Genomic DNA, 287,610 nt, shown 5'->3' on the forward strand with positions numbered 1-287,610 from the left:
TGCAGCTCTACAGCTTCCCAAGAGCCCTCTGGAGGCTGTCTGTCCTCACCACATGCAGCTGCGAAGGAGGTTCAGTAAGGACCCTTCCAACCAAACTGGCTCTCCCAACAAACCCAGCCTGAGAGTCCAACCCAAGCTGCTCTGAACACGTGCTTCTGGGGCTGGGGGGATAGCTCAGTCAGTAGAGTGCTTACCTTGTAAGCACAAGGCCCTGGGTTCGATCCCCAGCACCCAAAAAAAAAAAAAAAAGAACACGTGCTTCCTCTGCCATGCCCCCTCTTCTGAGATCCTTAAGAATCCCTTCTTTCTCCAGAACCACATTTTCAACATCAAAACAATTCAAGTTTATTTTTAAATTTTTATGTTAAATTTTGATATTCATAAATTATCATGTGCATTTTACCTTTAAATTTGAATAACTTCAAATGTCTGAGAAAAATTTTCTTTGAAAACCGAAATTTAGATGTTTCCACATTACATTTGGTTTACTCTGCAGATTTTAGTAAAACATATTTAAATGTACACTTTGAATAAAATCACTTTCTAATGTTTTGAATCACTCTTGCCAGTGAAACAGAAATGATGTGAAAAATCTTGGTTACTCAAGAACTGACTGCATTGGAAAGAAAGCAAAAAAAAACAAAGAGAGAATAAATATACAATTTATGATGTGTGCTGTCTTTATTCCATTACAAATCCAAAGTTTGCTGCCCCACAGAAGAGAGCAGCGGTCATGCACAACACAACTCAGACACATCAGTATCCACACCAGCCTCGCCAGCCCCACTTCCCACACACCTGTGGCTGCTCCATCTGAAGGCACAATTCCCCAGCAAGGTGGGTTACGCCCACTGTGTGGGCAGTTTATAAACGGTTTTTACAAAGGGGCCATCTTCAGCTCACAGTGTCTGTGCCTTGTTTGTCCTCCTGCCCTGGTCCCCCATGGAACCTTGAAGGTGGCCTGTGGATGGGACCAGGGCAGGCAGATGGGTAGTGGTGAGTTGAGAGTCAACTCAGTGGTAAACCTGACTCTCACAGTTTCCACCCACTCACATGAGGCTCAAGGTGTGGCTCCTTGTCATTGTAATGTCCATATGGGGGATGCTGTCATGTGAGCACAGGACAGGCTTGTGCTATTCACCTGCATATCCCCAGCAGAGAGCCCTGTGTGTGGAAGTGTGTCTGCACACTCACCCTGACTCAGGAGGGAGGACCCTCCCGGGGGGGCCCTCTCCAGGAGCTGGAACCAGGACCAGTAAAGGTACTTTTCTGGGCCTGGCAACACTGCGGTTTCAGGATCACCATTGGCCCTTACCTGCCTGAGAAGTTCTCTACCTTGGCTTCCCAACTTACAATAACAGCCAAACCCAACACACACCTGACCGGAACATCCCACGTGAGGCCCCCTGCAGCCCACAGCCCACCTGCAGTTGGGCCTTCTTCCTGCTGGGTGCTGGGCTTGCTCAGGTGCTGAAGGGAAGGCAGGAGCCTAGGCTGGGCACCTGAACGCATTGGTATTTGCTGCTGGGTAAAGACCGCAAAGTCATGAGAAGGCGGTTTAAAATGTAACTCATTCGAGGGGCTCTCTCCTGGGAGGGTCTGTTTATCTCCTCACAACCTCAGCTTAATTAACCCCTTCCTTTGTACACAGACACTGAGTAGCACAGAAATGTCAAACAAACCTCTCCCCAGGACTTGGCCCCTCCCCGCCCTCCCGGCCCCAGGCCTCCTGCAGCCAGCAGGTTGGGCTTCTCCGCCTTCTGTTTATGCCTGGGCCCCTTACACCAAGAGCACTTCATTTGTGGGACTGAGAATCACATAATGACCACAAAAGAAACTGTTTTCCCAGTGCTGAGAGCCAGGGAAAAGTCACCTGGAGGCCACCAGGTCCTCATATTCAAGTGAAATACCATCCTGAGTCCAGGGAGACTGTTCTGTCACAGCCCATCCCCAGGCAGGGGTGTCAGAGGCCTGGTCTCTGTGTTATCAGTGCACCTCCAGTCCTCCATCTGGACCTCCGGGGCAGTGTAGATCCCCAGGGCACAGTGCAGAGTGGCACTGTCACTATGTCCCTCCCCCCTTGCTGCTAGTCCCATGGTGAGGAGGATGCTTATGGCGGCAGGGGCCACAATGTCCCCCAGTCATCAAAGGGGCAGATCTTTCTGGATTTGACCCCCACCTGTCCCTCCCACTTACCCTAGGAACTCCAGTGGTCTTGGGGCCTCCTTAAGTCCAGTATCTCTGGGCACCCTCTCTCCACCTGCAGGAGACTGGTGTGTGGCTCCTGTGGTTCCCAGTGCCTGAGCTAAGCCTCTGGAGAGCCACAGAGTCAGGGCCTCTTGTAACCATGGGAGGTCCAGGGTCACCAGCTCCCACTGAAAGACTGCAAGGAATGAAGGGTAAAGGCAGGGGGCGAGATCCCTTTCGAACTTTGCGTCCTGCCAAGTAGGTCTCAGGTGGGACTCGGGCCACCTGGCCTGCTTGCTGGTGCCCTGATCCTGGCCCCTATAGGGCAGACCCTCTGGGCGCATCACCACCTCCAGGCAGCCCCCAGCTGCGTTCTTAGGAGCTGAGGAGGGTGGTTGAGGGCTTCCTCTTGCAGCTCCGGTTGGGCCTGTTAAGCCCGACTTCCCGGTGCAAACTCCTAGGCGAGAAACTTCTCAGGCCGGCCGCCTGCAGGGAGCGGGCACGCTCGCCCCGAGCCCACTCGAGCGCCCCCTCTGCCCGCCCTCCGTGGGTCCACAGGAAGTCCCGAAGCAGGACCGGCGCGACGCTCCTCGGGCTGCTTGCGGGTATGGGAGCGACGGGGCTCGGCCCGGGTCCCCGACCTTGGTCACCGCCCGCCCCGCCGTTCGGTCCCGGTCCCCGAAGCCCTGTGAGCGCGGTGGGCCGAGGGGCCTGTGAGGTTCTCCGCAGCGCCTGGAGGAGCGTCGGGCTCTGGGACCGGCACGACAGGACGCGTGCAAGGAAGGAACCGGGAAGAAGGGAAATAAAGCCGAGGAGGGGGAGAAAGGAGGCTGGAGGGGCTCCGGCTCGGGGCGTCCGGAGGGCGGGGACCGCCACCTCCGACCCAGGGCCCAGCCACAGCTCTGCGCCGCCGGAACTTGAGGAAGCGCTTTCGCTTTTCCTCCTGCGCCGCGCCGCCGCTTGGGCGAGCCCGGGACGCGGGCGCTGGGCTCACCGCGCACCCGCGCCGCGCTGGGGTCGGCCGCCTGCTCGCGAGTGCCCGGGCTGCCGGTGCCTCTGCGGGCGAAGGAGGGAGATGGCCGCCGCAGCGAGCCGTGGAGCGGGGACCCGGATCAGGCCCGGGGAGGAGAGCGGGCAGGGTGAGGGCAGGACCCGGGCCTCGCGGTGGGGCCCGAGGCGGGAGTGGGGGAGTCAGGAGCCGGACCTCGCGGAGCACAGGAGTGTCCTCGAGGCTCCCCGCGGACCTGGCCACGGTCTCTTCCAAGACGTCTTCAAAGGGTCTCAGCCCCTCTCCCCTGAAGGAATGGGGGCCCGAAAGTCGGGGACCGTGGGTGTGGGGACGCGGGGCAGCCTGCTCCCGACCGGCCGGCTCCAGGCGCCCTGCCCTGCCCTCTTCTCTACGCCCTCGCAGCTCCTGGAGCGCTCGGCCCTGGGCTCCTACCACCACCTTGCGCTGTGGGGCCGGCGGCCGAGAGGCGGCTTGCTCAGACTGCAGAGTCCATGGGTCTGCCCCGCTCCGCGCGCCCGCCTGGTCCTGCTCTCGGCCTTTTAGGGCCTCGATGTGACCACCTAAGTGCACACGTGGCGAAGGCGCTGCTCTGCTGGACCGCAGGACGGAAGTGCGTCCCCCAGCGGGGACGGTCTGGGTTTCTGGAGGGCCTAGAACTATTGGGATCCCTGAAGATGACTACAGTTGCAGGGCAAAACGTGTGTTTGGCTGACCCTGGGCGGGAATGTAAGGACACCGACGCTTCAGGACCCCACCCCGGCCCACGGGCTAGGCGCCTGCGCAGAAGCGAGAGCGCGGGTGGGAAGCGGACCCCACCTCAGGCAGAACGCCGGCGGCGCACCAGACCCTCCGTCGGCGCAGCGCCTTCAGGTCCACCCGGTCCGCCCAGGGCTGCTGGAGCTCAAAGGTGGACTGCGACCGCGGGGACGGCTCAAGGTCCTTCTCCGTGCGAGGCCCATGGGGACCCCGGGGCAAGACAGCCTGTGCCTCCGAGCTCCTCCCGCGCTGGAGAGCCCCCCGCTCCGGGCCGCGGCTCCTCCCCTCCTAGCCTCAGACTCAACTCGTCACCTCTCAGGGTCAAGGAGTGGGGCTCCGGGTGCGGGAGCCGGGCGCCGGCGGGACCCGCACCCGCGCTGGGCGAATGTCTAGCACCCATCCTCCCCGCGGCCCAGGCCGGCCCCGCAGGGCTGGAAATGCAAAGCCCCAAAACAAGCGTCTTCCCGCCGCCCTTGCCCCGTAGGGCGTCAGGGGTTACAGGGATGCCCTTGCCCTCCTCCTGATCCCGGAGGGCAGAGGCCAGGGCTGCTGGCACCTTCGCGGGCCTCAGACCTGCGCCGGCGAGCAGCTCCGGCCCCGCTAACTCTTATTAATCCCAGCTGAGCGCTATGTGTTTGTCATTTTCCTCTTTTCCTGTGGAATCATTATTTATAGCCCAAAATAAATAAATAAAATGAAAGGTGCCCGCTGGTAGGATGGAGACAAGGAGCGAATTTCTGAGAACCCGAGGTCGAGTGTGAGGGTTTCCCCTTAAAGGTCATCTAAGGAGGGGAGGGGAAAGGGTCGGGTCTGCTCAGCTCTTCTTGGAATTCATTACTCAAGAGCTTTAACTAATTACCAGATCAGAGAAATGTAAAAGCAAATATTTCTTAAAATAACCGAAGGTAATTATAACCCTGTTGTTGACACTAACGATTAATAATTGATCAGGAGTTACACACAATAAATTGTCAATTTATCTCCCCACAAAAATGCAGACGCTGTGTAGCATTGTTTGCTTCTCCCCTCTGGGCATTTCCTATGAAGATGGACTGGATTTAGAGGCAGCCCCAAACCTCGCAGTCGATTCTTTAAGAATATTAGATTTAACTTGTTTTCAGCTCCATGTAGAATAACATAACACTGAGACACCCTTTGAAAGGAGCTTGCCTTATGATCTTGGGGCCAGATTTAAACAAGCAAACAAACAAAAATTCTTCCTTTTTCCTTTTACCTGGGATTGCAAAAGAACAGAGGGCACATTTCATAACTCACTTTTAAATTGTATTACAGTGTAGTCCTCCTAAATAATGCCTTCACTTTTTATCTTTCTTAGAAAGAAGGAGAACACTTTGCTCTCATTGTAGGACACAGCCTGGTTCTCTGCTGGGAGGTGGTGGAGACAGGCTATGCCCCTGTTTGCAGGGAGAGCTGGTGAAGAGACTTGAAGGATGTGAATGGGGGTGTTAAACCCTAAAACTGGGGATAGAAGTGGTTTCTCTTTCATCAACCAGTGGCTGACGTCCAATCGCCTATTATTGAATGGCAACGGTTCCTGAGCATTTTCATTATGACCAATAGAAAGTAATTTTCAGCAACTGGAAAATTATATTGTCATAGATTACTTCTCCTTAAAATAAGCCTTTAAAATATCTGTAGGGATTTGTCACTTGCATAAAGGTTTGAAATACATCAAAGGGACATGTTCCCCTTGTGATTTGTAGAAATTCAAATGATGTTAATCATAATATCCACATATCAGACGGTTATGTATTGTTCCCAAGATCACCTCTTAGGTTAACATATTTTTTAAATATTTGAAATGTTACTTTTGTGATTTTAAAACACATATCTAATATGTGTATTTATTCCTTCAATTTGGGATTTAACTACATGTTTTCTTTAGTAATTGCAATGTACTACGTAACTGAACAAAATTATATGGTGAAAATTATTGTATATTGTTACTTGGTGGAAAGTTTCTAGTAATTCAGAGAGTTATTTAAATTCGAAAAGGCTTCTGCTTGGGTCATAAATGAAACGATTGTTCTCAAATTCATGTCTGCTTTAACAGTGATAGTTCAGCCTGAACTTATTCTGGAACATTGAGGAGAAAGGATAAGCTTCACTTTCAGCCTCTTCAATAAATATTTAAATGCAACTGTACTTGACCTTAAAAGGCGCAGGACTTGGAGGGCAGCTTCTCCATCTGTGTTTTCCCCGCAGTTGTAACATCCCAGACTCTGCAGATATCTGATAAACACAAACATTGAAGAACGCCTCACGCAGACTACCGTGCCACTCTCCCACCTCCAGAATGAACTCAGGCGGTGGTCCGGCTACGGGCGGAGAGGAGGCGCGCCCCAAGCCCCAAGGCTCCGGGCTGCGCTGAGCCAAGCCTGGGCTGCCCCGTCCCCCTCCCCTTCCTCTCCCTCCGCCCTGCACCCCTCCCGCCTCGCATCAGACAAAGGTAGATGAAGTTCTTTTCAAGTTTCAAAGGCAGTTGCTGGGCAGCTTTGCAGAAACAATAACTCTTTTATTGGGAACAAATGTTGACATTTGACGGGCGCGGGAGGCAGCGCCCGCGTCGGCCGCCGGGCAAGCGCCCCTAGTTCTCTCGGCAGAGCCGGGCCCCGGGGCCCACCTGAGATTAAGGCGTGAATTCCGATAAATCAGCTTTAATGAAACACTGGGCCGAGAAGGGCAGAGAGACTGTGGCGCCCTGACCTCGCGGGCGCCGGCCCAGAGCCTGGAGCGCGCGCCCAGGCCGGCACCCCCAAGGCCCTCCTCACTCTACCCGATTGCTACCCCCCATCTTAGGCGGTAACTGCAAAGTCGTTTTCTGATTAACAAGTTTTTACAGCAAAAATAAAATTCGGACCCTATCCGCTTCCTTCCCTAATGAAAGGTCTCTCACGTCTTTTCCAATGACCTGCATGGAGAAGAGCTCTTAAGACACTATGTTACTTTTAAAAGATTCCTCTGAACACCTGCGGGTTTCATGTTCTTAGTGTATATTTAAAAATCAAATTCTGCAGAAAGAAATTCAGGTCAGGAGGCAGGGTGCGTAAGTTATGGAAATCTTGGATAATTTGTTGGGCATATAAACATCAAAGAAGCTTCATTAGCCTTGGCTAATCTCCTGAGCCGCTTTGAGTTTTCACCAATCCGAATGTGCATGTTTTCTCCCAGAGTGGGGGTCTGACACCAGTGTGGAGGGAGAGGAACTAGGGATTCAATATCCAGGTAAAACACCTTCCCCTTCCACAGGAGGCAGCTCTTACCCAGACCTCAGTTTCTGAACACGTGCAGGAAGATCAGCTCTGGCTTGGGTTTCCCTTCTGGTCCTCCAGTCCTCCACACTTCTTCAAGAGATGCATTCACGGCCTTAAATATTGCATCTTCACTAGAGTTGATCTTCAGGTGTTTGGTTTGTAAATATTGCTAATTCATATATTTCACTGAAGCCCTCCAAACACATTATAATGTTACGTATAACAGAAATATGGCTGCCAAGTCTATTTTATTCCCTGCTGATTTCAGAAATGTGACTAACATTAATAAACTACTTAATACCTTCCTGGAGGGGAACATCATTATCTTCATGGAAATTCTATGAAGGTTTTATATCTGAGACCAAAACCAGAAAATGCACTCAAAGCTCACTCTTACTTTCCCAGGCTTCTCATTCATTTGCTTCCCGTCACTACACAGGTGACAAGGGTCCAATCTTTCCTCTTGCCAATAGGTAGCTCAGTTCCAAACATTTCCATTTCTATTACTGGGGAGGCAGGGAAGAGAGAAAAAAGCGCCCCACCCCAGAGAGTCACGCTAGGCCTGACCTCGGAATGCCTGTGTATTTGAAATCCACAAAACCAGAGGCAGTTCTGGAAAACGGGGAAGCCTTCATCTGCCTCTCTTGTTCACAGTCAACCCCCACATCCGCATGGCTGTGTCAGGCTAACAGTCCCCTGGCTTTGCTCAAGTACCTAAGATTACTTTCAAATACCCTTTCTAACGAGACCCCAGCAAGAGGCCACTAATTTCTATGGCACAAAAAGCCACTGGAGAGAGATCCGTTTGTCAATATCAACTGGTCCAGCAATTTCCCATCCTCAGACACATCGCCTATCGGAGCTGGCAGATGTTTAGACAAGATTTTATAAATCGTTCAATCTCAGCCCATAATGAACCCCAACTGACCATTCCAAAGCAGCTAAATGCACCCGAGACCTCCCCCGCTGGGATCCAATAACACTCTGGAGCCGCACCATTATTAATCACGGAATAGAATAGGTGAACCGCTTGAAAAATAAGTGTATGATTGATTAAAGGGCAATCTAAGAAGCCATTATTCTTGTTTTATAACCGTAAGTTATATTCACTCGATTTATCTTTGGAGAGGAAATAAATGATTGTTCATTTCTTTTCTGAAATTATATTATATGGATATCCACATAATTTTGCTGAAAATTAAAGTGACAGGGTTGCTGTTTTTATGATACTAATCAAAGGGGATGCGTTACTTGACTGCAAATGTTAGGCTTGTCCTATAATTAGGGGGCGAGTAAGGCAATAAGGACACAATAGTCTAAAGCTGTTTAAACTTTCCTTTTCCCTCAGGGTATGAGTAACTGCCACAAAAGGGAACTAGATCCCTCCTCCAGACCTTCCCCTGGTGTTGATGGAAATGATATGAAAAGCAGAGGTAAGAGTCATCCAGTAAATCTGAAGGATCTGTGCCAATTTGGATAATCCAGGTTTAAAAAAAATAGTATTTTCCATCCAGTAATTTCTTGTGGGAAGTGTAATTCTCCATTATCAATATTATAACTCTCTTCTGGTTTAGTACGCTGGGGAGGTTCAATAAGCCAGCATCTCAAATAAATATAAAATGCATAGCGGTGTCAGATCATTTTATTTTTCCAAGTTTTAGAAATTTACACTAACAAGGAATTTGCATATTCAGAAAACAAAAGTCGTAATTATTATCTTGCAATACATTTGTACATAGTCTAGAAGCATATATATGTTCATATATATATATATATATATATATATATCTCCCTGTTGTGTAGCTCTCTCCCATCTGCCTTTCTTTTTATTCTTTTAAATGCGCTTGAGAAAGGAGAGTTTATGACACACAGCTTTTCATTAAAAAGGTGAGCTCAGATCACCTGGGGGCTTCCATCCCTAGGGCTCCAACCCAAATCACTCTGCAGGAAAAATGAGCCCCAAACACCATATTATTGTAGACTAGTCTGTCTTTATTTACAATTAAAGATATAAATTAGTAAAGAATTTGTGTTAAACAACCAACAAAGATTGTATAACCAGCAATGTTCAAATAAAAACCAGGCAGAATTTATTTACAAAAAGTTTAGATTCCATTGCAATACAACTTGCATAAATTACTAGAAGCTTTATATCATTATAAAAATAAATATCAAATTTGTTTCCACTTCTGAAGTACTCAAGTTCTTCAATCACATTTTATTTCTACTGTGTACATCTTTTACAAATAAATTTTACAGTAAATCCTATCACACCTATAGAATATATACCGTGGCAATGAAGTGATCAATTTGAGATATCCTGAGAAAAGAACAGATTGTTTTCAAAAGTCACACATACATCGGGGAAACTATACTATGCCAACAAATTCACATACATCCAACAGTGTGTTCCAATCATTAGAGTCTGGGTTGAAGTGCTGTGTGGATCCTTCTCTTTACAGTGGCACAAGATGTGGTCCAGACTTACAGATCTGTGTTTTGTATCTGTATATTTATGAGCTTGGGAAGAGAGAATGGCCTGCTGAGTTTTTTTTTTTTTTTTTTTTTTTTTTTCCAAAGCAATTGTGACACCTACCTGTGGACCAAGGAAAAAACCAAATCATCCCAAATCCTTCAGTTCCACACTAACACCATCACACTGCAAAAACGAGTCTATCTGAAACAGATCCACCTCTTCCCATCTTCAGATCTGTGATTAGTCATTTTGCCTAGTTGCAAAATAACATAATTTTAAAGGTTCTGCAGGAGAACTGCAGTCTAGGCATTTGGACACAGGGTATGGCAGGTCTAGAAAAAGACTAGCAAGTCTCTACAACCAGCATCTGTAACAGGATTTTGATACCCGAGTCTAGATTCAGTAGCACTCACTCATCAAAATAGACGTCTATTGTGTGTCTATCAGAGTAAAAAAAGAAAAGAAACTGTTCCAAGCAGACATACTAATGCCCAAATTTAATCATCTATTTTTCAGGGAAAACAACAGCCATGGTGATACTTGGAATATAAATATTGATATTTGGAATATATATGCATATATATTCATATTCCAAAGAATGGAATGATTCTTCAAAACAGAAATTGAGCAGAAAAGAAGAAATCCGTGAAGCAGAACAATGCTTCCCTCTTATAGGAAAAAGACCCAGAAGCCTGCAGGGCTCTGTCCTCTAAACCCCATGATAAGAAGCAAGAAAACTCATTAGGCAATCATACAACCAGTTGGGACTGGGAGGCTCCCACGGTCAGAGAGGCACAGGGTGCCCACTTACTTACACTGCTGAGCTGGCCCTTCTATAGGTAGGGCTGGACGCCTGCGCCAACCACCGTGCAGCCCTCGCTGGCATCTGTTAGGGGAGGGGCAGTGAGTGAGAACGGGCCCCACCATGGGGCCCACCATGGCAGGTGCTGCCTACAGCCAGGCACCTTCCAGACCCTCGGACCTCCCGCACCCAGGCACAGGGAAGAGTCCCAGGAGACTCAGCCCCCAAAGTCACTCTCTGAGACGAATGTTGGTTTCTTCACTAGGCTCTCCTTAAGCTTTCCCTTGGACCTCCTTTCTCAGGTCGCCTGAATTATGAGCGACAGAGGCAATACAGAATGGGAAGAGAAAGCGGGGAAGTTCTTAGGTTCTAATTCTGAAGAAATTAGGCCTCTGAGAGTGACTGAGAACTTTTCATTTCATGAAACTTTTCGATTCCTTTTAGCCAAAGGCAGGAAAGGGGATTCAGTGGAGACCCTACTTAACCAGGAGCACTCACCAATACACCCCAAGCCTAAACTTAGTCAGCAGGGAGACAAGCTGTAATTTGCATTTCGTGGCAATCAGTGTTTGCCAAAACTAAAACAGTCATGATGATAATATTAATAGTAAATTAAATAAAGAGTAAATAATCATAGGGTAGCTCTAAAGGAAGGCCCAGCCCTCTTCCTTTCACTCTCAACGCTCCTCCCCCCACTCTTTCTCTAATTCCAAGGAGTGGCTCACTCTTCTTTATTGCTGTAAGTGGCACCCGCTTCCCGGAACTGTTACGTGGTGGGTCTGCCCGCTCTTTCCCTGGGATTCTGGGCAGTTCTAACTAACCAGGGTCCCTCCCCGCAGCACCCAGAGGGCATCGGGCAGCCTACCTTTCTTGGGCTCGTAGCCGCCGCCTGGGGGCCGGTAGTGGGGCTCCAGCGGGTGCGTGCCCGCCTTGCCCGCGTCGCTCGCCGCCTTGGGCGCTGCGTGCAGAGCCTCGCTGGGGGCCGCGGCCGCGGCGTTGTACCGCAGGAGCCCCTGACCCTGCAGCGCCGCATTCAAGTTCCCGTAGTTTGTGTAGCTGCCATAGAAGGGCGTCGTGTAGTAGAGGTGGCGACCGAGCAGCGGCGAAGCGGGGTAGGGCGAACCGCCCGGAGGTGCCCCGGAGGAGGCGGGTGCCGCTGCCGCTGGCAGCCCGGGTGGCCCGCAGCCCGGGCCCAGGCTCGGTTGCTTGAGGTCCGACGTGGCGATCTCGGCCAGCGACCACAGCTTGGGCTTGCTGGTGGGCGGCTGTGCGCCAGGTGACGTCCGGCTGCCCAGGGGCGTCTTGCCGCCGCCGCCACCGCGGGGCGCGGCCTCGGGCGGGGGGCTCAGCAGCGGCGCCTCTACGCCGGTAAGCGGGGACGAGGTCACAGGCTTGGGCGGCGCCAGGTCCCGCTCACACTCGTCTTCCTCGTCTTCGTCGTCCTCCAGGTCGTCGTACTTGTCCTTGCACTCTGAGCCAGACTCGCACAGGGGGTCCCCAGCGCGGCAGGGCAGTTTCTCTCCATCTGACTCGGCTGAGCACGAGTGATCCGTGAGCGAGTCGACGTGCAGACTGATCCCTGCCGGGCGCGAGCACAGGCGGTGGCTCGCAGGGACGGCGCGGGCACCCGGACCATCTCCCCACCCCTGGGATCCCTCACCTAGCCCCCACCGCAGCCACGTGTTAAAGGGAGGCAGACCTCCGCTAAACACCCAGAGGATCCCTTGGCTGAATTCCGCAGGCCACGCAATGTCAGGCGGCGGCTTTTCCAGGCCAGGATCTGGGGTTTCACGAGGGAAGCGTCCTACCAGATCCCGGCACCGCGCCCCGCCTGGGACGAGCGCTCCCCAAGACCTCCCGCCCGCCGATACCCTGCTCACCTTCGTCCTCCGCCGAGGTCTCGGTGCCCTCCTGCACCTTCTCAGGACTCTCCTCCTTGTTCCTTGCAGCGTCGCCCTCATCCTCGTCCTCGTCCTCGCTTTTGTTCCGAGGGGCCCACGTCATCTTGTTCTCCTTCTTGAGGCGCCGGCGCGCGTTGGCGAACCAGGTGGAGACCTGCGTGAGGGTCATCTTGGTGATGATGGCCAGCATGATCTTCTCGCCCTTGGTGGGGTAGGGGTTCTTGCGGTGCTCGTTCAGCCAGGCCTTGAGCGTAGCCGTGGCATCCCGCGTGGCGTTCTTGCGGTACGCTGGGTCGTTGAGCTGGTACGGGTAGGCCGCGCTGCCATAGGGATGGTAGCTGATGGCGCCAGTCATCCCAGTCGTGTGCGCGTCGTAGGGTGCGCCCTGGAAGCGAGGAGAGACTGTGAGTGCGGCCCGCGGAGACAAGGCAGGATTCTTCATCCAGGGGAATCGCTGCCCCCCGCCCCGCCCACCCAAGGCCGCCCTTCCTCCTCCGGGTGTCCCGGGCTCGGGCCGCGCTTCCCCGCAGCAAAGGAGCAGGAACCACGCAATGGGTGATTTAGGGTCAGCTGTTGATCACAAAAAGTACTTCGGTTTTATTCTCGAATTTATTAACTCCTTCACTTTTCTAAAACGATATACCTTCCCCTAAGTGTTCCCAAGTCGCGAAGTACAAAGTACACAAACAAGCGCGCCCAAGCGCTCAGGCCTCCAGGTAGTTTCTTGATAACTAAATTTCTCTGGATGCTTCCAGCGCTGCCCCCCACCCCGCACTCCCCCTTCCCACCCTTATATGGTTAAAAATAACACCCAGAGCCCCCACTCCACCATTCACCGCTCTAAAGCTCCGTAAATCCAATTTGCAACTCAGAAGCCAGTCACCGTTTCGAATTCTTCAAATAGGCGGTAATTAGCATTTTAATTCATCCTTTAACGTTTAAATTCAAGACGTTTGCAGCCTTCGCAAGGCCTCAGCTACTCAGTCGCTGCCCGGGAATTCCGCCGAGGGCGAGCAGTGGCTACAACCCCGGTTAGGGCCTCATTCGCCCGAAAAGTGCTTCGACCCCGCCCGGGCCCAGCCGCGAAACCAAGAGGCGCGCGGGCCGACGCCGCGTCGCGGAAGCAGGAGCTCCTCCGTGCAGAGGACTCCCGCGGCACTTGGCTGGTCCCCCGCCCGCCAAAACGTTTTTCGAAAGCACGGTCTGGGAGACAGATTAAAGCCGAAACTAAGGGCGCGTCGGGCCAGGCACTGGATCCGCAGCCAGATGCTCTGCTCTCCCTTCCAACTCCGTGACCCCGCTGCCCCAGGCCCGGCAATGCGAATCGCCAGGCAGCCGCCGCGGAGGCCCCAACTACGCCGACCCTCGCTCCCCAAGCCACTGTGGGCGAGCCTCCCGCATGATCCGGATCCCTCCTCTGTAGGCTGCAGGCGTGAGCCAGGGACTACCCAAGGCAGACCTCGGCCCCTGTTTAGTCGCACTTTCCAGGCTCTTCGAGAAAATTATCCCGGGAGACGAGGGGACGCGCCACCGGCCTCCTATCCCGCTCTGGCGGCTCTGCCTAACACTCCCGTCCCTTGTTCCGCCGGCCGTGAGGTGGCCCGAGCGGCCGATTCCTGATCCGCCGCCCGCGCCACGTTCCTGGCGCCCTTGCTCGCCGATCCTTCGCCCCACTCAGCCCACGCCCGGGTCAGGGCCCCCAAACCCGGGTGTCCCGAGTCCCCACCCGCGCGCGGTTACCATGTAGGACGGGAAGCCGGCGGCGGCGGCGGCGGCAGCGTCGGCCGAGTACTGCAGCGGGCTGCCGAAGCCAGTGGCCGCCTGCGCCGTGAAGGCCGCCGAGCCCGGGTACGGGCTGAACGCAGAGCCGGACGCCGAGCGCGCCAGCTCCTCGCTGCGAGGCGCGGCCAGCGCGGACGCACCGTACGCCGGGCAAGAGTAGAGCGCCAGCGAGCCGGGCGCTTGATACAGGTAGCCCTGCGGGTAGGACATGGTGGGCGCGGGGCTCGCGGCCCGCGTCACGCCGAGCTGCGGGCAGGGCGCGCGGCGCCCTCCATCCACACCCGGCCCGGGCGCGGCGCGGCGGCGGACACCGGGGCCGCGGGCCGAGGAAGGCTGGCCCGGGCACTAGCCTGGCGGCCCGCGGGCCGAGGCAACGCGGCGCGGCAGCGGCGGCGGCGGCGGCAGCGCGAAACCGGTGGGCGCAGCCGCGCGCCGGGCCGGCGGTCGGGGTTTGGGGGAGTCTGGAGTCGGGAGTGAGGAGTTGAGGAAGGAGCGCTCGAGTTTCGGAGGGACATTGGAACGCGGAGCTGTCCGTCACGCGCTCATCTGCATATTCGGGTGCCCGCCCCTCCCCTGCTCCGCCCGCTCCAACCTCCAGGCCTCGGCCGGGGGAGGGGCAGCGAGCAGGGAGGAGGGGAGGGCTGAGTAGAGGAAGGCGGGCGGGAGGGAGGGACGCGCAGGCTTTTGTGGCGCAGCCGCCTCTCGCAGCTCCGGCCCCAGCCGGCGGCCCGCGGCCCTGCAGCTTCTCCAAGGCCGAGCTGCGCGCCTCGCTGCAGGCCCCCTCCCATTCGCAAGTATTTTCGGCCACCTCCCGGCACCCCGATCCAGCCGCCTCCCCTACCTCGGCCAAGATACCTCTTCACCCCACTGGGGCTCATCCAGCCGTTGCCCCGCCCGCCCCTGATCGGTCAGCGCCGGTTAGGCAAGAGACCGCCCGCAGTGGGGCCGGGCGATTCTACTTGGGGAACTCACCGTGCGTGCACCTCTGGCCACCTCTGAAGAGGCGGTCCCAGGCGACTGCACACCGGACTGCGGTGTCCAGTCCAGAGCCGCCGGGAGCTGGAGGGCAGGATGTGGGAACCTGCGGTCCCAGTCCTCCTTGGGGTGGCGTACGCGGCTCTCACTTCCACCTCCGCGGTCTGCGTTGTCTCAAGGCCGAGACACCCGTGTGGCTTCGCGTCTGGTCGTCTGCCCCTCGCTCCCTGCGCCTCCAGCACCGCGTAGGTTTGGAACTGCCTGGAGGGCCCAGAGGTGAGCCTTCTGTTCTAAGTCCGCAGAGACTCCAGGGCCCTGGGTGTTGGGACCTTCCACGCCTGGGAACTTAGGAACACAGGCCGCCAGTACTTCGCTCTGGAAAATGACACCCCTCCAAAAAGAGTTTTGTTTTGTTTTGTTTCACAAAGTTGACGCCTTCTTTGGATTCGGGGGGGAGACATTACCGGACATAAGACATTACCGGACACCGCTGGCATAAGCCGAGCCTCACGGCCATCTCAGGAAGGGACCAATGGGAGCCAGCTGGTGGCACGGCGCAGCTGGCAACAAGGGAACCCGGTGAGCTGCCGGCTTTACTCGGGAGGTGCCTGGAGGGCCCAAAGGCAAGGCAGTCAGGATGGCCTTGGGGAATTCAACACCCGAAGTACCCCACCCCCATTACCTTATCATGGTCCTTCTCCCCTCCCTCACCCGGACGGGCAGAAGAGGGCGTCTGCGACCAGGCCAGGGGGTTACGGGGTTACCAATGGGGGGCACTAGGGAGTTCCAAGAGGGACCGATATGTGCCGGCCAGGGCCAGGGAGCCCACCAACAGGTGTCTCTTCTTTTGGAGCCACTTTGGAGGAGGATAGCAGTGCGGTGGGCTGGATCCCAGACCTGAGCGTAGACCTGGCTCAGCGAGAGCGCTGAGGCTGGCAGAGCGGCCTCAGCTGTCTCCGCTGCTCTGCAGGTCCGAGGCTTCTATGTGCAGCCAGGCTGCGGCTCTGAAGCTTGGGTACCTGGCTGCCAACCTGGCCCGGGAAGCAGGAGGAACATTAAAGGCAGACTTTGCAAACTGCAGCATTGGGCTGGATAAGGACCAGCGGGCAGGCGCGTCTGTCCCGGTAGGTGCAGTCTGGGCTCCTCACCTCTCTCCTCAGTGGCCCCCAGCAACTTACCCCCCACCAGTTTTGCCACCTACCCTTCCTCACTCTGCTCCTCCCCCACCACATGCCCACCCTGTCTCTAGTCATCATCTCCTGTCTTCTCAGTGCCATGGCGCTAGAGCACACACTCCCCTTTCCACAAACCCCAGGCTTGGCAAGGACTCAGCAGTCCACCTCAATACAGCTGAGACCTCAAGTGGGCTTTTCTAATTCAGGTCAAGGAAGATACTTGAAATCAATTATTATAGGAGGGAGGGCAGCCAGGTGGAGCATGCTATCAAGGAATGAATGACATTTTTGGTCTTCTTGGGAGGGAATTACTCTGGAGAAGCCCTAAATGAGATGCCCACACGTTGGATAAAAAACAGTCACAGATCAGATTGCAAACATTCCGGTTGCCTTCCAATCAGATTAAGCTAAAATATTGACTCTAATTTTTATCACTGGGGATGACTGGTCTGGAGTACCTCCATTTCTAAAGACTGGTTTCCTGCTGTGGCTTCATTAGCATTGGGGCTCATTCTCCTCCCCTTTCCTTGACCCCCACCCCCACCCCCAGTCCTGACCTCTGCCAGGGGCAGAAGAGAAAACAGCAAGTGACTGCAAAAAACATAGCCGGTTTGGAGCAGGAGTGTGTGTCTAGGAGCAGTCGATTTTGACATCAATTAAGTATATAACCAGACAAGTGCACGTGACTTTGGAGGGTCTCCTCCTGCCAGAGCACGACCGGAAGCCTGCCTGCCTTCCCCTCTGGCTCACTGTTGCTGATCTTGACAAGGCCGCTTTCCTTCCTGTGTATTTTCTCTCAGCAATTATGCTCCTCCACTGAAATCTAAATTTTCCATACTGCTGCCTGTTACTAATAAAACCTGTCTACCTTGCACTATTAAACAGTCGAATCATACTACATGTCATTTTATTGGTGGTGACTGTAGCAAATTAAAATGCCTATGCAGGGACATTAACACTTACCTCCTCATTGTTATTAGAATATATAAACTGTTTCAAATTAAAGCTCCCTGATTTTGAAAAATCACTTTCCCATTTCTAGGTTAAAGTTGACATAGTCTTCTTTAAAGCAAACAAAACACCAATGAGGAAAACGCGGCAAGTTTCTAGGCTGGGTGTCGGGTCATTTGCTATCTGACTGCACTCCATGGCAGGACAGGTCCCTGAAGATCGGAGGCCAAGTGGGGGCAGAGGGATGCATCCTGGGCCTCCTAGCCACCCCTCCACAAAGGCAGCCTGGACGTTGCACTCCAGGGCTTGGAGGACGTGTGCAGACATGTGAGGTCGCCTGGACAGGAGCAGGCACATAGCTCAGGCTGCCTTTCTGGCCTTCTCAGCTGGAATGAAAGAAAATGGTCCGGCACTGTAGGGAAACACAGCAACTCAGAACGCAGGACCACTGGTAGCAATCACCCAGGCAATGTGTAGTTTCAAGTTTGCTGTGCATCCTCCCTCTTTTCCCCAGGTGCACACTAAAATTAAAAAGAAAAAAGTTAATTGGGTCACGTTTTTGTTTCTTGTCCTACAGTGATCAAGGCATTTTGGACAGGTCTGTGTGGACATACACGTTTCAGAGAGCTAGCTTTTCATGAGAGGCCAAGCGCCAAGAAGGGCCATACACGAAGGCTTGGTTGGAGATTCTTCCGGGCAACGCAGCTGGCTTTCAAGGCCCAAGCCCTGGCCAGACCCTGTGGAATCCTGGGGCTCGCGGGAGGCGGAGGAGGCAACAGGCCCCGGAGTCGCGCGGCAGGCGGCGAGGGGGCGCTGTGGCCCGCGCCTGCCCGCCTTGACTCAGCAGCGGTGGCCACGGCGCTACCCCCGCGCCACCGATGAGCGGAAGACGCCGTTGCTCCTGTCGCGACCTGCCTCTTCAACACCGGTTTTATTCTGGAATTAAGGAAAACGATACGGAGGCATTTAATAAAACTTAAACCGCTTGTGCCATTTCTCATTGTTTTATTACTTTGGTTTTCGGTGGAGTTTCCAAGAGTTTAGTGGAAAAATAGCTACCATTTTGGGGTGTGTAATTTTGAGGTGCAATTTAAGATTAAATACACACATTTTACATGTGTTCTTTCAATGAAGGATCATTTAAAATGTAAGTGGCTTCGATGTGTCAACGTGTTATACTCGTAACCCATGATCCTCTGCTCCAGAATTTGCTGGCGTGTGCATGGAGGGAGACGGCACTAAAGGAAAAGAGGGAGAACTGTGGCTTTGCAATTTCCTCTTTCTCTGTCCTCTTTTCTCTTCTCTTTCTCCCCCTTCTACTCCTCTTTGGTCGACGTCTTCGTCTTCTCCTTTTTCTTCTTGCAGTCTGAAATATCATCGTTATAAAGCGTTCAAAATCTAAGTTCAGATGCAACGTGGTTTTGTCCCAAGCTTTAATCACAGCCCTTGGCCTCCCACGAGGATGTTCCCATTGAATTTCGGATGCATTGGTATTACCAGATTTCCAAATGCGCGCCCATAGCTGAAGCGCTTCCCTGGAAAGCGAGCAATGAGCAGAATCTCTGGGAGGTGAGAGACCCCAGCGCCCGTCCCGAAGGGCCAGCGGGGTCCCCGCCTGAAGATTTCTAAATGACCGGAGAGGCCTGCATGATCCCTGTGCAGCGCCACGAACCGCACTGGAAGGGACTCCAGGCGGGCCCCGGGGTGCTGGGATGCCTGAATTGCAGGGCCAAAGCAGGAGAAGTTCGTTTTGTTTCGTTCTAGTTTGTTCGACCTCCCAGGCGACGCATATGCAGTTAAATTGCTTTTCTTCGTTGAGCCGTCTTTTCTCTCCCGAGTACTGCGAGGTTTCTTCCGTTGCTAACTTGTCCTCCCGGATTCCTTTAGTGGCAGCAGAAGTCCCGGTTCCCTGGCAGACGCCCCGCCTCCGACGTGCTTCCTGAAGTTTCTCTGCAGCGCGGGGTCTGGAATCCGTGATTGTCCCCTTCTTAGCACCTGGCCGACTAGGTCCCACCGGTCTCCCGGCCGATCGCGGCGTCCTCGAGTCCTCTCTCTTCTGCAGTCCCCCCGCCCTCAACTCCGCAGCCGCCTCTCGGTTCCCTCCGGCTCATCCGCCTGCGGACCGGGGGCCGCAGCCCCTGGTGGCAAGGCGTCGGCGAGGTTCGAACTGAAGTCCCGCCGCCTCGCTGGTCGCTGGCCGCTGGCGGCTGCGGCGCGGGGTCTTTTGCTGCGCTCTCGCAGCGCGCCCGGGAAGCGACTCCCGCCGGGTGGGATCACAGCGCCCGCAGCTTGGGAGAAAGGCAGGTAAGGGGTCAGTTCTCGGAAATGGACAGACCTGAGTTCCTTCAGGGCATCAGTGAAAGGAGGCGCGTCTCGTGAGCAGCGAAGGCCGGGCTTTAGTTCTTCCTCAGGCCTCGTTTGAAGGCTAAGCGGTGGGACGCCTCCACCGACTCACCTGGACACTGGCACACAGCAGGCCCAGACCTGGCACCTGGAAACTCAGGTACTAGGCACGCACCGCCGCTCAGGAGGCGAGCGCGGTCCGCCAGAGCTGCCCTGGGCAAGGAGAATTGTCAGAATTTTGTTTTGTTTTGTTTTCTTAAAGTGTTTCTTGCAGGCAGTCCGTAGAACTCCGCTCGCCCTTCCCCTCCAGCAGGCCCCCCTTGGCTTTGCATTCCTCCGTGCAGACGCCAGAGCGCACCTCCGTGCCTGCGGTGCTGGGCGAACGCGGGAGAGCGCCCCGAGGCTTTGGCGACCCCAGGGTTCAACTCAGGACTGGTGTGAGCAGGTAGGAGAATATTGGAGGAGGAGGAACATTCCCTTGAGTCTTCTTGCAGTTACTTTCCTACGCAGTCAAGGCCCTACAGAGCGTTTGCCTGGGGCACTGTTTAGTATCCCTTTGCCACCTCTCGGTTGGGTTCGTGTACCCGAACCTATTCGTTAGGGTCTGGACTCCGTGCATGTGTTCGTGCACACTCTTTCCCTTTTTCCAAAGTCTCCCGCACACTCTTACACACCTAGGATTGTGCAGGCAGGGACAGGGAGGATTCTTTTCCTTTTCTTCTTAAATGAGGCCGGGAATGCAAAAAGGGATATATATTTGCGTTAAAAGTAAAAACTTCTGTAAGACTGAGCAAGCACTAACACTGAGGGAAGAAGGAAGAAGGTATTTGCGACACATAAATGAGAGAGGTCGCCGTGCAGGATCAGGAATTCAGTGTCCATAGTGAAACAAAGCCCCCGTCTGAAAATGGGTCAGGGGCATGCTCAGACCCTCCTCCCAGAAGGGTCTGGAAAGATGCTCCACTCACTAATGATGGTGAGACCACTAGGACCTTCACTGCAGCACACCGGACAAGGGCTGGGTGCACAAATCCTGGAGCTGGAATTGGTGAGTTTGTGCTGGTTGAATTTGCTGCAAAGAAATGAGGGAGGCTTTGGCTTAGACATCAAAGAACAGGAGGTACCAGCTCCCTCCCACCCCGCAGTTCTTGGCCTTATTGTCCACTGCTGAGAAAAAATGTAACTTGGGTGCTGGGGAGACTAGGATGAGGTGGTACTTGAGGCATTGTTTGCAGTAGCATAAAACTGGAAACCTCCTTTCTACCTACCTGGCAATCCTGGAGGCCTGGGTAAAGGGTTAGTGGTGTATTTCATGGCACTGAATATTTGCCAGGGTGCAAGGGAATTAAATCCCTCATGTGAACATAAATAAGTCCTAAAAGTGAAAATCTGGGGGAAGAGGAACAATCAAGATGATCCTGATGATGGAATGTGAAAAGAAGCAATATTTTGTGTCTTCAGGCTCAGGGTGGGAGGCACTAGAAGGAAAGTCTCCATTCCATTTCAGATGCTGGATACCTTTGAATAGTGGCTGGGGACTTCAGCTTTGTTAGCAATATTCTATTTCTAAAAAAATGTATGTGAACTAAATATTGCAACATTTTAACAATTATTAAATTGGAATAACAGTTGAATGAGATTCTCCTGTGAGCTAGTTTATATTTGGGAAATGAAATTTAAAATTAAGTACCAATCTTTAAAAGAAGCATCATGCTCCCAGAAGTATAATGTGTTCATTTTGGAATAATTTACTTTAAAAAAATCACTTTCTTAACAATTCTCATTCTTAGTCTCTCTTCTCTTTTCTCCATTCCTCCACCATTAAGAAAGAATAAATAAAAGATGTCATGGCTTTGCAGTTTAAACTTAAAATGATAGTCATTTGTGTGTGTGTCTGTGCCACTGTCCAACGCATGGTAGGGAGACAGGTGTCCTGGGTAGGATGTTCACCTTGTGCATGCCTAGGGCCTGGTTCTTCTTCCACTCGGGGCAGTGCACACCAGGGGCTCTTGAGGTTAAGGACCCTGCTGGACACAGCATGATGGAGCCAGTCACATGGGTCACTTGTACATCTCTGTGGGAAATGGCATGCTTTAACATTTACGCAGTTCTCTCCCTATCACAGTGCACCAGGGGGCATATTCTAGAAAATTCAAGTCAAGATTAGAGAAAGGAGTCCCAGGGGCACAGGAAGATGGGTAAAGGCCAGAGAAGGACAGAGCAAAAGACGGGAAGGAAAAGAGAAGAGAGGCCAGAGAGGGAGAAGGAGTTGGCCTTGCCTGCTGGGCAGGACTCCAGGTCCCAGGCCCTTCCCCCACACCCTCCTCTCCAGTGGGAACTCTGCAATTCTTCCAGAAACAACACACTCTGTCCTGTCCTCTCTGAGCAAGGGGATTGGAGCTTTCCAAGTACAATCCCGCTTAAAGGGCCTCACAGTGGGAGAGGCTTTAGGACCTGGCCTGCTTCTAATTTCCAGGTTTCCTTGCTTTTATTCTATCCTACCTGTTCACAAGGAGGTAGAAGGAAGAGTGCAATTCCCTGGAGCTAACACATTGCTCACAGCGCCAAAGCCCTTCAGAGCCTGGGCAACCTTCAGCCCTGGGCCTGCTCTCTGCCCTGGGCATCCTGGCTGCGAACTCACCCTCTTGCCTCTAGCTGACCTCCTATGTTGGTGCCTCCTCAGGCCTCAGCCTTGTAAGGCCCATTGTCCTGGGCGTCCCCTTGAGGCACTGTGGCAGCCACTCCCGGTGCTGCTGGTTTCTTAGTGTGCTGGCTATGCCAGAGTGTCCCTTCACCCTGTCTCCATGCCTGGCCTGTTGGGGGCACTAGACAAATATTAATTAAGTGCATAAATGCATGAATGAATGAATGAGGCGCTCTTGGCTGTTCACCTTCACTTTTAAAAGACACAGAGGAGGTTGCAGAAGAAAAACAACAAAGATGTGGACACAAGCTCACATACCCTCTCCTTGACCCACACGGAGGCTTTCCTGTAGTGTGGTCGTGGGGAACCGTGCAGAATCCAGCCCAAACATGTCCCTTCTCAGCGACTCAGACATCCAAGTATAAGACAAGATTGACTGTGGATGTTAAATTTTAAAACCCAATAGATGTGTACATTTAAAATGACATTTCACTTTTAAAATAAATTCCTGAGTTGGCACTAAGTTCCAAATCTTGCATTCATTGAGGAGAGTAAGTGCATTTGATTTTTCCTTCCCAAATGATTTATATGGTTGAGTGAATGAATGATACAGGTTAACATTTGGGAAAAATGAAACTTAAGTAAAAGCAAACTGAACTTTAAGGATGTTTTTAGTAAATAATTTGGAGTTGGATTGAGTTATAGATATTACATATAAAAAGTAATTTAGGTCTCAGCAACGTTTTCAGAGATGTATACAAAATTATTCTAAAGTAGGTGTGGAAAAGCGCAGGCCTTACAAAACTATAAGAATTTTTTAAAGCAATTTAGAGTGGGAGTAATCAATTGAAGTGATTTCAAGACATTGTGTGGCTGAAGGGATAAGAAGAGGGAGAAACACTCAGGTCAGTGGAGCAGAGCAGGGGCCAGTGGCAACCCATACAGATACACCCCATTTATCTTTTGACAAAGATGCAAACGCAATCCATGGAGGAAATTTTCAACAATGGAGCTAGAGCAACTGGAGATTCACGAAGAAGAAAAAATACCTCCATGCACATCTCACACCTTACATAAAAACAGATTTGGACTTAACTGGAAGGTACAAGATTATAAAACTTGAAAAAAAAAAACCCAATTCTTCAGAACCTACAGTTAGGCAAAGAGTTCTTAGGTTAGATGCAAAACAAACAAACAAGCAAACAAAACACACACAATTGATAAAGGCCACATTTTGAATAGCTGGACTTCACTGAATTTAAAACAAATTTTGCTGTGAAAATGACTCTGTAAGAACACAAAATGATGTGTTACAGACTCAGAAAAAAAGTACAAATCACATATCCCACAAAGAACTACTATGTAGAATATACAAAGAACACCACCACTCAACAGTAAGCCAAACCCCAAAGACCCAAAACACAATTCAATTAGAAGACATGAAGACATTGCATCGAAGAGAGTATAGAAATGAAGAACCACACATTCCAAGGGAATGCAAGTTGAAAGCACAATGTCACCTTCCTATAATTTGGAATGACTAGAATGAAAACAATGGCAATACCAATCGTTGGGCAGAATGCAGAGGAATGGGAGTGTCAACTGGCACATCCACTCTGGGAAGTAGTTTTGCACCTTCTGATAAAACTGAAGGTGCAGCAGTCATGCAGCCTAGCAAGTGTTTTCCTGGACGTTGGTCCCAGAGATGTAGTAACTGTGTACACTCAAAAACCTTCACACCAATGGGCATGCCAACTTTATTTATAATAGATGAAAACTGGAATCAACCCAGATGTCCTTAAATGGGTGCACGACTCAATGGACTGTTAGGTGGTTTCCATGGACTGTTGCTCAGCAACAGGAGGCACGAAGTTGTTGGTGCACAGCAGCATGTGTGGGGCTCCAAAGTTAGGCAGGGAAACCAGGCAGTCCCCAGGGTCACCAATGCCGTGATTCTGCTTACAGAGCATGACTGACATTGTCAACTTCAGAAGTGAAGGAGAATTTGGTGGTTGCCAGGGCTCAGGGAGGGGACAGGAGAGTTGGGCTTGGCCCAGGAAGTGGGTGTGTTTGTAAAGGAGCAGCAGAGGGGTCCCTGGGGATGGGAGTGTTTGGCGTCTGTGCAGATTTGTGAGTGGCACCTTGATGAACCCAGCAGGTGCGGAGAGCCAGCGACACTGGGCCAGTCTGCCTGAGTGCTCTCCACGTTCTGGTCAGACGTGGCAGCCTGGCTCCCAGAGTGCTCTCCCTGGCAGAGCTGGTGAAGCGTGCCTGAGATTCCTCATGGCTGCATGTGGGTAGCTCTCCATGAAAAGTCTAAACCATACAAAAAAAAGAACAGAGACACAAAGTAAATTAGAATGGTGAATTAGAAAGGTGAACATTTCAAACAAAGTGGACATTCAGAAAGGTGTGTCACCCTGGTCAAAGTGGTGTGACTTGGTTCTCAGAAAATGTGGCGTATTCTAGAGGGAGCAAATGTCATGTCAGAAGCAGAAGCCAGCAGGGCAGTAGTCCCACCCTGGGCTCCAGGGTGGTAGGCAGCACCAGATCATCAGAGAGGAGGACCCAGGGACCACCAGGGAGGCCTCCCATTCTGCATATGAAAGGAGTCCTGGGAAGCCCTTTGGAGGAGTGAAGTAGCTCGATGTGCCTTTTCAAAGTGGGTTTATTTACAGGTCAGACATGTACACTCCCAGTCCCTGACCCATTGCCACCCCCTAGTCTTGGAGCAGTCCCTCTCCTTGAGTGACCCCTGCACTGAGTGACCACTGCACCATCCTCCTTGCTGCTTCTTCCCTGGGCTGGCCGTGCTGAGTTCCCCTTAGCTCAGGGCTTTTCACAAACCACAGGAGCAGATGCGACTCCAGAGCCCACCAGCAGCAGGCGGGCCTGTCAGCACGTGCCATAGACCAGGCAGTGAGAGGGACCGGCTCGTGCCTTCCCAGAAGTCTTTGACTTTGTGGGAAATGGGTTCTGGTATAGGTAGTGGGAAGGTAGCCAGTGGGGAGACTGGGCCATCCTCCAGCTCTGAGCTGGAGCAGAGGAAGGAAGGCAGAGCAGAGACAGGGAGGGAAGGAGGGAAGAAGGAAGGCGCGTCCTCACAGTAACACTGTGTTCAGGTGCACATTTCCAGGTACTGCTTGCACACAGGTAGGCAGAGGTTACCAGGGATGAGAATGTCTGAGGGATGATGTTAACCCTCTCCCTCACTGTGCACCATGCCAATCACTGCGACCAGGGGCTTAGGAAAAGAGAAGGAGTTCCTTCACCAGCCACCCAGGGTGGACTCAGGAGAACAAGTCGCACGCCATATTCTGGGGAATGGGTTTAGGGATAATTACAGGATAAAGAGATTGGGGAGGCTGTAAAGAAAGGTTCTCATATGGGAGCGCCTAATAAAAATGGTCATACAGGGCTCAAGAGTCCCAAGTTCATCCTGAGTTAATCTGAGTCTGATCTCATTGACCACAAATCTTCCTAACCTCCTGCATGATAAACTTGAGCAGTTTTCCACTGAGACGATTATGAGTTATCGTCCTCATGGTTTTCAGAGACTGGCTGAAATACTAAGTGCTTTTGTGCTAATTGTTTACAATAAGTGATGCTTCGTTGTCTTGTTTGGTGTGGGCTCAGCATGAGCCCTGCCCCACGAGTGCCTGTCCAGTCACCTGCCATCTGCCATGTGGACCTCTGGACTGCTCTGAGGCTGAACGTCCTTAACTGCCCACGCCCCACCTGATAGAGAGCAAGGACTTGGGTCACTTCCCCCAGCGTTCTTTCAGCAGGAAGCAGCTTGGAGATGTTGTCCCCTGTTTTTCCATAGAAAGGGAATGCAGAAGTCGGCAGTGGGGAAAAGTAACCGGGGTCCACCTGATGCTTTGGATGCAGCCCTGGCTGCTCTGCCCCTGCAACTAATTCGTAAAATGGACGCGTTGCCTTCTCTTCCTCTCTCCCTGCTCCTCCCTAATCTCTCCCTGCTCCTCCCTCATCTCAGGGGAAACAGGAGCACCTTTCTTCCCCATCCTAGGCAGAGTTATCTGTCCCTGAGCACACACCCACCACAGGAGCCAAGTCATCCAGACTTGGAGATGACACCAGATCTCAGCAATGACATCTCCCAAGTCAACACGTGAATCACGACTCCAAAGAGAACACGTGGAGTGCAGCCTTTGAGCCTCCTCTTCAGCAGCCCCTGTTCCTGCTGAGGGGCAGCCTCACAGCCTCTGGGACAGGGGTCCCCTTGCTTCTCCTTGGCAGGCAAAGCATTAAACCTTCCTTTCCTGTTTCCTCAAGAAAGAAGAAGAAGGTGATTGGAGGTAAAGCTGTTCATGGTCTGTGCCTGTGTGTAGTCTGCAGGCTGCTCACAGGACACATGGTTACAACACGGAAGTTCCTGTGATCTGAGGTTGGCACCATAGACGCCTGCACAGACCAAGCACCCAGAGGGTAGTTTTAGGTGGTCCCTCACAGGCAACCCTGGCAAGCGCTGTCATCATGACCTTCAGCTCAGAGATGCCTTTGACAGCAAAGCAACAGGGGCATTAACGCTCCATTGCTCAGCTGTGTGGCCTTCAGAATCAGTGAGTTTTTAAAAGTAGTCTTCTTTTTTTAATTAGCGCTTTATAGTTTTGCACAGTACCTGACTTCATCCCATCAGAATCATACACACAGGGACACTGACCCACTCCACCTTGGTCCTGTTACCCCCGCTCCTGCCCTCAGCCCTCCACTCCACGGATCCTCCCCTGCTCATCCCGGGTCCATCCTTGATTGGTGCTTTCCAAAGCCATGTAAAGGTGGGGTTCCCCGTGGTATAGTTCTGTGCAGCAGATGCTTTCCTTAAGTTCATTCTGCCTTTCTTCCTCGTTCTCGTTCCTCCTCCCTCCCTCCTGATCTCCTCCTCCCTCTTCTCCACTGATCTTCCCTGCATCTTTAGGATGTCTGGCCCCTCCCCTTCTTCCCCTTATTTTGCTCTGGCTTCCACATATGAGAGAAAACATTCAACCTTTGATTTTCTGAGTGGTTTTTTCACTTAGCATGATGTTCTCCAGTTCCATCCATTTACTGGCAAATGCCATAATTTCATTCTTTATGACTGAGTAAAACTCCATTGTGTGTGTGTACCACATTAATAGAACCCATTCATCTATTGACAGGATCTGGGCTGATTCATAATTTGGTTATTGTGAATTATGGTGTTGTGAGCCTTGGTTTGGTGTGCCACTATGGTATGGTAGTTCTTTTGGATAATTACCAGGGAGTGGGATAATTGGGCCACAAGGTGGTTCCATCCTAGTTCTTTGAAGAATCTGCATGATGCTTTCCAGAGTGGTCATACTAATCTGCAGTCCCACCAACAGCATATAAGGGTACCTTTTCCTCCACATTCTTGCAAGTAATTATTATTGTTTGTATTCTTGATAATTGCCACAGAATTAGTGATTTTTTAATGTCGACCTAAAGCAAGTGTCCCTCAGTTTCAGAAACTAATTACCAGCTCCTTTGCCTGCAATCCAGAACCATTCTTCATTACTGACCATTGACTTGCTATGTTGGAAGATAAGGTCTGACTCTAGTTCCCGGGGCTGCCCTGGAGCCATTGGCCCTGGGCCCAATTCCAGCTCATTGTTGGTCTTCCCTAGAAACCCTCCTAGAAGCTTCTGCAGAGTCCTTTGCACCTGGGGTTCTGAGAACCACAGAGGCAGCGCCCGTGGCTACAGTGGGTGGTGGCCTCCCTGTCCTTGGTTCTCTTTACTCTTCTGTTTTTTTCTAATTATGCTAAAGACTTTGGAAGCATCAAGGCCCATTTTCTGGATGTGTCTGTTGAGGCCAGGAAAGACTGGAGGTCTTCACAGGAGGTCTTGCCTGTGCAGAAGGATCGGCTTCGTGAACGGGCGGAGAGGGAGACAGGGCTCTCAGGGTGCATGAGGCCGCAAAGCAAGCAGAGCTGTTCTACACTCCCAGCATCAGTGGAGGCTGCGAAGCTGCTTCTAACTGCGCTTCCGTAGATCTAAATCTGTTCTCCTCCTCTCGTCCCATGTTCAACTGGATTAGCTGTTTTTTCTTTTTTCTCTTTTCTTTTTTCCTTTTTCTTATTTCTGAGTTCTTGATGCTCTGGCATCTGAAGGCCTTACTTGCCAAGGGAGAGACTGCCTTTCCAAGGACTATCTGATTGTTAGACATAGCAGTGTGCTCAGCTGGTGGGTTAGCTAGGTTTTCATCACTGTGACCAAGACACCCAAGAAGAACAAGAGGAGGAACACTTTTTTGAGCTCATGGTTTCAGAGTTTCCATCTGTGGTTGGTTGACTCCATTGTTCTGGGCCTGAGAGGTGAGGTAGGACATCATGGCAGAAGGGAGTGGCCCTGGAAACCTGTTCAACTGGTCGTGGCTGAAGGCAGAAGGACAAAACACGATCCCCAAGGGCATGCCCCCAGTGACCTCCTTCCTCCAGCCAGCCCAGCTGCCTGCAGTTGCCGTCCAGTGCAGAGGTCCTTCAGATCATTAACCACCAGAGACTGGAGTAACCCACTAATCAGGTTACAACACTCCTGACCTAGTTATTTCACCTCCTGCATTAACACAAGAGCTTTGGGGGCACTGTGGACGGAAACCAGTAAACCCTAACAACTGGAATGTCATTCATATGCAAGCTAGTCAATCTCTAGTCTAGGCCCCCAGCCACTCCTTCAACAGACTCTCACCAAGCCCTAATCCACCTGCCCAAACTCCTGATCCCAGGTTCAGGTATCAGAGCCCCTTGCTCAAAGCAGGCAGGAATTGCTCCAAGGAGGCCAGCTAGGGTGTCTTGCTGCTCCTGTAGAAACCGTGGCGAAGGCTGTGGCCTCTTTGTTCCCTTCCCAGCTGCTTCTGCCCCTAACTGGCCCTGAGGGTTTGTATGGGACTATGCACCTCTGCAAGTCCTTTCTCCAGAGAAGTATGAGCAATAAAGATCTCCCTCAGCAGCTCAGGTCTCTGAGTGGCACTCATTGCCTCTGCAAATTGAAGCCCTGTGGGCACATTGGGGAACAAATTGGAGTCTCGTTGTGGTTCGTGTGAGTTTTCCAAGTGACTGATGATGCTGATCTTTCCCTGGGCTCCTTGCTCATCATCTATCTGCTCATTTGAAATCTCTGCTCGACTCTTTGGCCATTTAAAAAACTGGGTTGCTTTCCCCTCCCCCCTAATTATTCCCTTATAAGACTTTTGAAACATTATGGTCACAATCCTTTTTCCAGATATATGCTTTACAAAGATTTTCTCCCAATCTGCGTTTGGTTCATCTTTTAAATTTACTAAGGGAGTTTTTGAACAAGCAACACTTTCAATGTTGATAAACTCTAGTTTACAAAAGATTTTTCTTTTGCTGTGTGTGTTTGTGCGTATGTGTGTGTATATGTGTGTATGCATGTGTGTATATGCATGTACATATGTGTACCTGTGTACGTGGGCATCTGTGTGTACACGTGTGTGCATGCACGTGTTCACACGTGTGTATGTGAATATGCATGTGTACACAAGTGTGTGTTCTGTTTAGAAAACATTTGCTTAATTCAAGGCCACAGAGATATTTCCCTGTGTAATTTTTGGAACTTTTTAGAATTTTATCTTCCACTGAGGCCCATTACAGTTCATTTTGGAATATTTTGTTTATGGTGAGTGGTAAGGATCAAGGTTCATGTTTTTCCCACACTTTTAATTTTCTTTCATGATACTGTTTTGGAAATTCCAAGTGCTTTGCACTACATGTAAATTTTAATTAGCTTTCCCATTTCTATAAAAGACTTGCTGAAATTCAACTGGAATTTAATTGACAATTCTGATCAATTTGTGGAGAATTATTCTCTTAAAACTATTGGCTCCTTCAATCCATATCTTTGCTTTTATTGAGGTCTTTTAAAATTTCTCTAAGGAATGTTTTGTGGGTCTCAGTGTACAGATTTTGAACACATTTTTTAAAGCTATTCCCCAGCATTTTATCAATTATTTACTTATTGATACTACTGGAAATGCATTTTTGCAGTGTATTTTCAAGTTGCTTATTGTGAATATGTAGAAGTCAAGTGATTTTTTTTTTTTTTTTGTACTTGGACCTTGTTTTCTGAAACCTTGCTAACTTTGGTTATTGATCACATTAGCTTTCCTGTAGAGTTAAAGTCTGTGTTAGCAATCACGCTGTGTGTGAACGAAGACTCCCCCGCCCTTCCAGCTTGCTCTCCCGGTTGCGCTGCACACCTTCTTCATTGCTCTGTCGGGAGCTCCTGCGGGCATCCGGTCTCCTCCAGGTCCTAGGTTGATGTCCAGCCTTCTCCGCTGCACTGGAGGCTGGCTGGCGGGGTTTAGAAGATGTCCTCAGTGAGTCTGAGGACGTCTCCCTCCATTCTCAGTTGCTAGGAGCTTTTATCAAGAATGTGAGCTACGCTTTTCTGGGGAATTACTTTTCTGTATCTACTGAGATAAACATATACATTTTTTCTGTTTAAATCTATTAACAATGCATGTTCCATTAATTGATTTTCAAATGCAGACCTAACCACGCATGACTGGGATGAACTCCTCTTAGTTGTCGTTAAATTACTATTTTACAGGCCAGTATCTTTCATGAACATAGAAACAAAAATTCTTAAATATGTGAGTAAAACAAGCTCAGTAATACATCAAAGGATAACACACCATGTACAAGAGGGTTTATTGAAGGAATTTGGAAAAGCAACCACTGTAATTCACCATATTAACAGAATAAAGGAGAAAAATAATTTGACCATTTCAGTTGATGTTGAAAAAGATTTTAATGAAATTCAAAACTTCTTCCCTGAAAACACTCAGAAAATGATAGATAAAAAAGGCATTTCTCAACCTGCAGTGGGACATTAACAAGACTTTTAGAGCTGACACCATGATTAATATGAAATAGGGAATGTTTTCCAACTTGGACACAGGTACGCATGTCCACCGTGTCTGACTTTGAACTGGGGTCTTTGTGTAATAAGGCAGTAAGTACATACCAGAGAGTTTGGAAAGGTTTCTTGGATACCTTGGATGATCCTTGAAAAATCCAAAGGAGTCCACTTAGAACTATATGCATATTTTCCATGGTTATAGGATACAAAGTCCATGTTTGAAAAAATCAATTATCTTTCTACAAAATGACAACAAATAATAGGGGCATTTAATGTTTTAAATGATGTTTATGATACTTTTAAAATATTAGACTAAAATGAATGAATTAAATCAAATACATTTCATGAAAACTGGGTTGAACTGAAATTGAATTCTATGCATGTGCGAGTCTGTCAAGGTGCACCAACCTACGTGTGTACATATAATGCTGTAGTAAACAATTAAATCAAATGAAATTGAAAAAAGAAGTCTGGATTCTGACCTGGAAGTTCCGGGCTGGAGCTTGAGAGTCTAGTTTTCTGATCACAGATGCAAATGGCACCGGGACATGTACCACATTTTGAGTAAGAAAGAATTAGGAGTTAAAAAAAAAAAAAAAAAAAAAAAAACAAAACAAAAAAAAAAACACAACCACATGAGAAGATACAGGACACTGCAGAGTGATTAAAGGGGATGAAATATACCCCAAGATTTAACATCAGCATCAACTGAGATGTTGGTTTGAGGAAATGTCCATTCTGTCAAATGCAATGCCAATCAAATTTCCAATAAGTATTTTGTTGTTGTTGTAAAAACTGATAAATTGATTCTAAAGATCACATGGAATTGTACAAGACTAAAATAGTCAAAAACTTTGAAAAGAAGATCCAAGCTAGAGAGCAAATGACTTGGTTTCTTGCCTTGCCATGAAGCTGCAGTGATGGACAGACACAGTCTGATAGGAGGGAGAAGGTGGACACAGAAGCCTGCGGAGCTGTGCAGAGCCCAGGAGGAGAGGCACAGAGGAGCACAGTGAAATCTGACCCTCAAACAGCTCGATATCCACGTGCAAGAAACAAACTGATGACGTGCCTCCTTGCGTCATTACCCAGTTAGTGTGAGGTGAGTCGGAAGCCTCAGTGTCAAAGCTGAAAATGTGAGCAATTAGACAGACCAGAGAAATTAAAGGGATGGGAATAGGAAAAGAAGAAATCAATCTATCACTATTTGCTGATGACACGATTATTTATTTAGAGGAACCGGGAAATTCCACCAGAAAACTTTTAGAACTCATAAGTGATTTCAGTAAAGTAGCAGGATATAAGATCAATGCTCATAAATCTAATGCATTTTTATACATAAGTGATGAATCCTCAGAAAGAGAAGTTAGGAAAACTACCCCATTCACAATAGCCTGGAAAAAAATAAATACTTGGGAATCAATCTAACAAAAGAGGTGAAAGACCTCTACAATGAGAACTACAGAACACTAAAGAAAGAAATTAAAGAAAACCTTAGAAGATGGAAAGATCTCCCATGTTCTTAGATAGGCAGAATTAATATTGTCAAAATGGCTATACTACCAAAAGTGCTACACAGATTCAATGCAATTCCAATTAAAATCCCAATGACGTACCTCACAGAAAGAGAGCAAGCAATCATGAAATTCATCTGAAAGAATAAGAAACCCAGAATAGCTAAAGCAATCCTTCGCAGGAAGAGTGAAGCAGGGGGTATTGCAACACCAGAGCTTCAACTATACTACAAAGTAATAGTAACAAAAATGGCATGGTATTGGTACCAAAATAGACAGGTAGATCATGGTACAGAAGAGAGGACACGGACACAAACCCAAATAAATACAATTTTCTCATACTAGACCAAGGTGCCAAAAATATGCAATGGAGAAAAGATAGCCTCTTCAACAAATGGTGCTGGGAAAACTGGAAATCCATATGCAGCAGAATGAAACTAAACCCCTATCTCTCACCCTGCATAAAACTCAACTCAAATTGGATCAAGGACCTTGGAATCAGACCAGAGACCCTGCACCTTATAGAAGAAAAAGTAGGTCCAAATCTTCAACATATCAGCTTAGGATCAGACTTCCTCAACAGGACTCCCATAGCACAAGAAATAAAAGCAAGAATCAATAACTGGGATGGATTCAAACTAAAAAGCTTTCTCTCAGCAAAGGAAACTATCAGCAATGCAAAGAGAGAGCCTACAGAGTGGGAGAAAATCTTTGCCACCCATACTTCAGATAGAGCACTAATCTCCAGAATCTATAAAGAACTCAAAAAACTCTACACCAAGAATACAAATAACTTTGTATTCAACAAATGGCCTAAGGAATTGAACAGACACTTCACAGAAGAAGATCTACAAGCAATCAACAGATATATGAAAAAATGTTCAACATCTCTAGTAATAAGAGAAATGCAAATCAAAACTACATTAAGATTCCATCTCACCCCAAGTAGAATGGCGATTATCAAGAATACAAACAACAATAGCTGTTGATGAAGATGTGGGGGAAAAGGTACACTCATACATTTCTGGTGGGGCTGCAAATTAGTGCAGCCACTCTGGAAAGCAGTGTGGAGATTCCTTAGAAAACTTGAAATGGAACCACCATTTGACCCAGCTATCCCACTCCTCGGTTTATACACAAAGGACTTAAAACATACTACAGTGATGCAGTCACATCAATGTTCACAGCTGCTCAATTCACAATAGCCAGATTGTGGAACCAACCTAGATGCCCTTCAATTGATGAATGGATAAAGAAACTGTGGTATATATATATATATATATATATATATATATATATATATATATATACACACAATGGAATATTACTCAGCCATAAAGAATAATAAAATTATGGCATTTGCAGGCAAATGGATGAAATTGGAGAATATCATGCTAAGTGAGATAAACCAATCTCAAAAACCAAAGGACGAATGATCTCGCTGATAAGTGGATGATGATACATAATGGGAGGTGGGAGGGAGGCAAGAATGGAAGAAGGAGGGACTATATAGAGGGAAAAGAGGGGTGGGAGGGGAGGGGGGAAGAAAAAAAATAATGAATCAAACACCATTACCTTATGTAAATGTATGATTACACAAATGGTATGCCTCTACTTCATGTACAGAGAAACAAGTTGTACCCTATTTGTTTACAATAAAAAAAAATTTAAAAAAAGCTAAAAATGTCCAACATCTAGAAAAAATTTAAGAGTCAAATCTCTTCTGAGGTATGCAAGCACTTCTGAGGGCCAAAGGAAAACTGTTTATAAAAGAGAAATGCAAAAATTGATTTCAAACAGTTCTCTGTGAATGAAAAGAAAAACAAAATGAAAGAGCAGCAGTAATCAATATGCCTATATGATTATGCATTGTTATGTGATGATTGCATAGTGCATCGTGTAATTTGCATATGGTATATAATGTTATGTCATTATTAGTTAATAATATTGTAGTTTATCATTTGATAAGAGATTTGTATATACAGATACATCCGACATCTCAATAAGAAGACAATAGGCCTAACCAAAAATTTGCAAAATCTTAGACAGTTCTCAAAAGAAGATATAAAAATGAACAATAAGTATTTTTAAGTGTTTAATGTCATCAGTCGTAAGGGAATAAACCTTGAACCACAAGCCGACAAACCTGCTAGTGAGGCTAAGTTAAACACCATGGACATTGAATATTGCTGGTGACGTGAAGTGACTGAGATTCTCCTGCACTGCAGGTGGCAGTATGAATTCACACCAGTATTCTGGAAAACTGGGTAGTTTAATATGAAGTTCAACACTCACTCACACTTGTCATAAAGTTCTCCTCTCAGGTATTTACCCAAGAGAAGTGAAAACAGGTGATTAAAAAAGATATATAGGTGATTAATAAATATTTGAGAAAATGTTCAACATCTCTGGTAATTAGAGAAATGCAAATTAAAACAACTCTACGATATCATCTTACTACAATTACCATGGCTATTATCAAGAATACAAGCAATAATAGGTGTTGGCGAGGATGTGGGGAAAAGGCACACTCATACATTGCTGGTGGGGCTGCAAATTGGTGCAGCCACTGTGGAAAGCAGTGTGGAGATTCCTCAGAAAACTTGGAAACCTTCTGACCTAGTTATCCCACTCCTCGGTTTATACTCAAAGGACTTAAAATCAGCATACTACAGTGACGCGACCATGTCAGTGTTTATAGCAGCTCAATTCACAATAGCTAGATTGTGGAACCAACCTAGGTGCCCTTCAACAGATGAATGGATAAAGAAACTGTGGTATATATACACAATGGAATATTATTGAACCATAAAGAAGAATAAAATTATGGCATTTGCAGGCAAATGGATAAAATCGGAGAATATCTTGCTAAGAGAAATAAGCCAATCCCCCAAAAACCAAAGGCCAAACGTTTTCCCTGAGAAGTGGATGATGATATATAATGGGGGTGGGAGGTGGAGGGGTGAGAGAAGAATGGAGGAACTTTAGATTCTGTGGAGGGAAATGAGAGGGAGGAGGGTATGAAAAATGGTGGAATGAGACAGACATCATTACCCTATGTACATGTATGATTACACGAACGGTATGAATTTACATCCTGCACAACTACAGAAGTGAAATGATGTACCCCATTTGTGTACAATGAATCAAAATGCAGTCTGTAAATATAAAAAAAAATTAAAAAATTAAATCATGTAGTAAGAAATAATAAAAAAAAAAAAGATTTGCCCCAACTAGCTATGGTAGCCTGATTGTAACAGCCTCACACTGAAGCCACCCAACCACCCAAAACACATGTGCAGATGCTGTGACTGCTCACACCAAGGGCTCGAAGTCAGTGACCTCAACGTACAGCATAGACCCCAAAGCATTCTGCAAGTGGCGTTCTGCGAGTGGCGCTCTGCATGGTCGCATCCGCGAGGCATTTGTTCTAGCTCAGACATGGACAGACAAGCCTATTGGTGTGATTGAGGTGGGGGGCTGGGGCGGGGTAAGACTGAGAGATGGTAGAGCTGATAGAAACATATTGCATGCTGATAGAAGTTGTGACCACATGGCTATACAATTCATGAAAACTACCAAATTTTATACTTATTACCTGAGATGTGATCATACGTGAATTGCAGGTCAATTAATAAAATATGTATGTTCTTCTGTTTTTGCTGAAATGGTATATGAATAGCTAAGTGCTCACTGAAGAGTATATTTGCATTACAGTGATTATCCACAAAATCCTTGTCAAAAGTAGATATACTCACAATAGCTACACTATGGAACCAGCCTAGGTGTCCTTCAACAGGTGAAAGGGTAAAGAAATGTGGTATGTGTATATATACAATGGAATATTGCTCAGCCTTAGAGAAGAATGAATTTATGGAATTTGCTGATAAATGAATGGAGTTGGAAAATATCATGTTAAGTGAAAGAAGTCAAACCCCAAAAAACCAAGGCTGAACATTTTCTGTGACTTGCAGATGCTAATTCACAATAGGGAGGGTGAGCTAGGGGAGAATAGAGCTAATTTGGATTAGGCAGAGGGGAGTGAAGGGAGGGGAGCGGATGGGGGTAGGAAGGACAGTAGAGTGAAGCAGACATTATTACTTCATGTATATGCATGATGGCATGACGGATGTGATCCTGCAATATGCATAATGAGAAAAATGAGAGATTACACTCCATTTATGTACGATTTATCAAATACATAAATGCATTCTACTGTCATGTACAACTAATCAGAACCAATAAAAAATGATTCAAAAAAGTAGATATTATCAACCGTTTTCATCTACTCAGGTCTGAGGGATGATGAGTAATATTTAATTTTTTGCACTCTCCTCAATTTCTGTTCCACTTGAGATGGTGGCTTTTCATTGTTCCTCCATGGTTGGTCTTTCTACTTTTGTGGAATTGATTGCTCCCTCAGTGCCTTTGCTTTTTTGTCTATTTCCTACTCTTTCTGTCTTTACTAAGAGATTATCGTTATATTTTATGATGTATCCAAATAAGTAAAGACTACTCTCCTTAAAATTTTGGTCTTTCAAGTCATTTAAAATATCTTTGACTGTGAATAAATTATTGAGTTTTAGTAGTGTGATCTGTGGGGTTTATGGATCAACACCTTTAGATGGATCAAAAAATTTTTTTCTAAGAATTTGCAATAAAAATATGTTTTCTTATATCTATTGGATTTTCACAGTGACATGTTTTATTCATCCTGAATTTGTTTTTTAATGGTGTGATGTAACATTTATTAAATAGATGGCAAAGTCTCCCAAGCCTCAGTTCATTTCTTTACATGGTTATGTGTTGTAAACGATCCTCTTTTCTTCTATTAAATATCCCCAAACCTGTGGATCTTGCCTATTCTGTGTGGTCCTGATCCTACTCTAATTGTTGTCACGAACATGCCCTTACGTGTGAGGGACACAAACCGCTCCTTCCTTCCCTGTTTGCACCTCAGTGATGATGCTTCCTCTGTTCTCTCGGACGTGCACGCTGCCGGGGGGTGACCTTGGCTTCCTGCTGCCTGCTGACTCTGGGGTACGAGACACAGACCGGTCCTTCTCTCACTGGGCCTTCCTTAAGTGCACACCTCCAGTACATAGCTTAGCTTGGGTAGGTTCACGCTAGAATCATGACCGTGATGAAGACAGAAATCATTCATGAATGAGACAAATTGAAAATTAAGAGTTGATAACTATTCTGTTTCTCATTTATTCAGCTTTTATAAACCTAGGACTAATTCAAACCTAGACCTCAATGCTGTGGGTTTTTTACTTTTTGCTCTGATTGTTGTACCTGACAGTAGGATGTATTTTGACACATTGCACACAAATGACGCAAACTTCTCCTTCCTCTGGCTGAACATGGTCCTAAGTCACACCTGCAGTTTAGTCATACATGTACTTAGAGTGATAATGTCGGTCTCATTCTACCGTCCTTCCCACCCCCTCCGCCCCACCCCTCCCCTCACTCACTTCTGCACAACCCAAAGTTTCTTCATTCTTCCCTACCCACATCCCCACAATGGATCAGCATCCACATATCAGAGAAATAATTTGGCTTGTGGTTTTGGGGGATTGGCTTATTTCACTTAGCATGATATTCTCCAATTCCATCCATTTACCTGCAAATGTCATAATTTTCATTCTTCTTTAAGGCTGAGTAATATTCCATTTTGTATATTTACCACATTTTCTTTATCCCTGTTGAAGGGCATCTAGGTTGGTTCCATAGTCTAGTTATTGTGAATTGAGCTGCTATAAATATAGATATCGATGTGGCTGCATCACTGTAGTATGCTGATTTTAAGTCCTTTGAGTATAAACCGAGGAGTGGGATAGCTCTATGGGTTGAATGGCGGTTCCATTCCGAGCTTTCTGAGGAGTCTCCATACTGCTTTCCATAGTGGTTGCATCAATCTTCTGGACTGCAGGCTTTTGAGCTGAGCAGATGCTCAATCCCGCCTCTCCTTTCTCCCTGGCTGTGCCGTTCCCTGCAGATCCCTCCAGTTGGGTAGCCTGCCCCGCGGCCCGTGTGCCCTCTCCCTGCTCCCTGCCTACACACTCATTTTGTTGGATCACACGCTTCCCTATCCTTCTGCAACTGAGGTTACAGAAATAAGTTTGGGGCTTTGAAAAGTCAAATAATACACTTACATTACCATACAATTTAACGGGTCGTTGGTTTGGATTGAGAACGTGTATTCAGAAGTCCTACACGTATGTGCTTTGGCTGCTCATCCCAGGTGTCTCTTGGCCTGAAACACTGGAGCAGCTGACCTTTACATCTCTCCTTCAGGAGTGTGTGCAGGGCCCGCTCCACCCTCGAGCGCTTGCTGGGATCAGCCGGAGAGCCCCTGCTCCCACGTCTGCTGTGGGACCTTTCTAATTGCTGACTGGTTTGTCTCTTCTGACATGACTCCTGGTTTACCCCTAGTTTGCACATGCAATCTTTTCTCACATTTCATGCTCACTATTTTTGTGCTGTTGCATTTTATTTGTGTCTACTGTGAACTGCTTGTGCTGTTTTTTTTTGTTTTTTTTTTTTGCAATTCCGTTTGACAAGCTCACATTTTAAACTGCAACATTTAGGCTGTTAACACATTTTAATCATATTTTGATTTTTAACTATAATTTTGAAGTTTGTGTATCTATGATTTCTCTGTATTTTCTCCTTTCTTGCCTCATTTAGAATCTTTTCCCCATTTCTCGCTTACATTATTAGGAATTCACACTATCGATTTTGAATTTATGATTGATATGCATTTCCTTGCATAGTTAGTAGTATGGGTTCACTAAGGTGGGGCACCGCAGGGACTTCAGGAGGCTGGGTCCTGATCTGCACTCATGTGAGGCAGGAAGCCTGATGGTCAGGAGAGGGTGGGACTGACGGTCTGCACACACTGCACACGTCACGTTCTACCTCAGGAATGCTGTCACTCGTGTTGCTCTGTCGTGGTGGAGGACGGGCCTGCATGTCCCTCTGTACCGTGTCCTGGTGGCTCTCTTCCACGTCCCAGGCACTCTCAGGAGTGAGGGGCGCCCAGCTCTGGAAGGAGACCTGGGAGGCCGGCTGACCCTTACTGACCTGCTGCGGAGACGGGTCCTCAGTACCGCCCTGCGCCGCAGACCCGCCGGCCCTGTTGGCTTTCACTGTTAAACCACCGCCCGCACGTGTGGGACGTGTGGGACGCACAGGTGTTGGGCGGGACTGGCGTCAGCGCCTTACAGTTGGAGGGGACTTTGCTGCCACTTCCTGGCAGCCCGGCTGGTGCAGGAGGAAGCTGGGAGACAGGCAGACGCAGGGATGCTAAGAGGGACAGTGTCTCCACGGCCACAGCGTGGCACTGGTGCCTGGATCCCCAGCCTGGGCAGAGACGCACTGTGGGGTCCTGTCCTGGCTGCTCGGCCCTGCTGATCAGAGCCCGCTGTCTGGTCTTCAGCCTCCCCTGACCCTGGGGCCCAGTTCTCCCTTCCCCAGTTCCTAGGGTTCCCGTGCTGCTGGCAGCCACTCAGCTCAGAGCCCATCTTCCTGCATTGCAGCACCTCAGTTGAGGGGTTGGTCCCTCTGTCCACCCCACAGTCCCTGACCCCAGACTGGGCGCAGCTGGAGTTGGCAGGCTGCACCCCTTGACTGATTCCTAGGAGCTCATGGCTAACAGCGTCCTTGCAGGTCGGCTTGATTGCCGCAATCCAGCACCACATGCTGGTGGCTCAGGCTGAAAACGCTGGTTTGCTCCCTGTGCTGGGGGCTGCAGGTCCCAGGTGGAGGTGTCAGCAGGTGGGCTTCTCCCTAGGGCTACGAGGGGACTCAACTCCAGCCTGGCACCTGGTCCTAAGCTGGCAGTGTCCTCCAGCGACCTCAGTGGTCATCCTCTGTGCCTGCGTCCTGACTGCTGCTGCTTCTGGAGCCACTGTCCCATTGATGACCTTTCTTAACCTCATTGCTTCCTTACAGACTTTTCTCAAACCAGTCACGCTATGGGGTCCTGGAAGCAGGATTTCAGCGCGTGGGTTGGGGGCACGGTCCAGCCTGCCGCAGCCTCTGAGCACACTGGCCGGGTTATCTGGACCCTGGAGCTGGTGAGTCTGGTTGGCTTCTGCCTGCAGTGGGCTAGCGGCCGCCCCCACTCTGGACCCCAGCCCTCCAGTTCACAAGGCTGGAACGAGTCCTCAGGCCCCACACACCTCGAGGCAGGGAAGCTGCTCTGGAGCACAACCGGTTCAACCCGTTTCCAGCCGGACTCTCCCCAGGGGACAGGAATCAGCCCTGCAGACAAGGCAGGTTCTGAAGCCAGGGTCTGCCCTGGCCCCAGGCAGCTCCAGCCCCTGCTCCTGGGTGGCAGGCAGTGAGGAGAGGGAGTGGCCACTGACCAGTCCCTCGGGGCTGTGGAGCCATCTGTGCCCCTGAGAGCGAGGCTTCAGCCGCCGTGGGGGCAGGGCTGGCCCCGTGAGAAAGGCGGCTCCTCTCCAGGCCTGGACAGTCCCCCTCTTGGGCCTCACTTCCCCGACAGGCCGCCGGGCACCCCGAGTGCCCTGCTCTCTGCAGGGCCCCCTCTGCTCTGTCCCCATCAGGAGAAACCTGGCTCCCCTCACTGCCTTAGGGAGAGCAGAACGCAGTTCTGATGAGCGACTGCCAACGGGAAAGCGTCAGCCTGGAATTTCTGAAGAGGGTTTGTGCTGGAAGTCGGCTGCTCTCTCTGAGGACTCCTGTGCCCGTAACCAACGCATCCTAGTGACCAGAAAGTATGTGCACGAAAATTCTCTCAGAAATGCTTCTAAAATGCTAGAAAATCACAGAAGTCACTTTCCAATTCCCAGAATAAAAGAGAGAGGAGTCTGTGACAATGTCCTAGATACATAGCCAAAGAGTTCCCGGGTAGACTACCTGGAAACGAAGGGGCTCTAGCAGCCAACCAGACCGAGCTGCCGCCTTGGCGAGGCGAGCAGGGCTGGTGAGGAGGACGGCCTCGCGTTTGGGCCATGCGAGGCTGGTCACGTGCTTACCAGGATCTAAAGGCCTCGAGTCTCTGACAGGGCGATTCTGTTCTAGGAATCTGAACTATGGAAGCGCGCGGGTGTTTATCGCGCACCTTGGCACTAGCTCGGCTTGGGGCTGTGGAGACGTGTCCCAGCAGGGAGAGTCCAGCAGTGACACCTGGTGAGGGGCGGCTCCCGAGGAGGGGCGTGCGCTGGGGACATCCCTGGCTGTCTCCTCCAGCTGCACACTCCCTGGTCGGAGGCCGCTCACTTCTGGGAGGGAGGGTAACGGGAACCGTGTGTGGTGCTAATTCCACAGCATTTTAACTTTCGCACCAACTATGTGTCCCTATATTTTTAAAGGGAGAGAAGACAGAAAATGGGTCCTCCGTTAAATGCCCTGTGGCACGCTAGAGGGACGGGCAGGAAGAGGGCGCCGAGACTCGTCAGGGTCCAGGTGTGCTAGAGCCTGCGCCAGTCACGTGTGCCGGGGGTGTGGCAAGGTCGCCGCAGGCCAGGCGGTGGGCGGTGCTCTGGGTGGTCCTGCAGGACACGCCTCCTGCAGAGGGACTCCATCTGGTCCAGCATCACTTCTGCTGGTCCCTCTCAGCAGAGGCCACCGGCCATCCGCTGTTGGCCGAGAGCAGGCTCCCCTGAATCAGGACCACGGCGTCCAGATTCCTCAACACCAGGTGTGGCCAGGAGCACAGGCACTGGCCGGGAGGACTTGAGCTAAGGGTTGAGGCACTTCCCAGCAGTGGAGATGGACCTTGCAGTTCCGTCCCCTGTCTGCTGGCGGGCACACAACACAGAGGCAGCGCAGAGCACGTACCTGCACCCCAGCAGAAGGAACTGGGGTCCCGTGATGCACAGGCTGTTCACCAAGCACTGAGCACAGCCCAGGGCCCGTGGCAGGGAGAATGGCCTTCCCCCACTCTGCCCTAGTTTGGGATTTCTGTGGGCCAATTGAATCTGAACAAAACTGCAGGACCTTCTTCTGTCTTTACAAAAATCACATGTGATTACGTTGGTCCTATAAGCAATTTTAAGATTAGTAATAAACATTCCTGTGACTGCCGTAACAAATCGCCATCAAGTTGGTGACCTAAAACAACAGAGAGGTATTCTTTAACTGTTCAGTGGGCCAGCAGACCTACAACAAGGGGCTGGCTCTGTTGGCTCCCTTTGCAGACCCTGGGAAAACCTGGGTATGTCCAGGGTCAGGGGGCTGCGGGCATCTGGGGACTCCTTGCTGGTGGCCTCTTTTCATGCAGTCTCCTCTTCCGTCTCTTATAAAGGCAGTTGCCATTGGACTCAGGACCCAGGTGGATAACCCAAGGACGATTTCCCCTGCGGACATTTGACTTCATTGCACCAACAGAGAACCTTTTTCCAGTAACCTTCCCATTTGCAGATTTTGAGGTTTAAGACGTGGGTATATCTTACTGGGAGCCACCCTTTGACCACTGACCCAAACTCATTTCTCCTCCCAGAGCCCGAGTGCGTCGTCCAGAGCTTTCTCTGAGCACTGACACGTTTATGCATGAGCACACATGCAAGGCTGAAATATGCGTGTCTGTGGACCTACAGGCGTACGAGGTGTGCACACACAGGTACGTGGGCCCACAGACGTGCCAAGCACTCACACCCAGGCACAGGCACCACACACACACAAAACTGATGTGCACATGCACATATGGCCTGGGTACCTGCGTGAACCTAGAGACGGGTAAGGCCACGTACATGTGCACGTGCACTGATGGATGTGCAAGGCCTATGCACACTCCTGTGTTCCTGTGGACACCCGAGACATTCGTGCACATGCCAGATGTGAGTGTGGAGCTCACTGACTGTCCTCTAATGAGCAGGTGGGGTGACGCGACAGCATCACTTGGGGGGCCACGGAATGCCACTTCCCTTTCTGTGTGCTTTCTCTCACCTGCTTTCTCCTGGATTCTGCTCCACTGGCCTGGGAAACCCAGCTACCATGTGAGCAGGCTGCCTTGGGGTGGTGAGGCCTGTCCCAGCCCTAGGGTGGGCATGCAGGCAGGTGCTCCAAACCTGTGTGCACCCGTGAGGGCTGAGCTGGACCATGACCACGCAGGAGGCTGGGTCACGCCAACAGGAGCCCCAGTGCCATGAGATAGTGGACAGACAGGAGAGTGGCAGCAGGCAGGCTTCGCGGGCCCACCTGCCGCCTGCCTCTGACAGGCACCTCTCATGCCAGCAGGGTCTGGACTCCTCGCGTCTCCCAGCTTGGGGCAGGCTCTGGTCCCGCAGCCTCAGGCTTCCTGCTCGCCCTTGAGATGGTTTTGGCTGCTCACATGGCCAAGGTAACCCACTCTGTCTTGGTGTTGAAATGCATTTCCATGAAGTCTTCACTGTTCGCCTCCTTCTATCTTGAATTTTGCCCATTTGTGATTTGACTTTATTTTTTTTTCCTGTCCACATTTGAAGACAGTTTGGACATTTATTTTCTAATCACCAGTTTCTGTATTTATTTTAAGACCTCAGACCCTAGGATTTATGTTATTTATTTAAAATATTTTGAGATTTCCGTGTGCTGAACTGGGCTGGTGACGGTCTCATGCACAGGTGAACACGTGAGCCCTCCAGTTGTCCAATTTCAATATCAGGCGGCAAAGGAGACCAAGGCCATGAAGTGTGACTGGGCTCTTCTGCTGCTTCCCTGTGTGAGCCGTGGGTTTCTGAGGCTGGAGCTGTCCTGACTCAGCTCCCTGCTGCACTCGCCCTGTGTGTTTGCAGCAGGTCAGTACGTGGGGAGGGGCTGCCGGCTGCCGGGCTGCTCCACGCACTCTCCTTTCTCATACCTTCATCTGGTTTATCCACGTTGCTGTTTTCACCTTAATTCTACACATCCCTCTGGATAGCTCTGTTGCTCACTTTTTATTAATGTCCGTCTGCATGAATCTTTCCCTCCCATTCTTTCCAACCCTTTCTATAAAATCCGTGTTTTGTTGTGTCCCCTAGCATTGGTGTATAATTGTTTTTTTGTAAGTTTCTTTTGTCCACTTACTTGCATCTGCCTAACTTTTCTTTTCTGCTGTGAATTTTCTCCCTTGATATCTCATTTTCCTGTTTCGTGTTTGCCCTGTAAGCTTCATTGTGTTGGGTTAATCATGTTTACTTCCTGACCCTTCCTTATTGCATTTAAAAATACAGGCTTTTCTTTCTTCACGGTGCTGCTGGAGACGAACCTGCGGCCTCACACATGCGGGGCGGTGCCCTGCCCTTGGCTGCACGCAGCCCTAGGAGGAGGCTTGGTTAAGCATTGTTATCGGACTGACTTTACACGCACCCTTTCAGTGGCCGTGAAGCACCGCAGGGCCGTGGGCGTGCAGGCCCAGCTTTGTGTAGACTGTCTTCTCCCTTCACTTGGGTCCGTACCTGGAGGTGTGGCCACTGGGCCCTCAGGTAGACTGTGTCCTCCTCCGCCAGAGCTTCCGCCGCCTTCCCAGGCTGGTGCAGTCGGCGTCCTGCCCGCCCCACCCAGACAACAGAGATCCACACCCACCAGCACTCGCTGCTCTCAGGCGTTACATTTGAGCTCCTTCAGTGGGCTTGTGCCATGACCTCTTGAGACTTTAATTTGCATTTCTTAATAACATGGTAAAAACACGTTTCCATTTGCCGATTGATCACCCATTTATCGTGTTTAAGATCTCGTGTTGAAGTCTTTGTTGGAACTTAGAAAACGTTTCTCTCCTTTTATTGCATCATATGAGTGTCTTAGTCAGTTTTTTTGCTGTTGTGACTAAAGGACCAACCAGAATGACTGTAGAGGAGGACAGTTAGTTTGAGGGCTCACGGTTTCAGAGGTCCTAGTCCATAGAAGGCCACTCCATGCCTTGGGGCTCGAGTCGAGGCTGAGCCTCAGGGTGGACGAGCGTGGCAGAGGGAAGCAGCTCATTGATGGCCAGGAAGCAGAGAGCGTCCACTCTCCAGATACAAACACACCCCAAGCCCCACCCGCCACTTCAGTGACCCCTCAGTTAACTCCCGTCAGTAGATTAATTCACGGAGAGGGTGAAGACTCTCAGAACCCAGTCATTTCTCCTCGGGACCTTCTTGCACTGTCTCGCACGTGAGCCTTTGGGGACACCTCACCCCTAAGCCATAACAAGGCGCTCCTTTATATTCCATACGGGCCCCTGGGCACTTGCACTTCCCCCAGCTGTGGCTACCTTCCTATTGATCCCTCCACATCTCTCAGGGACTTTCCTTCCGTGGCTGCTCCATCCTCTTTCACACTGGGCCTCCCTCTGGCTCCTCCTGTAGGGTCTTGGCCCCTCCTGGTCTGGAAGTTTGCCTCTGCTGTTTCTCCTGGAGTTTCCTTGCTTACAGTTTCACCTTTCAGCCTGTGATCCGTGTTAAGTTCATTGTTGCGCTTGCATATGTCCTAAGTCTGTTGCAGGTCTCGTGTGGGTGGTGCGTAGACCGACGTCCGCCTACCCCAGGACAATGTGTTAGAGCGCTGTCCATCCCCTCTGCCTGGGTTCTCCGTCTTTGCAGGAAATCCACAGCGACCACTCACGGGAGCATCCATCTGTAGGCTGTTCATCCCGCCCACACATCTGTGTCTGTTTTACAGCCCATGCAAGTTGATTGGTGGCAGGCCTGGAGATCAGAACCGCACCTCCTTCTCTGCTCCCTCTAACAGTTAGGGCCAGCCCAGGTCCCTCACCTCTCCACCTTGTAGAACCAGCTTGCTGCTTTCTACTGAAAGTTCCCTTGGGACTCTGACTTAGATCAAGTTGTCTACTGGCTAATGGGAAGCTGGTACCATAACAATATCGAGTCTCCTGATGAACAGACATGATGCATGTCTTCCCATTTATTATGCTTCTTTGATTTTCCTCAGCAGTACTCCGTCATTTTAGTATGTTGGTATGACCTGTGTTTTGATATTTTCAATCCTATATAACTAATGTTTTTGATGTTATTGTGAGTGGATATTTACAATTTTTCATCATGCAATTGCTCATTGCTAGCATAGAGAAATATAATTATTGCATATTGAACTTTTAGCTATCACATTACTAAACTCATTTATCAATTCTGATAACTTTTGTAGACTCATTAGGACTTTCTACGTATAAGATTACATCTTTTAAAGTTTTCTCTTCAGTCTATGATTTTGCTTTTTTTCTAGTCATGTTGTATTAGTGGTGGGAACAGAGATCCCTGGCTTGCAGATATCATCCCTACAGACGATAATTGTGGGTTAGACCCGGATGGTCCATATGTGGTTGGGGATATTCTCTTTCCCCTCAGTTTGTTGTGAGTTTCAAGCTATGAATGGGTTTCGAATCTTGTCAAATTTTTTTTCTCCATCTATTAAGGTGATCATGTGAATCTTTCTTTTGTTAATAGAGTGAATTATGTAGATTGGTTTTCAAATGTTAAGTTAATCTTGATTTGTGGGGATAAACTTCATCAGTAATCATATGTACTCTACATCACTGGATTTAATTTTTTGGTAAAGTATAAACAATTATTTTTGTGATAGGTATTGGTCTATGATTTCCTTTTCTTATAATAATTTTGCCTGGTTTTGGTAACTTGATTTAAAGAAAATTCTGACTTTACAAAAAGAATTAATAAGTACATTTCTCCTGCTTTATGAAAAAAAACTATGTATTATTATTTCATTACTTTTTTCTTAAATGGTTCATAGTTAATTCTAAGTCACAAAGGTCTATAAATTTCTCTGTGGGAAGATTTTTAATTACAAGTTCAATGTTATATGATTGCAAAACTATTCAGATTTCTTATTCTTATATCTGATATATTCCAAAAATATTCCCATGTTATCTTATTGTTTGCATGAATTGGCAGAAAGCTCTTTACAGTCGGTCCTTTCTGCGATGCCTCTGGGACTTGCGGTGACGTGTCTTCTTGGCTTCTTTTAAACTGTTGTTGTTAACGCATCATAGCTATGAGTGATACTGGGGTTCTTGCTGACGTGTTCACACGTGCATGCAGTAGGACCTGCTCCATATCCACCCGCCCTTCCAGCTCCCCTCCCTCCCTTCTTCCTCCACTCAATTCCCCTAGAGTGCTTCTCTTATTTATTTATTTACTCACTTATTTTTGATTGGTGCTTCATGGAGATCCATAGAAGTGGAATTCACTGTGACATCCACACATGTACATAGCACTAGTTGGTCGATTTCTTTCTGTAGTTCCTTCTCGGTACCATTCTTCCTCTGTCCTCCTTGATTCCCCTGGTCAACTCCACGGTTCCCCATTCTATGTTCATGGGATCCTTCCCTTTTAAAAAATTCCTTATTTCTCTCTAGCTTCTGCATATGAGAGGAAACATTTGACCTTTGTTTTTCTGAGCTTGGCCTTTTTCACTTAGCAAGATTCTCTGGTTCCATCTGTTTGCCACTAAATGACGTAATGTTCTTTGTGACTGAACAAATCTCCATTGTGTACGTAGACCACATTTTCTATATCCATCTGCATGTGGATGAGCACCTGGGCTGGTTTCATAAATTGGTGATAGTGAATTTTGATGCTATAAACATTGGGATGCACATACGCTTATTTTAGTTGTATTGGCTAAATACCTGTGGGATAGCTGGGTCACATGGTGGTTCCATGCCTTGTCTTGTGAGAAAGCTACATACTGCTTTTTAGAGAGGTTGTACTGATTTGCAGTCCCACCAACAATATGTGTGCATACCTTTTCCCCGCATCCTTGCCAGCAATTACTGGTTATTTGTGTTTGTTTATGATGATTGTCATCCTAACTGGAATGAGATGAAATCATTGTCTCTTATTTTCACTTCTCTGATTGTCAGATATGTGGAACACTTTTGTTCATGTATTTTTTGGCCATTGGTATTTCCTCTTTTGAGAATGTGTGTTTCCTTTACCCATTTATTGACTAGGTTATTTGTTTTTCAGTGTCAGATTTTTTGAGTTCTTTATATAATCTGGATATGATTCCCCAGTTTGAAAAGGAGCTGGCCAAGATTTTCTCCCATTCTGCAGGTTCTCTCTTCACAATCTTGTTTCCTTTGCCATGCAGACACTCTTTATTTGGACTCCATCCCACTGGTTGATTCTTGGTTTTATTTCTTTTTTTTTATTATTTATTATTTTTTTTTATTTTTTAAAGACTGCATTTTGATTCATTGTACACTTGGAAGTTGGTCCCTGTGCCAGTATATTGGTGTGTTGACCCTACATTTTCTTTTAGCATTTACAAAGTTTCTAGTCTAATTCCTAACTCTTTGAGTTGACTTTTGTGCAGGGTGAAAAATAGAAAATAGTTTCATTTTTCTATATATGGAGATCCACCTTTCCCAGCACCATTTTTAAAAGACATTGTCATTCTTCCAACACATTTTTGGCACCTTTGTTGAATATCAGATGACTACCATTGAGGGTTCGGGTCTGTGTCTTCTATTCTATTCCATTGGTCTTGTCTGTTTCATTATGCCAGTACCATGCTGTTTTTGTTACTGTAGCTCTGCAGTGTAATTTGAGATCAGATATTGTGATCCAGAGTTGCTCTTCTTGCTCAGAATTGCTTTAGCTATTCTGGGTCTCTTATTCTTCAAAATTAATTTTGGGATTGTTTTTCTCTACTTATATAAAAATGTCATCGATATTTTGATGGGAGTGACATTGAATTTGTATATCACTTTTGATACTATAGCCATTTGACAATATTAATTCTGCCTATCCAAGAACATGGTAGGTCTTTTCATCTTCTAATGTGTTGTTCAGGTTCTTTTTTCAGAGTTATACAATTTAACTGTAGAGGTCTTTTACCACCTTGGTTAAATTCATTCCCAAAGTATTTTACTTTTTTGGAGGCTATTGTGAATATTGTTTTCCTGACTTGTTTCTCAGCAGATTCATTATTGTAGTATAGGGAAGCTATTGATTTTTGTATGTTGATCTTATACCCTGCTACTTTGCTGAATTTCTTTATCAGCTCTAGAAGTTTTCTGATCTTCTAGGTATAGGATCATGTCATCAGCAGACAGAAAATTTGATTTCTTATTTTCCTATTTGTGTCCCTTTGATTTTCTTCTCTTGCCTGATTGCTCTGGCTAGAGTTTCAAGAACTATATTGAATAGGAATGGTCAAAGTGGACTTCTTTCTCTTATTCCTGATTTTAGAGGAAATAATTTCAATTTTCCTTCCTTCCATATATTTGCTTTAGTTTTGTCACATATAATCTTTATATTGTTGATGTAAGTTCCTTCTGCTCAGTTTTCCCCAGTGTTTTTAACATGAATAGGTGCTAGATTTGATCAAAGACCTTTTCTGCTTCTATTGAGATTAACCTGTTTTTGGTGGGGGCGATACTAGGGATTGAACTCAGGGACACTCAGCCACTGAACCACATCCCCAGCCCTATTTGTTATGTTTTATTTAGTGACAGGATCTCACTGAGTTTCTTAGTGCCTTGTTTTTGCTGAGGCTGACTTTGAACTTGCAAGCCTCCCACCTCAGCCTCCTGAGCTGCTGGGATTACAGGTGTGTACCACTGTGCCCAGCTGATTTTGTTCTTCGTTGTCTTTATGTGATGAACTGCATTTATTGATTTGCATATGGTGAACCAGCATTGCTTTCCTTGGATGAAGCCCACTTGATCGTGATGCATTTTCTTCTTAATGCGTTCTTCAGTGCAGATTGATATTTTATGAAGACTTTTTGCATATATGCTCACCAGGCATATTGGTCTGTAATTTTCTTTCCTTGATGTGTTTTTGTCTGGTTTTGGTATCAGTGTAATACCGACTTCGTAGAATGAATTTGGGTGTGTCCCCTCCCTTTCTATTTCATGGAATGAGCTAAGAAACACTAGTGTTAGATCTTAACGGTCTGGCAGAACTCAACTGAGAATCAATCTGATCTCCAGCTTTCTTTTTTTTGAAAGGCTTTCAATTGATGCTTCAATCTCATTGCTTGATAATCTGTTTAAATTCTCTTTATCTTCTTGGTTCAATTGTATAGATCATAATGTGTCCAGAAATTTGTCAAGATCCTCTAGATTTTCCAATTTATTGGAATTTAAGTTTTCAAAATAGTGCCTAATGGTCCTCTGGATTTCAAAAATGTCAGTGATGATATTTACTTTTTTCATTTCTAATTTTGTTGATTTGGGCCTGCTCTCTCATTACTTTGGTTAGTTTGGCTAAGGGCTTATCAATCTTGTTTATCAACTAACTCTTTGTTGCATTGATTCTTTATATTATTCTTTTAAATTGTCTAGTTTTAGGTCCGATCTTAATCATTATTTTCTGTTATCGGTTTGGGGATTTTTTCCTTTTAGGGTCTTGAGGTGTAACATTGGATTATTTATTTGGGATCTTTCAGTGTTTTTAATGTAGGCACACAATGCTCTGATGTTTCCTTATTTATTTTATTATTTTTTTTGCGGGACTGGGGATTGAACCCAGGGCCTTATTCTTGCTAGGCAAGCACTCTACTGACAGAGCTATATCCCCAGCCTGATGTTTCCTCTGGTCGCTGCCTTCATCCTACCCCAGAGATCTTGGCATGCTGTATTTCTGTTTTCATTTGTTCATAAGATTTTTAAAAATTTTCTTGCTTGATTATTTATATGACTGTTCCTTGTTCAGAAGCATATTATTCAATCCCCTCTATTAGAATGGTTTGTTTTATTCTTGTGATTGATTCTGAATTTCATTCCATTATGATCTGATAAGGTGGAAGGGGTCATCTTGATGTTTTAAGTATTTGCTAAGGCGCAGATTGGCAAAGTGAATTAAGAAAAGAGACCCAGTCTTCCGTGTGTTTACAAGGGACTCACTGTACAGGTAGACAGTCACAGGCTGGAGGTGAGAGGGTGGAAGCAGGTGAGCCGTGCAGACTGGAAGTCAGGAGGAACGGTTATCTCTGGTCTGAAACAGCAGGCTTTAAGCCCAAACCAACCAGAAGAGATAAGGAATGCCTCTTCATATGGTAAAGGGAACCATCTGACAAGAAGATATAATGATTACAAACATTTATACTTGGAATGTTGGTACACCTACATCCATAAAACAAACCCTGCGTGGTCATCCGACATAAACTAAATAAAGAGTCTTTAAAACTAAAAAGATACTATTAATCAAAGGGATGGAACAGACCTCTGTTGAACGTTTCATCAGTCAATGACATAATCTACTCTCTCACCTTATGGGTGATTTTTGGAACCTTTTCCAAAATAGATAATATTTTAGGGCACAAGGAAAGCCTTAGCTAATATGAAAAACTGAGGTAATTTCATATGCTTTCTTGTGTCTTTCTGCATCCTTGTTTTTGAGATTTTTGTGATCCACTTTATCTCCATATTGTCATGTCTTCCCGGCTCCTTTTAGCTGCTTTCAGGAGTCTCTAAAGCCTGTACGTAGCACGCGGGTCTGCCATTAGCTGTGGGACCTCCCTCTGCAGGCGGCGAGCCTCACGGAGCGTCTTCGCTGCTGGCACCACTTTTATTTACACGTGTGACGTAAACCTCGGGATTTTGCTACTGCTTCAGGTGTTTATGTTTTAAAAATTTTAAAGTAGGGAAAATAACCTTAATATTTATCCATGTATTTACCATTTCTTGAGTTGTTTCTTTTTGTAGGTCCAGGTTCCCAGGTGATATTCTGTAACTTCTGGTTGAAGTTTTTCTTATTGGTGCTCTTGGAGTGCCTGTCTGCTGGCAATAATGGCTCTCAGATTTATCTGGGAAATACTTATTTCCTCTTATCTTTACGATGCTATTTCCCTGGATGTAGGATCGCGGGAGCGCGTTTCCCTCTGCAGCACTTCACGGGCTTTGTGGATGCTCACGAGCCTGTGGTCACCGGTGTGCTGCCCCCTGGACAGGGTGTCTCCCCATGCCTAAGGCTGATTTGCAGGGGTTTTTTTATGTGATCGTGACTGAATTTTGCTGAATTGCTGTCATTTGTGTGTTCATAATTTTCGTCGATTTGGAAAAATACTGAGCATATTTTAGCCAAGCATGTTCCTGGCCTTCCCCTCCTTCAGGGACATCCTTGGTGTTTCCCAGAAGGGTCTGGGGCTCTCATCCCCACCTCATTCCTTGCTCTGCTTCTCTTTGGATTAAATACTGTCATATGTTCAAATTCCCTGATCTGTTCTTCCCCAGCGAATAAACCTGTTAATTTTTGACAGCTGAGCTTTACTCCACGGCATGAACACAGAACGTCATGATTTAGCATGCATTTCCCTGATCAAGGGCGCTATCTCACTTCCAGCTCTCTGCTCTGGAACAGATGTCCTTGTATCCTTAATTTTATTTCTATGAGACGGAGTCCAATTCTGGGATCTTTTAACTTAAAAATTGTGGCCCAATAAAACTTTCCATATATTCTGTTTCAAACATTTCCCTTTGATCGTGTCATTTAATCTACACAAAATGACACATTTGTCTTCCCAGTCTTTTCCCTCTTGGCTGGGCTGAGCACTCCTCCGGTCCTCTGCCTCCTCCGTTGCTCCCTTCTCTGGGGTTTGATCTGCAAACACCACAGAGATTTTTCATTTCAGACATTGACACACCACATTTTTAACCCCTAGAAGTCTCATTTGGTTCTGGGGTAAACTTTCAAAACTAGACACTGAGTAAGGGAAGTGGGACACAAATGATGTCAGCAACGAAACTGAAGAAGTAACAGAAGCCGCGAGCCTTGCAGAACGTGCGGCCACGCGCGGTCTCTGCTGTGTGACGGCTCTACGACCGCCGACCACCGTCTCCTGCACTCACAGTGGAGCTAGGAGGTCCTGGTTCCTGATCTTGGGGCTGGTGGTGGACACAAAGCTTCTCCTCCTCCAGGCCCATAAAAGCACCAGTCCGGGCGGGCTGCTGGCTCATGTCCTAACGGTACCGTCCACCTGCTCATGCTTCAGAGTGCATGCTTCTGTTTGCTGCCTGCAGACGGAGCTCGGAGGCAGAGCTCATGCTTGTCATGCTTGGCGAGCACAGGCCCTGGGTTTGAGTCCTATCACCGAGGGGCGGGCGAGCAGGAGACCGTTCCGCCTGCTGCTTGTAAACAGAGCCTACCCCGAGCAGCAGCGAGGGCCTCCTGCGCCTCCGTGGGACCACGTCCCTGGATGGCGGCCTCTTCGCTTGTGCTTGATCTCGTCTCACGTTGTTTTCTTCATCATGGCCCCAGGACAGTCGGCCACAACCCTCTCCTGGGCCGTGTGTGTCCCGGGTGTACAGCAGGCTCTCCACGGTGGAGCGGGCGTGTGAGTGCCACCTGGCCTGCGACGTCCGCACAGCAGTGAGAGCTTCTCAGAACAGGCCCACGGTGAGGCAGCGCTAGCGGGCACACTAGGTGCTGGAGGAAAGGGCGAGGCTCTCAGAGTCGGCGAACCAGCGCTCTGACCAGGGAACACCGCGCCCACGTCTCTCTGGAACTGGGCGCAAGTGCTGGCTGCACCAGGTGTCCCAGCTGCCCTGCTGCTGCTGCTGGAGGCAGGGAAGGAGGTGCCCGAGGGCATTGGGTCCTCGCTGCTCTCTCTTAAGCATACAATTCGCTCATATTTATGATCTCTTCTGGCCTCAGTTTAGAAATGACTAGTTTTCCTGAAATTTGTCCATTCCTTGTAAGCTTCCAGATTTGGTTCAGGAGACGACTCAGCCTGGTAGAAGAGTAACTTTTTAAGTCTACAGGGCTCTTATGGAATTGCGGGCAGAGATGGAGCCAAGCCTCTGGAAGGGCCTGGAACGGGGAGCTGGAAAGCTCCGAGGCAGGTTTCCGTCTGCCTGCCGCTCTTCTGTTTCCTTTCTTTCTTTGCAGGCTGACGGGCTTCTCTGGCCATGGCTCCTCCAAGTCATGCATTAGGGTTCAACAGAAAGGCTGAGTGTGGTTTGGTGTCCCTGTCCACCCAGCATTCCCAGGAAGCAGCATCTGCTCACACTGTGGTGGGTCCACCCTGTCTGTGGACAGCAGGCAGAACCAAGAGCTGCTGGCCTTCTTCAGAGGGGGGGTTTCCCAGAGGCAAGGGAGCCACCCTTTGCTTGTCTGCTGCCCTACTGTGTGTGAGTGGTTTGAACCATGCAAGGCAGGGCGCTCGGTAAGTCTGCATGTCCTGAATTATTAGACTGAAAAGTTTTCCATCAACCTTTATATGAAAACAAATATATAGCTTTAGTTCAATAAACCTCTGGCAGATGAAGATCTAGATGTTTATTATATTACATTCAATATTACATTTAGTATAAATGGAAAAATGTTGCCTAGTACATAGATCTTTCCCTCATTAAATATTCAATTACTAAATGCAAGTAAATAATTACCATTAGCCAGAGTGGCTGTATTTTACACACTGTGCTGGAGGGTCACTAATGGATTAGGTTTGCAGGACATTGCATTTCCAGAAAAGAAGAATATATTTATATGTGTATACACACACACACACACACACACACACACACACACGTATGACACTGCATGATTCCTCTCTATAAAAGTCATATTTTGCACCTTTGGCAGATCTCAGGGTCTTGTCTGCCATGGAAAAAATAATACATCTGATAAAGATGAAAATTTTCAAACATGAAGCATCAGTCTCTTAGCAACCATAGAGATTTAAGGGGTTCGCTTTCTGAACGCCCATTGAGAAGTGCCGATGATTAAATGCTTCCTAAAGGAGGGCTCCAGCACCATCTGCTTGGGAGGCGCTGTGACAGCTCCTGAGATGGATGGTTCAGCCCACACCGCACCTTGCGATGGCATCATGATGCACGTCCCTCCTTCCTGCCGTCTTGGTGAGAGGAGCTGTGTGGAAGGATTTGGGAAGGGCTTTCGGTAGCTTCCTCTGAGCAAGACCCATTTGTAATCCCTCCGATGATTTGATAGAGTATTATGTGCAGGCAAAAATGTTATTTCTGAAGATTGATATTGCAGTTCTTCACAATCCAAATGTGTATGCTTTGCATTCTGAACTCAGCAGATAACAAAACTCAGCCATTTCCATGAAGGAAAAGTTACCTTCAAAGAGTAGATGGCTGCACCAATGTTGTTCTACGACTGCACTTGGTACAGATGAGTCTCAGTTGAAGGAAGTTCTCCCAGGGCTAAGAAGGCTGATGCTTCATGGAGGCTGCCAAGAGGACAAAACTCACCCAGTGACCAGACCTTCCTCACAAGAGCATAGCACCTAGGCTCTCGGTGTGTTTGTCATGGGCTTCAAGGACTCCTTGACAACTTCTCACATTGAGCAGGGCCTGTCACAGGTGTGCAGAGCTGCAGAGACCTGTCAGGCAGGCGCAGGAGATACCTGCTCAGTTATGTTCCCAGAGATCCTAGGTTCCCAGTCAAGCCCTGGGGGTCTGCGTTCTGTCCTCCACAGGCTCCAGTGTACACTGACCTGGGGATAGTAGTAAACAAGAGTCCAGAGCCACAAGGGATTTCACTAAGGGAGAGTGAGGAGCAGGAACAGAATGAAGATCTCATCTGCTGGGGAAATGAGGGGCATGAGCCTTGGTTCAAATAAAACCAAGGATAAAACTTGGGAATATCAATCGTGAACATCTAACCAGGAGTGAGTGGACATGACTTAGGGCTGTGGTGGAACATGAACTCCGAGTAGGTCGACCGTCATGCAGATTCTGCTGCACCTGTGCTATCCAGGTTCCTGCTTGTGGACACCTGGTGGCTAGACTTGAACTTGGGAGGTGGCTTGGCAGGTGAACCCAAGCAAGGTGCTTTTTTGGGGCTGCCTATGTAAAGACAGGACGTCGGGGTGGTGGGTGCTTCGCCCCCCAGGATAGAGAGAGAGAATAGCATTCATTAAAAACATGGGTTGCCCAGCAACTGTGACAGGTAGGATGTCCCCCAGGAAGGTCTGCTGGGCCCTTCAGGGTTCCTGCTCACATGCAGAAGGAACTCTTGCTGAAACAGTGTGTGCACAGAGCCATGGTGTCATGGGAGTTCTGAGGGAGATGGTTTTGAGGAAGTGCAGAGAACAGACAGCTGAAAGGCAGAGTTGGGTAGAAGCATTTTATCAAAATGAAGCCCACCGCAACTAAATTCCAAAGACCCAAGTCTCCCAGTGCTGAAAAGTACCTATAGCTGAAGGATTTGTGTGTTTTCGTTTTTGTTTTATTTTTTGTTAGTTTTGTTTTGTTGTTTTTGGTATTTGGGATTGAACCCAGGGGTGCTGAGCCACTGAGTCATATCCCCAGTCCTTTTTATTGAGAGACAGTGTCTCTATGAGTTGCTTAGGGTCTCACTAAATTACTGAGGCTGGCTTCAAACTTGCAATCCTCCTGCCTCAGCCTCCTGAGCTGCTGGGATTACAGCATGCATCATCGTACCTGGTGGGATTTTGTGTTTTTCAATGACCTAATTATAGCATGCATGTGTATGTGTGTGCACACACCTAAGAACAGCAGAAAGTCGAAGCTAGGCCCTTCAGTAATCCAACAATACAAGTGGCTGGTTACCTGCTCATTTTGGGGAAGGGATTGCCTGACATTCTGTGCCATTAACTTCAGCTGTTATGTCTCAGTGACCAGCCTTCTCCTTCAGCATGGGATGGATGCAGCTCTGGTCCCCTGCTCATGTGACCCTGTGCCCAGCTCCAAATTTGTCACCATGAAACTCCAGCTACCCAGGATGCTTGTCCCCCTCACGGACTCCTCAGAGAGAGCATCGTGGCTGCATGGTCAATTGTGATCCGAGGAGAGCTCATTCACCTTTTCTAAAGGCATCTTGGGCAAGAAGGTATCCTGTGACTGTGTGGCAGATTCTCCAGTCGGAGGGCCCGGGCCTGAACCCGTGGCCGGAGATCACCATGCTAAGGACTAAGTGAACGAAGGAACCAACCATCGAACCCATGACCACGCACCTGCTGCACCTGCAGGGTCTGTGGGAAGAGGCGGCTGCATTATCCACAGTGCTGGTAACTGCTTCCTCTTGGTACCCTACAGCTACAATAGATTTTTCTTCCCTCGATAATTACAATTTCAGCAAATTTTTGTGATTGTGAAATCCTGCATTTTTAAAGCACTCCGGCCCCCATTCCCCGTGGAGCAGACACCCCTGTGTTAGGTTGTTAATTCAGTCTCCGTTCTCACTCTGGTGCCAACTCCAAGAACTCTTTACCAGGCGGATTTATGATGGATGCCATCTGGTCTGATAGAAGGAAACAGATATTGATTTTTAATATTTTCTCCCAACTTGTTTACTGTAGGATAATACAGCAGCCGTGTGGCAGCTTGTCTCAGAGTGGAAAGGATTATTACCACTGCCTTTTGATGAGATAAATTACCCAGGATGACTTGAATGGCTAGAGGGTATACTTTGATGTTATGTCGCTTCATTTACCCTTATGACTAAATGATTATTGATTTTATATTTTTAAGCTCTTGAAACGTGAAAATAAGTTGGTGGAGAAGCCCGGCTGTGTTAGTTTTATTAATTTATTTCTGCAGGGCATAATTCACTTTGGGCCAGGTTGTGAAGGGTTTGGGTTCATGACCGGCTGCAGATACAGTTGCAAAGAAATGGCTTATTTATATAGTCATTGCAAGTAGTCCCAAAATCAATACAGTCTGGGATTGGATGATTAAACTCAGTCCCTTTGTGGGATTCATTCCTGTAGCTGCTGCCGAAATCATCTTGACTGCACCAGATTCATGTGATCAAGTCTACAAATAGCAAGTTTGTTCAAGTTGAAATATTATTTTTTGGCTCATCATTTTTTTATCTGTTCTGTTCACTCAATGACATTTTAACAGGCTTGAGAAAAAAAAGAGGTTGACTGACTCCTTCAATGAGATCGGGAATCTGCATCCGCAGAGCAGCCACCGAGGACTGGGCAGTGCCCACGGGGATTGGCGCAGGCTTTGGAGCTAGGCCCCGGCTGAGCTGGTTCCGGCCTGGTCACTCCTGAGGGCCGACGGCAGAGTCCCAGGTACAGGCAGCCGCCTACTCTCTGGGGCTTGAGCACGCGGGACGGCAGGTGCAGGTGCCCACCACAGCCCTCCCTCCCAGGGCCTCGAGGCCGGGACTGCCGCCTGGCGGGTTGGTGTCCTGTGGTATTTGGCTGAGCAGGCCTGGGTCAGCCCTCTCAGCTATTCCTGGGGCCTTAGAAAATCAGATAATTTTTTTCCCCAATTTCCCCCGATTTATTTCCATAGATTTTTAAAAATGTGGTATTTATGTATTATTGTTCATATTTGTTCTAATTAGTTGTACATGACAGTAGAATGCATTTATGCATCTTGAAAGCTCATACATAAATGGAGTGTCATCTCTCATTTTTCTGATTGTACATGTTGCAGAATCACATGGGTCATGCAGTCTTATATGTACATGAAGCGATAAAATGTAATTCTTCATGTCCCCAGCTATTCTTTGTTAATAAAATTTAGCTCAATTATTGAGACACTCCAGTTCAACATTTGGATTTGGACATTCGACTTCTTGATAGGACCCCCGCTTGTCCCCTACACAGCATGAGTGTGGGGCAAGGTAAGCAGGAAGGACTCTTTTCTAAGAAGGTTGATTTACTCAGACTGTGAAAGGCCAGAATCAGCCCAAGCCTAAGACTCATGGTGGTGATGGCTTCAATTATATTTCAGCCATTTTCAGTCTCAAAATCCCCCTCCCTTGTCCTTCACCCCTGCCCAGCCAGAGACCTTCAGCTGAGGCACTGACTTGTCTTTACCTGAGATGGTATTTTAAAGCGGGTCTCAAATGTGAAACTCATTTCAGATAAAGTTAGTAGAACTTAAGATCTGTTTACCGGAGCAAACTGTTCTGTACACACAAGAAGCGGTTATAAGGCATTTCATTCTTAAGACAGGACTTCTCAGTGTTATAAGTAATGATAGCATGTTTTTATGGAGTTAAAAAGGTGTAAAACACTTTTTCTTACTTTAGTCAGTATGTATGTATAATTAATATGCAGTAAATTATACAGCTCCGGTTTAAAGCTTGTTTAAATGCATAGAATTGGAAGTAGAATGAAGAAATAAAATAACTTTTGGAGCAGTGTAATGTAATATGTTGATCAATTTTATAGGGGAGTGGTGAATATTTAATTAATCACCTTTTGACAATTATTCACACTGGTCAGAATCAAGGTCTCCATTAAAGGCGAAGAATAGCTTCATTACAAATGACCCATAAAAGTGTCAAGTGCTGGCTGCGAGGACAAGTAATTTCCTTTCCCTTTAAAGCCATTAGATGGAATGGTGGGGGTGGGGAAGGAGACGAAGTGCGTAATCGTGTGATTACAAAGAAAAGCTTCAACATGGATTTGACAGCTGTGCTGGGTAGCGGACAGGGAAGGGCCCCGCTGACCCCGCAGTCCTGCAACCTGCTTTCGGTTTGGGCAGAGTGTGGTGAGCTCCATCTCCACTGGACTTTTGTCTTGGTCCTGTGGTACTTACCTAGGATTTAGTGGTGCCATGCTGTAAGTCCTGAGGGTGCAAGGAGAGGGTAGCTCTGACTCCCTTCAAAACCCCTCTTGATGGCTCTCGGCAGAGGGAAAACACATTTGCTGCTACCTTGATTGATGTCCCCGGGCATTGGCCTACTGCAACGGTGGGGAGCTGCAGAGAGGGACCCATATGTCAGCGGGACTCGTGTGCACATTTCTGACTTGGCTTGGAGACTCACAGCAGATCGATCATCGTGGTTCCTCTTCAGCCTGAGAACAATCTCGAAGGTTGACGACGGCTTACATTTCCCCGAATCCATTTCTCAGCGTTTCAATGTGGGCCAAGAGACCCTGGCGTCCATCGACTTTCACATGTCAAGATAGGTCTCTGGGTTTCAGGAACACTTGCAAAGTTTTTACTGAGTCAAGAATATATTCACTCCCAAATGACCTAGTGATGAAGACTCATTTGTGACAGTATCAGGACCCCAGGGCCTTGGAAGAAGCCCTCGAAGTGGACTTGCTCCTAGGCCGCCGCACCTGGCCAAGCAGGCAGTCTGCAGTCCTGAGCTCTGCGTCAGGAGGGTGTCTGCACACTCACATTTGGCTGTGACTGGGAACGCCTGCCTGAGGTGTTGGGCTTAAAAAAAAAATCTAACAAAACACAAAAGGGGTTTTAACACAAACAGGATCTGAAGATACTTCAGATTTCAAAAGCTCCACCTGTCTTGACCACCTTGAAGATGTGTTTCTTAAGCTTTCTCTTTTCTCCTTTGAACTTCAAATCCGTCGCCATGGGCAGCTGGACTCTAGGGCACACCCACACATACAAGTTCAAGTGGCCACTTTTAAAAACTAATGGCTATTGACTCTGGTCGGGATTTCTGAGATGTTATCTGGCCTGTACAGACTTTGCGGTATGCCGTTTACATTGTATCTGGCAATTGTATAATCAGTATTGATTTTCCTTGTGTGTAGTACCTATGTCAAACAACCTAATATATTTAAATGGTGATTATTTCAGTTATGTATCTACTATTAGATAAGATCAAAGGTAGTTAAATGTGCGGTAGATTGGGAGAGATGGCGTAATGCGCTCGGGCCTCTAGCTCTGCTATTGTGTGGCTCAACAGCAACCCGGAGCATTTAATAATTAACTTTCTGAACCGTGCGGGGACCTGGGGCCTGCAGAGGAAGGAGGCTGGCAGATGGAGGGAAGACACCGCACCTGCAGCTTGAGGCTCGGTGGCCCCGTGAAGCTGGCCGCGGATGAATGGCTTCTCAAAGACCCTGGGAAATCACTCCGGGTGCCTCATTCACTCCTTGTTTCTGTACAAATACTTCTGAAGAAATGAGAACAGACTCGGATGGGTGTGTGATTTCCCCCCAGATGTGATCACTGTGCATCCGGCACGGATTCCCTGGCCACCTGGGGCAAGGGCCTCTCAGGTCCACTAGGGCCTGGGGCCACTGCGTGCGCCACTGGTGACCACGCGGAGTCCCGCTGGCGTGCGAAGGTGAGAGGAGCAGATTTCCTGGTTGCTGTTCTTAACATTTCTTAACATTTTCCTTTTAAGAAATACATTTGGGGTCTAGGTTTTGGGGTTCATTGCAGCATAAGCACATACAAATTTATTTCTTTGATGGTGACTAATACTACATTTATGGCATCTAATGACAAATTGTAGGAGTTAAAAAACAAATCTTCACAAAACCCAGCCTGATACAAGGCTGAGCATGCTAAGTGCCAACAGGTGCTTCTGGAACGAGGTCACACCGGTCGCCTCCCTGTGCTCCTGCCCTCCGCTTCTCCTTCCATGCCTGGGAGGCTGGGCTGCTGTGGGGTCATGTCCAGGGGCCCTGGAGGGCCCACTTCCTGGGCTCCGACAGGGGCTTCTTGGCTCCATTAGAATGTTGCTTCATAGTGCCTCCTTGGAACCTGGGACTTTTCTTTCATTTTTTATTTCTAATAGTGTTATTAGAAGTTACCTTGCTCAGTTCAAGTAGCAGAGGGGATGCTAAGAACAGTGACGACGACCAGGATCGGGTGGTACAGAGTCACCCCAGAAAGCCGGAGATTCGGCTGTAAGCCAGCTTCATCGGGTGGAAGGCTGGTTCTGGGCAGCAGTTCACCATTGCCCACAAAAATTCTTAGTGCCACATGGTCTAAAATATCTCGCTTCATTTTCCAAAATGGTTTTGAGCCTAGCTTCACATAAAAATCAAATACTTAATGAGAAAGGGAAATTAATACCTGTGGATATTCCCGTACTTCAGATGGAAACAAATAAAGGCCGAGAGTGTAACTTGCTCTGCCCAAGGTGGCCCAGTGACCAGGTGGTCAGCATCTCACATGCAGGTCTCCTCGTATCCAGGGAACACCCTCCCGGCTGTGGTCTGAATGTTTGTGTCTCCACAAACGGCAAAGGCTGGCATCAGGATTTGAAGCTGTGAGCTTGTGCACATGGCAAAGCTGCTGTCTGTCACAGTGTGAGGTGGAAAAGCCACCAGTATCCAGAGTCTCCCTGGAGACCACTGTCCCTGCTGGTGGAATGTCAGCCAGGCATACCCGGGAACCTCCTCCGCCAAGTCCCCAAGGGCTCCCAGGTGCTGTCAGTCTGCACGCTTGGTTGCAGGTCAGGAGGAGGGACCCACAGGGGGAGGAGTTTCCAGGAGCACCTAGCCCTCGGAATTGGACCTGGAGTAGAAGGGCTAGCAGGGTGTGCTGTCCAGCAAACCCTTTGGAGGGAGCTGGTCAAGACTTCTGGACAATGGGGACATGGACTGACAATTTCAGGATCTTCTCCTCAGGAAGAGTAAGTTCTGGAAGCCTACAGCAGCCTCTGCTGGTGAGGACAGAGTTGGGGCCCTTCTGAGGATGGTCACGGGTCCACAGAGCGAGGGCCAGTGCGGCCAGCCTGCACAGCATGCCCACACAATTGTGGGGCACAGCTCTCCACAGCTCTGCCAAGGTTATTCCGAGCTGGACTCACGCTTCAACCCTCTACCTAAGCTTAAAAGGCTCCCGTGAAATTTGCTCATTAAAAAATTTGCTTTGACCTAAGGACCACTTGAACTTGTCAGTGATGCTGTTCTCAAGGTGAGGTTTATCCAGAGCAGTTTGTTCTGACAGCAGCTCTGGGAGAAGTACGGGTGGTGTGTGGCTCCCAGCTCAGGTGGTGCATCCAGACAGCCCCCTGGGACAGCAGGTGGCATCAAGTAGACATGTGACCAGTCCTCATCTGACATGACTAGCCTCCCCTGGGAAGAGGAGAGGACACGGGAGACCACTGGAAAAGACGACTTGGCATAGAAACCTTCTGAGGTACGTTATGGGATCACCTCACATCACACATGAGGACACTGAAGCTGAGGAATGATTAGTTGTGGTCAACGTGCCACGGCCAGCTGGTGCAGAAAGCCTGGTTGCAGCCCACATTGCTTCACCGAGCTGCCCGTGAGGTACTGCTGTGCATATTTAATTTTAAACACTATTTCCTTGAAAACCTCCCAGTTGAAGGATTATTAGACTATAGAAAATATAGTTCATACCTGTTGTATTGTCCAATCCATAATTTTCATCATTTATATTTTTGAAAGGAAATTGAGGAGTGCCAGTGGCGCAATCGGTTAGTGCGCAGTACTTATAAAAGGAAATTGAGAACATTCTGTTTTTTCACATTTCTCAAAGTGTTTTTACTGTGCCATGTCTTATTGCATTGGCCTAAATTGTAAAAAAGAAATTTTAGTAATAATGCAACAGATATCCTTATTAAGTGAAAGTGTAATGTTTCTATATAATAATAATTTTGTCTGTTAATTTAAGAGATGCTCTCATCCCATGAAGGAAAGGTTTCCATTTTCCTGCTCACATTTGTGGAAATTTGGGTTTTCTCAAATACTGCCTCTCTGCCTTTTGACGTATGTAGTTTGAAGCTTAAAATATGCATGTGCACATGCTCAGCATTTTCTTAAATTGATGGTGAAGTCATCGCGCAGAACCGAGTAACCCCTGATCCACAAACAAGCCTGCAGTAGGAAGCTCATGGAGAGAGAGCAGGCTTGGTGTCTCCCTGTGCGCGTGACCTTGGCAGGCTCCAGATGACCACTACACATGGCCACGCTCGGCGGTGGTGTCCTCGCACACATGCACACCCATGCCTCACTCTCCATGCAAAGTGCTTCTGCAGAGCGAGCACAGTCACCACCCCTGCAGCAAGTCTCTGCCCTCTGCCTCTGACAGAGGACGCGGCCGTGAGGGAGTTTCTCTGATACTCTAGGAAAGTGAGACAATCTGTATTTATGTCAGCAGCAGCTCCAGGAGGCACTGAGACACCTGCTCCCCTAGATACCGGCTTTGCCAGGAGATAGAACTTTGAGGTCCGTCAGCCAGTTTTCTGGGTCTGTGGGTTCAGTTTGTTGAGTGCCTCAATATTACAGAGAAGTGATGTGAACCTCTCTTCAGATATTTAAATAACATTTTCTTTGCTCATTATTTTGATGCATTTTTATCTAAATCGCCAGCTAGCTTCCCAACAGCTGTTTAAAAACACCAGTCTGGTCATGGCTAAACAAATAGACTGCCGTCACGGCCTCTGCAGTGTGCCACTCTGCCGTGACTACCCCTCCAGGGTGGAGGGGCCATGAGTGCTGAGAGGACCCCAGGCTGACATAGCCATGGCCGGCGTTCCTGGGGTCCGCGCTGTTTCAGAACCGCGTGGTCCTCGTGACGTGCGAGCTCTCCTATCTCTTTCTTAGTATCTGCCAGCATGAAACAGAGCAGGAAGACAAGTGGAGAGCCCTGGCTTTGCTGCTTGGCTCCAGCGGCAGGCTGTGTGCATGCTCCCTTCCCGCGGCACTGCCCACAGCCTGCTCACGTCTGGGTTCCTCTCTCCTGAAGGGCTGCCGTGTCACCCTGGGCTCTCGCTGCACCTCCCCATAACCTTCTTGGGAAAGTGGTTGAGTAATGATGTGCTTGCTGGATGTTTTAATGGCTGGAAAGCGCCCTTGTTCCTATGAGAAGTTATCCCCACCAGCTGCCGAGAGCCAGCCAGACTCTGGAGAGCCAGGGACAACATGGGAGACCTCGTTTTATTACTTCCCACTCATGGTAATTTTCAAGCTTTTGAAAAGTCAGTCCCATAGAAAATTATATTTTACCCATCTGAACCATTATTCCATCTTGTTTGAGCCAATTTATAGCAACCTGTGAAGCAACAGGGGAGAAACGAGTGACCATTTTTACTTATTCCTGATGGTTCTGCCCAATGAGCTCGTGCTGACAATCCTCCTGGGAACGCTGAGCAAGCACCCTTTCCAGGGCCCGGGTCCTGGCGGACCCTGCGGTGCTGCTGATGGCACGGTTGTTTAAAATGTGGGCATTGGCACTTTGGTTTTAAAACTTAATGCCAATGTTATGCCTTAGCGGAAAGCTGACACACTCCTGTGTCCTGCACTCACAGAGCCAGGGGCCGCGGGACTTCTGGTCCCTCTGGAGCTGCCTCGCAAAGCAGGCGCGCGCTGCCCTCCCAGGGCCTCCCAGGGCCTGCCGTGACTGGCCCCAGTCCTGGCTCCTCACCTTCCCTCCCAACCGTGCTCCTGGGAAGCATAAGCCTCAAAGGAGTGGAGTGGATGATTTTCACTGTCACTCACTGTCACAGTTTCTCAGTGCCCGTGGAATTTGTCTTAGGAATTTCCTACGTCGGAACTAGTTTTTTTAAATTTTATTATTATTTTTTTAACAGCACTGGGGATTGAAAGGGCCACTTCACCACTGAGCTATACCACCTGCCCTTTTTTTATTTTTGTTTTGGAACAGGATTTTACTAAGTTGCTGAGACTGATTTCAAACTTGCAATCCCAAATTGCTGAGATTAGGGGAATGTGTAACTGTGCCCAGCTCTGACTAGAATTTTTACTACCACAACTTTGGTTTACCATAATGAATCAATCACTGGGTGCTTGACATAAACAAACTGCCTCATTTTTAATTAGGAAAACCTTTGGGACCAAGGCCTTCTCTTGCCCTTTGCAGTCGGACAGAGGATGGGGGTGCCCATCAGCCTCTCTCCAGTCCCACTCCAGATACCTTTCCTGAGCAGAGGGGTCCCTGGTGGTGGTGTGGCCACTATTCTCTGGGCTTCAGTGCACGGAGGCTCACTCAGTGTTGTGAATCATCCTCCCCAGACTTCAGGAACTGGTCATGCGAAGGAGAAATCTCCAAAGAGACTCCACAGCACCTGCCGGCTCTTCAGCAGGCCTGCGCAGGCTCCTGTGCAGCAGGTGGCAGAACGGGCTGCCTGGCCCTTGTCCTCCTAGCCGACACCTCCCCAATCCTTTCCCTTTGACCCCATCTCCTCAGGGTTCTGAACTCTTGACTTTTGGCCTGACCTGGGTCACAGACCCAGTTTATTGTCCTGGTATTGGGATCACAGCTCCACATTTATCCATTCACTCACCTGGTCCCGGAAACCATGGTGGGCTTCCAGAAGGATCCTTCCCTGGCCCTGACCTCAGAGCCCTGTGTCCCCTGTGAGGTCCACCTGACAGCATTTCCCTGTCAGCAACCTGGGTGGCAGCGAGACCCACCAGCAGTTCAGGACCAGCTCCTAGGCAGAGGATGGAGCCCACCACACTAGGGCTGTAGGAAGGCCCGCTGGTCCGTGGAGTGGGCTGGAAAGAGCCCCCATCTCAGGAAGGAGGGAGCTTTGCTCAGTGGAGCAGGAGCCACCAGGCCCTATAAGGCACAAAGGGACCTGAATCCCTTTTCACTTTAGCAGGAAATGCTGGCTCTGAGCAAGGAATGGGTCTCAGGTGCGCAGGTGGGGCCAGGCTATGCAGGGCACCAGCATATGAGGACTGCAGCCCTCAGCGCACCAGCCTGGCCGGAGGGGGAAGCAAGAGTGGGGTCCAGTAGTGGAGGATGTGCCCTGCAGGGGTCAGGAGGCCCAGGGGAGGAGGGAGGATCAGCCTGTACCTTCATCCCACATCCACCAGGAAAAGCAGTGCAGCCCAGAAATGGCAACCCGGGGGGAGGGGAGGCTCAGAGAGAGGAGGCAGTAAGCCTGGTTCACCACGGCCGGCCCCTCCTGACACCGGCAGCCACCCTGCCTGGGCACTTCCAGGACTGTGGAGGCCCACCACCCTGTCCCCTGGGACTCCCTTCACTGCACTCTGAGGCCACTGAAACCTGACCCAGGGCTCGGAACGCGGAGGCTCTCCAGGGGAGGGAGCCACGGAAGGGAGACTGCGGAACCCGAGTTGCCTTGAATGTGTCGGCTGGGGTGGGAGGCAGGGCACTCCTGCAGATGGAGCGTGTGACCAGGGGAGAACAGGCAGGCTGCAGCAGGGAGGAGCCAGTCTGATGCTGAAGCTCCTGGTGGAGGAAGAGCAGCAGGGTGAGGCCGGCCAAGTGCAGCTTCTCCCTGAGGTTTTATAAAGGAAGAATGTGCTGGAAGATGAAAGTCATGGACCCCCTAGGCAGTCAGCTCCTCTCTGAGGGTCCCAGGGAGCCAGTGGAGAGGCTGACGGGAGGCTGGATCCTGACCTCTTGGTGTGGTCTTCTACGATTTAGTTTTAGTCCCGACAGACGGGAGTTGCATCTGTTCAGTAGAACTTGGCCTGCCACTCTCAGTGGATGGACAGCTGCACAAACCCACCCGAGGTGGCTCCTCAGGTTTGGCCCTGGGCAGGCGAGTGCTCTGAGAGGTGGTGCCCATCAGCCGCACAGAGCTACCTCCTCCGGCCTTGTTTGCCAGACCTGACCCAGAAAGCTGCGGAGTCCGAGGACGGCACTGGACACAAGCTCAGCAGGGTGGGGTGTCATTTTACAAAAGAACACACCTGCCACCAGGCTGCCCAGAGAGGCCAGCTCCAGCCCAGCCAAGGCAAATGGTCTCTCCTCCAGGGCAGAGCATGGCATTCCAGTAATCACGTGCTTCAGACATTTAAGTGTAGATTGATCATTATTGCTAATAATAATAAAAATAAGGATTGCTTATAATCTCCCACAGTGCTCTACAAAAATTGATTTTCCTAGAGCCTGTCTGGGTGCTCAAAGCCTTCCTTTTCTTCAGTCTGCAAGCTGGATGGACATTTGATTATATCAGTCCCTTAAATTCCAAATGAATGATTGGCATAATGTTGATGCCCTCACCAGAGGTGGTTTTAAAATCACATGCCTTTATCTAATATCTTTATGATTCTATCAGCTACTTTCATGGTCAGGGCCTTGGATTTCTAAGAGGGAACTTCTCCGAGGTGAGGAGGACGCTCCTGTATGGAAATGTCTTTGCAGCCTGTCCATCAGAGCAGGTCTTCCGTCTGGTTTGGAGTGGCTAGCTGAGGAGGCCTGCCGGGTGGCACAGCCAGGTGTGGCCGCTTCTCCCAGCAGAGGGCTTCTGCCAGGGCAGTGAGCCTCCTGCTGTGAAACAGTAATTAACTCCTCCGGCTCACCCCTCACGCTTGCTGATCCTGGTGACTGTTGACATGCAACTATTTGTTAAATGGCAACGTTTATTGATTTGGCAAATTCAGTCCCACATTGTAGATTTTCTCTCAGTCTGTGTTCCTACATGTGGTTCAGCATTTTTAAATGTCAACCGCAAAGTATTATTGATCAGTAATTAAAAGTGTAGAGAAAAATTAGCATAGTAGAAGTTTACGGTCATTAGTACAAGTACCGTTGGGCAATTATTTAGCATGTTTTAACATTTATTTTCCTCCTGTTATTGACATAGAGTATGATGCTCAGGGAACAGTTTTTGTTTTGTTAAAAAGGAAAGTTTTAGCATCAATAAGAATTAATGGCATAGAGTTCCTTGGGAACATTTTCTTGCTACTGTCCCTGATCCAGATGCATAAATGGGCTGACCAACAGCCTTGTGTGCCCTGGCAGGGGCAAGCAGAAGACACGTGGGCGTCCAGAAGGACTGTGATGCCTTCCCAGGGCACCAGGACCGTGTCCCATGTCAAAAGCGGGCGAGGAGAGCACATGTGTGATCCCCGCAAGGGAGAAGGCACCTGCTCTCCCTGGACAGCTCTTGTGCACCTGGAAGCATTCAGCCCAGGTGTTCTTAGAGTGCATGGAAGCACACGTGTGCTAATACAGCCATGAAAACAAGCTATTCTGAAAGCAGAGCTGCCCTCCTGGGCATAACCAGTGCCCACCAAAGCCTGAATTCTGATCATGTTCAAAAAAACAAAGCACAAAACACGACCACCATGGGCTAAGGCAGGGGAAACTGGCCAGGAGCGGGAGGACAGAGTTCTTGGGACTGGACTAGCCTTACTCTGGCCATGGTCTGAGGGCCACCACATTGGGAAAGGACAGGGACTCTTGAAGGACCTTCTAAACCTTGAGTGTGCACTGGAGGGAAGAGTCGATTCAGGGTCATTTTAATTTTAGCTCACAACTCATTTTAGGAGAACAGTATGGTTTCACAAGGTTTTCTAAGGGAATGGTCTCAGGGAAGAATGGGGTCTGTAGTGGGTGAGGTGTTGAGACTGGAGAAGTAGGTTACTGGGAGCATCGTTAAGAGGAAAGCAGTTAAAATTGTGCTATAGTTTTTACACTATGAAGAAAAAACATGGAGTAACTTATGTTCCCATCTATCTACTCTCCCTTCTTTCCTTTCTTCCTTCTTTCCTTCTTTTCTTCCATCCATCCACCCATCCATCTATCCATCCATCCATTCATCCATTCATACATACATACATATATCTATTCATCTATCCATTCATTCATCCATGTGTCCATCCATCCATCCATCCTTCCTTCCTTCCATTCATCCATTCATACATACATCCATTCCTCCATTCATACACCCATCTGTCCATTCGTCCATTCTTCCATCCATCCTTCCTTCCATCCACACAGACCTACATATGCCCTTCTACCTGCCTTCCTATCCATCCATCTATCCATATATCCATTCATCCATCTCATCCACCCAAGAAATCAACATTTATCAAGAACTTTAAAGTCTACATTTAGAATTTATTTTGTGATAGGGGACCAAGATCTGAGCAGCAGCTGTAGTGCAGAACATGACTAAAGCTTCGCTGTGCTGAAGATTTACTCAGGGAATCTGAGGAGCCACGAGGAGAAGACAATGGTGGGGAGCTCACTGTGTGCCCAGCACACCTACAACAAGGCCGGGAGGTATTGGGAGTCTTGGAAGCAAAGGACAGGAAGCAGGGACATGGTTTCCTAATTCTGATCAAGTGGGTCTAGTGAAGTTGGCAGGGAAGGGTTTAAGAACAGGAGCTTGGTAGCAGAGGACCTGGGATGGCATCCTGCCCTGTCCCTTGTCCCTTGGTGGCTTTTGACAAGTCACAGGTGTCTTAACTCCTCTCCACCTCAGTGGGTTCTGTTGGGCTGGAGGGGTCTCTAACACTCAGCCTAGGAGATAAGTGTCAGATGCTGTGGAGGACAGGAGGACTCCTGGCCGGGTCGACCCTGGAATGCATGCTTGTGGTTCCATTCTGTTCTCCAGGAGAGCCAGTCCAGGGTCACCACTAATCTCAAGAGGAAGTCCTTTGAAGCCAGGAGGCGACCACTAAGAAAAGCCACATCCCAGAAAGAACTCTAGCCTCATGAATGGAATGCTCTCAGGATTGCAACATAGCAGGCTCTCTTTGGGTTTGAGCAGGAGCTGGACAGAGTATATCCTGAACAAGAGGGAGAGAAGCAGACTGGGCAATGGCATGGTGAGCTAAGTGAGCAAGCAAGGCCGGATCCCCCAGGATGCTTACCCCGTGGACTGTCTCTGGATCCCCCAGGCTGCTTACCCCGCGGGCTGTCTCTGGATCCCCCAGGCTGCTTACCCCGCGGGCTGTCTCTGGATCCCCCAGGCTGCTTACCCCGCGGGCTGTCTCTGGATCCCCCAGGCTGCTTACCCCGCGGGCTGTCTCCAGCATTGTGAAGAGCCGGGCTGCCACTGGCAGTGGGGAGCACATCTAGGGGACATGTAGGACTTAACTAGCCACAAGGAGAGCAGCCTGATGGACCCACATCTCCGGGATGAAGCCAGGAAGGGCGAGGGGACCGTGCTGCACCTCAGTGGGACATTTAAAGACACTACCTTGATTTCTGTCTTCTTTCTAGAAATGAGACCCCAGACTGCTGCCCTTGTTGCCTGTCTGGGGAAGTCTAGAAACATGCCAAGCATCCTGCTGGTGCTGGCCAGGGCAGGCCTCCTGGAGGGCCCGGCCCCCTTCCCACGTGGAGCACTCTGGTGGTGGTTCCGGATCTCCCAGGAAGGGGGCCTCCTCACCCAGACTGGAGGACACCAACAGAGGCTTCGGCAATGTGAGGCTGCAGGTGAAAGGAAGCAGACTCTGTTCCCAGAACCAGCAGGCCCCGGGGGTCTGGGATGGGTGGGAGGGAGGCATCGATGGTGGCTGCTGGGCTCAGGCTGCATGTTAAGGAGCTTAGTTACAAGTTGGAAAAGCCAAAAAGGAGGATCAGCACTGCAAAATGATCTGATCCAACTGCAGGTCAAAGCCAGACCCAGGGGCAGGCTGGAGGGCAGGGGCCTGGATCCTGAGAGTGGCGGCAAGCCCTTGTCGGTCCTCCCATCTTTGCCTGCACTTTTTCACTCTGTGGGTCTCTGCTCGTCAGGTGGGACCAAGCACCTGCGTTCCAGGTGCACCCTGCAGACTCTGATCCCGGCAGGTAGGACCCCACTCTCACAAACGGGTAGCCTGCCCAGGGTTCATATACAGGCGTAAACATGGCACCCCCTGGGGACCACTCCTTGAACAGAACACCATGTCTGGTCCCCTAACTCTGGCAGTGAGTCCCAGGAGACCCTGGCAGCAGGAGCCCCAGCTGTGGCCACTCTGACACTGTGGTGACCAGGTGGGTCTCCACGAGGCAGGAAGTTGAGGCTCAGTGAGCACCTGGTGATGGGGTTGATGACACAGAAGCAGAGGGGACAGCGGCCGGGAAGGATTCGACCTGGGAGGCAGTGCTTGTACCACGGAGTCGGGGAGGCAGTTCCTTTGCTGTCTAGTTTCCGAGTCAGGAAATGGCCCCTGGATGTTTAGAAATAGGACAACTGGGGTTGGAGTCCAGGGACTGGAGCACGCCAGCGCTGGCCAGGGCGGAGAGGCACCAGTGCCACTCAGTGCAGGTCAGCTCTCCATGTGCTCGGGGAAAGGAGGCAGGTGTCCACCAGGTGCAGAGGAGGGAGTTGAACTAAAACCCAGGACTACTGATGAAGAGAGGCCCTGTTCCAGTGCAGGATGATCCCAGGGGTCTCCAGACCTGACACGCAGCAGAAAGCCAGAGGGCAGCAGGCAGGGACCCGCTGCAGAGACCACACCAAGGAATGCTGATTGCTCAAGAAGGATGTTACCGTTCAATAATTCAGTGAGCTATTTTTTTAAAGAAATGAAATATATTAAAAGCCATGTTTTCATTTGATTAATAAATGCTGTATAGAAACAACAAATAACCAAATAATTAAAGTAAATCCAATCTCTTAATGCAAACATCCTTTAAACTGTCCTTAATTTGCTTTCAAATATAAATTTGGTACTGTGGGGCCCTCAGAAGACTCGTCGCTGGCTCTGCCTCTGACTAGCTCTGCCGCCCAAGCTGAGCTAGGAGTGCACACCCTACCACACAGCGCTGACAGGAGCCTGCCTCTCTGCTTGAAGGAGGCTTTGGCGTGGCTTTCCTTTGCTAGTGATTGATTTGATGCAATAAACTAAGACTTTCGTCACTTAAGATCAATGATATCTCGGGTAGAATTCAAGCTTTGCATGTAAGATTAAACATACAACATAACACTTCATTTTTGTTTGATTTCTCCAACTTACTTTTATACAAATAATTCGTCCATTTTTAAAATTTCAGTCTTTTATTTGGACATATTTAAATTTTTCAGTGTTAAATATACAAGCTGTTTAACAGGATTTTATTTTGCCAATATTATCTGAAAATAAAGAGAGAAGGAGACTGATGTTCTACACTGTTCTTCTGCATTTGGGCTACAACTTGCAGTGTGTCTCTAAGATGATTTGATTCCCACCCTAACCCTCCTGAGAAATGACACAGAGCTATGCTTATCTCAGAGAAGTAAAGAAGACACTCAGACAGCCAGGGCCTCAGCTCAAGGTGAATGGATGCTCTGCGTGGCCACCTGCTGAGGATACCCATTGGTCAGTCACCTCCTGAGCATGACCCTCATTATAAGTGATGTCTTAATGGACAGGTAACTCCAGCTCCAGTAAGGAAACAAGATCTTCTGCTTACAAAATACAGTACAAACCCACAAAGGTATTTCCCAGATAACGCACCAATGTGAATGAAATACAAATCCCCACTTATTTCCAGGAAAGACTGTTTTTGTATTTCCTTTGTTAGAAAATGATTCCTATTGGGCTTCATAAGTTTGTACCTTTGGACTTGTTCTTTTAGTATCAGAAAGGAGAGACATATCCTTCCTAAGGGTGGGGAGTTGAGTCAGGTGCTGCTCCTCAAAACTTGGGAGGAAGAACCCATCCACTTGAAAGGTCCCTTAAAACAAGAAGTTCTTTCTAGAAAGACTGCAGTCAGACGGTGTTCTGACCCTTGGTGTGCTGATAGTGGGAAGACTCGTCTTAGACTCAGCAGCTAAGGGCACCTGGAAGTCCTCGGCTGCTCCACCGCCAGTCCATCGTTCTATTATGGAGCATTGCCCCAATTATTCTCTTTCCAAAGATACATATATATCACATATATTATATGTGATATACATATTATATCACATATAATTCTGGAAGGAAAAAGATGTAGAGTAGACATCATTTTGGTAGAATATCAGAAGGATTGAATGTGATCCATGCCTCTCACCACAGTCCCTAGAAGGAAGTGAAATCAGTCCTTTGATGGATTAGCACAGTGCCCTGGGGGAAGACCCTGCTGGGGTGCTCCTCACAGGGGGTGCTCCTCACTGGGGGTGCTCCTCACTGCGGATGCTTCTCACTACAGTTGCTTCTCACTACAGATGCTCCTCACTGGGAGTGCTCCTCACCGCGGATGCTTCTCACTACAGTTGCTTCTCACTACAGATGCTCCTCACTGCAGATTCTCCTCACTTGGGGTGCTCCTCACTACAGATGCTCCTCACTACAGATGCTCCTCACTGCAGATGCTCCTCACTTGGGGTGCTCCTCAATACAGATGGTCCTTACTGGGCATGCTCCTCACTGCAGATGCTCCTCACTGCAGATGCTCCTTACTGGGCGTGCTCCTCACTGCAGATGCTCCTCACTGCAGATGCTCCTTACTGGGCGTGCTCCTCACTACAGATGCTCCTCACTGCAGATGCTCCTCACTGCAGATGCTCCTTACTGGGCGTGCTCCTCACTGCAGATGCTCCTCACTGCAGATGCTTCTCACTACAGTTGCTTCTCACTACAGATGCTCCTCACTGCAGATGCTCCTCACTTGGAGTGCTCCTCACTACAGATGCTCCTTATTGGGCGTGCTTCTCACTGCAGATGCTCCTCACTTGGGGTGCTCCTCACTACAGATGCTCCTTACTGGGCATGCTCCTCACTGCAGATACTCCTCACTGCAGATGCCCCTCACTGCAGATGCTCCTCACTGCAGATGCTCCTCACTGGGGGTGTTGCTCACAAGGGGTGCTCCTCACTGGGGTGCCCCTCTCTGGGGGTGCTGCCTACTGGGCAAGTGTCTACTGAGTCTGCCTTGTCCTTTTGTTTCTGTGCCCGTGTGGGCATAGCTGAGGGACACTGGTGACAAGCCCACACAGGAACAAAGGCTCATCCCATAGGGCAGGCGAAGTTGTACTCACAGTGAAAGGGGGTGGAGGTGCTGTCACAGTAGGTCCCTGGCCCTCTTCTCAGTGTCCCTTGGCCATGCTGCCCAGGCCACTCTGCTCTCCTCAAGCTTCTGAGTCTCTCCCCCTTATCAAGAGATGATCCTCCCTGCCAGGCTGGCGACTGCCTTTTATTCTGCTGTGGGTCCAGGAAACAGGTAGCCCTCCAAAGATGGCTGCAGACTGGTGGCCTCTCCAGGGACTCTGCCGTGGGCCAGGAGGAAGCAGACCAGGGGCAGGGCAGGGAGCCTCCACCAGGGACCCTGGCATGTCTGTGTCCTGTATGACGGGAGCCAGGACAGGAGCTCTGAGGAAGCCCTGAGCCAGAGCCCTGGATCTGCAGGGCTGCCCTGGAGGGAGGGAGCCCGGTTTAACCGGCGTGCTGAGAAGCGTTTCGGGAATCAGGTGCTCCTGGCAGGGCAGGAGCTGAAGAAAGCCAGAGGGAGCGCTGGGATTCAGGATTCCCAGGGGCTGTGCTGTAGGTGGCAGGTTCCGAACAGCACGAAGACTGGGACCAGAGCACTTTGGGGAAACTGCTCTTTCTGGGATGATCATGGATAGCTTAGGAAGAGACGGTGTGTCCTGTGGGCCCTGGTGGGGGTGGCGAGGGTCAGAAGGCAGATGGAGGAGTCACAGCTTCCTGCAGTCTGCCAGGGATCGGGCAGGGACAGAGCAGAAATGCACCCAGTCTACAGTGCAGGGTGGCCAGGCTGCAGACCCGAAGGAAGGGCCAGGGAAGGAAGGGCCAGGGAAGGAAGGGCCAGGGAAGGAAGGGCCAGGGAGGTGAGCGCTGCCTCCCAGGAGGAGAGCCTCACCCAGACCCCCGCCCTGCTCAAAGGGCAAGCCAAGGGCAAGGAGGAGCCTCGCTCAGCAGGGGCAGCCACCGTCTGGCCAGGGATGAGAACCGCCATCCTCTAAATCAACTGGTTTTTAGTTTTTACTGTCAAATGGTCTTATTTCAGTAAGACCTCCTTCCTAAAGTGTTCCCCGACCCTGGTTTCTCTTTGGAGTGTCGGAGAACTTTCTTCTCTTGTTCCTCTTGTGTGGCTGACATCCCCCTTTCGAGTAGAAGTGGACTTCGGGCTCCTTTCTCAGCCTGGCAGGGTCCTATCTGGCCTCCTTTCACTTACATGTATCCAGACAACAAATATTTATTTATTCAGAATATTTGTTGTACTAATTGGGTGAATAAGATGCTCTTGGATCTGTTGAATTTTCTTGCTTCATGAGTTATTTGTATGCTTTTGAGTTTCACCTTGAAGTTCTACCATTAGTTGTTTTTTTTAAGTGAGAGGAGGCAATAATGAAGAAAAACAAGGCATCAGAAAGGCGGGAACCTAAGAGAGTGGGAATAAGCGATGGGAATGAAGAGGCAGAGGCTGCACTTCCGCAGGACGAGGAGAACCAGCGGTGCGCGAGCTGCAAAGGCATCCCCAGCCTGCCGGACGTGCCCGCCGCACTCCGGATGCCGCACCCCGGAGCCCGCTTAGGAAGCTCTCACCTGAGCGTGCAGGGGAGGCAGTGGGAGTGGGCCCTCGGGAGCCGTCTTGGGCACCCTGTGCACATTTAAGTGATGCCGAGTGAAGACAGGCATGGACAGAAGTGAAGGCGGTGCCAAGCCATTGCAGAATTCTGCTGCAGATTCTGAGGTGTGCGTCTGGTTGGTGCAGTAGGAGAGGCTCTGAGAACTTTCTCTTGGAGACAGAAGAGCCTCATGCATCCACCTCCTTCTCCAGACCTTGCTTGCCTCACTTAAAGTAGTGTGAGAGCTAGCTGCACCATCATGATGGGGTGCAGGGGACGTGCTGTAAAACCAAGGGCAGGTTCATGCTGGCCATCCTTCCAGAGGGCTGAAGACCTCCGACTCATCATTGCTATGGAATAAATTTCGTCAGCACCACTTAGTCACACCCCACAAGCTGTCCTAACACTCCATGAAGACTAAGGTTTGGTTTCCTTGGTGTGCACAGCCTTCTTGCTTCATGAGATCCTCCTCGGTCATCTTGTCTTGGTCACCGGCACTTTTGGGGGCATGTCCAAGTCCCTGTCAAGACCAATGCCAGGGAACTTCTCCCTTGGTTTCTCCCAGTGGTCTTAAAGACTAATTCTTCATCCAACTCTTCAATTCACTTCGAGTTGATGCTTGGACAAAGGATGACCTAAGGGTCCATTTTTACTTTTCTGTAAATCCAGTTTCCCATCAGTGTTTATTGAGGATACTCTTCTTTCCGCACTGGTGTCTTTTGTACTGTTCTCAGGAACAACTGACCACAGATGTGTGCTTTCAATTCTGAGCTCTCTGTTCCAGCAACCTGTGTGCTGTTTTAATGTGAGTATCACACTGTTTGGGTTACTATCACTTTAGAATATATTTTGAAATCTTGTCCTATGAAGTTGCAAGTTTTGTCTTTGTGTGAAAGACTGCTTGGCTACTTGGGGTCTTCCATGGTTCCATACACACTGAATTATGATGAAGAAGGACAGAGGGAACTTGACAGGGATTTCACTGAATCTGTAGACAGCTTTGGATGGAGTGGACATTTTAACAATATCCGTTTCAATCCATGAACATGGATGTCTTTCATTCATTTGTGTCTTCTTCAATTTCTTTCATCAGTGTCTTGTAGTTCATAGCATACAGAGCTTTTATCTTCTTGATGAATTTACTCTTATTTTATATACTTGATGCCATAATAAATAGAATTGTTTATTTTTTCAGATCATTCACAGTCAATTCACAGAAATACTAATGGTTTTTCTAAGTTGATTTTGTATCCTGCAAACTGACAGAATCTCTTTTACAATTCTAGTTTTTTTTTGTCATGTCTTTAGGATTCTCCACATATAAGATCATGTCATCAGCAAACAATTCACAGATTGGAACAAGATATTCACAAACCATAGATGTTATCAGAGGCTAATATCCAAACTACCTGAGAACCTGACGTAGCAGTAACAAGATATGCAAATAGTCATATTCAAAAGCAGGCAAAAGACTGAGTAGACATTTCTCAAGAGAAGATAGACACATGGGCATCAGGCACATGGAAAAAAGGTTGAACATTTTAAAACCTCAATGAGATATCACCTCAACTTATTAGATTAGCTACTATCAAAAAGATGAAAGAGAGCGAGTGTTGGCAAAGTTGTGGAGCAAAGGGAAATGTGCACACTGTTGGTACAGTCACTGTGGAAAACAGCATGGAGGCTCCTAAAGGAGGCTTCTAGAAGGCCAGAATTGACACATGATGCAGCAATTTTACCTCTGAACACATTTCCAAAGGAAAAGAAGTTCTTGTGGAAGAGACGTCACACCCCTATGGTCATTGTACCTCTATTAACAACAACCAAGATGTGGAAACAACTCAATGTCCACCAACTAGCAAATGGGTTCAGAAAATGTGGTCCATGTGCACAATGGAACACTATTTAGTATGAAAGAGACAAAATGCTGCCGTCGGTGACATCATGGCTGAATGGAGAAGACACCGTGCTGAGTGAATGTCATGGTTTGGATCTGGATGTCCTCTGGAGTCTCATGTGCTTAGAGGTGGGGTCTTTTGGAATGATTGATCACAAGGGCTCTGACCTCATCAGTGGACCAATCCACTGATGGATGAGTGGACCACTGGCAGGTGGGACCTGGTGGGAGAGAGTAAGTCACTGAAGCATCTCTTTCCCTCCTTCCTGCCTGCCATGAGCCACACATCTTTCCTCTGCCACACCTTCTGCCAAGATGTTTCTGCCTTGGGGCTGGCCGACCATGGACTGAACCTCTGAAACCATGAGCCAAAATAAACCCTTCCTCCTCTAAGTTCTTCTTGCCAGGTACTTTGGTCACAGCAATGAAAAGTTGACAACACCCCGTGATCTCACATGGTCTCACCTTCCTGTGAGATTTCAAACAGGTGAACTCATAGAAGGAGAGAGTGGAAAGGGAGGGGAGGCTGCATAGGTTTGGCTATGGTGGTCAAAGGCTGCAGGCTCAGGAGCAGAGGTTTCCAGTGGCTGCTGGTGACGCGGTGGCTGCAGTTCATAGTAATGCACTGTGTGTGTTCAAGGAGCTGATCGGGGACTCCAAGGTTCCCACCATAAGGAAGGGATAACTGTGTGAGGTGACGTGAGGGTCGCTAGACTGATTTGATGAGACCACACGTGTACAGGTGTGGAAACATCACATTATGTCCCATGATCATGCAACATCATTTGTCAATTAAAAATAAAATGACTTTTTCAATGTTGAATATTTTTTGGTACAATAAACGTTGGATTTTTTATTGCAAGTGGGAGAGATTTAGATCTTAGAAGAAGACATGATAAATGCAGATTGTCATGAAAGAGAGAGAGAGACCCTCAGTATTTTCTTTCAAAATCTGTACATCATGGCATCATGACATTTCATTGCTATGAACATAATAAATTTGAGGATCACTTCAAAAATACCAAACAGCCGTTTTCACCTTGTAACTGGATTGTAACCACGGCTGCTCTTTTGAAAGGCTGGGCCACAGGAAGCCCCGGTGGCTCTGCACCTGCCCTGGTCTCCAGTAGAGCCATCACGGAGGCCAGGGTGAGCCACATCTCTTGTGGGGCCTGGGCATCCAGCACCTTCCACCCACAGCTATTTCCTTGTTTATTTGGTGGAAGATGTATACTTTTCAAAAACTTTTGAATCAAAGATATGATTGAGAACTGTTTCCTATCTTTTTAAAACAGTGTGAATGGCCACCTCCGGCCTGAACCATACCAGGAACACTGAGTTCAGAGTGGCCCAGCGTGCAGCACAGCACTGTGGAAGTTCCAGGGAGCCAACTGACCTTCATGGGCACCCTCTTCTCTACCGGGACAGGACCGCCCTGGTGACCTCTGAGGTGGCACGGGCAAGGTCACCAGGGTGCGAGGCCCGGCTCTGTCCTGCCACACCAGCCGGGCACAGCGCCTCTCTCCTGCAAGGCACGGATGGCCCCATTTGTGTGGGGAACTACGTCCCTTCTGGGCAGATACGCTATACTGACTTTTTAAACGTAAACCTGTGCATCCTGGTGTTGTATATAACTGAAAATAATAAATACAAAACAATACAGTGCACTGTAAGAAACGACACTATGATTTTCATGGCAAAACACCTCTGCTTACCATCATAATAAAAATGTCAACTCACATAAGCTAAAATACAGAACAGTCTAACATCCACGACACAGGTAGAAAGCTAAGAATATTGCAAATGAGCTCAATGTGCACACCACCAGGAAATACGCATTTGATTGAATTTTAATTTAGTTTATCTAGGATTAAATAGTAAAGCTGGGCTGTGAAGTTTTGAAGCTTTCTGTTCCTTTCATTCCTACATGTTTTTCACCCAGCGGCTGATTAATAGGACTGAATGAGCAAGGGCTCTCAGACCCACGCCTTCTCCCTTGTATGTGCCCGTACTTTTGTTCATTTGTCAATTTATGTAAAATATCTCCATACGAATGAGTCCAAAATGGGGCCACACTGAGTCCTGACATCCAAGCCCTTGGACTCTGAATGCCTCCACTATTTCAGTTCACAGGGATGGTTTTCTGCGGCTAAGTACGTGTGCTCAGCACTGCTGTGGGCTCCTTTGAGCCCTACCCAGCCTGCCCTGGAAAGTGGAAGCGTGTGTCTCTGCGCACAGACAAATGCCGGCAGGGCTGGGGCGGGGATGGTAACCTTCCCGCACACTTCCCAACCTGTCTGGGCTTTCTTGAAGGTCGATTGGGTTTTCAACTGTGTTATCTGCTAGGTGTTTGATGGAGTGGTCCAGATAACAGGGGAGAGAGCAAAGCAAAGAGAATTTTTTGAAGATCAAAAGTGGCTGTTCATTTTGTTATCTGACCCTATCTGTTGTCATAGTAACAGGCTTCTTTTAACCTATGCCGTGGGATGGTTTGTCTCTGTCTGCTCTGACTTCTCCTTTGACTGAGGGGCGCTCCCGCCGCCGCCAGCCGACTTCCAGTCTTCCTGTGAAGCTCCAGGGGCCAAAGGGACGGATTCCCACGTCAGAAAGGATTTAAATTACATTTTCAATTTAAACTGCTATCTTAATTTAGGTGAGATAAAGCCAACACAGAGGCTCTCTCCCCTGGTTCTACAATGTGTAAGTAAATGTCATTTGGAAATGAAATGAATCAGTGTGTGGACTTTCACACTCGGGACAGGCTTAATCGTGCATCACACCTACAGTGGTGGAAGGTACAGTGACTTAGCCGAGGTAGCGTTTGAAGTAAACTTTTAAGGAAGGGGACAAAATAAAAGCTGATCTAATTTCCTTGCTGCTTCTGGAGGAGGCCACGTAGAGGTGACCAGGCTCCCTCGTTCGGAGGACAATTATGCAGTCGGCTCACATCAGGGCTGTGAGCGATGACTGGAAACAGGTCCATTTATTTTTAAACAAAGCTTTGGAAAACTGAGTTTCAGAAGGGGAAATTCCTCCGGTGGGTCATTTTAAGGGACCTAAGACCACTGTGATGTCCCTTTAAGCTTTTGCAGATAAAAACACCCTGGAAGTGACTGGGTGCTGGACTGAGGCTGGGTCCCCACGGGGCACAGCAGCCACAGCCCTGGGTCCCACTGTCCCATCACCTGTGTGGTGAGCAGCTCTGGTACCAGGGCTCGCCCAGTGCAGCCCTGCTGGCCTTGGGAGCCCAGTGTCCCTGAGGCGGATGATGCTCAGTGTGCCTTGAGCCCATCCTCGCTCAACAGCAGGGGGCGGAAGTCCCTCCTGCCTCAGGCCGCGCCCCCCCCCCCCCCCCCACCGCAGAGGCTGCTCGCGCCACCTGCAGGCCGCCGGGCTGTGGGCTGCCCACACTCTGCTAAGCCAGAGTGCGCCTCCTTCCAGCTCTCCTCTGGCGCCTTCTGTGAACTTGTGAGAGGTAGCACTTCACCCTCCCGGGGGTCTACACAGGAGGGCGAGGGCCTTTCCCGCCTTCCCCGAAAAGTTCTCTGCAGGAAGGCCGTGTCTCCAGTCCGTCCCGGGGCTCCGTTTCCAGCCCTGGCACCTCAGGGCGCAGAGGGTCCTCCAGGGCACTGGAGTCTGGGGGTGAAGCCATTCCCCTGCTCCTGTGGACCACCCCCATTTACGCTGGGCACAGCTGATCAAACCTTGACTTTTGATCTACAATGGGGACGATAATGGTATCCAGTCCACAGGACGGTGCAGACGGAAGAGTTGTTTTTGCAGGGAGATTGGAAGATGCAAGGCCTGGTAACCCAGCGACCGACACTCCCCAGTCTGCCTGCGGGACTCAGGAATGAGCGCGTAGGCACCCGGTTCATCCGCGGAGGAGGCAGCATCTAGGCCCAGCTCCCGGGCTTTGCTCCAAGAGGCTCCTGGGTCCTGGCTTGTCACTTGGTGCAGACACAAGCTGCCTGAATGTGCTGTGGTTTCCACGTGCATAGCAGGCAGGGTGCAGCGAAGGAGGGAAGGGGAGAGGAATCACCAAGGCCACGGTGAGACCTGCCGAGAGCTGAGAACACAAAGATGGGAGAACCCCCTTTGCTGGGAGCTGCCCAGGGCACCAGCAGCAGTGAGGTGCCCCCAAATAATTGCCCTGACTCGAACCTTACGTCACGTCCTCCTGGGTCAGGTCATGGCACAGGGGCCTTCCACATGCCATTCAAGACTGTCTTTAAATTTCTGGCAGTTGCTATAATACCGGGCCGAAAGAATAGAAGGTTGAATTGTGTGTTTTATGAGCAAAGAAATGTTAAATACATTTTAATGATGAAGTGATCGAGGTAAACATCTTAGTGATTCTAAGGAATCTTAAAGGTGCCTGAAGTGAGCTGGCGTGACCCCTCCTGCACGGCTGTCTGAAGCTCTGTGCCGAGGACGCTGGAGCTCTGGGGGACCTTTGGGACCTTGAGATGCTCACAGAGACGGTGAAGTCAGTCCTGAGGCCTGAGGAACTGCAAGCTCTTTAATTTCTACTCCAAACCCTTAAGGTCAACCTGGGAGCTCCCGACCTGGCGCTGTACTGAACTAGAAAGCCTGGTGGATCGAATGTATTCCCACAGGACCGGAAAGAGCAGCATTAAGTTTAGTTAACTTGATAAGTATTTTAAATTCTGATTTTCGAAAGGAACTTTTAGAACAGAATAAGTTGTTTTGCTGAAGAACTATTCAAATTTGGATCCGGACCTGTTGGTGGAATGAGAAACCAAGCAAAACAACTTTCTGACCCTCCCAACGCCTCTGTAAAAGCCACCATGTGCTGCTTCTTGTTAGACAGCGAAGGCAGTTCCAGTGGATCTGGGTTAGTGTGCTCACTGCTCCACACGCTCCAGCCACCGTCCACTGTGGGGAGTTGACGCAGCTGAACTGGAAACAGGCACCTTGCTGGGAACTTCGAGGCCGTCCTTCCCGGGGCTTGGCACCAGGCTGCAGGTGGGTGGGTGTTGTTGGCTTCAACCTGCTGCGGAAGAGGGATCCAACAGAAGGTCCTGTGGAAAGCCCTGGAAGCTGCAGGACGGGAGGCGTGCTGCTCAGGGGGCTCCTGGGGTTCTGGACTCACGGTCCTTCCTGGTGAAGGTCACTTGGAGTGGGCAGCTTGGCAGCCCAGAGCCTGCACCCACGTGCTCTGGAGGGACTGGCTGCCCAGCAGGTGTCTCCCCACGGACACCACAGATGTGTGCACCTGCCAGTTTCCATGGCTGCTCATCCTGTCTGACCTGGCAGTTCTGCTGGGGAGATTTGTCATGAGCACTGCGCCACCACACCTCTCAGCCGCCTCCACTCCCCCAACGCAGAGCGTTATCAAACCGCAGGCTCTGCTAACCACGCCTGGGAGACGCTGCACTCCAGCCTGAGCCCGCAGAGCATTTCCACGGGAAGCCAGCAAGCTGTGTCACCTCAGTCCCCAAGTGTCCCCCAACCTGAGCCCGCAGAGCATTTCCACGGGAAGCCAGCAAGCTGTGTCACCTCAGCCCCCAAGAGTCCGCTAACCTCCTGAGGAAGTCTCAACAGAAGGGTTAGGGTTAAGAACTCTGGAAAAGCATCTCATGTAGTAACATTTAAAGAGAAAAATGTGAAAAACTCGAATGAATGATATAAATGTTTTGGGGAAAATCCATTTTCCGTTTTGTCTTACATAAAAATAGTTTCTAAAAGCTTTACAACGTCTTCAAAAACTAACTTTAGAAATCAGGAGAAAAATTATTTATTGATTACCTACAACAAGGAGACAGAGATGACATGATTGCACAAAATATTTTATAATGTATGACACTGGATAAATCATATAGTCAACATATCATATTGAATATGCCTGACTTTAATCACATATTTAAAGATCAAAAAAAAAATCAAGAAAAGATACTAAAATTAATTAATGGGAAATACTGAAAGTGAGATCACCATTTCTCCCCATCGTTTAGTACAAGTCTAGCAAAAGATTCTGCTTAGCCTCTCCGACAGTGGGGAAGAGGCTTTGTTGCCGCTAATTGGAAAGAACTGCCACTATTCTGAATATAAGCATAATAAAATAAATACTGTCCGATAAACAGATCAAAGGAGAGAATAGACACCAGCAGAAACAAACTTTATTTCTCAAGATTTACCATCAGTCCTTTTTTAAAAAAAAATTCTAAAATATCATTTAAGTAAGTTTGGTTTGCACATTATTATGTGTCTGTTTCCTCTTTCATTAGGACTCTCCCCCACAGAAGCAGTTTAAAGTCGCTTTCAAAAGCTCTCTGGAAGACTCTCTCTGAGGATCAGGCAGAAGGGGCCGGGCCTCAGATCTGCGGGCTGGGCTCCCCGGCAGGTCAGACCTCAGGAGAGGACTTTGTCATATGGAGATGTTTAACGGTCCAGCGCACAGCCTGTGGAGGCTGCCTTTTATCTTTGCAGGGTTTGAACATGATCCTTCCAAAGCCAGATAACCCAGGGAAGGCCTCGCAGGGCCTCCTGGCTGCTTCCTCCCGGCCCCTCCCCCTGGGCCTGGAGGGACCAGTTATTAGGATTCCTCCTGGAGGCTTCTTGAACTTCACTCTGGGCTTCAGTCTGTATGTTCCTAAAAACAATATGCTCTCAGCACTTCTTTTTTTTTAAACTTTTAACCAGCAAAAGCGATTTTAAGAGTCAGCCACACGTGTGTAGTTAGAGCCGTTTGGATCTGTGCGTCAGGTAGCACTGAAACTGTGGCAGCAGAATGGCCGTAGAGACTTGGTCTCATCGGCTGCCTGGCGATGCTCTGCCTCTGACACCCAGGTCTGAATATGCCGCTTTTCCAGGATTCCTGGGAGGTGCGTCCCTCGTGATTTTCCACTAGAAGAACCCTCTGCCTGCTGGACGGTCCAGTCACCTTGGAGAAGATCACACTCGTGTTCCCAGGCAGGCGGGTTAGCCTCGGCCGTCCCGCTCGGGCAGCTGACCCGCCTGCCGAGGTCCGCAGGTCTCTGGGAACGCGCTCCGCCTTTCCAGAGGTGCTGGAGGCCAAGCTCCTCCCAGAGCTTCTTTCTTTGTCTGTCTCACGAGATACACTAACAACTAATTAGTAAAGAGTGGATTAAAATACGCCAACGTTCCCGTCACTCCTGGGCAGTCGTGCGGGCCACTGCAGCAGAAGGGGCCCTGCCACCTCATGGGACTCTAAGTCTTCATGGACAGGCCTCTTCAGTTCCAGAAAATTCTAGGAACACCTCAGAAAGGGACACTAGATAAGACTTGAGAGCTGGTAGGTTTTGCCTGAGCAAAAAGAAAGTCAGCACGGAGGAGGAACGGCCCCTGGGCGTGAGGGAGGCGCTCTCGGGCCTGCAGAGGAGCAGGGCTGCGGACCTCGGACCAGGCTGTGCGTCCAGAGCTCCGAGGTGTCAGGGCTTCGCTCTGGTGAGGGCCAATCCCAAGACACAAAGGCCGAATGTTTTCCCTGATAAGTGGAAGGTGATACATAATGGGGCTGGGGTGGGGGTGAGAGAAGAATGGAGGAACCAGATCACGTAGGGGGAAAGGAGAGGGAGGGGGCGGGCGTGAAAGCAGGTGGGCTGAGGCAGACACCATGACCCTATGTGTGCACGTATGATCACTCGAATGGTGTGAATCCCCACCGTGCACAACCAGAGAAATGAAAAGGTGTACCCCGCTTCTGTACAATGAATTAAAATGCAGTCTGTAAAAAAAAAAAAAAAAATTTAGAAAAGAGAAAAAACCCACTATAGAATAAAAAACAAAATTTTATGTTAAACAAAAAGTAGTAGCTTCAGAAAGAGCAAAATGCTTAGGAATAAACTCAACAAACAAAATGCAAAATTTTACTTGAGAATCATAGGATATTTTTGAAAAAAATTAAAGAAGGTCTAAATAAATGGAAACACATTCCCTATTTGTGGATTTAAAGACTTCATGTTAAATGTCAGTGCTTCCCAAGTTGATGTACACATTTGAAGCAATTTCTATTGAATCCTGCATGATTCCTTTGTAGAAATTGACAACCTGATTAAAAAATTCTGGACAAATCCAGAAAGGACCCAGAAGAGCCCAGACGACTTTGGAAAAGAAGATGCAGAAAGACTCGGATTTCTGATCCCTGGGCTTGCTGCAGAGCAGCAGCAGCCAGGGCAGGGCAGGATTGACAGATGAGGCCAGGAGCGGGGCTGGGGAGCCTGCTGTGTCTCCTGTCTGTGGCCAGCTGGCTGTGGACAGGGCACCAAGACCACTCCATGGGAAAAGGAATGGGTTAGTCGCACAGCCGCGTGCAAACAAAAGAAATTGAATCCTTACCTCACACCATGAGAACAAAAAATGAAACACCGAGAGGAAAACACAGAGCTGAATTGTTATGACCTTGACCCTGGCAATGGATTGTTACATTTAACGCCCAAAGTATAAGCCATAAAAGAAAATGCCTAGGATTTCGTGGAAATGGAACATTTCTGTGCTTCAAAGAACACTATCAGATAGTAAAAAGCAGCCCATGGGATGGAAACCGTATTTGCATCTTATGTCTGAGGAGGGTCTTGTAGCTAGAATATATATAGAGTTCTTACATTAATTAATACAAAGGCAAATCACAACTTTTGAAGATAGTAAAGGGTCGAAATATGCATTTCTTCAAGGCTAGTATGTACGTGAAGACACTGGGTGTCATTAGTCATGAGATACATGCAACCTAAAGCCACGAGGAAAGGCCCCTCGCACCATCCTGGTGGCTAGAATCCAGTAGATCCCACGTGTTGGCACACATGTGGACAGCACAGGAGGCTGGCGGTGCTGGTGGGAAGCAAAGTGGTGCTGTCTCTTGGCAAGTAGCCTGGTGCTGGACAGCAATGCCAATCCTGGACCTTCACCCATTGGACAGGAAAACACCATCTAGGTATTTTCCTAGGCTGGGGACCCTAGAAGTGTGTCTCCCTGTCTGTGGCCAGCTGGCTGTGGACAAGGGCACCAAGACCACTCCATGGGAAAAGGGATGGGTTAGTCGCACAGCCGCGTGCAAACAAAAGAAATTGAATCCTTACCTTACACATTAGAACAAAAAAATAAAACACCAAGAGGAGAAAACAGAGCTGAATTGTTATGACCTTGACTCTCACACAAAAACCTGTGTCCTTATCTACAGCAGCATCATTAGAAACAGCCCAAAGCTAGAAACAACTGATAGATAAGCAAACTGGTATATATGCAGTAAGGAATATTACTCAGCCAGGAAAAGGAGTGAAGAGCTGACACCTGCTGCAAGGCTGCTGACCCTGAACATAGCTCCCTGAGGGAAACCAGACAGAGTGACTATACAGGATTCCACTTATAGGAATTGCCCAGAGCAGGCGAATCCCGAAGGCAAAAGGTAGACCATGGTTGCTAGCGTCTGGGGATAAGGAGGGGCTAGCTGAAGGGAGGGGCCTCTCTGGAGGCGATCTGGCAGTTCTGATACTGACGCTGGCGATGACAGAACACACACATTAATTGACTGTGGGATTGTCTGCCAGGAGCTGACGAAGGTCGTGTGTGGATGGTATTTCAGTAAAGCTGCACCTGAGAGGTCCCGGTCAACTCCTTCCCTCCTGCGCACACACCTGGGTCTTTCCATGCCCTGCGAAGCCCATGGCCTTGCCCCTCAGGTGACTGGCCCAGATTTGAAGCTGTGCACACAGCCTTCGACTTGAGGGGACTCCTCCAGCCCTGGACGTACCCGCTGCAGCCAGTCCCCGGACTACACAGACCTCAGGGTCCGGCCTCTCCACCCTAGGTCTCCCCCTCCAGGAAATGGGTCTGCTGTCAGCCATGCAGACTGAGGGAGGAGAGAGGGCACGCCCTGCCTGGGAGCTCCTTCCCTGTGGTCTGTCTTTAGGATCCCAGGCTAGGTCCTCTCTTCAGGAAGTAGAAGGTTTTTGAAAGACAGGCTGCGCGACCTGGTGGTGCAGAACATTCTAGAGTGTCCTCAGATGAGCCCTTCCCTCGTGCTCAGCCTTGCTCGTGGCTTCACGCACACAGAACCGCAGGTCTTCCTTAGCCCTAGGACAGGAGATAGAGGCCCCAGAGGCGTGGCCACGGGCCGCTCTGAACCACAGACTTCAGGACGGTGCTCTCAGGCAAAGCCGTAGATCTTTCTTGTCCCCAGCTGTGCAACGTGGTTTGGGGAGTTCATTTAAGGAGGCCAGGGCTGCAGCGGTGGCACCTGCTGGACTGTCCACACGTCCTGGCCTTTCCTGTGATTTCTGCTCGTGTGTGATTTTTCTTGGGAGGGTCGTTCAGGACTGGAGCCGTTTTGCTGGAAACCGGCTTTCGATCTGTTCGACTCATCTGCAGGCCAGGAAGAAGGCAGGCCGTGGGTGAGCAGGGTCGTGGCCTAGCTGAGAGACCGCTCGTGGGTTATGGAGTTAGATCTCTGGGTTTCACACAGAGACCGAACAAACAAACAGAGAGATTGGAATCATTTGCTCAAGAGCTGTGAACATTCTGAAAATAAAAACGAAACACTGGAAATTGCAGTTTAGGCGTTGCCGCGCTGCGCGCAGTGGGCTCTGGTCCCCTCTGACCCCAGGCTGACGGGTCAGGCCTGCGTCCCCGAGTCACTGCGCGGGGTGGCATGACTCTTCCTCAGCCAGGCTCTTTTTCCCCAGGAACCTCGCTGCCCTTCGGTGGAGGGGCCTCCCGCCCTGCCCCTCCGCCTTTGATCAGAGGGCGCTTGCTGGACTCGAGCCGGAGGGCGTGGTCTGGGGCAAGTCCAGAGCGTCCTTCCTGGCCGGTGGGATTTAACGTTGGTGCTGGGATCCTGGGCTTCTCTGCACCTGGAAATGCTGCTCACCTGGGAAAGAAGGAGAGAAATGGACGGTGGGGAAGGAAACAAATGTGCCCTTGCCACCCTCTTGCCCCAGGCGCTCTGTGTGTCCCACCATTTTTAGTCTCTCATAATGATCTTTTGGGATCGATCATGTTATTATTGTGATTTTAAAAATGGGCAACCTGAAGCTAAAGATGATTAAGGAACCCGTCAAGGATCGCAGCAAATGCTGGCAGTCAGACTAAGAGATACCCTGCCGTCACCGCGGGGTGTGCCCAGGTGCTCTGGCGGCTGAGAAGTTCCCTCTGGTCAGGGCTACACGGTGAGACGGCTGGGGGCTTCTGACCCTGCCTGTCTTCCCACTCACACCTCGTGGCCCCATTACTCCCATTCCATAATGAAGCTGGGGTCCTGTGGGAACGTGTGGTCTGGAATTTGGGGAAACCGATGGGAACCCTCAGGGATGTGCTGCTGCCGCCATCTTGGTCTGCCAGTGGCTTCTGACAGCGTGCCAGCTCTCGGGAAGTCAACCTGGCTCAGTGGACACCTGAGCGGCTGCTGGATGGACTCTACAGCGTGGATGCACATTCATAGCGCACATCCTGGCCAGGCAGCTGACACCCTCAGGTGGAGGCCAGTTCCCTCCTGGGGCTTCCTGAGGGCCTGCTGTCAGTTGACGTGGAGACCCTCTGCCATCAGCAACAGTGACAGCCTTAGACCAGCACCAGGGCACCCTCGCCCGGCCTGTGTGGGACTGATTAATGCGCTGGCTTTACCCAAGTCCAGTTAGTGGGAGAGATTTTCAACCACCCAGAGAAGCACATACAAAGCCTCCTGAATTTCCTCCTCTGGTGTTGGTAGTTATTCCCCACGAGGGTGTGAGCATGCAGGTCGGGGTGGGGAGGATCTGGTGCACTGAAGCTTCCATCGGCTGAGGGGACCCTCCCGGCATGACGTCATGAAGCCCATCTGCTGCCCTCGACGGCAGACGCACACCAAGCATCAGTGATGAGGGTTGGCGTGGCTGCTGCTGGAGGGTGCCTCCAGAGCGCTGCTGTATTTTGTTTTTAGAAAAAGGAAAAAGACGTTTTATTGCTTTGCTAGCAAAGGAGAAACACATGACTCCTGCCCCAAAGGCTGTGATTCTGTCCATCATGGAGGACAGGGGGATTTTAAGAGAGGGGATTCAGAGAAAATGAGATGAGGAAGGAGAGATTAGGGAAAAGAAGATGAGGGAGGAGAAGATGAGGGAGGAGAAGATGAGGGAGGAGAAGATAAGGGAGAAGAAGTTTAGGGAGAAGATCAGGGAGGAGAAGATGAGGGAGGAGAAGATGAGGGAGAAGAAGTTTAGGGAGAAGATCAGGGAGGAGAAGATGAGGGAGGAGAAATTTAGGGAGAAGATCAGGGAGGAGAAGATGAGGGAGGAGAAGTTTGGGGAGAAGATGAGGGAGGAGAAGATGAGGGAGGAGAAGTTTAGGGAGAAGATCAGGGAGGAGAAGTTTAGGGAGCAGATCAGGGAGGAGGTCAGGGAAAAGAAAAACCCAGGTAAGTTTCAAAGCAACAAGGGAACAGTCAGAGCATCCAGTGAATGCGTTACATTTCCCCACTGTCGATTCACAGCTTCCACTTCTGTGGAGAGTGGGTGACCGTCTCCATGCTGCTTCTGGCTGGAAAGGGGTGACGTGGTGGTCTTTAGAGTGGAAGCTTTCTACTTGGTGGAGCTGTTCTCTCCTGGGCTTCCATTGCAAAGGGAGGGGCAGCGACAGAGCAGAAAATGGAGAGACACCTACACCAGGGCAGTGATGGACAGTGTGGTCAGGATGAGGTGGAGGAGACCTAGCGAAGGAGTCTCCATGTCTCTTGGTATCCAAGAGAACCAGTCTGAGAGGCCAGTCCCACCCCATCCAAACAGGATGTGGGGTGCTCAAGGGTCCATTGTAGCCAGGTTGCTTGTTGCCTGATCTCTTGAATCCTGGTCTCCACCTGTGACCAGCAAGATGGATTAGCTACAGCACAAACTCCCCCTTGCTTGGCTACAGATAGCCCAATGCAGGTGGTTATCCAGGACTACCTTGGCCAAGAGTCCAGAGAAGTCTGTAAAGTTGAGATGGACAAGGCTGTCTCATTGGCCAAGGTGATCAAAGTTTTGACACATTTCAGAGAACCCAATAGTGTGACCAATTCCCCACCAGGGTAATAAGGTATAACCAAAAAAGTATTCATCACCATCAGGAATTCCACTCGGAGGTCCGGGGCTTTGGAGTAAAAAGCTTTAGGGAGCTTTCCCAGTCAGCTAACTCCTTTAAGGAATGAATTGAAAATGGTGTCCCCAAATCCCTAGAAAACACAGGGTGGGAATTGTGAAATTTCTGAGTCATTCAGTAGCCCAAGCTACAATTACAGTTATTAATTTTACAGATGAAAACATGTCCTGCAGGGGCTCAGGAAACCATTGCTTCTTTACAGAAATCCAGTAGGTCCCCAACAAGGAAATAATCCCGACTCTAAGTCCTGTGTGTTCCATCCAAGGATGGTCAGGGAAGGGGTACTCAGGTACTGCAGTAACCTTCCCTGCAGGAAATCAGAAAATATTTTGTACACACAAGGGTAATTGTTCTTGCCCTGGAAGAGGTCTCATTTTGAGATACTCTGGAATTTATATTCCTCTATGGACCAGGAAAGTGGTTTTAGATGCTATGAGAAGGAAGAGTGAGACAGGTAAGATGGAAGGCCATCTCAGCTGGGTAATGCATCACTTAAACTGCATACATAATGGCGTGGGCTCAGAAGTCCCATGTTGGCAACCAGTCTCCATCTGGGATCTGAGTAAAGTTTGTAACTGGATGTACGAAGGGGTTGCCTTGGTCCATACAAGATCAGGCTCTTGGAAGGCAGATCCGGCAACCAACTGCCTGAGTCGGGATGGCCAAGGTCTGTGTCCTTCTGTCCAGACTGTTCTCCAGCCAAATGGCCAAGGCTGTGTCGATGTTCCTGAGTTCAGTTTCCTTTTTCTCAACGTAGAGCGACTGATGGAGCAACTCGTTCAGGAATAGAAGGCAGGAGTTCCCCTGTTAAGGGGCGCAACTTAAGAACAGACCGATCACCTCTGAAAAGTCCAAATTTGAGAGTCTTCATTAAGCCCGCCGCTGACTGTCTCACACAATGCCCCAAAAAATGGCTACTGGGAGAACAGCCCCGACCACAGGGTGCAGGGGTTCTTATACCAAAAATCACATTAATCATAAGTGTCTGTTGCTATGATTCAAAATTACACATTAACATCATGAGATCATCGACAGAGGGGGAAGTGGGTCAGAATGACCCTTACCTAGGTACAAACTAAAGAATGGTTGCTAACATCCACACAATCACTGTTCACATGGTACATTGTTTAGGAGCAACAAGAATCAAAAGAGAGCAATTTTTACTACCTAGGAGTTGCCATTGTATATTATTAAACATGTCACACCAAGTAACTGATGATGGGCACAGAGGCAGGGTGTTCCCATAGGAGAAGCTTATTTCCTACATAACATGGAGTCTCAGAGCAAAATGGAGTCTGTTTAGTCATTTCCCCCAGAGTCTGGACTATAACATTCTCATGGAGCCAGATCTGTCAACCCATCACACCCCGAAGCAAAAAGAACTTCAGCAGCTGCTGGACGGTCCCTGGGTCCCTCCCTTACTCACAGGAACAGCTCCTCTGGTTTGTTCCGAGGCAGACTCACACCATCTCCCATTCCTCCAGCAGTCGGCTCTCAACACTCACCAGCCACCTGGTGTCCTCGGCATGGAAGTGGGGGCGCTTGGAGAGCCAGACCTGCCCAAGAAAGCTGGAGAAGGGGCTGCTCTCCCGTCCTGCCACCGTTGCCAAATCTGTAACCGAAAGCTTGGTCCTTGTCCTTGACACCAATCTGATAACAAAGACAAGGTCTGGAGAAAAAGGGAAATGGTTTGTTGCTTTGCTAGCAAGGGAGGAACACAGGACTCCTGTCCCAAAGGCTGATTCTCGCCTGCGTTTTTTCATCTGTTGAACACTTGAAATACATACGCGTTCAATGCTTTCCATGTTTTCTACCAAAGAAGGCAGTCTGATTTTTTAGATTACTTTTATTAAGGCCCAACACGCGCTAGAACCTGTGACAGGTGATCTTCTGTTATTTCACTGGAACCTCAGGCCAGTCTTGTGAGTGTCCTGGCCCTGAGTGTCAGACCAATAGCTGGGCCCAGGAGCGAGCCCTGGACGGACTCACGTGGGGGACGTGGGCCTCACTCTGACCTGTTCCCTGCAGGCCCTGGTTCCTGCTTCATCCCGCTGCCCCTGGAGACTCTGTGAAGTGTAATTGAAAGGATCAGGGTGCTGGGTGCAACTGTCCACCAAGGACAAACGCTGTCTTGCCCCCCCACAGACGAGGAGACCGCCCAGGCGGCTGTTGCTGCCCTGTTCTACGGACAAGGCAGGGGGCTCCGAGAAGCACCAGGGCTGCCCCCAGGCTCTGCTCCCGACTGCTGGCTCTGGCCAGTGAGGAGCCAAGCCTGGGCAAGGCCTCGGGCAACCCTCCTCCCGAGGCTGCTGCTTCAAACTGGTTGGGCGCAAATTAACATGGTCTCTTCTACCAACTGGTTCCTTCCTTGAAGTCCACCACGCTGAGGCACAGGACGAGGGTCTTCAGTAAACGACAGAGGTGCAGGTCACCCTTTGACTGCATGGACATCCATCACCCCAGAAAGACGCCAGTGCCCTTCAGTCTCCCTCCACCCCTGCCTGCCCAGCGGCTGCTGACCTGCTGCCCTTCCTCTGGCTGCCCCTCTCGCCCACTGTGGAACCAGCCGGCACTGAGTGCCCAGCATGCATCCACTTCTTTAAGGACGACTGGAGATCGGACTTAGTGCTCACAAGCAGTTTAAGGTGCTTCCAGCTCCCCGTCTGTCAGTCACGTATTTTCTCTTCCTTCCAGGACATTTGGAGAGCTGAGCTCTGTGTGGAGGACACCAGTGACCAGTCTACGTTGCGGGGAACAGCAAGAGAAAGGTCAACTCCAACAGTTGATCAACAGGGTCAACTCCAGGGAAACCTCTCTGTCATGAGTGCCAAGGTCACTCTGACTAGACAGCGATGGGCACAGGCGTGGGTCCGGGCCGTGGAGAAGCACCAGGCCTGCAGGGAGGGAAATGCCAGGGACCCGCAGGCAGCAACCGCACGCTGCACGTTCGGACTCCCAGCAAACAGAGCAAAAGCACCTCTGAGGCCCGGATTTCTGCCTCACATTTGAGACTGTGGGTGGGAAGGGAGGTCTGGCCTGGCCAGCTGGCCACGTGAGAGCAGGCATCTGGGCCAACAGTGCGCTTTCCTGTGTGTGTTTTTACAACTGTGCAGTGTGACCAGAAAGTGATGTGTGTGTGTCGTTGGTGCCAGTTTGCATATTTGGAGTACACATGTCCTCGTCTCTCAACAACATCAATGCCACAGTTAATGCTGATGCAAAAACGTTATTTGGCAAGCAGCACGGGAAGCTCTAGGTTGCTGGCCGTGGGACTCGACTTCCAGATTTGCTGGGCCATTTTGGCCATCCAGGATGCTTCCAAAACGGGGTTGAAGAAGTTTTCTCTCCCTGCACCCTGCAGCCTCCAGGTTGCTAGGGGGAAATATAAAAAAAATCCTTGTCTGGGAAAGAGTCCTGGCTGAGTATTTTCAGTCTGTTTATAGACTGTTGTTCAAGAACACTACCCTGGAAGTTTAAGACACTAGTACATGGCAAGTTCACATATTTGAACACAAGACAGAAAAATCAACCTCTTTTTCAGTAAAATGACTGCTCCCCTAGGTGGTGGTGACTGTTCACCAATGAGGAAGCTGAGCCACATGTGTAGCTGCAGAACACAGGAGGGAACTGTCTCATCAAGTGAGCCCGTGTTAACCCCAAACCAGGATGGAAAGTCCAGTGGAGAAAGCTCTCGTTCCCTAAGTGACAGAGTCTAGAGACACTAAGAAGCAAGCATGCTAAAAACACAGAGGACACTGGAGGAGGAAGGGCAAGACTCAAAAGAAGCCCTCGGCAGAGAGAAACTCCAGATCCCTGGGGTTTTAGCTTCTGTGTTGCTGACTGTAGACCTGACAAGAGCAACTTAAGGGAGGAGAAGTTTATTTGGCACTATGGTTTCAGAGGTCTCAGTGCATAGATGGCTGATGGCTGATTCCGTTGCTCTGGGCCCAAGGTGAAGAAGAACGTTGCGGCAGAGGAGCATGGTGGAGGAACGTGTGGTGGAAGAGCACAGAAGAGCAGAAGGAGAGATAGGGACCAAGTGTTCAGAGCCTCCAGGAGGAGTCCAAACGATAAAGGAGTGTTGACTACATGAGAGGCACTTTGAAGGCTCCAGAGGAGGACCTGGTGACAAATAGCTGGTGCTCCCATCCCTGCTGGGCACAGTACTCTGAAACAAACTCCAACTGGGCAGGAGTTAAGTGTGGAAAGGGAGGAGTTCACTAAAGGGCAGGGAGGGGTGTGCCCCGGACGGCCACACAGAGGACCATGGAGCTCCTGTTAGTCAGGCTTCCCTGGAGAAACGGAACCAGTCAGTGGGTAGAGGGGCTTGCCAGGAGGGGTTGCTTCACGGGGCTGGTGGAGGGGTCCAGCACCTGCCTCTGCCAGCTGGAGGCCCAGGAGTGCCCCAGGAGCTGTGCAGTATGAGTCTGCAGGTTGAGGACCGGCAGCTGGAAATCCCGTTCCAGGGTAGAAGAAGACAGAGGGGAGGCTCCACTCAGCAAGACGCAGGGGAACAGGGCAAGTCCTCTCTCCCCTGCCTGCAGTTCTACTCTGACCCTCCGTGGGTTGGGAGATGCGCACCCCTGTCAGGAGGGCTGTCTGCTTCGTGGTGTCCTCCAATTCAAACGCTGGTCTCGCTCAGAACACTCAGACAAACCCAGAAACCCTGCTCAGTGTGGTCACCCCGGGCCCAACAGGCAGTAGGTTAAATGAACCATCATGGTATTTGAAACAAAAACACCATCTAGTCAGTTAAAAGTCAGACAGAAAGGGGGGCAGTGTGCACCTGCCGCTGGCAGAGGTCACTGGGCATGTGGAACAATGACAGATCAAGGGATGGGAGCGATCCTAATGGGACATGGAGAATGACATCAATGGCATTTTGTGGAGGATGAAGAAGGGACAAGTTGGAAATAGATATTTCCACTGCAAATAAAATATTTAGAGTACACATTTTCTGCATCAAATTGACCAAGATTCAAAAGCATGCTGATGGTGGGCTCTGGCCGTGCTGTTGTGAGGACCAGACTTCCTACCCTCTGAAGACGTGTATGCACAGGAGCTGCGGCTTGTTATACCTGTGTGTGTACATGTGTGTGAATACACATTATGTGTGAGCACATTCTGTTAGATGCAATGCATGCACATATGCATGAAAAATATTTTGCTAAATACATAAGTTTGCAAACATGTATTGTATTTACGAGAAATATCCTTTCGTTCTTATGCATGTAGAAAAAGAATGCAATGTTTTGATAGTAAAATTGTAACGGTTTAAAATACATTATCTGAGTTACTGTGTTTTTATCTTGAGCTACGTGGATAATATTCAGAAATGCTCTTTTAAAAAATAGAATGGTTTGGTTGATGAAAGAGTAATTAAGTAGGTAGGGTGGTAAATGAATTAAAGTAGTGTACTAATTGTTTATTTTTAAAGTGAACATTATACTTCTAAAAGGATCATCATTCGATCGATCAATAGGTAGGAATGGATCTAGGCCCAGCTGGGCACAGGAAGTGGGCTCAGTGAGAAGGATGAGGTTGTGCTGAACAGCCGGGTGGCCTTAGCTTGTCCCCCGCAGGACCCAGGGGAGCCACAGCCCACCCGTGCCTGCTGCTGCAGCACCCCGGAGATCCCACCCACCATGCAGGTCATCCTGGGAGCCTGGCCTGTGTGCAGATCCACCCGGCTCTGTGCCCTGCCTCCAAAGGCTGCTGAGTTGGGGGTGCGTGGACAAATGGTAACTGGCACTGCCGTGAATCTGTGACTATGCCAATGCCAACTCACAGCGCCGCTGCTTTCCCTAAAGGAACGTGTGCAGACCACAGCCCCTGAGGAGCTCTCTGAAGGCAAGGCGGCGGTGCCAGAGTTAGAAGACACGGGAGGCCAAGTGTAGTCCAGGGTCCAACCTTCTGTGGCCGAATTTCTGCTGAGTTACCCAGTGAAACAAGTTCACAATTATTTTGAGTGAGTGTAGTTTAAAAAACCTTCCTAAAATATTTTCTGATTTTGTAGCATTTGATAAAGCCGGGGAGTTTTTTGATGTGTTTTCTTTCAAAGTGAATGGATGCTGTTTTGGCAACTTTGATATTTCATTTGAAGGAAGTGTAATAAACTGTTTTCTTTGTATTGATTGAAGAAATATAGTGCTTATTTTTTTGCTTGGTTTTCTAGTAGTTATTCAATAGGTTAAAGGTCAACGCCATCTGTTTCCTAACAGGACATTTTGTGTAAGATTTGCAAGTCCTACAGGCACCTTTAAGCACGGATAAATATGCACTCTTGGTTTCAGATGGGTAGTTTTTTAGTACCAAAGGATGATTATGTTGTGTGCCTTGAGACATTGGCTATAATATATTTCCTGTCCCTTTATTGCAGTTTGGAATCATAAACAATGACTGTTTGGCTCAAAGCCATTTATTCAGCCCAAAAAGACATTATTTGCACAACAAAAATCAATAAAAATGTTACTAGGTCTGGCTGGATACTTTGCTTAACTGTGATATTTGTCTATCGCTGGTGGCATATGCCATCTCTCGCAGGAGACTGGGGCCAAACACCACTATTGATCCAGTCAGTGGTGATGGATACTGGCATTTGGAGAGGCCTGCTCTGGAGAATCTCGATTAAAAAAGTATTTCTAGGTTTTGCCTGCAGCAGAGTCAAGATTACCCGGACGAGGAGGTTTCTCTGTTCTGCGGGGTTTCTCCCTCTTGTGGTGGAGAAGCGCTCCGGACCAAAGTCATTATTGAAAGAATTAAGTCAATCTGTGTTTAGCCAAGGGCTTTGGCATCACATCAAGCTCGGCTGATTTAGACATGGCCTCCCGCCCTCTCCTCACCTCCACGCCGGGAAGGGCCTCCCTCCTCCAGGGCTCGGGCTGCGGGCAGCGTGAGTCTACGCACCTGTCCTCACATCACGTCATTGTGAATGTCTGAAAACCAGGGCCCACGGCTTCCCCCAGTGATCATCTGCTCAGCGCTACTCCTGGAACGAACTAAAGGCACTAACGAAGCTGCAGCCCATGTCGCCACGCAGAAAGCGTTCCGGGAGGCCACAGATGGCTCCGTGGCCAGCTGGAGAAGAAGACTGATACCTTACCCTCCAGGCCCGTAAATTCAAAATATGAAATTGTTTTCATTTTTCACTGGGTATCTTCCCACCCGCAGCATAGATCTGATCCATAGAGCCACGGTGGAAGATGATAGAAGGCTGGAAACACTTTCATTTGACTTCATTTCTTTTCATTTCGTCTCATATATTCATGTACTGGCGCCATACCTTTTCCAAAGGTTTCCTGGAAAATGGAGCTCTCTACTGGAGACACGATCACTCACGGGAGAACAAAGCCCGCTCCGGGAGCTGCCTCCCAGGCGCGGCCGTCCAAACTGGAAGAGAGACCCGACGCTGGCCGGTGCAGTGCGGTGTCGGGCTCCCTGAGACAGCTGTTGGCTGGGTCCCGAGATTCCCCACACAGGTGGTCTGTCTGATTCTCCAACTGGCCCCCCGGACGGTGTTTCTTCAAACTGTTCCCACGCTGCTGTGCAGGCCCGCAACTGGAGTCTCGCTCTGTGCCTGTCTTTTATGGCTGCGTTGGGCTGTTGGGTTTTGTTTGTCACCAGAGACTGATCATAAAGCCATACGTGTTCCTGTATCTTTATTAATTATTTCATTTTCAATGGTGTTTAAGGGAACCATTTTCACATAGAACATTAATAAAATTCATACGATTGAAGTAGTCACACGTGCCAATCATTAATGAGCTTTGAAATCTCTCCAGCACTCTGCCTGGGGTGCAGATGACAAGGTCCGCGTGGGAGTCCACGGACGTTGCCCACCGTGGCCTTTTCCACAGGGGACATTCATCTGGAGGCTGAGCACCAGCTAGACTCCGCACTGTCTGTGGAACAGGCTCATCTAGAGGATGTAAGTCCCACACTTATGATGAACGGACGTTTTTAGTGCTTCACATCCTGCGTCACGTTCAAAACCTGCATTCCAGCTGCATTTGTGAGCAGAGTAAGCGGCATGCACGATGATTAAGCTCGTTTCACAGAGATTAGTGCCTAATAAGCCTTGCGGCACGGGGTTTCCCATTGCCAATGTGTCTGATATATGCACCCCTTGTATGTGTAAAAATACCCCAAATGCACACGTGTGCAAGGTGTGCACACCATGAGCGTGCCCCTGTCCTTCGCCAGGTGATGGTCACAGGCACTCGCCACAGCACAGTCTTAACGGCACGCTTCCCAAGCTCCAGATGTGCCGATTCTCAGGCACTTGCATGAACAGACCCTTGGAAGCTGTGCTTCAGGACTCAGTCAGCTGTTGCTTTCCAGCACATTAGAGCATCCCGGAGCTGTCCCCCAAGTGCCGTGTGCACTGGATCCCTGTCACTGCTCCCAGGAACGCACGCTCCTGGACGCCTGTCTTGTGGACTTTCCTAACCTGCCTGTTCACAGTGATTAACACTTGCTTCCCTTGATCTCACAGAGGGGGAAAATCAAGCGAGCCTCAGAGTCTGAGGCTGCTGCCTCCGAGCACTGAGGCACACGCAGACAGGAGGTTGGTCCCTCCTACGTGCAGAGAGTGCAGGAGCTCCTTGCAAATGGCAGTCCTCAGCAAGCCCGCCCTGCGCAGACCTGTCTCGTCCTGCAGGTTAAGTGGCGTCAGCCATGTCTGTGTCGCCCCTGGAGCAAGGACCAGTCGCTGCTTCTGTGACCAACACTTCATTTGCGCAGGATTTCCCTGGACAGATGCGTTCCTGCCTGATTGGCCTCTCCCTTCACTCCCTCATAGGTTCGTGGCTTCCAGGCCTCCTGATGTGGCGGGCGAGGGCTCCTCATGGCCTGGGGTCCTGGGCACAGTGGATGGGGAGGATTCACGTGTGGGGGTTTCCAGGAACAACACACCGCTGATGCTGTTTCTGATCAGCTGAGAAAACGGCCTCATTAGAGGACTTCAGCCAATATTTGTTGATGACTGTGGTAGTGAAAGTGTACTGAGCCTACGTTTAATGCTAAGCTAGTTAAGTTAATTGGAGTTAAATTGTCTGTTCAATGACTAATCCAGCAGAGTGTGGAGGGTAAATTATTTTCATCAGAACAACAAAAGACCACCAGCCTGGAATTATCATTGGCGGCACATGGGACAAGAATAATGTCTGTTTTCTGAGTAAAGCTAAGTCTACAGTTGAGACGACTTCTGGATTTCCTCGCGATGCCATCCTTCCCTGCTTTGCGACAGTCCGGGTCTGTTATTTTTAGGAGAAAGTGTTGTTTTCTGGTTCCAGAGCCCCGTGGGGGATAAAATCACTCAGCACGTAACTTAGTAGTAAGTGCAGAATCTTGCCAGCATGCTGGATTCACATGATGCCCAAGAAATCTGCATAGTGCTCGTCACACACCATGGAGATGGAGTAAATACTTTTCTGAGATCGATTCTATCGATCGTCACTAAAGCAGCAAGCTCAAAACAATGAAGTGGTTTCTAATTTCCAGGCTCCAGGTGCAGCCTCGCTGCCTCTTCCTCTCTGCAGTTAAGAGCATCATTAAATGTATGAGCAAACAGCACATTGAGAGGCCAAGTGTTTTATTAATTCATCATCAGAATTATCTCAGTGCATTAATATTAATAGCCTCAAATTGGATTTCATTTAAGAGGTGAAATAAATATGCAGATCGTAAAAGCCTGCACCGCCCAGAGCCCTGGGGGCGTTCCCCTGGGCCTTGCCTGGGTTTTCTCCCTGGACCACAGCGGCCTGCAGGGAAAGTGGAGGCACACAAGAGTCCACCTGTGGGCCAGGGGCTGGCTGACCAGGCCACGGGAGCAGAAGCTTCACAGGGTCAGCCTCTGCTCTGGGAGGAACGGGGTCTTCAAACTCTTTCTTATCTGTTGTGCACGGAGCAGTCTTGAGCAGCTCCAGGAGAAACAGCTCTGTGAAGAGGAAACACCGAAGCGCCGAGTCCTTCCCAGCGGGGATGGGAGAGGAGCACTTGAGATATGCCGGGTCATGCCAAGGCAGGCGATTCCAGGATGGACATAAAAATTATTATTTGGTTTTTCTTTGGATAAATCTTTGACATTAAAGCTAGGTATAACTTTCTCTGGGTAGCATAAAGCTATGCATGTAATTTTCTGCCCAGGCACCTTAGACACTAGGCCTGTGAGAAAGAAGCGTACACTGGATAGTGTAGAAAAAAGAGCTTTATTCTCACAGCTCTGGAGGCTGGAAGTCTGAATTCGAGGTGAGGAGGTTGGTGGGCTTTCTCGGAGGCTCGGTAGGGGCTCTCCTTGCCTCAGTCAACAGCCCCTGGGGTTCCTGGTCCTGCGGGTCCCTCACATCTTGCCTCTTGCCCCATCGTCCCTCCCTGTTTGTCTACTAACGAGGCACTATAGTCTTGTGGGTTAGGGCCTTCCCCAGTGGCCTCAGCTCACTCACCACTCCTGCAAAGACTCTCCAAACAAGGCACCACGGTCAGCACCCCATGTATCATTTTGGGGGTACATAGTTCAAATTGACCAACTAAGATAATTATGAAAATGAAAATAAACACACATGTTTTTTGAGTTGGTGCCTTAGGGCATGGCAGTGAGACACGGAAGTGGGGAGGAGGCAGAGGAGCAGGCCTTGTTGGTGCTGGGTGGCAGAAGCTGCAGCCAGCTGACCAGGTGTGGCCCCCAGGCCGCAGCCTTGTGCGCAGTCCTCCGCAGGGAGAGGTCGAGAGTGAGACCCCAGGAACCACGTGGGCTTCAGGGCCACACTGCAGGCCTGGACAGCTGGCTTGTGTCCTTGCCCAGCCACTCAACCTGGTGAGACCCAGGCTGCATCTCCCACATCCCAACCCTGTGACTTCAGATTGCTGGAATGACTTTCAGCCATTTAAATTCTTATTTACCCACCTCAGAACACAGAGAAACAAGCATTTAGAGATTAAGTTATTACATTATAATGCATTCCCTTATTAGAGCATTTTGGAAGAGACCTGCATAATCCAACATAATGGATCATTTCTATTTCTTAAATTGTATTTCAAATGAGCAGTTAATGATTTCTGAGACTGAAAACTTAAATAGAATGGAAATGAACAGAATTCCATAATTAATTCAACCACGTGTGAAGTGGATTTTTAGGGACGATCAGCTCAATGAAAATGTAAATATATGTTTCTGTACGATTCTTTCCTAAATAATCCACAGCTGTGTTATACTGGAGCAGTAGACCCTCCCTAACACCTCACAAACTCTACTGGGACCTGAAAGTTGGAACCACTGTATTTCAAGACTTCTGATCTCAGGTGGAGCGCCCTCCAGGTCTGTGGTACTGTGCTGTCTTGAGCTGCTGAATCATCCTGAAGGCCGAGGCGTGGCCATGGTGATCGGCTTAGTTGAAGTCGTGCTTCTGTATGTCTCATCCAACAGGTAGGGATGGGGGCTGCAGGGAACGGGGCACCACTGCAGGGAGCGGGGAACCGCCCAGGTTTCCTGACTACGAGAGCCTCCTGCTCACCCAGGCTGGGATGAAGGCTTGGGGCACAGGCAACTGCCCTCCCTTCCCCGGAAGGGGCCCCACGGGTGGACCCACTCTGGGATTGCTGCCATGTCCCCAGGGCGCCAGGACTGCCTGGCTGGAGCTGTGACACCTGTCAATTAAGAACGGAGCAGCTGAGTCTGAGGCTGTCCTCAGAAACGCCGACTGTGCAGCCAGCTCCCCTTCAGGACGGGGAGACGCCCCTGCGTACATCCTGCTCCTGTGGTTCCCGATCTGAGCCTGCAGTGGACTCGGGCCCAGAGCAAACCTGCCGTTACCAGTGACAGTTTGGTTAGTTTTAAGTGTGCGAAATAAGAATGGATTAATCTGTGTATTCTAATTATAACCAAGCTAAAAATACACAAGTAGGTGTGTGCAGGGGAGAGAACTATGGTTTGACAGGCGAGTGATCGCATCCTCTGTCCCCTCCAGGTCTCCGAGAACTGAAGGAAGACAGTCACAGAGCTGGTGAGACCCCGGGAGCTGCAGGCTTCAAAGAACAGCTGCCTGCTTTCCCCTTCTCTTGTGCACCTTCCGACTTTCCTCAGCCTTTCCGGCCTGTCGCTGCCTTGGTTTTTAGGCAAGGATTTTATAGAAGCCTCTCTTTCTCCAGAGAGGCTCTCCATGGGTGGACATTCCTCCTCAAAACACTGTCCTCACCAAGTGGCTGGTGCTGCCCTAGTGGCTTTCCATAAATACGGAAGCAGATCTTAGATATTTTGCTTTGTTAAAAAAATAATTTAATAGTGAAGTATTTCATGTCAGTACCTAAAGAATTATATACATATCAGAACAGAGTCGCACTGTTTTCCAGTCTAAATGCACGAGGCCCGATTTTTTTTTTTGGTAGACAAGCATTTCCTACTTGCTGAACAATTCAAATACATCCCAATTTTCCTGTTATACACAATGCAGCAATGACCAACCCGCCACAGACTGGGATTTATTAATTAATTTTTTGCAAATTTTAAAAGTACCAACTTACGCTTCCATTACTTACTGGAAACATCCCCCTCTCTGGGCCGGACCTCTCAGCCTCATGCCCACTTTGCTAACTCCTCGGGCGTTTTGGCATGTTCTCAAGTTCTGCAATTGTACCTGTTTCTCTTGAGTGTTTTGTGTGAGGTCCTTTCTTTTCATTGGTGTGTAGGTCCTATGTGTCACCCCTGTATAAAGGGTGATGTGCAGATTGTCAACACATTCCTTCAGTTTCCCAAATGTCTTCACCTTTGTCCTGCTTGCTTTCTTGCATAGTTTCATTTTAATGCATTCAACATGGTGGTCTTGCCTGGGAGGGCATTTGTGTTTCAAAAAGCAAAGCAAAACAACAACAGCAATATCCCTCCACAAGGTCTGCGTCATGTATGGGTGCACAAGGGCACAAGTGTGTGCTTCTTTGTCCTTTGTGGTCTTCATACACAAGGGACCTTGCACACCATCCCCCTAAGGCAGACATGCAACCAGGCTTCCCTGGTGGGCTGCATTTTGTGTGGTCTGGCCTCTCTGGCTACCAAGCCCCGAGCCTTCTCCATGTGTTTGGTGGCAACTGAACATGTGTCCATATACCTATATGGAGCCTGGGGTGTGAGGTCAGTTTCTTCTTCATCATGGGGTGGTGTTGTTCTAATCCCTTAAAATGGTTATGGATGGTTTTTAACACACCAAGTTTAGTGTTTTTCTCTAAGTGTGCATTCGTTCTTTTGTTCTTCTTGGAGAATTTGGCTTGCATGACTTCTGTTGGGGAGTAGCATTATTTGCATATTCTTAAAGACTTCTATAATTTATATCAGTTTTTGTAATTATTGCATGTTGCAAAAGAATATGTCATGTTTAGCCATGCCCGGCTCCTGACTCCAAGGAGCTCTAAGAAAACAAGTAGATGTCTGTCGTTTAGCCACAACGTTGTGGAGTACTTTCCCTGGGAGCAACATAAAACTTACCTGTTCATCAAGAGAAGGGAGGTGGCTGTCCATCTACCCTCAAGTGCTCTTGAAAGAGCTGAGTCCAACTTGAATCTAGCCTATTCACCTTGGTCGTTCTTCCTGGATATTTTTAGAATTATTTTGGTTGCCTTATTTTATGTTGGCAGTTCTCTTAAAATCTTAGCACATTCAACTAACTTGGATAAACTCATTTTAAACTGTTGCTCGAACCGACTTTTTCTCTGAAAACCTGCATCCAAAAATTTTCCTTTTCCACGTGAGGAAGTAGTAGAGTCACTACCTGAACCTACTTACATTTCCGTCAGTATTGTCTGGTTACGTCTCCAGGAAGTTTTGTGTTTGAAGATGGGCTTGCCGATTTCTTTGCTCTTCTTGGTTTCTTCAGCCCGTGGGGTTCTCTGTGGTCTTGCTTTGGTTTTGCCTGCATGTACCCTCCAGCAGAGTTTTCTTCCTGATGGTGTTCCTTCTGAGTTTGTTATTAAACATGTTTGACACACTGAACTTGAGGCCTTGTGTCTTGGTAGGTGGTTCCGGGCCTGATGTACTTTACGTTCTGAGCTGCTCCATTTCCTGTGGTGTTGGTGCCCCTAGTTTTGAGAAGGCTTCTCCCCGTTGTCTCTGAGTGGCCAAGTCCAAGGTTGCTGGCTTCTGCCTGATTCTGAGCCATCTTCCAGCGACACCCCACGGGTGCTGGTTTCATTGCTCACCCGAGTTAAATGCAGGGCAAGGTTTGCCAGCAGTCGCTGTTTGAGGCCGGTGGCCTTGGCTCGTCCACAGCCCTGCCTTGTGGCCATGGCCCTGCTCTCCACCTGGCCCCATCTCTGCACAGTGCAGCTCTCCTGCATCCTGTGAACGGGTGGAGGGAGCAGCGGTCTCGGCGCCCATCAGCGCTCCGCTCTGCTCTGTGAAGGCCGCCCATGGAGGAGATGTCAGCACCTGTCCTGATGGGGATGGTTGTGGTCATGACCGATACCAGCAGCCTCTCACTTAATTCAAAGTTCCCGGAGATTCGCCAGCCAACGAGCAGCATTGGCTGAGCATCGCGGCTCCCTATAGGCATGGCCACCAGGACGTCACCTCTTCCTTACCAGGAATTTGAGCGTTGCTCAGTTCTACTTACCAGGTTCCGTTCTAATTAGGTTATTCTTAGTGTGTATGCCTAACTAGACGACTTTTCACCTATCTGTCCACCAGCTGTCATCAAAAGAAAAACCAGTCTGACTCGCAGTGACAGAGAGCTGATAAAGCGTCACTGACGACTTTGACCTGGCATTTCCCTGAATCCACTCACGGTACGAGCACTGGCCTCCAGGGAACACTGAGGGACCAGACCCCCTCTCCCTGCTGGGAATGCACTTGAGCTGGGCAGGTGGCCTGAGTTCCATTCCTTTTGTCTCCTGCAAGACCAACCTGAGGGGTGTTGACAGCCATCATGGGCCCTCCCAGGTCTCCAGAGCCACCAAGGTCCTCATCTGGCTCCCACCTGGGAGGGCACCAGAGACCAGCAGCCTCTGACACCACATCATCAGACTGGGAAGAAGCTCCGCAGAAGGTCGCCCTTTGGTGGACATCAGTGAGGCTCCTCCAAGGTTGGCCCACCCCGAGGGGCTAGAGCGCAACACGGACGCCATGGGGCTTGTGTGCGTTGACCCTGTAGGACAGGACCCCTGGGGCAGCACTTCAGAAAAATCAGATCTGCATTGGTAAAGTCGACCTCAGTGACCAGTTTGGAAGAACCGGATGCAGAGGAAGAAGAATCTCAGACAGTCCCTCCTTCCAACCCTCTGAGTAGGCGCCAGGCATCCTGCGTGGCTCGTCCATGCTATCAGTTAGTGGACGGCCTCCTCGCCAGAGCAGCCATGTCAGCAGGGCTCACGAGAGCACAAGACTCCCAGACTCCTTTGGAAAAGAAGACCCAGGAAGGATGGTGGCCTCAGAAGCTGAGAGTTGATTACATATGGAATATAACCCAGCACAATCCCTGCTTCAGGAACAATTAGAAAGTGAACCTAGTCCCTGAGAGGTTAGAGAATTCATATTACTTACGGTTACCAGTAAAGATGGAAAAAGATCTCAGTTTCTATTTATAAAAAGATGTTCCTGTGCTTCCCTTCAGAAGCTTTGTGAGCTTCCAGACGAGGCTATTCCCAGAGGCCAGGCATGGATGATACAAGTCAAGAAAACCGAAACCAGGAAGATAAGCAACTTTAAAATATTCCAGCTAGTGCAGAAACGTTTGTAGAGTGTGTGCACCTGTCAATAGGAGTGCTTTACATGTGTTGCACAATAATCTCAAGCTATGTGTTTTTCAGGGAAAATTGCAATTCTATGCATTTAACTTTTTGAGAAAAACATTCACTTGTTGATGCAAAGCTGCAGTTCAAAGTTTTTCTGTTTTCAATATTAACTTTTTCTAGGCCAAATGCTTTTCAACTTGCTGGCTTAGGGAATTCATGGGAGAGAGGAGACTGGTTGGGACTCCCCAGGTTGTGCAGGCGATTGTTGGTCTCTGGAACGGAAAGACCAGCTTCCCACTTATGTGATGGAAACATAGAATGGAAACAACTGAGGCAGTGGTATCGCAAGTTCAAAGTCAGCCTCAGCAACTTAGCAAGGCCCCAAGTAACTTGGTGAGACTCTGTCTCAAAGTAAAACATTTAAAAAGGGTTTAAGCTCCCCTGGGTTCAACCCCCAGTTCCCAAACAAATAGATAAACAAATAAATAATAAACAAACAAGCAAGCACATGCACACATACTGCAATGAATGGGTGGGAAGGGCTGTCCCCCTGGGGTTGCACTTGCCGACCCCCAAGAACCCGTGAGGGGAGCCTGGCCTCTGGGGGCTGCCACCCTCATCACCACAAACATGTGGCTTTGAGCAGGAGCGGTCTCTTGTCACTGTTCTCAGGCCAGAAGCCCAGGATCACGGCGTCCACAGGGGCCCCCAGGCCCCTGGCACGTCTGCCTGGCCTCTGCTGCTGGGGGTGGCTCCAGCCTCCTCAGCTTCTGGATGCATCTTTCTGACCTCACAGGGGTCTTCCCGTGGTGGTTGTCCCCACTCTGCTGACAAGGACATCAGGCACAGGGTTTAGGGTCTGCCCAAAGTCCAGGACCTTGTCTTATTTTGGTTACATCTGTAAAGAACCTGAGTCCAAGCAGGTCACATGCTGTGGTCCCAAATGGATATACAACTAGGGGACATGATTCAACTCACTATCCAACATGGCAAAAATCATAATGATGATGATGGTAATAATAATAATAATAATACTGTAAGGTGAGAGTCAAGGAAGAGTGAATGAGAAGGAAGGGAAGAGAAAGAAAGGCAGAGAGACAATGCTTTGGTCACCCAAGACTAATTGTACAGGAAAAGTTAATTTGAGGGCTCATGGTTACAAAGGTCTTAGTCCATAGAAGGCCGGCTCCATTCCTCAGAGTTCGAGGTGAAGCAGAACATCATGGCGGAAGAGTGTGGTGAAGGGAAGTAGCTCACATGTTGATCAGGAAGCAGAGAGGGACTCCACTTGACAGATACAAAATATATACCCCAATGACCCACCTCCTCCAGCCACACCCTACCAGCCTTCAGTGACCACCCAGTTAATCCCATCAGGTGATGAACTCCCTGATTGTGCTGAGGCTCTCATAAATCAATCATTTCTCCTGCAAACCTTCTTGCACTGTCTCACATGTGAACTTTTGGGGGACACCTCACATCCAAACTATAACAGTCAACAAAATTATTTTTTTGTTTGTAGACATTGAAGTATTTTATTTGGTCTGAATCGGTCCAAAATTACTCTAAAACCCTGAACATTTTGGATATGTATTAAATTAGTGATCCTAAATGTTTCTATAATTATAAATCAACAAAATATTATAAAGTATCACAGGTCTAAGAAGATAATAATTTCATTTTCAAGTTAAAAATGTGTAATAAAGTTTGAATGATATTTAATAAGATTTAATGTTTTTTCTGACTTCTTTCTGCCTTTAAATCATTAAGCATCAACAATTAGCGGACTCTTAGTAAAGATAAGATGGCGTCTATCATTCCTTCTTTCAGATCATTCTGTCCCACTAGCTAGCTTCACCATCCTGTGACCTCCGACTTCCTAGGTGATTCTCTAAAAGGCCGACTATGCCTGGGAATGGGACGCTCGGACATCCCAGTTGACACCAGTGAATCTTGTGAGTCCTGAGCTGGACGCTCTGTGCGGCTAGGACCACACGTTCAGTGGGATCCTGAGAGCCTGGTGGCTTGGGACGCACCTGTCTGTGCATCCCTGTGTCGGTGAGCTGGGCCTGACACTCGTCACTCCTCTGCAGCAACGTCGCCACTGCTTCACACGTGGGGGGCTGTGCAGAGCTCAGCTGTGCTGTTCAGAGTGAGCGGAGCCCGCTGGCCCTTGTGCTGTAAGGATGGCCCCTGTACCCAGGCAGCAGAGAGCCCCAGCCGGGCTGGCGTGGCTGTGATGATGTGCGGCAGGATCAGGCCCCGCAGGTGGAGCGCAATGGCCAGGCCCCTGTGAGGCTGGGCCTCCTTCTGGAAGGAGCCGTGTAGCGGGGCTTACAGCAGTGGTCCAGGAGGGAGGGTGCCGCCCAGGCGCCAGGCATCTTCCCGCTGGCGACAGGCCGGCTGTCTTCCTGTGCCCAGGCGTGTTGGGAGCTTGAAGGCTGCGCCCTGGAGGGAGGCTGCACTGGGGCCCAAGGTGGTGAAAAGCGGCCACGCGGAGCGCTCTGGACCTGCGGCCGGCCCTCTGCAGCCTGTGTTGCACAGTCCGCCAGCACAGAGGCTCTGGCCACACAACGGGTGTGGGGACCTCTCACCTGCCTGGAGGAGCCAGCTCCATTCAATGACCAGGCTACTCGCCACAGGAAAGGGTGTTTCACCATCTGATTTTAAATACTAGTGTGCTTTCAGTTATGGGCGGAACACACAGGCTTGTCAAAAGCAGGAGTTCAAGTAACTGCCAAATTTATGGCTCATTAATGAACTCCTATAAATCTCGATATTTTGGATCACGAGGCCTTTTGGCAAGTCTGTCTTTCTTTGCAGAACCGGACTTAGCAAATGACAAAGTCACAGGATACCAGAACTGGAGACTGGGCCATCTCCACAGACCACAGACTCTAGCCCGTGGACACCCATCCAGCGTGCAGGAAGCGGTGCTCGCCCACTTTGCTGAGTAAGATTATCTGAGAACGCCAGGTTGCTGACTGACAGGGCAAAACTTGGCTCAGATGCTGCAGCTGATAGACCTAAATTGGAAACCGAGTGCAAAAAATAGGTCTGCGGAAGCATCTACTTAAACCTGGAGAAGAGACACTAACTCAAATATGCAACCTTCCAAAATATGCTATTTTTAGAAATCAATTTCCTTATCTCTAAGCTTCCTTGAGATTTCCTCAGTTAAAGCCTCAACTGAAGAGGTAAAAAGAAAATAAAAAAAGTCAGACTCTTCACTCCTGACCAGCACTTCTCCCTGCCTGCGGCTGAGCCAGGGTCCTGGTCCTGCTGGACCACGGGCTCCTTCCGAACACGGTCCCAGCCACACTTCTTTGGGACTGGCAGACAACTGCAATTAGAGATTATTTACTTTCCTAGGCAGGTTAATTAAAACTCTCAAGACTGTGCCTATTCAAGCTAAATAATATAATTAAAAAGACATTTAGTTTTTCACCTGTTCATTATAGCATTTACGGTAACAAATGTTTTCCCTGAAATTACAAAATGGTTTCCATTTTTAATCTCCTGCTTCATGATTTTTTGCTCTCAACTCTGATGGATTCCTCTCAGGTTGGAAGTGAGAGGTGGAGGTTGTCCCTTGCAGTGTGGACTGTGGTGGGAAATGGCACCTCTGCACTCTGTTCTAGAAGAAAAGGACAGAACATAAACAAGACAGAAAACCTACACTGACAACGTGGGTCCTGGTTTGTTTTGATTTTCAAGCACAGTTGTTAAGATTGGTGAGATAACGAAGGCGTGTGTGCTTTGCCGGGTGAGTGAGATTATAGGTGCGCACGTATCAAATCCTGCGTAACAGACTGTCTGCACAGAGCGGGTTGAGCGTGGGCGGCCAGGCTTCCCACGCGACCCAGGGTTTTGTCCAGAGTGAGTCTGCAACCATTCAAGAAGAGCGCCAGGGCGTTTCTCTATGTAGTAGATTTAAAAACAAGTTCATAGGAAGTTCAAAGAAAAGGTAAATTTGTCATTTCAAACTGCAACCTTAAGTAAAAGGACAATGGGAGCCAAATGGCTGTAAGGTCACTGTGATGTTTTAGGGGCCAGCAATAAATTGCCAGGACGTTTTTATGGAGTTTTTTAACCTCTGGCCTCCGGAGGGGGAAATCGATAAGATATTAGGAATATCATGGATTAATGTTTCATAGAGTGTAGGCATCGGAAAGAGCTCCAGGGTTCGCACAGACACCCCGACCAGCCGCCCGCGCAGGGTGGAAGCCCAGGGGAGGTCCACATAGAGCCACTTTGGTCACTGCGCTCACATTGTCATGGGGCAATGGGAGACAGTGTCACTGGGGATGCTGGCAAGACACCCGGAGGAGAGGAAATACCTACTGTCCCTTCTGCTTCCGGTGTCTCTTTCGTGGGAACCTCATAAGATCCTCCCACTGGCCCACGTCAGTCCAGCCCCCGGCTGGGGGTGGACTGCATGCACAGGGTCTTCTGACCACAAACAGGCTCTGCAGACTTGAGCCTCTGCGGCAGCCTCGAAGATGCTGCCCCCGACCGGGCGGTTCTCTCCACCCAGACCCCCACCCCCGCCCAGGGACTCCTCCTTCTTTCAGGCTCCTGGGGAAACCCTGCCAAAGTCCATCCCTAAAATAGCTTTTGTGCCCCACCCTTTGCCCTCCAGCCCCGGTCTCTCCGCACAGCCTCAGAAGGGGGCTGGAGGGAAGCTGCCCCTCCCAGGAACGGGCCCTGAGCCCCTGTGGTCCACACGTCCCACAGCAGAGTGAGACCTCAGTCCTCAGCACTCAGCAGGTGGACAGAAGAGCCAGGCCAGGACGAGGTCTTCCCGTGGTGGACACGGCTGCAGCGCCCCCTCAGGCTGTGCTGGGGGATGCAGGCCCTGCCCCCTGACGGGAAGGGCAGAGCTGGGATTCATCTCCGTGTGTTTGGGCTGCAAATTCCACGCCTGCCCCGTACAGAGTGGACGCGAGATCACTCTGCCTTGGGCATGTGCCTAAACGCACTGTCTCCTCTAGTGTTCATGGCAACCTGGCGTCAGGCACTGTAGTCCCCGTCACAGAGCTGAGCCCTGCCAGCCCAGCTAGCTCTGTGGGCTGCAGAGATCACCGAGAGTCCAGGAGGGCGGTCACCCTGCTGCCCCCAGCAACCTCCCAGAAAGGGCAGTCCTAGGGACACTGCCCTCTTAAGCAGGGCCTGGGAGGCCTCTCAAAGGCTGAGCTGGACCTGAGGTCCTGTGGCCTCTGCCCAGCTGTTCTGGCCACAGCTTGGTCTGAGTCATGACGGAGGCAGTTTCCTTCACATGAGGGTGAAGGTGCAGGGCTTGGGAGGGGCAGGCCATCTCACAACCCCAAGGAGCAGACAGAAGCATCGATTCTTAGGACCCAAGTAGTCAGTACAGAGTCCAGGGAGGTCCTGTGTGGCCTCTCCTTGCCCACCCTGGTGGCATGGGGTGGGGGATGTGCCCAGGCTGTTGTCTCTGGTGAGCTGGACAGATGTTTTAGTCAACTATTTTGCTTCTGTGACTAAAAGGACGCAACCAGAACAATTGTAGAGACGGAAAAGTTTATTTGGGGCTCATGGCTTCAGAGGTCTTAGTCCACTGACAGCCGGCTCCTTTCCTAGGGGCTCAAGGTGATGGAGGACTTCATGGCAGGAGAGTGTGGCAGAGGGTAGAAGCTTACATGGTGATCAGGGAGCCAAGAGAGGCCACTCACCAGATACGAGTGTACACCCAAAGCCACGGCCCTGTGCCCACCTCCTCCAGCCACACCCACCACTTCAGTTACCACTCAGTTAATCCCATCAGGGATTAAATCACTGACCAAGACTCTCACAGCCCACTCATTCCCCTCTGAAACTTCCTGAATTGTCTCACCCATGAGCTTTTGGGGACACCTCTCACCTAAGCCATGACGATAGGTATGGTTCGCCGTGAGCGAGGGAGACCCTCACCTCAGTCTCTTTTCAGGCCCCGTGGAGTCCTATCCCTTGGAACTCAGCTTTTGTTTAATTTAAAATGAATTGTCACCACGGGAGCCAGCAGAGTTCTAGCTGAGTGACTCAGTTGATGTCCATGCACAGCTGGCCAAGGAGGGCAGGGCCGCACACCCCCTGGGTGAGAGAAGGTTTGGGAAGGACCAGCCCATGCAAAGCACATGACGTTCCACAGACAGTCACTGGGGCCCAGCAATCAGGAAGAGAGATGCAGAGGAAAGGGCGGGGTGTCCTGTGCCAGGGCCTTGGCCCCTGCTCCAGGAACCCAGGCTGGAGGTGGTCAGCACACCAGACTCGAGACGTCTTACTGCCCCTGGGGAGAGTGAGGTGAACCTGGTGCAGGGTCCCATGCTGGAAAGCAGGGGTTGAGGACAGCGTGATCCACACGGGAGAGCTGGCTCAGGGGCCATGGCTTAGCTAACCGAGTGGCAAGTGGGGGCAGCTGGGGACCCTTGGTGCCAACTCATTGCAAAGGCACTAGCGCTCTGTGAGGAGAGCCTCCCCTCCCAGATGGGGCAACAGGTGTGGCCAGTGCTGGAGATACAGCCAGCGGCAAGGGTGGGCTAACGGTTTGCGACCAATAGTGTCCTTGGCTCTAGTAACCAGGACACCCTACCATGTTGGGACTCTGCAGTTCCAGTGGTTTGGGAATGAGGCTTGATGTCCAACTGGACACTGAAAAAGAACCTAAGGTACTGACCCCAGTGATCTTTCCACAAGCAACATGGAGCAATCTCCAGTGACCAGAGCTTGGGATTCCCTTTGTCCCTGTCTAATCTGGTCTTTTCTGCAGCGTGGATGCCCAGTAGCCTTTCAACCTTCTAGGGCTCCCTCATGACTTCCTTTTCTGGTAGCTGTCACCTTGGCTTGAGGTGGCTTGAGGATGCTGGGAGGTGCACTGCAGAGGTCGGTGCCTGGCTTTTCCTGGAGTCCAGGTCTGGTGCAGGCATAGAGCTGATGTCGTATCACGGCTGACAGTGACGAGTGCTCACAGGAAGCCTGACACTGTCCTTGGGGATGTGCGTGGACTAGCTCATCCAACACTGGCAGCCACTTGTAGAGGAGACACTACGTTGACCTCCAAAAAGAGAAAATGAGGAAGGCTCAGAGGGTACAGATGTCAACAAGAGGAGGAGGTGATCACGGAGCCTCCAAACCAAGGCCTGCACACGGACGCATGGCCTGAGTGTCTTCCTCCAGCCTCCCCAGCCCACGTCCGCTCTGCTCCAGTGCAGAGTGGAAGGAGCATTCTGGGTGGCAGCTCACATGGGAAGGGAGACAGCACCAGCCCTGACTGTGACTGAGCAGAGCTGACCCTACTGGCCAGGCAACCATTGCCAGACTGGAGGCTGGGACATGCCTCATCTCACAGTGATCAGCACCCACCTGACACCAGGCAGGTAACCTCACCTCCTGTGCTGAGAGGAGCCGTGAGCCACAGTGAGGGATGCAGCCCACCATAGGCAGCTGCTTCTCGGCTTGGCCTTGAACAGCAGCCTCCTCAGGCCTTCCTTAGTTGTAGGGAAGAGGCCCAGCAATCAGATCAGCCAGTTCTGGTGGGTGGGCTTCCCTCCTCACCTGCAGACAGATCTGTTCCTGCTGCACGGCTGGGTTTGGCCAGGGCGGGTAAGGGCATGGGGTACTCAGCCTGGTCTGAAAGATGAGGCTTGGCAGCCACATTAGTTTGATGATGCAAAAAATAGAAAGTTGCCCCAAATGTGGGATTTTGAGCAAAACTACTGAATATGTATATTCCCTACAGCACTGCCAGGCCATCCCGCAGCGGCTGCATTTGTGATCGTGGAGCTCGAGGTGGTGGGGGTGTCCCAGGGTCCCTGCGTTGCCCACCTGTGTTTACCAACAGAAGCAGGGCTGCTCTGAGTTTCGGACATGAGTGGCCGCCTGCGACGTGACTCGCCTTCCAGCGCGGGGGGAAGGAGCGTGCCCTGTTAAAAATTCATCATGAACGCTGCTTTCTATTTCAAGAGCAACAGGAGCAAAAGGCTTTTCTGCAGGGCCCAGGGAAACAGAGTTCAAATACCGTGAGGTGGCAGAGGCAGATCAGAGCCCGCTCTTCTCAGCCGGAGCCTACAAGGCAAAGCTTTATAGTGTCTTGGCCCAGACAGCTCGAGGGCGACGGAGCCTAAGAAGCCAATTTGCTGAGCTTTGTTCGGCCTGTAAAATAAGTCATTTTGCCACGGAGTCGGAAGCAGGGAGGATGTGGCGGAGCCCAGAAAACAATAACTACTCCCCAGCTCGCCTCAACTTCCTCGGCCTTCCCACTGCCAGCTTCCCTCCGGTCAACTCTCCAAAGACCCTTTTCCGAAAGTGAAACAGCAGCGTTGGACTGGACATTGCAGAGGAGAGGAAGAGGGGACAGCACGCCATCCATGTTCCTCGGGGAAAGGCTCGTCTTCCTGGAAAATCCAAGTCCTTCAGCGGCTTGAAGCGTGGCGCACCCTGCAACCCCAGCAGACAGGCCGGCTGAGCAGGAGATGCACGTTCGCGACCAGCCTCAGCGACATAGAAAGACCCTGTCTCAACACGGAACAAAACTGCCCAAGAATCCCAGTGGAATGGCAGCTGTGGGTGAGTTGGGCTCAGGAAATCCCCCGCTGGCAGCGTCCATACTCCAGGCTGGACCTGCCCAGAAGGCTGGTCCTTAGTGTGTGGCGTCCCAGGAGCATAGCGTGGGGAAAGGAGGTTGTCTAGTGCTCTCTGCTGCCTTCAGGCTGCTCTGCAGAGGTGGGCTCCAAGCCCAGCAGCTGGCTTGTGGGAGCTGGAGTCACGTGAACATGACATGAGCATTACTTAGGAAAGAAGGAAAGGAGGACATCTCCAAGGCAGGCTGTGCCTGCTGATCTTGGGTAGGACGCCTCGACATGCAGAGACTGGTCAGAGGTCTCTCTGCTCAGATGGCATCTGCCTTCCTTTCCTCTCAGCCAGTCCGTTCCATCATATTTGGATGTTAAAGTCATGCAGGTGTGTGATGCAGAGCCTGTGTGTTGCCCATCACGTGCCCAGCAAGGGCGTGAGGTACAGAGCCACAGCAGAGCCACGCTGTCCGTGGAAGTCAGCTCCTCTGCCCTGCCCAGGACACACTTCCAGGGGTGCCCACAGACTCCTCACTTGAGCTCACAGAGCAAACAGAGAAACTGTGCTTCAACACACCTGAAGAACTTCCTCCCTACGGACCTGAAAGAAGCAGTGATGTTACCGGGTGGAGGTCAACGAAGTGGGACAGTCTACGAAGTGTTTCAGTAGCACAATCAGCACAGAAACCAGCTGCACACACGCCAGCCCTGCCTGGTAAGGACAACCATGCCACACTCTCAGGTCCTGTGCCCGCCCCCTGCTCATCAGGATGCAGAGACCTGTGTGCACATGTGTGGGAAAGGTCGCTGGCCATGTGGTTCAGGCAGGTATGGCTGATCCCTGAGCCTCAGATCGAGGACAAGAGAGAGAATGGGAGGGCCGTGGGGACCAGCAGCAAATCCGAGCAATCTGGCCCACTCTGTGAGTTGCCTCTCTTTCCTGGGTCTGTAGGGCCAAGGAGATTCCTCACCTCCAGTCGGAGACAGAACATCCAGGTTTCTCAGGGCTGTGTGGCTCTAAGTCAGGGGCAATACCCAGGGCCCTGCCAAGTGTCCTTTCAGGACGCTGAGCTCCCTGGGTACAATTCCAGCTGGGTGGAAGTCTAGGTACCGCCCTGAGAGGGTCATTGCTGTACTAGCTGTGTGCCAGGGAAGCGCTGGGTCAGTTGATCAGAACTGCACACGCCCTGCAACCTGACATGGAGCGTCCTGGAGACCTCAGCCCTAGGGAGCCTGTGCATCTGAGCATGACGGATGGCTTAGGGGTCTGCAGCTCCCAGGGACGGTGGGGGCACCTGGACGGGGTGGCGCTGGTGGACCTGTGGGAGGAAATCAGAGCCTCCTTGTGGTTCAGGACCTTGGACACACCCTGGTGTGCCACGCACTGTGTCCAGGCCTCTGTGTGTCCTGTGGCAGGTAACAGTACAGCTTCCCAGGAGAGTTGCCCACGTCCAGGGATGCCCAGGGGCTGAGCCCTTTGTTCTGGCATTGGTGAGACACAGGAAAGATGGGCTCACTTGCAGATAATCTAATCACCCACCTAGAAAAAAATCAGCAGAATTATCAGACAAACTGTTAGAACCAGTCTGAGGCTGGAAAGTTACAGACAGAGAAATCAATAGCACCTCTGAACCAGCAGTGGTCACCCAGAGAATATACATCACTCACAATGGCCTTGCCACCTGCAAAGTGTCTGGGATTAACTTCACCAGGAACACGGACCACTTCACCACAGCTTTCAAGGTTTAACACTGAAGAGAAGTGAGTTGAACTAACAGGGAGACATTCTGTGTTTTGGGTGGGGACAGCTCAGCATTGAAGATGTCCATGCCCCCAAAATCAACCTACAAAACTAACAGAATTCCAATCAACGTTCCAGTTAGATATAAACATTTTTTTCTTTTTTTGGGGGGTGGGGTACAGGGATTGAACCCAGGGACATGCAACTACTGAGCTGCATCCCCGGTCCTTTTATTTTTTTGAGACAGGTTTCTGCTAAGTTGCCTAAGGTCTCGCTAACTTGTGATCCTCCTGCCTCAGTCTCCAGAGCCACTGGGATTACAGGTGTGTGCCACTGCACCCAGATAAACTTTAAATTTAATAGAAGATAAATTTTTATGAATACCCAGGTTCATCTGACAGAACAAGACGGCAGCTGACCCTGCAGGTGTTATGCAGCACCTGACTACTGTCATGAGAACAGTGCAGCAGGGACCTACGGTGGGCAAACAGCCACAGCCTGAGCAGAGCACAGAGGCCGACCCAGGTGTGCACGAGCACGGGGCCCCGGCGACCGCGGCTTTCACAGAGGGGCATCAACCAGGTCAGATGAAGCAAAGCAGTGCCTGGACTGGGCACGTTCAGGCCTTTGCTGCCCACCTTCCAGAGTCGGGGCAGCATGAGGACTTCACACAGCATTGCCAGGTATCAGGCTGCACAGCTAATGTGGACATTTAAAGTAATCGGCAGAGTGCAAACGTGGAAAATGCACAGCGCACCATTCTGCATAAGGACCAGAGACCCTGAGGTCCCCCAAGACACGAAGTGGGTACCACAAGGAGCAAGGATCCAGGTGGTGCGACCCGAAGCAGAGGGTGCGATCACTGTTTAGGTGGTGCTAGGAAAGGGACTCCCCACGGAGCAGGGGACTAGTCCTGCATGAGCCATGCCCAGTAGGGTTCTGGCAGCACTGAAGATCTGCATGTGGAGGGGCCGTAGGAGGCAGCTAACAGGAGACCCAGGTGCTGGGCCACTGGTGAGTGAGGCTCGAGGATGGACGCTCCACGTGCAGACCCCGGGGGCCGTGATCTGGTGCCAGGCATGTGTGGCAGGCCCATAGGACCAGGCCAGGGTGGGTGTCGGGGCAGGAGGTGCCGCTGCGTCTCTGTTCTGCGGCCAGGAGTTCTGCCGAGAACCCTTGTGGGTCCAGGCATGGCAGATTGAGTGGGGAGAGCCACGCCTGAAGGGCCAGCTTTGCCTCCCATCCACGTGTCCGAGAAGGGGCCTCTCCGGTACTGACCGGAACCGTGATTGACAGAGATTCAATTACCTGCTAACACATGGAGTACACTATGCTGAAATGATCAGCTCCTTTCCTATTTGTGGGAGTACATATTTTTAATTGACTTTTAGAGAAATCCTTAGAAAGGGACAATTGAGTAACAATTAGGTGGGGTGCTTTTTTTTTCAGAGCTGTAATTGAACACATGCTCTCACCTTCAATTTCAGTCTTCCGCTGTGTCCCACGCAGTGGCTGCATTAATAAAAGCTGGTGCCAGGACAGACATCCTCCTGTCTCCTGCCCCCAGGGATTTTCCCATGGGACACCAGCACCCGCTGAGCTGGGGACAAAACTTCAGCAGGCCTGTCTGATCTCTCCCGGAGTTGTACCGAGTGACTCGGAAGCACACATCGAACGCGCGAGTTCCCCTCCAAGCGTGAAGAGAGAAGTTTAGAAAGTGAGTAAGTCAATTGGAAGCTCCTCAGAAAGCCGATGTCTAATCTGTAGCTGGCAGGAAAACCTAGTGCTCATCCACCCAACACCAAGATGTGGGCTGAACTCTCCAGGACTTTGGGAGCAGATCGGGTCCCCACCCTGGCTCTGGGCTTACACCTGTGGGCCCAGGTGCAGACTCCAGGCATCTCCATCTCTTCCTCCAGGTGCGGTGGATGAGGACAGTGCACAGTGTTGGCAGTACCGATGGCTCTGAGGGTTATTAAAAAGGAAGGTACCAGCAAGCTACAAACAAACATGTAGGCAAGCGGAGCATTAGCTGGGTGGGATTACTTGAGGAAGTGCTAGGTTTGGAGAACTCCCCCAAGCAGACACCCCACTGTGGAGCACAGGAGCCAGGTTGCTGATTCACACCTCAGAAGATGCCCCAGCTTCTGCAGAAGTGGAGGGAGCCTGCTCCGCCATCACCCAGTGGGCAGAGGGGCCAGCCGTGCTTCACAGCCACGCTCACAGGCCAGCGCCTACCACCTGTCCAGCAGCGTTTGGGCAGAGTGGGCACCAAATAGGGACCCATGGGATCAGCAGGTCAGCACTGAACAGCATCCATCCACCCTGTCGGCAGATGAGTGAGCAGCACTTGCAACCGGAGCAGCCTCCATCCCAGAGCTTGGCTTTTTGTTTCCGGATGCCCCTGTGCATCCTGGTCTCTGGGCATTCATTATGGAGGGAGAACCAACGCAGAGGCTCAGCCTTGTGGGCAGAGTGAGAAAGAAGCGGGTCTTCCCGAAGCAGGCACTGCCGTGTGCAATCCTGTTCCCTGTGACATGCATACCTCGTGCTGGGTCTCCCTCCACTCCCAGAAAGTGTCATACCCTCTGACATCCCCAGCAACCGTTTTGCCTCCCGTGCCCCAGCTCACCCCCTTTTCGGGGTAGGAATACGTTTCCCTAAATCGTGCAGTTTTGATGCTTTTGGTCATTGACTGCTGGTCAACGTTGGAGATGATCTGGCCAGTGTGGATATTAGACCCTGACGGACTTATTAATAAGTGCTCCACTCCCATTTCTTATGTGCAGAAGTCCTGGTGAAATGTGCTGGAGGTTTAGATAGTGCTCTTGCATACACTGCATCTCGGATTTTCAACACTTCAACCTGTGTTCCGACTAGGTTTTCAGGTACCAGCATGACTTGAGGGTTGCTCCCACAGAGACCCCCTTACCAGGCTGTTAATGTCTAATGTGCTATGGAGAACTAGCTGGCTCTAGGCTCTGTCACTGGGATGCCTGCTGGGCTGGGCTGTGCTCTCACAATGCCTTCAGCCCTGCAATAGAAGGTTCTTCATGGTCCCCTGGACTCCATGCACAGTAGGTATGGCCATGTGATGTGCTATGGCCAATGACATGCTGGCGGGAATGACACATGACACTTCCAAGCAGAGAATTGCAAAGTAAAGGTATACAGTTGGCGTCTTCCACTCCAGGCACGTCTTGGACAGAGACACCTCCTTCGGTCCAGACCGGAGGAAGGATAGCAGTGGGGCAGGGTTGTATCCACCCACAGCTGGCATTCAATAGGCAAGAGACCCACCTGTGCATTGGCACCGTTGAGCTGCCAGGATTGCTCCTTACTGCAGCACGCCCTCTCCAAGGCTGACACCCCAGCCTATGGGCAGATACAATGAACTTCCATTCTTTTCAGTTTACCCTCTTCTTAGAAGTCATTGCTGTTCATCTTGAAGGTCAAAGCCAACCTCAGTGCTCTGGCAATCAGGGAAGGGCTTCGTATTGACCAGATCCTCGTCCTGCTGTTCTGAAGGCTCACTCTGTGCTGCATGCACAGTTCATTTCAGCTAAACCTGTGTTAGTGCTGCTTCGATTCTGGCCAACAGGCATGTGAGTGTCAGGACTGCAGCTGGCCAGCCAGGTTGGAGTCCACACCCAACACCCGGGCTCCAGAATCCAGCTCGCAGCTCCACACACCTTTCCCCCGTGGTGCTGGTTCCATCCTGTGAAAAGATGAACACAGAGGAGCTGCTGGTCTTCTGTACTCCTCTGGGCCACCATGAAAATGTGACTATTCTGAACCTGGAAAGTAAGTGAGAGAATGGATGAATCATTTAAAACCATTCGAGTTTTGTGAGCTGCTGGGAATAATGTGCATCTTCAGCTTTTTTACATCAGAAAAATCTCTCCCATTTATTTTGAAAACAAGCCTTGAGGCTGGAAAACAGGTTTCCACTGGACAGGCACAGCCTCCCGTGTGCCACTGTTAGGGACTGACGACACAGGCTCCATGGTGGGTGTGGGGATCCCGGGCCCGCTCCTGGGTGAGTCCAGCGCTCCTGTGTTTTCCAGTGTAGTTTACTCTTGGAGGATAACACTGCTTTCCCACGTTTTACCTAAATGCCTCGATAGGGGTCAAGGTGGAAGGCTGTTCATTTTGTTTCAGATGCTCTTGAAGCGCTGACTCTGTTGGTGGTCTGCATGCCAAGCTGTCTAGGGATGGCACTGTGTCTGCTCTGGTGGGTCCTGAGCCCGGATGCACAGAGCCATCCCCAGGGTGTCAACGCTCCTCCAGCTTCTCTGCCCCCTCCTTGGCCGTCCTGGTCCCTGTCTGCTCTCAGAGCTGCCTGTGCAGGTTGTAGCATTTGCCAGGACCATTCAGAGCCAGTGACCGAGACCTGCCCAAGTATGGACATGTCCTCTCTGGAAACCTGGGTGTGCTCCAGGGAGGAACACGGGCTGGGTGGGTCTTCAGGCCACCTCTGGTGTCATCTTCCTGGCGTATCTCATGTGACGGGCCATGCGTGAGGACTGTCCACACGTGAGGCTGATGATTGGACCTGTGGTTTAGCAAGCTCTCTCAGAACACAGGCTAGACCGAGGGCAGTGTCCATGAACCTCCCGAGTTGTTTCCCTGGATGACTGAGGTGCCGAAGGTATCGTGCTGTAGGGCCTGGACGCAAGAATGAAGGTGCGAGTCCCCACAACACTTCTCCCCTCGTCAAAATGCAGAAGAAGCAAAACAAAGGGAAGAGTTTTTACAAGACAAGTGCCAACTGCAATTAAAAAAAAAAAATATTTCCACAATGACCTCCAAGCCAGGATGAAAGAGCATGGGTAGAGCCCCGGACCACAATCCAGGTCTGACAACCAGGAAGATGCCTTTAAGTGCATGAGATCTGGGGTTGCGGCTGTCCTGGAGGAGCAGCCCCAGCTCACTACCCAGCACACAGAAGACAGAAACTCGCCCTTGCAAGGTACATACACCCGCTCCAGCCTGGCTTCCTTGCAGAGGGGCTGACCTCAGGGCAGAGCAGGGTGGGGGTCAGAGGAGAACAAAGAGTAAAAGTGAAGAACAAAACAAACTAAACACAAATATCCGATGGTCAACTTAGTTCTAAATAAACATAATTACACTAAACGTAAATAGATTACACTGTCCACTTAAATTGCAAAGATTGCTATGCTCTGTAAAAATATAAACTCCAACTGTATGCTGTTTATAAGAGGTATACATTCAATACCAAGATAAATCTTGAGATTAATAAATTCCTATAAAATAGATATCGAAATCAATGTGAGGATGCATGAAAATCTTGTCTTATAACTGTTACAATATTGAACTTATAATTAAGAACCTGCCCAACAACAAAATTTCTGATGCAGAGAGCCCCCACCCCATGAACTGTTCTAAATATTTACATAAATAATGGAACTGATCTAAACCAAACTCTTTCAGAAAATAGAAGAAATTCCCACCTCATTTTACAAGGTTAGCATACTCCTGAAATCAAAATCTGACAAGGACATTACGAACAAAGAAAATCGCATTCCTTTTTTCATAAACAAGGACAAAAATCCTTAAAAAACTCTCATATAACTAATCAGTTATGTACAAAATGAAAAACATATCCTAGCCAACATTACTGTAAAAATTTATATTTATCTCAACCCTTGAAAATGAATGTTTCACCATATTAGTGAAATAAAGGAGAAAAATTGCATAATTAGTTCTTTGTTGCATATAAAGAAAGTGTCTGATAAAATTCAGTACCCAAGGAAAACTTTCAGCAAAGAAGAAACAGAAGAAAATTATTTGTCTATGATAAAGATTAAAAAGCAAATAAACTGCCTATGAACTTGAACTTGACAATGACTTGTGGGACACTTTGTCCCTAAGCTGCAGAATCCTGAGAGTGTTGCCTCTCAAAACAGCATTTCAATTGTGGTATGTGTATAAGGAAACCCAATAAAACAAGAGAAAAAAAAGTTGTGAACACTGGAAAGGATGTTACTCTTTAATTAGCCAGATTGTGCTTGCAGAAAATTTAATATAATATACAAACTATTAAAACCAATATTCAAATTTTTAAAAAGTCACTGAATAAGAAGTCAATATAAAGAAAGAGAGTTGAAGCTGAAGAAAACACATTTATTTGTTTTTGTTGTCTTTGTTTTAACAGGAAGTGGCAGAGTTCGTTTGTAAGCTGAGGTGGGAAGTAGAGGAAGGACCTGCAGCTGGCTCAGGCTCAGAGAGCAGTCAGAGGAAACTGGGAGGGAGTGCAGGCCAGGAGGACGGCCTCCTGCAGCCCCGTGACATTCAACACCAAGACAACTCTCCAGGCAGACAAACTCCCGAGAACATACAGACTATCAAGAGCCCAGAGAGACTCCCTGATGCCCAGGGTGAGAGAAGGGTTCCAGGGAGCAGCGAAGGAAGGGAGGATGCCAAGGACACACTGAGCAAGTGCACGTGCCATCCAGGTGACGGTGCGGAACCTGCTCCTGTGGCTGCGTTTTCTTGAGGGCGGGCACAGGACAAGGGCACGGGAGCTGCGAGGCCCTATGTGGGATGACAGGTGGAGAATGAAGCAGAGTGGGATGGAAGGGAGTCCTGGCGGTGGTTGCAGCCACAGCGAGCTCGCGCTCTGCACGTGCTCAGAGTGCCCTCCTGCGAGAACCCTGGCTAGGCTTGCCTTGACCCCCGGCACGTGCAGGACCTCTTCAGGCCGAGGCTGGAGAGGGCGTGGGCGTCAGGGCTCCGGCCCGTGGCGGGTCTCAGGAACTTGTGACCTCCACGAGAGGAAGCCAGGTCTGCCCACGTGAGGACGTGGAGCTGGGCAGAGCGAGCAGGCAGCACTCTCTGGAAGCAGCAGGCACGTGAGTGCATCCACCTGCAGAGCTGGCCATGGAGACTGGCCAGCCAGCCAGGAGGAATAGCTACTCACCGTCAATCTGTTGCTGGCCACGGAAGGTTTTTAGCTGTTTGTTAACAACAGTGACTAACTTAAGTAATTGACCAGGCTGTGCTCACTTCAGGCCCTCCAGGGAGCTTCTCTGCACAGCCCGCTGGCTGGTTGTCCTCAGTGGTGCCCTCTGGAAGAGGTCACCTCTCAGTCTGGGGACTGGGGCCGTTAGGCTCTGCAATCCCCAAGTCAGCCGCTTCCGCAGGGGGATTATTGTGAGTTGAAGTCAGTTGAGCATCAACGACCCAGGGCTTCTCGGCCCGGCGCCTTGCTGCAGGAGCTGGGAGGAATCTCCTTTGTGAAGGTGTCCCCTCTCCCCAGCCAGGCGCAGAGAGTGGCTGCTGTCACTGGAGATGAGAGTCGGCACCAAGACCAAACCTTCCGGAATAGCTTCCCTCCATTCGCCTCCTGATTTCCTTTCCCGGTCACTTTCTCAAGATTTGCTCTTTGTTGAAGCCAAACCCTCTCACTCGCTATAACGGCGTATTAACCCCGGAGTTAATGCTTCTTTGAGGTTCGCTTTTCTCTAGGAACTCTTCAGGTGAAATATTAAAATGTGTTTTCTTTTTTCTCCTATTAGCCTTTCATTAGTTAAATTCACGGAACCCTGGTCACAGAGCACAAGAGGATAGAGGATAAGTATTCCCTACCCAACACTGTAATGAATATTTTCTACTTTCTTTCTATACATTTTGGGATTATATGAGATTTTTAATCACCAATTACTTTGACTCTTAGAAGAAAACATCTTAAAAGCTTAAGTAGCTGTTTATCCATCAAATATACAATGTCTCATTACGCTGATGGTTAGTAGTGCCTTTATTTTCCTCCCAATAGCCAGTTGTCAATTATCATTTGCATATATTCTGATTATAGAGAATAGCAAGAGAAGGATGGATTGATACATGCGATAGATTTTCTCCAATGAAAAAATAGAAGTCGATATCCCAATTTGGTAAAAGGGATGTGCTTTCTGACCAAGCGGCCTGATTCTCATTAAAACATGCAGTGATTGCAGACTGTCTTTGAAGATTTTTCTCTTTCAAAATTTGCTTCACCACCAGACAGAAAATAAGATAGAATGCCTCTTTGCTTCTCAGCATTGATGTCTCTGCTGTTTCAAATTTGAAGTTTTTTTTTTTTGACTTTACAATGAAAATCAAAAAATCATTAAATGATGTTAAAGACAGCAGGAAGCATGTAAGAATCATAGAACATCTTGCTGCAGTTTATATTATTTCATTATCTAAATCAGTGGGTAACGATTTCTTATATATCAAAGCTTATAATTATTTTTCAGGGATATGAACCATGGAGGGGAAGTGGGAGTTTGAGAATGATGTCAATAAAAGAGCCAGGGTTTCTGCAGAAAAGTGGAGGAATTTGCCCAAAGAGCAATTATGTAAATAAAATGTGCCCGGGGCTAGAATAATTTGACTGTCACCCACTGACAGGAATGGCCCCGGGCACAGGCACATACTATTCACTTAGGGAGGTGGATCCAGTGGGGGCGGGGGAGCAAGGAAAACCCATTTCTAATTTATTTTGCTCCTGGTCTACAGTGTGGAAGGTAGGGCTTTTCTGCCTCTGCTGATTTGCAAGGGGACGCTGCAGACCACTCTGAGGAGCAGCCCCATATCCGTTACCCCTTTGCTCTGCGTCCACTCTCAGGCAGCTCAGCCTGTGCCCCAGACACCCCAGGTCTTCCCACCTTAAAGAAAACAATGTCTGCAAACCCTGAATTTGCGCTCTTGACCTTCCCATTCTCTGTCAGCTATGTATTTTGAAAGAACCGTCTCCTTTCGGAGGAATCTTTGTCCATCATGATACATTGCATTAAAAAATTAATCCGAGAGCCCCAATGGTATCGACGTCCTTTAATTTTGTCAAGAAAAGACATTATTGGAGTGTTCATTATTGAGAGTTTTTCCAAAAGGAAGACTGCACTTAACTCCAGAAACTGAGGGAAGGAGTTGGTCTTCAACGACACTCAGCTGTCTGAAAGATCCATGCAGAGGCCGTTTGGGGAACTTGCAGATGTGCCAGGTTCCTGCCCAGCTCGGTCCTTGCTGGCTGCCTGCCAGTCAGGCCCTATAGTGGGTCCAGAGCGAGTCCATCCCTCCTCCAACTGGCTGCACCTGCTCTTCCTCTGGGACTCTCCCCTGCCATCCACTGGATGGATGAGACAGCCTGCTCTGCACACCTGGTCAGTCAGCTCTCACGGCTGGCTGTCCTGGGCCTCTAACCTTGAGCTCTTAGAAGCTGTGAAGATGTGTGTTCAGGGGTAGCCTAGAGCCCCTCTGCACAGGTCTCATGGGTGCTTCCTGCCTGTTGGATGGATGGTGGCTGGGGCTTCTTCCGCACCTTCACCTGCCTCTGCATCCCAGCCACAGGTGAGAGGACAAGTGGTTTAAATGAACATTGGTTTGTGGGCATGGAAGCACCTGATCATCTTGTCTCTCAAATGAGTTTTCTAGGACTTTGGTCTCCATTTGAAAACTGGTTAGTGTTGGGTTTCAAATACCTACCAAGGCCCTGGTGAGGTGACCCCCTGACTGTGGGGGTAGAGTCCCTGCAGACCTGCACCAAAGCCATGGGTCAGCTTGTGGGAGAATCCGGGCAGTCCTGGAGTGCCACCCCTGGGCACCATGCAGGGTGACGCCCTCCTCACGGAGCCCTGAGGTTTCCCGGGTGAGCACAGGGCTGTCCTAGCACGCGGCTGCAGAAGGAAGCTCCCAGGGCCCCAGGGCCCCAGGGCCCCAGGGCCCAGGCGCTGCTGCAGGGTGGACCTTGGGTCTGACTTACTCTGGGCTGCGGCAAACTCTGACTGATTTCTCTCAGTTCTGAAGTCTGGAATCCAAGGTCAAGGTGCCATGTCAGGTGATGGCCGCTCCCTGGTTGACAGACAGCACCCACTTGCTGCGTCTTCATGTGGTAGGAGGGCGGGAGCTGTCTCTGGAGTTCCTGTCCCAGTCAGGAGAGTGCCATTCAGACCTAAACACCTCCTCAAGCCCCCACCACACCGTCTCCTTGGGGTTAGGTTTCAACACAGGCCTCTGGGGTCACAGGTGTGTTGGCCAGGCAGGCCCTGCAGGGCTCCATGTGGCTGTGCCCTGGAGCGTGTGCAGGACTGACTGGGCGGGCTGCTGACACACACCCTGGTGCAGGCTGGGCAGAGGAGACCCTTTCCTCCTTGGTGCTGGGAAGCACAGGGGATTCTGCCCACCTGGTGAGCCGGGAGACGTTCCTCTGGCTGCTTGTCCTGCAGGCTTGGGCAGAGGCTGTGTGTGGACTTCAGGTGCTCTTCACCTGACCTGGGACAACCTGCAAACGGGGCCCCAGAGTTGTTGGCTACCGGTGTCGAGGGCCCTTCTGAGCACGTGTCCAGGATGTCCCCGACCCTCACCCCCGCTTCCAAGAGGCAGTGCTGTTGTGGTTGCCTTTTACAGACCAGGCGACGGAGGCCACAGGGCGAAGGGACTGGCCAAGACCACGGTCTGGTGGGGGTCAGTATAGAGCCATGGAGCAGTGGTCAGGTGTGGCCTCCAGGGGTCTGGCGACCCTGCATGGAGCTTTAGACTCTGGCTGGGGTCTTCTCAAGCCCAGAGAGGGCCTGCAGCCTTGGCCTGTGCCAAGAAGATGCTCTACCACATCCCGGTCATGTGTGGTTTCCAAGGTCACTGGTCCTGCCCCCTGTAGTCAGGGGAGGATGCACTTCCTCTTTCTCACCTCCTGGCGGGGTGCCTGGGAGAAACGGTGCTCTCTACACACACATGGAGGGGCCTGTGCAGCCGCCACACTTGGTCTGGTGAAACTCATATCCATCTACAAAATCCCAAAATGTGTGGGCCTGAGCAGGAACCTGGAGCACAAGAGGAGTCCCGGAAGCTGGAGTGGAAACACCCCTGGAACGAAGCCCTTCTCGCAGTCTCTCCAGCTGGAAGGCACCTTCTCCTGCCTGAAGGTAGGCACCCTGTGTCCCTGCTCTTGGGCCCAGGCAGGTCACTCTCGGCCCCTGCAGGGCCTCCAGGGCAGGCCACAGGGGCCCTGCAGCCCTGAGGCATGTGAGCAGGGTGAAGTCCAGCACCTCTGCGACTTTGGCCTGGAACTGAGTTCCCTCAGCAGCTCACCTGCACTGGAGCCCAGGGCCCTGGGGCAGCAAGTCCAGTTGTTCTAGGCATGCAGGTGAAATTTCAATTCTCCCCCTTACCTGGTCATTCTTCCAATGCTCTTTTGGACACTGGGATGCAGAAGTCAGAAGCCTGTGGCTCCTGCTTTCTGGAACCTTCTGGCTTGGAGGAGAGACTGGAAATTCCAGTGCAGAGCCATCATGCACAGGGGCAGCTTCTCATGGCTTTCTGAGGGGTGGCCTGTTCCCACAGGGAGCAGCTGACCTGTGAGATCCATGAGGAAGGGACATCTTTCAAGGAGTCGTCCCTCCTTGATCCCTGAGCACCTGTGGAAAAGTCGACTCATCTGGCTCTCTATGTCCACAGAGCTCCAACAGGCTGGCGATGAGGATGAGAATCTGACAAGTTCCCCGATCTGCATAGAAATGACGTGCTAAGCAGGCGCGTGAGCTTACAGGTGTCAACGCACAGGTCTGTTGCCGCAGCTTTCACCTGCACAAGGCCTTTCCTTCCGTGTGTGGAAGGTGACCTACAGACCTGGCCTTGGGACACCTGGTCACGGAGGTCCTCCACTTGCGGTGTGTCTGCTGTGGTTTGTGGGTGTCCATCAGTAGCCCCATCCAACTGCAGAAGCATGGAAGCGTTTTAATCTCGGATGAGACTGTTGCGGTTTGAGACCAGGAGCAGCGAGAAGCTGCAATCGTAGCACAGTTGGATTATTTCAGCTGAAGACGGGAAGACTGTTTTCAGGGGAGAAAACCACTGAGGACGTGAGTGCTGGAATGGGAAGCCCCGCTCCAGTCCTCCGGTGGCTAAAGCACGGAGCCTCCGTCTCCTCCGTCTCCTCGTCCATGAAGTTGTGTTGGGAATCCTCTGGGCACTGGGCCTGATTCGTGCCCGATGTTGATGCTGACGTATGTGCCGAGGAGCTACGGAGGTGGAGTTGGACAGAAGTCATGGTGGGAAGAACCCACAGCCAACTGTGCAGGATCAGGCCTCGCTCCCTTGCCCCTCGGCCAGAAGGGACTCCCGGGGCTCCATCCTTTGCCTGGCCACGCTGGGGGACCTTTCATCTTGGTGAGGCTGCGTCTAAGGGAAGAGAAGTCCACCCACGTGCAGTCTGCTACACGCTGGTCCTTGGTGAAATTTGACCTTCCCCATCCCATTTCTTTCAGACCTTGGTCCACTCTGAGCATGGGCACGTGGACGCAGGCTAGTTTCCTATGCTCTCCCTGAAGATCTAAGGGAGCTCATGTTACCCTTTCGGAGGAAACCACGTTTCATGTTCCTTCTGTTCTTATTTTGAGACTCTCAGATCTTGGTGCTCCCTGTCTTCTGGAACAACGGGGAGGGCAATGGAGAAGCACACTCTGTAGAATAGCCTTGCTCTGCCCTGAAATGAGCCGGGATGGTGGGGTCTGACCCTCTGCAAGCAGAGGAGAGGCCCTCAGTGCCCATGGCCATGCCAGAGTTCAAGTAACCCAGCTGGAGAGTGCCGGTGCTTTGCTCTGGTGACGAGAAGCTGTGAGCCCACGTCTGAGCCCCTGGGCTGCACTCCTGCCTTCCCATTCCAGGGGCCGGCAGCCATCTGCTCCCTGCTGCAAGACCAGGCCAGGAGGGACGAGTTCCTGCACAGGAGCCTGACCTGGCGGGGCCTCACCACCCCTGTCAGGGGAGACGGGCTAAGGAAGCCAGGCCCTGGTGGGATCCTGGGGTCTTCTCAGGCTCATCCCAAGGCGCTGCACTCAGTATTTACTAATCTCTGTGCCTGTGTGAACACCCTATGGATGGGCACGGTTAGCTCCTTAATCAGAAGGTAGCAAAAAGGAGTCCTCACAGTGAACAGCAGAGCGCTAAGGTGCAGACAGCGAGTGCTGCGGACAGGGGAGGTGGGGCCCTTGGGTCTGCTTCCTTAAGCTTTATTGTCACCAAGTCCAGAGGTAGGACACCTGCACGTCACCCTTCCTCTTCACCATGCTCAGCTGCAGGGTCATGGGAAGATGATGGGCCGTGCGTGAGTGTACACCTGGCACACTTGAACATGCCTCCAGGTGAGGTGTGACTCAGAGAGGCCCCAGTGTGTGCACACTCATGCACACGCATGCGCAGGCAAACCAGGCAGGGCACACTCCCTGGAGCTGGACCTGGCCGGCCAGCCCTGCGGTCCAGTCTAGAGTAGGCAACCCCTATTCTCCAGAATGGGCAATCGCAGTGCCCAGAGTGGAAGACCCAGGTCTCTAGGGAGCATGTCCGTGCTCCCTGGAGAAGGCCATCCCTGTCCCCTTCGTCCACAGTGCAGGTCCTCCAGATCGGCAGTGCCAGTTCTCTCCAAAAGAAAGTTCTGGTTCCCTGCAGCGAGTCCGGTTCCCCGGAGAGGGCACTCCCTGACAATCCAACCTGCACGCTCTAGTCTGGATGATCCTGTCAGTTATGGTCTGGATGCGAGGCGTCCCCAGAAGCTCACATGTGAGACAGTGCAGGAAGGTTCAGGGGAGAAAAGAGTGGATTGTGAGAGTCTCAACCCAGCCGGTGAATTAACCCCCTCTTAGGGTTGACTGAGAGGAAACTGAAGCGGCGGGTGTGGCTGGAGGTGGGCACTGGGGCGTGGCTTTGGGTGTACACTTGTATCTGGCAAGTGGAGATCTCTTTCTCTGCGCTCTGATCATGATGTGAGCCCCTTCCCTCTGCCATTTACTTCCACCGTGATGTTCTGCCTCACCTGGAGCCCCGAGGAATGGAGCCAGTCTGCTATGAAACTGTGAGCCCTCAAATAAACTTTCCCCCCTCTACAATTTTGCTGATTGGGTCTTTTAGACACAGCAGCAAAAAAGCTGACGGGAACCTGCTCTCTGGGTGGGGAACGGCGACTGTCGACAAGGTAGCGTCACTGCCCGAGTGGCAATCCAGGGTCTCTTGCACATCTCACGTCACCTGACCCTGCTTCATGTTCAAAATTCTCTACGATTCTAGGCCTGCTGACTGCACCGCAGGCTCCAGACCAGTTGTGAACTTTGCATCAGTCTCACTGACCGTCGAGGGATGGGGAAACTAGGTTATTATTTATGCCCTATTGAGGGGTGTGAACAAGGCAGACCACTCTCCACCCGTGTGAACCCAGACCACAGGAAGCAGCTGAGGGGTGACAGCCTGTGGGGTGTTGGTGGGCTCACACCTCATCAGGCCCCGCACTTGACAGGTGGGCTAACTGTCCCTGTGCTGACCAAGTGAGGAAAGTCTCCTCCCACGCATCTGGTATACTCCTTCGCTGACGGAAGTCGTGTAACAAATACACCAAGGTGACACTTTATGGAAGGTTTCTGTTTTTTTCTAACAGACCATGAGCATTATTTAAAATTCGAGGTTTCCCATTGTTTTCTAAGTCCTTACCAATGAAGTAATCGGGAAAGGAGCTTCGACTCGGGCTGGGAGTTCCAGAACCATGCGGTTTCTCCCTCAAGGTGTTGAGCAGGCACACAAACCTGAGGCCTCACTTCACAGGTGGGCCAGCGAGACACAGACTCACAGATGCCCCCACACTTTGGAGTAAGATAGAGGGTGGCCGATAGGTCCTGGAGCAGCCGCTGTGCCTGGTTCCTGGGCTAATCTGCTCTCTTCTCGCTCTGGGGATGTCGCCCTCGCTCGGGGCCTTTGTCGACTGAGAGGTGGGCAGGAGCATCTCCCTTTGGCTTCAGGGGGGATGAGGGACCTGGCACGGGCTGAGCTCTCTGCCTTCCTCAGCAGCCTGTGGTCCTGTCTGCAACACGAGTCCTGTGGGTCCTCCGCTCCGACTCCTGGCTGCCTGGATGGCTTCAATGACAGGCTCTGGTGGTCTCGCAGTTCTGAGACTAACGCCCAGGACCAGGTGTCATGGGGCTGGCCTGTCCTGCGGCCTGGCTGCGTGGCTTGCAGGGGCCCTCCTCTCTCAGGGCCCTCCTCTCCCAGGACCCTCACGTGCTTGGCCCTCGCTGTGGCTGTGTCGTGTTCGCCTCTCTAGTATGGACCCCCGGCAAACTGGATCAGGACCACCCTCGCAACCTTATTTTAACTGAAGCAATCCAGTCACATGCGGTCCTGGGCTGGGAAGGCAGTGTGTGGGTTTGCAGGGACTCAGTGCACCCGGGAGGGTCTCGAGCACACTGTGCTCCCATCCTCCGTAGGGTCCCGAGTGACTGGCCACTGACCACACTCAGCAAGTGTCTGAATGGACTTAGGAACGACGTATTGTTGGAATCATAATTGGCATAGCAGTGCTTGACTTGCTTCTGACATGATTTCCTCAGATTTGAGGGCTTTTAAAGTTCCTTTTTTTTTTTTGAATGCTGTTTTAGAATTTTTAGCAGGAAATCCTGAGGACAAAGGTTTGATGAGGTGCCCCTGCTATTGGCCTAGAGCGGAGGCCTGGCGGGCTTCTCCTCTCCTGCACTCGGGGTCCGGCCGGCGATGCTGGCGTGAGCGTCTCCTCCACCTGGAGCCCAGCAGAGCGTTGGTGCACACAGATGCCCCTGGGCTCTTGGCGCTAACTTCTCCATTTCCAGCTCCGTTCTCCGCGCGATGCCACTAACTCATAAAATTAATTCCCATTTCGTGGGATTGTCAGAAATGAGGATTGTTCTGACCCCTGTTTGAACTCATCAGCCGAAATGAAGTTGCTCACTGAGCTGGGGAAGACAAAGCTTGGCTCCGAGAAATTAATCAGCTCCACCGAGCTCGGGAGAGGCCTGGAGTCGGCCGCGCCGCGCTGACCCCGAGCAGCTCCGCGTCCTGCGCGCAAATGAAAGCCATCACTCCTGCAAGGAAGATACTAAATTATCGGCTTTTAAATTTAATTTCCAGTTTACTTGTGTTTTCGATTAGCATGCCATGTCTCATCAGGACGGCGCTACCTTTAAGGGGAAGCACCTCCCGTGGCCGCTCAGCCGCCCTGGCGGTCGAAAGGCAGATCTGAACCGAGGTCTGGGTCCCTCAGTGCAAGAGTCGCGGTGGCGTGGGGTGTTGGTTCTGTGACACCTTGAGCAACAATAGCAAATTATTTTCTTCATACCAAAATCAATAACAGACTTGGAAATAAAAAGGCTCCCTGGGCCTGGGGCCACAGAATTTCTGACAGGCTCCTGAAACCATCTGCAGGCTGCCGGGGGCTGCCGGCCACTCCACTGTCCTCCGCAATTAGCCCGGGGTGTCTCCCCGGCCTGCAGAGCTCACGGCGGATGACAGATGGGCAGCCGGGACCTGTGTCCTTGCCCGCCCAGCTCTCCGAGGGCCTCCACTGTGCACACGGAACAGGCACGTTCTTCTGTCTGCAGAGCAGAACCGGGGTTGCCACCGTGGAGGAGCAAGGGTGAGCGGCAGGCTCTGCCCCTCCCGACGCTCCACATGTAGCTTCTCAGTGATGGGCAGGAATCATCTTCAAGAGGAGCTAGCTCACAACAGCAGGGCTGGCACACCACCCTCTGGGTGCCTCCCGACCCACTTGAGTCCAAACATCCACTGAGCACTCTCTCTAGGTAGTGCAGGGCGTGGAACAGGGCCTGGAAGGACGTGGGCTTCCCTGAGGCTCAGAAAGCGACCTCAAACAGCAGATCGACCGGAGGCATCAAATGGGTCCAGAGTATCGGGGGCTACACCTCACTGGTGAGTCTCTGCCTGGAAGGGAGCCTCACAGCGGTGGCACCCGGGGCTGGAGGACCTGCCCGCCCGCCCTTAGTCTTGGCAAGTTGTGGGGTTTGCTCTCGGTACAGGAGTCGGGAGGGTCCCACCTGCCTCTGCAACTCTCTTCTGAACCCCGCTTGTCCCTGCTGTGTCTGCTCCTTCACAGAAACCCCGGGTGGAATGAGGGAGAAGCAGCTGTTCAGAACGGTGATCCGGGCTCCGGATCGGCAGGACCCTCTGAAGGCGCAGACGCCGCAACTCCACGGGGTCCTGGGAGGAGGCTCAGGAGCACGGGGCCTGTCATCTGGACACAGTCCTGCTTGGGTTGCAGGTCCTTTGGCAGAGCCCATCCTCCTTCCCCACAGAGGGCCCCAGGGAAGCAGCTTGGTCCTCATCTGCTGGAGGCCTGCGAGCGGGCGAGGACATGGCCTGGGCCCTGGAGGTGTGTGGGGCAGAGGCCCCGGGGCAACCAGGTGGAGAGCAGGGGCGGGAGGGCCGTGGGGGCCAGGCCTGGCCTCACGTCTGAGCAACACACCCGTGGCTTCACGGGGCTTCCAGGAACCGTCCACAGGTCACGCCTGCCCCTGAGATGCCGGATTCCTGACAGTCTCTCCTGATACACGGATGCTTTCCAGAGTTACTTGTCCAGGGACTCTTTCCCACAAGGGGCAACAGGACTGTGACGTTGGGGCGTCTGTCAAGGCCCTGCTGATTCACGGACAACTGCGCGGCTCTGGTTCTGCCAAGTCGCACAGCAGGACTCCGGGGATGCACGTCCAAGCCCCTTCCGTTTGGAGTGGGGTCTACTTTGGGTGAGCATTCCGCGAGGTAAGTTAGTCCTACAGAGTCGCCAGCTCAGTGGCTGGCTGCTCTCGATTCCCTGGGCCTGCACCAGTAGCCTCCCGTGAGTCCTGGTCTGTCCTTCAGGAGGAACCTGGACACGGGCCTGGGCAGGCAGGAAGGGGCAGGAGGTACTGTGGAGTCCTCTTGTTCTCCAGAGAAATGGAGGGGCCTGCAGAGCCCACTTGTGATCGTGATGCTCCAAGAGAACCAGAGGAAACTCTCCAGGAGTCGTGTTCATTGACCATGTGACCACAAGTGGGCGCAGGTTCTGTGACCTCCCATTTGTCATCTCCCAGGGGCCAGGTCGGGCTCCTGCCAAGATCTGCCCTCAGTCAGTTCCCTTGTAGGACATGTAGGCTCCCTGGCTCGAGGTTCTTGCACTCATGTTATGGGTGAGGACACAGGTCGAGCGTGGTCCAGGCTCACATCACCCACGGTGGCAGAATTCGTACCCAGCCTCAGGCCCAGGGCTTGGCTCTTCTGAAATGTCCTTTCGCATGGCCACTGACACCTGTTCCAGCTCCTCCCAGTTCTAAGGCACAGCCCCAGCTCCTTTACCACACTGCCCCAGGAGTCCCTCCCTGCTCCCGGTCAGCCCAAGGGTCCTGCGACTTCCCTGCAAAGTGGTGCCCTCAGTCATCCACTCTGTGTGCCCACCTCCCGCCACAGGGCTGGGACTGCCCTCCTGTCTCTCTTCCCCCATCCTCCTCCCCTCTTGGTGGCCCAGGACCAGGTCTCTCATCCCCCAGTGCTGCAGTCTCCACTTGAGCTCCATTTCCCCGGGTGTAGGCTGGGACCCTGCTGCTCACTTGTGCATCTGCTGGAAGCTTGTCCACCACCAGCTTCCTGCCCTGGGGCTGCAGTGACAGCAGACCACAGCCTGGGTGGCTTAGGCTACAGGAGACTGGGATGGACGAGCCTGAGGTTGCAAGAGGACCGAGGGCCGAAGTTGCTGGATTCTCACAGCTCCTGGCAGCTGCAGCCCTCACTCCTTGGGACGTTTTGTGTCCCCTGTCTCAGAACAGCTTCCTGTGTGTCTCTGTATCTCCATTTGCTCTTATGAGGACACCCTCACTGATTGCAGGAGTCACTCTCTTCCAGCATGACCTCATCTTACCTTCTGCAAGGACGCTATTTCCAAATGAGGTTGCCTTTGTGGTTAGAAATTGAAAATGTTTGCTCCATAGAGGACAGTTTGAAATTTGAATTTGTCTCATTGTCCATCACCCCCCAACACACTATCTTGCTTTTGCACCATTGTGGGAGCTGCCCAAGGGGACACCCTTTCTCTCCCTCCACCCTCTACCCTAATCTCTGAGCCTATCGAATACCCTCCAAGGATATTGGCTTTGTTTTAGTCAGCTTTTTATCTCTGTGATCAAAATACAAGAGAAGGACAACTTAGAAGAGGAATTTTATTTTGGTTCAGTTTCAGAGGGTCAGTCCATGGTCAGGGACTCTATAGTCCTGAAGTCAAGATGAGGCAGAATATCATGGAAGTCAGGCATGCAGAGAAAGGCGTCTTAGGACATGACAGACCAGAGAGAGAGCTCTGCTCATGAGGGACCAGATTAGAACCCCAAAGTCACATCCTCAGTGACCTGTTTCTTCCAGTCATACCCAACCGCCAACAATTACACCCATTTAATCCATATCGATGGATAAATCCACTGATGATCTCTCATAACCTAATCACTCCACCTCTGAAAATTCTTGCCTTCTCTTACACGTGAGCTTTGGGAGAACACCTCACATTTAAATCATTCCATTTAGCCCCTGATCTGCAAAAGCTCATGTCCCCATAGTCTTAACAGTTTCATCATCACACAAAATTACAAGTCCAAAATCTCATCTGAGGCTCAAAGCAAACTCTATCTCATCTGAGGCTCAAAGCAAACTCTTAACTATGAGAGTAAAGATCAAAAGCAAGTTATATATAACACTATGGCCTGAAGGCTGTGCTTCCTTGAAATTTTCCTTACCATATTAATTTGTTCATCATCTTTCAATTGAGCCTCACAAAGGATACACACACACACACACACACACACACACACACACATATGTATCAGAGTAATATATATGGACTAAGCACTTCATTCTCCAAGGGAGAAAGAGAAAGAGGGGTGTAGCAAGAGAGATGGGAACTGAAATTCACCTGGGAAAACAAGTCCGGTAGCTCCACATGCAGCATCTGAGGCACATGACATCATGACACTCTCTCCAACAGGCTTGGGTAACTCTGCTCCTGTGACCTTGCTGGTTGCAGCACACATGTCCTCTCTCTTGACAGGTCTCTGCTCAGTTCTTGCAGATTTCCTTGGCAGATGTTCCGCTATGCTGTCATCTCTTAACCTTGGGGGTCTCCACTGTAGCTTTAGCTTCCTTCTCACATATTCACACATTACATAGTCACATAATCACACATTGGGTGTTGCCTGCAGTAATTCCAGCCCTGCTACCCTTCCCTGGCCTCTCAGGGATTTCTTTGAAATCTCAGTGAAAGCCTCTGTGGCCACTGAACTACAATGTCCTCTATTCCTGCAGAACTTGGATGGATGATGCCAAGGCCTGAGACCATCTTGAGCAGTAGCCAGCCTCCTGAGATGATGGAACACAGTGAAACAACTTCCTAGGTCCCCCTGGTCTCTTCTCAGAAAAAGTGTACTTTTACACCCTTGAACCTGAGATGGATGTGGTCTTGCCAGTTTCTGAAATACCCTGAAGCCATCATTTCTATTGCTGTTTAGTTAAGTACTTAGCATCTCTTTAGTAGTTATAATCTCTTTAACAGCTACACCTACCTTAGCCCCAGTTTTACTTGCAATTTTCTGACCAAACTGCAAGTTTTTCAAAACTTTTTGCTTTATTTCTGCTTTTGATTATCACAGTAAACTTGGATTAAAGTTACCAGCAATATCCACACAACTGCCTGAAGGCTGTGCTTCTTTGAAATTTACTCTACCAGATTAATTTGCTTATTATCTTTAGATTGAACCTCACAGAAAGTCTCAGGACATGGGCAAAATGTAAACAGTTTCTTTTCTATTATGTTACATGAATAGTCTCTGGTCCAGTTTCCAATAGAATCCTCCTTTTCCTCTGAAAACTTGCAAACCCAGTCTTTCCCACCTACAGTTCTATCAGCATTCTGATCTTCTGAACTCCCACCAGAATTACCCATTAAACTCCACATACAACATTTTCAATTTATATATCTAAATATCTCAAAAATTCCTCCTGCAAACATGAAAAAGCTCCAAAAGCTTCTGAAACACCGATCAGGTTAATCACAGCAACAACCCTACTTGGCAGTACTAATTTCTGTTCACTCAGCTTTTATGTCATTGTGACCAAAATACCAGACAAGAACAACTTAGAGCAGAAAAGTTGTTTTTGGCCCACAGTCTCAAAGGTTCAGTCCTTGGCTGACCATTTCCATAGACCTGGGACCAAGGTGAGGCAGAACATCATGGTGGAAGGGGTGGTAGAGGAAAGCAGCTAGGGACGTAGCAGCTAGGAAGCAGAGAGAGAGCTCCCCTCACCAAGAACAAAATAAAAACCCCAAAGGCATACGCCCCGTGCCCTGATTCCTCCAGCCACACTTGACCTGCCTTAAGTCATTGCCCGGTTAATTCGTATCCGGGGGTTGATCCACCAATTAGGTGATAGCTCTCTTAACGTGATCGCTCGCCTCTGGACATTCTTGTGTGTTTTCCCACATTAGCTTCTGGGGACACCTCCTGTCTAGACCACAGCAGCGGTCCACATGCGTCCGGATCCAGTGTCGGTCAGAGGCTCCCCCATCGTCTTCTCTAGCTCTGTGTAGCCTGCCTTCCTATTAGAACTTTACAAAAAGTGAGAAATTATAAAGAAAATATTTTTCCACAACAGAACCTGAAATTTATTAGAAAAATTAATTTATTCATTCATTGTATTTTTATGGTTTCTATATTACATCATAGAATGATATGTAATTAAAGACATTTTATCATACAATTAAATACATTTAAAAAATAAGATTAAAAATTGACATTTTTATAAATTAGGTGCATCAACATTTACGATACATCTGGTTAAGTGCATTTGATCATGAGGTATGTGTTTCTGTACTACATTACAGGTCACACACAAAGGCTGTCGTAGACTGGATGACGGTGCTACCTGTTAATGACTCACTCCTTGGTGCACACTGCGCACTCCTCCCCATGCTGGCCTTGGGAGCTGGCGCTGGCCCTCAGCGGAGGGGATGCAGGCTCTCCTTCTTCCTTCTCTTCCGTCTCCGGCCTCCCAGCTCCATGCTCCTTCTCTGAGTTTTCTCTGAGTTAGAGTGAAGCTGATTCCCCTCCCTTGCCTGGGGGAAAGGATGCCCCTGTCCCCACGGCCTGCAGGACCGAAGGCCCTCAGCTGGATGGCTCCTGATGGAGCGGGACCGACTCACTTGCTCCTCCGGGAACTTTTTCTGAGATTGCAGACCCAGATCTGGAGTCAGGACACACGGACAATATCTGGTCACGTTAGTATCTGGATTTTTTAAGGACTACTGTTGTAAGAACCTGACAATCCAGGCAATTCCCCCCAGTGAGGCCAAGTGAGAATGTGCGTCTACATTTGGGTGTTTATCTTGAAATCTCACCATGAAGGAGCCCTGCTGGTGTTGAGGTGGCAGTGGGGTCTGTGCCCAGCAGCCAGTCTCTCGGGCCCACCTGGGGTAGCGTGTGCAGCTGCAGTGGTCTGTGACATTCTCTGGCTCCCTCCTCCTCTGCCTGCGCCTGGACAGGGCTGGGCTCCACCGACCTGGGCCAGCTGCCCCGAAGACTTGGCGACTGCTTGGGTCTGTACCATAGGCATTCAGCCGCTTCTACTCCAACATTTCCCCACAAAACAGTTGATCCCACACGGTTTCAGTCGATGCCACTGAGAAGGACATTCCAAGCAGCTAGAATCCCCGACTGGATATTAATTTTGAAGTTATTTGAGTAAAAACTTCTTGCAAAGCTCAAAACGCCCACTCGGGGAATGAGTGAGTCTGCTCTGAACCCCGTTGTCCTTGCTCCGGGTTCCTCCGGTTGCTTTCCTCCCCACGGAGACCGGTGGTGTTGGCTGACTGTGCAGCCAGAGTAGAGGCCCAGTCGAACGTAAACAGCCTCGCGCACGCTCGCTTCATGAACGCCAGCCAGCTCTGAGAGGCCAGGCTCTTGCCTTGATCTCCCTGTGTCTCGGACACCGCCTGTCACCATGGCTAGGGGACGCCGCCGTCCTTCTCTGTGATTCGAGCCCTCTCGTCTGTCCCACGCAGGCTCAGCTGCAGCACTTCCCAGCTACAGCACCGTCTCCAGCGCCCGCCACGGCACCAGCCTCTCTGGGTGGCCGGTCAGCCTTGGGTTCTACCCTTTGCTTCTACCTGGCTCCTGAACTGTGCCGTGGTGCTGTGCATGGTGGAAGGACTCCCTGGTTGCACGGTCTCTGAGCCTGCCTCAGGGAGCCTCCCTTGTACAGCCTGGGAGAAGGCGGGGAGACGGAGACTCACTGCTGGAGGCCCAGGCGAGGCCTGAGAAGCTGGACGGGGACCCCAGAGAACTCCCAGCCTGCAGCAGACAGTTACGAGGGCAGCCACCTGGGTGCTGGAAACCATGTTGCTGGACCCTGACAGAAGACCCTGGCCCCGCTGGAGGCCTGGAGCCTGGGGACAGACCGAAGGCCTGGCTCGTACAATCGGCCCCACCCAGGGCCCTCGTGCTCGCTGTGCCCTTCACACCCAGGCTGCCTTACTTTCCCGACCTCCCTTCTAGGGATGCCCCATCTGTGAGCCATTTGTTTGCAGCAGGGACTCCTCTGGCCACAGTGAGCAGGGCGAGCGGTGGGTGGGGCTGGGGCAGGGCCTGGGTGGGCCGTCCGAGCAGAGCTGTGGACGGCACGGGAGGGTTGGGAGCTGAATCTGCTGTTCGTCACGAGCAAACCTACCACCCTCCTGTTGGGACCTTAAAGCTGCCCTTGGCCCTTCCAGAAGATCCGGGCCTGCCCTGGGCTGGGAAGAAGGACCTCCTGCTCTGGCTGGGGCTGGGGCTCCTGGCCCACTTCCCCTGCTCCTGACCGAGGCCAAGCTCTGCTGGTCTCTTCCAGTTCTTCCACCCGTGCACGGGCTCATGCCTCCAGCCTGGGCCCCGGAACACAGGGGGGCTGGTTTACTATGTTTCTACCACCTTGTCGGGAAGAAGGCTGCAAAGGGAAGGGACAGGAGCAGAGGGGAGGACAGCAGTGGGCAGACTCTCTAAAAGTGGGTTTCCAAGGCTGGAGAAGGCAGGCAATGTGACCCACTGACTCATGGGAAGACAGCGTCAAACTTGTTTGTGTTTATTTTTCTCTCTTGTTGATTCTGAATTCTGTGTAAATTTCACACATACATCATAAACCAAGGCTGCAGATCTTTGTGTAGCTAACAAATAACTAACACAGGTATGTGGACTCAGATCTCACCGGACTCTGCAGCATCTTGGTGAAGCCCTTAGGACCCTGCAGGGGTCCACAGGGACCACCCATTCTTGGCTACACAAGCATGCTCGGAGGAGGCACTGAGGGTCCTGGTCTGGTGGACCTGACCCCTAGAGAGCACCAGCCCAAGGAGGGCTCACCAAGAGCCATGCTGCTCAGAGGAGCCGTCCAGGGGACCCCGGCCTGACAGTGTCTGCTCGACGCTGCTCAAATGCAGATGTCAGTGGAAGCCAGCGTCACCAATCCAGGAAATAACCAGAGCAAGGTGGCATTCTAGGATGCTGGAGTGGTCTTCAGGATGGGCGAAGGGGTCGTCTTCGTCCTAGTTAAGAGCAAAAGAAAACCACGTTTCCCTGTAGGACACACCAAGACGGACCTTGGCTCTGAGTCCCACGTGATTCACAGCGTGTGGGCTGCAAAGGAGGAACAGAACCCACGACATCCACGTGGCATCCCTAGACTATCCAGGGGCAACAGCTCTGTGCCCGTGCCCTGTGCTGGGTCAGGTCAGGACCCAGTGTTGTGTTGAGGCCTGGACCACCTCTGCCCATCTGTGGTCAAGGCGAGGCTCGGGAAGTGGGCTCTGTGTGCACCAGAGAGTGACCAGGGGCTGGGCTGAACACAGTGGGCGGGGAGGCTGCCACAGGATGGCGGGCGCCATGGGCTCACAGGCAGGGGCCAGCAGCCAGACCCCACTGAGACAGTTTTTGTATTTTAGGTTTACCTAAATTGGTAAACCTAAATGGCCATTTTTATTTTTTATTTTTTTATTAATTTTTTTTATTTTTACAGACTACATTTTGATTCATTGTACACAAAATGTAGATTCACACCATTCATGTAATCATACATATACACAGGGTAATACTGTCTGTCTCATTCTGCTATCTTTCCTTCCCCCACCCACTCCTGCCCCATTTTCCTCTACACCTCCCAAAGTTCCTTCATTCTTCTCTTTCCCCCCTGCCACTACCCCTCCTTATGTATCGTCATCCACTTATCAGATAAAACATTTGACCTTTGCTTTTTTGGGATTGGCTTATTTCACTTAGCATGATATTCCCCAATCCATCCATTTACCAGAAAATGCTGTAATTTTATTCTTCTTTGTGGCTGAGTAATATTCCACTGTGTATATATACCACAGTTTCTTTATTCATTCGTCAATTGAAGGGCATCTCGGTTGGTTCCACAATCTGGCTATTGTGAATTGAGCTGCTATGAACATTGATGTGGCTGCATCACTGTAGTATGTTGATTTTAATTCCTTTGGGTATAAAACAAGGAGTGGGATAGCTGGTTAAAATGGTGGTTCCATTCCAAGTTTTCTGAGGAAACTCCATACTGCTTTCCAGAGTGGTTGCACCAATTTGCAACTCCACCAGCAATGTGTGAGTGTGCCTTTTCCCCACATCCATGCCAACACTTATTATTGCTTGTGTTCTTGATAATAGCCATTTTAATTGGAGTTAGATGAAATCTTAGGGTGGTTTTAATTTGCATTTCTCTAATTACTAGGGATGATGAACACTTTTTCATATATTTGTTGATCACCCGTATATCTTCTGTGAAGGGTCTGCCCAGTTCCTTAGCCCATTTATTGATTGGGTTCTTTGTATTTTGGGTGTAAAGTTTTTTAAGTTCTTTATAAGCTTTGGAGATGAGCGCTCTGTCTGAAGTGTGTGTGGGAAAGATTTTCTCTCACTCTGTAGGCTCTCTTTTCACATTAGTGATTGTTTCCTGTGCTGAGAAAGAGCTTTTTAGTTTGAATCTATCCCATTTGTTGATTCTTGCTTTTATTTCTTGCACTATGGGGGTCTTGTTAAGGAAGTCTGGTCCTAAGCCAATGTGATGGAGATTTGGGCCTACTATTTCTTCTATTTGGTGAAGGGTCTCAGGCTTAATTCCTAGTCCCTTGATCCATTTCGAGTTGAGTTTTGTATGCCATCCTTCCAAAGGTGCTATACAGATTTAATGCCATTCCAATCAAAGACGCAGTCTTAACGCAAGGTAGCAGTGGTTTCCTAGCAACGGGCATGACTCCAAGCGCAGTTGTGCTAAGGGCTTTGTGGCTGCTGACGCCCTGACCTTGGCCCCAGCAGGCGCTGGGGAGGAGCGGAGTGCGGGCGGGGGTGGCGGAGTCCTGAGGCCTAGGCAACTCCAGAATGCCAGTAGGGCTCCGGGCGCCTCGCTGTCGGGCACATCTGGACAGAAGCTCAGGTGCACGAGCCTCAGGAGAGGTTTGTTCTTCTGGCCAGGACATCCGCAGTGAGCATCTGGGGAGGGCCACCGCGCCTTCTGGCCGAGTGTCCGCCCTGCTGCCCCATCCCAGCCCGACTTCAGAGGGAAGGGAACCCAGGGTCCCTCCAGCTTCTGCTCTCTCCCTCAGTCTCCAGGCCCTGCGGCCCAGCATCCCCCTTCCCCGGCTCTGGGCCTATCATCGGCGGGGCCAGCGCAGCAGGAGAGGAGGGGGACTCTGAGCCAGCAGGCGGTAGACTCTGCTCTCACTGCCTGCTCCTGCTCACTGCATGTGGCATGTTGGGTAAGTCGGCTTGCCCATCCCTCAGTATCTAAGAAAGAGGGTCCTGCTTGCTGGACCCCATGCCAGGCCCTCCCTCTTGTGCCCGAATGGAAACCTCCTTGCCTGCTTGAGACATGTGGACAGCTCTCCCGACCCTGGCGCACGGCACTGCCCAATAGCTTCCCGGCTTCTCCCTCCACACACTCGGTAGGCCACGGTTCTGCAGAGCCTAGCCCTCCTGTAGGTTGCAGCAAGATCACACAGAACAGGCACAACGAACTTCAAAAGAAAGCAAGGGGCTCCGGGAGATGGCGTGCGGAACCTTCCCCTTCCTTCCACTCTCCTCCAGTCTAAAAACCACAGATTCTTATAAACCCGAGTGCAAAATTGTTAGGAAAAAAAGCCCCAAGTGGAGTCCCTCCTGCTGAAGGTCCATGTCATCAAACCGAATCCTACGTCCCACACAGTAAGGGTCGACCTTTGGAGAAAGGCGAGAAGAAAGCCAGAACCCCTCTCCGCCCACTGCCCAACACCCGAGGGCACAGCATCCCATGGGAAGGCCAGTGGCCCACACCCCATCCTGGGAAGCTCCCCTCCACTGAGCCCATGCAGGGGAAGGGCAGGGTGACAATCCACCCTTCACGCTGTGCCAAACCTCGCTCGCCTATCCTTGGGAGGCAGCCATTCTGCTGCACCGGGGGCCCTTCCGTGTTGCCTCCCTGGGGCAGAATCACAGAGTCAGTACCAGGGCACTTGAAGAGGAGGTGGATCCTGAAGGCTCGCCAGGTGAACGAGGGGACGAGGCAGCGCCAGCCGCTGGACGCTTGCCGGGCTTCCGAGCTCTGGAGTCTCAGGAGCACCAACCAGGCCCGAGGGCTCTCCAGGCCTCCTGTGGCTACCTGGCCTTCCTGCCCTGGTGCCAGCAGAGGAGCCCCCTCTGCTGTGTCGCATGGTGACACCACAAGGCTCGGTGCTTCCAGGGTCAGCCCCACGGTGCCCCGCTGCACTGCCGCCCTGGAGGGTCCAGCAGAGCTGCCCTCCTCTACCCGCTCAGGAGCAGGCCGCACCCTTGCCACCCAGCTTTCTGTTCCCTGCCAGCAGGAGTTCCCCGGAAGTCCCGCCAGGACGTGGCGAGGCTGGAGACAGGAAGCAGGGCAGAGGGATAAGAGGAGGTGCGCTCCAGAGGCAGCTCTTTCACGGAGGCCGACAGGGAGGCCGAAGGAGATGTGTAGGAGGAGAGGGGTCAGCGCTCAGCTGGCACGGAGGCCGAGGGACACACAGGCACAGCAAGTGGGACAGCCCTTTCCAGGCAGGGGTTGGGAAACAGCCAGGTGGCCCTCTAGGGCAGGGTGGCCCTCTAGGGCAGGGCGGCCATCTAGGGTGTGATGGCCCTCTAGGGCAGGGCGGCCATCTAGGGCAGGGTGGCCCTCTAGGATAACTGGGTCAAAAGGTGGGTCCATTCCAAATTTTCTAAGGTGTCTCCATACTGTTTTCCAGAGTGGCTGCACCAATTTTCAATCCCACCAGCGACGTATGAGTGTGCTTTTCTCCCTATATCCTTGCCAACACTTATTGTTGCTTGTGTTCTTGATGATAGCCATTCTAATTGGGAAGAGATTTAGGGTAGTATTGATTTGCATTTCTCTAATTACTACAGATGTTGAGGACTTTTTCATACATTTGGTGATTGATCGTATATCTTCTTCTGTGAAGTGTCTGCTCAGTTTCTTAGCCCATTTATTGATTGGGTTCTTTGTAATTTTAGTGAAATTTTTTAAAGTTCTTTATAAATTCTGGAGATTAGTGCTCTATCTGAAGTGCATGTGGTAAAGATTTTCTCCCACTTTGTAGACTATCTCTTCACATTGTTGTTTCCTTCGCAGAGAAAAAGCTTTTTAGTCTGATCCATCCCATTTATTGAATCTTGCTTTTATTTCTTGCACTTTGGGAATCTTGTTAAGAATCTTGTTTGTTCTAGGTCAACATTATGAAGATTTGGGCCTGCATTTTCTTTTATTTGGTGCAGGGTCTCTGGTCTAATTCCAAGGTCCTTGATCAGCTTTGAGTTGAGTTTTGTGTAGGGTGAGAAATAGAGGTTTAATTTCATTTTGCTGCATATGGATTTCCAGTTTTCCCTGCACCATTTGTTGAAGAGTCTATCTTTTCTCCATTGTATGTTTTGGCACCTTGGTCTAGTATGAGGCGACTGTATTTATGTGGGTTTGTCTTTGTATCTTCTATTCTGTACCATTCATCTACCTCTCTATTTTGGTGCCAATATCATGCTGTTTTTGTTACTATTGTTCTATAATATAGTTTAAGGTCTGGTATTCTGATACCTCCTGCTTTACTCTTCCTGCTAAGGATTGCTTTGGCTATTGTGGGTCTGTTATTCCTCCAAATGAATTGCATGATTGCTTTCTCTATTTCTATGAGGTACATAATTGGAATTTTAATTGGAATTGCATTGGATATGTATAATACTTTTGGTAGTATGACCATTTTAATGATATTAATTCTGTCTATCCAAGAACATGGGAGATCTTTCCATTTTCTAAGGTTTTCTTTAATTTCTTTCTTTAGTGTGCTGTAGTTCTCATTGTAGAGGTCTTTCACCTCATTTGTTAGATTGATTCCCATGTATTTTATTTTTTTGAGGCCATTGTGAATGAGGCAGTTTTCCTCATTTCTATTTCAGAAGATTCATCACTTATGAATAAAAATGCATTAGATTTATGAGTGTTGATTTTTTATCCTGCTACTTTGCTGAGTTCATTTATGAGTTCTAGAAGTTTTCTGGTGAAATTTTTTGAATCCTCTAAATATAGAATCATGTCATCGGCTAATAGGACAGATTGAGTTCTTCTTTTCCTATTCAGATCCCTTTAATTTCTTTGGTATGCCTAATTGCTCTGGCTAGATTTTCAAGGATGATATTGAAAGAAGTGGTGAAAGAGGGCATCCCTGCCTTGTTCCAGGTTTTAGGGGGAATGCTTTCAGTTTCTCTCTATTTAGAATAATGTTGGTCATGTGCTTAGCATAGATGGCCTTTAAAATGTTGAAGCATGTTCCTACTATTCCTATTTTTTTCTAGTGTTTTGACCATGAAGGGATGCTATATTTTATCAAATCCTTTTTCTGCCTCTGTTGAAATAATCATATGATTCCTAACTTTTAAGTCTATAGATGTGGTGAATTACATTTATTGATTTCCAGATGTTGAACCAACCTTGCATCCTTGGGGTAAGACCCACTTGATCGTGGTGCACTACCTTCTTAATATGTTTTTGTATGCGATTTGCTAGAATTTTGTTAAGAATTTTTGCATCAACGTTCATTAAGGATATTGCTCTGATGTTTTCTTTCCTTGATGTGTCTTTGTCTGATTTTGGTATCAGGGTGATACTAGCCTCATAGAATGAGTTTGGAAAGGTTCCCTCCTTTTCTATTTCATGGAAACTTTGAGGAGTATTGGGGTTAATCCTTCTTTGAAGGATTTGTAGAACTCAGCTGAGAATTCGCTGGTCCCAGGCTTTTCTTGGTTAGTAGGCTTTTGATGGCTTCTTCTATTTTGCATGAAATTGATCTGTTGAAATTATGTATGTCCACCTGATTCAGTTTGGGTGGATCATTTGTCTCTAGAAACCTGTCAATGTCTTTGAGATTTTCTATTTTGTTGGAGTATATATTTTCAAAATAGCTTCTAATTAGGTTTTGTATTTCATAGTGTCTGTCGTGATATTTCCTTTTTCATCATGAATTTTAGTAATTTGAGTTTTCTTTCTCCTTCTCTTCATTAGTGTGGCTAAGGGTTTATCGATTCTGTTTATTTTTTCAAAGAACCAACTTTTGTTTTGTCAATTTTTTGAATTGTTTATTTTGTTTCAGTTTCATTGATTTCAGCTCTGATTTTAATTATTCCCTGTCTTCTACTACTGTTGGTGTTTATCGGGTCTTCTTTTTCTAGGGTTTTGAGCTGTAGTGTTAGGTCGTTTATTTGTTGACTTTTTCTTTTTTTTATTGAATGTGCTGCATGCAATGAATTTTCCTCTTAGTACTGCTTTCGTAGTGTCCCAGAGCTTTTGATAATGTTGTATCATTGTTCTCATTTACCTCTAAGCATATTTTTATCCCCTCCCTGATGTCTTCTGCTATGCATCATTGAAGAGCATATTATGTAGTCTCCAGATGTTAGAGTAGTTTCTGTTTTTTATTTTATCATTGATTTCTAATTTCATTCCATTATAATAGGGTAGAATATAAGGCAATATCTCTATTTTTTTGTATTTGCTAAGAGGAGTTTTGTGGTATAACATATGGTCTATTTTAGAGAAGGATCCATGTGCTGCTTAGAAGAAAGTATATTTGTTCATTGATGGATGGAATATTCTATATATGTCTGTTAAGTCTAAATTATTTATTGTGTTATTGAGTTCTATGGTTTCTTTGTTCAATTTTTGTTTGGAAGATCTATCCAGTGGTGAGAGAGATATTATTGTATTGTGGTCTGTTTGATTCCTGAAATTGAGAAGGATTTGTTTGACATATGTAGATGCTCCATTATTTGGGGCATAAATATTTACAATTGTTATGTCTTGCTGATGTATAACTCCCTTCAGTAGAATGAAATGACCTTCTTTGTCCCTTCTGATTAACTTTGGCTGGAAGTCCACTTTATCTGATATGGGTTTGGAAACCCTTGCTTGTTCATGCAGTCTACATGAGTGATAGGATTTTTCCCATCCTTTGACCTTCAGTCTATGGATGTCTTTTCTTATGAGAAGAGTCTCTTGAAGGCAGCATATATTTTTTAATCTAATCCACCAGTCTATGTCTTTTGATTAATGTGTTTAGGCCATTAACATTCAGGATTATTATTGAGATATAATTTGTATTCCCAGTCATTTTGGCTTATTTTTGATTTTTAACTTGACTTGGTATCTCCTTTGATTGGCTTTTCCTTTAGGGTAGTTCCTCCCTTTGCTGACTTACATTGTTGTTTTTTATTTCCTCCTCATGGAATATTTTGCTGAGAATATTCTGTAATGCAGGATTTCTATCTGTAAATTCTTTTAACTTTTGTTTATCATGGAAGGATTTCATTTAGTCATCAAATCTGAAGGTTAGTTTTGCTGGGTATAGGATGCTTGGTTGGCATCCATGTTCTTTCAGAGCTTGAAATATGTTGTTCCAGGTCCTTCTAGTTTTTAGGGTCTGGGTTGAGAAATCTGTTGATATCTGTCTTAGTTTCCCACTATATGTCATCTTATATTTTTCTCTCATGGCATTTAAGATTTTATCTATATTTTACATGTTGGGCATTTTCATTTTCATTATAATGTGCCTTGGTTTTGCTCTGTTTTAATTTTGTGCATTTGGTGTTCCTCTTGTATTTGATTTTTTATTTCATTCTTCAGATTTGGGAAATTTTTTGATATCGTTTCATTGAATAGATTGTTCATGCCTTTGGTTTATCTCTCTGTGCCTTCCTCAATCCCATTAATTCTTAAATTTGTTTTTTTCATGTTATCCTATAATTCCTGGAAGTTCTGTTCATGATTTCTTACCATCTTCTCTGTTTGGTCAACTTTATTTTCAAGATTAAATATTTTATCTTCTTTGAGGTTCTGTCTTCCGGGTGATCTAGTCTGTTGGTGCTTTCTATTGAGTTTTTACTCTTGTTTATTGTTTCCTCCATTTCGAGGATTTCTGGGTTTTTTGTTTTTTCAGAATCTCTATGTCTTATTGAAATGATCTTTTGCTTCCTGCAGTTGCTCTTTTAACTGTTTCTTGGAGTGATAATTCATTGCCTGCATTTGCTCTCTTATGTCATCATTTGCTTCACAGATCATTTTGAGCATGTACATTCTGAACTCCTTTTCTGATATTTCTTCTACTGTGCTGCCAATGGATTCTATAAACATAGCATCTTGGTTTGTTTGGGGCACTTTCTTTCCTTGTTTTTTTATGCTGTTCGTGAATCTGCCCCTCTAGCGTTGTGGATCCAAGGTATTACAGTGCTCCACCCCCATAGGTTCATGGTGTCTCTGCAGGTTTCCAATAACTCACCTTTAATGGGGAGATCAATATTAGCAGCACCCAATACGAACAATATGCAGTCTTAAACCAAACAGCTCCTATTAAGGTGTTAACAGTATTGTAATAAACAGATGGTGAGTTTGATTATTATCTACAGCATAAACAATAGGTTTGTAATAAGGTCTGCAATTTCTAATGGTGAGCAAAGAGGATGGGGAGGGGTGTAGGATGTAATGTTAATGGGATAAGAAGTGAGTACATAGAGGTACTAGATCATAGGAAGAGTGAAATTAGAATCAAAAGAAGTTGGTTGTTAGCATGAGAAAAGGGAGAAAGAGACTCCAAGGAAACAGATATATAAAAGGAAAAAAGAGTGAGAAAAATAAAAAGATAGGAAAAATGATAATTTAAAAAAACTACAACAAAACCATAATATACTATTCAAACCTCCCATTCTTTAGCAGCCTGATGCAGGAAAGGCACTTGATAATGCTGTGTCCCAGGGTTGGAGCTGCCCTAACAAAAGAAGGTGTAGTTTGGGTTGGGAATAATCCATGATGGCAGGCAGAGGCATCCCCACAGATTGGCAGACGGGGAGTCACGGTGCGGTGCTTAGTCCGGGGCGGTGTGACCGCGCTGGAGGGCCACAGGCAGACTCAGAGGTGCTGGAGGTCTGTGCGGGTGGCCCCAAGTGATCTTGATAAACGAGCACATGAAAGGAGAGCAGACCCTGGAACACAGCAGAGTATCTCGTGGCCTTCTGGAGACCAAATGCTCATTGGCTGTAACGGACACATTATTTCATTTTTTTTTTCAAAAATTCAATGTTGAAGAGCATTTTCACAGTGTTCTCTCCTCTCCCCACTTTTTGCCAGGGACCTCCACCCTCATGTCGTTAGACTCAAGGTCCATGGGGAGCCCCTCCACCTGTAGTGTGCCCACTGAGTCCATCTGCAATGGACTGGGTCAGCGGCACCCGGCCAGAAAATGATCAGCCTTCTGGCAGCATGAATAGAAGCGCTCTAGTTACTTACTGCTGCATAAGAAACCTCTCAGAACTAGAAACAGAAACAATTCATTATGCTTGCAGATTCTTGGGTCAGGGATTTGCAAATGCAGAGGACCACTCTTAGCTGTTCCATGATGTCCTGGGCCAATCTGGGGCAACTCAAGGGCTGAAGATCATAGGTCTGAAGTCTGGGTTGGGTAGACACAGAGACCAGCTCCTATGCACCTGAGACACCCCAAGAGTGAACACTGGGATCGAGCAATAAGGGGTAGGTACATTGTGTGTAGGAAATTGAAAATAAAACTGAATAAAAGTCTCTCCCTTTTATTATCATCATTCAGCATTTCTAACCTTCCTCCCTGAAAGCATCTTTGTGTTGAGTTCTGCATGACTTTTGCAATTGCTGTTGAGATTCCATAAACCTGGATGTGATTGGGAACGCCCGTCTTCTCTAGATGCTCAATAACTTACTGCAAACACAGCGGCTTAAGCACATGGCAGTGGGCAGTCTGGAATTTCTTCCATCCCCTACCCTCGAGGTGACGTGAGTTGGCCCTGGCACTGAGGTGCCGGCTGTGCTGGGGGAACCTGCTCACGCGCCTGCAGGTCACAGAAGCCCTGGCTGCTGCGTGGCTCTGGGTGCCAGGTCTCCACTGCCTTGCTGCTTCCTTGCTGCTTCCTCTCGGGTCCCAGAGGCTGTCAGGTGGGGGCCAGGCTTCTACCTCAACAAACCCTTCTCGGCCTTCAGAACGCGTGGCTTCCTCTTCTGCAGCTAACCAGTGAAAACTCTCCAAAGTGCTCATGTGATCCGTGGGGCCACCCAGACAGCCTCGCAGTCTAACCGTCAGCTGTGCCAGATGACATCCCTCAGCACAGGAGCAAAACCCACCCAGAGGATGAGTCCAGTGACTAGCCCGGGCACACAGGATGGCTGGCAGGAGGCCTGGAGAGCCAGTCCACTATGGCACCCAGCGATGCACACCTACCCCGTGTGCCTCACGCTTTCATCACTGAGGCAAGATACATGAGGAAAACAACTTAGAAGAGGACGAGTTGATCTGGGCTTGTGGTTTCAGTCCAAGGTTGGCTGGCTCTGCGGCGTTGGGCCTGGAGGAAGGCAGAACATCATGGCGGGAGGCTACTCTGCTCATGGAAACCAGGAAGCCGAGCCCACAGGGGAGAAGGGACCAGGAACAAGAGATACTCTCCAAGGGCACGCCTCCAGCCACCTGCTTCCCCCAGCGACGCCGCTGCCTGCGATTTTCCCCGACTCCAGTGCTGCATTCAGCTACGGATGGATTGTCCACTGACGAGGTCAGAGCGCTCACGATCCAAGCACTACCCCAAAGCCCCACTCCGCACTGGGGACCAAACCTTCAACACCTGAACTTTTGGGGATATTCCAGATCCAAACCACAACAACCCAAGGTCAAAAGTCATTCACCCGCCCCAGGATTCCCAGGGGTTCTGTCTCGTCAAAGCCCCACGGAGTTTAAAATCTCATCCTGTGAATCAACAAGAACCAGGCGCATGTCGAGAACCCCTGGGGCACACTATCTCCCCAGCTGTGGAGCTGTGGAACTAAGCAAGAAACAGTTACCTGCTGTGTCAGTCAGCTAGCATGGTGGACAGGCAAGGGGGCAGGGAGGGGCACTGTCGCTAAGAGAAGAGCAAATGCTGGGTAAGACCATCACCAGCACAGCGGGAGAAGGTCACCCGGAACTCCAGAACCCATTCTCACTCTCCTTTAACAGGTACCACATTTCAGTGGAAGTTGATTTGGAAAACTTGCAGTAGACAACTGGTCACTGATATAAGCAGACTCTGCGACACACGTTTGTTCCCAGAGTAAGTCTGCAACAGCCCAGGACTCCCCAGATCCCCAGTCCGGCTTCTGAGAACAGTTTTGTGATGCCGTTGCTGCATCACAGTGACTGAGGACAAAGACGGAATAACTGGTCCTGCCATTCCGTGTCATCACTGGGAGGTTCTGTTTGTTGCTACGATCGGATGGTTAAACAAGGCCTAGATGGCGCTTCTGTGATCCCAGCCACTCTGGATGCTGATGCTGGAAGACTGAGTCCAGGAGTTCGGGGCCAGAATGGGCAACAGAGTGAAGGAAAAAAAAAAAAAAAAAACACAAGGAGAAAAAGAAAAGGTTGGACGGGTTTCTGAGCCTTTCCGTGGAGACTGCTGCTTCCCATGGCAACTCGTCACAGACTTGGGTGCGAGAGCTCCGTGGTGCCTCCTCCGTCTCCACTGGTCTCCTCCTCCCACCACCCCTGCTGTGCTGTGCATCCTTGGCCTCTGAGGACCCTCCGGGCTTTTATTCAGCTCCAGTATGTGAAGAGATGTGCTGAGTCCTCCTTCCCCAGGAGGTACGGGGGACCAGCCCAGTCTCCAGCCCCTGCTTTACCACCCCATCCTGTGCCCACTCTCCAGCAGGAAGGTGGATGGAGGGTGGCTTTCCTCTTCTTTCTCCTTCCTGGGCCCTGCTGACATTGGACTCTGCTGGCTGCACTAAGAACCTACTCCCTCCACTGTCCACTGAAGACCTTGGGCCTTTGAACACAGGGCCCTGTTTTGTCTGCACATGGCTCTACTTCTGCCAATGGGCTGCTTCAGTCTCCCCACTGTGAGGCCCATTCCAGTGTCTCACTGGAGCCCTGAGAGGCAAGACAATCCCTGTTATGGTTTGGATGTGAGGTGTCCCCCAAAAGCTCACATGTGAGACCATGCAGGAAGGTTCAGAGGAGAAATGATTGACTTACGAGAGTCTTAACCCAACCAGTGAATCAATCCCTGATGGGATTTACTGAAGTGTAGGGTGTGGCTGGAGGAGGTGGGAATTGGAGCGTGGCTATGGGTGTATATTTTGTCTCTGGAGAGTTGGGTCTCTCTCTGCTTCCTGATGGTGTGAGCTGTTTCTCTCTGCCACACTCTTCCACCATCATGTCCTGTCTCACCTCAAGCCCCAAAGAATGGAGCTGGCCTTTTGTGGACTAAGACCTCTGAAACCCTGGGCCCTCAAATAACCTTTTCCTCCTTTAAAATTGTTCTGGTCAGGTCTTCCAGTCGCAGTAGTGAAATAGCTGAATGAGACAAGTCGTGCTCAGAATGCAGCCTGGCTCCTCCTTGCTTCCTGTTTTCTCTAGGAGAAATGTAAATTGTGTGTGACCAGGTGCTTCTCTTCCGGGCAGCATGGTAGCTTTATCACACAAATCGCGGGTGGGTTCTTCTCCCCCTCTGGCCAGAGGCTGACCTCTCTGGCTGTGAATTGCCATGCACCTCTTCTGTCTGGAAAGGTGATTACTTGGACATTAACACACACCACCATAACCTTGTGTCTCAAAGTGAGTTCCTGTGTCCATCTTGGACCTGCCACTGTGAACCCTAGAACTTTGGTGTCCTGGAGGCATTGGACCCTCCCGCGCAGTGGCTCTGAATCCCATTCCAGGCTGTTGTTAAAAGTGGATATGCTCTCCGGGATGCCCCATAAAGTGCCTGCTGCATACGGGTGCTTAGATGGAAAGATGGAAGAGTTCGTGATGCTGAGCAGGGAAATAAAGTGGGGTTAAGCAGATTCCATCTGCGGAGCTGGCAAAGTTTTCAAGAAATAAACTGCCAGCCCATCATGAAGGTGAATTTGCTTTTCTTTCTGTGAGTGGACACAGTGTAGAGGTGCAACTCAGGAGCAGCATGGAGACCTGGCCACACCACAGAACATGACGCGATGGCTCCTCTGTCAGCGGCCTTTCTGAAATGTTTGGGTGTCAGGTGTGCCGTCAGTCTCCCCTCAGCCAGTCACTGTGTTTACGTCAGATGCTCTGCTTTGCGCATCTGGTTTGCTTTGCACATCTGGTTTGTGCTGACGGAGAAGAGAGCACAGTGCAGCCTGGTCTCGAGGCCACGGTCCCCAGGCCGTCAGGTCCCATTTCAACTGGGCACGCATGAGGTGCCCTCATTTCAATTCAGACGAAGATTCTGCAGAAGACTTAAACTCCGGACAGGTTTTTGTTACTTTCGTTAGTTGGAGGTCAGTAAAAACCATGGTGTGGGTAACAGAGTGGAGAAACAATGCTTTAAAGATTTGATTTTGATCAGTCTCCCTTCTGCATGTCAGAACAGGGTAGAATATTAGACAAAAGGGAAAGTCTTCTAATGACAAGAGCATGAACTGAACCTGCAGTTTTAGCCTGCAAAGGGATTTCATAGGCAACTGGGCTGAGAACAAGAAAGTTCTAACTGCTCAGGACTGTTTTCAACAATCCAGTCACTGTATTCAAAATAGTTTAATTTTTAGTCAGTTTCAGGAGATCAAGCTGTATTGAAATAATAATTAATTAATGCAATGCCTGAGAAAGTTTTGTGAGCCTGCTTTAGAAAACTTAGTAAACAACAAGCAAATGCCAAAGCAGTTGTGTGCTCTGACTTCTAGGGAATAAAACCGAGGACGAGAGCCTCAGCCACATTCTTGACTGGAGGGAGCACTTACCAGCAGTCTCTGGGGGCCCTGGGCTGGACTGGGAGCAGGGGACCGTGTGTACACAGTCTGAGCCATGGGTGGATTCCGCAGGGGACAGATGGAGGTGCTCTGCAGCCTGCGGCCTTGAGAAGGTGACTCTTCTGCGGATCTCCATGATACAGGATCTCAGGCCTGAGAATCTTGTTGTCCTTGACCTGGGAGAATAGCAAGTGGGTGAGGCAGGACACGTGGTGAGGAGACATTTCAAGAAACAACAAGGCCTAGAGCAGCCACACTGTGCTGTTGGTCCTCAGTGTGGAACTCACTCCTCTGCCTGTCTCTGCACCAGCTCTCAGCAATGGACAGGGGACCTTGGGGATGCTGAATTCCAGTGGCAGATCCACCCCCGATCAGTGCCAGATGAGTCAGTGAGTCTCAGGGGAAGTGCCTCTGACCCACCCAAGGCTCTGAACCAGACACACACACCTGCTGTGTTTGCCTCTGAGGGCTCCCCAGTCCACCTGACCATGACACCAGTTTCTTCCCCAAAGTTGCAAAATCTCCCTAGAGATCCCAAAAATGTACATAGTGCATCAGTCACTATTCCCTTGGTAGATTATTTGAAGTGTAACACAAAAATACAGTCAATATGCAAAACATCACCCACGTGCACAGGACATGTCATGAAAATCTAAGAACTGTGGAGGGGAAATTGGTGTATGTGACTGACCATTTTCTCTGAAACACCTGGGATTTGGGCCCTTGGATCCCGGCATCTGCAGCCTTACTGTGTCTTATTAGAGTCCATGAAAATGTCCATCTTTCCAATAATTTTCAAAATTTAATATAATGTGCAGTGAAGAGGGAACTGGGTTCTGTCCTGCCTAAAATTTTCCAAAGTGGGGTGTGGACCTCTAGGCTGGCATGAGGGTCCCTTCACATGTCTCTCTGGTTCCATGTGTTTGTCTCTCCCTTACCCACACAGTGCATGTGTGATATCTTCATGTACTTTACACATATAAACACTCTCATGTATAACATGCAAAATTATGCATATAGGTCCATTTCTGTACTTATAGAGATACGCATATATGATGTAGTATTTTAATCAATAATTTAGTTTGAGAAAAAAGTAAAAAAAATTGCTTAGTGAAGTTTCCCATCCATTTTATTGCCTCAGCCAGCAGATATTAACTTGTGTTTTACACAAATAGAGGCAAATACAAATGCTTCTCCCTGCCCCCTGCAGCAGAAATTGACTGTGTGTAAGCTTTTCTGCATCTCAGATCTCTGCCTCATTAGCATGTCTTCTCTCACTTTCCACAGTAGTGTACAAAAGCGCTTCTGCTCTTCCATCCAGCCTCATGGTTGCTGTGGTTGAGACACGAGGTGTCCCCCAAATGCTCATGTGTTAAACAATGCAAGAAAGTTGTGACGTGAAATGCTGGGCTACGAGAGAGGTGCCCAGCCAGTGGATTAACCCACAGATGAGTTGACAGCAGGTGACTGGAGGCAGGCAACTCTCATCCATGGTTGGCTGCCTACACAGTTTTGGGCCCACAGTGATCCCAGACACAAGGCAGAAGAGCGTGGCACAGAAAAGCAGCTTAGGTCATGGCAACAGGGAAAGACAGAGAAAGCCCTACTCACCCAAAGGCACACCCCGGTGACCTGCTTCCCCAGCCACACCCTACCTGCTCAAGTTACCACTCAGTTAATCCATATCTGTGGATTAATCCACTGATTATATCACACCCCTCTGTAACCATTTCACCTCTGAAAATCCTTACATTCTCTCACACACACGCTTTAGGGGATTCCTCATATCTAAACCATACCATTCTGCTTCTAGCCCCCCCCACATCATTCCCATCTCATGACACAAAACACATTTAATTCATTTCCAAGAATTCTAACAGTTTCAACATTGCCCAAAAAGTACAAGTCTAAAATCTCATCTGAGACTCAGGACAAACTCTTGACTGTGAGAATAAAGATCAAAAGCGACTTACAGGACTGGGGCTGGGGCTCAGTGGTACAGCACTTGCCTTGCACATGTGAGGCACTGGGTTCGATCCTCAGCACCACAGAAAATTAAATAAATAAAGACGTGGTGTCCACTACAACTAAAAACAATTTTAAAAAGGCAACGTACATATATCTAATATATAATGGAATAGAGTAAACACTTCTAATACAAAAGGGAAAAAGAGGGCCATAGAAAGAAGGGATAGGGCCAAAGGAAGACCAAATTCTGCTGGCCAAATAAGTCCTATAGCTCTCTTTCTAAACTTTGGGACATGTAGCATTGTGTTGTTCTCTCCAAGGGCTTGGGTTGCTCCACTCCCATGACCTTGCAGGTTGCAGAACACAGGTTCTCTCTCTTGGTTTGTCTCTGCTTGATACCTGCAGCTTTCCTTGGCAGTTGTTCACCATCTCTTAACCTTGGGGGTCTCCACTGAAGCTTTGACTTTCTTCTCATATATTCATGTACCCTCTCAGGGGCAGCATGCTGGGATTCCAGCTGGGCTACTTTTTGCCAGACCGTCCAGGTCTTTCTTAGAAATTTTGGTGGAAGCCCCCATGACCCCCTAACTCCAATATTCTACACTTGTAGAACTATCTCTGCATGATTGATGCTAAGGTTTACCATCATCTTGAGCAGCAACCAAGACTCCTAGGGCTACAGCTGCAGCAGCTTCTGAGTGCCTAGGTGATTGAGAAAAGTGAAGAAACTTCCTAGCTCCCCCTATGCAAGAAGGACGACCCCAAGGTTTCTTCTCAAAGGAATTTTTTCTTAATACCCTTAAGCCTGAGTTGGGTGTGGTCTTGCCACTTCCTAAGATGCCCTCAAGCTATCATTCCCAGTGTTTCTGAGTAAAGTGCTTAGCATCTCTTTAACAACCACTTTCTTAACCTCAGTTTTATTTGCACTTTTCTGCTTTGCTTTTTGATTTTGTTTATCACAGTGAACTTGGCTAAAATTCACCAGCAATATCCATGCCACCACCTGAATGCTGTGCTGCCTTAAAATTTCCTCCACTTGATTAATTAGTTGATCACCTCTAAATTGAGGCTCACAGAAACTCTCAGTAGATGGGCAATATATAGACAACTTTTTTTACCAGAATGGAAAGAATGTAAAATAACTTCTAGTCCAATTTCTAGCAGAATTCTCCATCTCCTTTGAAACCACATGATCCCAGTCTTTACTGTCCATAGTCCTATTGGTACTCTGATCTTTTGATTTACTACCAGAATTGTTCACTAAGATCTGCTTACAATATTATAAAGCTTTTCCAATTTGCATCTCTAAGCTTTCCAGTTTTCATCTCTAAACCATAAACAAGCTCCAAAGGCTTTTCAACCACATGGTCATATTAGTCATAGCAACCATCATGCTTCACGATACTAATTACTCTTCCAGTCAGCTTTGGTATTGCTGTAACTAAAGGACCTGACAAGAATAACTTAGAGGCAGAAAAGTTCATTTTGACTCATTTTCAGAGGTTCAGTCCATGGTTGGCTGACTTTACAGCTCTGGGTCTGAGTGAGGCAGAACATCATGGTGGAAAGATGTGACAGAGGAAAGCCACTCAGGACATGATCACCAGGAAAGACAAAGAGAGCTTCACTCGCCAGAGACAAAATACATACCTCAAAGGCACACTGCCAGTGACCGACTTCTCCCTGGTACATAATGCCTGCCTACAGTTATTGCCAAGCTAATCCATATCATTGGATTTATCCACTGATCAGGTTACACCTCTCATAATTGAATCGTTTCACCTCTGAAAATTTCTTATTGTCTCACACATGAGCTTTTTGTGGACACCTCATATCTAAAGTATGACAGGATGAAGATGGAATCAGGGGGCTCTTGCTTCGATTTTCTTCGTATGAGTACTCTAATTTGAATGCTGACTCTCCCCTAAAGGCCATATGTTAAAGTCTTGAACTTCAGCTTGGTGCTATTGGGTGTTGGTGCAACCTTTAATAGGTTGTTCCTTGTGGAAGGTCTTAAGAATGTGAGGATGTGCCCTCAAAGGGGATATTGGATCCCTTCCCCTTCCTCTTTCTCTCTCTTTCTTTTTGGCCATGCGGTGAGGATTTTTTTCTCCAGCACAAACTCCCACCATGACTTACTCCTACAAAGAAACAGGATCAACTGCTTATGGTCGGAAACCTCCACAGCTATGAACCAAAATAGACCCATCCATGCTATGATCTGACCATCCCAAGTGTTCATGGAAGTAACAGTGGACTAACCCTGTAAGTGAGGTTAAAGGTCTTGCTCCATGTTTAAGGGACATTGCTACTGACTTTTCTGTCAAATCACATTGCTCAATTATTAACTGCCTATGACTCTTTCTTTTGAACTCGTAGGAATTCTTTACCTCTTGGGAAGATGAGCTGTTCAGTCATAAGCTGAGTGAAAACACATTTTAATTTGCTGATTTTTTTCCCACGAAGAATTTTTTCTATTTTTATGCAGTCAAATTTATCAATCTTTTCTTTGTTGGCTTTTGGGTTTGAATCATAATTAGAAAGGATTGCTTTCTCCTGGTTTCCTTTATATAATTTTTGTAATTATCATTAATAAATCTTCCACTCACCTAAATTTTAAACTCTTTGTGAGGCAAGGTCTGAGTCAGCTTATTTTTTATTCCAGACACGATTCACATGGCTGGCAGCTCGTTTTCACCACCGTGCCTTCAATGATCTGAGATGTTCTCATCAACGTTTGCCTCTCCCCACATCAACGTTTGCCTCTCCCCGGATCCCTTGATGGACCTTCTGGTCCTTTGTCTGTCTGTTGTTGTCTCTCTCAGTTCTCTGTTGAGGCTGCTCACTGCACCCTAAGACCTGGTAGGAGTCATCCTCCTCATCACCTCCTCGCTCTGAGACTTCTCACATCGGATGCTTCCCCTTCTCCACCCACCACTGAGCCCTGGCACACCTTCTGGCAGCTCCACTCTTGTGCACTCAGGGGTCAAACTCCTCCCATCATCCTGGTTTTGAAAGTTGCGATCTCAAGATTGCCATCCATCCTGGGGCCAGGAGCTCCGACCCACTGGGCCTGGAGCTTCTGTGAACAGACATGGTCCCAGGCTGAGCCCTGAGCTCTCTGAGGAGAGTCTCCAGCAGGTCAGCAGGATCTACACTGTGCACCTGCAGAAAGGTAGATGGACACCAGCAATCTTTGACCCAGGGCTGCTGCTTGCAAGGTCAGGACTGCCAGTTTACCCAAAGTCCCCTGAAAGCTTAGCCCCATGGCTTCTGGGTTTGGTAGGCACCCTTGCACACATGCAGCACCCAAGCAGAACACACACACCCACATATCACACAGGCCACATGCTCAGTCCACATCACACACCATCATAAGCACCCTCTCCACATTACAGAGTATGCCAGGTATGCCACACCACACATGCACACATACACCAGTGTCTACATAAAACATGCCTCTCACACATCACACCCACCCAACACAAATGCCTCTCACACGACACACGCACACCAACATATCACATAAATAAGGCATCACACACTCTTGCATCATTAAACCACATGCAAACACTACACCCATAAAAATACATGCACACACAAAATCAAAATGTTTAGCTGGGTTTCCTGAATTCTGAGTTTGTCCCCTTTTTATATATTCTATGATGTCAAAAGCAGTTGCTCCCCACCCACTGGCCAAGTCCCACACAGTGTACAGGTGCTGGCCGCAGGGAGTCCCTGCCCCAGCCCACCTCCTGCCTTACTGACCACAGGCTCCCAGGTTGGGCTGGACACCAGAGACCCTGCATCATCTCGCAGTGCAGTCAGAGCAGTTGTGGGCCACACTTGCTCCCATGTCTTCCGAGTTGGGACAGCTGAGAGTCACTGCGGATCACACTCTCAACGATCTCGCCTGGCTGTACCCTCCTCCTCCCAGCCTCACCCCAGGAACTGGTCTGTGTCCAAAGTGTGTGTCCAGTGGTGTGTTTTCTCAGGGAAGCTGGCACCCTACCTCACAGGGTGTGGGCGGGAGGTAAACAGCCCGTGGAGGCAGCTCGGATTCCTCCAGTCAGGTGCCTGGCCAGGCGATGGAGCCCACTCAGCAAGAGCGCTGGAGCAAAGGGGAGAGGACCTCACAGAAGTGAGCTGGGCTTCCCAAGCACGGCCCTTCCCACCCTTTACTTTTGAGGATCTGACTCACCTTCTCTCACTGAGGCAGGAGAAAGGCCTTTCTAAGGTTTTCAAAATGTTTTTCAGAGCCGCTAAGAGTGTCTCTTTGGGAAGCTGCCTTTTAATTGCCCTGTTTGGTCCTGGATATGTGCCGTCAAATGTTTACGTTACCAAGTATACAGAAAGCCTTCACTCCAGACGCAAAGGAGTAGTGGCCCCGTGAGAATCTGACTTGATCTGAATGCTGATGATCTCACGCCAGTCTCTCTGGGGCTGGGGCGTGAGGTGTTGATCATTGCTTCTTACTGATAAGCAAAATATTTCCAGAGCGTGAAGACTCGCACGGTGTGTGAAGAGGATAACTATAATCTGCATCCGCACGCCAGCCGCTCGCTGCCATTTGCATTGACAAGCAGCCTGAGTTATGCTAAGCTCTCTATTAGAGCCACCGCAAAGGTCTCCTCATTTGAATAAGGCCTCTTATGCATGTGAAAAAGCCGTGGAGAGGGACGCGCCTGTAATTAGGGTGGCATTTGGAAGCAGAGGCCTCCAATGTTCACTTTTTGTGATGCTAAATTGTCGAGTATTTCAAATGTATTGTAATCGTCATTTTCATTAAACACTTTTACTGTTATTTATTTTAAAAGAGCAATGGCGAGCACAGCACAGAGCGTGAGGGAGTCGATTGCTGTGGCTCTCTACGTTTCTGCAAATTCAAATCAGACTGGTGGATGCAATGTAGGGAAATGTGTTTAAATATAGGATTAGACTTATAATGTAGAAGGCGGTCGGAGATCAAAAGAGCCGGCTCCAAAGTCTTGCAGAAGAGGGGCCAGCTGCCGGGTCCCAGCTCAATGATTAAAGAAAGGCAGCTTTCGGCACATTCCATCCCTGACTTCAAGGTAAAGGCCTGCCCTGGCCAGATGGCTGCGTGGCGGTCACCGCTGCCCGGGAGCCCTGTCTTCACTGCACCGGAAATGGCCACTTGGCTTCAAAGAGTGCCCTGGAGGACCGCCTGAACTGGTCAGGCTGCACCCCGGGCCCGAGTGGCCCACGGGCGTGGACCCGAGTGTGGATCCTTGCGCCGCGTTTGATCCCTACTGTGCTTTCTTCTTCTTTTCTAGCAAAGACAGGTTACGCCTGCGAGATTTCAACCAGCTTGGGAAGATCAGACGCGAATCTTCAGAGTATGGCTGAGCACAGCTTAGAAAGGACTCATGACATCCTATTGGGGACACGCAAACACCTGTCTGGAGAAGCCTCGGCAGGTGTGCCAGCCCCGGCGCCTGGCCGGGCCGCCCTGGTCGTCTTGGGCGCCTGGCATGCCCCTCGCCCTCCTGGGCGCCTGGTCCCACACTCACCCTCCTGGGCGCCTGGTCTGGCCCTTCATGCGTTGGTTTTTAATAAGATCTGGCACACGTTCGTCCGTGACTGCCTGGTTCCTCTTGAGTAGCAACTGAGCTGCAAAAGCCAGCCGATCAACGCCCATCAGTGATGGATGCAGAATCGGGAAACGCGTGATTTTTTCCTACACTAATCAACCAAACTTTCATATTTTACTTTTGGTTCAAAGATTGTTTCCGTCTCCCTGATTCTTCCTCTTTCATTTATTGTAACGTGTTATCAGACAAAGGTTCTGAGAGGTGGGTTTCTGAGTCCAGCCGCACCAACCCCGCGGTAGCCTCGCCATCCTGCTAGCGGCCTCGGCCTTTCGCACAGATCTCGGGACTCGGGACGGTTTCGCAGAGTGCATCTCACCTTGCCCTCCCACGTGTAATCCAATGACAATGCCCGAGTCTCCGCCTTTGTTTCTGTTTGACTTTCAGGCATGTTCTGACAATCCGTGGGAAGAAGCTGACTGTAGGCCCGGCCGGAGTCACTGAGCCGGTGGCCTGTGCTGAGCCCTCAGTCCCAGGACCCCCTGGCCACACTTCCCTGCTGCCGGTTCCCAACAGACAGGCTGACAGCACGTTCCTACAACCCACAGTTCCCTTCCACTTTGCTGGTGGTGGCAGACAGGACATCTTAGCGTGTATTTTGCCTAATTCTGAAGGGTGTAGATACACTATAAAAGCCATTAAAGCTTTGCTTAGTCTTCTGTCAATAAAACGAGTCTAACGCTGTGGTGTATTCTCCCTGCTTGGCGGTCAGGGTGAGCACTGCTGCTGGGAAGGTTTCCCGCTGGAGGACGGGAGTGGGCTCGACTGCTCTGCGTGGAGCCCAAGGCTGAGCCAGACTGGAAGATGTTCATATGCGTGGATCCTAAATGCAGCCTGAAATAACTGTCAACGGAGGTTTTAGTTTTGACATTTAATAATTCCCTGGGTGGTAGAAGCTGCAGCTGGGCCTAAGATGCACACGGGGACAGGGTCATCCCTTGGTCCTTCCTCCTGTGCCCCACGAATCCCAGTGGGTTCCAGATGCCCTTCTCTCTGATGGCTGCCATGCTGTTTCTCACCAGGGCAACTGCAGGGTATGGCGTGACTGTTCCTCCCTCCTTGGGATGGGCACAGTTGTCTACAGCCACAGAGTCCAGAGCCACTGATCTCCCCAGCTACGTGCCGAGGGCAGGGGATGCCATGCTACAAGTTTTAGGGCAGAGCTGAGTGTTTACAGAAAGACAACTTTATAGCAAGAGTCCCGGAGGGACTATTAAAGATGGGGATCAGTAGCAGATCACACTCCCTCACAGGACTCTGCTCCACTCGCAAGGTCCTGAGTGTCTGTTGTTCTAAGTGGGATATGAATCTGACTTTCCTGCAGAAACTGAGCACCGGTGGCCTCACCTCCCGGCTTCCTGTGATGATGACCCTCTGTCACCTTAGCTCCTGGCTCGCGGCATCTCTGGTACTTGGAGCAACGTTCACAGTGCAGGTGGAGATGCGTGCTCGTGCACCCTGACGCCTCGGGTGCTGGGGCTGGAGGTGCCGATGGCGTCTCAGAGCCTGGTGCTGCTTAGTCTTATCCACATTTCCTGGCTCTCACATCTGGCTGCGTGGTGTGCCCGTCTGCTCCGTCCTGGTGGTTGGCACACGAGGAAGCAGACATTTGCAGCCCTCAGCTTCCGGGGAACTATGGCAGTTACTGAGATTTCCCTAACTGCCACAGAGTACGCAAAACAGTGCTGGACAAAGCCAGGACCTTGCCATCTGGGAACGGAAGGCCCATAGAGATCTATCTCGGTCCCCGCCTGGCCAGCGCGGCCACGGCTGGCAGTAAGGGATGTTCCTGCGGCTCAGTCCAGTGGCCCTCCAGGCCAGGCCTGCCACATTCTGACAAGAGCACCACAGAAGCTGGTGAGCCTGGGGCCCGAGTCCCCACAACCGAGGCTGCAGTGCTTCTGGCCGGCCCCCCTCAGCAGCGCCCTTGCAGACTCACCTCCCTTCTGAGTCTTGCTCAGCCCATGAGCCACCATGCTCCCCCCCCCCAGAGCCTGTCCCCGCCAAGTTCCTCATACCCCCCACCTCGTCCCTTGCAGAGGGTACCCTCCTGCCCCTCAAAGACAGCAGACCTCTGCCTGAAAGGAAGTGTTCACAAGAAAAGGAAGAAAATTAATGGCAGAAAAACAAAACCTCAAGAGAGAATTCTCCTAATTAGAAATAGAAAAAGAACCTGTGGCCTTGCTTCCCAAGGTCATGGGGAGCAGAAGCCATGGGCACTGCTGGAGACCCCTCGGCAGGCCCAACTCAACCCCAGGTAGCATCATGGGTCCCACAGAGGGTCCCAAAGTACAGGCCAGCTTCTGCTTTATTTTGCAAAATGATCTATTTCAAGCAACATCAGCTTCTCAGATCTTTAAAATGGATATGTGTCTTAATATTCACACAAAGCTCTACGCACTCAGATACCATAGTATTCACACACTCTAACTCATGTGTTCATATTCACACACTAGTACATGTGCAAATGTTTTATGAACAATACTATATGTTCATTTATATTTAGGAACACTATATCCAGATATTTTGTATATATAAAACAGGCACAAGCAATGTGCACACACACACACACACACATACACACATACATATACACACCTTACCAGGCAGGTACTATTCTAAGTTCCTTCTCTATACTGGCCTGCCTATTCCTTATCTCAACTCTGTGTAGTTGGTTTAAATTTTCTCCCATACTGCAGGTAAGTCAAACTCAAAAGGTTGTGTATCTTGCTGGGTGTGGTGGCACACATGTGTAATTCCTATAACTTGGGAGGCTAAGGCAGGAGGATCACAAGTTTGAGGCTAGCCTCAGCAGCTCAGTGAGATCCTGTCTCCAAATAAGAAATAAAAAGTTCTGGTGGTGTAATACACTGACAGAGCCTCCTTCAAACTAAACAAACAAATACATATATTCATACATACATATGTGCATACATACATACATATATACATAAAGACTGTGCATCTCCACCAAGGGCCCTCAGCCACAGAGGTCAGGCCAGCTGTCAACCCCGGACTTGGCCTCCAGGTCTGGGCTCTGAGGCCCTTCCCATTGCTGCACCTCTGGGATGATACCTGTGGAAAAGAAGCTCCCAACAAAACAAGAATCCAGTCAGACTGCAGCTGGGCTGGCTGTGGCTCCGTGGTAGAGCTTGCCGAGCGCCTGTGAGGCCCTGGGCTCCACCTCGCACCACATTCAAGTAAAAATAGACAAATGATTCTAGTGATTTGAGTTTTCTCTCTTTTTATCTTTATATGTATTTTATTTATTTTTTCAAAGAACCAACTTTTTGTTCTGTCTAATTTTTCAATTGTTTCTTGTGTTTCAATTTAATTGATTTCAGCCCTAATTTTAGTTATTTTCTGTCTTCTATTGTTTTTGGTGCTGATTTGTTCTTTTTCTAGGGTTTTTAGATGTAATGTTAGGTCATTTATAAGCCAATCTCAGAAAACCAAAGACTGAATGTTTTCTTAGATATGTAGTGCTAATTCACAATAAGTGTGGGTCAGGGCGGGGACTAGGGAAAAGTGGAGTTACTTTATATTAGGCAGAGGGGAGTGAATGGAGGGGAGGGGGCTTGGGGGTCGGAAGGATAGTAGAATGAAAAAACTTTATTACCTCATTTACATGTATGACTGCATGACTGATGTGATCCTGCAACATGTACAGTCAGAAAAATGAGAAATTGTACCCCAGTTATGTATGATTTGTCAAAGTGCATAAATGCATTCTACTGTCATGTGCACTAATTAGAACAAATTAAATAATTTAAAAAAATGAAATAAAGGTATGCTGTCTATCTAACCTACAAAAAAACTAAAAAACCCGAAGAACTACAGGTGGACTTGGGGGCAAAGGTTTTTCAACAAGGGTAAAGAAAAAATTCTCCCTCTAGGACTTCAAATGGATGCAGCTACCTGCCTGCTTACCTCAGTGCTGAAGGTCCAATACCCTGGACACTCTGGATGCTCAGCCTACCTGGATCATTTTATGACATGCAGCAACAGTAGCCAAAGCAATAAGACAAGACAAGAGCCATGAGCACCAGCAGAGCACAAAGTGGGAGTACAATTTGAGGGAGTACAATTTTTAATTAATTTTAATTAAGTTAATTCTCTAAGGGAATTAAAGTTTCCCAGAAACTTTCTTTTAAATCTTGAATTATGTTTTATTGTCTGAATGGGAGAAAGCACTAAGTCTCCCTTCGTTTCTTGTAATCTTAACCTAATTTCAGCAACATTCTAACTTCACAAAATGATTCTGAAATTCACCTGCAGGTCACAGTTGATAATCTGGAGGAATATTTTGAAAATAAAGACTAACGAGGGAGCATCTTCAATAGCAGACCAAAAACAGTAATATCAATTAAAATAATGAAAATGGTATGCACTAGCACTGGAATTGGCAGAGTTATCAACATAGAACAAAAATTCAGAAGCAGCATTTAAAATTCAAGAAGTGAAGAGTTTGAAATTACAAGTCCATGTAGAAAGGAGATATTATTGAAAGATTATATTTGAATGATTGGTTGATTTTTAGGAAAAAAGATGTCGACTCAAAAATGAAAACTTTAAATGTAAATAACCAGAAATTTTCTGAAAGGACATATAAATATATATTTATTTCATCTTGAAATGAATACACCAAAAGTGAAAGAATTAAGCAGTTTAATGGATTTTACTACCTAAATATTATTAAACAATCATTGAAAAATAATATCATAATCAATGTTGAAAGATACATGTTAATGCAGCGGAGGAACAAGTAGAGCAGAGAAGAGTTAAAACTTTAATATACTAAGGGCTAATGTTAATAAATGAAAATACCTTCATAATTTAAGAAAAATGGGCAAAGAATATGAACCAGTGATGTGCAGAAGGAAAATGTGAAAGGCTGGAAATCAAGGAAAAGCACAGCAGTCTTCCAGGGAGTCACGCGCCCTTGCACAAGAGACGGCCTGGGCCTGGCCGCTCCCGACATCACGAGTTCACCTTGCAGTTCTGCCGGCTGGTGGGGTCCCCCAGGCTGAAGCCACAATGTCAGCAGAGCTGCGTTCCCATAGAATTTTTGTTCTATCTTGATAACTCTGCCAATTCCAGTCCATGGTGTGTCTGGCCTTCAGAGGCGGCCACCATCCTTCCTCCAGCCCCTTCCTCTTTCCTAAGGCCATTAGAGCTGGCCCTCGCCTCCTCCCACAGCCACCTGCCCAATCCTGATGACTTCCCTTCCCATTCTTCCTTTCATTCTTGTCTGCTAACCACAACCAGGGCAGGGTCTTTATTTCTAAGAATCCGAGGACTGGATCGACTCCTTCCGGTGATCAGCGATGTTCTGTCTGAAAGCCCTTGGTTTAAGCACACCTGCAAATGGCTTTTCCATGGAAAGCAGCATTCAGTGCCAGGAGTAGGGATGCAGCCGTCTCTGCGAGGCCATCGTGCTGCCTACCATAGACGTAAGGAATTCTGTGTCCTTGGTTATATGTGCAGGACACTATGGTACTCTATATAATGTGGCATTATTATAATGCTCAGAGTGCATCTATGTAGATATATACATATGTACCTATACATATGTAAAGGATACTGAATTTCTCAGCACGTTCCTTGACACCTATTAAGATATGTTTTCCACAAATAATCTATTAATGTGTTGAATTGTCACTAATTTTTAAATTTGAACCATTTAACTCCTGGGATAAACAATTTGGCATGTAGTAGTATGAAATTAAAACATCGAGCTTAGTTTGGTGTCATTTTATGATGATCGTTGCACATGTGTCCGTGAGTGAGAAGGACCTTCAGTTTTCTTCTTTCACACAATTTCTGTTGGTTCTGGCATCAAGGTTATGCTGAATCAAAGAGGGCTGTGCACCATTGCTTCCTCTCTCCTCCCTCCTCCACATCCTCCTCCCCTTCCTCTCTCCTTCACATCCTCCTCTCTTCTCCTCTCCTCCCCCTCCTCCCTCCTCCCTCCTACCACCCCTTCCTCCGTCCTCATCCCTCTCTCCCCTCCTTCACATCGTCTTCTCCTTCCTCCCTCCCCCTCCTCCCCTCCTCCTCCTTCTGCTTCTTCCTCTGAGATGCTTCATGTAAAGTAGAAATTGTATTTACTTTACTATTTCCCAGAACTTGCTGTTAAAACCGTTGTGTAAATATATTTTGCAATATATTTACTTACTAATTTCAGTTCTCTTGTGTGTATATGACTCATCAGTTTTATTTATTTTTGTCACTCTTAGAATTTATGTATTTCTACATAAATTGGAAAAAAATTTTCCAAGTCTTTGTACTCTTAAGATTTTATATTAAGTCAAATGTATTTGTTTACTATATTTTATTATTTCTTTTAATAACCATATTCCTGACTTTCAAATTCTTTGCTCAATGTCTCAGTAAAATGAAGTTAGCAATAGCATCTAACTCACATTAGAATTAAAGTTACAAGATTTCATATATGTAAGAATCGCAGAGCCCTGTCCACACATGGCTAGTGTTGTGGAAGTGGTTGCTTCTGGTGCCGTTCGGCTTAACCTTCTCTGAATTCTGCGGACCAGCCGGTGAGGTCCGTGGGTGCCCGTTGTGACCCACGTGTCTGAGGGCAGACTGTGCTCTAGAGTCACTGGGGTCCCATTTCACGTCTTTTAAATCATCTTAATTGGGCTGTTCAAATACCCTAATCTGACAGTACATTTTCTTTAATTTTTGTAGGACTTTGCTGATGTCTGCATTGATCGTGGGTTTGGGTACTTATATTTGAAATCAGATTGATTCTTGCCTTACGTGTTTTGGCCCTATTTTTTTGGCTTCCTACAAGTTTAGGCTTCCTGCCTCCTCTTTCTGAGGTGACCTTCCATCAACACGTGGTGATTCCCTCTGTGTGAACATGTCTTTTACTTGATACAATTAAAATAGCTGTTCATGTTTTTATTTTTTAGTTATCTTTTTTTATCCTCTTGCTTTCTACCTTTTGTATCTTTATGTTATCTCATACAAAGTCGTATATTTTTTTACTTTTCTAATCTACTCTGATAGTCTTGGATTTTAACTATTTTAACTATAGAGCATTTATTCTATTTGCAGTGAAGGCATTAAGTGATTTACTTAGATTTATCCCTATCATCGTATTCTTGGCTCTCTCTTCTTCTTTTCTACTGCCTTTTTTCTCTCTCTGTTTAGTTTGACCGAGCCCCTTTCCTCCATGTTTGTTCCTGCTAGGCATTTCCTCTCAAGTCCAGTGGTGGGGAGTTGTTTTTGACATGACAGACTCTGTCATGCCAGGGTAGCCACCCACCTGAGCAAGCAGCTCTAGGGATGAAGGGCCACTGCTCCTCATGGCACTGGGCCACAGAGCACCCCAGCTGTTCAGGGAACACCACGGCATGCAGCCCCTCCTGGTGTTTCAAAGGACAGACAACCTCGAGGTTCGGTCAGGAGGAGGTGCTTCTCACTTGTGCTGTGTGCCCAGGGGAGTGCACCCCGTGGTCACTCGGGAGCCCATGCTTTCTGGCCTCTCCGCGTGGAAGGACAACATGCAGGGACACTTGGTAGTGCCCTGCCGTGAACCAGAAGGAAGGGAGCAGCCACGTGCGGGAAGGGAGGATGTCATAGCAACAAGCACAGCTGCACTTCCAAGGAGCCCTGGAAGTCAAGTCCAGGGTCACACATCTCTTGTTTGAGGCGAGTTCATGGGAGGCTTGGCTGGTGGGCTTGCTGGTGACTCTCGCTGGGTCTGTGGGAAGCTGTGCGGGTGCGTGGGAAGAGTGGAGAGTGAGGCAAAGCCCAGGCGGGCAGAAACCGTGACGCCTCTGAGACGCTGCTGGGTTGCCGCAGAAAGCAAGGGGTCTGTGCAGTGCAGCAGCCAATTCACAGGGTTCCGCCCAGGAAACTGACAGCACGCTCCACGCAAGCTTCAGCCACGGCCTCACTCGCGCTGCCTGGGTGGAGTCTGCCATCGCGTCTTGTTTTAGTCAACTTCTTTGCCACTGTGACCTAAAGATCCAAACAGCACCATGGTAGAGGAGGAAAAGTTTATTTGGGGGCTCACAGTTTCAGAGGTCTCAGGTCACAGTCAGCAGGTTCCATTCCTTGGGACTCGAGGTGAGGCAGGACATTATGGCGGAAGAGTGTGGTGGAGGGAAGCAGCTTACAGGATCATCAGGAAGCGGAGAGAGATCTCTACTTGCCAGATACAAGTATATGCCCCAAGGCGGTCCTCAGTGCCCCATCTCCTCCAGCCACACCCCACTTGCCTCCAGATACCATTCAATTAATCCCATCAGGTGATTAATTCGCTGATTGGGTTAAGGTTCTCATAACCCCATCATTTCTCCTCTGAACCTTCTCGTATTGTCTCACACTGAGCTTTTGGGAGACACATCATATCCAAACCATAACATTTGGCCCCTGGCCCCCAAAACTCACACTCCTCTGACAATGTAAAAGACATTTAGTCCATTCTCAAGAATCCCATCATCTTCATAACTCTGAGATTGCTCAAAGTTCAAGACCAAAGTGTTCTCTGAGGCGCAAGACTGTCTCACATCATGAACACCTATAAAATTAAAAGTACTTTATAAGTATCCAATATGTAATGGCACAGAGTAAAGATTTCCACTCAGAATAATAGGGGTGTAGAAAGAAGGGATAGGATCAAAGCAAGACAGAAATCCAGCTGGGCAAACAAGTCCTGTAATTCTTTGTCTGGCATCTGAGGCACATGACTTCATGATGTTCTTTCTGAAGGGCTTGTATAGCTCCAACCCTGTGGCCTTGTTGGTTGCAACCCAAATGGTCTTTCTGTTGGCTTCTCTCTTCCCTATTCCTGCAGCTTTCCAAGGACAATGTCCCACGTTACTGGCATTTCTTAATCTCGGGGGTCTCCACTGCAGCTTTGGCTTCCTCCTCACACCTCCACACCTTGTCCTCTTAGGCGGTGCCCACAGGGACTCCAACCCTGCTGCATCTTGCCTGATCTCCCAGGCTTTCCTTTGAAATCTCGGTGGAAGCCTCCATGACCCCCTAACTCCAGCATCCTGCACTCCTGCAGAACCAGCACCACGTGGTTGACACCAAGGCCTGCCACCATGTCAAGCGGTAACCAAGCTTCCAGGGACCCTGGTTGCAGCAGGTTCTGAGTTTCTGGGTGACTGAGCATGTTGAAAAAACTTCCTAGGTCCCTTTGTGCAATAAGGGTACTGCCCTGGTCTCTTCTCAAGATTAATTTTACTTTTACTTCCTTGAGTCTGAGATGGTGTGGTCTTGCCAGCCCCTTAAGCCCTCAATCTATCTTTCTCGTTTTCTCTTGTCAAAGTCTTCACCATTTCCTTAGTAGCAGTAATGTCTTTAACCAGTGAAAATTCCTTAGCCCCAGTTTTACTTCTGCCTTTCAAGTCCAAGTTATTAAAAAATTTCTGTTCTGCTTTCTGCTCCTGAATATCACAATAATTTTGGCTAAAAGTCACCAGCAATATCCATGCCACTGCCTGAATGCTGTGCTGCCTAGACATTTCTTCCTGCAGATTAAGAAGTCCATTGCTTTTAAAATCAATCTCACAGAAAGTCCCTGGACATGGTCAAAGTGCAGATAACTTCTCAGTCAGAACAACATGAATGACCTCTAGTCCAATTACCTGTTGCGTCCTCCTTTTCCTTTAAACCCTCTGGAGCCCTGTCTTCACTGTCCGTGGCTCTATTGGCATTCTGGCCTTTTGAATGGCCACCTTGGCCATTAAGCTCCTCTTACAACAATCTATAGCATTTTCAGCTTGCACTGCTACACATCTCAAATTTTTCCAACCAATTCCAAAAAGCTCCCAATGCTTATGAACCACATGGTCAGGTTAGTCACAGCAACGACCCCACTTCTTGGTACTAATTTCTGTTTCAGTCCACTTTCTCATTGCTGTGACTTAAAGACCAACCAGAATAATTGTAGAGGAGGAAAAGTTTATTTAAGGGCTCACAGTTTCAGAGGTCTTGGTCCATAAACAGAAAGCTTCATTCCTCAGGGTTTAAGATGAGTCAGGACATCATGGCAGAAGAATATGGTGGAAGGAAGCAGCTCACATGGCGATCAGGAAGCAGAGAGAATCCACTTGCCACATATGAGCATATACACCGAAGTCGCACCCTCAATTCCCCCTCCTCCAGCCACACGCTACCACTTCAGTTCTCACTCAATTAATCCTTATCAGGAGATCAAGTCACTGATTAAGACTCACGATTATTTTTCCTCTGAAACGTCTTGCATTTTCTCACATGAGAGCTTTTGGGGGACACCTCATTTCCAAATGAAAACATGTCTTCACTTCTAGAACATGAAGCCAATTCTCGAGCTGTCCCAGGAGACAGTCACATTGCCCACTCTGGCCCAGGTCAGATTCCTCCGCAGAACAAGCATCTAGGATACGGAGAGTGTGTGAGAGCACGGGTCAGGCTCTCTGCCACCGGCCAGCATGCTGAAGGCTCGAGTGCCCTGGAGCAGGCCGTGTGGACCGCTGGAGGAGCTCTCTGGAGGGGTTGACGTGTTGGCTGACGCTGAATGCTGCCAGCTGGACTTCAGTGTGTCCCCTGGGCTCCTTCTTGCCTTAAGCCCTGGAGCCTTCCGCCAACATTCCCGACCTTCAGGTCTCTGCCCTGTCTCCTCTTCTCTCACAGATGGACTGACCTCAGTTTCACAGGGAGGAGAAAGGACCCAGGAGCACGGTGGCCCCCTCCTTTGGCCTTCACAGTGTCCTATATTGCTGTGCCTCCCGTGCTCTGACCCGCTTCCTACCAGACCTGGATTTGAGCTGCGTGCACTGGTGCCCGCCTTCTGTGTGGCTTCTCTCCTGCCCTCTGCTTCCCCACTGTAGCCTGGGGAGTCTGAGCCCCTCCCAAATCACTGCTGTCGGCAAGTAAAGCAGATGTGGCATCCTGTGGGATGTGACTCCCAGAGGCCATGAGAGCAGCCACCGGGGTGGTGGGGTGCAGGCACAGGGACTGGGTGAAGACTAGAAGATGGCAGCTGGGGTCATAGAGAAGTGGCTTCCTCATAGTGTGTGCACATGAACACACACACCGTGAACACACACACAGTGTGTCCCATGACCCCTGGAGTGACGTTGGAAGGTCTCTTATGTCCCACACCTTTGGGGGTTAGTTGGCATCTGTCCCTGTAACCCACCAGTGTCCTCCCCTTCTCCCACAGGGCCTCCCTGTAGTGCCTCTGGCTGACTGGTTTCTTGTTCTTGGCCTTCATTCCTGAATCTCTTCTTTCAGATTTACATCCCTTATTTGTCTATCAAAGCGCGACATCTCCACAGTGGCTCTCCTACCTGGAAGAGAGTTCCCTTCCCTCCGGATGTTCATCATCAGTCACCAAGATGCACCCCGCACACTGAAGTCGCTGTAAGATCACTTGCCTCTCACACCTGTGGAAGATCTTTGGAGCTAGAGACTAGACAGTAGCATTGTGAGGCACGGCCAGTCCTTCCTGAGCTATCTACTTCCTGCTCCTGTGGGGGCTGACTGGGGGTTCCCCACCCCCACGCCCCAGCAAACCCCAGCACAAGTCCAAGACCCCAGCTGAGTCTCCTCTACACACCCCTGGACGCCCACTGGGAAGGTAAAATAAGAACTACTGTTTAAAAGTTTCAGATTATTCAGAAGTCAAGATATATTTTTTTAATTGATTTTTATTCTAAACAAATGGAATACATCTTGTTTCTATTTGTACATGAAGTAACAGCATACCATTTGCGTAGTCATACATTCACATAGGGTAATGAGGTTTTATTAATTCTGTTATTTTTTCCTTCCCTCCACCCCTCCCACCCCTCTTTTCCCTCTATACAGTCCCTCCTTTCTCCATTCTTGCCCCCCTCCCACCCCCCATTATGTGTCATCATCCACTTATCAGTGAGATCATTCACCTTTTATTTTTGAGATTGGCTTATCTCACTTAGCATGATATTCTCCAATTTCATCCATTTGCCTGCAAATGACATAATTTTATTATTCTTTATAGCTGAGTAATATTCCATTGTGTGTGTGTGTGTATATATATATATATATATATAGTCTGGCTATTGTGAATTGAGCAGCTATGAACATTGATGTGGCTGTATCTCTGAAGTATGCTGATTATAAGTCCTTTGGGTATAGGCTGAGGAGTGGGATAGCTGGGTCAAATGGTGGGTCCATTCCAAGTTTTCTAAGGAATCTCCACACTGCTTTCCAGAGTGGCTGCACTAATTTGCAGCCCCACCAGCAATGTATGAGTGTACCTTTTTCCCCACATCCTCTCCAACACCTATTGTTGCTTGTATTCTTGATGATCGCCATTCTAATTGGGGTGAAATGGAATCTTAGTGTAGTTTTGATTTGCATTTCTCTTATTACTAGAGATGGTGAACATTTTTTCATATGTTTGTTGATTGCTTGTAGATCTTCTGTGAAGCATCTGTTCATATCATTAGCCCATTTGTTGATTGGGTTATTTGTATTCTTGGTGTAGAGTTTTTTGAGTTCTTTATATATTCTGGAAATTAGTGCTCTATCTGAAGTATGAGTGGCAAAGATATTCTCCCACTCTGTAGGCTCTCTCTTTGCATTGTTGATAGTTTCCTTTGGTGAGAGAAAGCTATTTAGTTTGAATCTGTCCCAGTTATTGATTCTTGCTTTTATTTCTTGTGCTATGGGAGTCCTGTTAAGGAAGTCTGATCCTAAGTCAACAAGTTGAAGATTTGGACCTACTTTTTCTTCTATAAGATGCAGGGTCTCTGGTCTGATCTCAAGGTCCTTAATCCATATTGAGTTGATTTTTGTGCAGGGTGAGAGACAGGGGTTTAGTTTCATTCTGTTGCATATGGATTTCCAGTTTTCTCCGCACCATTTGTTGAAGAGGCTATCTTTTCTCCATTGCATATTTTTGGCACAATTTTATGAGAAAATTGTATTTATTTGGGTTTGCATCCGTGTCCTCTATTCTGTACCATTGACCTACCTGTCTATTTTGGTGCCAATACCATGCCGTTTTTGTTACTATTGCTTTGTAGTATATTTGAAGTTCTGGTATTGCGATACTCCCTATTTTATTCTTCCTGCTAAGGATTGCTTTAGTTATTCTGGGTTTCTTATTCTTCTAGATGAATTTCATGATTGCTTGCTCTATTTCTGTAAGGTACATCATTGGGATTTTAATTGGAATTGCATTGAATCTGTATAGCACTTTTGGTAGTATGGCCATTTTGACAATATTAATTCTTCCTATCCAAGAACATGGGAGATCTTTCCATCTTCTAATATCTTCCTTAATTTTTTTCTTCAATGTTTTGTAGTTTTCATTGTAGAGATCTGTTACTTCTTTGGTTAGATTGATTCCCAAGTATTTTTTTTTTTTTGAGGCTATTGCAAATTGAGTTGTTTTCCTCATTTCCCTTTCAGCTGTTTTGTTGTTTGCATATAAAAATGCTTTAGATTTATGTGTGTTGATTTTATAGCCTGCTATGTTGCTGAATTCATTGATGAGGTCTAGAAGTTTTCTGGAGGAGGTTTTTGGATCCTCTAAATATAGAATCATGTCATCAGCAAATACTGACAGCTTAAGTTCCTCTTTTCCTATTTGTATCCCTTTAATTTCTTTAGTCTGCCTAATTGCTCTGGCTAGAGTTTTGAGGACAATGTTGAATAGAAGTGGTGAAAGAGGACATCCCTGTCTTGTTCCCATTTTTAAAGGGAATGGTTTCAGTTTTTCTCCATTAAGAATGATGTTGGCCATGGCTTAGCATAAATACCCTTTACAATGTTCAGGTATGTTCCTACTATCCCTATTTTTTCTAGTGTTTTGAGCATGAAGGGGTGTTGTATTTTGTCGAACGCTTTTTCTGCGTCAATTGAAATAACCATGTGATTCTTATCCTTAAGTCTATTGACATGATGGATTACGTTTATTAATTTATGGATGTTAAACCATCCTTGCATTCCAGGGATGAACCCCACTTGATCGTGGTGCATGATTTTCTTAATATGTTTTTGGATATGGTTTGCCAATATTTTGTTGAGGATGTTTCCATATATATTCATCAAGGATATTGGTCTAAAATTTTCTTTCCTTGATGTGTCTTTTCCTGGTTTGGCTATGAGGGTGATATTAGTTTCATAGAATGAGTTTCCTAGGGTTCCCTCCTTTACTATTTCCTGGAATACTTTGAGAAGTATTGGAATGAGTTCTTCTTTGAAGATCTTGTAGAACTCGGCTGAGAATCTGTCTGGTCCTGGAGTTTTCTTGGTTGGTAGATTTTTAATGGCTTCTTCTATTTCATTCCTTGATATTGATCTGTTTAAATTGTGTATGTCCTCCTGGTTCAGTTTGGGAGGAGCATATGTCTCTAGAAATTTGTCAATATCTTCAGTAGTTTCTATTTTGTTGGAATACAGATTTTCAAAGTAGCTTCTCATTATGTTCTTATCTCAGTGGTGTCTGTCGTGATATTTCCTTTTGCATCATGTATTTTAGTAATTTGAGTCTTCTCTCTCCTTCTCTTTGTTAGTGTGGCTAAGGGTTTGTATAATTTTTTTCCTTTTTAAAGAACCAACTTTTTGTTTTGTTAATTTTTTGAATTGTTTCTTTTGTTTCAATTTCATTGATTTCAGCTCTGATTTTAATTATTTCCTGTCTTCTACTACTTTTGCTGTTATTTTGATCTTCTTTTTCTAAGACTTTGAGCTGTAATGTTAGGTCATTTAGTTGTTGACTTTTCATTCTTTTCTGGAATGCGCTCCATGCAATGAATTTTCCTCTTATTACCGCTTTCATAGTGTCCCAGAGATTTTGATATGTTGTATCGTCGTTCTCATTGACATCTAAGAATTTTTTAATCTCCTCCCTGATGTTTTCTGTTATACATGTTTCATTCAATAGCATATTATTTAGTCTCCAGGTGTTGGAGTAATTTCTGTTTTTTATTTTGTCATTGATTTCTATTCTCAGTCCATTATGATCTGATAGAACACAAGGCAATATCTGTATTTTTTTGTATTTCCTAAGGGTTGCTTTGTTGCATAACATATGGTCTATTTTCAAGAAGGTTCCATGTACTGCTGAGAAGAAAGTGAATCCACTTGTTGATGGATGGAATATTCTATATATGTCTATTATGTCTAGGTTATTGATTGTGTTATTGAGTTCTATGGTTTCTTTGGTTGGATTTTGTTTGGAAGATCTATCTAGTGGTAACAGCAGTGCGTTAAAGTCACCCAGAATTATTGTGTTGTGGTCTATGTGATTCCTGAAATTGAGAAGGATTTGTTTGATGTACAGGGTTGCACCATTGTTTGGGCCATTAATATTTACTATCATTATGTCTTCCTGATTTATGGTTCCCTTATGCAGTAGGAAATGTCCTTCTTTATCCCTTCTGACTAACTTTGGCTTGAAGTCCACTTTATCTGATATAAGGATGGAAACCCCTGCTTTCTTACTGAGTCCATGTGCGTGGTAGGTTTTTTCCCATCCTTTCACCTTTAGTCTGTGGATGTCTTTTTCTATGAGATGAGTCTCTTGCAGGCAGCATATTGTTGGGTCTTTCTTCTTAATCCATTCTGCCAGTCTATGTCTTTTGATTGATGCGTTTAGGCCATTAACATTCAGGGTTATTATTGAGATATGATTTGTATTCCCAGTCATTTGACTTATTTTTGGGTTTTAAGTTGGCTTGGTTTCTCCTTTGAGTGGTTTTTCTCTAAGTAGTTCCTCCGTTTGCTGACCTCCATTGTTGTTTTTCATTTCCTCCTTATGGAATATTTTGTTGAGAACATTCTGTAGTGCAGGCTTTCTATTTGTAAATTCTTTTAACTTTTGTTTATCATGGAAGGATTTTATTTCATCTTCAAATCTGAAGGTAAGTTTTGCTGGGTATAGGATTCTTGGTTGGCAACCATGTTCTTTCAGAGCTTGAAATTTGTTGGTCGAGGCCCTTCTAGCTTTTAGAGTCTGGGTTGAGAAGTCAGCTGCTATCCGTTTTGGTCTCCCCCATGTGTAATCTGATGCTTTTCTCTCGCAGCCTTCAAAATCCTATCTTTATTTTGAATGTTAGGCATTTTAATTATAATGTGCCTTGGTGTGGACCTGTTGTGATTTTGTGTATTTGGTGTTCTGTAAACCTCTTGTATTTGATTTTCCATTTCATTCTTCAGGTTTGGGAAATTTTCTGATATTATTTCATTGAATAGGTTGTTCATTCATTTGGTTTGTATCTCTGTGCCTTCCTCAATCCCAATAATTCTTAAATTTGGTCTTTTCATGATGTCCCATAGTTCTTGGAGATTCTGTTCATGATTTTTTACTATCTTCTCTGTTTGGGCAACTTTATTTTCAGGATTAAATATTTTATCTTCCTTGTCTGATGTTCTGTCTTCTCTAGTGGTCTAGTCTTTTTGTGATGCTTTCCATTGAGTTTTTCATTTGGTTTACTGTTTCCTTCATTTCAAGGATTTTTGTTTGGTTTTTTTGAGAATCTCTATCTCTTTGTTGAAATGATCTTTTGCTTCCTGCAGTTGCTCTTTCAACTGCTAATTGGTATTATCATTCATTGCCTGCATTTGCTCTCTTATCTCATCCTTTACTTCATGAATCATCTTAATCATGTATAATCTGAAATCCTTTTCTGACATATCTTCTAACTGTCATTGGATTCTATTAATATCAAATCTAGATTTTTTTTGGATCATTTTCTTCCCTTGTTTTTTCATGTTGTTCATGTATCTTCCCCTCTAGCAGTGCAGATCGGGGTATTGCAAATTTCCCCCTATAGGCTCATAGTGACCCTATAGGTTTCCAAAACCCTTTCTTTAAGAGGAGATCAATATTAGCAGTGCCCAATTCATACACTCTGCAATCCTAGACCAAATAGCCCCTATGAGGACAATAACAAAATTGTCATAATAAACAGAATGAGTTCAAATATTATCTTCAGTAAAACAAACAAATTTGCAATAAGGTCTGCAGTTTCTAATGGAGGACACAGAGGATGCTGAGGGATGTAGAATGTGGCTGTTAATGGGATAACAAAAGAATATACAGAAGTTCTAGATAATAGAAAGGGTGAGAGTATAATCAAAAGAAATTGGATGTTAGCATGCAAAAAAGGGAGAAAGAGACTCTGAGGGAACAGGTAAACAAAAGGAAAAGAGAGCAAGAAAAGTAAAGAAATAAAAACTTAAATTTTTTTAAAAAGAAGAGAAAAGAAAATCTACTGTATAACAGTCATATACTAATTAAACCTCCCAGTGTTCAGTAGCCTGATGCATGAGAGGTACCTGACAATGAGCTTCAAGCCTCCAGCAGGCATCTCAGGATGGGATTTGCCCCACCCAAAGATCGGAACTACAGCTTCCAGGATTATCCAAGTTGGCCACTCTGGCTTCGAAACGTGTTTGCAAATGGGGAGCTGCAGCTCAGGTTGTGGTTGTGGTCAGCAGGAGGTCCTGGAGGTGGGATGTGGTTGGTCAGGCGGGGGTCCTGGAGGTCGAGTGTGTTTGGTGTGGTTTTGGGATCCTGGAGGCCGGTTGCAATCAGTCGGTCTGGGTTCCCAGTGATAGGGCGCAGTCAGTTGGTCTGGGGGTCCTGGCAGCAAGGAGCAGTCAGTTGATGTGAGGGCCCCAGAGGCAGAGAGTGATCGGTCGGGCTGAGGGATCCTCAAGACAGGGCTCAGTCAGTCTGGCCACGAGTCCTACAGGGCCTGCCTGTTGTCTCAAAATGGCAGCAGCCACGTGTAATCAAACCTGCAGGTACTGTAACAGTGAACTTCCAGGCAACAGCAGGCAGCTGGTGCTCCACTGGCGGTTGGCGATCAGTTTGCTGACTGTTGTCGGACGATTGGGAGGTGAACCTTGTGCATTGGGTGATGGATAGTTGAAAGGCAGGCGATGGACAGGCAAGAGGCAGGCAAATGGCGGATGATAGATGCCTGACAGTGAGCAATCTGCACTCATAAAAGGCGTCGATATGCTTGCAGATTGCAGATGATCACAGCAGACAAATGGGGTAAACAGCAGGGATCCGTAAGCAGCAAAAACTGCCTTACCAAGAAACAGATATCCTCTGCTTGAAACCGGAGTTACAGCGCAACAAGGAATGCAGCCTCCCTCTAGTCTGCCATCTTGGATCTCCCGAGTCAAGATAAATTTAACTTACAGTCCAGCAACCCTAGTTTCTTGATCTGGATGGCTAGATGATTAATTTTCAGTTATTTTTTTCCCATATGTGCACTTAAGGATCTGAATTTTCCTCTAATTACAGCTTTGACTACATCCTTTAAGAATAAAAAAAAAAAAACAAGCTTAAAGTTTTCGTTAATTTCTTTTTTGACTCATAGGATATTTAGAAATATGTTGTACAATTTCCAATATTTGAAGATTTTTAAAAATTGTTTTAGAGTTTAACTCTAGCATGATCAGTGTCAAAATACCCGATTTCAGTTCTGCAAAATGATAAATGCTTTGTGTGTATCAGAAAAGAGAGTGTATCTTGTTTTTATTTGGCTTCTGTAGATCTTATCAGATTTGTAAATGATCTAATGATTCTAATAATTTAAATTTTCACATATATAAATATTGCCTCAAGTTATATGAATAAAAATGGTAAAATATAATGAAGAAAATGACAAATCTTCAATCATAGAGTTTTCAACACAAGTGTCTCAGTATCTAGTAAAATAAATCAGAAATTTATGATTAAATTACCTGTGTTATCATTGTGAAATCTACGTATTGTTATGCTTCCAGTCTTAAAGCCCATTTTGCATATTTAGTTATTTACCTTGGCTTTCTTTTGCTTAATTTTGACATGGTATGTATTTTTCCATTTTTTTGGCCTATAAATATATATGCTTTTATATGTAATATGTGTCATTATAAGAATGTGTAGTTTTATTTTTTAATTCAGTCTGATCATCTCTTTAAAAATGCTGCAATATTTGATCCATGTACATTTAAAGAGTTTTGTTTTATTTTTTCTTTCATGTGTACTTGGACTAATTAGGTTTGTTAAGATTTTCCCATTTTCCCTTTAATTCTCTTGCTACTTATATAGTATTTAATATACATTTTATGGAACTCAAAATTTTCAATATGTGTGCTTTAGTTATTAAAGCCAATGATATAATAAGAACTTTAAAAACTTTTATAATGCCAGAGTTTTTGCACAGTGTCATTCTATTCAAACACACATGCACACACATACACTCACATTTTATGATATTGTTCTTTATTTAAAATTCTGTGTATATGTTAAACCACCAATACATACTATTTTTGCTTTAACCCCATGATACTGCCTTTAGCATGAGTTTGTCATGAATTTTCTTTTTTCTTTATTTCACAATGCATTTCTTCTTTACTGAAGACTTTCACTATTCTCCCTCTTGATCTTAGCTACAGATTGCTAGTGGGGCAATGTAATCCTTATTTCTCCAGCACGTTGAAGACATCTTTGCATTTTTATTTTGGTATTCATTGGTTTTACTAAACCAGCAGTCACGGATTGTTCTTTCAAAGGAAACGGTTCCTCCAGTATTTGACTTTTGCATCACTACTGTGATGTGCCAATATCTGTCTCCTGGTTTTCTGTGTGTAGAGAGGTTCCCCACTTCTATGTATCCCATTTCAGGTATGTGCAGCTTTATGAATTCTCAGCACGAAGTACTTTACCAGTTCTGGAAAATTCCAGTTAAAATATATTTTTACGTCGTTCTGTTATCCTTTTCTAGCTGTTCTTCTGGACTGAAATACAGGTATCTCACATTTCTGCACCACGCTCCATAGTTTTTAAACATTTCCCCCATTTTACTGTTGAACACAACTCTTAAATTAGTAGTTTCAAAATTACATTCTTTAACTTTATAATATTTCCTAAATCCTTTTTCCTGGATGTCTTAATTGTGATTATTTTAAAGCTTATGTTTATTGACTCTCTTAGGCAAGTCACTCTGGAGTGAGTTTCCCATAGTCTGTTTTTCCAGTTGTTCACTCTTTTCACAGTCTTTTCTAAGAAGACGACTCAGTTTTTCTTTTTTCTTTCTTTCCTCTTTTTTAATACCCAACATTGAGTATAAAATACAATAGAAGCTTCAGATCACCTATCTCTCTCGACAAAAAATTCCACTTTGTTTGTCAGCAGAGAATTCTGCAGATCACTTTGAACCAGTTATTATGATTCCAGGTAGATGGGACTTGCCTTCTCTTGCTTGGCATTTACTTTGGGGCAGATTCCATCAGAGGTCTCAGATAAAATCGATGGTATTTTCCCCTTTTTTTCTCATTTTAAAATTGTGGCTTCTCCTTATCATTGACCTCAAAATCTAATTTTTGTCTCTCTAGCACTGTTGGTTGTGGAAATGACCGATAGCATGTTTTACTTCTTCATAATTATCTGCCAAAATATTCTCTCTCTCTGTCTCTCTCTCTCTCTCTCTCTCTCTCTCTCTCTCTCTCTGTCTCTCTCTCTCTCTCTCTGTAACCACATTGCTTGGAATCTTTAGATATGGAGGGGAAATTGTGTGCATCACCTTCAGTCATCTGTGATTCCCCGTCTCCTGGCTCCTGGCCGTCTTGGTGTCTCTGTATTTCCGTTTTTCTTTCTGTATCCCTGTAAGACTCCCACTTACTCTAGGCTAACGTATTTGGTTTGTTCTCAGACCCCCTGCCAGCAGTGACGAGCCCTGAGCTGGCTCCCAGTGATCCAACTCTGGTACAATCCCCTGTCCTCCAGTGCCAGTGCCCTCCTGAAACTCACACTCTGCTTCTGAACAGCAGAACACAACAGAGGGTGGGATGCCACTCTTTCTGGAAGGTCACATTACATGGCAAAGATGGGGCGATGTCCATCCATGATTACGGTTCCTCCTGCTTGATGGTGAATTTGGCACATCATTGACTGGCCTGGATGATACTTAGAGGGCTGGTAGAGCTTTATTCCTGAGTGTTTCTGTGAGAGTGTTCATGGAAGAGATTAGCATTCCTATCAGTAGATGGAGTAAGAAGATCTTCCTCGCCAATGTGGGTGAACTTTGAACAGTTTGCTCAGGGACCTAATAAAGTGAAAAACGGGAGAAAAAGTGAATTTACTCTTTGATCATTGAGCTGGAATGCCCATCTTATCCTGACCTTGGACATCAACACTCTGGTTCTAAGTCTTTAGACTCAGGCAGGGACTTATACCATTAGCCTTCTTGTTTCTCAGGCTTTTGGACTTGGACAGGACCGACACTACCAGTTTTCTGGGTCAGTAGCTATTGGGATTTTAGTCTCCATAATCACAAAAGCCAATCTTTCATAATAAATCTCTGTAATCTATATATCTATCTTGTTGGTTCCATGTTTTAATTTTGTTTTGTTTTTTATTTGCTTTGCAAAACTCTTACTATTACATCATGTGAAACTGTTTTTGAAGAGTTGAAAGCAGGGAGTCTCCTTGCGGGCTTGACGAGGTGAGCATCTGTGTTAAGATACCTATCAGAGAACTGCAGGTAGCCTTGGGGAACCAAGGGTGCCCTCAGGCCAGAAAAGAACCTTAGGAAGATCAGCTCTGAGAGCAATCTGAATAAACCTAGAAATGTATTCTTCCCAGCCAAGCATCAAGATGACATCACAGCTCATTGACTCCTTGACTACAGCCTTGTGAGACCCTGAACAGAAAACCCAGATAAGCTGTAAGATGATGGACATGTATTTCTTCAGCTGGTACATTTGTGATGATTCATTATGCAGCAAAATAAAACCAATATAAACTACAAATTGGTGATTCCAAGAGGGGAAATGGTGCAAGTAATTAAATACCAGCTCAATGTGTTCTTCTTTCCAGAACATTGACACTTTGTGTCCTGGCTTAAGTTGATATTTTACCATTTCCTTAAACAGATATATATATATAGATATATATTTTAAATTTGTTTCCTTTCCTCCCTTTCTTGTTTCATTTCTTCTTCTTTCTCCTTTGCCTTCTCCATCTCTTTATCTCCTTTCTTATACTTATGAGAAACATCATCCTTTTTACTAATCTGTAATTGGAGAGTTAAACTTATATAAGCTATCCCATAATAGCCAAGTGGATCAGAAATCCAACAGGAAATATATCATCTGGACTGAATAAATTTGTCTAATGTTGCTGGATATAAGGTAAAAATACAAAATAATGTTTTTATATGTAAAGTATGTACATGAGTAAGAAACATTTCTCAATTATACTGATGATATATTTATTAAATTTGTAAAAATGCAGTCACTAGAACCTCCAGATCACTAATGAAGACCTCAATAAACGGCTTGCCATGTCCATGGTTTGAAAGATTTAATATTACAAAATTTATATGTGAATTTAAAAGGCAAAACATAGGAATACTAATCTTGAAGAATAAAAAAGACGGAGAAACTATTCGATCTGATATCCAGACTCACCTTCATGTAGCAATAATTAAGACTGTGGGTTTCATCACAACAGGAACAAGACAAACGTCTTAAAGACCCAGAATTGGGACTATGCAGTTGGTTTGTGACACAGGAGGCAGCAGAGCATTAAGTGGTGAGGTAACGATGCTGACATCTTTTAGTAAGTGGTACCAGGACTGAATGCTGAAATACACAAAAATCTGTTTCAGGTAGATTGGAGATTTAAATATGAGAAACAGACAATTAACTCCTAAAAATGTATAAGAGTATACATTATTGATCCTAAGATAAGAAAAACTGTCTTTAAAAAAACATATTTGTTATTTTTAGGTATATCTGACAGTAGAATGTGTTTTGACATATCACACATGTGTGAAGTATAACTTCCCATTCTTCTGGCTGTAGATGGTGTAAGTCACACTGGTCCTGTGTTCATACATGAAGGTAGGAAAGTGGTGTCTGATTCATTCTACTGTTTCCCATTCCCATACACCTTCACTTCCCCCACTCTGCCCGGTCCCACCCGGTGAGCCTTCCCTCCTCCCTCAACACCTCTCCCACTTGTTGTGTGTTAGCATCCACATATCAGAGAGAACATTTGGCCTTTGGTGTTCTGGGATTGGCTTATTTCACTTAGCAAGATAGTCTTCAGTTCCTTTCATTTACTGGCAAATGACATAGTTTAATTTTTTCTTTATGGCTGAGTAATATTCCATCGTGTATATATACCACATTTTTTATCCATTCATTTGTTAAAGAGCATCTAGGTTGGTTCCATAGCTTAGCTATTGTGAATTGACATACTATAAACACTGATGTGGCTGCATCACTATAGTATGCTGATTTTAAGTCCTCTGGATATAAACCCAAGGAGTGGGATAACTGAGTCAAATAGTGATTCCATTCCAAGTTAAAAAAAAAAAAAATTCTAAGTAATTTGAAAAATGACTTAAGGAAAAGGAAAATAGAGATAAATTTGCTTCATAAAACTCAAGAATTCATGCTCATCAAAATCACTATAAAGGAAGTGAGAAAAGAAGGGACAGCGTTGAGAAGGTGTTCCCCGTGTCTGTATTGGGCAGAAACAAAGTGCAGAAAGGACTCTCACACATTATTTTAAATCTAGACAATTCAGTAGGGAAAAACAGCTAAGGATCTCAAAAGTCTCTTCACAAGCAAACATATCTAAATGATAAAAAAGAAGAAAGAAAAAAAGAAAGAAAATTGCTCGCTATCTTTTGTTGTCAGGAAGTGGTCATCACAACCACAGTGAACTACCACGCACAGCTGCCCGCCTGGGTAATACTGAAAGAAAAGGATCATCAAGTGTGAAGTGTGCCAGCCGGGAGCAATAGGGGTCCTTCGCTGCTGCTGGGTATGAATTGGCAGCAAATGGCTCTGGAAGACTGTTCTGCATATTCGCATAAGGGAGTCCTACACCTGCAGGTGTGAAGGAAGTAGAACTGTGAGACAACAGGGTGAACCCCAAACACAATGTCCATCGGGAGAAACCCCAGGCGGGGGACCTCACCAACACACCAGAGTTTAGAAAGCAGCAGCCGTTAGCTGCACCAGGGTCAGGGTATGTGTGCTTGCTGGGGAAGGAGGAGTCGATTTGGAGGGTGAGGAGGGGAGGCTCGGAGGGGTCTGGAGTATCCTACTTGCTCATCTGGGCATTTGCTGAGTTCTACCTTTGAGTTTTGTGAAAAGGTTAAGAAGAATTACTCTTGTTTTACTGAACAGACCTCTTTCTTACTAGGCAGTACTCTGCACGGCTTGATTGTACAGTTAGAGAGTTAGAAATGAAAATAAGAACAGAGGGGAGGACAGGGACCAGCCTCCTTTGCAGACTGGAGAGGCTCTCATCCTCCACCAGGGTCAGTAGGGTGGGTGCTGGCAGAGACCCTGGGGAGGCCCCTCTATCCAATGGTCAGGGCCTGGCCCATGTGAACCTCAGCTGCAGGCCCAGGGACACGGCTGTGGTTGTGCATGTCCGGGGTGGGCTCACTCTCCAGTGTGGCTGATGTGGTGCACAGTGATGGGCATGAATTGTCTTCCGCTTGGTCCCAAATGCCTGGAGAGGAGGGGGTGTGAGCGTGAGTCACTCAGCGCAGCTAAGCTGCAGGGCAGGTCCTGGTTTTGCTCAGGAGTCTCAGCAGGAGAGGGCCAGTCACCTCCGTGCCCAGGGCATTCTTGCTGCACTACGTCCCCCAGTAGACCTGCGGGCACCAGCGCGAGCCTCCCTCCCTGCAGAGTGCCCAGGGCTCGGGGAGCATCATGAGAGTCTTTCCTGGTGGGAAAGGACAGCCTTCTCTATCAGAGGAGCTTTTACCCAACCTCACACTTAAATGAGCAATTCAACCCGAATGTCAGACCCACAGGTACTGAGACCTATCCCTAGGGACGCGCCAATTAAACAGGGGATGTAGGCCCGAGGGTTTTCATTGAGGAGAGAAGTCACTGGGACACGGACCCAGCAGCAAAGGGCAGGTGCAGACAAGGAAGGCCAAGTGCTTCCCCAGGTGAGCAGGCCCCCTGGGGCTGGATGCGGTGCTGGTCCTTCCAGGTCCACGGATTCCTGGGACAGGAGGCTGTGTGAGGAATGAGGAGTGTTCCAAGACCCCCAATCATTCCAGGATCCGCCCTTGCGATAGCTGTCTATTCAACACATTTACCCTTAAAGGACAGGAAGCGGTATTGGTAAGGCTGCTATCTCTATGGCAAACGCCTAGGAAGTTTCTGGAGGCCATGGTCCCAGCTCAGCACGGGGCTGGAGCTCTGCTGGGTTTCAGGGACAGGGTTCCCTCCAGGGTGTGACCTTCAGTGCTTGCTCCAGGGCTGGGGCCGGGTGCACCGGTCTCAGGGACCATGGGGACCGACCATGATGAGCTGGCTGCGTGGATGGTGCCTGGAGTCGTGCCAAGGAGGAGACAGGCATTCAACATGCACACCAACTGAGATCAGCCCAAGCGAGCGGTCACGTATGAAAACAAAGAACAGAACAAACTGCCCCTATCCCGGTTAAGCGGTGTGTAAAACACCGGCCATCTTCCCTCCATTTCTACCAAATGCAACTCTGAGGAGGAGGGCCAGGAGGCGGTCCTTCTGCAGGGACGCTGGAGGGCCACCAGGCTCCTCCAAGGACAGGACTCTCACACCAGCCCCTCCTCAGGGCTCACTGTGGCTAACGACTGGAGGGTCTGGGACGAAGTGTGAGGGATGACGAGAACTTTGAAGAGGAAGGCGTAAAGCACAAGCAGGAAGCTGTGCCTATGGCGGGAAACCTGAGTGGAAATGCCCCACCTGATCACCTCTTCCCCAATGGATCACCTCCCCCCATCTGATCACCCCCCCATCTGATCACCTCCCCCCCACCTGATCAACCCCCCACCTGATCAGCTTCCCCCCACCTGATCACTGCCTCCCCCACCTGATCACCTCCCCCCACCTGATCACCTCCTCCCCACCTCATCACCTCCTCCACACCTCATCACCTCCTCCACACCTGATCATCTCCTCCCCACCGATCACCGCCTCCCCACCTGATCAGCTTCCCCCGACCTGATCTCTTCCTCCCCACCTGATCACCTCCTCCCCATCTTATCAACTCCTCCCCACCCGATCAACTCCTCCCCACCTGATCACCTCCTCCCCACCTGATCAACTTCCCCCCACAACTGATCAACTCCTCCTTACACCTGATCAACTCCCCCCCACCTGATCAGCTCCTCCCCACCTGATCAACTCCCCACACCTCATCACCTCCTCCCCACCTGATCATCTCCTCCCCACCGATCACCGCCTCCCCACCTGATCAGCTTCCCCCGACCTGATCTCTTCCTCCCCACCTGATCACCTCCTCCCCATCTTATCAACTCCTCCCCACCCGATCAACTCCTCCCCACCTGATCACCTCCTCCCCACCTGATCAACTTCCCCCCACAACTGATCAACTCCTCCTTACACCTGATCAACTCCCCCCCACCTGATCACCTCCTCCCCACCTGATCACCTCCTCCCCAGTTCCGGACACCAGAGACAATGCTGGGCAAAGGGTTTCTCATGGTCTCTTTGCCAGGCTTTGCTTTACCCATGAGTATCTCTGCCATGTGGGTGTGTGTGCACTTGCTTCTGGAGTCAGCAGGGCGTCTGGGAGACGGTGGGACTTTGCAGGCTACCACCACGCTCAGGTCTCAGGAGGGGCAGGTTGCCACTCTGGGTGGGCTCCTTGGGCGAAGGCCCAGGGCAGCTGCAGCACCGTGTCCCGGACGGCGGTCCTGTGTCTGTGTTGGGAGGATGTGCCTTCTCCCTCCTCTGCGCCCAGCAACACGGGTGCCTGGGGACACACACGCCAGGCTTTCTGGTCTTTTGAATCATGTGTCATATTGCAGTTACGCTTGCTGTTTCTGAATAAAGTAGTGCTTCCTTCAGTGATTCAGCCCGGTGATATTTGCTCCTGGATTGCCTACCTACATAGTTATACGTTGAGTTTCAACATGTGGCTTTGTAACTTTGTTTTTGTGATTTGTTTATAATTGAAAATAATCACACGCGATAATCCTGCGTGACCCAGGGACAATGAGGGATGTCGTGGCCAAGGACTTCAGAATACTAGACAAACCAGACCGGAGCCCTGCCTTTGAAATATGATTTAAAACAGAATTCATAATGTCGCAGAATTACATAAAACTGTGTGAAATTGTGCAGATAATCATTTAAATCTCCCTACATGAAAAGATAATTGCTCCAGAAATTAACTGTACCTGGGGTTCATTCATTTGGTCATGGCTAGTTTCTTATGTAGCGATGATTTGATATTAGAGCTAATTAAGATCAGGTCAGAGTTGCTGAAGGTCAGACATGAATGTGCGGGATCATTGAAATGATAATTATAAACAGATTAGGAAGCCACGGTCCTTTATAAGGGGTTATTAGATAATTACTGTGAGAGTGAACGGCTCACTGTAATAATGGATTATCGACTACTTACAGCGCTTTAAGGGTGAGAGAGTCTGGGCTCCTCAAGGACTAAGGAGTGATGTTGTTGAAACTCGGAGCTCGGTAAATAAAGCAGCATGATCGCAGCGGCAGTCCTTTCTTCCTGAGAGGAATTCCCTCTGCGGAGGAGGCCTGCCTCCTCTGTGGGTCTTACCCGGAGGCCAGGAGGACCGGTCTGGAGAAGGTGGGGAGGAAATGGCGGAGCCCCTGTTGGGGGAGGAGAATGGGGGCCCCAGCGTGGGATGCCGGGGACGAGTCCCTTAAGGGGGTGTCACCTGTCCCGTCTCTGGCATCTCCGCTCGGGCTGCACACTCCGCCTTTCCTGGGGACACTGCCACCGTGAGCGGCTCTGAGGAGCGGTGAGGCCCGGGAGGAAAGGGACGCCAGGACAGACAAGCCCAGGCGGGCGGTGTGCGGCTCTTTGGCACCCAGTGTTTCCACAGCACCTGCCCGAGGGTGGCCGGCCGGGAGAGGCTGAGCGGCACACTGGTAAGGGTGGCGGGAGCACCGCCTCCCTCGCTGGGTGGCCGTCCCCACTGCAAGGCCACCAGTCAGTCCCCAGGAAAGAGCTGGACCTCGTGAAGAAGATCAACATGGGCCCACATTCCGCAGTCAGAAGGTCACCTGATGCCGGCTTGTGCCTGTGAGGAGGGCTCTGGCCTAGAGCTTGCCCTGCAGACCCGAGTCATGGTCACGGAGCACCGAGCCCACGGGCCAGGGGGCTGTGAACCTGAAGAGTGACAAGGCCAGGGCAAGCCCCCTATTCCCAGGGCCCCAGGGAACCCTGGGAAGCTGAGCTCTTAGCTGCTGGAGGTCAACTGTCCAGGGACGTGGATAGGGTCACAGGGCCTGCCCTCTGGCCGGGTCATCCCACTGCATGTCCTACACCAGAGCAGGCTGCAAAAGGAACCCCCTTCTAATTTTCCCTTTAAAAATATGTTTTCCAGGCAGAGATGGAATCAGAAGACTGCCAGGTGTCTGCGGAGGTGGGACCTCCATGTCTGCTGGAGACCTGGTCGCCCCCCAGGGAACCTGGCAGCACCTGAGTCAGGGAGGCTGTCTTCATTTTCATATGCAGAAAGGCATAGTCTAAAATTCAGGGCAAGGCGTGGTACCTCCAAACTGAACAACATGCCGGCCTAGAGAGAGTCACGGGTGACTTCAGCCCAGACTGCGGTCCACCTGCCACCAGAGAGCTGCCCGACAGACTGCGTGGTCAGGTCTCCAGAGAGACAGAGCTGACCAGAGACCCACTGGTACATCCACACAAGAGGACACTCACACAGCGCCGAGGGCCAAGAAGGCCCACAACCTGCCACCTGCCAGCTGGAAGCCCAGCAAAGCCCAGGGGTGGTGCAGTCGGTGTCCGATGGCCACAGGCTCCAGACGCTGAAGACTTGAGTCTGACTCGAGTCTGAAGACCCGAGAACTGGAGCATGGGTGTCTCCGGCAGCAAAGGTGAACATCTGAGCGGGAGCAGAGAGAGCAGGCTGCTCTTTCCTCAGCCTTCTGTCCGTCCACACCCTCTTCAGACGGCACGATGCTCCACGCTGGAGGAAGGAACTCTGTTCCGTCCACTGATTCAGCTGCTGGCTTCACCCAGAGACGCCCTCACAGACACACCCAGAGACAACGTATCACGGCCACCCGGGCAGCCCTTAGCCCAGTCAAGTTAACACATGAGATTAGCCGGCACGGAGCACACTGGACAGAATTCAAAATGTTTGTCTGCACAATGTCAAAGCTCAACTTTTTATAAGCACTGACATGATTGCAAACTTCTGATTGCTTCGAGTCCACAGATGGAGCAAGTCACCTCCTTCCAGTTCCCCTGGGTCTGGGCTTCCAGCCTTGACCTCTTGATCCTGTCCCTTCCTGCCCTGTCGATGACGAGCCAAGCGTGTGAGCGTGGCGGTAGGCAGGACCGCGAGCAGCTGTCCTGCTGTCAGACCTTACTGCACGCAGGAGGAAGGCGTCGGGGCAGGCCATTATGGTGCTGGAAGGGAAGCTAGAGCATCCAGTCATGATCCCTTGTGGGCACCACCTGCCAAGGTGGGTCTTCTTGGTGATGCTCCAAAGAGAAGATGCAGGGGCACAAATATCCCGGATCTGCATTTGTCCTTTGTGCAAAAAAAGAGTGTTGTGACAGATCACCCCGACATAAATGAAAATAAATGAGGTTTTAAGATAACATTAATAAAAAATGAAAACGAAAAGGATCATTAGTCAAAATGTGGGTGATGCACACTATTGGAATAAATGATGGATGAAGCCCAACGGTGTTGGAGCATGTGCCCCTGCTGGACCTGAGGCAGTTTCTCAGACACAATCAGTGGCCACTCAGTGCTTCCCGGATGCCGTTGTGGTGACTGCCATCACCCTCTCAGCAGGAACCTTCTTCCTCCTCGATTTGCCTGAACAGGGATCTCAAGCACTTTGTTTCTGTGGAAATGCATGGGGTTCTACACCCAGGCCACTGACACTGTGGTCATCACAGACATTTTGGGGAACGAATGGAATTTCCAACAGGTATAGTTCCTACACCTCACAGCACCTCACAGGTCCAGCTGGGGACGGGGATGGCGCCGTGGGAAATCTGGGGCGGCCCACCTGTCTTCTGCCAGTTTTTGCTGCAGACCCAAGGTGACCTTGTCTGTCTCATTGGCAGTGATGGAAAGAGTGGCTGAACGGACTTGGGGTGTCCTGGACTCTGAGGCAGGCTCACCCACTTGAGGGGGATGGATCCTTTCTGTCCTTGAATTCACAGGCTTTCTGTGCCTACCTCTGGAGTTTTCTCCTCACCCTGAGGAAACAAGCTCCAATCAAATAAATCTCCAAAGAAAGTACTTTCTCTTACTTTTACCCCGTGTGCCCTTCCTCATGGGCCAGTTCAACCTAGGCAGACAGACAGTAGAATCTGCACCCAGGTGGGCTGGTGGACTGGGCTTCAGTGGTTTGAGCTTGCTTTTCTGCAGGCTCTGGAAGCAAAGGTAGCACAGGTTCTGACATCCTGTCTGCTCCTACTTCCTTTCCCAGGGAAACTTAGCAACTCTGAAGAATGACACTTCCCTTTGCTTAGTTTCAATATCTCATGTAAGGCTCAGTGTCCTGGATTAGCTTTGTAGGGTGGGTCATCTTGACAAGTCTGCTGATCTGATAATGGGCTTCGTATCCAGGAGCATCTATGAATCAAAATCCCAAATATGCCAAACCATGGGGATTGCTGGGGAAAATGACACCAGTTACCATTTGCTGGTGACGAGATGTGTTCCAGGCAAGAGGACAGAGACTTTGCATACATTATCTCAGGCACAGAGGTTTGGGGAGGTTCAAGAGGCCTCACAAAGAGATGGCCTTTGTTTTGAGCCTGAATATTCAGACTGGAGTGTGAGGACGCAAGAGACCAAGTGAGCATAGGGGGTATGGCTCACACCTCTGCCTCCCCCACTCCGGAGCCCAAGGTCTGCCGTTGAACGTCAAAAGCTCATGGGACACCTCAGTGGGCAGTCACCTGGCTTTGGCCTGATCCAGGCCCTGATCCAGGCCCTGATCCTGTCCTCTTGGGCAGGAATTCCCCAGTGTCCAAGGAGCACATGGCGATTTTCTCAAGGCCCATGTGGGAGCTTATGTCTTTCTGGCAGGAACCTCGTTCATCTGAAACTTAAATGACATTTATTTATTTGTTCTCATTTGTTGTACACAGCAGTAGAATAACAGATGGGTCCTGAAATTTGGCAAAACATGACCAAATGTAAAGTGGTATTTGGGTATCATCTGAAGATCGCGCCAATGTGATTGTTCCATCAGTGACGACCAATAGCACTGCAGCTCTAAATGACTGCTTTCCTCGACTACACAAAGCTCAGCACACATTTGGCTTCTGCTGCTGTTTTGCACATCAACTCCGCGTGTGACTGTGAAGGCTGTTATTTCCTGGTGGTCTAAACTTGAATGCGTTTGTGTGTGCTAAGACGTTCTTTCCTGTGCATGTGTTGAAAGTTCCTTGTTCGTTTGTGCTCTTATGTTAATTAAGATCTGAGGTTAAAGCAGAAAAACTGAAGATGACCCTGAGAGGAAGCTTACTACAAGAAATGAGCTGTGAGCACACAGGGTGCTCACCTGTGGTCCCAGATGCTCAGGAGGCTGAGCCAGGAGGATCACAAGTGTGAGGCCAGTCTTGGTAATTTAGCAAGACCCTGCCTCAAAAGGAACAAAAAGAGCTGGGGTATTGCTGTGTGGTAGAGTTCTTGCCTTGCACGCACAAGGCCCTGGGTTCCAACCCCAGTACCACACGTGTGTGTACACTCACACATACACACAGAGGAAAAAAGGAAAAGAAAAAAGAAAGAAATGAGTTTTTATGATACTACAGTTGGCCTTTTGTTTGATTTTCCTTGTTTTCTTTTGAACGTTTCTAGGTTTTAAATCAATCAGTTGGGCTCAAAAGTGTTTATGACTCAGATGTGGACAAGTAAGCACACTGGTTGAAGTAATAAAGTAAAGATCTTTTTCATTCAAGGTTGTGAATCACAAGCAAATGCTACTTAATCTCCATGCAGCATTATTGCAAGGTAAACACAGATCTTCAGAGAGGCCCCCTCCTGGTGGGAGAATTCTGTTGGCTTTTGCGAGGCTTTCTGGCTGGCCCGTCCAGGTGCCACAGGAGAGAACAAGCACCAGGCATGTGCAGCCTCAGGGATGAGAGACCATGGCCACTGAGAGCCAGGCGCGTCGTGTTCAGTCATCGCTGGGACGGCCGGGGCCACACTCCATGTGTTTAGTCCCTGTGGTGCCTCTCAGTCTCTGAGGCATCCTTGTTAAGTATGGTTGGTGACCGTGCATGAGGAAAACCTGTGTTTTCTTCCAGAGCTGGTGAGGATTTTCTTTTCCTAATGGAAGGGCTGGGGCCTTGGTCCACCAGCCTCTCTTCCACTCTTTGGTGGCTCTTCTGGTGCCGCTTCCTCTGCCCTCTGCCTCGCACATGCTTCGGCTCGCCTGTCGAAATCGCCGTCCAGGATGACCCAGGCGGGATCCGCAGTCGGCCAGAGGGGAGACAGAGTCAAGTGGGGAACGTAGCTCCTGACAGATGCCCCTGCCCGTCAACCGAGGATGCAGACCGACACGCAGCCCAGCCCCACCCAGGGTGGAAGTGCGCCTGCCCGCTCTGTGGAGAGGCTCTGGGGACACCCCCACCCGCCCGCGTCCATCACATGTGCTGATGGGCATGAATGGGGCGGAGGGGAGTCCCTCGCCTGCCTGCACCTGTCACACGGCTGACGGCAGGGAAGGTGGGGAGGCTCTCCTCCCGTCCTGTCAACCCAGCTGACAGACAAGTGTGCGTGGGCAAGGCCCCTGGCCTCCCCTAGTCCGATGGGGCGCGTTTGACTGGGGAGCGGACGGGGTTCCGCTTGCCTGGCCGAGTGAGGGGCTGTAAGCAAGGGAGGCAGAGGGTCTACACAGACCAGAGTGAAAGACAAGGCGGGCGTGCGTGCGAGAACCTTTCCAAGTGTGAGCACACGGCCCACACCCACACCCAAGCCGCGGCACTCACATTACAGACACTGGCAACGGTGACCTTGGTCCAGAGCAGTGTGCTGTGTGTGAGACTTTCACAACACAGAGGCCAGGAAGGCCTCGACCGCAGGGTAATGGGTCTGATCTTCAAAGTTATGAGAAAATGCTTGGACAGAGTTTTCATATTTATGACCACAACCAGTCTGCTCATTCGTTATCTCTTAAACAAAAAGAACGTGGTTTCTGAATTCTTCACTCGGCGGTCGCCATCTTTTCTTTCTTTGATAAAAATCTGTTAACCTTAAACAGAATTTAACTTGAGTATTTAGAGGCAGGTCTGGCAGGACCTTGGTCTCTGATGAGACGGGGTGAGTGGGGTTTGTCTTCCCAGGGTGGATGTGTTGGGCATCCATGAAGCCCAGCCCTCGGGAGCCCTTCCCGGATGCGCCTGGTCCTCAGGGTCAGGGCTGGCCACAGGACTGGAGCGCGCTAGTTGGAAAGAGCCTAGAGCATCTTAGAACTTCGTATCTACTCAGCTCTGCACATCCTGCAAAGAAACACGCAGACTGCGTTAATGATTCATTAGGTAGAGGACACACCTTTGTTTCACAGAAATAGAAAGAAGGGCTTCAGCTTGGAGGAAGGAGGTGGCACTGATCCCAGTCCTTCTTGGTTTCCATGAAGTGCACACAATGACCATTTCCACACACCTGGGGAGTTGAGTTTCATGAACCAGGAACAAACTACCAACGAAGTGTCGCTTAAATGGGACTTTCTACTGTCCTGAAAATTAATTTAGATAAAGGGTATTTTTGATGTTTTTCTGGAACAACTAAATAGAAATGATCACCAAGACCATGAAATCTTGAAAGTTTGCACTGTTCCAAGTCAAAACCAACCTGTCAATCAAGAGTGCACTTCCTTTATCCAGGGGTGATGCTGGAAATGTCAATAGACACGCAGTCGAAGCTGATGAATAACAGCATCTTCCTTAAGCCTGCGCACCTGCAGCTCCTACAGTCCCAAGCCTTGATTTCAACTTCCTGACTTGGTGAGAATATAGCACCAAGTGGCTTTTGGAAGACCGGGGCTTTTCTGTTCCAGAGCTTCTCGTTTGTTCTGAGGTGCTCTTCAAATCTGCAGGGATTCAGTTGGTCTGCACCGACGTGCGGTGGTAACGTGGAACAACATGGTTGGCACAAATAAAATACGTCTCCAATGAGCCGGGACAGATGGGGGTTTGTGAATGCTTGGTTCCCTTTACTCGTAGGAAACTTCAGCCTCGACCAGTTCTGGTGACAGCTGCACATTGACGGCTCCTCTGGTCTCTTTGTTTGGAGTCGTGGTTTTATATTTACTCCCAATAGTGGCCAGCACTTCAAGTACAGGATCCAGAGCAAAAGAAAAGAAGAATAAAAAACCGAGAGGCATTCTGAGAATTCCTTGACTATTTTCTTTTTACTCTGCCCTGGAGTAGAAGATCCAGTTTGGGAACCTGCATTCCGAAGGTTGCAGACACACATGGAAAGGACGGAAAGGACCATGTCCCAGGGAGGAACCTACGAATGGCAGAGGTGCAGGACGGCATCAGGAGTGGCAGTGGAAGACACTGGGGATGTCTCAGATAGGAAGGAGGATACTCTGAAGGTTTGGAAGACTTTTCACATTAAAGAAAGACTCGCTCACAGTTTCAGTCATCAGAGACTTGAACCAAGACCAACCAGCGGGCCACAGCTATGGGCACAAGGCGTGGGCTGCATTTCAGCAACTGCTGTTTGGCGGAGCTCCATCATGACCCAGTCTCAGTAGGTACTGGAAGAGCAAATCTCAGGGGTGCTTTCAGTCCCTCCTCTGAGAGTCTGAGCGCCAGGAGCTAAGTGTCTCCTCTAAGGCTGCTCCACTCAGTCACTAAGCTGTCTGGAGTTCTTTGTGTCCAGATGAAGCTAGAATCTCCCTGCTCACTACAGCTCCTGGTGCCCTTTCACATTTAACATTATGAAGCATTGTTTGTAAGCATAATAGGACAGATTTATCACATTTTCACATATTAAGTCACAAGTGATTGCATATTCAGTCTTGGGGGCTCCATGTCACCTTGAAGATGACCGGCTAATATCAAAGGAAAATGGAGTGAGATTTAAAATGGTGAATTTTGACTGCCTGATAAATAAAGAGGCCCCAAAGATTCAATAATTCATCACTTGGAGTTATTTATCTCTCTCTAAAGGTTTCTGAAAGCATTCTTTACTGTTTCACTTGATTAATTCTTTGATCTCTATGACGAAGATCACTTTATCCATGGCGGACGCACAGACTGAATTATTGAAGCGGTGGTGGGGTGGTGAACAGGTGGATGCTAATCCATTCAAAGTGTAAAGAAGCAGAGCCTGTTGGCTGGGAACCACAGCTTTCTACTCCACGATTCTGAGCTTCAGCGGCTGCACGTCAGCCTATGCCCAGAGCTCACCCAGCTCACTGACCAGCAGGGCCACAGGGCCCTGCTCCCTGCACTGAGTGGAGTGCGTCTGAGTGACTTGGGCAAAGGACCTCCTCAGGTCTCCTCAGGTGACCTGCTTCCAGCCTTCCTATGCCGGCCAAATTTCCCGTGGCTCCTAACCACAATTCTGGGAAGATAGCTATTTCCGGTTAATCTCTCAGTACAGAAAGCCCATCTTCCACTACCAAGCGAGAGTTTCTAATGTGCAACGACACACATGAATTTTGAGCTCAGCAAATAATCCCTCAAGGACTAGCGCACACAGTCCCACTTCCACGAGGGTCTAAAGGCGGTTAGCAGGGCCAAAGCGAGGGAGCACAAAATCTGGATCGTAGGCACGGAGCTCAGTTTTGCCACCTGAGTCGATTCTGGAGACACGCTGTAAAATCCTATGCCTGGGGTGGACAATGCTACATGGCACTCCTAAAATTCAAGATGGTAGGTGTTGCGTGGCATGTTCTGAATAAAATAAAAATGTTTTGAAAAGAACTCGACTGCAGTTGCAAGGACTGAATTGAATGTCAAGAAAGTTCTGGGTTTATTTAACTTGTTATGAGAAACCTGGACATAATTTACTGTAGCTTTTCCTCTTTGTCACTCTTTAGACATTCTGAATGAGGGCCCCAAACCTCTCACCTGGTAGGAGGTGACATTTGGAAAAGGCAGGTCAATGCAAACTACAAGATCAGCATGGACAAGCAAAACCCAGAGTGGTCACCCAGCCTCCATGTCCCTGGGTGGACACAGTGCACCAAGCACACTCTGCCAGGGACAGAAGCACCTGAAAATCCATAGATCTGAGCAGCATGTGTGTGGAACCCAGTCTGGAGGCTGGGGGCTCCTGGTGCCGGGGCTGGTTGTACTTATTTCTCCTTGTTACAGAGTTGGTCCTGGAGGAGGGTCCAGAACAGAGCAGGAGAGAAAGCCTGAGGACCCGCCCCACTGGCTAGGGGGCCGGTGAAGGGTCCAATCACATGGCGTTCCTGGGGTCACTTGTAAGTAGGGGGAGTGGGTAGGACAGGTTTCCCGCTCCAGGTCTGCTTGCCTCTGCTCCCTTCCTCCTGCTTCCCCATCCCTTCCCCTCCCACTGTATCCTGTGGGTAGCAAAATCCCATGAGTTGGTTACAGAGAGAACGCCAGCTTGATTTGTGAGGACGCTTCCCCAATCACAGTAAGGTGTCACTTTGGGAAGGTGGGGGCACAGGAGGACATCTCTGGCTAACTGCCCCTGGGAGTTCCGGGTGACAAAGCCACACTGGCTCTCCAGTGCTCGGGGCCTTTGGAGTGCTGACGTGCACCCGGGCTCCCAGGGCGGACTGCCGCGTGCCAGGCTGCCTGCACCCACTGGCCCGTGAAATCCTTTCTCCATGGGCCACCTATTCGCATCTCAGGGCCCGGCGCAGAACGCTCTGGCTCACTCTACTAATTTGCTTACCAAACCCTTTCTCCACGGATAAGGAACCGGCAAGCAGGGCCCTTGGTCAGGTCTGAATTTATAACATTCCAAATCTGCAAAGACAAATTGGAGACATTCCACCTTGCGACATTTCTCTTCCAGGAATGGCTGAGCAGCAAGTACCATGACTGTCACAGTGCCGGTGTCCCCAGCTCCTGTGAGACCCCTCCAGGACCAAGGTGGCTGGTCATCCAGGAACTCGAGGCATCCTCAGAAGCCCGTTCACTCTGCCTGAATCCCAACCCAGCTGGAGAGTAGGGTGATAATAGTTCTGGAAAGCATCACGGAAACCAGCACATAACGGAACGAGGACAAAGCCCGGTCCATACCGACCCCATACAGGTGTCTCTAGCCTAGAACCCCCACACGTCATCAAGGGGTTCCTTTGGCAGCTCAGAATCACCTGCCTCCCAGCTCCCAGTTTTCTGGAATGCACTTTGGGAAAGGCTGGCCTACAGGGGTGAACTGCAGACACCAATCACGCTGGTCCTGGCCACCCGTCCTGCGGGTGCTGCGGAGCCAGCTAGACAGGGTGCTTAGTGCACAGTACGCCAGGAACTCTTCAGGAAAACGGGGTCTGAGGTGGGATGCAACAGCTTTTGCTCTGCACCGAGCTGCTGTAGGGACCCCTGTGCCTGACCTTATTGCTTCCATAGACAAGGACATCAGTTGACACATACCTGGCTCCATCTGACCCGTGCTCCATTCAACACTGACCAACAGACCCAGGGGGCCGTTGAGCTGTGTGGATAGTGCAGGGGTGTGGTTCTATCCACTCATTAAGAAACCTGACTTTGCCATCCTGCAGCAGGTCACGCTGTTTGATCAGCAAGGGCAGTGCCACAGATACAGTCTGACTTGAACAGTTATTAGTAAAATGGAAGATTACTTGAAACTTCATTAGGTCCATTTTTTTCCAAGGAATCACTATATATGACATCAATGCAACAGATCAGAAGGCAAGATTTTGTGACCAGAACCTTGCCTCCAGATGTGGTCTTCCCTGTCTGCAGACTCCACCTCCACAGATTCAACCGACCACGGAACAAAAATACTTGAGAAAACATTGTATCTGTACTGAATATGTATTGGCGTTTTTCTTGTCCACATTCCCTAATCTATGCCATACAATAGCTCTTTGCATAGCACTTACATTGTATTAGCTCTTTTAAGTTATCTAGGAATGATTTGAAGCATACAGAAGGATATGCATAGGTCACACGCAAATCTTACACATTTTTCACAGGGAATTAGAGCGCTGGTGAATTTGGGCCTGGGGCGGGTGGAAACCACTCCCCCATGGATACCGAGGGGTGAAAGCACCAATGGACCTCAAACCCGGAGGTCTGTTCCCGCCTCAGTTAGAATAGCACGTGCAGCCTTCTTCTGGCAATTTCCCCGAGTATGCACTTTCTGCTTCAGCTGAGTCACCCCTGCTTTCCAAGGGCCTGCAGGGGCATCATGTCCACCCTCTCTCTGAGGTCTCCTCCCTCAGAGTTGCTAAGGATGACAGGTGTCATGGTCTGGATAAAAGGGTCCCCAGTAAGCTCATGTGAAGTGTCCAGAGGTGGATCGATTAGATTATGAGAGCTGTAAACTAAGCAATGGATTGGTCTGTTTGATGGATTGCCAACTTGAAAGGACTGCTGTAGCGGGGGAACTGCAGGCGGGGCTGTGCCCGGAGGAAGCAGGCCGCTGGGGATACCACCTGGGGGTTACATCTTGCCCCGGGTCTCTTTCTGCCATCTTCATGGCCACCAGGAGCTGAGCAGCTTTCGCCTGCCACACCTTTCTGCCATGATGAGCTTCTTCACCTCAGATTCAGAGCAATGGAGTTGACCAAGCACGGGCGGAACCTCTGAAACCATGAGACAAAATAAACTTTTCCTCCTTTGAGTTGTTCCTGGGTAGTTTGGCCCCAGGAACGCAAAGCGCCTGCCAGGTAGAGACTTTATTCATTGCACTCAAGTCCTCAGCCCTTAAACCTGTTAGACTCCTACCTGACCAATATCTTTTCTCGTTGAGTCCTATTGATTAATTTAAAACAAGATAAACTCCTTATTCTAGTGTAAAAGATGTGAAGAGTGATCACTTTTCAAAGACTATCCAAGGCTCTGTTTCAGAGGTTTTCCCTGACAGCTGCGTGTCTTGGTGGAGCAGTTGTGAGAACTCCGTAGCACACAGAGAGGGCTATTTTGTTCTTACTTGGCCTTTGCAGAAAAGATATATCCAGTGCAATTGCAATTTGATTCTCACCACATCAGGGACGCTTCTCCCAGGTAATAGTTATACAGCTCATTCTTATGAATAATTGTATGATATTTCAGCATATGGATAGATAAAATTTATTAACTAATGAGTTTGTTAATTGATATTTCTATTAATTCAGATTTTTAAAGCACCCTACACACCAAAGTATTCTTGTTCATGTGTTCGTACATAGTATTGCATTTCGTATTTCATTTGATATGTCCAAACGAAAGACAGCTAGAACAAAAGGGAGCACATTTTACTAAGAAATGACTTTGAATATGCTGCAGTATTTGAATTACTATTCATAACCTATGGAGATGACTATTTTCAAGCACACTTATTATTACTGGCTCTTATTTTGTTGTTAAAATCTTGCTAATTTGATGGGGTTTTAACATGTCTCTCATCACAGATTTAGGGACCTGTCACTCACATTGGCGATCAGCATCATTTCTTATGTCTTTTAGTCATTTGGATGATTAAATCTTGCTTGTCCTTTTCTTATGAATTTATAGACCCTGGTGCCGTTCTCACTTTGTTCGTAAGTGCTTGAGAATTTTTTCAGCATGTTACATGTCTTTGATTGTTTTGGTTATCTTTTGCCATTTTTTAAATGTGGGCAAATTGGCCTTTTAATAAGTTATTTGTTTTTCAATAATACAAACGTCTCCAGTGGACTCACAGTTTTCATTTATTCTTAAAGATTTCTTTACAGGCTTATTACGTCCATGGTGTCATCAGGGGTTTCATTGTGTTTCATCTGGATGGGTGGATGCTGATGCCAACACCATTGATCAGGAAACCCTTCCCTCCTGGTCTGAGCTCTTCGTTACCCACTGGCTCTGCGTGCTCATGAGGTGCATGCCGACTCCCTGCATCCTGACACACCAGGGCTGTGCTCCTTCAGTCTTAATGGCCCTGTGTGCATGTTAAGTCAGAGGCCTCCTCACTATTCTGCCAAAATTGTTCTGTTTGTTCTGAAATGTATCCTCTCCCATACTGTTTCATTCTGCTTAGGGAGGCAAAGTGGAAATAGTGAACCTACTAATGCTTGACTAAAGGCAGGTGTAAGGCCCACTCCTACAATTCCCACCCAAGGTGGGCAGGTGCAGCTTTCCTCTGATGAATGGTCTGGGGACCCAGGTCCTCCAACCTGTGCACACTACTTCAAGTCCAGCTTCTAAGCTTGTCTTACGAAAAGCAAGTAGAAAGCCACACTCACTCCAAGGTACAGCCCATTAGACAGGACTGGTCCCACAGCCTCAATCCATGAACAGTGGAGTGGGAGGTGATATGTAGGTGAACATGTGGGATTTTGCTGAGCGTGACGGTCTCTGCCTCAAACCTGTACTCCTGCACCACTTTACTCCGTTCAAAAGGAAGTTTTCTTCTGAACAGAACTGCATCACATGTGTATATTGTTTGGGAAGAGTTAATATTTTGTGATTAAAATTTTCCTGTGATGGAGAATATTTGTAGCTGAATATCTATTTAACCTATTTTAGGTTCTTCAACAGTATTAGTAGTGTAGACCTTTTTAAAATTATTTCATTTATTTGTTCTAATTAGTTGTACTTGACAGTATCATACATAAATGGAGTGTAATCTCTCATTTTTCTGATTGAACATATTGCAGGATCACATCAGTCATGCAGTCATACATGTACATGAGGTAATAATGTCTGTTTCACTCTACTATCCTTCCTACCTCATACTCCTTCCCCTCCCTTCACTCTCCTCTACCTAATATAAAGAAACTCTATTCTTCCCTATCCTGCCCCCTTTATTGTGAAATAGCATCTGCAAATCAGAGAAAACATTCAATTTTTAGTTTTGGGGGTTTGACTTATTTCACTTAGCATGATATTCTCTAACTCCATCCATTTACCAGCAAATTCCATAATTTCATTCTTCTTTAAAGTTGAGTAATATTCCAAGATATATGTGTGTGTGTGTGTGTGTGTGTGTATAAATATATATATATACACACCACATTTTCTTTATCCATTTATCTGTTGAAGGGCACTGAGGTTGGTTCCATAGTTTACCTATTGTGAATTGAGCTGCTGTAAACATCAATATGGCTGTGTTACTGTAGTATGTTGATTTTATGTCCTTTGGGTATAAACTGAGGAGTGGGATAGCTAGGTCAAATGATGGTTCCATTCCAAATTTTCTGAGAAATCTTCATACTGCTTTCCATAATGGTTGCATCAATTTACATTCCCACCAGCAATGTATGATTATACCTTTTCCCCACATCCTCATCAACATTTATTGTTGCTTGTATTCTTGATAGTTGCCATTCTTATCCGAGTGAGATGAAATTTTAAGAGTAGTTGCCTCTTATCTCTGTTATTAAGCTTTTCCCGAGTATTTTATAGTTCCTGTTACTGTGGGAAAAAAGGTAATTTTTCTCCCATGTTTATTTCTAACTAACATAAACTAAAGTTTTGTATACTTAGTTTGTATCCAGTCACCTTGCCAAATTTTATTGAAATTTGAGCTTTTAAATTTGTTTTTTTCTAGATTTACAGTAATATCATTCACAGATTAAGTTTAAAATTTTCATATTCTCTAGTATTTTAAGTCAATTATCTTACATTTCTTGTAATGTTATCTTATCCTGGTCCTTTTAAATAGTTTTGTGTAGTAATATGGTATTTCTTTAATTTTTAGATATATCTCCAAGGCAAACAAGAGGTCTTGGATTCCCAGAATCTCCTTGAAAGCCCACATAGGATGCATCACAAAGTTTTGATAATTCTATCTCCTAAATATTTTCCAATCCTCCCTCTTCTTCTTCCTTCATATTGCCACAGAAATAAGTCATAATCTTCTTGTTAACAAGATGTTACATAGTTTTCTCAGTATATTTTGTGTTTCTATAATTGTTTCCCTCTGGAGTTGTATTTTTATACAAAAGCTAATAATGACCATTTTCATAAAATATTCTATGGTTGTTCAGCATGCAGGGTAAAATCCAGGCTTCTTAGGACTCATTCTTTGCTCATTTCACTTCATGATTTGATGCTCTGATATACCCAAAGTTATATCAGCAGGGCACTGGTGGCTTTTATTCAATCAGCATAGAGACATTCCAAACTCACATCTGTGGATAAATACTCTTCACACTGATTTTCTTCTTCAGGAATCATAAACTGGTTATCTAAAGTTAGACTTTTTAATACTAGTACGGAAACTTCTGCTTCAGTGACTATTGTTCTCCACTCTGAACTTATAAATACTTGGGGAACATAGGATGTCAAGGCACTTGTCCAACCATTAGTGAAACTTTCATTGGAATGAAGAAACCATAAGAAAATGAGATTGAAATGATTGCTTAACTGGATAAGATCAAGAAAATGGTATAAAAAGTTCATGTACTCTGTGACTGAGGAGTAAATTAAACTTTTTAAACTGTTTTTTTATTTTTAAATGAGTTAAAAATAAAATAACTCATAGCCCAATATTTTTAATAACACACATACACACACAGTAGGCTTAACTTTCGTCATTTAAATATTATTCAAAAAGTGGGAAATATCACCAGATAAAGTTGCAAAAAATTCAACTTTCAGGTACTTTCTCATGTATGTGTTGCCAAAAGCCGTTACCATTCCTCAGAATACTGACGCAGAAATCTTCTTCCTTCAGCTCTATCATGGCAAGGAGGCGAGGGAGAAAAGCCGTGCCACCATCTTCTGTCCTCCAGTTTCCTCAAGCTCCACTTGCCCTGCATTTTTGAGGAAGTATTTGAATATGGCTGTGACTCATATTTTTTCCAATTTTCATTGAAGCATTATTGTTGTGTAGTTGTGTAGATGGAATTCATTGTTACATATTCTCACATGCACACAATACAAGGATATAATTTGGCCATTGTCATTCCCCAGTACTTCCTCTTTCCCCCCCCATCTTCTCATCTTTCTTCCAATGATCTCCCTTCAATTTGCATAAGAACCCCTCCACATTTCTGTTTCGCTTTTCTCTCTAGTTTTCACATAGGACCCTTGACCTTCTGAGTCTGACTTATTTCACTTAATATAATGTTCCCATGTTCCATTTTTTTTTTTTCCTGGAAATGATGCAATTTCATTTTCCTTTAAGGCTCAAAAGAAAACTCCATTGTGTGTACAGACCACATTTTATTTATCCATTCATCTGTTGATGGACACCTAAGCTGGTTTTGTAGTTCAATTATTGCAAATTGTGCTGCTATAAACATGGGTATGCATATATCACTGTAGTATGACGACTTAAATTCTTTAGGCTAAATATCAAGGAGAGGTATAGCTGGGTCATATAATGGTTCCATGCCTGTTTTCTTAAGGTCCCATACTGATTATCATAGTGGTTGTTCTAATTTACAGTCCCACCATCAGTGTAAATGTATTCCCTTTTCTCCTCCCCCTCTCCAGCATTTACTATTCTGTGTATTCTTAAAGAATGCCATTCTGATTGGAGTGAGATAAAATCCCAGGGTAGTTTTGATTAGCATTTCCTTAATTGTTTATGACGTTCAGTATCATATTTTCAAATATTTTTTGGTAATTTGTATTTCTTTTGAGTAATGTCTGTTTAATTTATTTGCCCATTTATTAATTATTTTGGTGTTAACGTTTATGACTTCTTTATGTATTCTGGATATTAATTCTCCATCTGAAGAGTAACTAGCAAAGATTTTCTCCTTGGCTGAACAGAAGCTTTTAAATTTTGCTGCCATCCATTTATTAACTCTTGATATTTTTCCTGAACTTTAGGGATTTTATTGAGAAAGATTGTCACCTGCAACTTTATGTTGAAATGTTGACTCTATGTTTTCTTCTGAGAGTTGCATAGTTTATGGTTCAATTCCTAGGTCTTTTGATGAATTTTGAGTTGATTTTTGTGCAGGGTGATTGATAAGAATCTAATCTCATTCATCTACATATGGATAATCCGTTCTCTCAGCATCGTTTGTTTAAAAGAAAAGACATTGAAGTCTTTTCTTCAATGTGTGTTTTGGCAACTTTGTTAAGGATCAGATGACTGCAGATGCATGACTTTGTCTCTGTCTTCTGTTCTGCAGTATTGGTCTGTGTATCTATGTTTATGCCAGTACCACGGAATTTTTATTATAACCCTGAAGTCAGGTATGGTGATACCTCCAGGATGAGTTGTTTGTTTGTTTATTTATTTAGGCTTAGAATTGCCTTGGCTATTCTGGGTTCTTTTATCCTTTCATATAAATTTTAGAATGATTTTTGGTTCTGTGAAGAATGCCATTGGTGTTTTGATGGGGACTAACTCTGTTTGCTTTTGGTAGTGTGGCCATTTTAACAATATTAATTCTGCCTCTCCTTGAACATGAGAGGTCTTTCCATCTTCTGATGTCTTCTTCAATTTAATTTCTTTCATTGTATTATTGTGTTCATCATAGATGTCCTTCACCTACCTGGTTAGATATATTCCTAGATATTTTTTTGAGGCTACTGTGAATGGGATTATTTTCTGATCTCTTTTTTAACATATTTATTGTTCGTATATAGGGAAATTATTGATCTTTGTATGCTGATTTTGTAAGTTGTTATTTTGCTGAATTTGTTAATTAGATCTATCAGACTTTTGGGTTTATTTATGTCTTCTTAGTATGGAATCATATCATCTTCAAACAGTAAAAATTTGATTTATTTTTTCCTATTTTTATCCCTTTATTTCCTTCTCTTGCCTAATTGTTCTGTCTAGAATTTCTAACTCCAAATTGACTAGGTGTGGTGAGAATGGACAGCCTTGTCCTGTTCCAGATTTTAAAGGAAATGCTTTCAGTTTTTCCACATTCACTGTGATATTGGCTTTGGGATTTTTGTGTATATCCTTCATGAGGTAGAGGTAGGTTACTTCTATCCCTAGTTTCTTCAGTGTTTTTATCATGAATTGGTGCTGAATTTTGTAAAAGGATTTCTCTGTATATATTGAGATGATTAAGTGATTCTTGTCCTTAATTCTACATATCTCATGAATTACATTTATTGATTCACATGTGTTAAATCATCCTTGCATCCCTGAAATAAAAGTAATTAGGCATGATGTACAATCTTCTTAAATGTCATCGAAGGCAATTTGCCAATATTTTATCAAAGCTTTTCCTACCTAAGTTCATCAGGGATATTTTTAACATAGCTTTCTTTGACTGATGTATACTTAATCTTTTTTTGGTATGAGTCTGATACTGTCCTCATAGAATGAGGTTGGAAGTGTTCTATCCCTTTCTATATCATCCCTTTCTATATCTTTAAAGATCTTATGGAATTCATTACAGAATCCATCTGTTCCTGGAATTTTCTTTGTTGAAAGTTTTTTTTTTTTTTTAAACCACTTCTATCTCATTCCTCATTATTGGTCTATTTATCTTTTCTATGTCCTTCTGATCCAATTATGGCAGGTTGTATGTGTCTACATTTTCCAATTTTTTAGAGCATAAGCTTTCAAAATAGTACCTAATGATGCTCTGGGTTTCTGTGATATCTATGGTGATTTTTCCTTTTTACTTTATTATTGATGTGTGTCCTTTCTCTCTCCCTTTCTTTTTGATTAGCTTGCCTAAACACTTACCACTCTTATTCATATTTTCAAGAACAAAATGTTTGTTTCATTGATTCTTTGTATTTTATTTTATTCTCAATGTCATTAATTTCAGCTCTGTTCCTAATTATGTCCTTCCTTCTCCTATTTTTGGAAATTGTTTGTTCTTTTTTAAGGACTTTGAGGAACATAATTACATTGTTTACTTGGCATATTTTTTATTTTCTTATTTAGGTATTCACAGCTACAAACATTCCTCTTAGAACTGTTTTCATAGTATTTCAGAGGTTCTGGTATGTTGTATTGCTATTCTCATTAGATTCTAAGAGTTTTTAAATTTCTCCCCTCATTTCTTCTATCACCCATTTATTATTCAAAAGTGTGTTGTTTAATCTCCAAGTGGTTACATAGTTTCTGTAAAGGTTTTTGTTGTTGTTGTTTTTAGTCTTTATGTGTGTGTGTGTGTGTGTGTGTGTGTGTGTGTTTGTGTGTGCGTGTGTGTGTGTGTGTTTATTTCCAATTTTATTTCATTGTGATCTGATAAGATGTAGGGAATTACATCTTCTTTTTTTATATTTGCTAAGAGTTGCTTTGTGGCCTAAAATATGGTCTATTTTGGAGAAATTTCCATAAGCCATGGAGGAGAAAGCTTATTCAGTTTTTGTTGAATAAATTGTTCTATAGATATCTGTTAATTCTATTTGATTTATGGCAATTTTTAAAAAATTGTTTTTATTTGTTCTAATTAGTTATATATGACAGTAGAATGCATTAATGAGTTTTAATAAATCTTACATATATGGAGTATAATTTCTCATTTTCTGATTGGACATGTTGCAGGATCACATTGGTCATGCAGTCATACCTGTACATGAGGTAATAATGTCTGTTTCACTCTACAATCCTTCCTACACCCACACCCATTCCCTCCCTTTACTCCTCTCTACCTAATCTAAAGTAACTCTACTTTTTAAGTCCAAAAAGACTTTACTGTGTTTGTGTGTTGATGATACATATGTCATTGAGAGAGGTGTGTTGAAATCACCCAGTATTATTGTACTGAGATCTATCTGATATTTCAACTTCAGTAGTATCTCTCTTGTGCAATTAAATTCACCAACATTTGGGGCATAACTATTTACTATTGTTATATTGTTGGATTTTTTTTCTTTACTAGTGTGAAGTGACCTTCTTTGTCTCCTCTGATTGATTTTGTTTTGGCATCTGCTTTGTCAGATATGAGAATAGCTACTCCTGCTTGTTTGGGAGCTCCATTTATATCATACATCAGTTTCCACCCTTTCACTTTCAGTCTATGACTGCCTTTGGCTGTAAGATAAGTTTCTTGCAAACGACATATAACTGGGTCTTGTTTATAAATCCAACTGCCTGCCTATCTCTTTTAATTGAAGAACTGATAACATTTACATTCAATATTATTATAGAGCAATGTTTGCTAATTCCTGCCACTTTCATTTATTTCTAATGTCTTATTTGGTCTTCTTTCTCATTTACTTAGTTACTCTCAAATAAAAGTATTTCATTTGTGAGTTCTGCAGTTTATTTTTTATTTGTTCTGTGTGAAGTATTTCTTTAAGTAAGTTCTGTCGTGCTGGTTTAGTGTCATGAATTCTTTTAGTTTCTGATTATCTTGGAAGGTTTTTATTTCTTCTTTGATGGTGAAGAATATCTTTTTTAGATAGAGCAGTTTTGGTTGACAGTTATTTTCTCTCAGGACTTGAAACATTACAAACCCTCCAGACTTTTAGAATTTGTGAGGAGAATTCAGAAATGATTCTGATTGGCTTGCCTCTAAATGTCACTTGATGATTTGCTCTTGAATCTTTAAAAATTGTATCCTTTTTCTGTAATTAGACATTTTAATTATAATATGTCATTTTTCATGTTCTGTTGGGAGTCATCATTTATTTGAATTCTTTATCTGCTATTTCATCCTCTTCAATGCCTTTGGAGTCAGTCGATGGTGAATTATGAAGTTTAGAGGTATAACATTACTTTTTTTCTCCTTCAAACTTCTTGAATTCTTGTGTTGGCTTTTATGTATCTGTTGAGATGGATTTCTCTTCCATTTTTATGTGTGGGCCACTTTAGAGAACAGCCTTCTCTTATCAAAGACCCAGTGATCCAGATTGAGACCTCCTCATAGTGTGGTATTCACAGACCTGGTGTTAATTCTCTCTGTCTTTGCTAGGGGTGGATGTGTGTGAGTGGGACATGAGGGCCCACCCCTAGCCATTTCTACATGGGGCCTGATCATTAACTTGAGCTTTTGTCTCTTCTACTATTTGTATTAAAATGTAGTTCCAGTTTGAGTGTTGTTAATTTGTGTGGAGCATGATGTGCTGTCTTTTCACTGAATTTAGTTCAGCAGCAGAGCCTCTACCCTGTGAACTTGTAGTATCCCTGTAGATTCCCAGCATCTCATAGAAAAGGGGAAACAAAAAAATAGCAATGAGCAATGCAACCAATATATAGCATTAAAATAAATATGTGGTGTCTACTGTGACATCTGCAACACTAATTACCACAAAAGGAAGAAGTGGTGGGTTCAGCACTTGCCAACAACAAAATCAAAAAGTAACCATCAACTAGATCTGCATTAATGTAAACAACAATAATGTCATCCACAAGAGTAATAATTTCAACACTACTTGAATGGTGGTGGCAAGAGTTAAATAAACCAAAGATTTCTTCCAAAAAATGGTAGAAAACAGTTTTTAAGAAAAAATAAAATGTAATCGGAAAGTAGAAGAAAGTTAGAATATTCAAACGACGAACCAAGAGAATGCAGAGGAGGTGTAACAAGTGATGCTTATAATGAGGGAGGAGACAAAATAGGAAGAAAAGTAAAGGGAAGGAGAGAGAGCAAGAGAATCTGGCAATTAGTGGGAGAAGGGCAGAAAGAAAGAGAAACAAACACTACAAAAATAAAAATAAACCAACAAAAACTCTTAAAAGACAAGGCAGAGAAAACAACTATGTTTAAATAATGCTGAAAATGAGAAGAAAAAGAAACAAATAGATATAAAAGTGACAAATATATAAATATATATTTATATATCTGAATGAAAGATATGTATCCACAAATGAATCAGCATAGCATGTATGGAAGGAAGGAAGGAAGGAAAGAAGAAAGGAAGGAAGGAAGGAAGGAAGGAAGGAAGGAAGGAAGGAAGGAAAGAAGGAAGGAAGGAAGGAAGGAAGTGGGGGAAGATTCTTAAAGAAAAATGAAAGGGTCATTTCCACTGAGGTGGTCAAAACTGTCAAACAAAGAAGGTGGTCACATCTGTCCTTTCTGTTTCTTTGTGGGCTAGGTGCTAAGAGGGAGAAAAAGGGTTGTTAAGCCCTTTCTCTTTTTGTGGTGCCCACCTAGCTGCCAGCTAGAGTGGCCTGAACCTGAAGCTGGTTGAAATAACTCTCAGCTTCCTCTCACCAGTGTGAAGTATGGTGCAGTGGGAAGCACTGTGGATTGGAGGCTAGTCTGGACCACCCTCATCCATGTGCTCCCAGGGTGAGGTTGCTGCACAGTTCCAAGAGGGGAGTTCCAGACTTGGAATTAGGTCTAATTAAGACCCCAGTGGGTTTGTTAGGTGGCATCTGCTCTAGAAATTAGATCAACACACCCCTACAGCCTAGCAGATGCCCATCTCTCCTGGGAGTCTGGGTCTCAGGAGTTCCCCAGAATTCTATTTGTGGGGAAGGTGCAACAGACTCCTCATGGAAGGTGGTAAGACCTTCCCCAGCCACACAGGGGTTCCTGGTGAAAGTCCTGGCAGGTTCATATCACCTGGAGACAGGTCCTCAATATATTCCCTGCCACTTGGCTGCTCAGCCCATCAGGCTCAGTGCTCCTTGCCTGCGTCAGTGCAAGGCTAATCCAGCAGGGGTGTCTTGCTAAGCATGTACCCTCGCCTCACTGTGATGCGACCTTGACATCCGGTGTTTCCGATCACTTTGCAGACTTTGTCAGTGCTTGCTGCATGAGTAACTAGAGGTGTGATATTTTGCTCATGATGTATTTTTTGTGTTAAATTCAAATTTTTGCAATAAAATATTATTTATCTTGATCAGTGTATTTTTGGTCGTTCCTTAAATTTTGTACCTACCAAAGATTCACGCTGTGTGCTTTCTGCTCCAGTCCCAACCCTTAGCCTGATGAATAATACTAAAAGTACTAAAAATGTCACCTTGATATCAAGTAGCTCAAAACCTCTTTAAGGGAAATCAACTTTTACTTTCTGTTCAGTGCTTTTATCCACAAAATTTAAAATATCTTCATTTTTACATCAAAGAAAAAAGAAAGAAAGCTGAAGAGTTGTACCAGGTTATTCCAAGTCCACACATAAATATGACAGGAGCAATAAGCTTCCTAAGTAAGTTTTCCTGTCAGATGTGGTTGAAGATCACCAATCAAACCACGACTCAGTTTTTTAAGGTCTCACTAAACGTTTGGTTACTCGCCGCCTCGTCCGTTTGAGGGAAGGGAAGCATCGTGGGCCTAGGATCTCCTTGACCTGGGGTCCCTGCAGTCAGCCCAGCCAGGACCATCTCAACTGAGGCAGAGTGCGCCTCCGTGGGCCTCGATACCCAGGTGGTGGCTTCTCCTGGGAAGAAGATCAGCACAGGACCGTGGCTTGGAATGTGAAGGACAGAGCGCAGTCAGCTGTACTTCCTCTTACGCAGTGAATATTTTTCTGAAAATGTAAATTCTACTCTATAGGCATTACGGAAAAATATATTTTAGGGCCATTTTATAGAGAAAGTGGCTTAACCCACTTTGTTTATTAAAATATTACATATGGACTTCTTTGTTCTGGAAGAAATCTTTAAAAAGCAGGCCCAGGTAGATGGGGAAACCGAGACTCAAAAGGAAAGGTCGGCTTTCATCCATGGGATTTCCCCAAATCCCTTCAGAATTCCTCTCTGGCCGCCGAGCGCCTGACTGCAGGCACTGGCCCCACAGAGCGAACTCCTGTGTCAGCAAGCTGGTGAGCGGGAGCTCAAGACGGCCCTTCCTCCTGCCACCGTCCCTGCTGGGAAAACTTGGCGGTGGCTTCCTCCACAAACGTGGCCCTTCCTCAGGGAAGGGGGCCGCGCCTTCAAGGTCCCCTTTCCACGAGGCCACATTTCACCAGTTAGTATATGTCCCATGACTTCCTGGTAGTAGTCAAGGATTCAATTATGCTTCGTTTCTTTATGTAGGTTTTTACTCCACAAAAGCATGAAGTGCTCCAAAACACTAATGCCTTTATAAATAAAAAATTGGGCAGATCTAGTTCATATTGATCGCTTAAACTCAGTTTCTGTTTTAGCAATTTAATCACAGTGATTAAAAAATTAATGGGCCAGAAGTAGGAAAAAAAATGCCATAAGGCCAGCTGGTCTGAAACCCAACGCTTCTATTACTAAATTTCCCCCCGCACTCTTGGGAGCCATTTGTTGACTGCTTCCCAACGTTCCTGTTTTAGGTACTTCAGCGTGGTATCCCCTGGCCAGTACGAGTGTGTGTGTTTGCATGTACAAATACACACAGGCACATGCATATATGCTCTGTTATATTTTACGGGGACATCTATTAACACAAACATTCTTACTGTGAGCTCTCTCAGTAGAGTTTAAGGCTGCTACGCTCATCCACGCTCCCTGGAGTAGGAAAGCATAAGGTTGCAGACTGTGAACTCCATGGACCTGAGGAGCTGCCCAGCTGTCTCCTGGCATGCTCCTCTGGGCCCCCGCTGCTGTCCCTGGTGCAGAGCTGGGCTCTGCAAGCTTGGAGGAGACACAGGCGGGTGGAATGGGGGCAGCAGTGACAGGGCCTGCCTCCAGGTTGGTGGCCAGCACTTGCCGTTTAGAAATTCAGCCGTGAGAACGGAGGGAGAGACACCGTCCCTGCACACCGCGTCTCCATGGGTCTCACACACAGACTGCTGGTCGGCATTTAGCTAGGTTCCTGTCAGTGAGGAGTGATGAACCATGACTGGAGCCAGGGTTTACGTCTTCAACAGTGAACACAACCAGACTCATTCAAACGTTGGGCCTTTCCTTTTCTCCAAGATTTGTAGTTGTAAACCTAAGTATCACAGACGTGAGTTCTTTCTTTTTCATTTAATTATCATTTAGAACTCTGGGGCGCTATTTTAAGGATGCTTAAGGTAGAGCAGTTACAAAGGAATGGCTGGGAAGGACTCACTGGGCAGGGGGCGGCCGCTTGTGTGTGTCAGGATTCCCAGGCCTGCCTGCTCCCTCCACCTCTGCCTCCTGGCCTCCTGGGCCCCTCCTCCCATCCTCCTCCCTGCCCCATGAGTGAAGGTCAGAGAGGGCCTCTCACCTCTGGCTGCCCCATTGCCTGGGTCCCAGGCTGGACTTTGGAGGGCCCTGGTCAAAAAGGACTCCCTGCACAGCAGGACATGCTTTTTCCAAGCAGCTGGGCCAGTAAGGAGACCCTGGACATGTGGTCTGCGGCTCAGTACTACTGGAAAACAGTAGCGTTCTGGTAGCAAATACCAAACCAAAGGCCTCAGCCATTCATGCCAGCCTCCCTGCTTCCTGCCATCCCTGTTTGGAAGAGACTCACAGACTCAGTGACCAAGGTAATCAATATGTCAATGTGCTATATCTATAAAAAGCCAAAATGACGGCCACATCATCTACAATGAATCGACGTGTTTGCAGGACACGTCCAGGTTCCTTGGCAGCGTGCTCTGTGGGCATGACTGGAAGCCCCCAGTCCTCTTTTTTTTATTTATTTTTTTATTTATTTTTTAATTTATTTTTATTGTAAACAAATGGGATACATGTTGTTTCTGTTTGTACATGGAGTAACAGCATACCATTTGCATAATCATACATTTACATAGAGTATGATGTTTGATTCATTCCGTTAATTTTCTCCTTCCCCCCACCCCTCCCACCTCTCTTTTCCCTCTATATAGTCCCTCCTTCCTCCATTCATGCCCCCCTCCCACCTCCCATTATGTGTCATCATCCGCTTATCAGTGAGATCATTCGTCCTTTGGATTTTTGAGATTGGCTTATCTCACTTAGCATGATATTCTCCAATTTCATCCATTTGCCTGCAAATGCCATAATTTTATTGTTCTTTATAGCTGAGTAATATTCCATTGTGTGTGTGTGTATATATATATATGTATATATATATACACATATATATATGTATATATATATATATCACAAGTTTCTTTATGCATTCATCAATTGAAGGGCATTTAGGTTGGTTCCACAAGTCTGGCTATTGTGAATTGAGCAGCTATGAACATTGATGTGGCTGTATCTCTGTAGTATGCTGATTTTAAGTCCTTTGGGTATAGGCCGAGGAATGGAATAGCTGGGTCAAATGGTGGGTCCTTTCCAAGTTTTCTAAGGAATCTCCACACTGCTTTCCAGAGTGGCTACACTAATTTGCAGCCCCACCAGCAATGTATGAGGGTACCTTTTTCCCCACATCCTCTCCAACACCTATTGTTGCTTGTATTCTTGATAATCGCCATTCTAATTGGGGTGAGATGGAATCTTAGTGTAGTATTGATTTGCATTTCTCTTATTACTAAAGATGGTGAACATTTTTTCATATGTTTGTTGATTGCTTGTAGATCTTCTTCTGTGAAGTGTCTATTCATGTCCTTAGCTCATTTGTTGATTGGGTTATTTGTATTCTTGGTGTAGAGTTTTTTGAGTTCTTTATATATTCTGGAAATTAGTGCTCTATCTGAAGTATGAGTGGCAAAGATATTCTCCCACGCTGTAGGCTCTCTCTTCACATTGTTGATAGTTTCCTTTGCTGAGAGAAAGCTATTTAGTTTGAATCTATCCCAGTTGTTGATTCTTGCTTTTATTTCTTGTGCTATGGGAGTCCTGTTAAGGAAGTCTGATCCTAAGCCAAGAAGGTGAAGATTTGGACCTACTTTTTCTTCTATAAGATGCAGGGTCTCTGGTCTGATTTTGAGGTCCTTGATCCATTGTGAGTTGATTTCTGTGCAGGGTGAGAAATAGGGGTTAAGTTTCATTCTATTGCATATGGATTTCCAGTTTTCCCAGCACCATTTGTTGAAGAGGCTATCTTTTCTCCATTGCATTTTTTTGGCACCTTTGTCTAATATTAGAAAATTGTATTTATTTGGGTTTGTGTCCGTGTCCTCTATTCTGTACCACTGATCTACCTGTCTATTTTGGTGACAATACCATGCCGTTTTTGTTACTGTTGCTTTGTAGTATAGTTGAAGTTCTGGTATTGCGATACCCCCTGTTTCATTCTTCCTGCTAAAGGATTGTTTTAGCTATTCTGGGTTTCTTATTCTTCTAGATGAATTTCATGATTGCTTGCTCTATTTCTGTAAGGTATGTCATTGGGATTTTAATTGGAATTGCATTGAATCTGTATAGCACTTTTGGTAGTATGGCCATTTTACAATATTAATTCTGCCTATCCAAGAACATGGGAGATCTTTCCATCTTCTAAGGTCTTCCTTAATTTCTTTCTTCAATGTTTTGTAGTTTTCATTGTAGAGATCTTTTACCTCTTTGGTTAGATTGATTCCCAAGTATTTTATTTTTTAGGCTATTGCAAATGGAGTTATTTTCCTCATTTCCGTTTCAACTGTTTTGTCGCTTGCGTATAAAAATGCTTTAGATTTATGTGTGCTGATTTTATAGCCTGCTATGTTGCTGAATTCATTGATGAGGTCTAGAAGTTTTCTGGAGGAGGTTTTTGGATCCTCTAAATATAGAATCATATCATCCGCAAATAGTGACAGCTTAAGTTCCTCTTTTCCTATTTGTATCCCTTTAATTTCTTTAGACTGCCTAATTGCTCTGGCTAGAGTTTCAAGGACAATGTTGAATAGAAGTGGTGAAAGAGGACATCCCTGTCTTGTTCCCATTTTTAAAGGGAATGGTTTCAGTTTTTCTCCATTAAGAATGATGTTGGCCATGGGCTTAGCATAAATAGCCTTTACAATGTTCAGGTATATTCCTACTATCCCTATTTTTTCTAGTGTTTTGAGCATGAAGGGGTGTTGTATTTTGTCAAACGCTTTTTCTGCATCAATTGAAATAACCATATGATTCTTATCCTTAAGTCTAATGACATGACGGATTATATTTATTGATTTAAAATGTTGAACCATCCTTGCATTCCAGTGATGAACCTCACTTGATCGTGGTGCACAATTTTCTTAATATGTTCTTGGATATGGTTTGCCAATATATTGTTAGGGACCATTGCATCTATATTCATCAAGGATATTGGTCTAAAATTTTCTTTCCTTGATGTGTTTTTTCCTGGTTTGGGTATGAGGGTGATATTAGCTTCATAGAATGAGTTCGGTAGGGTACCCTCCTTTTCTATTTCCTGGAATACTTTGAGAAGTATTGGAATGAGTTCTTCTTTGAAGGTCTTGTAGAACTTGGCTGATAATTCGTCTGGTCCTGGGCTTTTCTTGGATGGTAGATTTTTAATGGCTTCTTCTATTTCATTCCTTGATATCGATATGTTTAAATTGTGTATGTCCTCCTGGTTCAGTTTGGGAGGAGCATATGTCTCTAGAAATTTGTCAATGTCTTCAGTAGTTTCTATTTTGTTGGAATACAGATTTTCAAAGTAGCTTCTCATTATGTTCTGTATCTCAGTGGTGTCTGTCGTGATATTTCCTTTTGCATCATGTATTTTAGTAATTTGAGTCTTCTCTCTCCTTCTCTCTGTTAGTGTGGCTAAGGGTTTGTCTATTTTGTTAACTTTCTCAAAGAACCGACTTTTTGTTTTGTCAATTTTTTGAATAGTTTCTTTTGTTTCAATTTCATTGATTTCAGATCTGATTTTAATTATTTCCTGTCTTCTACTACTTTTGCTGTTATTTTGATCTTCTTTTTCTAGGACTTTGAGCTATAATGTTAGGTCATTTAGTTGTTGACTTTTCATTCTTTTCTGGAATGCACTCCATGCAATGAATTTTCCTCTTAGTACCGCTTTCATAGTGTCCCAGAGATTTTGATATGTTGTATCGTCGTTCTCATTGACCTCTAAGAATTTTTTTATCTCCTCCCTGATGCTTTTTGTTATCCATGTTTCATTCAATAGCATATTATTTAGTCTCCAGGTGTTGGAGTAATTTCTGTTTTTTATTTTGTCATTGATTTCTACTCTCAGTCCATTATGATCTGATAGAACACAAGGCAGGATCTCTATTTTTTTGCATTTCCTAAGGGCTGCTTTGTGGCACAACATATGGTCTATTTTTGAGAAGGTTCCATGTGCTGCTGAGAAGAAAGTGAATCCACTCGTTGTTGAATGGAATATTCTATATATGTCTATTAAGTCTAGGTTATTGATTGTGTTATTGAGTTCTATGGTTTCTTTGGTTGGATTTTGTTTGGAAGATATATCTAGAGGTGACAGCGGTGCGTTAAAGTCACCCAGAATTATTGTGTTGTGGTCTATGTGATTCCTGAAATTGAGAAGGATTTGTTTGATGTACAGGGTTGCACCATTGTTTGGGGCATAAATATTTACTATCATTATGTCTTCCTGATTTATGGTTCCCTTAAGCAGTAGGAAATGTCCTTCTTTATCCCTTCTGACTAACTTTGGCTTGAAGTCCACTTTATCTGATATAAGGATGGAAACCCCTGCTTTTTTACTGAGTCCATGTGCATGGTAGGTTTTTTCCCATCCTTTCACCCTTAGTCTGTGGATGTCTTTTTCTATGAGATGAGTCTCTTGAAGGCAGCATATTGTTGGGTCTTTCTTTTTAATCCATTCTGCCAGTCTATGTCTTTTGATTGATGCGTTTAGGCCATTAACATTCAGGGTTATTATTGAGATATGATTTGTATTCCCAGTCATTTGGCTTATTTTTGGTTTTTAGGTTGGCTTGGTTTCTCCTTTGAGTGGTTTTTCTCTAAGGTAGTTCCTCCGTTTGCTGACCTCCATTGTTGTTTTTCATTTCCTCCTCATGGAATATTTTGTTGAGAACATTCTATAGTGCAGGCTTTCTATTTATAAATTCTTTTAACTTTTGTTTATCATGGAAGGATTTTATTTCATCTTCAAATCTGAAGGTAAGTTTTGCTGGGTATAGGATTTTTGGTTGGCAACCATGTTCTTTCAGAGCTTGAAATATGTTGGTCCAGGCCCATCTAGCTTTTAGAGTCTGGGTTGAGAAGTCAGCTGCTATCTGTATTGGTCTCCCCGTATATGTAATCTGATGCTTTTCTCTTGTGGCCTTCAAAATCCTATCTTTATTTTGAATGTTAGGCATTTTCATTATAATGTGCCTTGGTGTGGATCTGTTGTGATTTTGTGTATTTGGTGTTCTGTAAGCCTCTTGTATTTGATTTTCCATTTCATTCTTCAGGTTTGGGAAATTTTCTGATATTATTTCATTGAATAGGTTGTTCATTCATTTGGTTTGTATCTCTGTGCCTTCCTCAATCCCAATAATTCTTAAATTTGGTCTTATCATGATGTCCCATAGTTCTTGGAGATTCTGTTCATGATTTCTTACCATCTTCTCTGTTTGGGCAACTTTATTTTCAAGATTAAATATTTTGTCTTCATTGTCTGAGGTTCTGTCTTCCAAGTGGTCTCGTATTTTGGTGATGCTTTCCATTGAGTTTTTTATTTGGTTTATTGATTCCTTCATTTCAAGGATTTCCGTTTGGTTTTTTTTTTGAGAATCTCTATCTCTTTGTTGAAATGATCTTTTGCTTCCTGCAGGTACTCTTTCAGCTTATTGATATTATCATTCATTGCCTGCATTTGCTCTCTTATCTCATCCTTTGTTTCACGAATCATCTTAATCATGTATAATCTGAAGTCCTTTTCTGACATTTCTTCTAACATACTGTCATTGGATTCTATTAATATAGAATCTAGGTTTGTTTGGATCATTTTCTTCTCTTGTTTTTTCATGTTGTTCATGTATCTTCCCCTCTAGCAGTGCAGATCTGGGGTATTGCAGATGTCCCCCTATAGGCTTATAGTGGCCCTGTAGATTTCCAAAACCCTTTCTTTAAGGGGAGATCAATATTAGCAGTGCCCAAATGAGACACTGTGCAATCCTAGACCAAATAGTCCCTATGGGGACAATAACAAAATTTCATAATAAGCAAAATGAGTTCAAATATTTTCTTCAGTAAAACAAATAGGTTTGCAATAAGGTCTGCAGTTTCTAATGGAGGACAAATAGGATGCAAAGGGATGTAGAATGTGCCTTTAATGGGATAAGAAAAGAATATACAGAAGTTCTAGAAAATAGAAAGGGTGAGAGTGTAATCAAAAGAAATCAGATGTTAGCATGCAAAACAGGGAGAAAGAGACTCTGAGGGAGCAGGTAAACAAAAGGAAAAGAGAGCAAGAAAAGTAAAGAAATAAAAACTTAAATTTTTTAAAAAGGAGAAAAAAGAAAATCTCCTGTATAACCCCAGTCCTCTTAAGAAGGGTGTTTGTGCCCGTCAGAGTCCAGGTGCCTCTGTGGAATCAGCAGCTCCCCTCCCCGTGTGCCAGGCTGCTGTCCCAGAGGCCGCCTCTGGAGAAGCGCACACCCTGAAACCCAGCTTTCCAGGCTGGGCACCTGCAGAGACCCTGCCAGGATTTGCCCCGGGGCTTCGGGGAGCCCTGGTCTCGACGTACAAAGTTGGGGGCTTAGTCCACTAAGTCGTCCCCTCCAGCTATTTCAGGACAGTACTAAGAGCATTAAGCAAATGACGTCCCTGGAGGAATCTGGAGAGAGAAAGATGCCGCATCAATCTTTCCTATGACTTAGGCCTTAAAAAGAAAGAGAAAAGAAATACGTGTACTAACCATCGAGTCTACAGAAGCCTTTTCTTTTTCAGTCCCCAGGCAATTGAGATTGCAAATGAGCGCGGCTCCAGCATCAAACCCCCAACGCTGAGCCAGCAGAGCTGCCCGTGAGCCCACGTAGCAGTTTACAGATGACTGTGACAACTGCTCTTGTGTGTGACGTGCCCTACACTCCTGCCTCTTTTGGGGTTGCACCTCGTGGAATCTCCCCGTGAGCAGGGATGTCACTACCCACCTCGGGCTACAGTGGGAGTACCCAGAACGAGCACTGTGGCCTGTGCCGGCCCCTGGGGCCTCACGCTCCTACTGCATGGAAGGCCCAGGACGGTCCCTGAGGAGAGCTCAACTCTCGGCCAGCGTTGCCACCCTCCTGCGGCCCAGCAGAGGCCCCCAACTCCAGACTAGTCCTCCCCAGGTGCTCTGGACTTCGGATTTCATCCTAAGGGGCCCTAAGGTAGACGCCTCCTGAAACCGCCCACCTGGTCACCTAGCTGCCGGGATTTTGAGACAAGGTGTGCTCTTCGTAGCCTGAGCCATGTCTGCTGCTCCTCTCAAGGGCACTCGGATGCTTTCCGCGCCCTGCTAGTGAGCTGGCCCCCAGTGGCTTCCTGCGGCTTTAGTGACACAGGACCGCACACTGGGGCTTGGGAGCCACAGGGCCACTCTCACAGTGCCGTGGCTAGATGGGCGGGGCCTGCTCCCTCCGGAGGCCCAGGGCGGGGCACCTCCTTGTCTCTTGGCGCTCGCTCCCTGTGGTCACTGGAGAGCTTGGCTTTCTGTCTCTCACAACTTTCTCCTCTGATCTTGTTCCCATGGCCTTGCACGACCCTTCTAAAAGGATAGCACTCACGGGTGTGGGGCCCCTACGTCAGGATGCCCTAGTGTGAGCTCGCACCTGCGGTGCCCTGTTGCCAAGAGTCACAGCCTGGGGTGCAGACGACGTGTTCTGGGGGAGGGCAACACACTTTTCTCCGATGCTGGAGAGAAGACGCAGGAGTCAGCAGTCCGGGCACTGGAGTCTCTCACCGTGGAGGCCAAGCGTGCAGGGACAGAGCCCTGCGTGGAGCACAGGCCTGGGCTGCTTTCTGCAGCTCCTGAGGGTTTTGGAAACCCATGAAGATAGTTCGATGTGCATAGAACACATTTTCTTCTTTCTTCAAAGAAGACGTCTCTTCTAGGTAGACAGACTGGGAAAGAAAGAGGAAAAAGCCTGAGGAGGGCGGCTGGAAGGACAGCTTCCCTGGCCACCGGGGCTTTGCCCCCGTCCTTCACCTTCCTCAGAGCCTCACGGGCGAAACCAGGTTCTACTTCCTGAGGAAACAAAGGGAACTTCCGGGGCCACATGTGACTTTGGATTTGGAAATGAAGTGGACGAAATCGGAAGCTAGGATATAACCACCCACCTCTGCTGTCCCTGTCCAGGGCCTTCTGGAAACTTCCTGAGCCTGTGTCTTCTCAAAAGATGTGGGAATCAGGGTGCTTCATTTCAATGATGTAAATTCCTCCTCATGACAGATTCCTGGTGTTCACTTGCTGTGCAAAGAGCTGAAAAGTGTAGAGATCTGTCCTCTTTGGAAGGCCTAGAGTGAGTTAGAAGATCGACCCCTGCACCTTCACACGAGCCCGGCCTGGTGCTGGAGAATGAGCCGCTAAGCCAGCTTCCCTGACCCGCTGATAGGACCAACTCCCCTAATCCGAGGCCAGCCCAGGTTTCACGAAACCCACAGTGTAGACAATTTAGCGATCTTCCTCCCAGCGGGAGCATACAGACAGCTTGCTTCTGCGTTTGCAGGAACACGTGGACGCAGCAGCACACGGGGGGTCCCTGGGCCTGGGGTGACCTCAGGCTGGGAAAGGCTCATTTCATTCCTAGTGTCTCTGCTCCTGACTGAGCCCTGACCTTGAGCCATTCTTGACTTACACACGCCTCCCTCTGGATTCCCACACAGACGTCAGAACCTTAAACCACACAAAGAAGCAGCCAGATGATCCACCTCCATTGTCCCCATCCAGGCGTCTCATCCCCCAAGAGCGTGGAGTGGAAGATTCCGTCAGTGTCCCCTGGAGTTAAGCCTGCAGCTTTGTCCAGCTGGTGTCTCTGCCTCCCAGGAGAGCGTTGGGGCACACAGAGAGGGTGGGCACTGCCAACCCCACACCAGGGAGAGGAAGCGCCCACACACATAAGGAGCCTGAGGGGGAAAGCTAGTCAGTCAGAGCAGGGAGAAGCTCTGGGCACAGGAAGGGGCTCCCTGAGCTGCAGGCCATGAGGGCCGCTGGGGAGCCTGGGAAAGGGACAATGGCAGGGACTTACCCTGCCCTAGCCCAGGATGGGAGCAGGGTAAGGGACCCCAGTCCACAGAACCAGACGGCAGGGCTGCCGTAATGGCAGGGACCAGGGACTCAGAGAGGAGTGCAGTCTCTGCCAGTGTCGCCCAGGCCAGGCCCACAGAGCAGGGGACCTGTGATCACTCTGCAGCCCTGGAGCTCCGAAAACTGAGCACTGCCGGTCACGGTCACGAGAAGAGAGCAAGCAGGGCTGCTCGGCTGGGTCCTGTCTTCCCGCCTTCACCAGGGCCACGGAACACACATGTGGACTCATCTTTGTTCCAACTGCTTCAAACTGCCATCTCAGCGGCCAGACTCACACTCTCACGTGTCTGATGTCCTCCCAGGAGTGAGTTCCATTATGTCTCCTCCAAACCCCTGAACCCTGGTACTTAGGGTGCCTCTAGGTAATGCGTTGCAATGGGAAAGGGCTATGAGGTGATGTGGAGGCGGGGCTCCCAGCGTGGACGGCTCCTCTGCGGGCAGAGGCGAGGCTGCTAGCGAAGGGGCTCTTCTCAGACAAGTTCTGCATGACTTCCATCCTGGTGCATGTGGCCACAGGGACAGCACTTTTCCTAAAAGCCACTGAAGGTCCTGGGGTTTTTTCCCAGAAGCCATAAACCCTCACTGTAACAGGCAGGCTATGTACGAGTAACCCTGACTGAGTTGTGGCTGCCCAGATATATGAGGAAGCACGACTCCTGGGTATGTGTGTGGGGGCATGTCTAGACGAGGTGAACACTTGAACCCAGAGACTGCGTAAGGCAGACTGGTCTCCCCAGTGGGGTGGGACTCATACAATCAGGCCCAAGTAGAACAGAAGAGTAAGGGAGAGCTCACTCTTTCTGGAAAAAATAACTCACCATATTAAAAATAATAGCAAATAACATTATCATAGAAGAACAAATAATATTTTTAAATAAGTAAATATTTTTGAAAACCTGTACTAAATAATAAAAGTTGTGACATCAATCTGTTCAAAGAATTGGAACTGCTCAAGAATCTCAAAGCTAACAGGTGTCCACTGGCCTCTGGCTGCACCTGGGCTGGCATCTTGCTTCCCAGCAAGTTGCTTTCATTGAGACAAGTAGTGATGTTTCCCAGTGAATTGTACCATGTGAAAATGGATAATTACTTAAGACTGACAATAACGTCATCGGTGGATGACAGAAGACCGCCATACCATAAAGCGGGAAATGCTAGTCCTCTAGGGAGGACACTGGAGGCCACTTGCAGCTGCTGGGAAAGAGCTGGCACAAGCCCACCTCGCCCATTTGTCTGTGTGCGAGTGGCTTTGCTGAGGCTCAGCCTCCCTAGCCCAGGTGGAGGCCACCCTCCCAGTCCTAAAGGAGGGTGACCACATCCTGCAGGTTCTGCAGCTGGAGCCTAGGGGCACCTCACTCCCAAGAACTTACCTGCTTTCATTTTCTCTATGATTTAAACAGAGGTTGGTTTTTGCGTTCAACCTCTTAGATTACTTAGCTTCCTTATAATTGAATCAAACTTGGGTAATTGATAAAAAACTAGATTCTAAGAAGAAAAACTTTGTTCTGTTTCTAAATAGTGAAGTGAGGAAAAACAACAGCTTGCTGATGAAAACAAGACAAAGGCAAGACATAGAGCTACACCTAGATGCGCCAGAGACGTTCTGGACTCTTCCCCTGTCGGGGTCCAGCAGCTTTGAATGCTCTTTGCCTCTTGCAGGGAATGCCCTGCAGCAGCCTCTCCGTGGGACCTCATCCCACCTGAATTGTTTTTGTAAGCTAGACAGTGACAAAAATGAATGAAGCGCACTTGAACAAACAATTAGCTCATCGTGTTGTGAAATAAAAATAATAAGTAGGTATCAAGTGGCTGCTGCTACTTGATTTTTATAAATGTGGAGTTTACATTTTATTTCTGTAAAATAACATTTGAAAAAGTCTGATATTTGGAACGACCCTATTGATTTTACTCCATACAGCAAACTTTCCTAACCTCAAGTCTCTCTTCCCCTTATATGTACCTGTTATTACACCTGCACCCACCTCTGAACCTGGCCTCATGTCCACATCTGCGTTGCCCTCCCTTCAAGCAGCCAGCTTCAAGTTGCCCCAGCTCGAGTTGCTCAGGTAGCCAAGACGCCTGCCTCTTGCTCCTGACGTCCTGTGGCTCAGGACGACCTCTGTGCGTTTTCCAAGGTGTCAGCAGAGCTGACTGGGTCCCTAATGGAGAGCCCTGTTTGCACTGCTGGGACTCCACAGATAGGGCGGCGGGGGCAGTTGGCTGAGCACCTGGAGCTTGAAGCTGCACAGATAAGGCACCTGCGCGCCTGCAGCAGGGACCGAGCCGGCCTCACGCCCTGTGCCCTGAGTTCCCTCCAGAGCTCCTGGCAGTTGCTGGGCAACGCTGCAGCCCGGTTGTGCCTGCTGCTGTTTAGCTGTCACTGTGGGACCTGAACCATCACCACATGCCCAGAAAGCCCCCGTTAGGACAACAGAGCCTTCCGAGGAAATGACTTCCTGCTCACCCACTGGTGGGGGCTCTGCAGAGGGCTGGAGGGAGCCTGTTTCTAGTGGAGCGTGTGAGCGCTGCTCCCAGGTCTGGGTCAAGACGTGGGCCAGCCTGGGAGTCTGTGGGTAAAGGGCCTCCTTCCCATGAAGTTCCATATTGCCATGGATGCCCCTGTATTCCAGGTGTTCCAGAGACTTCCCCAAAGAGAAGAGTGAAGCTCAGGCCTGCAGCATCAGCTCCCCAGGCTTCCGGCCACCCTCCTGCCTGTGGATTTTAGGCCGTCAGTCCCAGGCTCCGTGAGTCGAGTCCTCAAGGAAACTTGCTCCTAATGAATGCCTCCTGCATGTGTATCTGCTGGAGTGTACACGTGTGCTGTGCGTCCCTCGAGAACCCTGACTGCCTGTCATCCACATCCATGAGTCTCAGGCAGGAGGGCAGAGCACACAAAGAGCAAAGACCTCTCTGCCCTTGGGCATCTAACCTGTGAAGCTGGGAAGCACCGCTTATAGCCCTGTGCCTCAGCGGTGGCCACAGGTGGAGGGCGGAGGTCAGCCACGCTTTCTGCTACCAAGGACACGTGGACTTTGGCCATTATATGATTTGATCAAGGGAGGGTCTGGGAGGACATAAGACAAAGGGAAGCAGACACTGCACTGCACATTCTAGAATGTTCCCTGCAGCCTTCAAGGATGCCCCCGATACTCTGCGGCTCTTGGGACTTGCATTTCCTGACACATACATGACAGGTGCCCACATGTGGACTGCCCAACAACTGGCTGGGCAGCTGGGCCTCGCCTGGTGACCCTGATCATGCCTGTCTGCCTGGCGTGGGTGTCATCTCTTCCCAGGAAACCCTGGTGCTGTCGGAGCACCAGGGCACCATCCGCGGATCTCCTCGTCGCGTGCAGGACGTTCTGCCTCCTCACGCAGGGCCTGCTTTTATTTGAGAGAACGGGAAGAAGCCCTAAGATGAGCTGGGCAGCGGCTGAGGGAGCAGATGCCGCAGATGACCTGCAGCATCTGCAGCAAGTCCCGTGAACTGGGTGGCTCAAAACAGTGGGGTTTGGGCTCACAGTTCTGGAGCCTAAGCGTCCCAAACCAAGGTGCTGGCTGGGCCGTTCTCCCTCTGGAACTTCTGGGGATATCTGCCCCGGCCCCTCCAGCTCCTGGTGGTGGCTGCCTGTCCTTGGCGAGCCTGGGCTCAGGGAGCTTCAGGCCAGCTGCCTCCATCGTCACAGAGCTGTCCTGGTCTGCTGTCCTCTCCAGCCAGTGGTTCAGGGCCCTCCTTGCTCAGGAAGACCTCATCCTAACATGGCCCCCAGGAAGACTCTATGTCCAAACAAGGTCACATTCTGACACGAATCTGTGGGGACAGTCCTGGGCCCACCTTAGTGGATCACCTATGGTTCCTTAACTGTGGAGGCAAACCTGTGAGCAAGAGGTAATGAGAACAAGGCTGTCTCGTGCAGAGTCCGTATCAGTCAGGGTGGGATGAGGGGATTTCCCAGGGCTGAGGCCCTTCCCTGGGAACAGATGTCCAGTGCTAGATCTCAACAATCCCAGGTTAACAGGGACAGTTGGTCACAGTTGGCTCTTCTTAAGTAGTGTGGCCATAGGTGAGTCCCCATCCTCCTGGCCCTGCCCTCCTCAGGGTCTTGGCTTCCTCTCAGCCCTGTTGTCCCCTGCTCTGTCTCTCTTCTGCCCTCAGTCTCTGCCCTGTCTTCCTGTACCTGAGCCTCTGCCAAGCTTGGCTATTTGCTTGGTGGCATGAGATGTCCTTCCTGCAGAATTCTCTGCTGCTATTGGAATATTATTTAATCAATTTGTAGCAGCTCTAATGAAATACTACAGACCAGGTGATTTAGAGACAACAGAAATTTGTCCAGCTCACATTTTGGAGGCTAGGAAGTCCAAGACGAAGGTGCTGGCATCTGTGAGGACTGGTCCTGTGTTGTAGCAAGGTTCACAGGCAAACAAGCTGGTGAGACAGAGAAAATATGGCAGAACTCAGCCTTTTTATCATGAATCTACTCCCATTTCCACTAACCCATTCCTGCATAACTAACCTGCTCCTGCAATAACTTGTCTACACCTAAGGTAACTAACCTACTCCCATGATAATGACAACGGCCCTGATCCACACACGAGACTGAGACTGGCCTTGTGACCTGCTCACCTCTTAAAGGCCACATCTCTTGACACCTCCATTAGCAATTCCATTCCACCATGAACTTGGAAGGGACAACTGAATCCACAGCACCACAAGGTCATCCTACCAAAACCTCCATTGTTTTCATTTCCTTATTTCCTACTGAAAACTTTATCTTTGCATAACTCTAGTTGAGAGATTGATGGAGACCTCATCTCTCAACCCCTGGTGCTGGGCCGGATGCTGGGCCAGAGCACAGGACACTCCACACACCCTACCCTGCTTTAGGAGGCCTACAGAAGGTCTAGTTTCTGACAGGTGAGTTTTCATGGAAGTGTCCTCTTACTCCAGTGAGAATCCTTGGGGGAGTCACTCCCTGTTCTCTGGACCCACCCACCTGATGTGTCAGGATCTGCAGCAGGGCACGGTGAGTTACGGAGTCTTCATCTACATTTTGGCCCATGACACATGCCTGTGACCAAATGGAACCACAGAACTAGGCTATAGGAATATCCAGTTCTCAGCTTCTGCGTGGAACCTTTTCCTGTCCTGAGGCTCATTAAGACAAGTTCCTCCTTGGTTCTTTGCCTTCACAGGCTCCTCCCAAGATTAAAGCCTCACAGGTTAAAGGTTAAACCCTCCTAACAAATGGATGGCCTATAGCAATGTCCACATGGTACCGCCAGCTGGTCTGTCACATGAAAGTCTGTGTCAGCATTGTGCAAGCGAGTGGCTTGGGGAGGACCTGCTTAGGATGGGGGCAGCTCATCACCTAACAGGTCTTTTCCCCTCTAGGAAAACTAAGTACGCAGTAACGGACATAATGTGAAAGTCAGGAGCAGAACAACTGTTGATAGAGCGTGGCTGGGTTCTGGAGGATTCCTTGGTCCACAGTGCCTCGCTTGGGCAAGAAGCCTTACTGAGAAGCTATTTCACAGTCTTGAATTCCCTTTCCCCCACCCAGGAGAGGCTGGGCAGGACCACTGGGGACTCCTCATGCTGAAGAGCCAGACTCAGAGGCCCGACTCCTCCAGAGGGTGGAGGACATGGACCTGGGGTGAGAGCAGACAGGCCTTTCAGGTCTTCCATGCCAAAGGCCAGGGCGTCCTGCACTGCCTGACCTCCTGCAGTTGGCGCAACTCCTCATGAGCTCGAGTCACCGGCAGGGCCTGCGAGTCTCCCATCACCTTCACCTGAAGCATCGTGGGCGCGGACTGTCTGCTTTGGCGTTTCACTGCTCCTGCTGACAGGTTCTCAAGAGGACTCGAGATTGCAGAAGCTTCCATGCTACGCTCACCCCTGGTCCTCCTGGCATCTGGCCCTTACAGAGTGATGCAGGTGTGAAGTGGCAGCTGACCACCAGAGGGGTGGTTATTAGGAGGGGACAGCCAGACCAGGTGAAGGCTCAGGGCAGTCACTGTGTGGAGGGAGGTGGCCACAGCTGGCCTGTGGTGTTCCCGGGGTTGGTTCTGGTAATGTGCCCCGGGCAGGAGAGCCCAGGCCCTGTCAGGACAGAGGCCAGCCCAAGCCTGCTGTGCAGAGCTGGCAAGGCAGGCCCCAGCTTTCGAAGTCCTGCACTTGGCTCAGTCCTGCCTGAGGTTCAAGGCCTTCCTATCTGGGAGGCCAGCAGCCCTTCGGACTGATGGCAGTGCTGACCCAGGTGCAGATGACAGTGGGCCACAGGGACCCCAGATGGGCATTCACACCAAACAAGCCCAGTGTGCCAGGGTCAGACCCAGTCCCAGCTCAAGTGGCAATGCGGCCACAGGACTCCTGGGCACCTTTGCTTTGTCAATGAGCATTCCAGTCTCCAAGGTGGGTGGGCTGCAGGGTGCTTTCCAAGTGTCCCTGCTGAACCCCGGTACATGGCTCCTCCAGGACCAGACGTCAGTAACTACCCTGGGATGGGCCCTCATCTCAGAGGGCAATGCACGATGCTGGGAAGATGCTGGGGAGGAGGACATCAGTGCACAGAGGACAGAAGGGAGTGGACAGAGCTGCATCGTCTTAGAGAGGGTGGCCTATACCAGACCTTCAGTTCACCATGTGCTGAAGGATGGTGTTGTTCTGAACTGCAGGCCGCAGGGCGCCTTCCGGCCCTCAGCAAGCCCACTTGCTCTTGCTGGTGCTTTTAAAATTCTCTGTTGCTAGCCTCATGAATGCGTGTGCACACGTGTGTACGTGCATATGTGCAGGTGGGTGTGCATGTGTGTGTGTGGACCCAGAAAGTGGGTACTCAGGATAGCCCGGGACTGACCTGAGAATCCCTGTCCCCACCTCACTTGCGTACACCAAGTTGGTCATTTAGGCCAGCTCTGGGTCAGCAGAGCCAGCCTGGACAAACCCTTGGCACTGACCCCTTTGGCTTAGCCCAAGCCCTGCGGGGACCTGACACTGTCGAGAGTTGGCCAGTGTAGATTGGGTGTCTATTTTTCCACATGTGCTTGCCTTTTCTAAATTTAGGGCAGTCTTCAGAGACTTAGATAAAGACAGCTTTGACATTTTTATCTTAATTGTCTCATTTCCACTAAGTTGTTTAAAACACTGCAATCAAACAGTGAATACAACAGTTGAGGGACTGGGTTGAATTGACAGTAATATAAATGAGTTTGTCCTTTCGGGGAAAGTCTAATTATTGAGGATTAAATACTCTGCTGCTTTCTAAAAATACTAAGCAGGATTCAGAGGGAAGATTCCCAGAATATTGTGACAACCGCTGACAGCGAGCTGGAGTCCCCCTGCTTGCTTCAAGGTGTACCTCATTATAATGTGGATTCCTGGTGAACCAGGGACAAGCATCCCTGGAACAAGCGCAGGCATAACTCAGCAGATCCTAATGAAAACGGAATATTCTATGAAGTCAAAAATCAATAGATTTTAGCCAGTCTTATGCTAATGAACCACTCAGAGTCCTTCATCCATCTCTGGGGGTTTAGGAAATTACAAGGCAGACCCTGGCCGGTGGGGTCAGCACTTTCCTGTTGGGGTCTTTCTAATGCTGCTTTTCAGACCTTCGCGGAGGCTGGACGCGGCTCTAGCGCTGGGTCACACAGTATTGATTCAAGGACGCGTTTGTCCTCATCTGCTCAGAAAGCCTGCCGAAAGCGAGCTGCAGCTCTCTCCTAATTGGATTCCGCATGTTTTGTATTAACTAATTAGGAGTTTGCCTTTTTTGTGCTCGATTCTTTTTTGTCCGCTCAGCTATTTTAATCCTCTTTATTCCGTGAAGCTAGGATGGAAGATTCATTATTTTCTTTTTAAATATTTGACGATGCACTTTCAGCCCCATGGAGGTGACGGGGGATTCATGAGAAGTACCCCCTGGATCCTCCGTGCCCTTCCTGGCGTTCTTCCTAAAACCTACCTGGGAGCTCCCCTGCCCCTCCTGCCTGCAACTCAGGAGCCCACAGACACAGAGGCACAGGGCACGTGGCACACATGCGGGCACAGCTCCCAATGACCTCAGGACACGTGTGTGTGTGGAAAGGCTCGGATCAGAACTTGCACAGTATTCCACGCACAGTGTACAAGGGCTTGCAGAGGAGGTGGCAGCCAGTGCAAGCCGCTCCCTGTCAGTCTCAAATTAAGCACATGACTGAGCGGTCCACGTGGCTCAGCCTCCAGAGGCACTGGGTCTGTGTGAGGCAAAGGTTCTGCCACCGCGGTCTCCAGCCCCATCCTGCAAAGGTTCTGCCACCGCGGTCTCCAGCCCCATCCTGCATGGCTTTAGTCCTTGCTGAGTAACTGAGCCCAGGGCTTCTTTTGAAATCTGTGGACACCTGAGCTTGGGCCAGCCCTGCAGGGAAGGGCGAGGAGGGCAAAGGCAGACCTCTCTCGGGTCCTGTAGGAGGGGACACCTGAGAAGAAGCAGGACGTGCTCGGAGGTGGGGTGGGGGCGGGCCTCGTGGGGGAAGCGTGCACAGCGACAGACAGGGCTGCGCACGCAGGAGACCAGAGGCCCCCCAACAGTGAGGGCGTGCTGTAGGCAGGCTCAGCCCATCTGACTGTCCGTGCTGGAAGCAAAGTTCTTAAAACGTAAAACTGTAAGAGCCTGGCTCCACGCAGGTCACGTCCTAGGAGCTGTCTGTCCCGAGGCCTGATTGGAGGCAGCTCTGCAGTGGAGTACACATTAGGGCTCCACGTGGGCCTCTGGGGGTCCAGGGACCTCTCCCTTCCAGGACCGGGAGGTGGCTCCCTTCCTGGCCAGCTGGGAGCTTGCTGGAAGATGCTGTGCCTTACCCTCCCGTCAGGGCGCAGGCTGAAAGCAACAACTGCCACCTCACAGAAACAGGGAGGCGGCTCTGCAGCCCCTTCTATTGCCTGGAGATCAGAAACTGCTTAGGGTCGGGCAGGTCAGGTGTGGGGGATGGAGTTAAGGCCGGGGGTAGCTGTAGGACAGGGCTGGGCCTAAGGATAGAGGCAAGGTCGGGGAGAAGGACAGGGCTGAGGGCAGGGGCAGGGTGGGGCTGGCTCGTGAGTCAGCTATGTCAGGACAGGGTAAGGTCAGGCTCATGCTTAGTCAAGGCTTTAAGGGAGACTTGGGTTAGGAGAGGTGCTTCCTGGCCTGTCAGCTTGAGGGCTCTTTGGTCACCCTGGGGCAACCTAAGCATGCCTGAGGGGGCTGTCACAGCTGGCCAGAGAGCCGTGAGCGTCGTCATCGTCACCCTGCTGTCCACGTCGCCCGTCTCAGGCTCAGCTCATCTGAATGCTGTGGTCCAGCTCCTGCAGTGGTGACCAAGCCCAGCCAGGTCATCCTTTTGATGTCTGAGTGGCCTGCACTGTCCGCAGAGGTCTGGTGGCTCGGGTGGTGAGGAGAGTAAGGAAGCGACCTCCCCTGGAGGCTGGGTGTGCACTGGTGCCCTCCTGGCTCTGGACGGCAGCAGGGCCTTGTCCCACACTTCCACCTCTACAGCTGGCACCCTAAACGTGCTGTGCGGCCTTTACTGTGTTGGTCAAGCGAGTGGCAGGCTCTGAGGGGACCCGCCCCTTTGCAGGGTGTGCAAGGTGGGCTTTGGCAATCAGAGACCTAGAGCCCCTTCCCCTGGGAGCCAGCTCAGAAACCCACCAGCTCTGCTCCTGTGTGCTCAGGGCCTCCCTCACTGGGCTGGCTGGCTTGAGAGGGCCTCCTGTGCTGGTCAGTGCCCTCAACAGCCCTCTGAGCTGGCCATCCACCACCCCACGGAAACCGCATCCATCTGGGGCAGCTGACCCAGCCCGTGGCAGAACTGTGCTGTTTCCATGAGCCTGAGCGAAACAGCCCCCAGCCCCCTACAACCTCCCCACAGGCTCGGGCAGCTTGAAATCCCCGGGCCAGAGAAGGTAGGCAGACTAGATTCTGATCCCCACAACACCCGGGAAGAGGCAGAAGGCCACTCAGGAAGGTCACTTCCAGGCTTGCTTTTCTAACCGGTGTGCAAGCTGGGCCCCTGGGGTCTGGGACCTTCAAATGCTCTGGAGTTGTGGGGCCCTGACCCAAGAGCTGAGGTTCCTGCTGTCTGGCTTTCCTTCTCTGGATGTGCAAGTAAGAGGCTCGGATATTCAAAAACTCAAATTTAGAAATCAGCTGCTCAGGCTCCAGGGCTTTTCCAGCCAATGTGGGATAAACTAGTGAAGCCATCTCTTGGTCCTCTGCCCAAGCCTCTGACCTGGGGGTGGTGATGACGTCTCCTCCCCAGGCCTGTGTGGCAGACTCCTGGCACCTGAAGCAGCCGTCCCTGTCAGGCTGAAGAGCACCTGCTCTGTTAACTTTGGTTCACAGTTTTGGTTCAGGGAAAGGCAGGGACTGTATTGACGTCTTAGTTTTTTCTTGCTGCTATAACAAAACACTGCTAGGGCTGGATGAATCGTAAACAGAAATTTATGGCTCACAGTTCTGGAACTGGGAGGCCCTAATCAAAGAGCAGCAGGCTCAGAGGCAGCAGAGGACAGACTCCTATGGACCACAGCCTCTGTGTCCTTCCTTGGCCACAGGAGAAGGGAACAAATGTCTCTTCAAGTCCTTCTATGAGACACTAATCCTGCTGACTTGGTGGTTAGAGAAGTTTTTTTTTTAATTTTTCAAAATTTGTTTTAATTACTTAAATATGACAGGAGAATGCATTTGTACATTTTCATGAATCAAACTTAAATGGAATATCATTTCTCATTTTTCTGATTATATGTATTAGATCATATCAGTCATGCAGCCGTATGTGTACATGAGGTAATAATGTCTATTTTACTGTATTATCGAGGTAGGAAGGATAGTAGAGAAGTTTCCACTCCTTTTCATGCTGGGATGGCATCATGGATCAAATGTCCTGTGGATTTGAGAAGGACACAGGATCTGGATGAGAGCAGTGTCTCCTAAGTTTTAATGACCTAATTCTTTCTTAGCTGGATTTCCCTACTTCTCCTTCTACCATCTTGAGAGGAGAACATCAACTGGGCAGAATCCTCTGCCTACCAGAACTCAGTGTTCCAGCTACTTTACAAAATCACAGGACAGCCCTGTAAGGATAAGGATGACCCATGCTGGGAGGAGATGCAACCCCAGACAGCACGGGGAGCAGGGAAGGTCCACCAGCCATCCCTGGGGGCTTTGGAGGGGGTTGTGAGGAATGAGGAGGAAACTAGACCAGCTAGTGAGGATTTAGGTCGCCACATTCATGGAAGTCCCACGAGGAAAAGAACCTTGTTATGGAGAAAATCGTCTGTGCAGCTGAGAAGAAAGTGGTATGGTTGCTGAAGGATGAAATGTTTCCTAGAGTCTGCTCCATTCACTCAGGTTTGTTCAGGTCTGAGGAGTCTTTTCTTCATGTCTGAATGACCTGTTAGTGAGAGAGGGTTTTGAAAGTGTCCAGCATTGCTGTTTTGGAGTCTAACTGAGCCTTTATGTTGAGTAGTGTCTGTTTTATGTAAGAAGGCACACAGACATTTGGAGCATGGATATTTATAATCATTACATCTTTTTGTTGGGCAGACCATATTCTAGGTCACAAAGCAAATCTTAGTAAACACAAAAGATAATTGAAATAATTCCTTACATCTTATTAGATCATAATGGGAAATAAATTAGAAATAAAGAATAAGATAAAAACTGAAATTCTTATAACACATGGAGATTGAATAATATACTTTTGAATGTTGAATGGGTCATAGAAAAAATCAGGGAAGAAGTAAAAAAATTCTTAGAAATAAACCAGAGCAAAGATACAACCTGTCAAAATCTCTGGGACTGTCTAAAGGTAGTACTAAGAGGGAAATTCATAGTACTGAGTGCACTACATTTAAAGAAGAAGAAGAAGAAAGAGAGAGAGAGAGAGAGAGAGAGAGAGAGAGAGAGAGAGAGAGAGAGAGAGAGAGAGAAAGGAAGGAAGGAAGGAAGGAAGGAAGGAAGGAAGGAAGGAAGGAAGGAAAGAAAGAAGGAAGGAGGAAAGAAGGAAGAAAATTCCCAAATGAACAATCTGAAACTTCCAACAAATAAAACCCCAGGCCAGATGGATTCTCAGGCCTTTGAAGAACTAATGCCAATGCTCCTCAAATTGTTCCATTCTGGAACACTGCCAGATCTGTTCTATGAAGTCAGCATCACCCTGATACCAAAACCAGATAAAGGCACATCAAGAGCTGAGCAGTGGCGCATCCCTGTCATTCCAGCAGCTCAGGAGGCTGAGGCAGGAGGATGGTGAGTTCAAAGCCAGCCTCAACAATGATGAGGTGCTAAGCAACTCAGTGAGACCCTGCCTCTAACTTAAAACAACACAAAAGAGGGTTGGGAATGAGACTCGGGGGTCGAGTGCAGCTGAGTTCCATCCCCAATACCCACCCCCCCAAAAAAGACACATCAAGGAAAGAAATCTACCAACCTATATTCCTGATGAACATAGATACAGAAATTCTTAGTAAAATATTAGCATTCTGCATTCAAAAACACATTAACAGTATTGAAAAAGGAGATATCACCACAGACATTTCTGAACTGCAGAGGGTCGTTTAGGAACTACGTTGAAAAGTCCTATTCCAATAAATTGGATAATCTACAGGCTATTGACAAATTTCTAGACACATATAATGTACTCAAACTGAATCAGAGGATAGAAAATGGAAAAAGACCAATATCAAGAGAGGTTTTCCACGGCTCTCAAAGATACTCTCTGAGATTTCCTGGAGGGTCTGATGGATTGGTGAGAGGTCTTACTTGAGAGCAGTGTGAAATGTCACTTCTCAGGACACCTCTGCTTTCTGTTGAAGAAGCTTCCCCTACAAGAGCCACCGTGTGGAGCCTACTGCTGAGAGGGACCCCTGAAGCCAGGCGAGCCCAGGGCAGAGGGCGTGGGAGAAGGCAGGAGTGTACTCGCCCTGTGGACGGCTGCACCTGGACAGTCCAGCTCCTCTTGCTCCAACCGAGTCCTCCATCCCACCTGTGTAGGGAAAAGACCCATCAGCCATCTCTCTTCCATCATGACAGAGAAACTGGAAACTGCATTAACATACATTGAGGATGCTGTTACCCCGTTTTGAAAACACTCTTCATGAACCTGACCTTGAGGTCATATCCTTGAGGTCGGCAGACATCTGCGGAGGACCAGTGACTGAGACGAGCACCTGCCTCAGGGCGTCTCAGTGCCAGTCCTGCTGTCCTCGTTGCAGGTCCTGGTGCACACTGGGACCTTCCTCCAGCTGGGCAGAGTGCAGCAGGGCCAGGGCCCGCGCTCTTGTCACCATGCAGCACGTGTGAGGCTGGTTTGTTGAGCACACACATCTGAGCTACGGAAACGTCCACCATCGCAGGACAGGGTCTCATTCTCCAACACAGGCACGCCTCGGTGAGCCAGCCCCACACGACTCGCTCCCTGCCTGGCTATGAGTTGCACTATCCACTCTTCACCAAGAAGGCACAGGGCAGGAGTGGCTGACCAGGAGAATGGCAGGGGTCCGCAGCTTCTGGTGGCCCATTCTGGACAGACATGAGTGAGGACAGGCACCTGGGCCCACAGCAAAGCTGAAGGCACAGGCACCAAGCAGAGCCGTGCACCTGCGACTGAACCCGGGAAGAAGAGTCTGCGGACGTGGCCCGGCGTGTCCAGACACGGGACCCACTCCTCATAACAGGGTGGCATCCATGGAATGGCAGTTCCGAAATCTTGCCAAAGACCCACAGGGATGGGTGCGGCCCCGTGCTTCAGATCAACTGTGGCTGGCATTGCCACCTCCTCGCACCAGCAGGGTCCTGGGCAAGACAGGGAGCGTGGTACGCTTCCTCAGCCAAAGCAGACTGAGGGCGGGGGCGGGATGCGGCCTTTGACTCCCTCTGGCATCGGTCATGTCATTGCAAAGAGGCACCATCTTCCACGATGCTTTAAAAACTAGCGCCTGTCATCATGTTATCCTCCCACGTATGACATGCAATGTGAATAGTGTGCTACGTACCTCATCCCGAAACACGAAAAGGTGGTGCACAGGAGCGCTGGGCAAGGACCAGCTTGGTTTCAGGAGGTGGCGCGGGGAGGGTGGGTCGCGAGGAGACAGGATGGCAAAGGCAACTGTCCCAGCCACGGTGACAATGCAGAGGCTCAAGCAGCAGCCCTGGGCAGTGAGCCGCACCATGGCAGTCTTGGAGGCTCGGCGAGCATGCGGGGCGGCAGGCCAGAGAGCAGAGGCAGAGAAGACAAGCTGGGGCATCGTTAGGGGTGATTCATGGATTTGAAACTTTAATGACACAAGGGACCTTCTCCCCTTGGGCCTGAATATTCATCCTTCAAAAACATAATTCCACCCTCTGTGGAGCGCCTTTGGACCAGCATCTCAAATTAGCACCCTTGTCTCTGGGCCTGTGGCTCAGATGGCTGAGCGCTCATGTGCGAGCCTCCTTGGGTGTTTTCTGTATTGATTTATTTTTAATGTGTGCTTTTCTTCAAAACCAGCATATAAACCCCTCAAAGAGAGGAGGTGCCTCTTTCATCTTTTGTTCTTCAGCAGGATGCCATTGAAAGTGGTGGCCAAGTGGGCCTCGGCTGGGCAGCCTCCATCACCCCGGCTTCCTGCTGGAGCAGCACTAGTGACCCTGTGACGCTGGGTTAAAGTTGCCGTCCACACCTCTGTCACCCTTTGGGCCTGCATGGCCTCCGGGTGCCTCCACAGCCTCCTGTAGCTCGCTGATGGGGTTGTTTAGCAGATTCGTCGTGCCAGTTCGTGGCAGGGATAGAACAAGCTACTCTGGACACCCAGTGTAGGTCTTTGGAAGGTGCTGGCAGGGCCATGGCAGCCGCCCGCACCTCATCTGGGCTGCTGCATCCAGAAAGTGGGGAGCCAGACCACAGCCGGGTCAGGCAGGGAATTAAACTGACCAGTGCCTGAGCAGCAGTGTGGTGGTGGCGCCGGAAGAATGGCCTCCCTGGCCCCCAGCGCCTGCGGAGTCACGCCTCTGGCAAAGGGCACTTGGCAGGTGCGAGTGAGGTCTGGACCTCCACACAGGCCGTCCTGTGTCACTTGGGGCCTGAGGGCTGCTTTAACAAGCTGGTGGCAGGAAAGACAGAAGCCTCGTCCCTCAGTCTTGGAGGGTGGAGCACCAAGCCAGGAGGCTCCCCAGCAGGAGGCCAGGAGGCCAAGGGCCTGGCGTCCTGGGGAGAAGCTCTGCCAAGCCTCTCCCCTGTGCTGGGGACTTCTGGTAGCCTTGGAGGTCCCTCGACATGGAGCAGACCTCCTGGTCTCTGTCTGGTTGTGACCTCTCTTGTGCGGGGCTGTCTCCATGTGCACATGTCCCTTGTTCAGGGGACAAGAAGCACACTGGCTCCAGCCCACTCTGTTGACCTCATTTCAACCTAATGGGCCCTCTGGCCACCTGGTGTCCTGAGGGCAGGACGTCCCCTGGCCTGGGGGACAGGCTTGCTCTGAGCAGGAGAGGATGCGCCCTGGCTGGTGTCACAGCCATGTGCGGGAAGGCAGGAGATTTAACAGTGAGCACTCCGTCAGTTTGGCTCTGGGGCAGGGAGGCCGCCCTCCCAGCTCCCCTGCTCTCTGTGCCGCCTCCCGCGAGCTGCCTCCCGGGTCCGTTCCTGTCCCCCACCGGGGCTGCGTGTCCCAGCCTCCCAACAGAGCAATCTGGCCTTGGTTCTGACCTCTCTTATCATTTGGTCTTGGGGGATGGGGCATCAGGGAGAGAATTCATGGGGCCTCTGGTCTGGTCACCACGGCTGTGGTCACCTGTGGGTCAAGAGACGGTTCTCGGAGGCGAGGTCAGCGCCAGGGAGAATCTGCTTCCACGGCCCCCTGGTGTGGTGGAATAACTCATCCCTCGCAGCCACCAGGTGATCTGACTCTTTCTATGTTTGTCTACTTGGCATCCATTTATCACAGGGTCAATCATATTACACTGATCTCTCATTGTTTTGATCCCTATACGAGGGCGTTTGTGGTCCTCACAGTCTTGGGGATAGAGGGCACCAGGCTGTAGTTCTGAAGTAGCAAGGCCTCCCAGCAGCAGCCTCCACATGCTAGCCTGCCCATCCTTGGGCCCACAGCCCAGTCATCTCCCTGCTGAGCCCCCACACTCAGCCCCAGTACTTCCCCGACATGAATTAACTCAGATGACTGGTGCGGGCGGTCCCTGTGCCCAGGCCCCAGAATCCTTCAAGCCAGCATGTCCTGCTGTTTACTGTTTCTGGATGTGCCACCCTGTGGCCGGCCTCCCTGCTTCTGCCTCCTGACCAGCCTCTGCCTCCTGTGCCCTGTGCTGGTGCCTCTCCCTACCGCAAGACAAGGGTCCCCTGTCAATGGCCTAGCGCTCTCCATGTCATTTTTCAGTCATGCATTTCCAAACTGAGGCTAAGGCACGATTTTGGAGCCAGGATTCACAGCTACCTGCTTCTTCACAGCCAGCGCAGAGCCAGTGACCTCGTGCTGGCCTGCGGGGAGAGTCACCTGGGTGTCTGATGGCTGGTTGAGCTGAGCAGGCCTCCCTCTGCTGCCTCAGCCTCCGAGGCAGAAGCAGGTTGCCCAAGCTCCCCAGCCTCCAGAAGGGACCCACCTGGAGGTGGGGATTGTGGGGTCAACTCAAAAGTTTCTGCACCCCAGTTGGTCGTTCTGGATGGAAACCTTGTGAATTTAGTCAACAGTGGCACAATAACGGGCATGTACGTTTTTATGACCAGCGGTCTCTCTGGGAAGCTCCTGGGCTGGCACACAGAGGGCCCCCACCGCGTGCTCTGATTGGCTGGCAGCACTCCCCGCCGCTGGGGCATGCGTGCTACCGCAGTGAAGGCCCGGCAGGCAGCTCACGCTGATCCAGTGGGTGAGTGTCTGGCTCAGCAGAAAATTCATGTTGTGTCAACAGGTCAGGAGCACGTTGGATTCGTTCTTGATATATATGGCTCAAATGGTGATCCATTTCTTTTGAGTTGGTGTTTATTTTTCCTATGAATGATTTATCTGCTTCAGAACGAACTGTGTCAACTACTGCACACGGTATATTAATTTCAGTGTGTTATGCAAACATTTCCTCAGTAATATACCTTGTTCCGTCTTTATTTGCTCTCACTGGCAACATCATATCCTTTCTTTATTTGAATTAGAAAGCTTTTTCTAAGTCAGCTCTTCTCCTTGGGGCAGGGGAGAGGCAGGGCACTGAGCAGTTCTCAGAAGCTTCCATTTCCTCTCACATGAGAGCGTTCAACACCTTGAGTATTTTGTTGAAACCTTAAACATGCTGCTGTTGAACTTATAAAATTGGGTGACACATTTTATAGTTATACTCAAGGATTGCATTGCAGACATTAAAGAGTTCTTAAACTATTTAAAAAGAGGCTCCCAACACAGTGCCTGGCTTAATGAAGTCATGAAAGGGGGCGTGGTCGTTCCTTCCACAGAGGAAGAGATCAGTGCAGCAAGGAAGAGCAGGGCGAGGGCAGGAGCCCCTCACAACGCCGCGCTCCTCCCCGGGCAGAATCCCTGGCCACTGCTCCTTTCCCTGACCCATGATCCCAGCTCCCATGTCACCCTGGGAACTGATGCAGAACATCGCTGTGCATCAGGCTATCGCCTGACCTGGAACCTTGACCGGGCACCAAGAAATGCCCAGTCAGGAAACAGGCAAGCCTCTGCTCCGGAACCTTCACTGGACATGGGCGAGCCTCTGCTCTGGAACCTTCACTGGACATGGGCGAGCCTCTGCTCCGGAACCTTCACTGGACACGGGCGAGCCTCTGCTCTGGAACTTTCACTTACAGTAAGCAATGTCTCATCCAAAGCCCTAGCTGTCCACCACTCAGTGCCTGATCTGGAACTGCCACTGTGCACTGTGCCTGCTGATCTGGTTGTATTTATAAAATTTAAGGATTTTAAAGCATTTGAAAGTACCCTTAAGTGTGGACCCTTTGTCACTGCACAGCCGACATGCACCGTGACAGGAGGCCTAGAGAACAAGGTGAGTGCAGCAGGTATGAGAACACGCGAGGCTCTCCAGAGCGCCCCGGGCTGGCATCTGTGACGGCCAGCACTCCACTGGAGCAGTGCACAGTCTGCTCTGTGGCTGTATGCAAGGCTCTGGGCTGACCAAGGACCAGCATTGCTGTCCTGTGCAGTTGGGAGCACACATGTGTGTGTGCGCATGCACACGCGTGGGTGTGGTGTGAGGTGCACACAGTGCAGTGCTCTGCTGAGTTTTCAGTGTGCCTTTCATCAGTTTCACACACATATGGTATTTATCTCTCCAGAAAGGCCCTCAGGCTCCTTCTCAGCTTATCCTGTTCAACCCAGAAACAACCACACACTGACTTCCACCCATAGTCAATTTAGCCTTTTCTTATGTTTTAAAGTAAGTGGTGTTCTCCTTTTTGTGTTCAGTTTCCTCCTTTGAGCGCGGTGGTTTTGATATCATCGCGGTGTTGTGTGTGAATCATGCTCTCTGCCTCCAGAGAGCTCGGGGTGTCCCAGAGGAAGCCCCCACTCTGGGGAGAGCTCAGGGGGTCCCAGAGGAAGCCCCCACTCTGGGGAGAGCTCAGGGGGTCCCAGAGGAAGCCCCCACTCTGGGGAGAGCTCAGGGGGTCACAGAGGAAGCCCCCACTCTGGGAAGAGCTCAGGGGGTTCCAGAGGAAGCCCCCACTCTGGGGAGAGCTTGGGGTGTCCCAGAGGAAGCCCCCACTCTGGGGAGAGCTCAGGGGGTCCCAGAGGAAGCCCCCACTCTGGGAGTGCAGAGGGGGTCCCAGAGGAAGCCCCCACTCTGGGGATGGCCTTTCCACTTTCAACTCCCAGGCTGGAGGGGCCATGGCTGGTTCCTCAAGGCCTCCTGCAGACAGGGATCCCTCCCTGGGGTTAAAACCTAGGGACAGGGCTGCTGGGTTAGAAGCGACCTTGTGGGAATCTTAAGGAACTATGAAACAGAGTTTTGGGAAGTGGGTTTAGGTATTTCAAGTTCCCGTGGCCAGTAAGGAGGAGCCGGGCAGCTCCATCCTCTCCAGGAGTTGCTGTCTCTGGACTCTCACAACAGGAGTCTCCTGCAGGGACGGTGACTGCAGGGTGGTCTCCTTTCCTTAGGGCTAAGGAGGTGAGGCACTTTTTCACTGGTCTTTTCTGTGTCACATGTGCTCTTGATAGGTTTAAAACCAATTTTATTGGTTTGTCTCTTTCTTCCTTCCTATTTCATTTTTTGCACTCTCGGATTTGTTCCTATATTCTGGATACGAGTATTTTCAAGGATAAAATTTCTCATACTTCCTACAGTTGGTGGCTTAATGATCATGATGGTGTTTTTGGTGTGCTGAACTTTTTAACTAGGATTATATTTTAAACATATTATTGTTTTATTTTGGACTCAAGCTTTTGGAACTCAGAGGCTGTTTTCTCAGGGCACCTCACGTGGGTGCCTGACCTGCCTCCAGCGGGTCTGGATAACCAGGATCAGCAGCTCCTTCCTGGGACAGGGTGGCCTCCCTCCAGAACCATTCGCTGAGGAGATCTTCCTTTCCCACATTATTTCTTTGGTTCCTTTGTTGAAAATCACTTCCTTCCGTGATATGGACCTATTTCGGATGTGTGTTGCTGTCCCATGGATGCAGTGCAAATCACTCTTTAACAACACAGTCACCATACCTTCGCACTTCCACTTGAATTTTGAATTCATGTAGAGTACATCCTTCAGTTTTGTTCTTTTTGGTGCGTGTGTGCACGCGCGCGCACACGTGTGTCTATTATTTTCATCCTTTGCCTTTCCAAACAGATTTCAAATCACCTTGTCAATTTCTAGAAAAAAATTATCATCTCACCAAATTTTTTTTTGGCACTGCATTGATATAAGTCACTTTAGGGAGAGCTGACATCTTGGCCATATAGAGTCTTTCAACACGTGAACTTGGTATCTGTTCCCTTGATTTAAACCTTAAATTTTCTCATTAGCATTTCTTAGTTTCCCCTGGAGAATCCTGCATGTCTTTTGTTATTGACATTCCTGGTGCTATCTTAAATGGCTTCAGTATTCCAATGCCATTTTCTCACTGTTCAGATATGTAGATATAATTTATTGGCACTGAATTCTGCAACACGGAACTTCATTAGCTGGTTCTAGTAATCTTAGAGGTTCCGCAGCGTTTCTACCTACCCAATTATGAGTTCCATGAAGAATATGGGAATAATCTCACCTCTTCCCAGTCTGGATACCTTTGATGGCTCATGCCTGGGTTCAAGCCTCCCTTTGAATGTCGAGTGAGGGAGGTAGAAGGGTCCTCCATGCCTAGTCCAATCTTGTGGAAAGCACTCGGTCTCTGGCCATCCAGCATGGCACCTACATGTGTTGGAGTGACGCCCTTTTCCTTGGGACAGTCTCCTTTTATTCCTCACCTGCAGAGTTTTACCATAAATGTTTTTATATTTTGGCAAGTAGCTTTCTACATTTATTAATATGCTTCTCTGATTTTTTCTTCCTCAATACTTTTTATATATAGAAACAATGTTTTATCTTGCACATAAATACATCATCTTCCTGAATTACTTTCTGATATTTTTAGAGAATGTTTGCTACTATGTTCATGAGGGACATTGAAGTCTAATTATGTTTTCTCATCAGGGCCTTATCTAATGGCCTTGTAAAATAGAGTGGAAGTGTTCTCTCCTCCTCCATGTTTTGAAAGAGTTGTTTAGGATTAGAATTATTTCTCCCTTAATCTTTGATAGAAATGCAACCAGTAAAAACTCTCTTGAGTTAAGGTTTCCTTGGTATTGAGATTTTTAATCAAGGATTTAGTTTATTGAATGGATACAGGTCTATTTAAGCTTTTCATTTCTTTTTGAGTGTTTTTAATATGTCAGTTTCCTCTAACATACTTGATGTATCTGCGTTGAATTTCATTATGTGATTCCTCATTATTTTTCTCTCTGTAGCAGCTTTCTTGCTGTTGGTCCTTTTACTCTTGCTATGAAAATCATTGGTGTTTCTTTTTTCCTTATCCAGTTTTGTTAGAGGTTCATCACTTTTATTTATATTTTTGAAGAAAAAAACTTCTGACTTTATTGAATTTTCCCATTTTTTTAAATTTAAGAATTTAATTGACTTTACTCTTACTTCTAATATTGCCTCTCTTCTCCTTATTTGGGTTTCAATCTGTCCTATTCTTTCTCTTCATTCTTAAGGTAGAGGTAAGAAGAAATTGCTTTTAAACCTTACTTCATTACCAATATAGGTATTTAAGGCTATAAATGCAGCTCAAAGGACTGATTTTACTGCATTCCAAAATTTGGATACATTGTCATTATTATTTAATTCAAATTATTTTCTTTCTCCTCTTGGGGTTTCTTCCTTGATTCATTGTTTATTTGATTTTATAAATAGTTAATCTCCACATGTGAGATTTTTCTAATTTCTATTTCTTTCTCTGCCAATACCACTTTTCAGGGAGAATATTTCATGTGATTTTAAGCAGCACGGGGTCTAGGCAGGTGGACTTCCACGTAACTCAGAAGAAGGAGCTCTGTTTGTGCCAGGGAGAGCTTTCTGTAAATACTAGACCACGCTGTCTGATGACTTACCCTCTAGACCAGAGGGGCTTGTCCTTTGGGCCCTGTCCCTTAGTGGACATCCCATGGACATCGGTGCAGACTCAGTCGAGGGGACGGCAGCGCGTGGTGAGCACCCTGGGAAGAGGAGCCAGAGTTCGTGCAGGGCAGGCCTGAGTGGGAAGCTGGTCAGGAGCCTTCCTGCCCTAGGGAGAGAGCCCTGCTCCAGAGCTCAGCATCCTCCCTTTTCCTTCCTCCTTGCCTGATCAGAGGCCAGCTGCACCAACTAGGAACAGGAAGGACATAAAATAAGACAAATTAAGATGAATTCACTGGTCAGCTTTGGTAACTGAATGAAGTGCAGTGATACAGACGGTCTCTTATGGTCGAGGGATGGGAGGGTCTCCATGGTTACCACAGAGGATCTCCAAGAGGGTCTGAAAGAAGGAGACGCTTCTGTTATGGCTCCAGTGTTGATGAAACCTTCAAAATTCAGGTGTGGAACCTAATCACCGTGTCACAGTGTCACCAAGTGGTGCCTTTGTGGGTGACTCAGCAGTGACACAGAGCCCTCTGCCTGGGATTGGGCTTTGGAGAAGCAGCCTCGGGCCTCTTGCCCACCGTCCCTCATACTCCTCCTCCACAGAACGCAGCCCCAGGGCTCCTTGACAGCAGGGACTCAGCCCTTGCTGGCTGGTTCCTTTCCTCAGACTTCTGAGGCTCCAGGAGTGTGACAGACACACTTGTGTCCCTTCCAGCTTCCCAGTCCCTTTCCCAGCCGTACAACAGCTGAACCGCGCTCTTACTGGACAACTCAGTTTGATAACAGGGTCATCTATCTTTAGGGGGTTCTAGGAGACCCAGAGGACCTTCAGACACAGTTTAGAAAATATTGATCCAAACTGTTTCTTCAAAAGCCAGCTCTCCTTTTTGCTCTTGGAATTCTAAAAATGGAAATTGCTCTGGTCCCTTGTGTCTTGTACATTCTAGAAATTCTTTTATCTGGTTTCTAATAGACCACCTCATGCAGCAAATGCACATCGTTCCTGAGCAGGTTGGTCACAGAGGTAAACAAAGCTGCTGCTAGTTCCTTCCAGCTGATGTTGCAAAGACCCTGAACACCACACATCCTGCAGACAGCTGAGGAGGCTAAGGCCCTGAGCCCCTGAGCTGCCAAGGTCTAGTCGGTTCCTGGCATCTGCCTTTCACACGGATTTAGGTTTGGTACAGGTTTAAGGCAAACATGGCCTGAACTCCAAACTGCTCCTGAACTCACGACGACCCTGCCTTTATTAGCAGTGGGATCCAGTGACATCATTTTCTGAGAGTCATGACCTTTAACCTAGTATGATCTAAACCAGACTCCTCAGGAATGATATCATTAAGGTAAATCCCTGAAAGGAGACCCCATCACTTCAGAATAAACCGCTCAGAGGTGTTAGGTTACTGGGAATGACTTCAGCCACCCCTCCTTTTTCCTTGGGCAACACAGACCATGTGAAGCTGCGAGAGAGGCAGCAGATAATCGATGCTGTGGTTCCAGTGACACTCCACGTCACACCCAGCCCTAATCACACACTGAAGTGCGGCCCGCCCCGTCTCCTGGTGGGTTTCAAGTCCAAGGCCATGCTTCGCTGCGTCTTGCCTCACCGGGAGCGCCTGTGTTTGTGTGCACGGGATAAACATAGCAGGGTGTGTGGGAAAGAGCTTCTAGCTCTCGAGACACGTTGTACAACAGTCTCAAAGGACCTGCATGTGAGCCGAGGTCTGTCCACGTGCTCGAGGAGGCCAGGTTGCCACCTCCCGCCTTCCCCACCTTGTCCACGTCCTGGCAGTGCCCTTGGCCTCCTGTGCTGGGTGGCCAGCTCCTCGCGGGCTGAGGGAGCCTCTCTACGGAGCAGCAGTGGTGACCTGACGTGTCTCGGCTGAGGCAGACCCGTGTGCACCCCGGCGAAGCCAGCTGCCCTTACAGCACCCATCAGTGTTTATCAGGACACCTGCCCAAGCACGATGCTTTCCAGTAGCATCCGTCACCAACTGCTGAACCACTTCCAGTACGGGTCCATGAGGCAACCGCCTCCGTTCACTTTGTCCTTTTAAACTCTCAGATGTAGCTCCCCAAACAGTCAGCAAACTCAGAGACACAGTAGACCCCATGTCACAACTCAGGAAAGGTACCTGTGCTCAAGGTCAACGGGACTGGCTCATGCTGCAACTCATGGAGGATGACCTCGTGCACCCCTCAAGGCTGCAGAGGAAGGGAGATGCTGCCTGCATGGGACCAAGCCCACACCTGGAGTTCATGCAGAACGCTTGTGTGACACCCTCGAGTTCATTCACCTCAGCCCTGCCTCTGGGTCCGTGGGGACAGCAGACGTGGCCAGGTCCAGGACCTGTGGCACCGGCTCTAACCCAGGAGCCTGGCAGGTTCTCCTTCACCGCGCGGCTCTGACTTGGCCCAGGTCTGTTCCCAGCCCAGCAGGTCGCAGAGCTGGGTCTGTGCTGTGCTTACTCTGTCTGGCTGGCTCCCAGGCTCCTCTGTGGTCTGTGTGCAGATGAGCCAGCCCAGGGACTAACTGGGGAGGGCCGGGGTCCTGGCAGCCCTGTGAGCTGCTCCTGGTGAGGCGTCTGTCCATGGGAGCCAGTCAGAGCTGGCAAGCTGCAGTGTCCTACGTGCTGGATCAGGGCCCACGCACTGTCTAACAGTTCCTGGGTGGGCCAGGTGGTGGCCACCATCCAGCCATTAGGGCTTAGATTCCTCATCTGTGAAATGGCAGCAAGACCAACACCTCCTCCAAGACACCGAGCCCGGCTCAGACACAGCAGGCTGCTTGCTGAGGTAGTGACGGCCTTCGATTGACCAAGCAGAGGCACGGCCGACACCCAGAGCAAGGCTTGGCCTGCGGCTGGCTGCAGCTCCGGGGCCTGCCCACAGCCGGCCTGTGCCCATGTGCACCCCCCGCTTTTAAAGCCAGGAGTGCGGAACCCTTGAGCAGAGTGCAAGAGGCAGCCACCTAAGAAGGGGCAATTTATGTCGCCATCACAGGAACATCAACAGCTCCGTCCTGGAAGCAAATCCAGGTTCAGACAGGGATGCGAACACTGATTACTTTGAACAAGTGCAGGAGGGAGGTGAGGGGGGCAGCCTGCGCTTGCCCTGCCAGGCAGCCGGACGCTCCATGGCCTGAGTGGCTGCAAGGCAGAGCGGGGAGAGCACAGGCAGCATCGGGAGCAGCCCGGCCGGCTCTCCTGGCCCTTTGAAGTTCCCAGAGTGGGAAGCAAGGAACATCCATCTCCAACGTGTGCTGAGTCCCCAGGGCTGCTCCGGGTTAGGGAAGGAATGTGCACATTTTTTGAAACTTGATCCCAGTTTCTCTAAAAACGTTGGTGTAGGCGGAGCAAGGAGTGACCTTGTACATTTAGACAGCTGCTGGACCAGAGCTAGGAGCAAATTGCTGCAGCCGTGGAGATTTTCCTGAAGAGAAAAAAGCAAAGGGCACCTCCTCAAGCCTATCGGGTCAGCTTTCACCTTGAAGGCTACTGTGAGAACCGGAGCCACAGAGAATGAGGGTCATTCCCGCAGCGATGCTGATGGACAGGCGAGCCACCCGGCCGGCGGAGGGAAGCAGACAGACCTCAGTGCACTGACCCTCTGTATGTGTGGGCATCTGTCCCGTGCGAGCCCCAGAAGATGCCAGGCTCAGAGCAGCTCTCTCTGAATGATTCTGCACTTGAGATCAGATGGTTCCCTCCCAGAATGGCCCCTCAGGACGCTCCCCAGAGCAGCCCACACCCCTGCATGCCGTCTTCCAGGGGCGCGCGGCTCCGTAGCCACACACGTGCCAGCGGGCTCCAGAGTCCTCCGAGCACTCCTAACGGAGCCTCACATGGTGCCGAATGAAACATTTCTGTTCTAAGGTTTGAGAAGGAGGGACAAGTTGCATCCTACAGGGATGAAGATTCAGCCATTTTAAAACGGGAAGGGGCAGGTTTCCCAGGGAAGTCAAGCCTGCAGCAGTACAGAAGTGGGTTGTCCCGGTGTGTGGTGGAGCCAGGCTGTCCAAGTCCAGGTCCTCCCTGGTCAGCCCCGCCTGACCTGTCCCTCCCATGCTGCATTCCAGCGGAGCACAGGGAAGGCAGGCTCTGGGCCTTGTGCCCCAGCGTCCAGTTCCTCCCCTTCCAGATCCTTCTGGAAGGCTCTGGGGATTGTGCTGAGGGAGGTGAGTCTCATCTCCCGGGCCAAGCACTCTTGGCACAGAGGGAATGTGGCAGGTCAACAGGGCCGGAGAGGGACTTCCTCTCAGGACGCACCCTCATGCACCTTTCGGACCTCGTGGCCGCACATAGCTCACTCAGACGTCAGGGGGGAAGATGACAAAGGCCACGCTGGACCAGCGTCTGGTGTTGGACTCTATGATCAGCAGTGCGGCGGAGCCTAGGGGAGCCCAAGGTGCAGAAGAGTCAGGAGCCCCTGGAGAGGCAGAGCCTGCCCACAGAGGAGGTGCCCCCATGCCGTCGGCAGCTCGCGGGGGATGAGGCTGTTCCGCAGGCTGGCGCTCAGTCCAGCCCCAGCCCCCGAGGCATAGGGTGCAGGAGCTGGGCATTCCCGTCATCAAGCAGCGGAGACACTGAGGGAGAAGCGCCCAGGACTTCTCCCAGAGGGACTCCAATAGAGAATGTCAATACTGTCCAGCCCAGGCCACCAGGTGGTGGTGAGGCACAAAGAAAAATAAGCAGGACAGGGCTTTAGGAAGGACGTGGGGTCCTGTGGCCACAGTGACCAGCTTCAGGAAGGGCGTGGTGTCCCGTGGCTGCAGTGACCAGCTTCAGGAAGGGCATGGTGTCCCATGGCCGCAGTGACCAGCTTCAGGAAGGACGTGGTGTCCCGTGGCCGCAGTGACAAGCTTCAGGAAGGGCGTGGGATACTTTGGCCACAGTGACCAGCTTCAGGAAGAACGTGGTGTCCTGTGGCCGCAGTGACCAGCTTTAGGAAGGGTGTGGCGTCCTGTGGCTGCAATGGCCAGCTCTTGGAAGGGCGGTGCCTCGTGGCTGCTGTAACCTGAGAGCACAGTCGGCTCACCTTCGGTTCTGGAGTCAGGAGCCTCAGTCAACATGCTCAGGAGCCGCTCCCTCCAAAGCCTCCTTCCAGTGACCGCAGGCCTTCCGTGGCCAGCAGCCAGTCCCTCCAGTCTGGCCTCCTCTTCCCTCCGTCAGAGCTCCCTTTTCTCACAGAGACTCTTGTCCTTGGACGTGGGTCTGCCGGTGGTCCTGGGGGACCTCCCCGTCTCAAGGTCCTTAGCATCAAGACCCTTTTGCAGATAAGGTTACCATGCAGGTCCCGAGGCTGGGAGGCACACTTCCGTGGGGCGACCCGCAGCCCCCGTGCTCACTGCAGACGATGCCACCCCACTGCCGTCCATCCTGGGCTCTGAAGGTGAGCCGCCAGTGCTTCTCCCTGTTGCCCGGCAGGCCTGGCTGCAGCCAGCTTACTCCAGCCCTGGCCCCATGGAATCCCTTCTGCTCCCTAGGGGACACGTGCACCTGACCCAATGAGGTGGGACTAGCTACACACAGGTCTTTGTGAAAGGGGTGACAGGGCCACGGCCAGCTGGTGTCCGTCTGTGAGGCCGACTCTGCATCCTGCCCGCCCTGCCTGTCCTACCTGCTGCCGGCTCTGCTCACCCTGCGGCTCGCCTGGCCCATGGAGGAGAAGGGCCTCATGGCCAAGGTGCCTCCCTGCCAGGGTGAGCAGCCGCAGCCAGGTCCCTCCTCGGCTCTGCTGGCTTCTGCTCCAGGAACTGGACTTCCACCTTCCCAGGTCCCTCAGGTGGCTCCGTTCCATGAGAAGGCACACCGTGCAGATGGATCTTGCGCCTGTGCAAGAGGAAAGACTTTCCTGGCTTCTCCCAGCTAAGAGGATGGACCACAGGGGCGTGCAGGACCACTCTCCTGGACAAGCCCACTGCTGCACAACAAGGGCCAGCCTGAAGCTGAGCACAGCCCCCAGACCGTGCAGCCTGAGGACCAGAGATGTGTCCATGGCTGGACGGAGTGCCCATGAGACCCAAGACCTCCTGTGCCCTCCACTAAGGCCACGCCTGCCCTGATGCCGAGGAAAGACGTTGAGAATCAGAAAGAAGTGGAGAGAAAGACCCTTGTGGGGGACAGTGCAGCAGAAATCAGAGGCACGGTTATCCAGAGCCTGTGTCAGCAGAGACCAAGGCTGGGGCCCCTGAGTAGCTGGCAGGAGACTGGGGCGGGACTGCGCTCGTTTGAGGGACGGGGATGGAGAGTCCCAGGACGGGGCAGGATGGGCCCCTGATTCCAGACTTCTGGCCTCCAGAGGCCTCCACCTCTCCGAGACTTTCCAGGTCACCTTTGCCAGTTCCCAAATGTCAAACGGGTGAGCTGGGAGGTTCCTTTGTGTGGGCTCCGTCTGTTGTCTTCGGCTGTTGTCTGAGATGGATGTGCCTGTGCTTTGCAGCTCAGAGCTGGTTGGCAGGATGCACGCCTGAACACCAACATCTCTCCCAGCCCCAGAGCCCAGCACTCCTCCTCCCGCCTGGGGTCCACTCTGCGGGCATCATGCCCGAGGCACTTCCTCCCTTCCCTCTGGGTCAGGTCTGCCAACGTTTCTGAAGGGCAAGCCCTTGACTTCCAGGCGCCAAGCCTTCAGATGCGCTTACCGTGGACGCCTGGTCCTTGTGTGGTTGAGGGAGCTTTGATTTTATTTTTAAAATTTTATTTAAATCTTTTCTTTTCATTGATTTTTTCTTTGTTCTAATTAGTTATACATGGCAATAGAATGCACTTTGACACATCATACATAAATGTAGTGTAGCTTCTCATGCTTTTGGGGTTGTGCATGATGTACAATCACACTGGTAGTGTGATCATATATTCACATAGGGTGATAATAACGTGCGATTCATTCTACTATCTTTCCTGGCCCATACTCCCTCCCCTCCCTTCATTCCCCTCTGCCTAATCCAAATTTGCTGTATTCTCCCCTAGCCCACCCTACCTATTGTGAATTAGCATCCCTGTATCAGAGAAAACAATAGGCTTTGTTTTTTTGGGATTGGCTTATTTCACTTAGCATAATATTCTCTAACTCCGTCCACTTACTGGCAAATACCATCATTTCATTCTTCTTTAAGGCTGAGTAACATTCCATCGTGTATATATGCCACATTTTCTTTACCCATTCATCTGTTGAAGGGCACCTAGGTGGTTCCACAGTTCAGCTACTGTAAGTTGAGCTGCTATAATCACCGATGTGGCTGTGTCACTGTAGGATGCTGATTTTAAGTCCTTCGGGTATAAATTGAGGAGTGGGGTAGCTGGGTCAACAGTGGTTCCATTCCAAGTTTTCTGAGGACTCTCCACACTGCTTTCCATAAAGGTCGCACCGATTTGCAGTCCCACCAGCCACGTGTGAGTGTGCCTTTTCTGTGTGTCCTCGCCAGCAGTGATCGCCGTTTGCACTGACTGGAGTGAGATGAAGTCTTAGGGTGGTTCCGATCGGCACTTCTCTAGTTGCTGGAGACGATAAACATGCTTCATGTGTCTGTTGATCTGCTGTCTCTTCTGTGAAGTGTCTGCTCCGCTCCTTGGTTGAGAGAGCTTTGAGTCCATGCGGGCGTGTGGCCTCCTCCTGGAAGAGTCTGCTGGGAAACCATGCCTGTCCTTCACAGCAGACAGGTCAGCCCAGAGCTCGCTGAGGGACGAGGTCAGCACGTGCCCCAGGCCCGCCCCTCCCGGCCCCCAGCTGCAGCCACTGTCCCATGGCCCCTTGGCCGGCTGCTCAGGCCACCGGCTGGCGCAGGTGACCGCGTGCTGCAGGAAGGCTCCTCTGCACTGCAGGCCCCTGAGCTGCCTTCCTTCTGGACCTGTGTCTGAGGCCTCTTGACGGGCCGGGTGACCTCTTCTCAAGGCTGCCATCCCATTCTCAGGGTTCCTGTGGCCTCAGGGGTCCCATGGCTGTTAGGTGCAGAAGTGCCCGATCCCTGTCGCTGCTTGACCTCCGTGCCCGTCGGCCTCCACCTGGCCTGCCGCTCCTCTTTGGCAGGTTTAGAGGGAGTTGTTTTCGGAGACTGCACCAGGTGACGGAGATTCAGGATCTGCCTTACCGCCTACAAAGAGCTGGCCGTGACACTGAGCGGCCAGGATGCAGTTCTGAGATGCATTTCTTCAAATCTGAGGGTCCCACCATCAACCCCCCACCCACCTGTTCTGCATGCAAAGCTTTAGTTACTTCCTGCAGGCAGAAGCCATTTGGTGGAAAGCTCGGAAGGCTGCCCGATCCACCTGAATTGAGTCAGGTCTGATGGCCGGGACCGGCCTGGAGACGCCAGCCGAGCGGCTGGGAAGCTGCTCCTGCGGTCTGAAGATGGGAGTCCCGCAGAGCCTGCGTGGGCCTCTGAAGATGGGGGACCTGCAGAGCCCGCGTGGGCCTCTGAAGATGGGGGACCCGCAGAGCCCGCGTGGGCCTCTGGCGTGGGCCCTGCCACGTCAAGATTCCCTTGTCTCACCAACCCTCAGCCTCTCAGGAGGGCTTCCTTGTCTGGTCTTCCATGACGAAGGAAGAGCGACTCCTCTCAAGGGACTGCGCACACTGCCAGCAGGCCGTCCCCACTGGCTGGGCTCCCCTGGTGGAGGGTCTCCCTGCTGGCTGGAGGCTCCTGGTGGGTCTCACGCCCGCCGCCCCCCACGTAGGGCCACCTCAAATGCTCTCATTGCCGACACTAGAGACCTGCGCTCGCCGTCTGCACCCAGCCTGGCACCCAGGCGGGCCCTGCGACCCTCTCTGGAGCACGGGCACTGCCCTCACGGGACGCAAGCCAGACGAGGCCTGGCCCTGGGAGGACGCGCTCTCAAGGGGCAGTCACTGAGTGACCGACACCTTTGTCAGGGCTGCTGGGAGACAGGGCACTGGAAAACAGATTCTCCCAAACGTCGCCCACACTGTGCCCTGTGCTGCCGAGCAGAGCCAGCTTCTCACCGGCTGGAGGTGACGCAGCGCCGGGTCCGACTGTGCCATCCAGCTGGATGTCAGCAGGGCCAGCGCAGACCCTTCATTTTCCTGACAACCGAGCACACGCGGCTGGGGGGACGCTGAGGGACTGTCTTCCTCCGCAAGCAGATGCGTGTACCCGGTCCTCTCCCAAAGAGCGGACGTGAGCTGCGCGGAAAGGCCCGAGCCCGGCAGGCAGGGGCGGCTGCAGCACCCTGGTGACGGGATGAGCCACCTCGGTCTCTTCCGACGGCTGGTGTGCGCGGTCCCACCGCCTGCTGGGCGCTGCCGCTGTGAAGCGGCCTCTGCACGGGGCAGACGTCGGGGAGATGGGCAGTGCCGGGCTGCGGTGCTGTCCTCTGGAGTCCGCTGGGTCCTGGAAGGAGGTCTTGGAGGTGCCCTGTCTGTGCAGAGCTGGTGGCCTGGTGACCTGGGCATGCAGGTGTGACCTCTGCCTGGCTTACCTGAAAGGGCAGAGCAGAGGGAGGGCAGGAGGAGCTGCCCCTAGTGGGCAGCATTGCCTTCCCGGAACGGCCTGGCTTCCCTTCACTTGCTCCAGCCTTAGACAGGCTCTCTGTGCCCTGTGGCCAGGCCCTGGCGTGTGCCTGGGCGAGGAGACAGGTGGACACCCAGGACAGGTCCTGGGTCAGCAGACGTTGCCAGAGAGCACTGAGAGCCCTGTGAAGCTGCAAGTTAATGTGGGTCAGAGCAGCCCAGGCCAGGTGGTCAGACTGGACCCTCACCCTGCCCTTCACTGTGGCCGCGGCACCTCCTGTGGTCCCACTACCTCCGTCCCCTCACCTGTGGAATGGACACTAGGAGTTCCAGCCTCCCCCAGCTCCTGAGTCTCAGGAGTACTTTGAGGAGGGTGCAGCCACACCAGCCCCTCATGGGCCTGTGGCCATCTTCCTCACTGTGCCCTGTGCTACCATGAGGAGTGGTGACCATAATGGTCATCCAGAGAGGGAGGGACAGACGCGGGAGCCATCAGAGACCAGCAGGTGTACAGGGCTAGATGCAGGCAGGGTCATGACAGTGAGTGAGGGGACACCAGCATCAGAGGGTCCCTGGGAAGGGGACATTGCCCCAAGTGACCAGAGGCTCCTGTTGAGGCCCACCCTCAACCCCTGACCCCGTCCACATCTGCTGTCTTCCTGTGTGAGTTTTTGGAGTTTGCTGTCTTCTGTTTTTCTTTGTTTCTTGTGACAAATAATAACTGCCTTACAGAGATAAGAAAATGACAGAGTGGAAAAAGAATCAAGTTGAGAAGCTTCAGACATTATATGAATTTCTACCATACATGCCATCAATTTAAAATCCTAAATCAGAACCTTAAACAGAAGCCGCAGGCGCCCACAGTGCTGAGCCCCGGCAACGCCCTGGCCCCGGCTCTCCCAGAAGGAAGGGTCCTCCTCCCGCAGCGAGTCGACGAGGCACCAGAGCAGACGGCAAGGTGCTGGAGCTGACGTGGACACTAGGCAGGGGCAGCAGCCCCAAAGCCTGACCAGCCCTAGAGGCCACATGCCCAACAGTGCCTGCTGGGTGGTAGACCTCGTGTGTGGACCTGGCTGGGCCCAAGGTTCCAGCTGCCGGCTCACACATGCCTCTGGGAGTCTGCAGGTGTTCCAGATGAGAAGGACACAGAAATCTGCAGGCTGAGTACAGCAGACTGGTCTCCCCGCAGCTTGGCGTCACCAGGGTGCTGAGGGCCAGAATAAGGCAGAGGTTGACCTGAGGGCTGGAGGAGCAGCTGCTTCTGACCCGAGTGGAAGCAGCGGCTGCCCCGGGCCTCCGCCTGGGGCCTGGCCAGCCCCGACACCAGCAGGCGCAGCACCTTCTGTGAGCTCCTGCCTCTCCCTCTGCTCTGCTTCTCTGGTGAAGAGCGACTGAGGCTTGAACCACACGCCACTCGGGAAAAGGCGAAGTTCTGCGGACAGGAGAAAATCAGCGGTCGCCAGGGCTGAGAGGGGAGGGAAGGATGGAGAGGCGGAGCACAGGGGTCGAGGCAGCGTCCGGGATGACGCTTGTGTCAAAGTCACAGGCTGCACAGTGTAGGCGTGAGCCTCACCTGTCCACCAGTGTCAAAGTTGGTCTCTCGTTTCACCAAGAGAGCCCCAACATGGTGATGGTGGGAGGTGGAGCCTGCGGGGGGGCAGGGGACCCGTGGGAACTGTCCACTTTCTGCCCAATTTTACTGTGAACGAAAACTGCTCTAACAAGCAAAGATGATCTTTAAAAATGCCGCTGCTGCCGGGCGATGCGCACATGCCTGTGATCCCAGCGACCCGGGAGTCTGAGCCAGGAGGATTGGGAGTTCAAAGCCAGCCTCAGCAAGAGCGAGGTGCTGAGCAGGACTGGGGGTGTGGCTCCGTGGCCAAGTGCCGCTGAGTTCAATCCCCGGTACCAAATAAACCCCCACAAACAAAACAAAACAAAACACAAAATAAAAACCCCGCCACTGCCTGAGGCCCATCAGTCAGACCATGGAGTGTGCGTGCCAGAGATGCCCTGAGGAGGAGCAGCAGGGCAGAGTGGCCCGGTCAGCAGGAGGACAGCAGAGGGAGGGGCGGTGAGGAGGGCAAGGCTTTGGACTTCCCCAAGAGAAGGCAGAGGCTCTTGGGCCTCGGAATTGGGAGGAACCCTGGATTCCTTCCAACCCGGCCTCTTTCTGGAAGCACGTTCCTTCCTGGGTCAGTCATCTCAACGTCCCTTAGACTCACAGACAGTGAAGGACAGGGCAAAGTGAATGTTTCAGAAACGCTTCCAAATAATTCTGTGAAGGTGAGTCTGGCTTCCTTTCTCTGCAGAGGTTGAGGCCTGAGTTTCACATTCGAGTCTTCTTTGGTTTCCGGTCTCTCCGCTGCTGATCCCCGACTGTGGGGCAGCGCACTGGGCTTTGTGCGCCTGTGGGAATCTGCCCTCTCCTGACTTGGCCACGCTGGCACTCGGAGGCCACGAGCAGGGCAGATGGTACAGAAGAACTTCACTGCGACCTCGGTGACCACCATGGCGTACTGATGGGAGCCGGCACAAGCCCGGAGCATGACGTCCCTGGTCCCCGCTTCTCTGGGAGGTGGAAAACAGCCCTGGGAAGACTGCCCATTTCGCCTTTTTGTAGTCAGAGTAGAATAAAGACGCACCATTAACTGACGCACAGTTAATTGACGCACCGTTAGCCAATGTGCATCGTTAGCTAAAGTTCCCCACAGCCAAGCTGGAGAAAAAGGAAAACAATCGGATGTTGAAAGGACACACAAAAAACCCAACACAGCCATGCACCAGCCAGGGGCACAGCTCCTGGCTCGCATTTGAACAGCGCGCCATCAGCACAATCGGACGACACAGACTTTCCTCACTGCCTTCTTCAAGTCGACTGTGATAGTCAGTTCTAGAACAGACGAGTGGCCCAGTTCCCAGCGCTCTCGCCCCCGGCTCCGCTGGACAGACTGCAGTGTCCCTCACTGTTGTAACTGGAGCCCTCTTGCCACGTACAGGCCCTACTGCCCAGGGGGCTCTTCTACACCCAGGGCTCCTGCGAACCCTGCCTGCTGCCCTCACCCACCCGGGGCAGATATTCCTGTGAGACTTTCAGTTCTTGACAAGTGGCTTCTCACAGGCTTCCTCTGCCACTCGCCAGCCCTGTGCCACCCTAGGGAGTGGCTTAGCCCGGCTGCAGGGCCCTTGTCCAGAGAGCCTCTCAAAGCAGGTGAGCTTGGGCGTCTGAATGGAGTTTGCTCAAAGCTGCCCCGAGACACTGCGACCCTGCCCTTCTGGGAGCACGGGGTCCGGGGGCATGGGGAGAGTTCTGCTGGCATGCCGCACCTCCCTACGAGGCCCAGTGTTTGCTGCCGTTGTGCGCTGCAGGAAATGTCCTCTGACGGTGTCCTGTGGTTCTTATGAGCCAGTGCAGGCCATCTGGGAAGGATGGAAACGGCGTCCCAGAGACCCAGGGGATGACCGACGGGCGCAGAGTCAGGGATGAGTGGTACCCACACAGCACAACACCTTCTACGTGCCTTCAGGGCCCCGCAAGGTGAGCCTTTCACACACAGGGACCTGGCTCTGTGAGGACAAGGGCCTGGCCTCGGCAGAGCTCAGAGAGGAGACCAGATGCAAACTCCAAATTCCACTGGAGCGCATTCTGTCTGAGTAGGGGCGCAACACACATGCAGAGTGAATTGAGGAGGGAAGGCCTTAAATTATTAATGTCCCATTAAAATAGATTAAAGACGATGCTCGTTATGGCTGTGGTTCTTCTGAGTCCAATGCCTCTTCTTCATTAGTCCTGTTTAATTTTACAAGTGTGGAATCTATGCTGCACGTGTGCTGGCTCTCCGGATTGTCATTTGGGAGGTTTGGGAGGTGCGTGGAGGGAAGGAGAGGGCTGACTGGCGTGGGCTGGTTCCAGTGTCCTGTAACTCCCTCCCCTCACACCCCACCGGGGCCTGCAGAACAGAGGCGGGAGGCTGTGGCCCGTTCTACAGAGGCTGGAAGGAGCTTCAGAGGAGGTCAGCACGGGGTCCCCCAGTCCATGGCTCCCTGATGGTCGGTTTCAGGCGTCATGGGGACAGGCCAAGCCACCCAACCTCACAGAGGTCCAAGTGTGCTCTGAGCTGCTTTGTGGATGCACCACACCTATAGCCTGGGGTCCATCTCTTTTCTGAATGGGAGTGGGTTTTGTCCTGTTAGTCAAAGGCTTGCAATCACATGGGAGGTTTCATTGAGGAAAAAGTAGGCCACCTCAGGACCACCCATGGGGGCAGCCTAAGCATTTCCAGCTTGGCTTTGCTGTGGGACCACATAAATTGCAGATGTGTTGGGTCCCTCTACTACATACAATAATTCCTTGAAATAAACCTAAAAATGAATATCTGTGTGTATGTACATGTATGTGGATGTAAATGCATGTGTATAGGCATGTCTACGTATATGCACAAAGACTGCATAATACAGATACCCATCAGATATAGATATAAAGATGTGCATATAAATGTAATGTAAATATAGACAGGATGTACAGGTAGGTGCGCACCTTGAAGAAGACACAGTTGTGTACGTGGACGTGGAAGGAAATGTCCATACAGATATAGATGTGGATGTGGATGTAGGTACAGAGATGGATGTAAAGGTAGGTGTGGATGTTGATGAAGACACAGATGTGGACGTGGACATGGAAGGAGATGTGCACATAGATACAGATGTGGACACTGATGAAGACACAGATGTGGACGTGGACATGGAAGGAGATGTGCACATAATACAGATGTGGACACTGATGAAGACAGATGTGGACGTGGACATGGAAGGAGATGTGCACATAGATACAGATGTGGACACTGATGAAGACACAGATGTGGACGTGGACATGGAAGGAGATGTGCACATAGATACAGATGTGGACACTGATGAAGACACAGATGTGGATGTGGATGTGAAGGTAGGTATAGACATGGATGTAGAGGTAGGTGTGGATGTTGATAAAGATAGATGTGGGTGTGGATATGGTTATGGAAGAAGATGCACATATAGATACAGATGTGGACATTGATGAAGACACAGATGTGGATGTGGATGTGGATGTAGGTACAGACAAGGATGCAGAGATAGATGCGATGTTGATGAAGACACAGATGAGGACGTGGACATGGAAGGAGATGTGCACATAGATACAGATGTGGACATTGATGAAGACAGATGTGGATGTGGATGTGAAGGTAGGTACAGACATGGATGTAGAGATAGGTGTGGATGTTGATAAAGATAGATGTGGGTGTGGATATGGTTATGGAAGAAGATGCACATATAGATACAGATGTGGATATTGATGAAAATACAGATGCAGATGCACATGTGGATATGGATGTAGGTTGAGACATGGATATAGAGGGAGGTGTGAACGTTGATGAAGACACAGATGTGGATGTGGATGTAGATATGGTAGGAGATGCGCGCACAGATAAATATACGAATGTAGATGTAGATGTGAATATTGATAAGGACAGGGATGTAGATGTGGATTTGGATACTGATAAAGACAGTTGTGTGTGTGGATCTGGATGTAGACATGGATATGGCTGTGGAAGTAGGTGTGCATGTGGGTACAGATACTAATGTAGATGTAGATGTGAATATTGATATGGATATGGATGTACATGTAAAGATGTAAATACATATGAAGGTAGATGTGGATAGTGATATAAACATGGATGTAAATGTAGACATAGATGTGTGTATTGGTAGAGGCATGGACATAGATGTGGAGATGGATATGGATGTATATATGGCTATGGATACTGATGCAGATATGGTTACCAATGTATATTCATATGGGGATATGTATGTGGATATGTGTGTGGTTGTGGATGTAGATGTGAATATAAATATGGATGTGTGTCACATATTGATATGGATATGTGTCCATATGGATAGGGATATGATTTAGATGTGAATATGTATATGGATATGGCCATGGATATGGATACAAATGTATATTCACATGTAATACGGCTATGTGTGTGGATGTGGAAGTCGATGTGCATGTAGATAAAGATGTGCATTTGTGTTTTGATATGATATGGATGTAGAGGTGCCTGTAGGTTTGAACATGGACATGTGTGTATCAAAGGAGACATAGACATAGACATAGATGTGATGGTCTCCCCTACTGATTTGTTTCTCTACAGAACCCTGATGACAAACATTCATCCCTTGGTGTCCAAAGTAAATTTTTTTCCATGATCCCCCTTGGATACCCAAATCTGCAGATGTTCAAGTTCCTTAAAATAAACAGAATAAAGTATTGGGCCATACCTTATACACATCTACATATTTTAAATCATCTCTGGGTTGATTGCAATACCTAATACACTGTGCATAATTGCTATACTGTAATATTTAAGGGGAAATGATAGGAAAATAAGTGTGTTAATGTTCAGTAGAGACCACTGGTTCCCAACTATTTTGTTTTGCAGTTGCCTGGTTGAACCCAAGACTCATAGCAAAGCATACAGAAGGCTGGCAGTGACCCCCAGAGCTCTCTGACAGCCAGGCTCCATGACTCGCAGCCGGGCAGCTGCTGTGCTTGGCCATCGACGGCAGCGAAGACCGCACACTCTTGTCCCCGTTTGTCTGAGGAGGTCAGGTGCCACCTCGCCTGACCTCTACTTTTTTGTGCAGGCTCCCTGGCTAGGAACGTTATTTTCTGCCTTAAGAAATAAGGTCCTAGGGGGTAGAGGCGCATCAGCTCAGGCTATCCTGGAAAGGATCTGTGAGAAGTTTCCTCTGTGCCCACCTTGGTGGGCCCCCCAAGGATGTTTTTGGAAGCCTGTTGTTTTGCTAACAAAGGGTCACACAATAAAACAAAAACCAAAGGAAATAATGCAGGTGTTAATGGAGCTCAGACGGTTTTATAACTAAACTGAAGCTGTTTTTACAGTGGCAGCTGAGACTGGTTTCAACTGTTTTGATATTGTTTCCTGACGCGGGGAAATCTGTCCGCGTACAGTGTTTTGAAACGCGGGGTTAAATACGGCTCGACTGCTGGCGCGCGGGGCTGTTCTGTGATAGTTCTGTTCCTCCTCCCCTCACCCGCGCGGTGGGTCAACATTTCTGAATTTATTGCATACATATGTTTGAGCTCTTGCTTCTCAGTGGGGAGCAACAAAATTTAAAACGAGGAAGCAGACTGCAACTTTGGCAGGAGACAGGTTCCAGTCCAAGGGGTAAGAAAACACCAGGAGTCCTGTTTTAGAGAAAGGAACTTATGAACAGTAGGATTTTAATTTAAAAGCTGAGTTGCCAGAAGGTCTTATCTGAAAACAGCTCCACATTGCTCAGAGCCCTGCGGACCTTTGGGTCAGCTCTTGTGGGCACTGCCAGAAGCCCTCCCAGTGCTGTGGGAGCATCCGCAGGGTGGGGGCCCGCAGTTCTTATGTTCTGACGGGTTGGTGAAAATAAAGTTCCTTGTGTGCACACCAAGGATCAGGGAGCGCCGAGCACGTGAGTAGCTGCTGTCCTCCTTCCCCGGATCACTGTGGCGACCAATTTTTATTCTGGCTTTTGAGTTTGGGGATGAAGGTCTGGCCCTTGTCTTCCAAAGGTCCCTCTGATCAGATGCCTGCGAGGCGATGCTGACTGAAGGGACTGTCACAATTGGTTGGAGGAGAAGATGAAATCCAGGAGAAGGCCATCAGTTCCCAGGGCTCTCGAAGCAGAAGGACGTCACCGGCCCTGGAGGGGACACCCACCCGCTGCTGCCAAGAAGTAAAGCTGGAGGAAAAGGCAACGAGGTCATGATTCAGTTGCAATTTTCTCTGGCATTTTGGCAATTTCGCTTGTTTGACAGACTTTTGTGGCACTGTGGCCACAAGGCAGCCGTGTGTTCTGGAGACGGCCTGCGGGGCCGGCGGAGAGAGGATACTCCCCTGCGGGAGTGTCCCAGGGCCTGCAGGCCATGGAGGAAAGGCAGCTCCCTATGCTCAGAGGCCAAGGAGACAGTGGTGTGGCAGCAGCTGGGCAGCAGGGGACACGCTGGGCAGGAGAAGGCAGAGTGTCGCCTCGATGGGGTCGCCATGGACGTGCAACCCGGTGACATCATCAGCACTCTTCCTGCCCGTGAAGAGCCCAGGCAGAGACACTGGCTGAGCTTGGCTCCCGCGCTGCACTGGGAGCAGGTGCTGAGAGCAAAGCTGGTGCCGGGAGGCACGGTGAGCAGAGTGGGCACCATGCAGAGGGGGCGTGAGGGTGGGAAGAGCAGCTGGATGGCCCCAGGCCCTTGTGTGGCCCTCAGAGGGACCATGGCTTGGGAGGCACTGGGAGTGGAGCTGGGGGTGGGGGCTGTGTCTGAGGGACATCAGGACAGCAGGATGCACTCGGGAAGAGTCGCAGGAACACCAGGAAGGCTGGTCAGGGCTGCAGAAAGGAGCCAAAGGCGATGCAGGGGACTGGGTGGGATGAGCATGTTGCAACGTGCCATGGGGGGCCCGAGGGGCTGTGCCACGTGGAGACCCTGGACCACCCGGCCACCATCGCCTGGCCCAGAGGCTTGCAGCAGGGTGCACTGCTGGACAGGCCTTCTCCCAAGAGGCTTCCCAGAGGAGGGGCAGTCGCACCCGACTCCAGAGGCACTGGCTAGGGCACAGGACGCGTGAACTGTGTCCCTGTGCTCGGTCTCTGTGCTCGGTCTCTTCTCCTTTTCTTTTCTTTTCCTTCCTCCCTCCTCCACTCTTCTTGCTCATTTGTGTTGTCCAGATGTCCTGCCACAAACACTTCCCTAATAAACTAGAGACCATGCAATTTCTTGCCAATCTGAAAGACCATGCGTTATCCCCTGGGGAGCTCTTCACCACCAACGAACAAGGAAGAGCAGAACTGAAAGTGGTGTTCCTGGAAGTTGGAGCCAGCCAGCCAGGGAAGCAGCATTTCGGTTGAGGCAGCCATGCTCGGAGTTCCTGGGGAGGATCTGAGGGCCGCACGGTCCACACGTAGATGCTGCCCAGGACAGAGGCTCAGAGTGACCAGAGGAGAGACCAGGAAGAGCCAGCACCTTCGGATGGTCAGATTAGGACAGTGAAGTGGAAGACGGGAAAGAGAGCCGAGGAGCTTGCTGCGCGTCCTCCGCCGTTGCTGGAGTGCCAGTCCATGCGGACGCCTCTGCTGACAGCCGCTTCCCAGCCTCCTGGGACACGCTGAGGTGTCAGGGCACACCCCAGCAGGTCTGCAGGCCGTGTCCGCAGAGGCCTGAAGAGTGTTAGCGGGCGGAATACAGATGGAGCCACCCGGAGGCAGCCACTCACCCTAGCAGAGACGTGTGTGCCCGCGTGGCGATTTCCCTGTGACCCTCTTTATTTTTTACTTGCTGATAGGAAGAGACTTTTGATGAATACTTATGGGCACTTCAGGCTGGAGTAGGGTTAATCTCTTTAGTTCAGGTGAGTTCATTTTAGCCACGATTCACTTCATTGGCTATCTGTAATGATTATTAACAAGCTTAAAGACCTCTGGGAGATTGTGGATAAAAACGCAGCACCAGGGAAGGAGGCTATCATTATGCTAATAGGGTCGGAGCATAATTACCAGGCACACTTTCCACAGGAATCCTTGGGACTGGCAGAGGTCACCAGGTTAGGAAATCTCCACCAGTTTTACATCCTGGTGGACACACACACACACACATACACACACACACACACGTCTAATCCTGGGTAGAGGGATATTAAACTCGTGCCTATGCACGTTGGTTTGCTATTGCACTTAAACAAATCCACCATGAGATGAAGGAAGATGTAAAGAAGTAGCGTGTGTTTCTTGAGCCTCGGTGACGCATTTCGATGGCCGAGCCCGGACTCGGCTGGGGCATCTTGACGTGCTGAGGCACATGGCTGCTCTCCAGGCTCGCTTCGCAGCTGCCCCGAACCGGACGCAGGGCCCTGCTCTAGCACACTCAGCCACCACAGGCCTTGGCCTGCGTCCTTGTCTGTGGCTTTGCCTGAGATTCCCAGGAGTACCCTGTGACCTCAGTGCCATGCGCTCCTCCTGGCACAGTGCGCCAGCCGCGGGCACTTAGTAGATAACATTCTTTCGAATGAGTGAGTTGCGTCTGAGTCTCCCACACCAGACCCCTCACAGGCCACCCAGGTGGGGTGCGTGCACCTCAGGGGCAGGTGACATTTGCCCAGGGGCTCTGGGGCCTGAGTGAGGAGCCAGCCTCCACACATACCTCCTCAGGGGGCCTGGCATCCATCCTCTGTGGCAGAGCCGTGGGCTGCTGCCAGAGGGGCCTCCCCGTCCTGCCGGCTGGGCAGCAGCAGTGGGCTCCACCTCGTGGCTCTGGGCAGGCGTCGGTGGGAGGGGCCTTAGAGAATGGCGGAGGCCACACGCAGCCCCTCTGCGCGGAGCTTGGCAGCTGGGGCTTGCTGCCGCACTCACTCTGGGAGCGGGGTCTGCAGCTCAGAGGGGCTCCTGGGATGGGCAGGTCGCTCCATGGGAGCAGGTGACAGAGGTCCTCCCTCTGGAGGGAGTCGCTCTGCGCATCCTTTATCGACAGCGCTGGGAGCCAGGTCCCTTGGGAGGAGGCTGTCAAAAAGTAACAGGCCCTGTGCTTCAGTTTCACAGTGCCTCCAGGTACCCGGGTCTGAAAGCTCACTATTCAAAAAGTGGGATTCAGTTGGAAAAAAACCACTGCCTTGCTATTTTGTGAGTTTGGCTCCATTTTTAACTGCCTAGGTTATCTGCAGCTCTGAACAGACAGCTCCGGAGCTCCCACGTCTCAGGGGAAATGGCTCCCCGGCTGCTGTCCTTAAAGGGCACCCAAAGTGGAGCCTGCCATCTGCAGAGGACCAGAGACCAAGGACTTGGGGCTGATGTCCATCAACATGACGAGCTTGGGCCAGAGCCCATGCTGCCAGGGTCTGTGGCTGATCTGAGAAGGGCAGAAGTCCAAGTGCAGAGGGAGCCCAGCCCCTCACACACGCCCCTTTTCTCCACTCCACGGCCCCAGGAAGAGTGGCCCAAAGGATGCAGAAAGCCAGACGCTCAGGGGTCCTGGGCGGGGCACCTCAGGGACACAGGCCTTCAGATCAACTCAGGAAGGAGCCTCTCCCATTAGAGCTCCGGAGGCTGGGGAGGCAAGGTCAGCTAGAGTGCGATGCAGTCAACACTGGCTCTTCGGCAGGCCCATCTCTAGCCTTTGGTGGACACCCAAACCAGGCTCTCAGTGGGTGCTCACGTGAGTGGCCCTGGTGACGGATCCCGGGGTGATGGTGCTGCAGGTGGCGACTGGGTAGTATTCAGAGTCGGTTCTGCAGGAGCTGGGGGCAGTACCATTGGCACCAGTCTCCGTTGTGACGGTGCTTTGTGGTGCTGTCAACAGTCTTCACATCTGATCTTAAAAGCCAGAAGTGGCCATTAAACCCAGGAAAAGCTCAGAAGAAAAGGGAAGGCGTTCTAGGGTCAGCTTTTTATACTGCATTAATGGCAGGTCTTAAATCTCAATTTGGGTGAGTTTAGCCCTTGGTTTTCTTGCTGCCCAAAAGATGTCTAGTGAAAGCAACAAATTCAGGTAATTGGCTGGCTACTTTTTCTGGCTCAATTACAATATTTTCATGCACAACTAGCTAGCACCATCAGGAGGTCACATGCGCCTGCTTATTGTAGCTTATTTAGATTGTTGTTTCAAATATTTAAACTCAAATGCCAGCTCTGGCAGCACTGGCAAGACCCTGGGGTCTCCGCTGTAAGAACTCCAAGGCCAGCAGGCAGAGGGACTGCCAGCTCTTGCCTGATTTCAACAGAAACACCTTAAATTAAGGTTCTCCATGAAGAATCATTTCTTCTTTCTCTTTTGATGCCAAGTGTAGGGCAAGTTCCAAAGCCTGTCTGGGGAATCCCTTGTCACCTTGTAATAGTGGGGACAAAGGCCACATCAGAAAACAGTGTTGTGAGGGTCAGCCCAGCAGATGCCTCTACACACATCCCAGAGTGCAGCAGCTTCCACGTGCACTCAGCAAGGCCCCCGGCCCTCCTGGGAGCCTGGCAGGGCTCGGACACATGCATGTTAATCTGCGCAACACGCCAGAAAAGCGCACAGGAAGGGTCAGTTGCTGCTATTTTGGGGCATGGCAGACAAGTGTGACCTGAGCTGCTTGAGGTGCATCCACCTTGCACACATGCACCTGCATGGACCCTCAGCCCTATCTCTAGCCCCAAGCACTCCAGAAGAGGTGGAATCTCTAAAAATATGTAAGTGAAATGTATTTTACATCATCCTGTAAACCTCTTAGGCTGAGCCTGAGGACTGAGGAAAGAGAAGTTTGCTTGCTGGTCTGCAGAGACAAGGCTGATAAATTTAGGGGGTTGCTCAGGCCCTTCACTCTCCCCACACATCCAAGCAATGAACAATCGGGGGGGTCATGCTTCCTAAATCTGTTCCTTATGCACTGCTGCCCTCCCCACCAGCATGACCTCTTGATGGACAGGACCCTCACGCTTGCCGCTGCCTGTCTCTGACGTCTCTCAGGCTAGCGCCCCCATTCCAGCCTACGATGACTCTCCCTCTCATGGAGCGCTGCAGGGAAAGCTGAACAGAGAGAGCGCCTTCTGTCATATCCCTGGCTCTGCTTCCCATCTGGCCACCATCTCCCCAGATCAAAGGGTCTCAACATCGGCCCTGGGTCTTCGTGGTTTGTTCCTGTGGCACGGGTCCTGGCTGGACGGGGATGCAGGGATGAGCACAGCCACCCTCAGACCTCAGGAGCACTTCCTTGGCCAGTCTGCAGAGCACCTGCGGTTCCGCACTGTGGGGTCCCGTCCGGGCTCCCCCTTGTCCTCATCTCCTGCCTGTGTCAGAAGGAGGGGTGTCTCTCTGGGTGCCCATTCTCTGGGAGTCCCCGGCTGCATTTGCCTGACAGTGGGGACCATCAGCGGTTCCACACCCCAGGTCTTCCCTCTTGTCATCGGTTGCTGGGCTTACCTGCTGACCAGCTCCCCAGGGCTGGCCTGACTCATCCACACCCTCCTGAGTCCGATGCGAGTGACTCTAAGTCCACCAGAGGTTGGTTGAATACTAGATATTTTTAATGTCATAAGCAAAGGTGACAGTATTGTAGGAAATCACTGCTTTTAGAAAACATCCTTTTTTAAGTATTCTCACAAATATTAAATAATCTTATCTATAAAAATAACTTATCTTTAGAAAGAAACAATGTCTAAAGAATAGCACACACATACACATGTGCCTATGCACTAGCATACATACACATTTATGTACATACACACATTCACATGCAAACTCACCTGTACATGTATGCACACTGTGACACATAAATGCACATGCACTTACACACATACATGCACATACACATATATCCACACACACAAGCCCTAACACACACATACGTGCAGAGCCACATGCACACATGTGCCAGTCTGGACTGAGGAACGGGCTGTGCAGGTGCACCTGGGGAAGCCTCCTCCTTCCATGCTCATGAGCTGGGTTGGAGGCACCCAGGGAGGTGGAGGAGAGTGGAAGACAGTCTCCCTGGTGGGTCTTAAAGGCACGGGCATCTACTCCACCCTTCTGCAAAGGCAGAGTAAGCAGTCGGTACAGTGTGAAGTTCACCAACGAAAACTCTCAGAGAGGGACTCTGACACAGCAGGCCATCTCGCTTGTGAGGACGTGGGACAAGGGGACCCAGCTCTGACCCCTGGGCCAAGGAAAGCTGTGGCACTCACACGTTTGGAGGGATGGAGATTGTCCACACCCCTGTGCCTTGGCCTGTTTGTACACGTGTGGGCTCCATCCATTCACAGACATTTAGGAACGTGCACTCGGAGTCTCCTGGTTGATGATGACTCTTGGTTGAGGCTGAGCTTGGCTGGAGAGTGGCACCTGCCCTTCACATCATGGACAGAAGGGATCTGTCATTCATCAAAGCAACTGAAATGCCGTATTCCAGGTTTGGCCACATTTCAGAGTGAGTGGTTTTCATCTGCTCTGGGAAATGCTCTGCATACATGGGGAAGCGATTGATCTTCATGATCAATTATAAGCAGGCCCCTCAGGCACGTGTTCCCGCCAACCATCTCCATCCATCTGCAACTGTTCTCATGACTCCCATCCAAAGGTTCAGCCACAGAACGACTTTGAGAAGGGCGTCTGCTGCCGGAGGCCTGGGTGCCGGGATGCAAGTCCGCGTTACAGCACCAGGAGCAGTTATTCCAGGGCCTCTCCTGCCAGATGGTGCTCAGGGGTGAGCTGCAGAGGGCCGCTTCGTTCTGGCCACGTGGTGGGCTTGGGGGCTTGCTAGAGATTGGGAAGAGTTGTGGGGCAGGAAAGGCGGAGGAGGTCTCCTGCCTGCCCCAGCCCATGGAACCCTGCTCCATGGTGGCCAGAGGTTGGCATCAAGGACTCTGGTTGTCCCCACAGGGTGGACCTGCCCTCTGATTGGAACCCCTGAGAGAGCAAGCTACACAGGCTCGGGGCAACTGACACAACCCAGAGCGCTTGCTCTCCCTGATGAGGCCTTGCCCGGAGCACAATCCAAGCCCCAGCGGGTGGGGGTCAGCGGTCCTAGAGCTTTGCCCAGGGGGACAGCGACCTTGTCCCCACACCCATTTTAGGCACCTTGACTGGCTGTGTCCTAACGCCTCAAAAGCTTCCTGGAAATGCAGCTTCCAGGAGCCCCCAGAGCCCCGTGGGAGACGCATGAGCAGCCACCACAGGGACCTGGTAGGGTGTCTCCTGGGTTCAGACAGAACGCTCGGCTCCCACCCTCTCCCTCGGCTCCCACCCTCTCCCTCGGCTCCCACCCTCTCCCTCGGCTCCCACCCTCTCTCCCTCGGCTCCCACCCTCTCTCCCTCGGCTCCCACCCTCTCTCCCTCGGCTCCCACCCTCTCCCTCGGCTCCCACCCTCTCCCTCGGCTCCCACCCTCTCTCCCTCGGCTCCCACCCTCTCTCCCTCGGCTCCGACCCTCTCCCTCGGCTCCGACCCTCTCCCTCGGCTCCCACCCTCTCTCCCTCGGCTCCCACCCTCTCTCCCTCGGCTCCCACCCTCTCTCCCTCGGCTCTGAAAGGCCCTGGGACCTGGAGTGCCGAGCTGCCTCTGGAAGCTGGGTCAAGACACTTCAGAACCAGACAGCGTTTCTGACACAGCCCAGGAGGCGAAGGGGGTTCCCGCCACGGCCCCACCCCGTGTCCTCACTGACAGGTGGACATAGCCACACCCGTGCATCACAGGCCGGTGTGTGACGTGCCCACACATGGCTCTCTCTGCCACGCCCTCCAGGGACATTCAGGTGGGAGAACAAAACACCCTGACTCTTGTCTCTAAAGTAACATCTTTCCAGAAAACTAGACTCTAATCAAGCAGCCAATCATTATTGTATTATTGATCATGACGATGATAAAAAAGTTTTCTTTTACTCCCATTTTTAGCAAGGAAAAATAAAAGAAGTTCTTATACCTTAATAAGAAGGTTTAAGAACTGAGCAAAGAAGTAGACTGAGTCTTCAGCTCCTGGACCTTGGGGGTTTCAAGAGCCAAATCACTGCAGCAATATAGATTCCCTTCCCTTCCAGACTCTGTCGGGAGCCTGCAATGGGTCCAGCGGAACCTGAGCGGGAGTGTGGGGGAGGAAAGAACAGTCGCACCTGCCGGAGGGGCAGTCTTTGCATGTACTGTTCAGATTTCATCTAGGAAACAAAATGTGGCCCTTTTCCTTTTTATGTAATTGTGAAACTTCCCGTAAGAAATTTCCTATGAATTTCTTCAGTCAATCAAATACATAAAGCCCGTTCCACCCACGCCCTGAGGACAGGTGGGAGAGGCGGCCCTGGGCAGCTCCAGCAGGCACTTTTCTTCTCAGCTCCGACACGGAAGTCGGATGCCCAGGTGCCACGTTCCTGCCGCGGTGGGGGCCTGGACGAGGCTGATCGCACTACTGTTGTTGGGGTTTCCCAGGGCAGAGTCCTTTCTGCCTGGCACTGCTGGTTTTAATTTGCGAGTCCTGCACTGACATGCACCAGCCCAACCTAGCTTTTGGTGACTCTTGACCAGAACTGGGCTCTGCTGCTGGAATTTGAACTCAACTCTAAGCATTGCTATTGGGATTTTACCTCACAGCCGAGCGGTTCTGCAGAATGCTGGCTTCGGCTGGTGACGTTTTGTTGGGAGGTGGACACCGGCTCCCCAGCCCCGCCGGAGGCGAGCCGGCACCGTGCTTCGGGAGGTGCAAATGAGGCGTAAGTGTTAGAAGCGCCGTCCTGGTCCTGGACGATGTTTTAAACAATTACAGATGGTGGAGGGCCGGCCGTAATTGACAGCAGTGTCAGCACAGAGAGGAGGCTGACAGGCGTCGGGAACGATGATTAATTACCGCGAGCCGTCTCGGGCCCTCCGTTTCCTCTCCGGCAGCTCTGGGCTCGCGTGGACTCTGGCTCTGGTTACATCGTGCCGCACAGGAAACGCGCTTTCATTGCCCTGTCCCAGGACCACTCGGGCCAGCCGCCAACAGGGAACCTGAGGGATGAAGGCAGAGTGTCCCTGCCCCTGTGTGGTGACAACCCAGTGATGCCAACGGCAGTCCAGCCAGCAGCTCTCCTGCTAAAAGAAGGGGTGCCCGGAACAGGGCTGGCTCTGCCATGGCCACCTCAGGGCCAGCTCTTTGCTGAGTCACTTTACTTGCACCAAAATTATCTTTGCGCTAGAGTGACAGGTCACACAGGGAAGGTGTCCCTCTGTCCCTGGCTGCAGAGCTGCCCCTGCCGTCCTGCACTAATGCTGTCACTGTGTTGCTGCAGGGGGCACCTCTACCAACCTAAGAATGGGGGTGGGCAGTGCAGCCCCCACCCCACGGGTGGTAGGCAGCTGCTCACAGCGTGAGGGGCCCCGGGCCTGCCACCTGGTCAAGGCAGGTGTGGTGACTGAGTCTTGGCCTTCTGCAAGGGGCTCTGTAAACTGCCCCTCCTCTTAGTGAGGGAGGCTTTGGGCCAAGACGCCTTGTGTTAAAAAGCTTCGCAGTCATGAGAGACCTCGAGCCCAGTGTCTGGACTCACTAGGGAGGAGCGTTCCCTAGGGGCGTTCCTGAGAGACCCTGGTTGTCCTCAGAGGAGTGTTGATCACGGGCTGGGCAGGTCACGGGTCAGGGCAGTTTCCACCACAGTGCTCCAAAGCAGCCCTCACCGTGCAGGGATCTCGCCGATGCCACGAGCAAGGAGCAGCCAGTCAGGCGACACGGCCCGTGGATGCAGGAGAGGCATGATCTGCTCAGGTCGCCACGTGGTCCACCAGGCAGGGTGGGAAGCCCTGAGGAAGGAGCGGAGCAGAGCCTCGCTTCCGGCTCTTCAGGACCCCACAGTCCCCTCCTCCGCGCCAGGCCCTGCCCGGGCTCCCCCTCCTGGCCGGGAGAGGCAGGCGGCAACCTCCCACGGTCACTCTGTGCGTGGACAGCCCTGGTGAGTTGGAACAAGGACAGCAGTCCTGTGGTCCTGGTCACACGTCTCCCTGGACGTCAGGGACCAGGGAACCGAGGTGAAGTGCTCTAGTCCAGATGTTCCCACCCCAAAGCAACACCAGCCCTGTGCTGCTCAGCCCAGCAGGAGAAGGCCAGCGTCGTCCTGGGGGCCCGGTGCTGGGGTCCACCCTCTTCCCCTGGAGCCAGCACCTCTGTACTCAGGCAGAGGCCTGTGGCACGTGAATCCAGACTCTCTGATAGGCTCCTAGGAGTCCTCGCTCCCCAATGTGGGAGGAGAGCGTGCACAGAGGCCATGTTGGGGAGCCCCACGCAATGTCCAGTGCACAGCCTGTGTGTGCCATGGGCACATTGCAGGAGGACAGCCAGGGGCACTAACGAGGCCAACACTCGACAGCCCCAGTGTGCACCTAAGACCCTCTGCAGAGGGGAGGTGGCGGGAAAACCCATCAGACCTGCATGGAAAGGACACACCACCCTCCGCCCTGGTGTAGCCTAGAAGAAACCAACCAGAGGAAAGCGAGAAAGAATACGGGTCGAGCAGCCCGAAACCAGTAGTAGACGATACTCAACTCCCTCCTGGGGGAAGACAAATTATACCTCCTAAAATTACAATTATTCAGAAACCCAGCCAACACCACCGCTGCCGGGAATGTGTGGACAGGAAGGGTGGGTTGAGGTCTGTTCCGTCCAGCGCTGGCTCCTTCCAGAGCTGGACTGGAGGCCTGCGGCAGGCTGCCCTGGAGAGCCACAGCCCCGCTCACACCCGGGTCCCTGCAAAGACTTCAGCTCATCGGCCAGGCTGGAGGGCTAATGCAAAGTGACACCTGTGCGCTGGGCTCCCCAGGACCAGAGAGCACAGCATCCTCCCGTCTAGACTGCCCGGGGCACGGGGGAGTCTGCCCTTCTGTTATTTTGAGGAAACACACTCTGTGGTGAAGCAGCTCTTTTGATCACATCCTAACGCCCAATTCTCCACGGCTCTCAGGTTCTGAGCAGGCGCGTCCTGTTTCCTTCTCTGACAATTAGCATCCAGACCCTTACGTCAGCATCCCCAGAGCTTCCCTGGCTGCGGCTGGTGCTGCTGCCGCAGGAAACCTGAAGCTCCCTGGGATGTCAACTCTGGGGCCAGCCCTGGACAGAGAGGCCCAGGTGCCCACAGCTCCCCCAGGTCACCCGAGGGGTGTCCCCTCCTTCCCCCAGGGTGACCCCCCCCCAAGCCCAAGCCCAGCAGCACCACCTCATCAGAGCACTGCTGGTCAGTGGTCTCTGGAGGAAAGCGTCCCAGCATTGAAAACAAAGCTGGCATCTTTATGGCTTGAAGGGTGACAGCTTGGACAACATCGTGTGGTGCTTGGTGTTTAGTTCTCTCCACGTGGTTTTACTACACTTGGGCAAATTCAGGGACGGTGCTTGGGGACATTGACTGCAGATCCCACTTCTCCAGGCTCCTGCCCCCTGTCCCAGAAGGTGACCACAGCATGCAAGGAGATGGCGCGTGCCGCTCACGCTGTGGACGGAGGGCAGGAGCAATGGCACTGGAGCAGGTCTGTTGCTGCAGTCTCATAGAGTGAAGCGGGGATGCCAGCCCTGCAGCCGGGCCCTCAGCCTCCCAGCTGCGGCTCCTTCTCTCACCGAGCCCAGGGTCAGCACAGCACCCTTCTCCGAGGTGCCACCAGGGTGGACTGGCAACAGCTTAGAGGACCCTGGGTTTTCTACATGCTTCTCTGAGTCTAAGGAGAGCCCCTTCTTTGTGTGAGTTGGAAACGTTTAACTGACTCAACTCACTTGACAAACTAGGGGAAACACGCGCTTGGACGCTACAACAGTTGAAGAGTTAATACCCTCGAAATGGAAATAGCTCAGGACTAAATATGGAAAAGCAGTGGTCCCGACGTGAAAATAGACAAAGGGCATGCACAACGTACAGAGAAGCAGGAGAAATTTCAGTGAAACCTGTACATAAATTCGTTACCTCTTCTGATCGGGGCAAGTCAATGTCATCTAAGCAGAGTAGCATTTTTCACTGATGCGGTGAGCAGAGGTTTAATAAATCCTCCTGTAAGATGGTGACAGTCGTGGGAGAGAAATCCCTTTGCCACACACGGGGAAAACCAACATTGGTAAGAGATTCTGGAGTCATTTGGCTGTGTTTTTGCAAAGCCTCATAGATTTGCATGCCCAGTAGTGACTCCACATTTAAAGAAATCTCCCCAAAAAGTCACTGGAGAAAGTGGAAAGGTTTCCACCTAAGGATTTCATTTTGGTAAAGTTCATAATGGTGACAAATTAGAAATAGCTTAGATATTCAAAAATGCAATCCTGGTTAAATAAAGTATGATAGTATTCCCATGGATTTCATATAAGATTGATATTTCATACATCACAGGTTTAATAGAACAATATTAAAAATTACTGAATATTTTGATTCCATGTTTTTAAATAAAAGTAAAGAGAAGAAAAGCCAAAAATCTGAAGGCAATAATATAGGACTTTGCGAAGATCATGTGGTTATAGAATAAAGGTGTCTGTCTCTTTATTTCTGTGTTTGTTAACCTGCTTGAGTTTCAATTTCTTATGGAAAATTATTTTCATACTCGAGGGCGGGGGATGTAGCTTAATGGTAGAGTCCTTGCCTCGAATGCATGAAGCCTTGGACCCATAGCTCCAAGAGATTTTATTTTTATAATTTAAAAATATTGATTCCAGTTTCACAGAAAGAGATCTCCCCATTCATGGCTCATGAGGCTGGTTGGAGATGGCTGCCCTTCGAGCTTTGGGAGGACCTTGCGACCCCCAGCACTCTCATCCACATCCTCCATGGCAGGTCTTGCCCTCCCACAGCCTTGCCGGATGCTCGGCCCTGCCAGCTGTTCTTCATACAGATCATCTTTTCTCTTCCTCAGTTTTCTCCTTTCTTCTAGAAGATGAAACATAGACTGCATTTTGTCTTCCTTTTAGGTACTGACAATATACTCTGTTTACGGTAGTTAGTCTGTTTGCAACGGTCCATTCTTAAAACATCACCAAATGCCTCTAAATATCTGTAGTTTTCCAGTTCTTCTTTGCAACAGTTTACTTCCTGAGTGTTTTCAACAGTCAGTCATCTTGAACTGATGAAGTTTGCAGATCTCAAATGTCACCTGCCAGATGAGGCCCATTCTTCTTTGTGACTAAGTCCTCAAGGTGTGTGGTACTCAATGTCAAAGCGTCACTGGCTCTGATGACAAGAATCTGAAGTTCGCTAGTATCCCTCCTGCTGTCTTCCTCTGTCCCCAGGTCCAACCCAGGATCCCACAGTACATGCAGTTGTTGGCCACTGTGAATTGTGTTCTGCCAAACCCGTGTGCTGAAGCCCTGACCGTCAGAACCTAAGAATGTGGCCTAATTTGGAAAGAGGTCCTTACAGAGGTAATCAGTTTAAGTAGAAGCTTTCAGGGGAGGCCCTGGCCCCATAAGACTGGGGTTATTTCAGGAAGAAGACGTGCGAATACATGAAGAGAGCCCAGGGCCCACATAGGGCTGTGGCAGGGGACGTCGGGAGAAGGCACATCTGCAAGCAGGGAGTGGCCTCCAAGTAGCCAGCCTGGACAGCGGGGCCTCAGCCCGAAGGCCCCAGGACTGCCAGAAGCCACCCCCGTGGGGTCAGCCCGGGCTGCGCTGCTTGGTTTCTGTGGCCCAGGCAGCCTGACACATTTGCCTTTCTTGTTCCTGACTAGCTGAGCAGTCCTGGTCAACTACATGCAGAATGTCCCTTAACTTGGGAGCACCTGATGTTTTTAGGATGAGAAGCACATAATGAGTTTGTGGTGAGTGTTCCCCGGGCAGGCCTGTGTCTGCTGCCGGGGGGTGGGCTTTGTCACTGTAAGCCCTGGCCCTGTGCCTCACTGTGGCTGTGCAGACCTTCACCTGGCCAAGGAGCTGGAGGTACACCTGATTTCCTGTACTGTTTCCAGAATTTCCTTCTCTAAGTTAATATAGTTCAAAGTAGTATGTTGACAAGATGAATAGAATTCATATATGGTAGAATTCCATATATCCAAGAGCTCATTGGCACATGGAAGGGATCAATGATTGTCCATAAAATCTTGGTGATATCCCGAGGTCCAGGCACCACCCTAGGGGTGGACAAGGTGTGGGCAGGCCTTGTGGGGGATTACGCAGGGCAGCAGGCCAGGAGCAGAGGAGTGGAAGGCTTGGCAGTGTCAGGACATTGAGGACAGGTCTCCACAGTGTGGGACTTAAGCACCGAGCCAAACCAGGGTGACCAGGATGGTCGCCAGTGGTCATGCTGCGGACTGGGCACCTTCCTGTGCCCCTGGGTCACTTGTGTGTGGCTGTGGCTCTGTCCTCTTCCTCCTGCCACTCGGACACAACTGTCACTAACAGAAGTCAGAAAGAGCACGTGCAAAACAAAGGAAGATGGATGCTGTGACCCATGTCCTGTGGTCCTCCGCCAGGCCTCCACCCACTTGTCCCGGCCTGGAGGCAGAGAGGTGGGTGCCCTGCAGTCAGGGCGTGGGCTCCCTGGTGCTGCATGGAGGTGGGCATGGGCAGGATCTGGGGTTTCCACCATCTGGCCATTGCGACTCCATCGTGGTACATGTGTGCGCACGTGTGTGAATGAGAGAGCGAGAGACAGAAACACACAAAGCAAGTCAGAGACACTGTCCAGTGGGTTCAAGGTCCGGAGCTGGGCAGTCAACGGACAGCAGCACATTCTGGCTAGGAACTCATGCAACTGGGGAACAGACTGGTTCCCAAATGCACGCTCCGAATGCACAGGGCAAGGGTGGTTCCTGCAAAGGGGCAGGGTGGGGTTGGCGGGTGGAAAATGACCAAAAGCAGCACCGGCAGTCGGCTGGCTGCCTGGGCAGATGCTTTCCATGGTCGAGGCGGGCAGGCTTCAGGACCCGGCCTCACTGCCAAGGTTGTCAGTCCTCAGATCCTGCCGAGGCCAGGAGGCCAGCGTGGGGAGTCAGTTAGCTGCATTCCAGAGCCCTTGTCTCGAGTCTGAGAGCTCGGACCACTGATGCTTTGTGGGACACTGGGGAGGGACAAATGCTGCGGGAGCAGAGACCTTCAGAGTGACCCACGGGCCCCAGCCGGGCACAGAGGCTGTGAGGCTCTCAGGACTTTGTCACCAGCCCTGGGCTTTGGGTTAGCTTTGGACTGAGGGCGCTTCGCCCAGGAGGAAGGCCCTGGGACTCGAAGACTGAGCTTTCGGAAAACAGGGTGAGGGATCACCCTCACAGTGGCAGTCAGCCAATTTAAATTTTTGTTTAACTACTTTGTTATTCAATTATTTTCTTTGCTTTTTTAATGAAGGAAAGGACAAGTCCATATTTCTTGCATGATGTTGGTCACAGAAAGACATTAAATATATATAGAGACGAGGGTCAGAAGGAAAGCACAGGAGGAGGGAGCCATCGCCCCACGGGGCTCTGGGAGGCCAGCAGGTGGACAGAGCACAGGCTTGCAGCCCTTCCTTCCTGCCTGCGCAGCCCAGGCCCCTCCTGCAGTAGGATATCCATAGCCACACAAGGACTTCTCCCTGTTGGAGCTGTCCCCATGTCGTTTGGGGGCACGGAGGTGTCTGAGGTGATGTCAAAAGCCTCATTCATTCAGGGGTAGAGGGCAGCCAGCGTTCAGAGACGTTTCACTGACATGACCCGGAGAGACACCCTGGGGAACCCACTCTGCACGATCCCCACAGCCCCGCGTCTTCAGGGGACAGTGGCTGTATTAGTACCGCCGCAAAGACTAATGTGGGTACTAACTTTTTCTCATTTATAAGAAAGTGAATGATAAAATCTCTAGAAACTCAACTAAAAATTTTCACTAATAACATTTCTGGAATAGAAAGGAAAAAGGAAAAACATGCATGACACAGGTTTTACTTGACATGAAGATTTCCTGGTGACACTGAGCTCATAGCACATGCTCCTGCTAGTTGTCTACCTAGGCAAATCTGATTTCCTGGGGATTATACATAAAGTGAAGCCAGATTCTGGATATATACCCCCAAAATGGCACCGTGTGTAACAGTACAATTTCATCTCTCCTCAAAGCTGTTCTTAAAAGATGACTATCTAGCATCCACTTAATCTCCTAAATTCCGACCTTCGTGATGGTAGACAAATGGACACAGTGGTTGCTACTTATAATCGCCAACAGGATGAAGTCAGTGGGTTAGGAGCAGCATGGTGACATCAAGGTCTCTTAAATAACACCAACGATCACGTGATAACTAGGGTATTTCAGCACTTCCTATGCATTGGCACTTTGCTGGAAGATTTTATACAGAGATCATCTCTTTAAATCTTTACAGTGACACTGAAGCCTATTATTTCCATCTGCAAACCTCATCCTCTGAGACAGGCAAAGCCAGAAACTCGTCTCCTGGCTGTCGTTTCCAAAGGAATAATTCCCCTGCCCCTCGCCAGCCCTGACTTACTCCTTCCTGGGGTAGGGAGTTGGCAGAGGATCCTGTCTGGTTCTACCAGCTTCCTCCTCTGGCCCCTTTCTGAACTGCAGGTTAGTTGGGTGTTAATCTCTTTGCCAGGTGGTCGTAGATCTGTGAGCACATGGGAGGCAGGTGCTTAGTCTGTTTGGGGGTGAAGCACTGGTAATCCCTGAGGCAGCTCATCCAACACTCCTGTCTAAATCGACTGCATCAGAAATAGAGGTGGTATTTTCTTGCCTCCCTCCATGCTATTTCTTGATAGATTTTGAGTTCTAGAGAAAAAGAGATGATGCTGATCCATCCAGTTTGAAACTGCAGTAGATCGACTTCTTATAGTTAGGCCTGAGTGTGTGAGGTGGGTAGTCTGAGGGGGAACAGCCCCCCGCTCCCCATAAGACCAGAAAACTGAGGCTAGAAAGGAATGCAATTTATGGACGGTTCTTTGTTACTATGTAACTAAAGCTGATGATGTTTCCCCCATACAGCCCACAGGAACCTCAGGTATCTGATTCAATGGTCTTGAACACCCTTTTTTATTTATGACGACTTCATCTTTCCCATGAATCTCAAAGTCTGGGCAAGTGCATGGAAACCTACTAAGATTCTCTTTCTGCATCAGGGTCACCCTTCAGTTAACCCAATGTTTAGATAGGTAGGTAGAGATAAATAATAGATGACTAACAGATGCCTGATAGGTGACTGATAAATGGATGGATAGAAAACTGATAGATGAATGAATAGGTGATTGACAGGTGGATGAGAGGCTGAGATATAAATCATTGACAGATGACAGATAAAGAGGTAGATGGCTGTGTGTGTATGTGTGCGCTCCTCAGCCAGAGCACAGCCTCAGCTGTCCTAGGTGATCTCACGGGTTCACAGAACGGGAAAACCCACGCTGCAGCTTACCTAGGTGCCACTTGGTTGGTTGGGCGGGAAGATGGATGGCGTGACCGAGGCCAGCCCCAGGGACTTTGTTAAGTAGCACTCAATAATGCAGAACTGTGAGGAACTTGAGGCATTCATTCCCAGATCTGCACTTTGAGATGTGGACACAGAGGCCAGTGGGTGAGGAGCACGTTCCCCTGATCTCGAGGCACGAGGTTGTTGGGGACGACGGTCAGTCCCTCCTCATTTGACCAGCCCTACCCGCTGCAGGGAAGTCTTGACTCCCCAGCCTGCAGCCTCTCCAACCATGTCAGGAAGCCTCCTGCAGCATCCTGGGCACCTACTGGGTTTACTGTCCCCAAGAAAAATCTGCTTCCAGGCCAGTGGTGTCCCTTCCGGGCCCACAGCCCACCCCTTTCTCAAAGGAACCTCTCCTGTGTCCCCTGTGATCACCAAGCTCACGAGGCCGCTGTGGACTGAAAACCTGCCCCTGCCTGGAGACCTGTGGTGCGAGCGGGAGGTAGTCCACCCGCTTCACACTTGGGGACCCTGCCCAGCTATCCTGGCACTGTATGCAGCAGCAGTTCCATAAAAATCGTCACCAAGAGAGCAGATTCTGCCCAAATCCGAGGGTGCCGGGAGACTGCCACCGGCAGTGGTGTTTCGGTCCCCCACCCGGTTGTTCTCATGGCCCATGTGGCGCATCACTGTCGGCCCCTTGCCCGGCTGGCGGCTCCATATGGGGCCCCTCGAGCACGCCTGGGTCTCTGCAGCAAAAGGCTCATCCCGACCCTCATCACGCACGCAGGCCTGGCAGGAGTCTGTCTCCAGGCCCCCGGAGAACTCTGCCCTCCTACCTGCTTTTCTCCGTTCTATTTGGTTTGCGAGGAGCACACTCTACACAAGCACACGCTGTTTGAGCCTGGGTTAGCACTCAGCCTGATTTGCATTTTAAATCTGCCTGGTGGCCAGTAGCATTCTTGGCCCCAGCACCCTGGGAGCCTGCTCTCCTTCAGCGGCTCTCTGCCCTGTCCTCTTGCTCACTTGTAGCTTAAATACATTTTAGACCATCTACAATCTTCTGGTTTCAATCTGTTCTCAGCTGGCTTGTCAAAGAGAGGCAACTGGTTTGCCAGAGTGTCCTGCGTAGCCGAATAGCATCATGGATGCTGGACACCTCAACCACGTGGTGCATGCCAGGTGCACGGCACAGTTTGCTGTGAGAGTTCTCTGTCAGCCTTTTCTGTTAGAGGACTATCTTCCATTGCTGTGACAAAGTACCTGAGAAAATCAACTTAAATGGGGAAAGGTTTGTTTTGACTTACGATTTCAGAGGTTTCAGTCCTAGTCAGTCTGCTCTGTTGATTCTGTGCCTGAGGAGAGGCAGAACATGTGGTGGGGCGGGCAGGTGGAACAAAGCTACTCAGCTCCTGTTAGCCAGGAAGCACAGGAGCCAGAGAAAGGGCGCCGGGACTGGATGGCCCTCCTGGGACCTGCTCCCAGGGACCTGCTTCCTCCAGCCAGACCCCCAGTTTCTAGCCCTCCCAGCAGTCCGTTAAGTTATGGAAGGATCAATCTGCCAGTGAGGCCAGAGCCCTTGTGATCCTCTGCTTCCCCAAAGCCCCAGCTCTGGGCCTTGCTGCCCTTCCACATCTGCTCCTTTGGAGGACGTGCCCCATCCCTAGGCCCCATAGCCTAGGGGGTTTCCAAAGCCCCACGAAGTGAACTTCTTTCAGGAAATGTCTGTCTTTTGCTACTTGTCGTCACCTGACAAGGGATCCCTTTTCCTGTGCATGGGATTCCTCGATGTGTGCGGTGCCACGGGACACGCTATGCTCTTCCCCAGCAGCAGCCGAATAACACTTTCCCCCCCACACACACTCCCTGGAAGCCCAAGCTTGGCCTGAGGCCCTCCCACCCAGACGGTGCACTCTGGGGGAGGTGTAGTCACTCTGAGCACCTTGGGCTTGCCAGCTGCAGCTGCAGAGGACTCTCGAGGAGGACACCCCTGGCCACTCCTGTCCTGCCCACGCTTCTCATGGTCCCCCGACTTAGCAGCCCCCTCCTGCTTTCCTTTCTTGTCTGTGAGAGCGAGCGTTGGTTTCCATTGCTGTGACCACGAATCCTGGGCGGGGGGCCTGGAGTGAGACTCCATCTCAGCCGACTCATCTCAGCCCGCCACTTTCCAGGGACGCTTTCCGGGACCCCCCCTCGACCACAGGCCTGGCGGTGAACCTGCTGCTGGAGCAGGGGAACTCCGGGCCCCCCGGTTACCAGGCCACAGCTGGAGGACCTTCCTCAGGAACAGACTGGGCACAGGACCTGGGGAGGGTACCCAGACCCAGCTTCTTTGTGGAACGCCACTGAGGGGCAGGATGCCAAGGACCCCACGGAGCCCACGCAAGGGGAGACGCCTCCTGGGAGGAGATGGCCCCGGACAGCAAGCCTCGTCCAGCTGGACGAGTGTGCAGAGAGGCCAGGAGACCACCTGCAACTGCGAAGGCAGTCGGGGGTCTCTCCAGCCCACGGAGGTCCCCCTTCACCCCCACTCTCTGTATTCACATAGCAGCGAATCCAATTCTTCAGTCTGAAAGACGCGGACAGGCTCGGGGCTTACACTTGCGACTTTCTGAGTTGATTACCGAGGGGCGTGGCATCCAGCCCAACTTTAGACTGATCTTTCTTCTTTCCAAGGATTGATGTTTTTTTAAAATAGATGGGTTTTCCTCCATCTTCATCGATCTCTAAATTTTCATTGACGTGATGGAGACTCCCGGGCTGGTGAAGGGGCTGAATTCCGTGACCCTGGGACTGACTCCTGTTTCTCTAACTGAAGGCCTGAGGCTGGGAGTCAGTAAAGGAGAGCGGTGTGCCTGGCTCGTGGCTCGGAGGGCTGGGAAGTCCAAGGTGTGGCGCCAGCACCTCGCATCTGACAAGGCCTCACCCTGCGTCCACTCCAGGCAGAGAGCAGACGAGCGAGCGGGCACCGTGGGCACCGTGGGAGAGCAGGGTCAGCAGGAGGCCCACCTCACAAGCAGGCTCTTGAGAACGGGCCCACTCACTCAGAGTGACCCGCTGGCCTCTGAAGGCCCCTGCCAACACTACCACCCTGGGAACCCACCTTCACGCGAACTTGTGAGGGGGCAAACCACACTGAGACCCGGCCCTGGAATTCACGCGCTAAGGCCCGAGTTCCAGCGTGGTCCTGTCAGAGCCAGGGACTGACCAGTGTTCAAGCAGAGCGTGAGGTGGGGGCTCTGGCCCAAAGGCTTAGTGCCTTCCTAGGAAGAGCAAGAGCCTATCCACGACACACGCAGAGCGCCGTCATGGGCCCGCTGTTGAGGAAGGGGCCCCTTCCCAGAAACCAAGCCACTTGGTCTTGGGGGCGCTGGCTCTTCAGATGCTGTGGCAAAGGGGAAAGAGCCGCTGTCCAGTGCTGCAGTTTCAATATGAGGTGACCCCCAAAAGCTCACATGTGAGACGGCGCAAGAAGGTTCAGAGGAGAAGTGACTGAGCTGTGAGGGTCTCGACCCAGTGGGTGAATAACCCCTGGTGGGATTAACCACGTGGTAACTGGAGGAGGCGGGAGACGGGGCGTGGCTGTGGGTGCGTACTTGTACCTGACAAGTGGACTCTCTCTGCTTCCTGGTCATCATGTGAGCTGGTCCCCTGACCACACTCTGCTGCCATGCTGTTAGCCTCACTTACGCCGCAAGGAATGGAGCTGGCCTTCTGTGGGAACCGTGAGCCCCTACGTAAGCCTTCCCTCCTCTACGGTTGCTCTGGTTGGTCATTTAGTCACAGCAGGGGACAAGCTGGTGAAAACGTCCTGCTCCCAGTGACCCGTCGGCCTCCAGCTCTGACGACAAGACGCTGCTCTGTCCTGATTGAGTCCCCTGCGTGTGAACAAGCTGTGGTTTCTGTTGGGGGAAATGCTCCTCGCAGGGCGCCAGGTGCCCCAAGAGCAGCCAGGACAATGACCACGCAGCCCATGCTTCATGGGCTTCATGCCACTTGGTAGGGGAAGGACGGTTTTCCACATTTTGCAGATGAGGAAGCAGGAACGGAGTGATCAGGGCTCTCCTCCGTGGCTGCAAGTGGACACAGAAGCAGGAGAGGCAGTTCCTGGAGGGGACCCCAAGGCCCAGGCACCACAGAATCAAAGGAGAGTTTGCTGGCTGTCATCCTCGTTCTTTGTCCACGCACTTGTCTGAACCCCCTCAACCCACCGCTCTGCTGGTGCCAGACGTGTGGGCTTTCCTCACACAGCCGACCCTGCAACCCCAACAGGGTGCCTGGTGACAGTTCACACGCTCCACCTGCAGCACGGATGCCCCAGCTTGGGGGCTGTCTCGCACCACCTCCCCACTTAGGTCACATGCCACCAGCCCCCGCCTTCTGGTGAGCTGCTATGAAGGCAGAAGGTCTCTTCTGCTCACGTTTGAGAGTTGGCCAAAGCCAGGACAGAGTCCCAGAAGGCTCTTTATCCCTGCTCCTGATTGTTAGAGGCAGCCAGAGGGAAGGGGAGGCGCCACGAGTTCTCCAGGCACGCCCCGCCCAGCACCAACCTGTGTCCACCAGCCCAGCACCTGTGGCCGGGCGTGTGGGGCTCCAGTGCACAGCCCTGGCTGACCAAGCCCTCGGCCACTGGTGAGGGAACTCCACCTCCTGTCCCTCCCACTCTCTGGCCCCAAGGCCGACTCCCCCACAGTCATCCTGGAGTCCTGAGCTGTCCCCTGCTCCCATCTCAGCGCTCTCTGGCCTGTCACCTGGCAAGAGTCCACCTTGGAACCCTCTGGGCCACTCGAAACTGCCTCATTAGCACTCAGGTGGCTGAAAGGGGCTTGTGTGAATGAACAAGGATGCGTTTCACCTCACCTCAGAGACACCTGAGGTTCTTACCAACTGTCAGGAACCAGGGGAGAGAAGGGCAAAAATCAAGCATCTCCTCCTCACGGTCACACCTGGAGACTCGGAACTCACCTCGGAGCAAGGAGAGCCCCTCGCCATGTCTGCCTTCCCTCTAGCACAGAGCCTCCTCTGAATGGAGAATCCTTGCTAAGGGTCCTGAGAAACAGTCTTTGGTGAACAGGATGAGTCTGTATGTCCACCCTGGGTCCAGCCTGGGCATTTCACTGGCTCTCACCCACAGGGGCCTGTCCCAGCTTGAATCAGGCTGACCCCTGCATGACCTCCCAGGGGAGCAGGGGATGGCGGTTCTCCTTCTCTCCTGTCTACTGGCTCCCCTGGCATCTCAGAGTTACTGCGTCAAACCTCGAATCCCAAAAGCTCTCAAGCTTGAACAGTGCAGAAAGCCAAACGGACACGAAGCTTCCAACACCATTGCCGTCACTTGTCACCGACTGCCAGGACACCAGATTTCAGGCTTCCGAGAGAAGTAGTTTCATTCCCAGGGGTTTGCTGCCTGGTCAGGGCAGAAGTACCGCTCAGTGCTGCAGCCAATGTGGCCTTGCCACCCAACCACAGACTCATACAGGTCCAGGGTGCTTGGGCTTCCAGAGGGACGCACCACCAAGTCAGCTGGACACAGGAAAACTGAGTCCTTTTACAGCCTTACGAGCTTTTTAAGGAAGTTCAAATGTTTCTCCCTGGAAGTTCAATGTTCAGTCCATTGAAATAACTGGCAACAGGCAGACCAACAGGAGAAGAGGCTGCAGGTGTCAAGGTGCAGCAGAAGCCCCGTGAAAGTGGAAGACTCAGGACGCTCCAGGTGTTGGGCCTGACCTCCTCTTCCTGGAGGGAGGGAGAGCTGCAGGCCATCTTTGCAGAAGTGCATGATTTCAAAGGAGACGAGTGGACCAGAAGAACAGATGATAAATAGCCTGGGACAAGACCCTGGGCTCTGGGGAGGTGGCAGCAGCTACAGAAAAGAGAGAGCAGGACCACAGTGGGACAAGATTGTCACCGGGAGGTGGACGTAGCCTCCCGGTGGCCACAGTCCTCAGGAGGGGGAAGGCACAACAGTACGGGGCCTGTCAGTCCTCCCCAGGTGAGTCTTCCCGGGCTGGTTTGGTTTTGCCCTCCCATTCCCTAGTTTCTCAGGGAGAGGCCAGGACAATCCCATTCTCTTTGGAATAACTACCTCTGGTCCAATAAGAGGACTTCAGATAGACCCTACTGCCCCTTGGGAGAGAGTCCAGAAGAGGCCAGGGCACCCCTGATCCAAGCAGCACCCAAGGCCTCCCGACTCCCTTTAATTTGTGGGGATCCTGTCCTGAGCCCAACACTGTCCCAACTGATGAGCTCCCTCAGATCCCTCAAGGCAGCACATACTCTCAAAACCTGTGTTTGCTTCTGGAAGGAGGAGGACAAACTTGAGTCTGTACACAGCCGTGTCTGCTGAGGTGGCACGAAGTCTCCATTTCCTGAGATGTTGAGAATGGTTCTTTTATCCAACTTTATGGACAGAGTCAATTTACCTGTTATTTCCTAATTTTTCTTCTAGTTTCTGAACTAAGTTATTGTCAGAGGTTTAGTGTGTTCATTTTTATAAACTGTTTAACAATGTCGACTAAGCCTTGAGTGGTAAGAGCTGGTGCCAACAGCAGGTGTCTAATATCCTGGTCCTATTTTTATCCACGTGGATGCTGATCACATCTCTGAGAAAGTGACGGCATTTACATTTGGAATTGCAACCCAGCACTATATTAAAATCTGACGTTTTCCTGTTACGATGTCTATCTTCACACATGAGACATTGACTAAATAGGGCCAGAGGAAAGTCACAAACACTCCCCAATATCCTTGCAATAAGAAATACCCCATATTCTATCTATCCAGCCACAAACTACCTGCAAGCTCCATCCCTAGGTGCCCCCGGAGGGTAGGGGACTGAACCCCTCCCACTGTGGATGGCAACCAAACTGTCCTGGGAGGACGCTGCCACCTGGTGGGAAGTCAGAGTAACTGCAGACAGTGTGCTCTGACTCTACCCCTCCCTGCCCCAGCACAACCCACAGGGGCCGTCCACCTGTGGCTCCGGCACTTTCTGTCATTGAATGTGTCCAACGTCCATGCCTGTTGTCCTCTGCCTGCCCTCCACCCATTTAGGCAGGAAGACTTTTTCTTTCTCTCCCATCTCAGTTGGTAAGAGGAAAAGCTGCCCCATTTCTAGGAGCAGAAGCCGAGTGAGCCCTGCAGACGAGGCAGCCTGCTTGTCCTGACCCTGCACGGGCCCTGCCTTAGGCCCAGTCGGTGGTAGCCGGCGTGATGGCGTGGCTGGTTTTGCTCAATCACCGGCTTCTTCTCCGACTCAACTAGAAACTGCCGAACAGACATCGAGCTGAAAACAGGTGGGACGGAGGAGCCAGGCAGCCAAGGGCTTAGCGGGCCAGACGTAGGACACCGTGCAGGAGGAGGGCGTGTGGAACCGGGAGCGGGGCGGAGGGTAGGCGCCCCCTTCTTCCTCAAGGTCGCCTGCCTCTGCACCTGCAGACTCCCTGCCCCAGGGAAGGCAGCATGCGCCACCGGCTGCCAGCCTGAGGCCTTGGCCCTATGCCAGACTGAGCCTGTGAGAACCTAGGCGGGCCATTCTGGGGACCTACGGTCTGTGTGGAAATTCCAGCTGCGTTGTTGAGGGGATTGGCTCCCAGCCTGAAATGAGCCAGAGGGCTTTC

At 49.3% G+C, this 287,610-nt stretch overlaps 2 protein-coding genes across 3 annotated transcripts; one reads left to right on the forward strand and one right to left on the reverse strand.

Moving 5' to 3' along the window:
* Positions 1-9,748: 9,748 nt before the first annotated feature.
* Positions 9,749-14,654, reverse strand: Irx2 (iroquois homeobox 2). Of its 2 annotated transcripts, XM_047554848.1 has the most exons (5): positions 14,147-14,654; positions 12,386-12,791; positions 11,371-12,084; positions 10,519-10,589; positions 9,749-9,823 (listed from the first exon to the last, which is right to left on the reverse strand). In XM_047554848.1, exons 1-4 carry the CDS (start codon positions 14,396-14,398, stop codon positions 10,537-10,539), a joined length of 1,425 nt encoding a protein of 474 aa, XP_047410804.1. In that variant the 5' UTR covers positions 14,399-14,654; the 3' UTR covers positions 9,749-9,823; positions 10,519-10,536. The 2 variants fall into 2 exon arrangements, with proteins under 2 accessions (XP_047410804.1, XP_047410803.1); XM_047554847.1 differs by having other exon boundaries at positions 9,749-10,589.
* LOC124986931 (translation initiation factor IF-2-like) lies at positions 14,397-18,278 on the forward strand. The gene is made up of 3 exons (XM_047555761.1): positions 14,397-14,524; positions 14,787-15,439; positions 17,867-18,278. The coding sequence occupies exons 1-3, from the start codon at positions 14,397-14,399 to the stop codon at positions 18,169-18,171; spliced, it is 1,086 nt and encodes a 361-aa protein (XP_047411717.1). The 3' UTR covers positions 18,172-18,278.
* The last annotated feature ends 269,332 nt before the right edge of the window (positions 18,279-287,610 follow it).

The sequence above is a fragment of the Sciurus carolinensis genome, chromosome 6, assembly GCF_902686445.1.
Source record: "Sciurus carolinensis chromosome 6, mSciCar1.2, whole genome shotgun sequence".
Classification (NCBI taxonomy): Eukaryota; Metazoa; Chordata; class Mammalia; order Rodentia; family Sciuridae; genus Sciurus; species Sciurus carolinensis.

Bases quoted from the DNA above. Each gene is read 5' to 3' on its own strand.
- LOC124986931 (XM_047555761.1), top strand. From the start codon at position 14,397: ATGGTGGGCGCGGGGCTCGCGGCCCGCGTCACGCCGAGCTGCGGGCAG. The intron at 14,525-14,786 runs GCCCGGGCACTA...TCCAACCTCCAG, and splicing joins CCGCGGGCCGAGGAAGGCTG to GCCTCGGCCGGGGGAGGGGC. The intron at 15,440-17,866 runs GTGAGCCTTCTG...CTTGTCCTACAG, and splicing joins ACTGCCTGGAGGGCCCAGAG to TGATCAAGGCATTTTGGACA.
- Irx2 (XM_047554848.1), bottom strand. From the start codon at position 14,398: ATGTCCTACCCGCAGGGCTACCTGTATCAAGCGCCCGGCTCGCTGGCG. The intron at 12,085-12,385 runs GTGAGCAGGGTA...CGCGCCCGGCAG, and splicing joins GACCTCGGCGGAGGACGAAG to GGATCAGTCTGCACGTCGAC. The intron at 10,590-11,370 runs GTAGGCTGCCCG...CTCCCCTAACAG, and splicing joins CGGCTACGAGCCCAAGAAAG to ATGCCAGCGAGGGCTGCACG.